Source organism: Saccostrea echinata, unplaced genomic scaffold, assembly GCF_033153115.1.
Source record: "Saccostrea echinata isolate AGI-Se365-2 ecotype Australia unplaced genomic scaffold, CSIRO_AGI_Sech_v1 ptg000002l, whole genome shotgun sequence".
Classification (NCBI taxonomy): Eukaryota; Metazoa; Mollusca; class Bivalvia; order Ostreida; family Ostreidae; genus Saccostrea; species Saccostrea echinata.
Genome location: NW_026889751.1, coordinates 15,498,248 through 15,786,605, shown reverse-complemented (window position 1 = coordinate 15,786,605; position 288,358 = coordinate 15,498,248). Strand labels below are relative to the sequence as shown.

General features: G+C 34.5%; 4 protein-coding genes across 4 annotated transcripts in view; 3 read left to right on the top strand and 1 right to left on the bottom strand.

Moving 5' to 3' along the window:
* Positions 1 to 60,346, top strand: part of LOC133178063 (fibrocystin-L-like) — an 84,567-nt gene extending 24,221 nt beyond the window's left edge. The window contains exons 16-53 of the mRNA XM_061312830.1: positions 2,279 to 2,439; positions 3,350 to 3,516; positions 4,365 to 4,464; positions 4,778 to 4,935; positions 7,004 to 7,229; positions 7,610 to 7,882; positions 8,396 to 8,520; positions 10,930 to 11,068; positions 11,536 to 11,716; positions 12,048 to 12,298; positions 15,122 to 15,310; positions 19,183 to 19,365; positions 20,133 to 21,620; positions 21,792 to 21,932; positions 22,955 to 23,123; positions 24,098 to 24,254; positions 24,500 to 24,656; positions 25,467 to 25,546; positions 29,167 to 29,296; positions 29,492 to 29,860; positions 30,478 to 32,000; positions 32,149 to 32,320; positions 32,594 to 32,866; positions 33,120 to 33,377; positions 34,392 to 34,640; positions 36,276 to 36,452; positions 39,384 to 39,617; positions 39,902 to 40,198; positions 41,585 to 42,010; positions 42,292 to 42,457; positions 43,626 to 43,858; positions 44,400 to 44,642; positions 44,914 to 45,477; positions 48,325 to 48,635; positions 49,218 to 49,589; positions 56,152 to 56,545; positions 57,728 to 57,915; positions 59,750 to 60,346. Coding sequence (XP_061168814.1) covers positions 2,279 to 2,439; positions 3,350 to 3,516; positions 4,365 to 4,464; positions 4,778 to 4,935; positions 7,004 to 7,229; positions 7,610 to 7,882; positions 8,396 to 8,520; positions 10,930 to 11,068; positions 11,536 to 11,716; positions 12,048 to 12,298; positions 15,122 to 15,310; positions 19,183 to 19,365; positions 20,133 to 21,620; positions 21,792 to 21,932; positions 22,955 to 23,123; positions 24,098 to 24,254; positions 24,500 to 24,656; positions 25,467 to 25,546; positions 29,167 to 29,296; positions 29,492 to 29,860; positions 30,478 to 32,000; positions 32,149 to 32,320; positions 32,594 to 32,866; positions 33,120 to 33,377; positions 34,392 to 34,640; positions 36,276 to 36,452; positions 39,384 to 39,617; positions 39,902 to 40,198; positions 41,585 to 42,010; positions 42,292 to 42,457; positions 43,626 to 43,858; positions 44,400 to 44,642; positions 44,914 to 45,477; positions 48,325 to 48,635; positions 49,218 to 49,589; positions 56,152 to 56,545; positions 57,728 to 57,915; positions 59,750 to 60,079 — 11,254 coding nt within the window. The 3' untranslated portion in view covers positions 60,080 to 60,346. The remainder of the gene's footprint in view (positions 1 to 2,278; positions 2,440 to 3,349; positions 3,517 to 4,364; positions 4,465 to 4,777; positions 4,936 to 7,003; positions 7,230 to 7,609; positions 7,883 to 8,395; positions 8,521 to 10,929; positions 11,069 to 11,535; positions 11,717 to 12,047; positions 12,299 to 15,121; positions 15,311 to 19,182; positions 19,366 to 20,132; positions 21,621 to 21,791; positions 21,933 to 22,954; positions 23,124 to 24,097; positions 24,255 to 24,499; positions 24,657 to 25,466; positions 25,547 to 29,166; positions 29,297 to 29,491; positions 29,861 to 30,477; positions 32,001 to 32,148; positions 32,321 to 32,593; positions 32,867 to 33,119; positions 33,378 to 34,391; positions 34,641 to 36,275; positions 36,453 to 39,383; positions 39,618 to 39,901; positions 40,199 to 41,584; positions 42,011 to 42,291; positions 42,458 to 43,625; positions 43,859 to 44,399; positions 44,643 to 44,913; positions 45,478 to 48,324; positions 48,636 to 49,217; positions 49,590 to 56,151; positions 56,546 to 57,727; positions 57,916 to 59,749) is intronic.
* Positions 60,347 to 74,927: 14,581 nt separating this feature from the next.
* LOC133173487 (E3 ubiquitin-protein ligase arih1l-like) lies at positions 74,928 to 106,554 on the bottom strand. The gene is made up of 13 exons (XM_061308475.1): positions 106,084 to 106,554; positions 105,491 to 105,646; positions 103,515 to 103,592; positions 101,518 to 101,666; positions 99,101 to 99,167; positions 91,801 to 91,907; positions 89,528 to 89,642; positions 87,698 to 87,828; positions 85,200 to 85,257; positions 84,607 to 84,690; positions 79,677 to 79,850; positions 77,635 to 77,747; positions 74,928 to 76,640 (listed from the first exon to the last, which is right to left on the bottom strand). Exons 1-13 carry the CDS (start codon positions 106,300 to 106,302, stop codon positions 76,553 to 76,555), a joined length of 1,539 nt encoding a protein of 512 aa, XP_061164459.1. The 5' UTR covers positions 106,303 to 106,554; the 3' UTR covers positions 74,928 to 76,552.
* A 5,407-nt stretch (positions 106,555 to 111,961) lies between these two features.
* On the top strand, positions 111,962 to 125,578 carry LOC133173540 (uncharacterized). Its single transcript, XM_061308526.1, has 5 exons — positions 111,962 to 112,281; positions 118,575 to 118,646; positions 120,275 to 120,389; positions 123,738 to 123,816; positions 125,389 to 125,578. Exons 1-5 carry the CDS (start codon positions 111,991 to 111,993, stop codon positions 125,465 to 125,467), a joined length of 636 nt encoding a protein of 211 aa, XP_061164510.1. The 5' UTR covers positions 111,962 to 111,990; the 3' UTR covers positions 125,468 to 125,578.
* Positions 125,579 to 134,100: 8,522 nt separating this feature from the next.
* Positions 134,101 to 288,142, top strand: LOC133173466 (1-phosphatidylinositol 4,5-bisphosphate phosphodiesterase beta-4-like). The gene is made up of 33 exons (XM_061308455.1): positions 134,101 to 134,177; positions 148,664 to 148,776; positions 153,687 to 153,767; positions 160,358 to 160,423; positions 169,036 to 169,173; positions 170,676 to 170,755; positions 184,755 to 184,808; positions 194,225 to 194,306; positions 202,009 to 202,109; positions 204,740 to 204,800; positions 211,394 to 211,502; positions 213,561 to 213,771; positions 216,837 to 216,930; positions 217,361 to 217,440; positions 217,622 to 217,706; positions 218,411 to 218,501; positions 225,286 to 225,405; positions 236,172 to 236,311; positions 236,590 to 236,731; positions 238,623 to 238,707; positions 243,424 to 243,496; positions 243,666 to 243,769; positions 247,300 to 247,402; positions 253,252 to 253,416; positions 261,007 to 261,211; positions 267,839 to 268,036; positions 268,364 to 268,580; positions 268,688 to 268,733; positions 277,115 to 277,290; positions 277,646 to 277,747; positions 279,009 to 279,153; positions 280,016 to 280,113; positions 282,560 to 288,142. The coding sequence occupies exons 2-32, from the start codon at positions 148,693 to 148,695 to the stop codon at positions 280,082 to 280,084; spliced, it is 3,507 nt and encodes a 1,168-aa protein (XP_061164439.1). The 5' UTR covers positions 134,101 to 134,177; positions 148,664 to 148,692; the 3' UTR covers positions 280,085 to 280,113; positions 282,560 to 288,142.
* The last annotated feature ends 216 nt before the right edge of the window (positions 288,143 to 288,358 follow it).

Below are 288,358 nucleotides of genomic sequence, written 5' to 3'. Positions count from 1 at the left end.
TTACTATATCTGTTATATAAAAGTTCATTTTAATCCTATTTTTACAAGGAATTGTTAAGAAAATTTTTGGAGACCCTAAACAGACTTTGCAAACTTGTAAATTCACTGTATCGGTGTTAGCACATACTGAGTTTTTCTGTTCCATATCTCTCAAATATAGGCTAAAGCCGCTAAATCTATAGATGAGGTGTTGTTATGGTATATCTGGAAATTGAAAACCATAGACCAGAGTTCCCTTGCAGTGAAAACACCAGTGTATTTCTGTCATCGTTATGATAAAACTAATTAAAGTTAACATCCCTTTGTTTTCTACATTGCAGGTCTTACTATGGTGCAAAAATTTTACTATGGCACAGGCATAAAATTGAATTATTTTTATGGCAGGACTGCAACATTAAAGCAACTCTGTTGATGCATATCTTGGACAAAGTGAAGGCTTAGGGATCATCAAACTAAATGTCAGTTGATGTTTCCTTGGGTCTCCAGTCTGACAATAAAAAGTAGGTCACAGTGACCTACTCTGAATTTTATGGCCATTCAAATCATTAAACCTTGTTAGTTGATGCATCTCAGGACCTCGGGGTGTGTGAAATTATTAAGAAGGTCAATGTGATGTGTGCATTTGAAATAAGGTCACAGTGATTTGAACCTCAGAATATGTTGACTTAAAATTACCGGTAGGTCACAGTGACACACTATTTTATCATTACGGTATTCATTATCAAATCATTATATCTTTAATACTTTGAGGCCTATGACCATCAAACCTTTCAGTGGATGCATCTTGGTGCATTACAACCCTTTCATTTCAGAAGTAGGTCACATTAACACTGTTGTGCTCAGGATAGGATAACTGGTAGAACATGTCAGTTTTAGCTCACTTCGACAAAGTCAAGATGAGCTTATGCTATACCCCCGGCGTCGGCATTAGCGTCGGCATCCCGGTTAAAGTTTTAGGAGCAAATCCCATTCCCAAGTAAATATAAGCCCTACCTGGACCAAACTTGCATGTATGATGCATCTAGGGATGGACACTACCACACTTGCTTCAGACGCTGGATCTGACCTAGATTTTCCAGATGAATGACCAGGTTAAAGTTTTTGGAGCAGGTCCATTCCCAAGTAACTATAAGCCCTACCTGGACCAAACTTGCATGTATGATGCATCTAGGGATGGACACTATCACACTTGCTTCGGATGCTGGCTCTGACCTAGATTTTCCAGATGAATGACCATGTTAAAGTTTTTGGAGCAGGTCCATTCCCAAGTAACTATAAGCCCTACCTGGACCAAACTTGCATGTATGATGCATCTAAGGATGGACACTTCCACACTTGCTTCGGATGCTGGATCTGACCTAGATTTTGCAGATGAATGACCAGGTTAAAGTTTTTGGAGCAGGTCCATTCCGAAGTAACTATAAGCCCTACCTGGACCAAACTTGCATGTATGATGCATCTAGGGATGGACACTACCACACTTGCTTTGGATGCTGGATCTGACCTAGATTTTGCAGATGAATGACCAGGTTAAAGTTTTTGGAGCAGGTCTATTCTCAAGTAATTATAAGCCCTACCTGGACCAAACTTGCATGGATAATACATCTAAGGATGGACACTTCCACACTTGCTTTGGATGCTGGATCTGACCTAGATTTTCCAGATGAATGACCAGGTTAAAGTTTTTGGAGCAGGTCCATTCCCAAGTAACTATAAGCCCCACCTGGACCAAACTTGCATGTATGATGCATCTAGGGATGGACACTTCCACACTTGCTTTGGGTGCTGGATCTAACCTAGATTTTCCACATTAGTGAATTTTAGCCATTTTTTAACCAAATTAGCATGGATGATGTTTCTAGGGATGGATACTTCCTGACTTGCTTTGGATTTTGAATCTGACCTACATTTTCCAGATGAGTGACCAGAGTAATTTTTTTGGAAAAGCTTTATAATGTTGTGGCCTGTTATGATTAAACTTGCATAGATGGGGCATCTAAGGATGAAAACTTCCAGACTTGCTTTGGATGTTGGAACTGACCACAATTTTCTTGATTACTAAACAGGTTAAAAGTTTATTGAGCAGGTCTATTTCCAAGTAACTATGAGTCCTACTTAAACCAAACTTGCATGTATATTGATCTTGGGATGTACCCTATTTAGGACAAAAAAATATTATGTGAAATTTGCCTTACTTATAGATAACATTCGTCGAGGTGAGCTTCGTAATCTTTGATTACCTATGTTTGAACATTCTTGTTCTGTTTTAATCGGACAGGTGGAACTACAAGTGCATTGACATGCTGGCTGTTGTACAAGATGGCAAAGTAGGAACAAGCTTTAAAATCTTCCTGATTGAGATCAGAAAAGATGACTCTGAGGACTTCTATTATGTGGATGAAATTTATGTTGGAAGGAACCCAACCAACTTAGATGAAGGTAATCTTGTGAGATTGTAGCCCCTCTTTGAATGTGAGTTAAATTTAGCCAATGATTTTTATGCCCCGCCATGAAAATAGTCGCGGCATATAGAGTTTGTCATGTCCGTCCTCCGTCCTTCCGTTTGTCCTGTCCCACTTTGCATTTAGCTCAGTTCAAAGCTTAGTTTAAAAAAAACTATTCCAGATATTTTTTATGAAACTTCCTATGCTGATAGATATTGATGAGAGCTATTCAACTGCATCAGCAATTTTTGACCTTGACCTTTTCTTTGAACGTGACCTCACTTTTCCTTTATTTGTGCTTAGCTCAGTTTTAAAAGAAACAATTCAAGATATTTTTATCAAACTTCATATGGTGATACATACTGATGAGAGCTATCAACTGCTTCAACTTTTTTTGACCTTGACCTTTCCTTTGATGTTGACCTCACTTTTCTTAAATTAGTGTTTAGCTCAGTTTTAAAGAAACAATTCAAGATATTTTTATCAAACTTCATATGCTGATACATACTGATGAGAGCTATCAACTGCTTCAACATTTTTTGACCTTGACCTTTCCATTGACCTTGACCTCATTTTTTTTAAAATTAGTGTTTAGCTCAGTTTAAAAAAAAACATTCAGGATTGTGTTCTCAAACTTCATATGCTGATTCGTACTGATGTTAGCTATTCAGCTGTATCAACTTTTTATTTACCTTTCCTTTGACCTTGACCGCACTTTTCTTAAATTAGTGTTTAGCTAGTTTTAAATAAACCAATCAAGAAATATTGATCAAACCTAATATGCTGATACGTATTAGTGAAAGCTATTCAACTGTATCAAAAACTGTTGTCACCAAAAATATAGGTAAGATTAATAAAGCAATTCTACAGTATATTTTATGAGCCAATTTCAAACAAAATTTCAGAAAACATTAACTTAATGAGGTTAAGACCAGCTATGCCAGGTGGTGGAATGATCAGTCATGTGAATGTGATCAGGTCTGACAAAAATGACACTGCAGAGTACCAAGTGGAGTTTATACCTTATGCCTGTGCTTATAACTTCTCTTTATTAGCTGCAGTACCTGGACAGGTAAAAAATGAAGATTTTAATTAGGTGGTAGTCACAGCAGGTGTATATATTTATATATAAGACAAAGCTGCTGAGGCTATCACAGATTTTTACGTGCCTGTCTAAGACAGGATGTATTATATTATGTGGTACATGTATTCATGTTGTCTATCTGTCCATCTGTTAGTCTTTTTCTTTCCCAGCTCATTAATTTTTTAAAATACTTGATGTATCATGAGGACTAGACTCATCAAACTAACATGTATAATCAGCTGGTGCATCTTAAAAGAAGGTGTGTTGTACATTGAAAATAGGTCACTGTGACCTTGAAATTAAGATAATGCTGCCAAATATGACAAAACCATGTCTGGCTCAAAATTGAAAAAAAACTTATTCAGCTGATAATAGTAATGCATCTTAGGTAGATGGTGTGTCACACCCCATGTTAGGGTCACTATGATTTTTTTCATAACAAGTAGTTCTTTTGTTTCAATCAATAACGACAGGAATATATATAAATGTAATGTAATATAGATCTATATATTATATAAAGTCTTTGAGTACATTACACAACAGATGGAGTAATTCCATTTGTCACATGGGAGTAATGATCTAAACCATGGAATTTCGAGAGTTCAGTTGGATGCAAAGTAATGATCTAAACCATGGATTTTAAGAGTTTAGCTGGATGCAAAGGGCATTTTCAGAAGTACCAATTTGCATTTGTCAAGTTTAAATAATGAATTTAATGTAAGAAGATTTCCACATTAATCATAATTCACTATAGAAAAATGGGCCTCTGACAATAGTTACTGGAACTCATCCTTTGTAATATTTCACGTCATGGAAACTCTTCATTTCTGAGACAGATTTCCAGTGGAACAATCCTGAGCATCTCTCGGGTGTCGGCAGCTTCACCCCCAGTATCCGGCAACTTCTCTGTGACTTTCCAGAATAAAACCCTTGATGGTATGTAAAAAAAAAATGTCAATTTAGACATTTCAAATTTAATCCTTTTGAATTTAAGGCCTACCAATTAGTGGATTAATACTGTTTCTCTCAGGTGAGGGGGGGGGGGGGGGGGGTTGTATGATTGCACATCTCATCTTACTTTCCTTTTTGTCCTTCATTGTTATACTTTATATCATATGTTGTTTTCTAGCTAATTTCATATAGACTTGATTTCAAAATAAATGGTCTTAGAAGACAGTATTAAAGTCTATGGGAGTCTATAAAAACATATACATAGTGCCAGATATGAGAGTTTTTGAAATGACTTCAGGTATTCCATTCACTATTGATGGGACAAGGCTTGCAGCTTTCTTACAATCAGGCATACCAGAGATGGGAAATCTTTACACGTACAAACATGGTGGCTGTGCAGCATTTGACTTAAATATTGGGTTCCACTCTAGAGGAGGAGACCAGGAAACCATACAGGTAACCACAAAAAAACAAACAAACAAACAAAAGCTTGAAGGACAACTATACTCATACGTTTCCTGTAGTTAAGGGCAGACGACACGTTCCTCGAATATCTGTTTTAGATCTCTTCATAATATATTAAAAATTATTCATAATTATCATTATCTTGTGATTTTCAAAGTTTTTTCAAAATGTCTGGAAAAAAAGATACACCAAAAATGTTGATATTGACAATTCAAAAGATAGCAAAAAGGATTATATAGGAAACTCCATCCTCTGGTATCTTGCACAAATGCCTGGTAAGGTACCTCAATTTTTTTGTGAGAAAACTTGTTGAAGTAGCAATACTTCAATGACTTGGGAAAAACTAAATATTATTGAGGAACCTTAAGGTACATGTACATTTTATCACAAAGAAGTGACTGAATTGTTATTTTAGAAAGAATAATCAGTTACAGCAAAAGAATTTATTTTTTGTGCTGTCCAGTATTTGTAGGAAATTTGAGAGTTACTCTACCTGTCATTTTTAGCTCACCTGAGCTGAAAGCTTTTCTGATCACCCATTGTCCAGCATCTGTCCCTTCATCTGTCCATCCTTCTGTCCATTTATTTGTAAACTTTTCACATTTCGGACTTCTTCTCAAAAATAGTTGTGCCAATTTTAACCTTAGTTGGCACAAGGCATCCTTGGATAAAGAGGATTTTAAATTATTCAAATAAAGAGCCTATTCCAAGGGGAGATAATCAAGAAAAGGCAAAATTGTGTTGGGGTCATTAAAAAATCTTCTCAAGAACCACTGGGTCAGAAGAGATGAAACTTGTGTGAAAGCTTCATGAGGTAGTATAGATTTTAAATTGTTTAAATCATGGCCCTAGGGGATTGGGTGGGGCAACATTAGGGGATCAAAGTTTTACATTGAAATAAATAGGAAAAAATCTTTGAAAATCTTCTTATCAAGAACCACTGGAGAAGGAAAGCTGAAACTTATGTGGAAGCCTCCTGAGCTAGTGTAGAGTCTAAATTGTTCAAATCATGGCCCTCAGGAGTTAGGTGGGACCACTATAGGGGATCAAAGTTTAACATTGAAAAATGCAGGAAAATTAAAATACTTTAAAAATCTTCTCAAGAAACACTGGGCTAGAATAGATGAAACTTGAAAGCTTCCTGAGGTAATGCAGATTCTAAGGCCCCAGGCGGCTGGGTGGGGCCACAATATGGGATGAAAGTTGCAGGAAAAATTCTTTAAAATCTTCTCAAGAATCACTGGGCCAGAAGAGATGAAACTTAAATGCAACAGGAAGCTTCATGAGGTACTATTGATTCTAAATTATGCACATCATGGCCACCAAAGTAGGGTGGGTTCACAATAGAAGATCAAATTTTTATGTTGAAATATATAGAAAAGAATTCTTAAAAATCTTCTCAAGAACCATAAGACCAGAAGAGATAAAACAAAAGCTTCCTGAAGTAGTGGACATTCAAAATTGTTCAGTTCATGGCCCCCTGGGGTAGGGTGGGGCCACAATAGATCGAAGTTTTACATTGAAATATATAGAAAAAATCTTTAAAAATCTTTTTCTCAAGAATCACCGGTCCAGAAGAAATGAAACTTATATGAAAGCTTCCTGAGGTGTGTAAATTTTTTAATAAATAAATCATGGCCCCTGGGGGAATCAAAATTTTTCATGGGACGATATAAGAGATAAACTTTGAAAATCTTCTCCCGAACTAAATTGCACCATTCATATGCAAACATTTCAAAGTTGAGTGGATTCATTTTTTTTCAAATTATGTACTATGGGTTAGAGTTAGCTAAAATAGGGATTAAATTTCAAATAATGCATGTATACAGAAAAAGAATCTGCTCCTCCATTATTGCAAGGCCATGAAAGTGATAACGATGTTGATGTATCCCCATGTTGCGTGAATTCATAGACCTTTAGAGTTAGACTGGGGCTATAATATGGGGTTTCAATTTTTCATGGGAATATAAAAATCTTATTGGAAACCTGATGAAGAACAGCAGGGCTAAAGTTACTCAGGTGAGCATTGTGGCCTATGGGCCTCTTGTTATTTGTTTAGGTCACCAGTTATGCAGAAGGTGAAAATGTGACTGCAATCGTCAACACAGTTACAGATGGAAATGTATGGATGAACCCCATACCTGGAGACATGCTTGCAACATTGGAAAAGAAACCTTCTGTCATGGCATACATTAATGATATCCCAACAAAATGTTCAGGAAACTGCTCATGGGAGTGGTCAGAATTGGTCACACCCATCATTGTCTCAGTGACCCCAAACACAGGTAAGTACTCACCTGTGACCTATATTGTAAGCAAATATTTATGATGTACATGTGTCTGTCAAAAAGGATTTTTTACTATAATGTGTGTTAATGCTTTTAGATAACTTAATGATTATCAATACAGAAATCAGTGGTATTCATGTTCAATGGACAATTATATCTATGAATAATAAATGTCACTGTTATGCATATTTAGAAAATCATACTCACATGTGAAAAATTTTATGAGATTGCAATATTAAATCATGTATAAATTTATGAATAAATTTTTTGCATCTACTTTGAATTTGTTTTGATAAATTTGGACTTTTGTATCAGAGAAAAAAATGTCTTGCAAGTTTTACAATATGCCTCAAATACATACAGGCATTCACTTCCAGGCTTCCCGACATCCACACTAATTACAATAAATGGCACAGGATTCCACGGCAACCACAGTCTTAACTCTGTCATGATCGGGGGAGTACCATGTGTGACTGTAACATCTAACAGTACAGAAATCGTATGTAGGGTGGGGGATGGACCCACAGGAACATATCCTGTGATGGTCAATGTAGCAGGGCTGGGCAAGGCTGAAAATACAAATAACAGTGTCACATTCAGTTATCAATTCAGCATCCAATCAATGGTACCAACTTCTGTCTCACTGGGGGGTAAGTGCATGTCTTTCATTTGTTAATTAGTATAATTGTAGATTCCTAAATATTTTTTGTAATGAATTTATTATTATCATAATAAGTAGTTTTGCAAGAAACACCATTTCTGAAATAAAATTACCCTCTTTTATTTTCTCATTGCTAAAATACATGCATGCAAAGACTATTTATAAACATTTGTGAATTAGTTTTCTCACGATTTGACGTCTACGAGTCATTTTCATGATATTTAGTACTTGTGTAAATTAAGGAATCTACTGTAACAATAGAGAGACAAAATGTATAAGTAAGAGGCTAAGAAACATCAGGAAAAGTAGTTGGCACTGCCAATTCACTTCAACATATCCATGGTGTTCATGATATCGGTGTTCCAGATCCGGAAGTTTAACTGTATTTTAAATATAAGGTGCATTTGAAAAAATCTTTATAATTGTTTATAATTTAAACCATTTGATAAAAGATAATGTTTGTTATATCATTGAAAATAACCCCTGACATTGTGATTTGTAGGTGGTTTGAATCTGACCTTGGGAGGATATGGCTTTTCTTCTAAGGATGAGGTGTATGTGGGAGATGTGATGTGTCCTAAACTGTCCAGTACTTCTACCCAGACTGTGTGTCTTATACCTCCTTCTGTAAGTACATGTGTGTCTTATACCTCCTTCTGTAAGTACATGTGTGTCTTATCCTCTTTCTGTAAGTACACGTGTGTCTTATACCTCCCTCTGTAAGTACATGTGTGTCTTATACCTCCTTCTGTAAGTATATGTGTGTTTTATACCTCCTTCTGTAAGTACATGTGTGTCTTATACCTCCTTCTGGAAGTACACATGTGTCTTATACCTCCCTCTGTAAGTGCATGTGTCTTATACCTCCCTCTGTAAGTACATGTGTGTCTTATACCTCCTTCTGTAAGTACATGTGTCTTATACCTCCTTTTGTAAGTATACACATGTCTTATACCTCCTTCTGTAAGTATACACATGTCTTATACCTCCTTCTGTAAGTATACACATGTCTTATACCTCCTTCTGTAAGTATACACATGTGTCTTATACCTCCTTCTGTAAGTACACATGTGTCTTATACCTCCCTCTGTAAGTACACATGTGTCTTATACCTCATTCTGTAAGTACACATGTGTCTTATACCTCCTTCTGTAAGTACATATGTGTCTTATACCTTCTTCTGTAAGTACAGGTGTGTCTTATACCTCCTTCTGTAAGTACACATGTGTCTTATACCTCCTTCTGTAAGTATACACATGTCTTATACCTCCTTCTGTAAGTACACATGTGTCTTATACCTCCTTCTGTAAGTATACACATGTCTTATACCTCCTTCTGTAAGTATACACATGTGTCTTATACCTCCCTCTGTAAGTGCATGTGTGTCTTATACCTTCTTCTGTAAGTACATGTACATGTGTAAGTACATGTGTGTCTTATACCTCCTTCTGTAAGTACACATGTGTCTTATACCTCCCTCTGTAAGTGCATGTGTCTTATACCTCCCTCTGTAAGTACATGTGTGTCTTATACCTCCTTCTGTAAGTACACGTGTGTCTTATACCTCCTTCTGTAAGTATACATGTGTCTTATACCTCCTTCTGTAAGTACATGTGTGTCTTATACCTTCTTCTGTAAGTATACACGTCTTATACCTCCTTCTGTAAGTATACACGTCTTATACCTCCTTCTGTAAGTATACACATGTGTCTTATACCTCCTTCTGTAAGTATACACATGTGTCTTATACCTCCTTCTGTAAGTATACACATGTGTCTTATACCTCCTTCTGTAAGTATACACATGTGTCTTATACCTCCTTCTGTAAGTATACACATGTCTTATACCTCCTTCTGTAAGTATACACATGTCTTATACCTCCTTTTGTAAGTATACACATGTGTCTTATACCTCCTTCTGTAAGTATACACATGTGTCTTATACCTCCTTCTGTAAGTATACACATGTGTCTTATACCTCCTTCTGTAAGTATACACATGTGTCTTATACCTCCTTCTGTAAGTATACACATGTGTCTTATACCTCCTTCTGTAAGTATACACATGTCTTATACCTCCTTCTGTAAGTATACACATGTCTTATACCTCCTTCTGTAAGTATACACATGTCTTATACCTCCTTCTGTAAGTATACACATGTCTTATACCTCCTTCTGTAAGTATACACATGTGTCTTATACCTCCTTCTGTAAGTATACACATGTCTTATACCTCCTTCTGTAAGTATACACATGTCTTATACCTCCTTCTGTAAGTATACACATGTCTTATACCTCCTTTTGTAAGTATACACATGTCTTATACCTCCTTCTGTAAGTACACATGTGTCTTATACCTCCTTCTGTAAGTATACACATGTCTTATACCTCCTTCTGTAAGTATACACATGTGTCTTATACCTCCTTCTGTAAGTATACACATGTGTCTTATACCTCCTTCTGTAAGTATACACATGTCTTATACCTCCTTCTGTAAGTATACACATGTCTTATACCTCCTTCTGTAAGTATACACGTCTTATACCTCCTTTTGTAAGTATACACATGTCTTATACCTCCTTCTGTAAGTATACACATGTCTTATACCTCCTTCTGTAAGTATACACATGTGTATTATACCTCCTTCTGTAAGTATACACATGTCTTATACCTCCTTCTGTAAGTATACACATGTCTTATACCTCCTTCTGTAAGTATATACATGTGTCTTATACCTCCTTCTGTAAGTACATGTATACATCTGTTGTCAACTCAAACAGCAGTGCAATAACACTTAAGAACTGCAGACCCAAACTAGAGATTCTCACATACATTTTACACACACGGAATTCAACATGTTTTGAAAATTTGCTATTCAAGTTTCTTCGAAAGCAAGGTAGACTTCGATAATAATTGATTAATAACTTTATAAATACCAGTGTCAGTTGATCATAATTTATTAACATAATTACATGTGAGTAACAGGTTTTGTATTAATTTAAATTTCAAAGACTTCAGTTTATTGCTTTATTTTGTAGTCAGAGGGTAAAAATGCCAGCATTGTTGTCAAGCAGGGCTATACGGGTATCAATGTTACCCATTCTAAGTCTCTGATGTACTCCAGTACAGATATGATCATTGTCAACTCCGTGGAACCCAACTCTACATTTGTTGCAGGTAATTAATCTAAATAAGTGCAGCTTAAAATGCAACAACACATCTAATAATATTTTTGTGTTAATATCATTTAATCCATATTAGGTTGAAATTTTTTTTTTTTTGGAAACAAGAGGGAGAAATTATAATAGAACAGCTGGGCCAACATGACTCAAGTGAGCATTGTGTACCATGGGCCTCTGATTTTAAGATTAGACTAGATTATTTTAATAATATTTAGAAACAAATGATTAAATTTACTAAGATATTTTTATGGATCCGTTTTTCTCTCTTGCTTTTTAAATTAAATATATTTCCTAAGAGCATAACATTATAATTTCCTTACAAGTACTCATTTCCTATTCTGTGCAAAAGTAGCTAATTCAGCCAGTAGTTCTTAGGGCTAATTTTTTTCCTTTTAAATCTTAAATTATAGTTTACCTTGCACTAAATTAAAACAGAAATATTTCTTGTATTGTATCAAACAGGATGGACCGAGATAACAATACAAGGAGAAGGCCTCAATCAAACCGAGTCAGTAACGATAGGAGACAAGCCAGTGAGCCCTACAAATTCCTCCGACACAGAAATTAAACTTATAGTACCCTCCATGCCTGCAGGAGCATACCCCATCAAACTCTTGGGAGCCACAGGATTTGCTGTAGACAGGTAAATATGAGTTTATCAGAAAAAAAAAATTGAAATGGCAATACATGTATTTACATGGTTTGTAGTTCTATTACATATTTATGCTTTTGTGTTGTCTCTTTCCATCAGAGTGACAATTGATAACACGAATACATTGAGTACATTTAATTTTGTTCAGCAGTTCTGCTTTCAGCCTATGCTAATCTAGAATCTGATGCATACTGAATACTCTTTCATCTTTTTTCATTTAAATTATTTTTAATCAGTAATTTATGATTGAAACAAATTTAATAAGTATAGACCTAAATGTTATCCTAGTTGCATGAATGCATTAAATTTTTGTTCCTTGTAGCAGTACAAACTCACTGCCTTCAATGGAGTGGAGATTGATTGTGTCCAGTGTTGCTCCTCTCATGGGGTCACTTAGAGGGGGGACCACACTCACCATCATGGGTGACGGCTTCTCTACCAACAAGTCCAGGAACTCTGTGATGGTAGGGACCCACATCTGTGACATACAGAGTTCCACCATTACAGAATTGAAGTGTCAGATTGCAGATACAGCTAAGGTTCATTCTGTGGACAACTCTGGAGTTCATCCTTGTAAGATATTCACTAATAGTGTTTCTCAGACTTGCAACATAAGCAAACCATTTTAGGGAGGAGCAATTATTCATCCAAATGAATGTTTAAAGTCTGATTTATAGCCACAACATTAAAACAAGTAATTTTTTTTTCATTTCACATTATATCTTATATAAACTTTTCATACTTTAATGCAATGAAAAAGGTGAAGATAATATTGTATAGGTGCTCTAGAGTTGATATATTTTTTCAAAATGGTTACATTAAAGTATGCTTTGGACTAGATATGTGAAGTCATTAAAAATGCCGGTAATACAATCTACTGTATGACTGGTTGACAGGAGATGCTTACTCCTTGTAGGCACCTGATCCCACCTCTTTCCAGAGGTTCATGTTTCATCCCCTGTTCACAGATTTGTATTGTTTGTAGGTTTTTTGAGATTAACTACTGTTTCATAATCTTCATCTATTTCATTAACATAATAATCCCCTGTAAACTGTTGTTTATATAACATCCTATAGGGCATATATAAGGGTTTAAAAACAGCTGCAATGTATTTTAGCACAATTTATGGTTGTTATAATAAAAAACAGCACCATATTCTTGGTAATTTTTTCCTTCTATAATTTGATACCTAATAATTGTATATATCTAACATTAATGTTTGAATCATTTGAATTTGTTTAGCATAGCTTAGATTGTTAGCAAAAAATGCAGATTTGAAAAAAGATGGACATACCTGTTCTCATGAAGTTTTTTGGATAATGTAATATGCAGTTTTTCTAAATACAGTTGAACTTTGGTATCTTGAACACTGATATCTCGAATCCCATGGATATGTCAAAATGATTTGGAAGTCCCAACCACTTATTTTTTGAGTATTTCACCCTTGATATCTCAAATCCTCGGATATCTCGAAGTAATTCCTCGGTCCCATCGAGTTTTAGATAACAAGGTTTAACTGTACTTGAAAAATATCTATTGTGCAATTTTTGATCTCTTTTTGCAAGAAAATCAAACATTAATGTGTGCATTTTTAGCTCTTTTTAGCCAAAGGCTCAAAGAGCTAATGCTGTGGCCATTGTGCCATGTGTGTGTAAACTTTTTAGAATATGGGCCATATCTCAAGAACCCCTTGGCCAATTTTTGTCAAATTTGTCACAGGGTATTCTTGGCCCAAGGGCTCTGGTTTATACTAAAACTAGGGATGTGACCCTTAAAGAAGGGGTACTGGTTGCTAAAAAATCTTCTCAAGAACCACTGGGCAGATTATCACCAAACTTACATACAAGGGTGAGGACATGTTGTAGATTAAAAATTGTTCAAGGCATCACCCTGGGGCAAAAGGCGTGGTCTCAAGGTCACTTTAAAGATGACAAAAAATTACATTTTGTTAAATGTTTAATATTTTGCTTACTATAGGGACTAAGATCATCAAATCTTGTCAGTTGATGCATCTTAGGACCTCATATCATGTTGACTCAAAAGTAGGTCACAGTGACCTTTTTTTGAATTCTGCAGGCAATTGATTTCAGATTGTTTAAGAGACATATTTTGGACACTTTAAGACCTATGATCATCAAATTTTGTCAGTTGATGCATCTTTGGTCCTCAGAGTATGTCAACTGAAAAATAGGCCACTGTGATCTTCTTTTTGAATTATATGGCTTATCTTTTTTCAAAATATTTAAGGTCATTATTTCAGATACTGAGAGGTTTAGAATCATCAAACTGAGTAAGTTGATGCATCTTTGGGCCTTAAAACATATTTTTGAAAAAAGTAGTTCACAATGACCTACTTTCAGAATTTTGCAGGCATTCATTTTCAGATTGTTTTAGTTCAAATTTTATTTTGGACACTTTAAGGCCTATGATCTTCAAACTTAGTCAGTTAATGCATCTTAGGTCCTCGAAGTACCTCAACAAAAAAGTAGATCACCTTGACCTACCTTTGAAATTTTATGGCTATATTTAAATATTTCAGGTATTAATTGGCGTAGAATCATTGAACTTTGATGTATTTTGAGTCCTCAGAATGTGTCAACTTAAAAGTAGGTCACAGTGACCTACTTTTAGAATTTCAAGGCAATATCTACATATTTCAAATAATAAGAGACTTAAAATCATCAAACTTTGTCAATTGAGGCATTTTGGAGTCTCAGAGTATGTTAACTAAAAAGTATGTCACCATGACCTACTTTTGGAATCTCATTGCTATATCTGAATATTTAAGATAATATTGAGGGGCTTTGAATCATTGAACTTTTGTCAGTTGATGCATCTTTGGTTCTCAGAGTGTTTTAACCAAAATATTTGGCATGATGACCTACTTTTGGAATTGTCTAAATAGACAGGATATGTAGAGGCTTCAAATAGAAGTGACAGGTTATACTATTTATCAGAAGTGTGATTCAAGGCCTTTGGGCCTCTTGTTCTAATAAGCATAAAGTCCATGTATATTTGCTAGAAAAATCATTTGATTGATTTATTTTTTTTTTTTAATTCAGAAGACATAATTGAGTATTTAGATTTTGCGCAGCTAGGCCTTTCTATGAAAACACCCTCGGCTATATGAACCTGGAATAGTATATTCTTTTATTAAACTTTTTGCCACCATCTGAAAAGGATACATTGTATTCCTGTACATGTTATGCTGTTAGCATCTCATATGAGTAAAATATTTTTGCTATATGCAAAGGATGTTAAACTACAAACCATCAATCAATATGTGTAGTTAGCAAATAGCTCTAAAGACCTGATGTTATTGTTGTAAAATGGACTCTAAACATAGATTGCCAATATCAGATTCCTCTTGTCATGTGTTAATTTTGTTTTCACAGCATTTAAACTGAGTGGATATGCCTGGAATCCACAATATCTGACGGTAAATGTGGGAGACACTGTGGAGTGGACCTGGAGTTTTGCATCCTATATCTCAGGGATGCGACCGAGAGTCGTGCAGGTCAAGGACGAAAGTTCAGTGGAGGAGGTGGAAGGTGGATTTAACAGTGGAGAACCAAAGGAGGCCGGTAATACAGAGGGGAATCTTCATCTCTACTGTCAGTTACTGTTATCTTATTATAGAGGATTTGTGATGTCTGTAGATTCCTCTACTGATGATTTTTTTAGGCCTGTTTTGCATTAAACTTATTCATTTACTGCTATATAATTAAGTTTCAAACAGAGAACAAATTTGTAATATAGGGTAAACTGATCGAAAGTCGGACATGACCGCAAGTCGAACGCATTTTAAACCTCACGTACACCGTTTGATAAACAATAAATGGTAGGCAACTCTTGATTATCCGTCTTCATTTTTATCCATTTAATCAATTAGAGTTATCTTTTCTAAGTCGAACTCTTCTGTTAATAGTTCTAGGTGCCGGGAAATTTGAAGGTGATTTCTCCAAATTTTCTGTCGTAAATGAATTATCCATGTTGTTTCAAAGCTCCAAACATTTACCAAATAAGCTAATCAATACTTTAAGAGACAGATTTATACCAATCGATATTTTTAAAAGCTGTTTTTATATGGTTTTGGATACATAATTCGCAAAATAATTAACCAAAGCTCATTGAATAAATATCGAAAAAAAATATGGAGTCGAACACCGAAAATAATCGGAAGTCGATCAGTGTTCGACACTAGAAACAACGATAAAAATACCGCAATTTATACAAGAGAGATTAAAAGCTTTATAAGATTTATAAAGATTATATTATTATAGCAGAAAATGAATCAACTCTTTCCATTAAAAAAAAACAACAAACAAACAAACAAAAACAAACAAACCTGTGCCACCAGTACTTTAATTATTCCATTATTCAGACCACAATTTACGTGATCATTTTAATTGTAAACATCTAGTCGTAATATAGCAAATTTAGATGTAGGCTATCTATTTTGGCAATTACGTCTGAAATCAAGTTTTAAACTTTGTGCAAAAATCCTCATGCTGGGGAAAGGAGTTTTCTTTTCTTTTTATCAACAAATTTGTGAGTTGGATTTTTTGTGATGTAGTGCCCCCTCCCCTCTCTCTGGAAAAAAATACCTGGGTCTGTGCCTGCCAATGTTTTCAGTGCTCTCCAGTGCCTAATACATGTTACAGGTGGGTTCTTAATGCTTTATCCATTTACCACGACAGTGAAAAGACAAACAATGATGAATATTTAATTAAGAAGATCTGACGCTCCGCAAGCAAGAAGTATATTTTCGAACATAATATTTTACTGTAAATTTAGTTTGAAAATGTTCATTGAAAAGTCTAGCTGCAACCCATCCCCTAATTTTTTGCAGCACGGTAAAATCGCCCCGTTTTATGTAGCCAAGAATCTTATTGTTGAAACAGTTGGACCCACCCCCCACCCCCGCATGGAAATTTCGAGATTGGATAATTACTTCTTCGGTTTTTGCTGGTTCATGGCGCAGTCTTCACAACGCATGCCCGTCGGGCATCTCATCTACTACCATGCCCTATTCAAAATTTAACTTCATGAAATAAAAAAAAAACCGCTGTCTTTACAGTGTATGAACCATTGTTTATACAAGAATGGACCAACAACCAAAAATTTCCAAGAGTGAAAAATATTCTTTCGGGTGGTCAAGAACATATACTTTTTATTGCTGTAATGCATTACCGAAAATTTTGAAATGTAGTAGTTTATCATTACGGAAAAACCTGCATGCTGTTTTTAACATACTGAATTTGGATTCCATGTGAAAATCCTACAGTGTAATTACAGTTTGTGTACACAATGTGTACACAATGTGGCATGATTATCTCTTGCATTTCAACAACAGTAGAAAGACGACAGGGATTAGTTAGTTACGCTTCATTGCATATGACACCTGTGAAATTGATTTCAAAATGTGTGTGCACTTCTTTGGTCAACTTATTTAGTATATATCAGGCCCGTAGGAAGCAATTTCAGTTTGGGGGGGGGGGGCACAGCCATACATTTTTCAGTTCACTGTTACTGTTGAGGGGGCACTACCAAAAATTTCCTGACAAGCAAAAAAAAAAAGGTCTTCAGACGTTTTTATTGAGGGGGCACTAGCATAAAGTATCTATGTTTACTATAGTAATCTATATATCGGCAAAATTATGGGGGGGGGGGGCACGGCCCCCCGTGCCCCTCCGGTTCCTACGGCCATGTATATACTTGTCTGTTTTAATGATATTGTTACATTAGGTAATAAAAATAAATTTCACCTATTTAATTGACTACTGACGGCATATTTATTTGGTACATTAAATACATGTATAAACAGGGCTGTTAAAAAAGGTCAGTGAATCTACAAGAAATAATAAATCTACCAAAATGTGGTAATCATTGCTATTTTTGAAGAAATCTGAATTTAATAAACGAGTATTGAACAATTGAACATTTTGAAAAAAGGGGGGGGGGTAACGATAACTTCTGACGTAAAATTAATTTCTTTTGATTTTATTTACCGGGTATTTTACTAAACTACTATTCAAATTTTCACACACAAAAAATCAAGAAATGCCAATTAGAAACAAAAAGGGAAAAGGAGTTGTCATGGAATAAAATACCGTACACACTTTAATATCAGAAACGAAAGTATAAATTGCAATCCACTGTGTAAAATATTTTTACATAAAAGTCAGTTTACAATGGAGAAAACATTACACATGCCCGCCCGCAATTTTACCAGGTCCCGGGCATCGGACTCCCGGGTTATTTCGAAGACTGATGGCGGGTGTGACTGGTCAACTTACTTCTCCTAGGTACCTGATCCCACCTCTGGAATTTCCGGGGGTTCGTGTTTTATATCCTTTTTTACAGATTTGTATTGTCTATAGATTTTCTTGAGATTGATTCCGTTCCCTATCTTCAACTTGAATCTTTTTCGCCCCCCCCCCCCCCCCCTTTAAAAAAAACAACGATGCTGCAAGTATGTTTGCGCCAGTTCCAGAAAATAATAAGATTTGTTGAGATCTCAGGAAAATAGGGGCCGTAACAGAGGATTAACATTTGATTAAAGAGAATGAAAAACGAAAGCTTATAGAGATAATTTGAATGTTTTTAAAATCCGCATGAAAGATTTAAAAATTTCTGAAGAAATAAATATTCAACATTAAATTTTTATGCAATTTTGTAAATCGTTTTATGTCTTCTGATTTTAAAATATGTCAAATTGAATTTGTTTCATGGCAAGATTGTTTAGATTGACACTATTTTGCGTTGAATAAAGTATAATCGAACTTTAAGAAAATTAGTCCTACCATAGAAAGTTGTGAAACTTCAAACAATAAATTGAGTCCTGACCACATAAATTCGCCTGAAACGAATAATTTAAGCATTCGAAATGTTACCTTAGAAAAGACTTCTAAGTGTAAAAAATGAAGATAACAAACAGTGATCGATGTCAAAAAAAAAAAGCAGAACGTTTTTTTTCTTTTTTGCCATACATGTAACTTCAAATTGGGCTTCATACATGTTCAACGGAGGGTAAAAAAAGAGAGACAAAGCATATAAAACTGGAAAAAAAACTGAATACAGAGAGAAATAAGATAAAATCAACAGAAAAGGTGGAGGATCAATGAAAAATTCGTAATTCATGCGACTCGGAACAAATGGCGTTCGACTTCATATCTAGCCGTTCGACTTGTGGTCGAATGTGTTCGACTTACGATCTATTTGGTATCTCGGGCTTTTTCCTTTAATAACAATTGTTTCATTCAGTTGCCACAGTAAACAACACGCTAAAATGACGCTTTAGGCACACATTTCGATAGATCTCTGGGTTTATGACACGCATAATGTGCCCTGTTGTCAACACTGTCGGTGAATATAGATAGGCGTTCGACTTCCGATCAGTTTACCCTATCTTCCTTTTAAGATTTTTGATAATGATTTAAAATAATTTTTACAGGGGTTTTCCGACATCAGTTCACAGTCCCTGGAAAGTACTGCTATTGGAGTGACTATATTGACCAGTACAAGACTACTTGGTTCAGGGGCTGTATCACAGTGGAGGATCTAAGTTCTAATGTGGCAGAAGTCATTGTCAAGGTTAATGGATATGAAGCTTTATATCAGAAAGTTGCACCTTCAGGTAAGTTATATTAGAAATTTTTTATTCAAGAGAACGTACTCTACAAGTCTCTCTCATTTTTATGTCCCTGGTCACTAAGGTGGCTTTTCGTCCATTAACATCTGTCAGACATAAAGTTTTGAATACTTTATAGAAGCTTTTTCTCTTGGACTGGAGAACAAATTTCAATCAATGTTGGCATATACAGACTTGTCTACTCTCTGGATTTACCTGTAATTTTATGACTTTTGACCCCCTAAATTATGATTTATGATTTGAAAGCAGAATCTTCCAATTTTCACCATTTTCAGTTCTTAAATTATTAATCACAATGTTGGGGTATAGTCAGATGCATTTTGTTGTGAAAATTATTGACAAATATGCACAAATTAAAACAAGATTAAGAATCATTCTGAAAACATTAGCTTCTATTTAATGTCTAAACTTTAAGTTTCATCATTTCGAAGTTGATACTAAGACATATCTTCTTTGGTTATAAAGATGAGTAAATCTGTTAAATTTCCACATTGAATTTAGCAAATCTTCTGTAGAAAAATCAAATCTTGTGAACAAATTGATAAAAAATTATGGGAAACATCTGTTTTGGGAAGGCAGATCTGCTTACAGCATCTTTGGATAAAGGGGTACAAATTATTCGAGTTCCATGGTTTTATTGTATTTTAAATCATCTCGAAATGATAGTTGATGATTGCTGATAAATGATTTCTTAATAATTCTGTATTTTGTAGGACTTCTATCTATGTGAATGTGATTGATTGTTCTTACAGCTCCATTGCCTGCTGGTGCCCCAGGTGGTGTATGTACAGGGGACTCCACTCCCTTGTCTAACTGCTCTGTACCTCAACCAACAGGGGGAGATCCAACAAAGTTTAACTTTAAATTCTGGACATGCACCACTCCAGTTGTTACAGCGTTGTCTGAAAATAATGGCACAGTAAATACGAACATTACCTTACAAGGTACAGGGTTTTCCAATAATGACTGCCAGAATGAGATCAGTTTTGGAGATGGAAGATGTGTTGGTGACAAAGACAGTGGTACTGATGTGATTTGTAATATTGATGATGCTAATTCTCCTTCTATTGGAGTTCTTCAACCAGTCACAGTAAGGCATAATAACCTTGGATATGCTTTAGTGGCCATTACAGGTGTGAAGTCTAGATCATTTGCCCTGATTCCTGTTGTGACAAAGGTTATGCCCTCTGTGGGTTCACTTGTAGGTGGGTTGCTTGTTCAGATCCAAGGATTTGGGTTTTCCACAATGAAGGATTATGTATCAGTTACCATTGGAGGGTATACTTGTGATATAACAAATATGACTTACACTGAGATTAGCTGTAGAACAAGGGCAGGTCAAGGTGAAAAAAATCTGGAGGTCAGGGTCAGGTCATCTCAAGGTCAATGGTTCCCAGCTGTATGTGAAGATGAATGTAAATTCACATATGATGCTGCATTTACCCCTAGTCTGACCTCTATATCTCCAAATGTGGTGAATGGAACCAAAGAAACAACAGTCACTATTGAAGGTTCAGGTTTTGGAAATGAGACATCTGATATTTTTGTGAAGATAGGAGGAGAAAACTGTCAGGTGGTATCTGTGTCTAATTCATCAGTAGAGTGTATGCTTGGTAATCTCCCAGCAGGGCCTAATAATCTGGTGGTAGTAGAGGTGGTTGGACAGGGTCTGGCCAGTGGAAACTTGATGATGACGGGGGCAGGGATAATTACGGACATTTCCCCCACAGAGGGAAGCATACATGGTGGCACTATTGTCCTTATCTCTGGAAATGGATTTGTAGATAAGCTTACATCAGTTACAGTGAAAGGCAAGCCATGTCCTATTGTGAACCTAACTTTATCCACTATCAGTTGTATTACACCTTCAACTGACAACGAAGAAATTGTCGAAGTCAGAGTAATATCCAATCAAATTTCATACCCAGCTGTTAACTTTAACTACAGTTACCAGGCATCTCCAAACATTTCATATATCAGCCCCACCAATGGGTCTGCAGGCACTGAAGTTACCATAGCTGGGGTTAATTTTGATAGGCAGAAGGAGAAAATTACTGTCAATATTGGCAGTGCTGAATGTTCTGTCATTTCTTCATCTGAGACAGAGATTAAGTGTACAGCAGGCCCCAGTCTGGTAGGCTCATTCCCTGTGTTGGTTAATGTACAGGGGAAAGGACAGTCCAACCAAAATTCAGAGTTTGAATATGAACTCCTTGTGACATCCATTTCTCCTAACACAGGTCAGTACATTGTATTTGAAGGAAATTGTGGTGCATATAAATTAATATTTCCAAAATTCATTTTCCAGATTAAAAAAAAACTGTCTATTCTGTTAAAACATTACTGGTCAACTTTGAAATTATGAGGTTTTTAAACCAAATTAAAAAATAGATGTTGTTTGATATTTTTAGGAGGAATTGCTGGTGATCAGTTGGTTACTGTATCTGGATCTGGATTTGATAATAACACATCTGTCTGGATTTGTGATAGAAGATGTGAGAGTGTCAACCAGTCAGCCTCACAGTACAAATGTAGAACTCCAGTGCCTGCAGGTAGATATCAAAGAGTATATATTTGTAGCATTTTCATGATAATGGAGTCCTCAGTAAAATTGACAGGAATACAAAAACAAAACAATCACAAGGAAATGCTTTTAAGCCTCTGCTGTAGATATGAAAAAAATCTGCAGAGAAAGTAAAAAGTTGTTATACATATAATAATATTCCCAGAAATCATCAAGAATTTTTTTTTGTAATATATTTATTTAAGATATTACATAAATGAAAAAATATAGAGTTAAATGTCAAATTTGTACATGTATCAAAGGACAATACCTCCAACTTTTTATTAGCTCACCTGAGCCAAAGTTCATGCATTGTCGTTGTTGTTGTCTTTTTAAACTTCTCACTGCAGTTTCATTTCCTCCTCCCCCAGAATCGCTGGGTCAATTTCAACCAAACTTGGCACAGAGAATACTTGGATGAAGTGGATTCAAATTTATTCAACTAAAGAACCGCATCTTTTAGGGGGAGATAATTAAGAATTCTTGAAAAAAAAATTTTGAAAAAATTAAAATCCACTGGACCAGAAAACATGAAACTTGCATGAAAGCATCCTGACATAGTGTAGATTCAAATTAGTTCAAATTATTGCCCCCAGGGGTAAGTTGGGCCCACTATAGGGAATCACAGTTTTATCTAGCAATATATGGGGGAAAATTTTTTTTAAAAAATTTCAAGAAAAACAGGGCCATGATCATTGATACTAATATGCAAGCATCCTCAGGTAAAGCAGATTCAGGTTTGAATGTTCAAATTGAGGCTAATTTATGCCACTAAATTTTCACTTGCTTCATTATCTCACTTTGAAAGAGGCTGTGGTCCTTCATATAAACAAATCTGAAATTCTGCTTTTTGGAGAAGAAGTTGTAAAATGTTTACAGACACAATAGGTGAAGAATAGGAATTAATGCAGACAGATGAGCAGACCAATGGACACTTCAGTCAGAAAAGCTCAGGTGAGCTAAAACATGATTGATTTTGAAATGTTTGGTGACTTTATAATGGATTTTCAGATGGTAATCTTACCTGCACTGTGAATGTGACTAATAATGGTGTAACCAGGACACTGCGTGATGCATACACTTATGATGCTGCCTTGACCGCTAATGTTACTATGGTAACCCCAGCCAGAGGGGGCACAGCAGGGGGAACCACACTTACGATTGAGGGGACAGGATTTGGGTAAGGAACCATAAAATTAAACAATGCAAGCTAGATTATCAAAATGTACATTCAATATAATTAAAATGATATATTATGTGTAAACAAGTTGTGTACATTACTTTTTATGGAAGGCGTTTTGTACACATGACAATGTCCCACTTCTTTTTCAATAAGACTGAAATTGAAAGATTACATACTAAAGACACTGTTCAATGCTACTTAATACATAAAATATATAATTATGTTCTAAAGAAGACATATTCTAGTTCAGAAAATATGGATTAAGGAAAGTTATTTAATCAAATCTTCATTAAAGTTTAATTTTGAGGGTTAAAAAGGCCATTGTAGACCATTATTCCTATAGATTGTTCTAGGTCTATTTGACTGGATAATTTCTAGTATAAACAGATGCCAAGAGATTTGATGGGCATTGAACACACAAACTAATATGTAGATGTTAAATGAAATTAAATTAAATGGCAAAGTAAACTCATACTGTTTAGGCCAGAAAAAATTAATCAGTAGTTTCTCAGGCACCGCCACATCAGGTCAAAAACTGCCGCATTGATAAATTTTATTGACATATTGAAAAGGGAAATAACTCAATTTTCTATTTTTCCAAGTTGAAAAAGAAAATTGAGTTATTCCCCTTTCATCCATGCTTAAAGATAGATGTTTTTATCAGATTCTTGTTAATACGTATTTTTTAAATTAATATTTAAACAAATATTTAGAATAACATTATTTAAAGTTGGGTATATATTTTAATTAATGTAAGAGAACAAAAAAGTAAGAATCGGTTGATATCATCATTTTTTTGAACGACTGACATGGAAAAAAAAAAAAAAAGAGATATTACCTGCCAAAAAAAAAAAAAAAAAAAGCCTGCCTGCCTCATTGAATTTTGAAATTTTTGGCCTGAGAAACTATTAATTAATATTTTGGGGCCTTATAAGATAAAATAACCACTAGTATTTCTGTGATCTCTGTAGATCTGTGAAGGCTGATGTATCAGTTTCCATTGCTGGGACAGTCTGTGATGTCAAAACTGTGACCCCCACACAGATTACCTGTGTCACAAATCAGCACCCAAGGTCCCAGAAAGCTCTAATCAGGGTAGAGGTGGCTGGCAATGGAAAGGCTGTACAGGTTTGAAAATCTTCATTTCTTAGACATTGAACAGATTGAAAGATTGAACATTCAAACATGTGGCCTTGACCTTAGTTTTTATTCTAAAACAAGCTTCAGAGTAATTAAGACAACTGCATGTTCTTTTAAAAAGGTGACCTACATAGAATGTCAGGGGAAAAAAATCAATTCTGTAAGGATTTTAGTATAATTAAATAGTTATAGTATTATACAATTAGGTGTTAGGTATATTGGATCTATTTTAGACATCAGCTGAATTTTTCTACATTGATGTGTGGTCTTCCCCTTTTACCTGGGGAGGAGGTCCCCTACCAAAGGAGGATGATTTTGTTGTAATCACCGCTGGACAAACAATCCTCCTAGATGTCAGTACACCCAAGCTAAGAGTGTTACTAATTCAAGGTAGCTTTAATATTTCTCTCTTTGTACATGAATGAAATTGTTTCACTTTCAATATATTTTCTATTGATAAAGGATGCCTCCTCCTCAGCCAGGAACAATAACTCTTAAAATTATCATTTTATTTAATTTAATAACTCTAAAATTGAAGGTTGAAATTGAAATTTTTTTTATGCAACAATTTTCATTTCATGCATATGATTCAAGATTCTTCTTTGAAGTCCTAGAAATGGTCTTCAAAAATAAACATTTGCAGCCCATAAAAGTACAAAAAAAATTGCATTTTTAGAGAAATTAAATTTCCTTTAATCTTGCATTAGATACAAATGCTTGTTAACATGAGATGAAATTGGATGTAATATGTCATATCTTGCAATGATGTCACATGCTTTTTTACACTTATATTTTATAACAATAGAAGTAAAAGAAGAACTAAAATACCACATAAGTATAAAAAAAAACATGACATTTTTTTCTGAATGCCTGGATATTTATAGTTTTTATACTAAAATATATTTGTTGATCAATTTTCAATTACAAAATGTATAATTAGTTCGATCCTTTATTCACATTTCCTGAAAATATATATTTGAGATTTGATAATTTTCCCTATATGATAAAATTATGATTAACTATAATGATGAACTTTGAAAATACACATTATTTTTTTAATTAATTTTTCATTTTTGTGAGCATTTTTAATTACATTGTACTTTTAAACTACTGATTTTCAAAAATCTGAGGAGTGGACAACCTTGAATCAAAACCTGAGGAGTGGACTACCTTAAATCAAAAAGTTTCAATTTGTTTTAGGTGGTACACTTGTATTTGATGACAAAGATTTAGAATTAAAAGCTGTGAACATTCTTATTGTGCAGAATGGTCTTTTACAAGTGAGTTCATTATCATATCTGTTACTATACATTATACTGCATCAAATAACCTTTATTTTCTTATCTAGAATTCTTATGAAATACATTTGAACTTCAGTATCTTGAACACTGATATCTCGAATACTGTGGATATATCGAAGTGATTTGGAAGTCCCAACCCCTTTTTCTTTAAGTATTTTACCCTGGATATCTCAAATCTTCAGATATCTCGAAGTTTTTTCTTGGTCCCATTGAGTTCAAGATAATGAGGTTTGACTGTAGATGTAGAGGTTTTCTCTATGCTCAGTGAGATCTTAGACCTTATATGGCTCATCTGAATACATATGAAATGTCTATATATTTTTGCGTAATCACTTGAAGGCAGCAATTTAAACACATGTGACTTAGAGTCATAGGTCTTTGTAATCACACAATCATGTGGCTTAATTGTCACAATCTAGGCATGCTCTAGCTTAAGTGATACTGTATGACAAATTCATGCATTTTTTTTTGGGGGGGGGGGGGGGGGATTTTGACTGATTTTCCATGTCAACTTGCCAATATTAAGCCACTCTTATTGTATAGAATCTTTGTGTGTAGGGGGTAACATTGTTGCTGATACATGAATATAGCAATTTTCCCTCAAATGTGCTCAAATCTTCCTATCAGATTACTGGATTTCTGCAATGTTAACATACTGGTAAAAATAAATAGATACTTGTAAAACATACTGAAAGGAAAAAGAAACACATGATAACATAATGTGCGAAATATGTTTGACTATATGTGTCCGAAAATTATGAAAACTGGTCAGAGGTATATCTTGGTTATCGTGCTCTTAATCTTTGTTCAAAATTACTCAACCATGAAATGTCTGACCTCCCATTTTGGGAAAGTGGTAAAAAGCCAAAAACATGCATATTGATGATGACAGGTTTGTTGACATATTTTGTAGTACCACCTGATGCACTTGAGGTATAGACACCATTTTTGCATATTTGCAGTCAGTATGAATTTCTTGCAATTATGGTACGATTGACAGATGTAGTTTCTTTGGGTCTAATAATTGAATTGCCAAAGTGAAGAAAAAGACAACAACATGTTGCTGTTCAGTTTGTTTTTAATTTTTCCACCAAGGAACATGTTATCAGTTATCAGAGAGTAACTTGGAAGGTTTCCAACCAACCGTAATGGTGACGTTGTCGCGTAATAACGTCAAATCAGTATAGGGTTTTTCATTCTGCTACCTCTGTAATCATCAAGGCAATCATAATTGTTACATTTACCCTAAAACTGAACAAAACCCATATTGCTCTATTTTGGTCTGTGAGCTCAGCAACTTTACGTCAGAATTACTCTCAATCACGCACATATGTGTCCTATCCCTATTTTTTCAGCATTTACACCCCGGGAAAGTGTAGTCAGAGTTTGTCAAGACCTTCTAACAAACATCACATTTTCTAAATCAACTGGTTCCCATAAATTCTATCTTTTTTCTCCAATCAAAAATCTGTGAGACTAACTGGATGGTAGAGTTTGAAGGTTTTGGAATGCTCCTGCTGAGCTACTCACCACCAAGGACTGCGTTGTCTGAAGGGTTGAATAATATCCCTATAAGGAAGATAAATGCACTGATGAACTCCATGCGCAGGATAATCAAGAACGTGACAGATGTGCAAGGGAGATGATGAATTTTTAGTTTCACTTTTCGGGGGTACTGTCATATGAATTTCAATAACTCTTGATTTACATGTATCAGTCAAAATCACATAAGATTTTGGTAACTTATTGATTACGGTAAAGATGATTTTAAATGTTTGATAACAATACTGGAAAATGTGTAGCTTTAATTCACTTCAAATGGTCATTGTGCATTTCTTTTTCCTTTCAGTATATGTAAAGAGAATTGAAAATTAATTCCAAGATTACAATTTAATGTCCTCATACATAACCTTATGCTGTGTAAATTCAAATTTGTTGAAATTATGGCTCTTGAGGCATATAGTGTGTCAGATTTTATTACATATGAATATGTGTGTACAGGGGAAAAAACAGGATATGTGTCTTAGGAAGTTGTTGATGGTAAAGTTCATTGGTCACTTGTTCCATTTTTAGTTCGATCACTTCGATGAAGTTGAGATGAGATTTTGCTATACCCCTGGTCTCATTCCTAAGGAAGTAAGGGTTAATGTACAACCAGCGCTTCATTCCTTAAAAGTAATGGAGCCGAGGCCCCCTGAGGGGCCGAGGCCCATTGCTTTTAAGGAACGGAGCGCTACGAGTATATTAACCCACATAAAATCCACCTTTTTAAATGCTTGTAATTACATGTATTGTTTGTTAATATGTAAGAAAGAATATTTGTAAGATACATTGTAAATATACATTTAACATATTAGTAGTATTAATTTACATGTATATATACAGAAAGTAAGGTGAAAAAAGTTTACTGAAGTTATTTAAATCTGCTGTCATTCAACAGCTTCGATAGCTTAGTGAGATGAGTACCTGACCCCGAAGTTGAAGGTACCGGGTTCGATTTTCAACAGTGCCACATTTATTTTCTTTATGTGAAAATAAACTTGTTAAAATTTTCTAAGTTCTTTCCTCGGTAGAGGTACGGGAAGGAGAATATGAACATAACAAATTCTGTTTTCAGTGTAATTTGCAACTCTCCATTCCTGTAAAATAATGGAGCGCTCAAACAAAAGAGTGACGTCACAGGTGGATTTTACCTATAAGACCTACCTAGACCAAACTTACATGGATGATGCATCTGGGAATGCACACTTCAAGTCTTGCTTTGGATGATGGATCTGACCTAATTTCCTGCATGAGTGGACATATCAGTTTTTACAGCAGGTTCATTCCCAAGTAACAACTGTAAGCCCTACCTATATGAAACTTGCACAAATAATGCATCTAGGGATGCATGCTACCACACTTGCTTAGGATGCTGGATCTGACCTATATTTTCTGGATAAGCACTAAAAAGGCTGAAGTTTTTGAAGTAGTTTCATTTGCAAGTGACTGTAAGCCTTACCTGCACTAAACTTGCATAGAGGATGCATCTAGGGATGCACACTACCAAACTTGCTTCGGATGCTGAATCTTACTTACATTTATTGAAGGGTGTTCACTCCCAAGTAACTTAAAGCCCCATGGTGTTGAATCTTGCATGAATGATGCATCTAGGGATGTACACTATAGATTTGCACTAGATGCTAGATCTGACCTACATTTTCCAGGTGAATGAACAGGTTTAATAGCTGGTCCACTACCAAGCCCTATGGTGACTGAACTTGCATTGAGTATGCATGTTACTAGGTATGCACACTACCAGACATGCTTTAGAAGCTGGATTTGACCTACATTTACAGTGTGATTGAACTGTTAAAATTTTTGAAGCAGGTCCATTTTCAATTATCTATAGAACCTGGACCAAAATTGTATAGATGTATCTAGGGATGCACACTACCAGAACACTTGTTTTATATGAGATTTTGTCTTACCTTTAGATAGCATTTGTCGTGGTGAGCTTTGTAATCTTTGATTACCTATGTTTACATTGATCAGGAAATCATAACACATGACTTAAAGTAAGATTTTTCCTTCAACAAAGATTTCATCATATTAAACAGGTTGGAACAAAAGAAAAGCCTTTCCAGCACAAGGCTGAAATAACACTGTATGGAAATCATCGTACCAAGGAATACCCTATTTATGGCACCAAGTCACTGGCAGTTAGAGAAGGAAATCTGGAGCTCCATGGTTTGTTGGGATATAAATTAATCTTATTGTTTCATATGACGTGTAGATTACAATCTTGATAAGATATACTCATATGAAAAAGAAAGAACATTTAGAGTGAGAGAGATATGAAAAGGAGACAATTATTTTAGAAAAAATACCGCACAAGTCAAGATATTAAATTTTCAAAATATTAAATTTTCTTCTTGATTTTAGGAAAACCAGTTCCAGTACCATGGACTACATTGGAAACAACTGCTCTGGCAGGAAATTCTACTATTGTTCTGAGAGAGGCTGTAACCTGGAAAGCTGGGGACAAAATTGTTATAGCAACAACAAGCCACAGACATTCTCAAAAGGAGACGGAGCTCCGAATCATTCAGTCTGTAGACAGTGACAACAGGACTATAACCTTGACGGAACCATTGAAGTACGACCATCTAGGGGTCACCGAAACTTTTGATGGGACAGATGTGGATTTCAGAGCAGAAGTTGGAATGCTTTCTAGGAATATCATTGTGAGAGGAGACAGTAATTCAGAGTTTGTGGAGAAAATTGAAGCTTGTCCTGATGGATTTGATACTGGTAAATTGTGTATATCAGTCTAGCCACATCTTTTCACTTTCCTTTTCACCAGAATAATATTATATAATTTCAGAGCTACTATTTGAGGAAATTCCATATTAGTTCCAGATTTTAGTATCAAAATACAGATTACAGATTTACCTCTGGAAATTACGCTTTCATATGCTCCAATATCCCCTCCCCCCTCCAAAGCTGTATAAGTGTTTAACAATGATAAGAATTCACAGGAAGGCCTAAAAGATACATACTTTGATTGTCATTCATGTTGACTAAATAGATAATTACCTACATTGTTACAATCAAAAACTATTTTTATCTAAAAGTTATCAAATGCACATGGGAAAAAGCAAATCAGGGTATTGCCAAAATGAGATTACTGACATAAAGCTCAAATTACAGACAGTAAACACATTACTTTAAAAAAAAAACTGCAGAAAGAGGTAAACACCTGTGTAATTTGTGCACCCTAATCCAGTAATCCAGATTAAAAAATTATGTAATTTATCTCAAAAAGTATGGTATTTAAAAGTAAAGAACATTCTCATGAATTGAAAAGTCAAATCAAGAACTTGTTAAAGTAAGACTGTAAATATAATATGCATTCTTTTCATTTTTAGGGGAGTTTGCAACTCAAACTTGTTTCCAGGGTCGATTTGGAGAGGAGATGGGAAGTGACCAATTTGGAGCCCAAATCATGATCCACTCCCCAAAACAATCTGGAAGTATGTCACATGCTCGTCTGGAATATGTGGAGGTGACCCATGCTGGTCAAGCCTTCAGACTTGGGAGATATCCAATTCACTTCCATCTGAATGGAGATACCAATGGGTCCTATGTTAGAGGCTGTGGAATCTATAACACATTCAACAGAGCTGTTAATATTCATGGATCCCACAATGTCCTTGTGGAACACAATGTTGCTTACAATGTCATGGGTGGAGCTTTTTTCTTTGAGGATGGAATAGAAACTGGTAGCACTGTGCAATACAATTTATTAATGTTTGTAAGAGAGTCAAGCAGTCTTCAAAATGATGATGTTACACCAGCAGCATATTGGGTAACTAATCCAGATAACACGATTCAGCATAATCGAGCAGTAGGTGGCACACATTTTGGATTTTGGTACAGAATGCATACACATCCAGATGGTCCTTCATTTGACAGTAGTATTTGTCCACAACATATTCCTGTAAGGGCATTCAGGAACAACACAGCTCACTCCAATGGGTGGTTTGGTCTGTGGATTTTTACAACTATTAAGACTCGAGAAGGAGGTGGATGTAGTTCAACCAAACCTGCCATGTCCTTGTTTGAATCCCTCACTGCTTGGAATAATGAGAAAGGTGCAGAAATTGTTAATGGTGGGGCACTTGAGTGTAGGGATTTTGTGCTGGTAAATAATAAGTTGGCTGGATATGAGGGAAAACTAATCATCGAGGGAGACCAACTTTTCAAGAATCTGCTGATTGTTGGGCATGCTTCAAGTCTCACCCGAGAAGAACAGGGCTGTACAAGAGCTGCATTTGTTCTTCCATACGGCAATGGAATGACCATTGATGGAATCCGATTTGTTAATTTTGATGAGAGCAATTGTGTTGGTTTTGATTTTGCTAGGATTGCTGGCACTTGTGCTGTGCATTGTGGAGGATTTTATTATGAGACGAGAAATCTTAAGTGGGTGTCTGCTCCAAATAAAGGCACATTTCCGTGGCCCTGGGCTGGGATTATCCGAGATCTTGACGGAACATTGATAGGAGAGACGGGCAATGCTGCCTCCATTGCTGCTAATGCTGGCAAAAGTGTAAGTTCTGCATCAGATACCTTACCACCGACCTGTGTATCATTTGCTAAATTCAGCAGCAACCTAAGTGGCAGTATTCCAGCAAAAGCTTGTCCCCCAGAAGTCAAATACCATCGCTTCTCTTTTAATGGTATCAGTCCTGAGGCACTGAATTACAAAGACTTTGTGATTGTTAATCGTCATGGAAATGACTCGATGCCATGGAGGAAGAAGGCTATCACCCACAAGTTGGGTTGGATGACTGTACTTTTAGATGGAGAAGAATATTTTTATTATTTCAAGGATGCTGATCAATTGACCAACATAAGTTACACTGGTACATTTGATCGATTTCAGAAGGTAAGAGAAGGAACCATTTTCTTCAATTAGGAATTTTGTTTTTGAATTTTCTTTACTTCAGAAAATCCCTTTTTTCAGATTAATTCCTTAAAATCTCAAAATTGTCTGTGTTTTGTTTTGTTTTTCTTTAAATCTGAGTTTTTTACAGAACAGTACAGGAGGTTACGAGTACGTAATCATGCGACAGAAGGTTTCAGCCAGGCCTGACAGGTTTATGTTAGACGGGAGCACAAACATCGAGCCAACAAGAAATATTGATGGCAATACTGTCCATGGTCAGTGGGAATACCTTAAAAATGATAACGAGATCCGATACATCTGTAAGTACATGTATTTAAAGTCTGTGTCGTATACAAAATATGTTTTATATATTTTTATATATATATATATATATATATATATATATATATATATATATATATATATGTTTATTTAATCAGTAAAAAATCCTTTTCAAATAGTTTAATGGAAGGTGAACTACCTCTCTTTTACAATTTTGTACAATTTAATAATAAAATAATTATATAAATTCTATAATTTAAAATATGAAACACTCTTAAACGTTATAAAAACAGCTGTTATTCCTTAACCAGTATCATCCAGAAAGGCAACATCGAGACGTAAGCGCAGTGTGGATGATGACATCACCTATAGTGTAAGTTTCCGGGCCTTTAAGTGTTTCTATCTGGACTGTAAGGCTCCAGTGGACCCTAATACTGTACCACCAGTCACAAGCAGACCTTACGACTTTGAATATTGGTCAGACAAGGAGACCTGGAAAAATGCGGAGATGGGCTGGGGTGGTTATATCAGTAATGGCACGTATGATCTCCCTAAAGACGGAGATAATGTGAAGATTAATAAAGGTATTCACATTTTAATTTTTTTTCAATATAGAGTTTATAAGACAAAAGGGAAACTATTGTTTTTATAAATTATTTTATAAATTGTAATTGATGTATAGTTTATATAATATATTATGGTGTTATTCAATAATATATGCAAAGATTTTCAGATTTTAATAGAACAATTAAAGTACATTGGAATTAAAATGAAATAATAGAACTGGTGTAATCTATTATTTGTGAAAGTTCTTTTTTTGTGATTTTTCTGCATTAGATCAATGGGTGGTGGCAGACACAGACCTTCCTGCAATGGGCAAATTGGTTCTCTTTGGTACTCTAGAACTAGATGATGCTAATGGAACTAGGAACTTTGTCTTAAACTGTACCTACATCGTTATCCTAGGGGGTCGTTTAATTATTGGATGGCCAGACAAACCTTTTCTAGGTCGGGCTTTGATCCTCTTGAATGGAGAGCATTCTACACCACCTTATCCAATGAATTCGGGACCACAGGTTGGATCTAAAGCTATAGGTACTGTATGTTAATTTTACATGCTGGTCTGTTAAAATGACAACCTTAAAAATATTAATGTTTTTAAAACAAATTGAAAATTGATACCTAATAAAAAGACATACAGTATAATCCGTTTTTTTCACGAAGATTTATTTTTCGCATTTTTGTGATCACTTTTAACTCGCAAAAAATAAAATACACAAAAATTAGAGACATTTCTCTCCATTGTAAAAACATTACCTTTTTTTATTTATTTTTTAAAATCGCAAAAAATAACTTACACAAAATAAAAATATACCCTTTTTTTAAATTTGCAACACGTGAAAAAAAAGGGATATGTGGTAGTTAAAGAAATTAGTATTCACTAATTATATGCTTTACAATTTTTATTACAAAAATGGGTCTCGTAATCCTTAGTCAAAAGACAATTTTTTTTGTGAATTGGCAATTGAAGGATTCAAAGACTCCGTCACATTGTACCAGATAGTGCTATAGAATGAGAACCATGTAAAAGGAATGAGCAATGCATGGGAAACTGGAAAATAGTTTTCAATTGTTAGACTAACGGTCATCCATTCCATGCACTGAGCAAATTCGGTTTTTCTTTTTCACAACCGCTAATTATCAAGCCATGACTTAATTGGGTTCGAGGAATATCAACAAAAGCAGACTGGTCAAGTGCAGAAGAAGCACATGAGTTCCAAACCTGCTGCACTTTAAAATGGACCTTTGGCACTTTTAGTGAACACTCAAGTCCAGAAGGGCCCAATCCAAATTTTAAAACAAGCTCAAAACTTTTGGTTAATATAACAAACTTAATTGGACCTCTCTGGACATTGAATGTTTTCACCAAATGAGAAACAGACAAGAAATATATATAACAGAGACAAATGGATTGAAAATTGGGCTATATCCGTCTGATGTCTATTAGCACTATCCTGTAAGGTGTAACTGAGCCCTAAAGCAAAAATTGTTAGATGTTAGCTTGAAACATTAAAAACATTTCATGAATCAAATTACATGTAATACTAGGAACATTTGGTGGACTTGACTTACATGGGAGGGATGTTGGAACTTCCTGGACAATGTTGGGGGTTACAGCCAATCCGGGAGACAACCAGATAAGCCTGGTATCATCAGTCACATGGAAAGTAGGCAGTGAAATAGTGATTGCTCCTACAGATTTCTCGGTTTGGGAGACAGAAACATTTGCAGTCACTGCTGTTTCCAGTAATGGCCGGACCTTGACCCTCAACAGCACACTGAAGTACAAGCATATAGGTATAGGCATATAAAAGATCATAGAGTACAAGCATATAGGTATAGGCATATAAAAGATTATAGAGTACAAGCATATAGGTATAGGCATATAAAAGATCATAGAGTACAAGCATATAGGTATAGGCATATAAAAGATTATAGAGTACAAGCATATAGGTATAGGCATATAAAAGATCATAGAGTACAAGCATATAGGTATAGGCATATAAAAGATCATAGAGTACAAGCATATAGGTATAGGCATATAAAAGATCATAGAGTACAAGCATATAGGTATAGGCATATAAAACATAGAGACTTGTAGAGGATCATAGTTTATTAAAGACTGGATTTTTCTTATATCAGCTGGTGAATATTTCACTATATTTACATTTGCTGTGTTTTTTTCTACTAAGCCAACTTTGAAATTGATTTGAATGCCATTTTATACTCACGCTTAGAAATATGCACAGAGAAACTCACGTTAAAGTGACATCACAATGAGCTACAGACACGTTAATAAAAATGTAACAATGTAGGGCAGCGAATAATTCAAACATTGAGTATATTTTTGGTGCTTTTGAACATGTAAAATGTGAATATAAGGAATGTTTTTAAGTTTAGTGTGAATTATTGGTGTGTAAATCACACAGACTTGCATGTAGGCATATTTTTCATGAAGCACACTTCATCAGGAATACTTATGGTGCTAATCCATGACTGATAATAAAGGCCCACAATCTAGATTTCCTCAGGGAGTATTTCAATGATTCTTCTTCAAAATATAATTCTGCATGTGTGAAATTTTCATTTTTAGCTCATCTGAGCTGAAAGCACAGGTGAATTTTTCTGATCACATTTTGTCCAGTGTCCATCTGTCTGTAAATTTTTCACACTTTCAATGTCTTCATAAGAACCACTGAGCCAATTTCAACCAAAATTGGCATAGAGCATTCTTTGATGAAGAGGATTCAAGTTTGTTCAAATGAATCCCATGCCCTCTTTCAGGGAGATAATAAAGAATTAGAAGAATTAGTGAAAATTTATTTGCATCTTTCAAAAATCTTCTTCTCAAGAACCAGAAAAGATGAAACTTGTCTGAAAGCATAGATTCGAGTTTGTTCAATTCATGACCCATGAGGGCAGGGTGGGGAAACAATGGGCAATCAATGTTTTACTTAGGATTGTATAGGAAAAAATGAAAGCCATAATTAGTCTTATTTACATGGAGGCATTCTCAGGTAGTGTAGAATCAAGTTTGCTAAAATCATGACCCTGTGGAGTAGAATGGGGCCACAATGGGTTATCAAAGTTTTACGTAAGAATCTATATGAAAAGATGATTAAAGATCTTCACAGAATAGCAAAGCATTTATAAGGAAGCAATATTCTCTGGTAGTGTAGATTTAAGTTTGTTCAAATCATGACCCCTGAGGTAGGGAGGGGCCACAAAAGGAGATAACAGTTTTACATAGGAATATATAGGGGGAAATCTACTGATGAAAAACAACAGGGCAATTTAGCCCATGGGCCTCTCATTTGGGAATTAGAACTGATTTGGGGTCTTAGCAAATACTCTATTAAGCATTAATTTTACAACTTCATAGGGTTTATGAATGCTCCTGTATTTCTTAAAACTTCAATTTATTCATTTCAGCCCATACAGAAACAGCTGGTAACAAGTCAATGACCATGGCAGCCGAGGTGGGCCTCCTCACTAGAAATATACGAGTGGAGGGAGCCACCTATGACAAGTTATACAAGGAGTCATTTGGGGCCAGAATTGTTGTGGGACGAACACAGGACCCTAATAACACTAATCTTTTATATATAGGTGAGTGTTGAGTGATAAAACCTGTCAAACTATTAGTACTCCATTTAATCTTTTTAAATCATACATCCTATCAATGGCCGTAGCAGATTCATTTAGCCATGGTTGTTTTCCTGGAGGACAGCCACAGCAGAATATGGATTTATATAATAAAGGGTGTTTAATGGAGATTCTGCATAAAATCCAAATATTAAATTATGTCTTCAAAATTTAAGAAACCAAAATTGTAAAATCTAGTGATTTGTCTTGATAATATACATGAGTGTCATGCTTGTTTCAAAAGTGGAAAACATGGTTTCATTTTCTTGCAGAAAGTGATTAAAAATTGCATACTGTATAAGGGGTATTTTCTACGGTTGAAAAATTTTTGCAGAATTTTGCGGATAGGACAAATCCGCAAAAATTACAATCACAAAATATTCTTTAAGAATTAATTCAGATATTCTGTACATGCAAGTCAGAAAAGTCAGTCAACCTGTTTTAATGTTATTTCATAACTCGTAGTTTAGTAATCGTTTTAATGCACTCTTGGTCAACATTCCTTCAAATAAATTCAATCGAATGTAAACATGGCAGTGTTCTGCCAAATCCTTTGAATTTGAGGTTCATGTACCGTGTTCTGCCAAATCCTTTGAATTTGTGGTTCATATACCATAAATAAATTTTTGTGGCATATTGAAAATGCAGATATAAATTTGCTACCTTTCAGGGGTCTAATCACAAAAATATCCAACTGCAGAAAATACCTATTACACAGTATTCAATTTTAGAAAATTTAAGTAAAAGTATACATTACATAATTCACAAACAATTCATAATGAACTTCATTATCTGGAACAATGATATCTCAAATACCAGGGATATCTCAAAATGATCTAGCACTATTAGATCACATGGTTTTACAAAACCTGTGCCAGAAAGGAATGCTAGTTTCCTTATATGGACTCACAGATTCTGAAAAACCCCATGCAAGAAACGAGTGATTTTCCATATCTGGAGACACAGATTTGGGAAGCCCATGTCAAAAAAGGCTGTCTGACATACCATATATGGAGTCATGGAATCTGTGCATTCATCTGTATCTATAGGTCAGCATCTTAGAGAATCTTCTGATGTTACTGTAGATGCCAAAATGGAGACTGAAACCAAACTGTACAATGCTTTACATAATTATTAAAATGATCAGTTTTAGGATTTTGTAAAATTTGGAATCATATATAAGCATGCCCTCATTCATTTTCTATAAAATATATCTACAATTATATCATTTTAAATTTCATATTAATTTCTAATGAAGACTCAAATGATTATGCACAATTTTATTGTAATTCAAACGAAGTCTGTTCAATCTGAGAAAGAAATTAATTAAATCATAACTTTCTTTATCACAGTGATGACACGTAAAATAAAATGAAAGTGTTAAAGCTGAATATGAACTGTAAATAGGCATACACCATATTAGTTTTCCTATCTCCTATATCAGCACTGAGGTATATAAACCCTTCACATCATTACACCTGATTGTTTTTACCTTGTCACTGGTGCATGCAGTACATGGATATCTTTCATTGTCCTTTTTATTTACATTTTATTTCATTAGACATGCAGTTGTGTTTATTTCACTTTGTAACATTGACCTGTGCTATTGATATCAAACATATTTGGTAACTTTTTCTCCTGAGGTGGCAGAGGCATACAGAGGTCATTTTTGTTGTGACCAATTATATCACGAGGTAAAGCCCTTGAAGCAAAATACATTGAGCAGTGAACAAAGCCGAGGCTTATATAGGAGCTGGAAAAGGACAATCTTGAGAAGGCTAACTAGTATATGGCAGACAATGATAACTCTCTTCCATTTATAAATCATGTTCAGCTTTAAGTTAAAGTCCAGCTAAAGTCATTTATTAACAAAGACTACATATTTCAATGTCTGTCAACATTGCATTGAAACATCCAAGGATAAAGATTTCAAATGGCCTCTCTAGACTGTTGTATCCAGTTCAAAAGTGACAAAATCATCCAAGTCTGACATAAGGAAGAACACCTCACTTTCAGACTCGGATTCTGTGTATGTGTTGGGTATGCAGAGCCTGTACAGCTTTTCAAAAACACATACAGGTTCTGTGCCTTAGCTGTGTCCAAATCATGCCTATTCTGTCTTGAAATTTTGTACAGGAGTTCAGATAAAAAAAAAACAAGCATTCTGAGAGTATTGCATTAGCAATACTAGTCCCCTACCGGCAAGTGTAATCTGGTTCCCATTAAGAATTGAAAATGCCATAATTCCGTCAAAAATCAATGAAGCGGAACGAAATGCAAACTTGATCTGTAACTCATCAAGATACACTCACATACCAAGAATCAGCTTAATATCTGCAAGCGTTTAGAAGAAAAGTGGGACATACAGACAGACAGCTAGACAGATGGATGGACAGACTCAGAGGAAACCTATAGTCCCCTCCGGTTTCACCGGTAGGGGACTAAAAAGAAGGGTATCATCTGTAATGCTCCCTTACTGTTACCTCTAGGCTAACATTGAATTCAAAGCTTTTGTATTGATTTATAATGAGAAATATAGTTTGTAAATTATTTAAATTTACTAAATTTGGAGTAAGATGAGCTTAAATTTTTGAACTTGATTTGTTTGTATACCTATCTATTTAGTGTCCACATATTTGATTAAAATGATGAAAAAGTGGTAAACTTTAGACATTTAATGTAATAAAATCTAAAGATGCATGTATAAGATTGAAATTCAACCTGATATACTTTTTTTCAAGGAAACCCGATATATTTATTTGTTTTTTAAAGTAATTTTAAATCTTATAGCTTATTTATACATTGTACAAAAAAAATATTAATTTGCTAATAATATCTTTTTCTGCATACTAGTGAAAAAATTTGCTGAAAAGTCTTTGATTCTGTAATTTTAAGGTTTTGCACGTATTTCCAATGTGGAATTTTACCACTCTGGGCAGGAGGGATGGGTGGAGCCCTTTGATCCACGAGGCTCCATTGCTTATGTAGATGCCGGGACAGTTTCCAGTATTAAACCTTCCTACGTCAAGAAATGTGCCTTCCACAAAGGATTTTCACCAGCTATCATGGCTTATGGTACTAATAACCTACCAATAGAGGACAATGTTATAGCTGACACTGTCTGGTTTGGTAAGTAGGAGAAAATTCATAATATTATGTTCTATTCAGATTTTGAGGTTACTTCAGTACCCTTTAATGAAATAGAAATTTAGATACATGTTTATTTTTTACTTATTTCCAACTAAAGCATCTACTGATAATTAGTTTTTGCTTTCACATGTAAAAAAAAAATACTCCTAGCATCTGTATTGGGCTTAAAATTTTACATTAAAAAGAAAAGACCCCAAAATTCTTTTAGTAGGATTATTTTGAGTTAATGAGGTTCTCAAGTGTCTACTGATTGAAAATTTCAGCTGTGGAATCTATGAGTGATAGTACCATCATCAGAAACAATTTTGTGACCAAAGTACAGTGGGAGGGATCTTACCAAGATCGCAAGGAAACGTCGAACTTCCGATTCAATGGGGCCTTCAACCTTCATAAAGCCACTAATCTGATCTTACAAGATAACCATGTTGGTGGGGCAGAGAGGCTAGGATTTCGAACCACGGGAGAACCCTGTGATGTGTCGGCCATCAACCCCTGGAGAGGAAATGTTGTGCACACTGCTTTGGTTGGAGTTGGGTTGTTGCCCATTGATCCTCTACCAGGTTTGCTAAACTTTAAATATATAGTACAAATAAAAATTTATTGTTTTACTATTATAGTGTTTGTGACTAACAATTGCAAAATTTTGTAAAAATGCTTGGCCCATGTATAATAATTATCTATTTTAGCTCACCTGAGCCAAAGGCTCAAGTGAGCTTTTCTGATCGGAATTTGTCCGTTGTCGTAAACTTTTCACATTTTCATCTTCTTCTCAAGAACCACTTGGCCAATTTCAACCAAACTTGCCACAAAGTATCCTTGGGTAAAGGGGATTTAAGTTTATTCAAATGAAGGGCCATGCCTTCTTCAAAGAGGAGATAATTATGAATTCATGAAAAATTAATGGCATCATTTAAAAATCTTCTTCTCAAGAACCACTGTGCTTGAAAATATTAAACTTATATGGAAGCATCCTCAGATAGTGTAGATTCAGGTTTGTTCAAATCATGACCCCGGGGGGTAGGGTGGGGCCACAATGGACGATCGAAGTTGTACATAGGAATATATAGGGAAAATTTTTTAAAATCTTCTTCTCAAGAACAGGAAAGCCATGATTGGTCATATTTATATGGAAGCACCCTCAGATAGTGTGGATTCAAGTTTGTTCAAATCATGACCCCCGGGTGTAGGGTGGGGCCACAATGGGCGAGCAAAGTTTTACATAGGAATACATAGGAAAAATCTTTAAAAATCTTCTCAAAAACAGCAAAACCATGATTGGTCACATTTAAATGGAAGCATCCTCAGGTAATGTAGATTCAAATTTGTTCAAATCGTAACCCCCCAGGAGAATAGAGGGGCCATAACAGGGGATAGTTATACAAAGGACATATCAATAAAAAAATTTTTCTTAAGAACAGCAAAGCCATTATTTGTCATATTAGTTTAAGGACAGATGATACGTTCCTCAAAAATATATAATTTTTTCCAAGATTTTGTCATTGAAGTATTGCTACTTTAGCATGTTTATTCACAAAAAATTGAGGTACCTTACCAGGCATTTGTGCAAGATACCAGAGGATAGTTTTTCTTATATAATCCATTAGGAAAAAATTTAATTTGCCAATATCAAATTTTTTAGTGTTTGAATTTTTTAAGGACGATTAGAAACTGGTTTAGAAATCAGAATCTAATTAAAATTTTGAATATTTTTCATACATTACGAAGATCTACATAACAGGAATTTGAGGAACGTATCGTCTGACCTTAAAAGCATCCCTATCAACCACTTTTATATTTAAACTTTTCAAGACTGAACTGATTTCTGCTTTTTCCTAGCCAGAGTGCTCAAGTGAGCGATGTGGCCCTGGGCCTCTTGTTTAAATTAAAATTCTAATTTCTCATGAAAGACATAAATTTCTACTTCTTAATGAATTCTTTTCTTGTAGATTATTTAAAACAGTGTGTAAAGTACTCATTTTTCACATTGTGGAAGAACCTGGACTACGGCATTTTCTACATTGGCCCTGCCAGTTCCTCCGTGGAAAATTTAAAGGCTGCTGACAATGGAGTCAGTGTTTTCCAGTTTGTTATGGGTCCAGCCTCCCTTGGGCATAACTATGCCAATAAGTATGCCAAAGTCAAAGACTCTCTGATTATTGGTACATCTGATGAGCTGAATTGTGCTACTGCTCTAGGAGATAAGACAGATGATAATATTGCCATAGGCCAAGAGAAAATGCAGTTTCATAGTTCCCCTATTCGGGTTGGGGTTACCATGCCAACATTTTCCTCTGGGAGTAATGCTTGTCCCAACATGCCTTGCTCTGGTATTATGTCTTACCAGGCCATCAAGGGAATATGCCACTTGCAAGGTAGGGAATATTTCTTTTGCTTTAATTGTGCAGATCCTCATGCAGAAATAATAAAAATATTTTTTTTAATAAGAGCCAGACACTGTGTTGTAGGGTAGTTATATCTCATAATAATTTACCAGAATACCATTTCAATGTTAAACACATTCATTTTTTGAAGGATATTAGAATTTGAAAATTGTTTTGTTAGTAGACACTTCATTTTGTGCATTGTATAAGTAGACTTACTTACAAATTAAACATTAGGATACAGGTACTTTTTTGTCTTTTATTTTTCTTAGATGTGACATTTTCAAAGTTTTCTAATAAATGCAACAGTGAAGGTGACCGCGCAGTTGCCCCAAATAAAAAGAATGATGATGGAAACCACCCATTTATAACAGAGAGGATTCAGTTTTATAATGTGGAGGAGGATAATAAGATTATCTTTTGGAGATCAGATATTGGGTAAAATATTAAAACTGGCATTCTGTACATAATCAAATTAAAAAAAAATGATGGTTCTATTAGTTATGTGTAATAATGTATACACACAGCTTATTGGTATGTTCCTGTTTGATATCTATTCCCTAATAATTTTTATGCCTCACCATAATACGGCTGGGGCACATAGTATTTGTCATGTTTGTCTTCTGTCTATCGGTCACACTTTACATTTTCAAAGTAACTTTCAAGGTATTTTAACCAAAAATTCACAAATTGATACATATTGTTGAGAGCTATTCAACTGTGTCATAATTATTGAGAGCTATTCAACTGTGCCTTTATTATTGAGAGCTATTCAACTGTGTCATAATTATTGAGAGCTATTCAACTGTGTCGTAATTATTAAGAGCTTTTCAACTGTGTCATGGTTTTCTCTTCCTAACTTCCTTATGATTTGACCTTCTCATGACCTTCAACATTACTTTTAATGATTTTTAAATCAGACTTCTCATTTGAAAATACAAATCTGTGAGAGCAATTCAACCGTGTCATTATTTTCTTACCTTGACCTTTCTAATGACCTGTACCTCACTTTTCCTTCATTTTGGAGTTACTGGTACCAAGATTTCATAAAAAATGTTCAAGATATTTTCTTAAAACTTTGTGCACTGGGACAGATTGGTGAGAGGGATTGAATTTTGTCAAAAGTTCTTAGATCTGGACACTTCCTATGATTTTAGATATGACTTGTTTTCCTCTTTTTGCTCATAGTTCATCTTTAATAAGAGATCATATAAATTTGCTAAATATGATATAATGAACGTTAAACATCAAGACTTTTTTAAGCCATTAAATAATAGATGAGCGAGTCTCAGACCAAAGAATATATATAGGTGTGCTTCTTCTTTTACTGCTGCAATACTAATGTATATTGGGCAGGGCATTCATGTAATATGGACATATTTCTAGTTTTTAACATCTTTATAGAATTATTGAACTGTATTTTTATTGAGAAGGTTAGTATGTCACTGAATAACTTTTCCCTCAAGTTTTGTTATTACTCAGCCCTAGCATTTTGTGAAATTATTTTTATTGTTCTTCACATGTAAGAATCCATTTGTTTTATGTAAAAAAGGGAATTAGTAAATTAATTATTTACCACACTATTAGTCCTTTTTTTTGTTTACAGTAAGATAAATTCCGCTGATTGTGTGGACATGGCTTGTGATGCCAAGGTGAAGTGTCTGCTTCAGGATCTAGATGGGACATTCCTGAACTCCTCTGGATTTATCATCCCACAGTCAGAATATGAATGGGGTGGGAATCCCAAAATGGGATTAGGGGACTACAGAATCCCAAAGGAGATGTTAGTGAGATCCAATGGAAGCAGAATTCCTGTTAATGAGATAGCTCCTCACAAAGGTGAAGCATCATTATGTGTATATATATTGGTACAGATTATTTCCATTCATTCTGGCTCCAAGACCATATTAAACTGAGAACAGACTTAAGTCAAAATTTCAAATCAATATAACTTTTGAATTAATTTTGATAAGGAAACAAAATTTTCATCATATGTTAACATTGGCACATTATAAAAACCTGCATATTTTTAAGCACACGTTAAATAAAACTCGAGATATTCAAAATCAAGTTTTTGACTTATGTCTGTCCTTGGTTGTTATAGTTATCTCTCTTGACATTATAGAATCGCTAAGATTACTTCTCGCTAAAAATATATACCAATGTTTGGTGATAAATTACTAAATTTGCATTTAGCAAAAATTTCCACTTATACTTTTAAGAATTAGAATCTTATACTTTTAAGAATTAGAATTAAGAACTAAAGATTAAGAGATTTTCTTGTTCCATAAATAATGCTTCAATGCATGTGCTTGAATTTAAAAAAACTACTCTTGTTGGTTTGAAATGTTAACTGTCATTTCTAGTGTCATTTTTCCAGGTATCATCAGGTCAAACTGTCAGTATCGGGCTGCCTGGCAGGCTTATGAGTGTCATGACCTCAACTACAAGAGTTTGGTCATTGAGAGCATGGATGCAGACACAGAGACCAGGCGACTGTCCCCAGTGGCCATCCTTGGAGGGGGATATTTGGACCTGATTAATGGCCCTCAGGACCATGGTTGGTGTAGTGGCTACACATGCAGAAAGAGATTGTCTACCTTCCAAGCCATTGTTGCTACAGGTTTGTTAAGGATTAAAGAAGTATCATTAGTTCCTAAATTAAAATAAAGTCTGATCAACAATAATAAACGTATCAAAATGTAGCACTGTCCCTGACTACATTATTTAAAGTATTTTCAATGATTTTTTTTTTACCAAAACAAACTGAAAAACTCTGGCATCTCTTTGAATTGTAATCTGATGAATTCCAGAAATAAGACTTTTGTTTAAAAAAGTTTTTTAATAAACTTTACTCCCAATAAAAAAGTTCTTATGATAAATTTCCATTTCAGAGAAAGAATTTTTGCTGCATTACACAAGTGTTTCTCCTCAAAAGTCTCGCTTCTTTTTGCTGGATGCCAAGCCAAATGACTGTATCTCTCTGTCTATCTGGTACTCCCAACCCTGGAGATTGGATGTCTACCACAATGGAGAATTTATAATGCCCCCCAATGCTCGGTATGCAGGGATAGATAAACGATATGTGGTTGATCCACCCCCTATTGGGCAGCCAGATTTCTACAAACCAAATGTTACAGGGTGTCAGCAGAAATCAGGACTCAGTTATTTTAATAGGGATTCAGGCATCATTACTCTGTTGATCAAAGGTCCTGATCCCGTTGAAATCATAACAGTGAAGACTGTGATGGTGTCTTTCCAAATTCCAGCAATGCCAGCAGATGAATTTTATGGAGACAGAATTGTCATGAATTTGGCAAGCTTTTTAAATATTGATGCCAGTCGTGTACGCATCACTAATATTGTTAGAGAGACATCATCTTCAAGAGGTCGTAGAAAGAGGTCAACTGATGTTGTAACCGGAGTAGAAATTGAAATCAGTAATCCTCCTTCTCAGGGTAAGTAATGATAATCCTCTCTCTCTCCCAGGGTAAGTAATGATAATCCTCTCTCTCCCAGGGTAAGTAATGATAATCCTCTCTCTCCCAGGGTTAATAATGATAATCCTCTCTCTCCCTGGGTAAGTAATGATAATCCTCTCTCTCCCAGGGTAAGTTATGATAATCCTCTCTCTCCCAGGGTAAATAATGATAATCCTCTCTCTCCCAGGGTAAATAATGATAATCCTCTCTCTCTCCCAGGGTAAATAATGATAATCCTCTCTCTCCCAGGGTAAGTAATGATAATCCTCTCTCTCCCAGGGTTAATAATGATAATCCTCTCTCTCCCTGGGTAAGTAATGATAATCCTCTCTCTCCCAGGGTAAGTAATGATAATCCTCTCTCTCCCAGGGTAAATAATGATAATCCTCTCTCTCCCAGGGTAAATAATGATAATCCTCTCTCTCTCCCAGGGTAAATAATGATAATCCTCTCTCTCCCAGGGTAAGTAATGATAATCCCCTCTCTCACCCAGGGTAAGTAATGATAATCCTCTCTCTCCCAGGGTAAGTAATGATAATCCTCTCTCTCCCAGGGTAAATAATGATAATCCTCTCTCTCTCCCAGGGTAAATAATGATAATCCTCTCTCTCCCAGGGTAAGTAATGATAATCCTCTCTCTCCCAGGGTAAATAATGATAATCCTCTCTCTCTCCCAGGGTAAATAATGATAATCCTCTCTCTCCCAGGGTAAGTAATGATAATCCTCTCTCTCCCAGGGTAAGTAATGATAATCCCCTCTCTCGCCCAGGGTAAGTAATGATAATCCTCTCTCTCCCAGGGTAAGTAATGATAATCCTCTCTCTCCCAGGGTAAGTAATGATAATCCTCTCTCTCCCAGGGTAAGTAATGATAATCCTCTCTCCCTTGGTAAGTAATGATAATCCTCTCTTGCCCAGGGTAAGTAATGATAATCCTCTCTCCCTGGGTGAGTAATGATAATCCTCTCTCTCCCAGGGTAAGTAATGATAATCCCCTCTCTCGCCCAGGGTAAGTAATGATAATCCTTCCTCCCAGGGTAAGATGTGATAATGATACCACCACCCCCCACCCCCAGGGTAAGTGGTGATAATCACCCCTTCCTTGGTAAGTTGTGATAATGATAATTTTTTTCCCTGGATAAGTAATGATAATATCCCTGAAAATATTATATCTGAAATGAATAAGGAACAGTTATTTTGTCTGGATCTTGAACCTGTGATCTTAATGCTCCAAATTCTTATCTTTTAAAAAGAAAAGATGCATTTTATCTTTTTATTATCATCTATCTTTGTCAAAAATATTTGTAAAGAAGATATAAGGTCATATTACAACTGTGGGCACCACTTCAAGGTTATTAAAACAAGAGGTCCATGGGCCACATCGCTCACCTGAGCACCATGGCCAGGAAAAAAGCAAAAATCAGTTCAGTATTGAAAAGCTTTAATGCATAAGTGCTCCTGACCTACCCCTAAAAGGGGGGTATGATTTGAACAAAATTGAATCTATACTAGCTAAAGATGCTTACATATTTCTTTGACTAACTGTGACTTTTTTCCCTACAAGTTTGAACTTTCATTATGGTCCCACCCTACCCCCAGGGGTCATTCTTCAGAAGATTTTTTTTAAAAATTCCTACGCATTCCTATGCATAACTTTAATCATCAGTTGTGGCCCCACCTTATCCCCAGGGGGTCATGATTTTCATCAAACATGAATCTACACTACTAGGATACTTCTGAATAGAAAATAACCAATCATGCTGTTCTTGAGAAGATTTTTCCTATATACTCTATGTAAAACTTTTACCGTCCATTGTGGCCCCACCCTACTCTCAGGGGTCATGATTTGAACAAATTTGAATCTACACTACCTGAGGATGCTTCCATATAAATATGACCAATCATGGCTTCGCTGTTCTTGAGAAGAAGATTTTTAAAGATTTTTCCTATATATTCCAATGTAAAACTTTGATCGTCCATTGTCGCCACACCTTACACCTGGGAGTAATGATTTGAATAAACTTGAATTTACACTACCTGAGGATGATTACACATGAGTTTCATATTTCCTGGCCCAGTGGTTCTCGATCATGGCTTTGCTGTGTTGAGAAGAAGATTTTTAATTTTTTTTCCAATATACTCCTATGTAAAACTTTGATCTTATATTGTGGCCCCACCCTACCTCAGGGGGTCATGATTTGAACAAACTTAAATCTATTCCACCTGAGGATGCCTCCATATAAATATGACCAATCTTGGCCTTGCTGTTCTTGAGAAGAAGATTTTTAAAAAATTTCCCCTATATATTCCTATGTAAAACTTTGATTGTCCATTGTGGCCCCACACTACCCCCGGGGGTCATGATTTGAACAAATTTAAATCTACACTACCTGAGGATGATTCCACTTGAGTTTCATCTTTCCTGGCCCAGTGGTTCTTGAGAAGAAGATTTTTAAATGATGCCATTATTTTTTCACTAATTTGTAATTATCTCCCCTTGGAAGAGGGTGTGGCCCTTCATTTGAACAAACTTGAATCCCCTTTACCCAAGGATACTCTTTGTCAAGTTTGGTTGAAATTTGCCCAGTAGTTCTGGAGAAGAAGATGAAATTGTGAAAAGTTTACAACGACAACGACGACAGACAACGGACAAATTTCGATCTGAAAAGCTCACTTGAGCCTTCAGCTCAGGTGAGCTGAAAAGGAAATGATATTCTGCAGCTGGTCATTGACAAGTAATATTGAATGTTTTCAAAGCTTGATAACCATAAAGAAACAATTTGTCATAATATAATATTGTTTTGATTTTCTTTTAAAATCAAAGAGGTAAATTCCACTGCGGATGCTGGAGATCTGTCATCTGGTGAGCTACAAAACATCACCACGACCATAGTGAACGAGGTGCAGCTAGGAACTACTTTACGTAGCCTGGTTAACATCACCGGTGCTTCAATTTCTGAGCCTCCTCCTGACCCTACTGACCCAAACTGGCAAAAAATGGCGGAGGAGACAAATGAAGAACGTTATCAGGAACTGGTTCAGCCTAATTTGATGAGGCTATACACCCCTGTTATACCCATACATGAAGGAGCACCTTTCTCAAGTCAACCCAAACTGCAAGTCTATGATGCCAATGTAAGTTGTGAAAAAAATATTGCTTACTTGGTAATTTTATTAGATTCAACATTATTGTTGTGTCACTTTATAAATGATAAAAGGAAGACAAAAAATGTTAATTAGGGCCCAGCAGGAAAATGTGAAGGACCTAAACAGAAATCCCATTGTCTGTCTGTCCATCAATACTTTTTTTGTGACATGATAGCTCTAAAAAATTTCAACAAAACATTTTCAAATTTGTACATAAGTAATCTACTATAGAATCTTCAAAAAAAGATTATAAGAACATATTCCTCACCTTTGCTTGCTCCAATTCAATGTTGTGTACAAGTTTTATACTAAAAATAAAAGTCATGTGACCTTGACATGGACAATAACATTGATACAGTAGATACGACCTTTGTTTTTCTGACAATCTTTCTTGCTTTACAGTGCAGTTGAGTTTGTAAAAACTTTGCTTAACTCATATTTTTCATAAATCTTTCCCTTTGTGATAAAAGAAACAGATGATTTTAACTCACTGTGTAACTTTAATTCAGAATTTTATACAATATAAAACAATTGTGTACATATCAAGAAAATTGACTATTTCATGAACAGGGAAATGTAGTCAACAAACTTGGTACCAATGTAAACCCATGGGAAATCACTGCCACGTTGAGGAATGGTACTGGTGATCCTGCAGCCCAGTTGCTGGGTGAAAGGACTGCCAAATACAACAATGGATGGGCTAACTTTACAGACCTTGCCATCAGTCACATGGGCTCAGGGTACATTATTGACTTTGTTGTTACTTATCCAGTCGTCGCAAGCTTTTCATTGTCTTCTTCCAATATATCCGTGACACGACGGTCTATTGTGGTGGATATTGTCAACATAACCTCAGATCCATTAGAAAATTCTTACATGACTGTGGATCTAGAGCTTCGTGATAAAGTCACATCTCAAGTCATAAAACAGGTCAACTGGAGGGTATGTATTTATTTCAGAACAATCAGCTTGATTTATGTACCGTATAATGGGTATTTTCTGCAGTTGTCAAATTTTTATGGTATTTTGCGGATAGGAGAAATACGCAAAAATTATAATCGCAAAATATTCTTAAAACATTAAGATATTTTGTAATCGCATCATCATTTATTCCAATATGCTGTAAGTGGTGCGTATGTTAAGGTAGTTTTTCACCTGCTGTAATGTGTAAAATTATAACTAATAACTGTATATTAAATTATTTTTAAGCTTACCAGGGTATGAAATAAATGATATGAAAACAATTCACAAAAATTAACTGAAACAGAGAAGAGTAGCAGGCCTCGATCCTTATCGATTCTAATTCACCTGATGCAGGGTCCTGTAAAACTTAAAATATGTAAAATGATGCAGTATTCTGCCAATTTAACATTTGGTGGTCATTTCCCACAAAAAAATTTTCTGCCGTATAATGCAACCGCAGAAATTAAAAATGTAAAAATTAAATTGCTACCTTTCAGGGGTCAAATCGCAAAAATTTTCAGCTGCAAAAAAATACCTATTATACAGTATTTATATAGGAATAGTCTATTTTGAGGATAGAGGGTATGCATTTATATATCAACCTTGGGGTGTGTATTTATGTAGGATACATACCTGAGGGTACGCATTTATATAGAAAAAGTCAACTGGGGGTATATGTAATGTATTGATTTATATTTGTGAATTATTATACAGTTAAAGTATATCATTGAGGAAGTTAGCAAGATTCCTGTTCCCCAAGGTAAGGGCTATTTCCTGAGGCGAAGCCGAGGGAAATAGTCCTGGTCGAGGGGAACTGGAATCTTGCTAACTCCTGCAATGATATGCTTTTAACTGTTTTATTATACCGATGCAAATGTAAAATTTAGAGGATTCAGAAAGCGTGATTTCATAGCAGGGATTAGCTCACTGAACTAACACACGGGGATTAGTCCATTCACATATCATACCAATGTAAAAGTAAAATCTAGAGGATTACAGATAACCGGGAATTTGCTTTTGATGTGGGGATTAGCTCACTTGACTAACATACAGGGATTAGTCCATTCATAACAATTTCTAGGGAATTAGCCACATCTAACGATATAATGTTATATAGGGAAAAAATCAGTAGAGATATAATAATAATGAATAAACACTAGAAACTCATTGCGAGCAATGAGAGGTCTTCCGTCCGATTCTGAAAATAAAAACGAGAATTCAAGCTGAAAAATTGATAAAAGAAATTCAGACACTCTGGAAATTTAACCCTGGTCGTCAGCGTGAAAATCCAACGTGCTATTTCCTTAAACCGGAAGTTGACGTTTTCAAGGTTACTCTAGACATTTGCACTCTGAATAACATATTTAAAATTCATTTCAAATACTTTATCTATAAAGAATATTTATTGGAAAGTAAAATGCTCAAATTATTTAGTTTATCTCATATAACCGGAAATTGTAGATCTTGTTTCCGGTGGGACCAACATCTTTCGAATCTGCGAAAAAGATGCAATAAAGTGATGCAATTTTTAATTAAAAAAAGAAAAGTTGAAATTTTCTATTTCTTTTATCACTTCCTGTGACGACTGGAAGTGACGGCTGACGCTCTGAACCCAAATGGTTTTGCCTACATCTTAAGGACTGTTGCTCATGTAAGTTTGGTGTCTTACCGTTTTCGAGTTCTTGCTTAGACAACTTCTCGTATAGAATTTTTCAAGAACTCTTGAGAGTAGTTTTAATTTTAATAAACAGGCTATATTCTGGATTGATTAACCTACCAAGCCAACCTTCTTCTTTTTTTTTTTTTTTTTTAGATTTTGTCAAATCAGTGTTTTTGCAATTCTCAATGCATTTCCTATGTAAAATGTTGATAAAAGGGACCTACATAATTTTTCGCCATAATATTTCTCCAAAACTCACTTATTTCATATGGTTTTTGTTTTATATGTATTATCTATTTTCATTTCCTATGACTTCTAGATATTTTAGCTAAAAATGTAAATATAGAAACAAGACAAGGACATACCGGCACCGATCTCTATTTTTGAGTTACTTCCCTTAACAGCTATAATTACATATTATCCATGAGGGTCAAGAGAGTCAGACTGGTTGATTGATTCTATCATGTAATTGACTGAATTGATTGAAACACATTGTCATAAAAATATTGGCATGGATTTATTTCAATTTTTATTAGTAGTTACTAAATGCTGCTTCCTTCATACAACCTAGAAACTGATCTCAGACGGTCTACCTTTCAGCATATGTCAAATCTTTGCCCTTCCCAGCATACTGAGCATAACTACGGTAAATGACGACCTCTTGGTTCTTTGTCTCCTGAATACAATGTACAACAAAGCCATTACTACTTTTCTTTCTTGCTGTATAGATGATTCTACCCATTGAAGGAAGTACACATGCTTTTTGTTTAACTTGCCAATGTCCGTAAAATATAACATGGGTCCTTCAAAAATGCAAGGATTTTTCAGGATTTACGTAAAAGAAATGCAAATACGCAGGATTCACACAGAAAAAAAAACATCATTTATAAAGATGAAAACGTAAATTAAAGGTAATAAATGAGAAAGAAAATTCAGACATAATCGGGATTAAACCCGAAATAATAGAACAGCGTTGACGTTTGAGGTTAGTGTGCGAGGTACTAGCCACCCGAGGAGCTCCGAGTGCCGACCTGCTCGTCGGAGTTTACAGAGACAGCCGCCATTTTGGACCCGCTTCAAATTTTAAAATGCGAATATCTAGAGTTTGGATTTATCAATTTTTAAACAAATTATATATTAAGCCTTTTTGGAAATGCCTCTATTAACTCTACTAATATCAAAGAAAAATATTGAAAAACAAAAAAGTTAGAAAATTCAATTTTTTTAAATTCGCATACGGTAACGACCGGAAGTACCGACGACGAACGAAAGGTCATGTCCCGGCTAGGATTTATCACGATCTATAATCCCTGAAAGTTTCACATTGATATCTTTTACCGTTCTTGAGATTAGTTGCGGACAAAATGTCTTTTAAAATTCAGAAAATGGTCGGTAACTTGGCACCGGAAGTGATTTTCCAAAAAATCTCTCGGATAAAATAACTTCAGATTAAAACACATCGTTCCTGCAAATTTCATTAAATTTCATCAAGTAGTCTTTGAGAAATCGCGTGCACAAAATTAGATGGGCGGAAAAATAATAATAATAATAATAACTAGAAACTCATTGCGAGCAATGAGAGGTCTTCCGTCCGATTTTGAAAATAAAAATGTAAATTCAAGTGACACTCTGGAGATTTAACCCTGGTCGTCAGCGTGAGAATCCAATGTGCAAATCATTACGCCATTTCAACTCCCACTTCAAAGTGAAATTGACAAATATCAAGAGTTTGGATTTATCAATTCGAAAACAAATTATATATTTAGTATTTTGAAAGGAGGCTCTCTTAACCCTACAAATAATACAGAAAAATATTGAAGTTGAAAAATTTGATTTTTTAAATTCACTTCCGGAAGCGACCCGAACTAACGACGACGCATGAAAAGGTCCCTTCGCCAATCTAGAAATCATGTTCTATCATCTCTAACAAAAACAAAACAAAACAAAAAAAAAACACTCAACATCATTTATAAAGTTGAAAACGTAAATTTAAGCAAACAAATTCGGGATTAAACCCAGATCGCCTTCGTGAATATTCAATATGGAAGACACTACACCAGCGCAATTTTACCAGCCATCATCAATGTTTATTTTGTATCATTGCCTGAAGTAACGAGCGTCAGGGAGGTTAAAAGTTTTTTTTATATAATGCGGAATTATAAAATGAGAGCTAGCTAGCCAAATTTTGTGCAAGCAGATTCACATCGGAATTTGTTACTTGAGTTTAAACAATAACAAATAATCTATTACTGATGAACTGATGATACTGTTTACTTCCTTTATTCTTTGTGTATTCAACTTTTTTATTCCATGCAATTCCATATTACCTGTATTTTATACAAACGTATCCGTCTAATCTTTTTCTGCACTTCTACAACAAAACATTTTTCTACTATGAACGAAGAGTCACGATACATTACGTCACGAGTAAATCTTCGCGCCTTTTCTTTGAAATGTATGTTCTATTGAATGGTCTCCATTCTCATATATATTATTGTATGTACCGTGCAAATTACTCATTTTATTGCATTTGGAGGTCAGATTATTTATGTTTTCAATGACAGATTATCCATTTCATAACCTGAAAGATCCAACAATTCATTCATATTTCATTGATCCTTATGGTAGTTTCGTTCAACAAGACGCTCGGATGTCTCCGTAAACTCCAACCTGCCAATCGGCAATCCTCGACTGACTCCGCTACGCTCCATACAAACCTCGGAAGTGATTGGTGGAGAAATATGCATCATATCGATTACATTTCTCCGCCGGAAACTGCCTTGTAACTCATTTTCTATTTTACTTTGCATAACGTTCTTCAAACATTTTTTTCTCTTGTCTAATTCTTCCTTGGATCACAGCATCATGTAAGTAGTCTTTGAAAGCAAAACATAGTGTTGGGCATGCTTGAAACTAACTTCAAAGGTATAACATTTGGAGGAATTTCATATAAGATCACATGACTGTATCAGCAACATGGTAGAACACCATTGACGTCCGAAGTTAGTGTGCGAGGAACGATCCAACCGAGGATCTCCGAGTGCCGACCTGCTCGTCGGAGTTTGCGAAGACAGCCGCCATTTTGGACCCGCTTCAAATTTTAAAATGCGAATATCTAGAGTTTGGATTTATCAATTTTTAAACAAATTATATATTAAGCCTTTTTGGAAAGGCATCTATTAACCCTACTAATATAAAAGAAAAATATTGAAGAACAAAAAAGTTAGAAAATTCGAATTTTTAAATTCGCATCCAGTAACGACCGGAAGTACCGACGACGAACGAAAAGTCACGTCCCGGCTAGAATTTATCATGATCTATATTTCCTAAAAGTTTCACATTGATATCTTTAGCCGTTCTTGAGATTATCCCTGGACAAAATTTCATTTTAAAATCAGGAAATGGTCCATAACTTGGCACCGGATGTGATTAATGGAATTTACTCTCGGATAAAATAAATTCAGCCTACGACACGTTTTCCCTGCAAATTTCATGCCAATCCACCCAATAGTCTCCGAGAAATCGCGTGCACAAAATTAGAAAGTCAAAAAAATAATAATAAGAATAATAATAATAATAATAATAAGAAACAGTAGAATCACTATAAGGTCTTCCGTGAAGACGGAAGACCTTAATAAGAAACAGTAGAATCACTATAAGGTCTTCCGTGAAGACGGAAGACCTTAATTAGACAAAGACGTCTTAAAGACCAGAATAGGCAAAAGTATGGGAACCAAACAGAATTTCTGTGTGTAGCTGTAGTTTCATGATAAAACACTGTTAATGAGTGTTTGTGTTAGAGGAAACCATGCAGTTGGTTCAGAAGACTTCTCAGATAAAAGAGAGATAATAAGCTAATAGACTCTTTAAAAAAATTGAAGTGACAGAAGGATGTATAGTAATAGCACTGACATTTACATGCAAGTAAATACATGTAGATCTATTTTCAGAGTTCCTGCAAATTACCAGACTACTTCGTTGTTCCTTGATTTCCCTTTTTCTCTTGATTTTGACCAACATGTCTCCCTCTATCAGTTTATCTTTCTTTATTATACAATGTATAATTATTGAATTGCCATTCTGTGGATCCTTTACAGGGCTGTATTATACTCTTGTGATTATAAGGCCTTTGGGCCTCTTGTTAAAGCATTAAGATGTTAAAGACCTATTTAAAATGGGGGGAGGGGGTGTCATTAAAAAACCTGGAGAATCATTAGGCTTACAAAAAAAACAAATCTTAGGTGAAAGCTTCCTTAATGAGTTTTGTTTTCATTTATTTTAAATCATGGTCCCTGAATAGATAGAGAAAATCTTTTGAAAATCAATATCTCAATAAAGAAAAGCCACAGTAAGTCATGGGGTTATGCAAGCATTCTTATGTGGTGTAGATTTAAATTTGATCAAACTTGAAAGCTCTCCCCTCCCTCCCCCATGCTATGGTAGGTCTTCTGTAGAAGTCAAAGTTTAACATCCAGGGGAAGGTAAAGAAACACAGTCTTTTTTAAAAAATCTTTTTGAGAATTTTCTGGGAAAAATAAAAAAAGCTTTTTCTGAAGAAAAGTAGTACCATGATAAGTTATCAGTTTCATGTAGATTTGTTTTGTTAAACATGATCCTTAGAAAATGTCAGATCACATAGCTCCGGTTGCATGAGAATATTACACCAAAAATTGTTAAATATTATCTCTTTAAGAGAACAGGGTTATTCAAATAGATTAAGCATTGATTCAAGTTGATTCAAATAAAAAAAAAAGAGAATATGTAAATCTAATATTATATAAAAATATTCTTTTGAGAGGAGAATATTTTTTCAGTTGAGCATTGTGGCCATAGGTCTTTTGTTATTGTAAAGATATTACACTTATTTTTCGTTTTTAACAGAACCATAAATGGATTGTAAATATAGAACTGGGTGGTCAGGATTATTACAGAGGACAACTCAGTGGTAACACCACTACAACGTTTGATGATAACAGTGGTATGGCTACTCTCTCCAACTTCAGCTTCAATGTGCAGGGTATGGTGGTCATGAAGATCATCGTTACCTCCGAACCTCCCGAGTATACATTGGAGTTAGAAACTTTAATTCATATCCAGAAATTACAACAAATCTCATTTTTCAAAAACAGCTCTCAGGATATACAGTTGAGATTTGAAGCTAATTACGATACTGTTGTGGGAACGAGATATTTACTGCACTTTCAGGCTATGATGGGCAATTTCCTGTCAGGCCTCTACCCAGACATTGTACTGAATTCTATCAAGATTCGCAAAGGTTAATATTTTTGGTAGCACATTTGTACAAGAACAGCAGATGTAAAGTATTTAAATTGTATTTGTTTTATTTATATATCATTCATTACTTAATGTGACTATTTGGTTGTGTATTATGATAAAAAGATTCATAATATACGATCATGACCTGCATATGTCCTTGACCCTTGACTAAAGAGCCAGGTTACTAATTTTTGACAAGAATCATGTTTGTATGGGCAAGATTTTTGTAAAATTTAAAGGCAATACTAGTATCTCAAAATGTAATGTTGTTAACTTGTTACCCTTAAAGTAAAAATAAGCCTGATTGTTAAAATTTTACAAAATTCAAAGTTTTTATAATCATGACCCCCAGGGATAGGGCGGGGCCACAATAGGTTATCAAAGTTTTACACAGGAATATAAAGGAAAAAACCTTTAGAAATCTTCTTCTCAAAAACGGCAAAGCCATGATTAGTCATTGGTTGTAACTGTTGCAGAACTAGAGTGTTCCAAGGAATGCATATGTTGCATGCTGTAGCATCATTAAAAACAAATAAAGCTTAAGGGTGCATTGTCTTTTTTAAATGCCCCACCATGAAATGGCTGTGCTATATAGTGTTACACTTTTCTGTCCATCATTCCATCACTTTCATACCATCTTAGTTTTCTGGACTTAAGTTATGACCCTCGATCACCTATTTCTAAAACATACATTTCAGCGGGGACATTCATGTCAACCTGACACATTTTTTTTCAATTATGTACTAGCATTATAGTTCAAGCAAAGAAAACAAAACATCCATGCATAGTAAGACTGTGATAGATAATATTTATAAAGGTTTCGATCATTAGAAATTCAAGTTAAAATGAATACTAATTAAATTGAATTTATTAGAAATAAATTTATTCATTTACTCATATGGGATTAATGGAACAATCCCCAAAATTCATGAGCCTAAATTGGTAAACCAATGATTTAATATCAAGTAGATGATTTAGAACATCATACTACTGCAGTGGTTGCAAAAATTAATCCCACATTAACAAAGACACTTTATTTTATTTTATGTCTGTAAATAATTGTTTAAAGAAGGTTTAAGTACATAAAATTTTGTATTGACCTGTATGTCATAGTATGTTTTAGTGGTGATGATGATGACATATGTCACAATATTTAAATTCCTACAATCTAACTTTTTAGGTAGTATCTTGGTCACCTTCCAGGTCTCAGGTACTTCTACCATGTTGAATACAACAGTTTCCTCTCTGTGTAGTGCAGTAGAGAACGGAACTAACTTTAACTTCCGAGGAACGTCCTTGACACTAGCGAATTATCTCTCGGTGGATGGAGAGGACTACTATGGAACAAAATGTGCTGTTGTTGAGGAGGTAAAATGTCACACAATTTGAATTACTCTCACTATAAATATGACTCAGTTGTTGGAAAAAGTAAATAAAATTGATGCAAGTAATATGAGTAGTATATGTAATACTGTAGACATACTTTTTTCCGCGTGGGATTAATTTCCGCCATGAACGCGATCCCAATTTTTATGCCCCCGGATCAAAAGATCCCGGGGGTATATTGTTTTTGTCCTGTCTGTCTGTTTGTCTGTTTATCTGTTTGTCTGTTTGTCCGTTTGTCTGTTTGTCTGTCTGTCTGTTGTCAACTTTAACCTTCCCCATAACTTTTGATTGGTTGGAGCTATGACTTTCATATTTCACATGTGTATTCCTTGTGACAAGACCTTTCTTTTGGTACCATCATATTTGACCTTTTGACCTTGACCTTGGAGTTTGACCTACTTTTGCAAAATTTTATGAGACTTTAACCTTAGCCATAACTTCTGAACAGTTGGTGCTTGGGGTTTCAAACTTCACATGTGTATTCTTTGTGACAAGGCCTTCCTTTGGATACTAACAACTTTGACCTTTTGACCTTGACCTTAGAGTTTGACCTACTTTTGAAAAACTTTAACCTTGGCCATAACTTTTGAACAGTTGGTGCTTAGGGTTTCAAACTTCACATGTGTATTCCTTGTGACAAGACCTTCCTCTGGATATCAACCACTTTGACCTTTTGACCTTGACCTAGGAGTTTGACCTACTTTTGAAAAACTTTAACCTTGGCCATAACTTTTGAATGGTTGGAGCTAGGGCTTTCATACTTCACATATGTAATCCTTGCGACAAGACCTTCCTTTGGATACCAACCACCACTTTGACCTTTTGACCTTGACCTAGGAGTTTGACCTACTTTTGAAAAACTTTAACCTTGGCCATAACTTTTGAATGGTTGATGCTAGGGCTTTCATACTTCACATATGTAATCCTTGTGACAAGACCTTCCTTTGGATACCAACCTATTTGACCCTTTGACCTTGACCTAGGAGTTTGACCTACTTTTGAAAAACTTTAACCTTGGCCATAACTTTTGAATGGTTGGTGCTAGGGCTTTCATACTTCACATATGTAATCCTTGTGACAAGATCTTCCTTGGGATACCAACCACTTTGACCTTGACCTTGACGTTTGACTTTTATTCAAAAAACTTTAACCTTTGCCATAACTTCTGAACAGTTGTATCTAGGTCTTTCAAATTTCATAGGTGTATTCCTCGAGACAAGACCTTTCTTTGGGTATCAACATTTCTTGTCTTTTGGCCTGGATTTTGACTTGCATTTGAAAAAACTTTAACCTTCGCCGTAAGCTGCCATACGGGGGCATCATTGTTTCACAAACACATCTTGTTCTGCAGAAATTTGTCACAGCGTACTAAAGATTCATTAAGGACATATAATGACAATCCAAGATATCCGCGTAATTTTATACTCGTGGATTGAACAGAAATTGTGATTCCGTGGAGTTATGGCCCCAAGGAATAAAGTATGTTTACAGTATTTGCAACTGCCCCTGAGCCCTTCTCTAAAATGTTTGTGGCCATGCTGGTTCCACTGGAACGTATAATTGTAACAGGCTGATGGCATGTGCAAAAGGTGCAAATGCTGGACATTGAAAAAAACTAAATAATGGTTTATTAAAACAATTATTGCTAATAATGTGAAAGGATATGTAGTGATGTGTAAGATGTAAATGTCTTTATGAAATATATAGATGAAATTGGATCTCTCACAGAGTTTCATTTATTAATAAGTTATTCAAAGAGTATTTCAAAATATTTTTCCTTTGTAATGTTTATTCTGCTCCTCACTTTTTTTTTCAGGTGAAACCTCCAGGGAAAGAGAAAGATGTCTTTACAATGGGGATATACATTGCCCTGGCTTTGGTGGGAACCGCATTGGTAGTCATGATTATAGCTGTTGTTTTCTGGAAGATGAAGGTGGTCCCCAAATCTCAGACACACTGTATTACATCCCCAGAATATTTTGGCAAGTCCGAGAGTGTGGAGATCTTGAAGACTGATAAAATAGATGATTCTGTTCTCTGCTTTGAGAATGAAAGTTATGAGGAAGTTCCACCAGCAGATACTTCATTCAGTACATTCACAAGAAACAGTGCTTCTTCTGACACAAAATCTGAGATTGAAAAATAAAGCATACCCAGTATTGCGTGAAAACTGATTTGGAGGACAACTGTGCATGGAATTTGAATCCTGTATATTAATGTAAACATTAACAGCTAAGATGTTCTGTCAGATTAGATAAACAATGCCTTACAGATTTTTATTTTATCTATTTTCAATTTAGTAAAACTTTAAGATTTTTTTTTAACATGAAAGTATGTATACACAAAGCACAGAAATTACCTATCACTTTTAAGAAATCTTGACATTTGCTTGAAAGAAATGAGTTTCTTTGGTTCACCAGAAAATTGTATTTTATTGACATTTCTGTATTATTTATTAATAATTTTTGATACATATTGTATATTGTTGTAATTTAATTGCATTTTCAAATCACCTGTGTCACTCTTGCTGTAAGAACTTTTTTTTTTGGGGGGGGGGGGGGGGGGGGTCTCATAGTTTCTGCTTCCTAGGGGTCTAAGGGCTGTGGCCAATATTCCATCAACATTGATCCAATCTTCAATAATCTTCTTCTTAATTCCTGGACATCAGGCAGTCAAACTTTTTGAATAATTATTTTTGAAAAAATGGGAAAAAAAACCCTTTACTGAAGTTTTTGAAATTCGTAGCTTTTGGGTTTATTGTTCATTCTCCAGGGTATGACTGAGTCAGTCATATATTGAAAATGCATTATATCCTAAAATATGTTTCTTTTTACTATGACTTCAAAATTTTACAAAAATTATGAAATTTATGGTGTCTTCACCCATAGTTAGGGCTAGGGTGGGGCTTAGTTTAATTTTGAAAATTCTCTTCTATAAATATGGCAACTGAGAAACAAGTTTATGCACTATCGATATTGGGAAATTCTAGGCCTATTATAATTTTAAGACTCTTGGTGTGGGGTGGAAAAAAAAACATTAAAGTTTAGAGATCTTTTCTTGAATTGTGGGCATAAGGCAGACTAATGTTTGGATTATGTCAGTGAGTTTTGTGGAATAGTTTTTATTTGTGGAGGTCAATGTTCGTGGGCAATCAATTTTCACTGGCCGTGGGGAAGTTATTTCATTTTTAACTCATATATGTAGCAGATTAAATGAAACTATATTTTGACAAGAAATTATTCTTGGGGATGTACGTAAATAATTCCTGTGTAAGGGTGTCCCACAAAATCCACAAACATTTGTCCCCTACAAACAATGACGATTTCCCAGTGCTTGACCCATTACTAAAGGATCATGGGTCCAGCATTCGGGCACCAGGGTGGGGCTAAATTAGTCATAATTTGAAAACACATGCCGTAGAAAATCTTGATCTTTTACTTTTGTAAAGGACATTAAATGGGCAAACTGATTTTATAAATTTACCCTTTTTAGGTCACATGAGTAAACTCAGGTGACCTATTGCTATCCGTTTTTGTCCGTCGTCGTACGTCGTACGTCGGTCGTAAACTTTTGAACATTTTTAGATTCTTCTCTGGAACCGCTCAACCAATTTCAACCAAATTATATAGCAGTATATAGCATCTATGGGTAAAGGGGAACAAAAATTGTGAATTTCATGGTCCCTGCCCCCCTGGGGCCTGAGGGGTGGGGCTAAAACCACCAAAAATAATGCAATCTTTAAAAATCTTCTTCTTTACTCCTGGACATCAAGCAGTCAAACTGTTGGCATCATTGTAATAAGCATGGAGCCCTCTACCAAAATTGTGAAATTCATGGCCCCAGGGTCAGGGGTTCTGGTGCTAGGGTGGGGCTATATAGATCATATAGTGAAAGTGCATTATTTCTTTGAAAATCTTCTTCTCTGCTCCTGGGTATTAAATAAAGTTACTAAGTACATAGTTATGATGAGCAAGAGTGCCTCTTCCAAAATTGTGAAATTCATGGCCCCAGGGTCAGGGGTTCTGGTGTTAGGGCGGGGCTCTATTGATTATATAGTGAAAATGCATTAATTCTTTGAAAATCTTCTTCTCTGCTTCTGGATATTAAATAAAGTAACTAAGTACATAGTTATGATGAGCAAGAGTACCTCTTCCAAAATTGTGAATTTCATGGCCCTAGGGTCAGGGGTTCTGGTGTTAGGGCAGGGCTATATCGACTATATGGTGAAAATGCATTAATTCTTTGAAAATCTTCTCCTCTGCTCCTGGGCATTAAGGTGATAAACTAAGTACATAGTTATGAGGAGGAGGTGGGCCTCTTCCAGAATTGTGAAAGCCATGGCCCCTGGGACAGGGGTTCTGGTGTTAGGGCGGGGCTCTATTGATTATATAGTGAAAATGCTTTAATTCTTTGAAAATCTTCTTCTCTGCTCCTGGGTATTATTTAAACAAACTAAGTACATGGTTATGATGCATAAGGATGCTTTTTCAAAAATTGTGAATTTCTTGGCCCCAGGGTCAGGGGTTCTGGTGTTAGGGCGGGGCTCTATAGATTATATAGTGAAAATGCATTGATTCTTTGAAAATCTTCTTCTCTGCTACTGGAGATTATTTAAACAAACTAAGTGCATGGTTATGATGCATAAGGATGCCTTTTCAAATATTTGTGAATTTCATGGCCCCAGGGTCAGGGGTTCTGGTGTTAGGGCGGGGCTCTATAGATTATATAGTGAAAATGCATTGATTCTTTGAAAATCTTCTTCTCTGCTACTGGAGATTATATAAACAAACTAAGTGCATGATTATGATAGACAAGGATGCCTCTTCCAAAATTTTTAAATATATGGCCTCAGTTTTTGGGGTTCTTGGGGGGGGGGGGGGGGGGGCTCTATTGATTATATAGTGAAAAAGCATTAATTCTATTAATCATTAATTAATCCTGTCTGCTCCTTAGTGTTGAGCTGATAAATAAATTGCTTAGCTATGTTGAAAATGGGAGCTTCGAACAGAATTTTTAAATCTTGTGGTCCTAGGGTCAGGGGTTCTGGCATAACAAGGGGGGGGGGGGGCTTTTGATAATATAGTGGAAAAGTGTTAATTCTTTGAAGTCCATAGTTATGATGATGAGGGTAACTCTTCCAAATTTGTAAATTTCTTGACCCTTGGTCTTGGGTTCTGGTGTTGGGTAAGGCTTTGTTGAATCTGTAGTGAAAATGCATTGCACCTGTGAAATTCTTCTCTGCTTCTGGGCATATTGGAAGCAAACTGAGTAAAAGTTTAAATGATATTAGTAAGCGTATTTCTACCAGATTTTTAGGTCACCTGAGTTTACTCAGGTGACCTATTGCTATCTGTTTTCGTCCGTCGGCGTGCGTCGTCCGTCGTGCGTTAACATTTGAACATTTTCAGCTTCTTCTCTGGAACCACTGAACCAATTTCAACCAAATTTGGCACATAGCATCTATATGTGAAGGGGAGTAAAAATTGTGAAATTCATGACCCCTACCCCCCTGGGGCCTGAGGGGTGGGGCTAAAACCATCAGAATTAATGCAATCTTTAAAAATCTTCTTCTTTACTCCTGGGCATCAAGCAGGCAAACTGTTGGCATGAATGTAATAAACATTGAGCCCTCTACATAAATTGTGAAATTTATGGCCCCAGGGTCAGGGGTTCTGGTGCTAGGGTGGGGCTCTGTTGAATATGTAGTGAAAAGCATTATTCTTAAAAAATCTTCTCCTCTGCTCTTCGGTATTTAGGAAACAAACAATATGCATAGTTATGATGAGGAAAGGTGTCTCTTCTAAAATTGTGAATTTCATCGCCCCTGGGTCAGGGGTTCTGGTGTAAGGGCAGGTATCTAATGATTATATAGTAAAAATGCAATAATTATTCAAAAATCTTCTCCTCTGCTCCTGGGTACTAAGCCGATGAACTAAGTACATAGTTATGATGAGAAAGAGTGCCTCTTCCAAAATTGTGAATTTCATGGCCCAAGGGTCAGGGGTTCTGGTGTTAGGGTGGGGCTCTGTTGAATATATAGTGATAATGCATTATTTCTTTAAAAAGCTTCTTCTGTGCTCTTGGATATTATGAAAACAAAATAAATACATAGTTATGATGATGAAAGGTGCCTCTTCCAAAATTGTGAATTTCATGGCCCCAGGGTCAGGGGTTCTGGTGTTAGGGCAGCGTTCTGTTGAATATACATGTATAGTGAAAATGCATTATTTCTTCTAAAAATCTTCTCTGATCCAGGGCAAACAAACTGAAGGCATAGTTATGATGAATAAGGGTGCCTATTCCTATGTTGTGAATTTCATGGCCCCCTGGTCAGGGGTTCTGGTTTTAGGGCGGGGCTCTAATGATTACATAGTAAAAATGCAATAATTCTTTGACAATCTTCTCCTTTTCTCCTGGGTAATAAGCCGATGAACTAAGAGTATAGTTATGATATATAAGGGTGCCTGTTCCAATATTGTGAAATTCATGGCCCCTAGGTCAGGGGTTCTGGGGTTAGGGTGGGGCTCTGTTGAATATATAGTGATAATGCATTATTTCTTTAAAAATCTTTTTCTTTGATCCTGGGTATTTAACAAACAAACTGATGCATAGTTATGATGAGTAAAGGTGCCTCTTCCAAAATTATGAATTTCATGGCCCCTGGGTCAGGGGTTCTGGTGTTAAGGTGGGGCTCTAATGATTACATAGTAAAAATGCAATAATTCTTTGAAAATCTTCTTCTTTTCTCCTGGGTATTAAGCTGATGAACTAAGAGTATTGTTATGATATGTAAGGATGCCTCTTCCAAAATTGTGAATTTTATGGCCCCTGCATCATGGTTCTGGTGTTAGGGCAGGGCTCTAATGATTACATAGTGAAAATGCATTAATTCATTGATAATCCTCTGCTCTCTTTCTGGGTATTAAGTAAGCTTACTCAATGTAAAATTATGATGAGCAAGTGTGCCTCTTTCGAAATTGTGAATTTCATGGCCTCTGGTTTAAAACATGAATCCATTGTGGCGAAGTTGTTGCATGATACTCAGGTGACCTATAAGGCCCGTGGGCCTCTTGTTAAACATCTGGACCATTGGTCTAAGCATTCTGGTCCTGGGCAGGGCTCTATTAATTTGTATTCTACTGAGAGAAGTTATTCCCCTTTTTCCATTCACCTTTGATAATTAATCACTGTAAATAATGTATTTGAAAGGTTAATAGAATAAGATAATTATGCAAGAATGTTTATCGTATAATTAAAAAAGTACTTTCTTAGTTTTAATAAACAGGTAGACCTGTAAGTAATAGATAAATAAAAATGAGACAAAAATAACTTATCTTATTAAAAGTTCTTCAAAGACCATAAGAGAGGTCAATGCTAGAGGTCTTAATATGGGTTTATAAATAGTACAGAAGCACTAATAGTTTGTTAATAGTCTGCATAGTGTTAAGTTGGGGACAGATTAGAACTTAATTTATGAGTTGATACTGAATACTAGACTAATTATTTTGTTGATCCTGATCTTCCTACTTCTCTTGCTTTAGGGCAACAAAGCTTCAACTATCAGTGTATTTAACTTCTGAATTGTTGTATTATACTCAGGTGACCGTTAAGGCCCTTGGGCCTCTTGTTTATAAAATACAATAACTGTGAAATGTATTTCTCCCAAATCCTCAGGATGGAGTTAATTGGTCAGGTATTAAAATTTATTTCTCTTAAACTTTTTTGGAAGAAGCTGCATGAATATGATAATAATGAGAGTTGTCATCAAATAGCTAACCTTTTCTCAAAGTCAGAGTCTCAGTTCCAGGTGGGTCCAAAAAGAGAATCTCAAGTGATCACCAGGTGACTGTCGAGGCCAAGGGGCCTCTGGTTATTAATTCTATATACTGTAAAAGCAGAAATATTTTATTTGGGATTAAATTGAAATTATTATTGATCATTAATCAACAAAATTTTTAAACCATGAAAATTTACAATATGTATTTATGTATGGAAAAATTAAATTTTGGGAACTATTTTAATCAAAAAATGCTTACCATTTTATTTTTGTATGGTAACAATATTCAGTGCATCTATGAAGTTAAAGATTACATTGCAAGTATTACTAAGTACTGCATGGGTTAACATTCATCACATTTCAAGTTTTTTGTACTTATTCAACACGTGAATTTTATGTTTGGATATATGTAATGGACACTTGGTATAAGATGACACAAGTTAATATTTCATTACATTGTATTTCATATCCATTCCTTTTCATCAATCTTGTGGATTTTAATAATACAATTATTGATTAACATTTGTCTGTTCTTTAACAAATATTTTAATTCTTTAATAATATGTTAATATTCTTTAATAAATATATAAATTCTTTAAATATGTTCACAAATTGAAAAGTCTTCCCCCATAAGTTCAAATGGGGGGGGGGGGGGTAATATTTAAATATTTTCTTTTTGATAGTTTGCAGATGTAATTAAAAAGTTGAAAATGGTCATTTGGTTCTTTGCTTGTATTTATTACATCTAGGGCTGGGCAATAATACCGATATTCCAGTATATTGCTGTATGTCAACAAAAAATGTTGTATTGCAATATATTTTTGTAATACCGATATACCAGCAAAATGATTGGATTCAGGAATGCTATCATAAACTATAATTTTAAAGAAAAGTTGTTAGAATGGTTTGTGATCATGCCAAACAGTAAGACAAAAGCTGTTGTATGGGTGTATTTATAAGTTGCATAACTGTAATTCAATCAACAAGATATACATTGTATTTTATTGATTATTTGTCATGGTTATGTATATTCTACATGTAAAAGGAAGTTAATATGATAAGAAAATATCATTTAAATTTTTGTTGAAAATATCAGAATATTGCAATACATATCACAGTACCCTAACAAAAAAATACTATAGTAAACTATAGTTTAATATAGTTATTTATAGTTAATCAAAGTTCCAAAGTTTTCACTATAGTATTAAATCAAAGTTCCAAAGTTTTCACTATAGTATTAAATCAAAGTTCCAAAGTTTTCACTATAGTAAATCAAAGTTTCAAAGTTTTCACTATAGTAATCAAAGTATCAAAGTTTTCACTATAGTAAATCAAAGTTTTCACTATAGTAAATCAAAGTTTTCACTATAGTAAATCAAAGTATCAAAGTTTCCACTATAGTAAATCAAAGTTTTCACTATAGTAAATCAAAGTTTTCACTATAGTAAATCAAAGTATCAAAGTTTTCACTATAGTAAATCAAAGTATCAAAGTTTTCACTATAGTGAATCAAAGTATCAAAGTTTTCACTATAGTAAATCAAAGTTTTCACTATAGTAAATCAAAGTATCAAAGTTTTCACTATAGTAAATCAAAGTTTTCACTATAGTAAATCAAAGTATCAAAGTTTATACTATAGTGAATCAAAGTATCAAAGTTTTTACTATAGTGAATCAAAGTATCAAAGTTTTCACTATAGTAAATCAAAGTTTTCACTATAGTAAATCAAAGTATCAAAATCAAAGTATCAAAGTTTTCACTATAGTAAATCAAAGTATCAAAGTTTTTACTATAGTGAATCAAAGTTTTTACTATAGTAAATCAAAGTTTTCACTATAGTATTAAATCAAAGTTTCAAAGTTTTTACTATAGTGAATCAAAGTTTCAAAGTTTTCACTATAGTAAATCAAAGTTCCAAAGTTTTCACTATTGTAAATCAAAGTTTTAAAGTTTTCACTATAGTAAATCAAAGTTCCAAAGATTTTACTATAGTTAATCTGAGTTTCAAAGTTTTCACTATGCTATATCAAAGTTTTCACAATAGTTTATCAACTTATTACAGTATTTTAATAATTTTTAGCTCACCTGAGCCGAAGGCTCAAGTGAGCTTTTCTGATCAAAATTTGTCCGTTGTCTGTCGTCGTTGGCATTGTCGTGTTAACTTTTCACAATTTCATCTCCTTCTCCATAACTACTGGGTCAATTTCAACCAAACTTGGCACAGAGTATTCTTGGATGAAGGGGATTCAAGTTTGTTCAAATGAAGGGCCACTCCGTCTTCCAAGGGGGGATAATTACAAAATAGTTTAAAATTAATGGCATCTTTTAAAAATCTACTTCTGGAGAACCAATGGGCCAGGAAAAATGAAACTCATGTGGAATGATCGTCAGGTAGTGTAGCTTCAAGTTTGTTCAAATCATGACCCCCGGGGGGTAGGATGGGGCCACAATGGACGATCAAAGTTTTACATAGGAATATATAGGAAAAATCTTTAAAAATGTTCTTCTCAAGAACAGCAAAGCCATGATTGCTCATATTTATATAGAAGCATTCTCAGGTAGTGTAGATTCAAGTTTGTTCAAATCATGACCCCCGGGGGTAGGGTGGGGCCACAATGGACGATCAAAGTGATACATAAGAATATATAGGAAAAATCTTTAAGAATCTTCTTCTCAAGAACAGAAAAGCCATGATAAGTCATATTTAAATGGAAGCATCCTCAGGTAGTGTAGATTCAAGTTTGTTCAAATTATGACCCCCCAGGCAAGGGTGGGGCCACAATGGGCGATCAAAGTTTTACATAGGAATGCATAGGAAAAATCTTTAAAAATCTTCTTCTCAAGAACAGCAAAGCCAAGATTGGTCATATTTGAATGGAAGCATCCTCAGGTAATATAGATTAAAATTTGTTCAAATCATGACCCCCCTGGAGAACAGAGGGACCATAACAGGGGATCATAGTTATACAAAGGAATACAAAGGATATATCGGTAGAAATTTTCTTCTTAAGAACAGTGAATCCATTATTTGTCATATTAATTCAAAAGCATCCTTATTAAGTATAGATTCAAGTTAGTTCAAATCAACCTCCCCCCCCCCCCCCCCCGAACCACTTTTATATTTAAACTTTTCAAGACTGATCTGATTTTTGCTTTTTCTAGCCAGAGTGATCAGGTGAGTGATGTGGCCGCTGGGCCTCTTGTTTGCTTATTTTGCCATTTTTTTAGGGGGTGGAGGTGGGGTTTGGTGGGGGCTGGGGGTTTCTTCTCAAGAACAGAAAAGCTATGTTTAGTCATACTGATATGGAAGCATCCTCAGGTAGTGTAGATTCAAGTTTGTTCAAATGATGACCCCTGGGATAGGGAGGAGCCACAATGCGGGATCAAATTTTTACAAAGGAATATATGGCAATTTTTAAAAAAAAATCTTCTCAAGTACAACAAAGCCATTTGTTATATTGATATGGAAGCATCATCAGGTTGTTTAGAATTCAAGCCGTCGCAAACCACGGCCAAAATGTACGATCCTCTCCCATTCTGGAGCTCTTTGCAGACTCCGGACCATGGTTTGAGACGATGAGGGCCACGTCCTCTTTCAAGAGGGGATTATTAAAAATAAGTGAAAATTTATTGATATCTTTCAAAAGTCTTCTCAAAAACCTCTGGTCCAGAAACTGAAAAGTTGAAACTTACGTGAAAGGTATAAGCTTACATAGTGTAAAATTTAAGTTTGTTCAAATCATGACCCCAGGGGTAGGGTGGGGCCACAACAGAGGCTCAAAGATATACACAGGAACATATAGGAAATATTGCTAAAAATCTTATCAAGTGTAAGAACAGCAAAGTCATGATTAGTTGTATTCACAAAGAAGCACCCTCAGGTAGTGTAGAATCAAGTTTGTTCAAATCATGACCCCTGGGGGTAGGATGGGGCCATAACAGCGTATCAAAGTTATGCAGATGAATATGTATAGGAAATATCCTTAAAAAATCATTTCTCATGACCAGCAAAGCCATGATTGGTCATATTAAGATAGAAGCATCCTCAGGTAGTGTAAAAGTAGACTCAAGTTTGTTCAAATCAGACCCCGGGGTAGGGTGAGGACACAACAGGGGATGAAAGTTCTACATAGGAATATGTAGGAAAAAATTCTCAAGAACAGCAAAGCCATGATAAGTCATATTAATGGAAGCAATTTTCTTCAAATGAGCATCCCCAGGGGTAGGGTGGGACCACTTAAACTTTTCAGTACTTCACTGATTTATGATTTTTCTCTAAATTGTTCAGGTGAGCGATTTGGCCCATGAGCATCTTGTTTTTTCATGTCAGCACCTATTTTGAAATAAATAGTGATATCGTCTTTTTTTTCTTCCAAGTCAAACCATTCTATTTGTTGTTTTTTTCCAAAAAAAAATTTTGATAGCATATACTGCAAAACAATGGATAAATTAAATTGACACCCCAGAAAGAAAAATATACCGGTCGCTCATTTTCTCGAGAATCAAGACATGCGTCCTAAATTCATGTAAGAAAATGGAAAAAAGAATGAAAGCAAGTATTTTTAAAATGTGATTTTATTTATATTTTCACATTCTAATGCAAGAAAGATTATGAAATCTTAAAACGGGCATTCATAACATTCTCTAGATAATCTGGATTCTAGACCCATCAAGACATTTATCCTATCCTGTGTCTATTCATATAATTAACAAGTCCCTCAAAAGAAGAAAAGTAAGAAAGCCGGAAAAGCTCATATTTTACGAGTTAAAAAAGAGAAAATTTAATTCGTAATAACGAAAAGTCATCTGGTTTATGAATTAATATATCGTTATACACGCATTCTCAAATTATAGTTCCATATCGACTTTGCAAAAGAGAGGAAATTATATAAATTGAAACTAACATTTTGGTATGTTATTTGAAGCATGAAAGTGTACAGGTTTTTTTTAGATATAGCAATTTGAATTGCATACTGCAAGCTGCGACTTGTTGACCTCCATCGAAATGAATGCATTTAGAAAGTTAAATTTACACTTAGACATTTACGTGATGCTGACGGAACATAATTTGAAACAAAGATTTTTTTTTCAAGAATAGCATTATTAAGATAACACATCAAAATTTTGTGAAATACAAAATAATGACATTACGAAACAGTTTAAGCACAATTGTGGATGGAATTTTATCAATAGTAGAAACAAAACGGACATAATTTTCATTAAAAGAAATTATTTACTTTTTATTTTAACAATATTTTCAAATCTGATGATAAGCAAAATAAAACAATATTCTCCAAAATGCTTCATTATTTGATTCTGTATTAATCAGGTCAAGGAATTGCCTAATTACAAAGTGTTTGTCAAATGTCACGTACAGTGTAAATATCGTAGATAGAGAACAAAAAAAAAACGTATCTAAAAAAAAAATGGAAATATTTAGTTTTAAAACCACAATTCTATCCGTAAGTAACATTACTAGTTTATACGTCAATTTAATTTTCAAATGCAGCTGAGAAAATGCTAGTGGAAGTAAACAATGACATTACTGTATTTTTTTTTTTTTTTTTTTTTTTTACGTAATTCACTGTTTCACCAACAAATCTGTTCGGCTAAAAAAGAATTTATTTTAAATTTCAAACATGATAACTAAATATGTTTTTTTTAATTAAATATGGTATCTTTCAATACTGTTGTTTATTTTTCTGTCAATTAATTAAAGGAATACTTTCTGAGTGTAGGTCAATTTGAGCTTCGGGGAGCATTGTTGTTCTCTTACTTAGTAAATACGTTCACGTAAATTATATATATAAGTGAAATTTATAAACAATCATGGCCGTAGGAACTGAAAAAGAGAGAATTTTATAATACTCTAACAGCAGTAAATTTCTTCTGAATATATTGCTGAACATGTTGCAATTTGAACTCGATAATTGTTCTTTTTTTTTTTTATAAAATCAAAATCCACGCTTACTTTCCACGACTACTGGTTGTTGGCTTTTGACTCTCTGTCTTTCCTGGTTTCTCAATCACAGTGACTTCCATTTCTAACTCTGACTCATTTAGTTCTGTTTCAGTTGCTAAAATTTGTGGAGCTTCTGAAAAATAAATGTGTTTCCCCAACATCATTGATATTATCTTTAAAAGATAATCTATTTTACCTGATATTTTGAACTTGTCTATAAGACATGTCTCATTTACCTGTTGGTTTTTGCTCGTCTCCAGATGTGTCCATTACAGAGGTAATACATTTTCTGGATACATCCCCCCCAATAATTTTGCCAGTATATAGAATACTGTAGAAATTATAACGTCTGATGATCCCCCCCTTTTTTTTGCTTGTCGAGGAATTTTTGATAGTTGTGTTAATTGATAGTGCCCCCCCCCCAACTGAAAATGTATGGTTGTGCCCCCAAGTGATATTGCTTCCTACGGGTCTGCCAATGGATTAATGATTAAAGGGGAGTAATATTTGATGAAGACAGAAAAAAGTGTGTGCTGTACCATTCCATATAACGATAATAGCATATTCAACATTCATAACTTGATCAATTCGCGTGATTTCAGCAAAGCTACGAGTACGACTTCAGTAAGCAAATGGGAAAGTATCTGTTTTGCGGCGACATCAAAATTGAATAAAGTACAGTGTATTAGTTAAAACAGAAATCACTCTTATATTTACTTAAACGCAGGGAAAATACATGCAATTAAATAAAGCATTCAATTAATGTATCAGCCATCCGTATGCAATCAGCCTCATGTACTTAAGGAATAACTGTCTAATTTATTGGTTTCATGATGTGATCAATCGATTGACTTGCGTGATAATTTGCATAAACGCCGAAGGCGTTTATGCATAAAATTATCACGCAAGCCAATCGATTGATCATCGTCATGAAATCAAAAAATCTGACAGTTATTCCTTATATTTACATGCTCTTGATTCTGCAAATTCACGTGCTACAAGTCCCGCTTCTGTCTCTATTTGTCCCGCCCCGCACGTGATTTTTTTTCACCACGCCTATCGATGAACCAGTAGATTTATGTAGAAATAAAGTGTTTTTACTATTTGAAATTTTATCTCGGACAAAGACATTGGAAATGTAAATATTAATGCATATAGGAGAGAAATCTTTAAAAAAATCTTTTCCAGATCGAACAGCAATGCTATGTTAGTCATATTATATTGAAGCATCCCCCTGTTGTGTAATTACCCCTTAGTGCTAGGGTGGGACCACAATATTTTTCATGTATATAAATAGTAAAAAAATTCTTCTAAAGAACAGCGGGGTCAATGTTAATCTGGTAAGCATTGTGGCCCACAAGCCTCATATTTGTCCTAGGTAATGTGAGCTCACCATGTGCCTTCCTGGCCATTCTCTTTTATCATTTGAATAATTAATTGGTTCAAATTAACCAGAGGATCATTGGCCAGTGCTCACCCGAGTCATATTGATCCTACTCTTCTTGCGAAAATGATTTTTCCATCTATATTTTTTTTTCCTTAGAAATAACAGATCCCCTACATGTAATCAGTAAGCTAGGGATTGTAACATTGTAGGCTCTTTAAACATACATTATATAGAGAATAATACATACCCTTTTCCATATTACATCCTGTATCAGCCCGAGACACGAATATCAGCCCGAGGGCTGATGGTCGAGGGCTGATACAGGATGTGATGTGGATAAGGGTATGTCTTATTATGTTTATTACATACTTCGTAATAAAATACAGCACACATCAACTTGAGAAAAAAAAACAAATAAATAATCATGCACTGACTTCTGACATGTACATAGCTTATTGTATTAAAGAACAGAAAGTTAAAATTAAGAAAATGTGTACCAAAAACATATGTGTATCACCACAAGTACTGTTTTTTTTTTTTTTTTTTGTTTTTTAGGTTTAATTTACTACGGGTGTGATATTGATCAGCCCCGCAGGGCTGATACGGCTATTGTGACATCAGGCATATCGCATATGCAAAAATCCTGTATTTATTACTAAGTATGTAATAAATGGCTTTAAGAAACTTCAATGACGTCACCCATTGTTATTAGTCTACGTATATCTTACCGATTCAACCAGCACTAGTTGGATATTTAGAGATCCAACTGGCCATCAGTTGGATATTCAAATATCCAACTGCCCATCGGTTGGATATTTAAATATCCAACTGTGCATACAAACATAATTAAGCAATGAAAAAAAGAGAAATAAAAGAGTTTAAAATGTATTTCCAATTCAAATAAAAAACAGTAACTCCGAATTTGTCACACTATTAGAATTTGTCCAATGCACACAGAATTAATCACTTTGCATTTATCACACCATTAGAATCGTGTTAAAAATGTACTTCCAATGCTCACAAAAATTACAATTCCTCCGAATTTGAACACTGTTAGACTCTTGTCGTCAATAAAATATCCAATACTTATCCATGGTTTTTTAACAGAATATTCCGGTCTTAAATTTTGAAAGTATCACATTTTGACACGCTTTTAAATACATTTTCACCTTGAACCTTAAACCACATCACTTCCTGTTGCTGAATATTATTTCAGGGGTCCGTTATCAGCAAATCCTCTCAGATTATTAGAGGTTCATCTCTGTTTTCATACTTTTCCAGCATACTTCCCAAAACAATTTAATAAATTGACAGATATTTTTGATACCTTTTTTATTGCAGATCTTGATATGGAATATTTTTAAAGCAGGTTCCGCATAACACTGACAATCTTTTCATCTGTTTTTGCACTACTAGAAGTATTGTCCGAGTGGAACTCCATAAGATTCAAACATTTTTCCCCAACAAATCATCATCTTATATGTAATGATAGATTTCCAACCTTTTATCAAAATTCTGGTTCAGTACAATGGAAAGGTTTGAAATGACATTAACACCATGCAGTTTCATGCTCACTAGTCCATGAATAAAAGGGGTGTTCGATTAGGCTATTGTATTGTGTCACTGTTGGATATCTAAATGGGCTAGATCCTATTGTATTACAGCAAAGTTGGATATATGAATGGGTAAATGTTTCTTTGGGGTCCACAGTAGGGAATTTTTTTAAGTAAGATAAATAACGAGATGGTGTTGAATAGTTTAGAGAAAACATCCCCTCCTTGGGCCTTCGGCCCTCGGAGGGAATGTTTTCTCTAAACTATTCAACACCATCTCGTTATTTATCCATTACATAAACAACCAAAGAAGAATCAATTTTTTCCATACTTTAATAATTAAACATTATATCACATTTACCCTACACATCTTTTTTTTTTACAGACAGATGTAACAAAAGCAAACATTTAAATCTTGATTTCACTCACTGTATACATGCTTCAAAACCACAAATTAAATGCATGTCGACATAAAACATTCTATTCTTATACACAGAGAGAAACAGTGTGGCACTGCAAGATGTTGACACTTCACTCATATGATATGTTGAGGGCAAATGTTCATGGAAAGTCTTTGGAGCGTGTAACAAAAAATAAGCAAATTTGCTCAATTTATTAAGGTAATACAAAAAAGTTGTTCTGTAGAAAAATAATTGAATAGACACTTTAACACTCAAGAATGGATGCTTCACAATGATCTATAAGGGATGTTGTAAAGATTCTATGTTTAAAATACTGCTGTAAAAAAATAAAATAAAGTAAAACATTTCAATTTGTATTCTTTTACATGTAGCACCATGATTCAGCAATGTTCATAAAAAGTTGATTTTTTCCTTTAGGGCTTATAAATTTTTCCAAAATTGGGTTTTATCTATACAGGCCGATAATTCCATTCAATTTTAATCTGACAATTATTAATTCTACATTTGCCTGTAATTAAGCTTCCAAATTAAAAAAACAACAACTATTTCACTGATTCTAATCTGTAGCTCATTCTTAATAATTGAAACTGAAATTCTAATCAAATTATTTAAGAGACTGTCATGAATGCAACAAACCATGGTTTTTCTTTTCACATTGGAAGCCTTGGTGCTTTCTAATAGTAATACATAGCAATACTCATTCATACTAATGCAAATTTGTATTTCATGTTTAACAATAAATTGAAAATGTACAATGAAGATTGTTTAAGATAACATAAATTAACAAAGAGATGCCTAAATATTTTAATACATGACAAACTATTGAATTCAAATATAAGAAAAACCTAATTTTCCTTTGAAGGTCAGAAGACATGTTCCTCAATAATATATAATTTTTCCCGATAATTTGTCATTGAAGTATTTCTACTTTAACAAGTTTCCTCGCAAAAAATTGAGGTACCTTACCGGGCATTTGTGGAAGGTAACGGAGGATGGTATTTCCTATGTAATCCTTTTGGAAAAGACTTGAATTGCTTATATCACAATTTTTTAGTCTTTATATTTAAAAGATATTTTAAAAACAGTTAACAGTAAAAAAACAAACTGTTTAGAAATAGCAAGATAACAATAATTTTAGATATTTTTGGTAAATTACAGAGACGCAAAAGCAGTTATTTGAGAAACGTGTCGTCTGACCTTAATTCAGATATTTTTGACATATCTTTGGAAAAAACAACAATATTGATAATTTCCCACTGTATTAAAAACATTTTCTCTTAAGATTTTTATTCACCTGACCTCAAATGGATTTTCGCACACATAAAACCCACAGGTAAATCTTTCTCACAATCAAACAACAAAATCTGGCATACTGTACACAAACAATATTTAACTTTTGAAAAGTCATACATGTAGCCAATCTTTGTGGAAATGTTTGTCACATTTACATCATTTATGCAACACTCCAATCCAGAATATATTTACCTATTAGTTAAATTTTCACTTTAATAAATATAACTAATAATCATTATAGTATTCCCATAAATCTTTTTCATATCCTTCATGTACATGATCCAATAAAACATTTCTTCTACTTTCACAGTATCTGAAAAAATACACATTATGACTCTGTTAGGTAGAGCAGATAAATTGAACACACCTGGTAAAAACATAAACATTAACAATAACAGAGCTCATGCCCATGTTTACAAACACAAGTGTTTGACATGATGTTATAAAGAATGTATTTGAATTTTAAGAATTTTTATGCAAGTCTAATTCATCATACTGAAGTTATTTTTTGTATAAAAATAGAAATTTAAAATTTTTAACAAAAATGACAATGTAACAGTGTCCAGGCCCTTTTTAACATAATTTAACATAATTTCTGTTCATCAATACATTTTTGTCTTTAAACATTTGTACTAAGGGGTAAATGGCTGGTAGAATATTTTGAAAATAAAACAGGTTTACTCTATATTTACACCTTTATGCAATATAATTTTCTCTATGTCCAAAAAACATTTTTCATTTATGTAAAGAAGATCCTTAAGGTGATGATTCTTGAAAGACCCATTCTGATTTTGGGGCCAAAAGGTGAAAGGTAAGGGTCACAAATTCTCATATAGTATGAAATAGTTCATTTTAGTTTCTAGATGGTATCTCTATAACTCTTTTAGCTTTTGCAATAAAATCTTATTTCAGACACTCCATATAATTTAGAAGACTCTGTTGATTTTGAAGTCAGAAGGTCAAAGGCTAAAGTCAGAAATTCATAAATTGCATAAAATGGTTTCAAGATTAAAACTTTAGTTTTCTTTGAGTTTTTGCAGTGAAACCTAGTGATAGGAAGACGCTAATGATTTTGAAACCAAAAGTTTAAAGGTCAAGGTCACAAATTCATAAATGGTATGAAATGCTTTTCAGTCACACTTCAAAACTGCCAATTGACTTTGAGGCGACGGTCAAAGGTTAAGGTCATAAACTTTTATCATATCTGCAAGGGGGGGGGGGGGGGGGGGGGGAGGAGGGCATGAATTCCCTGAATTAACCTTTATTATTGGTTTTCAGTCATTTCATGTCAAGTAATGTTTACTTACCTATACTTATCTTGGACTTTTTGCTTGATGTCATTCAACATATCACAGGTGATATCCCTCTCTAGGTACTCGGACAGTTGTTCGGTGGCATTCTCTAAATCTTTCTGGTTTTCCTACAATTCAGCACATATATGAACCAACTTAAATCTACACTACCCAAGGATGCTTGCATATTAATATTCATGAGTAATCATGGCCCTTCTGTTGAAAAAAAGAATTTTTACTTTTAGGTCATGGTTACTGAAAAGAAGGATGATTGCAATTTTAAAATTGGATTATTATACCTCTACGGATTTCTCACTAGATAAGAGTAATTTGATATATTTTGCTGATTCCCTGAAATCACTGTAAAAAGACTGATTCCCTACAAAAAGGGATGTCTGTTTGATGAACACATTAATTCGTAACACCTAGCAATTCCTTTTAATCTTATGAAAAGTTTTGATACATTTCGAATGAAATTCTGGATATTTATAACGCATCACAATTAAGATGACAGTAATCCATGCTTATTGCAAACACGCCTTTAAGGAATTGACACTTACATCCAAGTGATTTTTATTTCCTGTGACTTTAAAATATATTATGAACATAATGGATGTAACAAATTATGCTTATAACAAAGTAAAATCATCTGTCCCAAGCACTTTATTATAAGTGTGTTTCACTGTACAGATTACATTTCCATGTTTTAATATTGCTTGCAGATCTTTATTTAATAGACCATCAATTTAAATGCAATGCCTTTCTAATAAATTTATCCATTTATCTACATTCTCCAGTATGCAACTGGAAAAGTGATACTGCTGTTTATTTGTATGAAGGTTCAGTCTAAATACAAAATTGCACATGAGAAACTGTATAATAAAACAGTTAAAGCATATCATTGAGGGAGTCAGCAAGACTCCAGTTCCCTGCAAGCAAGCCTATTTCCCTCACTCCACCATGGAAAATAAGTTATACTTTAACTGTATTCTTTCATACATTATGTGCAGAGTTTTGATTACTAATAACTGGTGCTGAACAAAAACATAGGTAATCAAAGACTACGAAGCTCACCTCGACAAGTGGTATCTTTCAGTAATGAGCAAATCTCACATCATATTTTTTCCTAGTTAGTGTGCATCCCAAGATCAATATCCATGCAAGTTTGGTTTAAGTAGGAATTATAGTTAATTGGAAATGGACCTGCTCCAATAACTTTAACCTGGTCACTCATCAAGGAAATGTAGGTCAGATCCAGCATCCGAAGCATGTCTGGTAGTGTCCATCCCTAGATGCATCATCCATGCAAGTTGGGTCCAGGTAGGGCTTATAGTTACTTGAGAATGGACCTGCTCCAAAAACTTTAACCTGGTTACTCATCTGGAAAATATAGGTCAGTGGAAATGGACCTGCTCCAAAAACTTTAACCTGGTCACGCATCTAGAAAATGTAGGTCAGATCCAGCATCCGAAGCATGTCTGGTAGTGTCCATCCCTAGATGCATCATCCATGCAAGTTTGGTCCAGGTAGGGCTTATAGTAACTTGGGAATGGACCTGCTCCAAATACTCTAACCTGGTCACTCATTTGCAAAATGGCAGATCCAGCATCCGAAGCAAGTCTGGTAGTGTCCATCCCTAGATGCATCATCCATGCAAGTTTGGTCCAGGTAGGGCTTATAGTAACTTGGGAATGGACCTGCTCCAATAACTTTAACCTGGTCACTCATCTGGAAAATGTAGGTCAGATCCAGCATCAGAAGCAAGTCTGGTAGGGTCCATCCCTAGATGCATCATCCATGCAAGTTTGATCCAGGTAGGGCTTATAGTTACTTAGGAATGGACTTGCTCCTAAAACTTTAACTGGAAAGCCGACACTAATGCTGATGCCGGGAGTATAGCATAAGCTCATCTCGACTTCGTCGAGATGAGCTAAAAAAAACACATGAAAATTTATTAATCTCTACTAATGAAAAATTCAATTTTGATACATTGCATACCTTTAAAACATTTGAAATTGTAACTGGGACAGGTAAAACAATAAAATTTGATTACATACCTCAAATATGATAGACTGGTTATTTTTCTTCAGATAAAAAGCAAACACATAAGTAAACATAAGCGTCTGCCGACATAAACACAGAACATCAACTGCTTTCTTCAGAAACTGGACCTCAATCCATGACATATGTTGCTGCATCTCCTCCATCTTCAGCTTCACAGAAGCATACAACTGTAAAGAAAGTATACAAGTGTAAAGAGAAGCATACAACTGTAAAGAAAGTATGCAAGTGTAAAGAGAAGCATACAACTGTAATGAAAGTATACAAGTGTAAAGAAAAGCATACAACTGTAAAGAAAGTATACAAGTGTAAAGAAAGTATACAAGTTTAAAGAGAAGCATACAACTGTAAAGAAAGTATGCAAGTGTATAGAGAAGCATAAAACTGTAATGAAAGTATACAAGTGTAAAGAAAAGCATACAACTGTAAAGAAAATATACAAGTGTAAAGAAAGTATACAAGTGTAAAGAGAAGCATACAACTGTAAAGAAAGTATGCAAGTGTATAGAGAAGCATACAACTGTAATGAAAGTATACAAGTGTAAAGAGAAGCATACAACTGTAAAGAAAGTATGCAAGTGTATAGAGAAGCATTCGACTGTAAAGAAAATATACAAGTGTAAAGAGAAGCATACAACTGTATAGAAAGTATGCAAGTGTATAGAGAAGCATACAACTGTAAAGAAAGTATACAAGTGTAAAGAGAAGCATACAACTGTAAAGAAAGTATGCAAGTGTATAGAGAAGCATACAACTGTAAAGAAAGTATGCAAGTGTACAGAGAAGCATACAACTGTAAAGAACGAATACAAGTGTAAAGAGAAGCATACAACTGTAATGAAAGTATACAAGTGTAAAGAAAGTATACAAGTGTAAAGAGAAGCATACAACTGTAAAGAAAGTATGCAAGTGTATAGAGAAGCATACAACTGTAAAGAAAGTATACAAGTGTAAAGAGAAGCATACAACTGTAAAGAAAGTATACAAGTGTATAGAGAAGCATACAACTGTAAAGAAAGTACGCAAGTGTACAGAGAAGCATACAACTGTAAAGAACGAATACAAGTGTAAAGAGAAGCATACAACTGTAATGAAAGTATACAAGTGTAAAGAGAAGCACATAACTGTAAAGAAAGTAAACAAGTATAAAGAGAAGCATACAACTGTAATGAAAGTATACAAGTGTAAAGAGAAGCATATAACTGTAAAGAAAGTAAACAAGTGTAAAGAGAAGCATACACCTGTTAGGAGAAGTATATAACTTTAAAGAGATGCATACAACTGTTAAGAGAAGAAGCATTAAACTGTGAGGAGAGGTAAACAACTGAAAAGAGCATAAAAAGCATGTAATTATAAAGAGAAACATATAACTTTTATTGGAAGAAGCATATAAGTGTGAAGATAGGTAAACAACTGTAAAGAATAAGTTTCATCTTTTCTGGTCCAGTGTTTTTAAAGATTTTTCTTATATATGTCAATGTAAGACTTTCATCCCCTATTGTGGCCCAACCTTGATTGTCTATTTTTGGGGTTGTTCAAAAGTTTACATGAAGGGGGGGGGGGGGGGGCTTGAATTTTAAACTACCTAAGGATGCTTCCATATCAATATAACAAATGGCTTTGCTGTTCTTCAGTAGAAGATTTGTAAAGATTTTTTCCTATATATTCCTTTGTAAAAATTTGATACCCCATTGTGGCCCCTCCCTACCCCCAGGGGTAATCAGTGGAACAAAATTTAATCTACACTACCCGATGATGCTTCCATATCAATATGACTAAACATGGCTTTGCTGTTCTTGAGACAAAGATTTTTTCCTTTATATTCCTATGTAAAACTTAGATCCCCCATAATGACCCCACCCTACCCCCGGGGGTCGTGATTTGACCAAACTTGAATCTACAATACCTGAGAATGCTTCCATTTCAAAATGAATAAACATGGCTTTGCTGTTCTTGAGAAGAAGATTTTTAAAGTTTTTTCCTATATTTCTATGTAAAACTTTGATCCCCCCTTGTGGCCCCACCCTACCCCCAGGGGTCATGATTTGAACAAATTTGAATCTATACTACCTGAGGATGCTTACATATCAATATGACTAAACAAGGCTTTGCTGTTCTTGAGAAGAAGATTTTTAAAGTTTTTACCTATATATTCCTATGTAAAACTTTGAACACCCATTGTGGCCCACCCTAACCCCAGGGGTCATGATTTGAACAAACTTAAATCTACACTATCTGAGGATGCTTACATATCAATATGACTGTTCTTGAGAAGAAGATTTTTTTAAAGATTTTTTCTATATATTTCTATGCAAAACTTTGATCCCCCATTGTGACCCTACCCTACCCCCTGAGGTTAAGATTTGAACAAACTTGAATCTAAACTATCTGAGGATGCTTCCATATCAATATGACAAATCATGGCTTTGCTGTTCTTGAGAAGAAGATTTTTAAAGATATTTTCCTATATATTTCTATGTAAAACTTTGATCCCCCATTGTAACCCCACTCAACCCCCGGGGGTCATGATTTGGACAAACTTGAATCTACAATACCTGAGGATGTTTCCATATCAATATAACGAATCATGGCTTTGCTGTTCTTGAGAAGAAGATTTTTAAAGTTTTTTCCTATATATTCCAATAGAAAACTTTGATCCACCATTGTGGCCCCACCCTACCCCCAGGGGTCATGATTTGAACAAACTTGAATCTACACTATATAACAAAGGTTTCCTATAAGTTTCAACTTTTTGGGCCATTGGTTCTGGAGAAGAAGATCTTTAAAATATGCCACCAAATTTTCACTATTTCTGAATTATCTCCCCTTGAATGAGGGTGTGGCCCTTCATTTGAACAAATTTGTATCCCCTTCACCCAAGGATGCTTTGTGGCAAGTTTGGTTAAAATTAGCCCAGTGGCTCTGGAGAAGAAGTTGGAAATGTGAAAAGTTTACAGACGGACAGACAGACAGCTAGACGGACTACAGACAAAATATGATCAGAAAAGCTCACTTGAGCTTTCAGCTCAGGTGAGCTAAAAAGAGGCCCATGGGTCACAAGCCCACAATGCTCACCTCAGTCACTATGGCCCTCCTGTTCATCAGCTGATTTTCCTATGTAAAACTTTGATTGTATATTGTGGCCCACCCTACCCTTGGGGATCATGATTTGAACAATTTTGAATCTACACTACCTGAGGATGCTTCCATATCAAATATGACTAATCATGCCTTTGCTGTTCTTGAGAAGATTTTGAAAGATTTTTTCTATTTATTTTAATGCGCAGTGTGGCCCTGCCCTACCACCGGGGGTCATGATTCAATCAAATTTGGATCTCAACTACCTAAGGATGCTTCCAAAGAAATATGACTGATAATGGCTTTGCTGTTCTCGAGAAGAAAATTTTTAAAGATTCTTCCTATATACAGTGGGGCCTCATTTATCCGGACACTTTGGTTCCCAGTCAATTTGTCCGGATATGTGAAGCATCTGGATACCTGAATTGCTTTGATTTTAGTTATATGGCCTTTCACACCATTGGCAATAGTAAATTTGTTTTATTTTTTAAATACTTTAATATACATTAGTACTCAGTACTTGTTTAAATAAAATGAAAAAAGTACACTGTCATTGGATGAAACATTGTTTATGTGAAAAAATTAATTATTTCTACTTCCCAGTGTCAAATGAATCAACTTCTCCTAGCCAAGTGTCGGTAGAGCTGGTAGAGAAAAAAAATGTCGGTAGAGTCTTATTTAATATGAAGACCCATCAATGCTATATCATTAAATGTGAAATTAACTGCACATGTATACATACGCTATTCATATTCATCCCAAGCAAGATTGTATTAATTAATGATTGTGTAATAATGAAAGTGATTTCATAAATGTCATCAAATCACAGAATCCGTTTTGCGCACAAAATACTGTGCATAAAAAAAACTCCGATGTCATGTCTATAAGTAGCAATTAATAAAACCATGTTACGACTGTATTCTAACAGTAAAAGAAATATATTTGCCGACTTCGAAAACTTATAGACTTCAAATATTATTTCCTTAATTACTACGTATCAAATACATGTTTGAGAAGCGAGAGTCTCATCTATAGACCTATAATTAACCTTGCCGCAAGCCATTGATAAGAGGTTGCAGGTGATCATCTTTAAAAAAGAAGAGCCAGACCAGTGTTTTTACAACAATTAATACCTTGATTAAGAAATTTTAGCAGAGTTGGCAGATCAATTAAAAAAATACTGTCCGGATAAATGAACCAAAATATAACGTAAAAATTCATTTTGTGGTAAAAAAAAACTGTCCAGATACAGAACGAGGAATTCCGGATAAACGAGACAAAACAACATTAATAAATTCCGTTCCCATGAAAAATCGTCCGGAAACTGAAGCGTCTGGATATCTGGCGGCCGGATATCTGAAGGTCCACTGTATTGCTTTGTAAAAATTCAATTCCCCATTGTGGCCCTGACCTACCCAGGGGGTTATGATTTGAACAAACTTGAATCTACATTATGAATTAAAGCTTCTCTTGGGCAAATGGTTACTGAGAAGGAGATTTTCAAAAGATGCCATTAAATTTTCACTAATTCTTAATTACTCCAATGGAAAGAGGGCTTGGCCCTTAATTTGAATGAACTAAAATCCCCTTCACCCAAGGATGCTTTGTAGCAAGTAAGGCTGAGCAAGTTTATTTGAAATTGGCAGAGTGGTTCTTGAAAAGACGTCAAAAATGTGAAAAGTTTACAGACGACGGCACATGACAGACATCCTTCAATCAGAAAAGCTCACTAGAGCCTTTGGGTCAGGTGAGCTTAAATCTTTATACTTGAACTATTACACTTCATATTTCTTAAGACTTTGGCATGTTGAGTAAAATAACTGATGTAAAAGATAAAAAGAAACTCACTTTGTTCTCAAACTTTAAACTCTGCATGTGATTCATATATCTGTTGCAGTAAAACAAATATCGTTGGAGTGCAGATCTCGATTTCTGTTTAAAAAAAAAAAAAGAAAGTTTTTAAATATCTGAGCATATCATTCAGTCTTTTTTTTTTATTTATTGTTTATTCCAATTTTTAACAAAGTAGTAAAGCACTGAGAGAAAGAATGTGATGGAAATAAAACATTCCAAGGCCACCAGCTCTTTCTTAAAAAATATTCCTTTGCAAGTTGCATCTTTACTGGCCCAGTGGCTCTTGAGATTTTTAAAAAATGACACCAAATTTTCACCAGTTTTTCATTATCTCCTTTTGATAACTGTTCACATTTTCATTTTAAATAGGGATTGGTATTACATCACATTTAATCAGGATTAGAGTCATACACCAAATGTAATTTGATGCACAGAAAATACATATACATGTATATGGTTTAGAAAAAGATTTTACACAAATTTTGTCTGCTAATTTAGACAACTACATTTTTTGACTGCGATTTTAACCTGCTATACAGTATATTTTATTAAATATAACAAACCCCTATAAAAATATTAGGATTTACCTCTTGGTTATCTCTGGCCTTCTTTGCCTCGTCTTCATCATACCTGTTACAGTTGTACCTGTTTGGAAAAAATGTATTGTACAATTTATTAATAAATATCAAATTAGAAAACTGACCAGTCAGCAAAAGGCCCAGCAAAGGGATAGATATATAGATATATATATATATATATTAAGGGACAAAAATATGACAAAATGATAAAGATATATACTGCACTGCCATGGCACAATGCACATAAGCAGCAATAAAAAAACTGTTATCTTTAATCAATCTATATTTTCTACAGTTTATAATTCAATATTAGAAACATGTCCATAGGACATGAATGCCCCGTCCAGGGTTCACTGGTAATGTGACGTGAAAATTTGTATTAGTGTATTAAGGGGGCCGACTGGGGTTTTCATTGCACAATACTTTGCGCAGCATAGTAAAATAAAGCGTATTTACTCTTTGAAAGCAACCATTTTTACATAATTTATAAAAATTAACAAATTTAGGAAGTCTAAGGTTAAAAAATCTAATTAAGTTTTTAAATAACTGATTATTAAAAAGATTTTTCAATGATGGGTAGATAGACGTCGTAATAGTGTGTTTTTGACGTTATAAATAACTTAAGTTCTTTAAGCGGGGTCATTAATTATGCCATAAAATAAAAAGTATAAAATACATGCTCTTGAAATTTTAAACATAGGAAATTGAGAATCTAACAATCATATTTATTATTTTTTATGTAAATCTGTGGTATCTGTCATGTTTTGTTTTACTCCATAAAAATAGGAAAATATCATGAATTTTGACATTTTGAGATGCCCCCTCTGGAAACCAAACGGTAGAATTTTGTGTTTCTTGCACAAAATGTACAATATAGCATTACCCATCAAATAATATAATCTGAGCAAAAATTCTATAGTAGCATTTGTATAATTTGCTCCGAAGTGCGAAAAAATGGTAATTTCCTATATAATCCTATAGTAAATGTACCTGTATTTTGAGATGGTCCCTAAAACTTAACCAGACGGTAGATTTTCACTAAACTTGGCATGCATACTGAAGTCAATGTAAGGTACATATGGTATAAAATTAAAGAGTTTCTCTATAGTAGTTTTCACACAATAAAACCCCAGTCAGCTCCCTTAAGTCTGATGAAAATATCTTGAATAATTTCTTTAAAAACTGAGTTTTATACACAATAAATAGTCAAAGGACATTGGAAAGGTCAAGGTAAAAAAAATGGAGACAGTTGAATTCTCACCAAATAATGTATCAGTGCATATTAAGCTTACATAAAAGTATCTTGAATAGTTCCTTTAAAACTGAGCTAAACACAAATTTAAGAAAAGTGAGGTCAATGTCAAAGGAAAGCTCAAGGTCCAAAAATTTTGATGCAATTTAATAGCACTCTGCAAAATGTATCAGCAAATGAAGTTTGATAAATATAACTTGATTTATTTTTTTTTAAATGAGCTAAACACAAATTGAGAAAAGTGAAGGTCAAAGGAAAGGTCAGAGTCAAAATTGTTGATCGGTTGAACAGCTCTCATCAATATGTATAAGCATATGAATTGTGATAAAAATATCATGAATAGTTTCTTTGAAACTTAGCTAAACACGAATTGAAGAAAAGTCAAGGTCAAAAAACGGTGATGAAGTTGAATAGCTTTCACCAACATGTATCAGCTTACAAGGTTTGATAAAAATAGAAAATGAAAGACGAACATGACAAACACTATATGCTCATACTCTAGAATAAGTACTGGGAAAATGTGAAGTTCAGTGCCACTCAATACTGATTTTATTGCTTGTTTCTCATAAATTCAGAAGATACCTATCATTTTACACATATTTAGGTATGTAAAGATTTAGAAAATAATTATTTTAACATAATTTGACAATTCAAGCAAACAAAAGTGTTCAAAAATTTTGTTGTATCACTTAAGTCTGAAAATACAAGTAAGTTTAAGCAGCACTTCAATTTCTGAATTTCTGAGGAATTAAACTTCTAAAATGACAATAAATTATAATTTTACCATCAATTATATCATCACACATTATTTTTGATAATTCCTACAAAAAATTTTAATTTGATAAACTGATTTACATGTTGAAAATATCTCTGTATGCTTTCACTTGGATTATTTCTTTACAGAAATTTCCAATCTGAACTATCTTAACAAATTTGAAATTTTTTATTTATTACAAATCCAATGATGTAAAATGCATTACATGAATGAAATACTTGGACCCCTGACAGCTCAGTTTTAAATTGCACTACAATTCATCTAAAACGCTCTAAGGGTCAGCCAGGCAGACACTCTAAGGACATGGCCAGTGCATCAAATAAGGGGTATAGAGTTAACAAACAATAAATCATTTTAATGTTTAATATACTACTGTTGCAGTTGTTTCCTTAATTACAAGTTGTCTTCATTATGTGTTTTGATTTTTGCAAGCAAAAAAAAAAATTCCGTAGTTATTTTATATTCCTATCCAACTCCTACCATGAGGATCCATGAGGCTCCCAAGGTCCTAGACACACCCAGCAAAAGTCCGCCTTGCAGTTTTGGTTTTTGCATACCATGTGATTACATCCTCCATCTTTCTCAATGGTCACATGGCATTTGGGACATTCCTAGAAATAAGAATACAAAAAACATCATGATTAACACTTACACTGCAAACTAAAGGGTCACCAGATATCATGTTTCTCAGGCTAGCCACTCTGGCCTCACCTGGTCAGGAGACAACAATTTGTACAATTTATAATCATTATCATATCAAGCAGTTATCCTAGAGGTTAAAGTATAAAGAAGATGAGGCATACTGAATAATTAGTAACAAATTTCAACATATGACCAACTAAGCCCAATCCGGGACCTAATAACTCTCAAAGGACAAAAGCCCTATAAAAATTTTATTGAGGGCTAGCTGTTCATTGTAATTACACATATAATTTGCCTGCTACATCCATGAGAAATAAATTTCAAATGAACAAGCAAATCCAGGGATTTTCCCTGTTTTGTGGGAGTGCAATGAAACACATGGCAACACTGTTAGTCAAAATCAAAAACTGATTAAGAAAATAAAGTATCTTAGTATAGTATATACAAAGTCTTATCAAAATTTGATCAAAATTGTAGGAGATATTTGATTAAAACTGTAGGACAAGTAGCATTTTGATAAATTCTTAAAGACAGACAGACAGATAGACTTACTATCGTATAAGCTCTTCTGGTCTCTGACCAACAGAGCTTAAAATCAGAGTATCTACCAAAGGGTCTTGTTACGGGTAATGCATATGCTTTACCCTATTGTCTCTCATTCAAAAGTTACATGTATATACCATATTAAAAACTTTGAAAAGCAGGTTAAATTTCAAGACCAAGGTTATGGGGTCAAAATTCTTAAAAATATCCCAAAAAAGTCTCGTCACAGGTAATGCATTTGCAAAATATGAAAACCTTATCTTCTCTCATTCAAAAGTTGTGAGCAAGGTTAAAGTTTGACAGACAAACAGCAGGGCTCGAAATGATTGATGGCCTGCTGGTCTGGGACCAGTGAATTTTTAATCTGGGCTAGTATATTGTAGAGGGCATGTGCCCTTTGGGTCAGTGTTTTTTAATGCACAACCAAAATTCATTCACAGTCGGGTTAGTTAACTTGACAGGGTTGTGCATCCAAGTTCTGTTGTTTATTGTTTTGTTAAGTTGTACTATTAAATATCACAACATAAACAAATTAAATATAACTATTATTATTATGGTTTTGGGCCAGTCTTTTTAAAATCTACTGGCCCAGTGGGACAGTGAAAGTACTGAGTTGACCAGTAAAAATTCAAGGTGATAGCCCGAGTGACCAGTGAAAAAAAAATTATTTCTAGCCTTGAACAGATGGTCACACATGATGGAAGGATGAATGGACAGACAAATGAGATTTAATGTCCCTCCCTTTTGCAAAAGTGGGGACAAAAACATTATTGACTTTCAACATATGACCTATTTAGGCCAACCCTGTGGCCTGAACCATGTGCCATGCCTATGGGGCATGAATTTTCCAATTTTGGTAGAAGGCTTCATTTCAATTATAATTGAGAAAAAGTTTGTCTGCCAGGACCAAGAAGATTAAGTCACCACATGGCTTATAGTTACTTGGGAATGGACCAGCTCTAAAACTTTAACCTTTTCATTCACCTGGAAAATGTAGGTCAGATTCAGCATCTTAAGAAAGTCTGTAGTGTACACCTCTAGATGCACAAAGTTTTTCACAATAGGGCTTATCAAACAATGTAAGTCAGATTGAGCTGAGCTATAAATAACATAACTAAAACCTACTTTCGTATTGGCAGCAATCCAGTTGGAGGTTTCACTGTCGTCGTCACATTTCTTGATCCATTTTCTCAACCATTTACACTGTACCGGATCATGCCAATTTTCTCCACAAGCAAAACTAAAAAATACACAATGAATATATGCTCAAATTAACAAAATAACAGATTTTATGTGTGGTATCACCTTATGACACACAGATGATAATGTCAAAGCGTCTAAAGCAACGTCATGTTTCATCATTACCAAAATAAAGTTTGACAAGCCCCATTTAAATTCAGGAATTTCACTGATGCACACACTGGAATTCCCCTTTATTCCTCCATAATCTGGCAAGGGACCAATCTCACACATACATTGGACCTACTCCAAAAACTTAAACCTGCTCCAGAAACTTTAACATGCTCCAAAAACATTAACCTGGTCATTCTTTAGCTAAAATTTCAGCATCTGAAACCTTGATTGGTACAATGAAACATACTGTAGAAGCATCTTCCATGCATCTCTGATTAATATAGGGCATAGAAGTACTTGAAAAGAAATTTGGTCCAAAAACTTTAACCTGGGACGCGACGCCTAGTGTATCACAAATTAAGCTCCCCCCAAACTTTATCGAGGTGAGGTAAAAATTAAATTTTTTTTGAGTAATTTTCATAAATTTGCCTAACTTTTATTCTTAATAGGATAAAAACTCTAAATTCATTACCTTCAGCATTCATCGTCCATTGGCAGACCTACTTGTTGCTTTGCATTGACCTTTGCTCTAGTTTTTAATTTATTTTTTTTTTATCTCCCACATTGTTAAGTGGACTGAAGAACTTAAATGGCTTCACTTCAGTATAACTCAATCAATATGCTTCTATTAATCAATTTATAAGCATTGTTTCTGCATGTCTTGAAGTTGAATATATTTTTAGTTTACATGGCACAACTTGTAACCAAAGGTACTTGTGGACAGGACACCCCCTCCCCTCCCCCCCCAACCCCAATTCGACCCAGGGGCCTTTTGGACACTTCTTCACAAATTATATTTATTACATAAATAAATTATTTATCATGCATACCATAGGTAAAATGGGAAAAAATGCAAAATAATCGTCCATATAAAATCCACCCCACTTTACATCATAAGAGAGAAAGGTATGCCACTCCAGTTTGTTTAATTTGTAACCCCTCCCCCCCAAACCCCTGTCTTTCTGGGTTAACTAGCATGTATTTTTTTCATTTCAACCTAAAATGTTGATTCACATTGTCTCTGCATATATTTCTGTCTTAGTTCATGCTATTGGATTTACTGCATCTCATAAGAATCCTAAAATTAATCCTTAAACATGATTTCAGTCAGTACATTTTAAAATCCTTCAGTAAATGCAAAGGAAGTTCAGCAAGAATGTATTACCCAGTGATTCATTTTGATGTGCGTCCTGCGTAAATTACGCACAAATTTTGCCCAGGACGCATTATTTCAATAAATGTGCATCCCAATGGACGCAATAAATTTAAAGAAGTACATGTACTACTTTAAATTATTTCGGTATAATCTGATTCAAAACTTGACCGATTACATCATATCCACATGCTAAGCGATATGCATGAATGATATTAACAGGTATAAGATTGTCAACAACAGGTCAGATTTCACAACTGCAGTTAAAAGCAATTATCAGAACATATTTGAGAGTTAGATAGCATAGTTACATTATCACTGATTATGTCTATTCTGAAGGGAATACTGTACCTTTGTATATAAGCTGTAACCTGTATCATTGTTTTTTTTTTCGTTTTTTCCTTACAAGCTAAGAAGTATAAAAGTTAATCATTTTTATTTCTTCATGAGTATTTGTCATTTCTTCTTAAAACTTTTTTTACTTCATTCTGCTTCTGTGCATTTTATGACTGATCGTATGTACGATCTAAAAATAGAACCAAAGTGCACAGTGGACAATATATTATTTTTATGACACAAAATCATGTACTCTTACTTGGACAATTGATAGTAAAAGTATAAAATCACTCCAGCTCTGATAAAACATTTGCACTTTCGTGCAATACCCTTTTTTATTTCACCAGAATTTCCTCTGTAACATCTAATAAACGGTACCCTTGGATTTGGACGCTTTGAATTTGGCACGGGACTCATTGTTGTCATTAAGAGGGGTCCTTTGGACCCTTGATAACCATTTTCAAAATGAATCACTGATTACCTATTACGATACCATTCAAGAGATTTTTTGACATAATAATTGTATCAACTGTGAACAAAAATATAGATGTCCTACCAAAAGGTGTGACCACATTTACAGGTAACAGGCTTGGCATCGAAGTACTGAACTTTGACTGCATGACCACAGTCTGGAGCAGGGCACCATCTCAGCAGCCGGTTGCACTAAAACACAAAACAAATCAGAACATAAATTAAAAAATAAAACATTCTATAGGAAAACAAACAAGAGACTCATGGACCCAGTCCTAATAGTGTTAGACTAACACTCATCTGGATCAGCAAATGAATGAGCCTGTACATGTAGATAAACCAAAACTCTTCCTGTCATCTCCAAATCAAGATCATGGTTTCAACAATTTTAATACTCAATGCATATATATCAGTATAAAAATTAGTAAAAGTATACATAATTTGCAATATACGTTTTCCTTCCAATGACAATAGGTTCTCCAAGTCACACTTACTATCAATTTGCTGAATGGCGACCAAAATTATTTATGTCACCATTTCAAAAATTCTGGTCACCTTCAACAAATTTATACTTTACTCCCCATGACGAAAAAATTTTTGAATAACGTACTAAATCAAAGACCATTTATTATAATGTGACTGAATTTTTTTGAGGAAATTGATGAAATGACCTTTGAGAAATTGTTACTGGTATAAATTATGTAAAAACTTATTCACAACAACTCTTATGCTTGTAGACAGTAAACATAAGAACATCCAATAAAACTTAAATGAAATGTAAGAGATTTGATTGATGTATGCATAAGGTGCATCCTTATTGTGACAGAACTTTACTATGTACCTATTGTCTATTAATACATGAACAAAGTCTGGTTCTATCAAAATAAAGATGTTTGTACAAATTTGAACCTACATTACCTGATGATGATTCCATTTAAATATGACTAATCATGGCTTTGCTGTTCTTGAGAAGAAGATTTTTAAAGATGTTCCCTATATATTCCTATGTAAAACTTTGATCACCCATTGTGGCCCCACCCTACCCCTGGGGGTCATGATTTGAACAAATTTGAATCTACACTACCTGAGGATGCTTCCCTATAAATATGACCAATCATGGCTTTGCTGTTCTTAAGTAGATGATTTTTAAAGATTTTTCCTATGTTTTCTTATGTAAAACTTTGATCACCCATTGTGGCCCCACCCTACCACCTGGGGGCATGACTGGAACAAACTTGAATCTACACTACCTGAGGATGCTTCCATATAAATATAACCCATCATGGCTTTGCTGTTCTTGAGAAGAAGATTTTTAAAGATTTTTCCTATGTATTCCTATGTAAAACTTTGATCCCCCATTGTGGCCCCACCCTACCCCCGGGGGTCATGATTTGAACAAACTTGAATCTACACTACCTGAGGATGCTTCCATATAAGTTTCATATTTTCAAGCACAGTGGTTTTTGAGAAGAAGATTTTTAAATGATGACATTAATTTTTCATGAATTCATAATTATCTCCCCTTGGAAGAAGGTGTGGCCCTTCATTTGAACAAACTTGAATCCCCTTTACCCAAGGATGCTTTGTCGCAAGCTTGGTTGAAATTGGCCCAGTGGTTCTTGAGAAGAAGACGAAAATGTGAAAAGTTTACAAACTTTGGCTCAGGTGAGCTAAAAACTTGAAATTAGAATTGAGAAAACCCTATCAGCATCATGATCTGTTTATCAATATATTATAACAAGAGTATTCCAAGGAGCGCATGTGTCACCTGCTTTGTAGCTTCATTAAAGATGTAAATAAATCTAAGAGTGGTCAACTTTTTATTTACTATTAGCATGATAGTTCATGTATTTGCCTTCAAAGAAAAAATGGCATCCATGGATAGTATATAAGACTGTGATAAAATTTGACAATCAAAGAAAATATGGTTTCCTAACCCTAAAACAAAGAATTAAACTGAAATTATTAGAAATAACTTTTTATCATATTATTAATATTTATAATAATTAATAACAAGAGGTCCAGGGGCCACATCGCTCACCTGAGCACTGTGGCTAGGAAAAAAGGAAAAATCAGTTTAGTATTGAAAAGCTTAAATGCATAAGTGGTCCTTACCTACCCCTAAAAGTGAAGGGGGGGGGGGTTCATGATTTCAACAAACTTGAATCTACACTAACTAAGGATGCTTACATAATTTTTTGACTGTGACTTTTTTCTCTACAAGTTTGAACTTTCATTGTGGCCCCACCCTACCCCTGGAAGTCATGATTTGAACAAACTTGAATCTACACTATCTGAGGATGCTTCCACATAAATATTACCAATCATTGCTTTGCTGTTCTTGAGAAGATTTTTAAAGATTTTTCCTATATATTCCTATGTAAAACTTTGATCGTTCAATGTGGCCCCACCCTACCCCCGGGGGTCATGATTTGAACAAACTTGAATCTACACAACCTGAGGATGCTTCCACATAAATATAACCAATCATAGCTTTGCTGTTCTTGAGAAGAAGATTTTTCCTATGTACACCTATGTTACACTTTGATCGTCCATTTTGGCCCCACTCTACCCCGGGGGTCATGATTTGAACAAACTTGAATCTACACCACCTGAGGATACTTCCATATAAATATGACAAATCATAGCTTTGCTGTTCTTGAGAAGAAGATTTTTCCTATGTATTCCTATGTAAAACTTTGATCGTCCATTGTGGCCCCACCCTATCCCCGGGGGTCATGATTTGAACAAACTTGAATCTACACCACCTGAGGATGCTTCCACATAAATATAACCAATCATGACTTTGCTGTTCTTGAGAAGAAGATTTTTGAAGATTTTTCCTATATAGTCCTATGTAAAAATTTCATTGTCCATTGTGGCCCCACCCTACCCCCGGGGGTCATGATCTGAACAAAGTTGAACACACACCACCTGAGGATGCTTCCACATAAATATTATCAATCATTGCTTTGCTGTTCTTGAGAAGAAGATTTTTGAAGATTTTTCCTATATACACCTATGTAAAACTTTGATCGTCCATTGTGGCCCCACCCTACCCCCGGGGGTCATGATCTGAAAAAAGTTGAACACACACCACCTGAGGATGCTTCCACATAAATATTACCAGTCATTGCTTTGCTGTTCTTGAGAAGAAGATTTTTGAAGATTTTTCCTACATACACCTATGTAAAACTTTGATCGTCCATTGTGGCCCCACCCTACCCCGGGGGGTCATGATCTGAACAAAGTTGAACCCACACCACCTGAGGATGCTTCCACATAAATATTACCAATCACTGCTTTGCTGTTCTTGAGAAGAAGATTTTTGAAGATTTTTCCTATATACACCTATGTAAAACTTTGATCGTCCATTGTGGCCCCACCCTACCCCCGGGGGTCATGATCTGAACAAATTTGAATCTACACTACCTGACAATAATTCCACATGAGTTTCATCTTTCCTGGCCCATTGGTTCTTGAGAAGAAGATTTTTCAATAATGCCATTAATTTTTTGCTATTTCGTAATTATCTCCCCTTGGAGGAGGGCGTGGCCCTTCATTTGAACAAACTTGAATCCCCTTCACCCAAGGATACTTTGTGCCAAGTTTGATTGAAATTGGCCCAGTAGTTCTGGAGAAGAAGATGAAAATGTGAAAAGTTTACGACAACAACGACGCCGACGACAGACAACGGACAAATTTTGAAAAGCTCACTTGAGCCTTCGGCTCAGGTGAGCTAATAATAATTAATTATTAGTGTTTCCAACAATCCTCCAAAAATGATTTCAATCTGTCTTTACTGCAATTGTCAGTCTACACGATCTATTGTGGAATACCAATCCCGATGTATTTTCATAGTATTTAAATATAAGTTTGTTGGTAACTGAATATCATACAGTTTCATAGTACACTATCATGAGCTCATAAACATGTATAAATGCTAATTATCAAAATCCTGCCTGTCAAAATTTAAAAGTCATAAGTTAAATTAAACTGCCAGGGTATTTTTTTGTAAAGTAGGTCAAAGTCAAATGGTTTGTAATACATGTACTGGTATTTTTCATAATGTCTTATGACAAAAAGTGTACATACTAATTAGCATAGACTTAACTCTTGAATGTCAAAAATATGCTATATCGGCACTATGAACTATTTTGAAAAGTAGGTCAAGGGTCACGAGGTCGGTAACCATGGTAATTTACAAAAGCCATAGTGCCAAGCAATATAGGTGCAAAATATCAAATCAATACCTCTTACATTCTAAAGATAAGGGGTGTGACAGACAGACACCGGGTAAAGTGATCCCTAATTGCCGCTCTGCTTTGCAGGTGACACAAAAAGCAGATAGGTGATGATTTCATACAGCAGTTTATGTGATAACTGTGCACAAGTGTAACCCCATTATACCCCATAGAACATGCAAGAATAAATATGTGTTCCCACAAGATTGGATTGCATTTTAATGAAGGAACATTCCACTGTATCTGCATATTTGAACACTTAAGTCCTCGTAACATATTTAAGTATTTAATACTATAAACATATACTTGCTGCATATCTGTCATATTGCCATTTTGTAGCGCATAAAGTCATGGTGTTCTACATACATTTTTTGCACACACAGGCCACCGTTGTTAGTACATGCCCAGCACCAAATGAATCAATGAAGTTAAAAATTTCTTGAAAATGTGAATTTATTTAAACAATTTATTTTTTTTTTTAGGTATTACAGCTCAGATGGTTAGACTGCTAACTGTTCATAGTTCATGTCTATGAAAAAAGTCTCTACATACTAGTGCACTGACGAACTAAAATGATGTATGTGAAACAAATTACTGCATGTAACTAATCGACCAGAATGGACATTATCAGGGTAAACCAATCCTGGCCCTATAGGTTTTTGATCTATTGATATTGAAGTGATCCTTTGTTTGGTATACATGAAATCATATTTTGCTACTTTTATTATTATCTTCTTTTTTTTTCTTTTTTGAAAAACAAAAAAGGGCAATGCATCATAAAACAAGAGGCCCATGGGCCACATCGCTCACCTGAGCACATTGGCTAGGCAGAAGCACAAATCAGTTCAGTATTGAATATAGAAAAGGGGTGGGGGGGGGGGGGGAAGGGGGGGGTTGAATTTTAAACTACCTGATGATGCTTCTATGTCAATATAACAAATTGCTTTATTGTACTTGAAAATTTAAAAAAAAAATTCCCATATATTCCTTTGTAAAAATTTGACCCTCCATTGTGGCTCCTCCCTATCCAAGGGGTCATCATTTGAACTTGAATCTACACTACCTGAGGATGATTTCATATCAATATGACAAATCATGGCTTTGCTGTTCTTGAGAAGAAGATTTTTAAAGAATTTTCCTATGTATTCCTATGTAAAACTTTGATCCCCCATTGTGGCCCCACCCTACCCCCGGGGGTCATGATTTGAACAAACTTAAATCTACACTACCTGAGGATGATTTCATATCAATATGACTAAACATAGCTTTCCTGTTCTTGAGAAGAAATATTTTTTCTATATGTTCTTATGTAAAACTTTCCATCCCCCAATGGGCCCCATCCAACCCCTGGGGGTCATCATTTGAACAAAATTGAATCTACACTACCTGAGGACGCTTCCATATCAAAATGACTAATCATGGTTTGCAGTTCTTCAGAAGAAGATATTTTCCTATATATTTCTATTTAAGACTTTGATCCTCCATTGTGGCCCCATCCTACCCACCGGGGTCATGATTTGAACAAAATAGAATCTACACTACCTGAGGATGCTTCCACATAAATATGACCAATCAGGGCTTTGCTGTTCCTGAGAAGAAGATTTTTAAAATTTTTCCTATACATTTCTATGTAAACTTTGATCCTCCATTGTGGCCCCGTCCCACCCCCGGGGGTCATGATTTGAATAAATTTGAATCTACACTACCTGTGGATGTTTCCATATAAATATGAACAATCTGGGCTTTGCTGTTCCTGAGAAGAAGATTTTTCCTATATATTTCTATGTACAACTTTGATAGTCCATTGCGGCCCTGCCCTACCCCCGGTGGTCATGATTTGAACAAACTTGAATCTACACTACCTGAGGACGCTTCCTTATAAATATGACTCATCATGGCTTTGCTGTTCTTGAGAAGAAGATTTTTAAAGATTTTTCCTATATATATATTTCTATATAAAACTTTGATCCTCCATTGTGGCCACGCCCTACCCCCTGGGGTCATGATTTGAACAAACTTGAATCTACACTACCTGAGGATGCTTCCATATAAATATGACTCATCATGACTTTGTTGTTCTTGAGAAGATTTTTAAAGATTTTTCCTATATATTTCTATGTAAAACTTGGATCCTCCATTGTGGCCATGCCCTACCCCCTGGGGTCATAGTTTGCACAAACTTGAATCTACACTACCTGAGGATGCTTCCATATAAATATGACTCATCATGGCTTTGCTGTTCTTGAGAAGAAGATTTTTAAAGATTTTTCCTATATATTTCTATGTAAAACTTTGATCCTCCATTGTGCCCCCCCTACCCCCGGGGGTCATGATTTTAACAAACTTGAATCTACACTACCGGAAGATGCTTCCATATAAATATGACTCATCATGACTTTGCTGTTCTTGAGAAGAAGATTTTTAAAGATTTTTCCTATCTATTTCTATGTAAAACTTGGATCCTCCATTGTGGCCACGCCCTACCCCCGGGGGGTCATGGTTTGAACAAACTTGAATCTACACTACCTGAGGATGCTTCCATATAAATATGACTCATCATGGCTTTGCTGTTCTTGAGAAGAAGATTTTTAAAGATTTTTCCAATATATTTCTATGTAAAACTTTGATCCTCCATTGTGGCCCCACCCTACCCCCGGGGGTCATGATTTGAACAAATTTGAATGTACACTACCTGAGGATGCTTCCACATGAGTTTCATCTTTCCTGGCCCTATGGTTCTTGAGAAGAAGATTTTTAAATGTTGCCATTATTTTTTCACCAATTCCTAATTATCTCCCCTTGAAAGAGGGTGTGGCCCTTCATTTGAACAAACTTGAATCCCCTTTACCCAAGGATACTTTGTGGCAAGTTTGGTTGAAATTGGCCCAGTGGTTCTTGAGAAGAAGTCGAAAATGTGAAAAGTTTACAGACAGACAGACAGACAGACGGACAGACAGACAGACGGACGCCGGACAAAATGTGATCAGAAAAGCTCACTTGAGCTTTCAGCTCAGGTGAGCTAAAAAGGGGGATAATGCCTCATGAAAAAGGCATGGCATCATGCCATTCTAAAATGCTCTAGAAATAACACATGTGGTTTATAATCAAATGCTATAAATATTTATTTAGGAAGATACATACCTCAACAAAACTATTTGTGATTAATTGCTGGTACTTTAATTTCACTTTTCTATCTGTAACAAGTTTCCTAAAATAAAACAAGAAAGTTTGGTTGAAGGCAGTTCTTGCTTTTCTGCAACATAACTTTTATTTTTTGTTACATTAAAATGCAATGAATTTAAAATATAAGTGGATATATATTTCTGATTGCACTGTTAGAAAAATTATAGGTCAATCAAATTTCCTTTTTTTTTTCCTTATCTAAACTAGTGCATCTTCGCAAGCCAAGGGTTTATGGGGAGTGGAGTAGACTGACACCCTTGGCTAGCGAAAATGAAATTAGTGATGTTAAAATCCCTAACATGACATCATCAGACGATCTTGGGCTTCACCGTATATACTTGCCTATTAGTCGTTTTTTTGGGAGTTAAACTTTGGTCCAAAACTCTTTATCCGACTTATACGCGAGTTATAAAAAGATTGGTATCTTAGCGGGTCAATCCCTCTAAATTAAGCTTAAAAAATACAACCGACTTATAGGCGAGTATATACGGTACTTGTTTCACAGTTGTTTATTAAGTAGCCCAAAGCTTTACAATGAATTCAAATTACATATCATTTAAAGTTCTGTCTTTTGAGTTTATAATTTTTTCCCCTAATTTTATTGCATTCACCTGTCAATAAGAAAATTATTTTTAGTCTACAATAAGTACGAAAAAGTGATCATCAACTTATCAAAAACTGGTTAACATCCTAAACTCAGAACTCTTGAAATATTATTTGAACTGTCAAACATTTGGACATTACTAGAGCTATAATGTCAGTCCAAATTCAATTTTGTAATACCAGAAAAAAACAGAAATATGTCCTTAGTACATGAAGGTACATTTATATTGCAACATAAAATGTACATTGCTTTTTTTGGTGTGAGCTAATACTAAAATATGATGAAAGAGGAATTTTTTTCCCCTTTTTTCCTATACAAAACTGATGCTTCAGTAAGTTATCCTTTATAGCATGGTATGTGGTGTTGATTCATCTCATCTAACAGCTACGGTAAATAAAGTCTCATTGTTACAAGTCCATTCTCTTATATGTACCTAATACGTATATACGATTTTTCATGGTTTATCTGAGATTTATCTGTGTACAGAGTTTTCTGAAGTGATCCTCTATGAAATTTAATAGATAAATTAAGAGCAAAATGGGGGGGGGGGGGGGAATTCAGTCATACAGAAGGTCAAGGTGAATAAATATGACACACTCTAATTGTTCTCAGATATTTATACCAGTACACAAATTTCATGAAAATATCTAGAACGTTTTTTTAACTTAGATAACTGCTAAATAAAGGAATGGTGAGTTCAACATCATTGAAAAGGTCAACACAAGAATATAATGAAACTAACACTTATATATATATATATATATATATATATATATATATATATATATATATATATATATATATATATATATATATATATATATATATATATATATATATATATATATATATATATATATATTTATTTATTTATTTATTTATTTGCATAAAGTTCGATTAAAAAAAATCTTATAAGTGAAGTTCAAGGTAATGGAATGATTAAAGTTATAAGAAAAGTCAAGGTCAGGAAATCATGATGGAGTTTAATTGCTTTAACCAATAGTCCAATATATAATTTGTATAAAGTTTGATTACAATATCTTTAAAAGTGCAGTTAAGGTCACATGAAAGATCAAGATCAGATAATTATAAAACAGTTATATTCGCATTAAAGTGTTAAGTTTGAAAGAAATATTATGAACAGTATCTTCTAACCTGTGCTAAATGTGCAATAATTAACGAGATCAAGGTCACATGGAGGTCAAAGAAAAATAATTTGCTCAGTAGTTCAATGGCTCTTAACAAAATGTACCGGTATCTTTGTATGATATTTAATGAAAATATTTTAAATGGTTTCTTTGAATTTAAGATAAATTCCAAATGAGGAATAGTGGTGTCAAGATCATAATGAAAGTGTAAATCTGGAAATTATGACACAGTTGAATAGTTTCCAACAATATGTATCAAAGTATGAATTTTTTATTTAAAAAAATATCTTAGTTACATTGAAACTGACCTTTACACAAAATATGGAATAGTGAGGACAAGGTCACAGGAAAAGTCAAGGTCAGAAATTCATGCTACAGTTGGATAATTTTGTAAAGTTAAATTAAAATGACAAGACAGTACACAAGTGTGTAAATCAGTATCAGTTTTGTCTGCTACAGGATATTTTGGAATAAAATTTTAGATCGTTGTATTGTTGGTCATCAGTAGTAACTTGTAAATGACAAAACTTAATATTACCTACACTTTTAAGAACTCTGCTAATTTGAACACACTATATAATATCAAACCTATGCCGAGTCTTCGTAACTTATTCAATACTTACATGACTGTGGCATCATCAACAAGTATATCACAACCATATGCTGCACATGAAATGGTTTGTCCCATCCCCTCGTTCATGATTTTGGAGGTAAGGTAATCTGTCCAGCAGGGAACACAAAATTTATGCCCACATTCTAAACCAGTCATTTCCTGTTTTGAAAGAAAAGTTAGCCATCACCACAAAATGAATCTAAGCACATAATATCTGACTTCCTCAATCTCCTCAGTCTAAGTATTGCAGATATTTTTTAAGTTTTGATGTAATGTAATCAATTATCAGAATAAAATGTATGTACAGTGCGGACTCTTTATTACGATGTTCATTTTGTCACGGTAAAATATCGTAATACCGAGGGCAACGTAATAAAAGTTCCCAATAAAATCCAGTAAAACATCATTTTGAAAGCTTGTTGTTGTATTAGGTGGTGTATTTTTCTCCTTTCGTTTCCTTCTTCTGTTCAAATTCTTCATCAAAATGCAATATACATATAATTTGTTAATAACTTATCTTGAATAGATATCTTCATTATGCTATTTCTTCTATTTCCTTCATTTTAAAAGAAATGTGCACATTTTTTATAAAAGCTTCGGCAATCTTCATTTATCTGCCCCCATTTCCTTTTACTTTTACTTTTGTTTCTGTCTAGATAATGCGTTTGTAAAATTTTCAATGTTTTCGTATCGTTACTACATAAATAACAACAATACATCACTGGGCGGTTTTGGGTGTTCAATGAGCTTAGAGCTGCAGTGAACAACTGATGAAAGTGGGCAGTGTGATAGGCATATTCCTGGACAGGATTTGAGAACACACAAGCTAAATGTCAAAATAAATTTGAATTTTTAAATTACTGAACAGAGTTCAATTAGCAGTTCAGCAATTATCGATTTGTATTTCTGCTGACACCTGTGAGGTAGTCCAAGCCACTATCCAAGCTGTTAAAACGTTAGTGGAGTTCAAATTTTGCCAAAATTATGTTTGATACCCAAGATGTCAATTCCCGCTGTTTAACTGCAAACGAAATTACACATTACGTATTTAACATACATGCATATGATTAAATGTAACCCTTTATTTAATAAATAAATTTTACTTGTTATCCATAGTAAAAAAAATAAAATAAACTTTACAGAGATAGATAAACTGGAGACTACATTTATAAATAAACAGTTTAATTGTTTAACAATGGCTTTGACACGTCTCCAATTCTGCTGACCTCTCTAGAACAGTCAAGGTGTGTGCAGTCAAGCGTCACTAATCACCTAACGGCCCTGCAAGTTAACACTCTGTCAGAACAGGTGTTTCAATGTTTATTTAGCGTCTCCTTAAGTGTCTACAGTCGATCAACACTGAATAAACACGGGGTGAAAAAAATTTTGGACAGAATTTTTACATCGTAATACCGAGTCCCGGCATTTTAGGACATCGTAATAAACAGTTCTATTTTGTATAGATTTGTTAAGAAATGGTTTTGTGCTTTGAATTTACAACATAATAAGTGTTCTATCTTATAAAACCATCACCGTAATAACGAGTCCGCACTGTACACTGAATATTGAAATATATCAGATAATATAATTTCTCAGTCTGGGGGTTGCTAATTAAATATTCACTGTTTGCTGTCTTTGTGAAATAATAACTTTTTAATAAAAGATCAAAGGTTGAAATAACTTTAAAGATAATTAATAAACATTTGATGATGGAACAGATTCATGGGATGCCTTGTGGTGTGATATGTGCTCAAAGGGAAGTATGCATTCTTATTACATGAACTCTAAAGGTGTCAATACCACTGTATGACACTTAAAGTAATCTGAGTAAACTTGCATGTAACTAAATTAACACTAAATTACAATTAATAAGTATGGTAAGTACACTTGCAAATCTGTATTTGATAAGATCAGGACTGAATTCAGGTTCACTGACAAAATTTTTCACTCAGGGCTGCACCACTTATTGCTTGAATCTCTACTTTTAAAGTGTATCATAGTTCATACCACTCCAGGAACAGGTGTATAGCAAATCTCACAAATTGACTCTGTGCTGGCTGCTGCTGTGGCAGACCTGGTCATTTTCTGAAAACAAAATCAATTTGTTGTTGAATAAAAAGGCCTCTAAAACTGTGTTTAAGGATAAATAACACAAACAAACTTTTTTCACAAATCAACAAAATTTCTCATAGATTTATATTCAAATAGGTAATCTGTATAATGTTTGCCATGTAAAGTGGGAGAATTTTGTACGATTTTGTCACACAGACGTCAAAAGAATGGGCAAGAACTGGAAGGAGGTAGAAAGCATTGATCTGGAGGATCCTGGAGTAATCTTGTTAGCGGCCTAGCCCCAAAAGGGGTAGCAGACATAAGTAAGTAGTTAAGTTGTCACATTGTTAAAAATATGTGCAAAATCTTGCATAGGATTACATAGAAAACGACATAAAGTCGCATATCTAAATACCAAAGAAAAATTATGATTTCTTTATATTTTAGGGATTTATTATTTATGTCATTTCTAATCAAATTCAGTCAAAAAATATATATCAATCCATGTATCAAATTTTTGTTTGTGTTATGTATCCTTAATAAAACTTTTTTTTCAGAAATTTAAAATTTTTTATAGATTCTGTAAATTGTTTCCATGCTCACTGTTTAACTATATACTGTAGATTCCTAAATATATGCAAGGAATTAATTATTGCGTAATTATGCGAGAAGCACCACTCACCAAATAAAATTACTTGCTTTTACTTTTTATGGTGCTGAAATCAATGTAAAATCCCTTGATCAACCATCCACTTGTGAATTATTGTTCTCACGATTTGACGTTAAAGAGCCAATTCGTGATAAGTACTAACGAAAAATAAGGAATCTACAGTAGCTTATATACAAAATATTATGTTTAGAGCTTAAAAGGTTTAAAAAAGATAAAACATGCTTGCAAAAATAAAATATATAAATAACTTTGAAACTCATCTGGAAATATAGGTCAGCAGCATCTTGGTAATGAGCATCCCTAGATACATCATCCATGCAAGTTCAGTGACAATAAGGCTTATAGCTATAAAGGAATGGACCTGCTTCAAAACCTTTTACCTATTCAATCATCCATGTAGGTGAGATCTATCACCTAAAGCAAATCTGGTAGTATAATGCATCATCTATGCAAGTTTTGTCCAGGTAGGGTTTCTAGTTACTTGGAAATGGACTTGCCTTAAACTTTAACCAAGTCACTCATCTGGAAAAATGTCATATTCACCATCTGAAGATTGTCTGGTAGTATGCATCCTAAGATACACCATCCATGCATGTTTGGTCACTAAAGGACTTTAGTTATTAGGGAATGGACCTGCTCCAAAAACTTTAACCTGGTTATTCATTTGGAAAATGTAGGTCAGATCCAGCATCCAAAGCATGTTTGGAAGTATGCATCCCTAGATGCATTATCCATGCAAGTTTGGTTACTGAAGGACTTACAGTTATGAATGTTAAAAATGTTAGAAGTTAGAAATGGACATGCTCCAAAAACTAAAATCTTGTCACTCATCAAGAAATTGTTGAGCAGTTGCTCAGTTGGTGAAGCACATGGCGGATTTTGGTATTAACAAAGTTACCTGAGGCCATCTTCAAAAAAAAAAATGTTAGCTTGCCCTCTCCCATCTCAGGATAAAAAAAATTGGGGAGAAGGTAGAAATAAATTTATAGTTGGAAAAAAATTAGGTGTCCTCATTATCATATGGAGATTGACCCATAAAAATGGTTTGCTCTTCACATATACAAACTTTTATTTATTGTAATTTAATGTGTAAAGTTGCAATTCAAATGTTGAGCATTCTTGTAATCAAAAGAAAAGCCCTCATTTGTCATGTTTGAAAGTTGAATTTGTGGAAAACTTCATATTCATTAAGTGCAGTCATCCTTTTACAGACTTGGACAGACTGCATAGTATAATTTACTAGTGTACACAGTTTACAAACCTTGGGTCTGGCTCCTGTGTCTGGTCTTCGGTGGGGACTTACAACATGCGCTTCTGAGAATAAACGATCCTGATCACCATCATAGTATCGCTCCATTAACTTTTCTTTGTCCCATTTAAAATGATTTAATAAAATTCTGGTAACTGTTGAAGGAATCTGGATTAAAAAAAAAAATTTCCCCATTAATTCAAAGGCGAAAGCAGTCAAACCTCATTATTTCGAACTCGACGGGACCAGGTTTAAACTTCATTATAACCAGGATAAAAATCATAAAAGAATAAGTGGTTAGGACTACCAACTCACATCAACATATCCCAGATATGGGATATCACTGAGATATTGAACACTGAGGTGTTCGAGATAATGAAGTTCAACTGTAATTAAATTTTAAAAAATACATTCAACAAAAAAATTAAATGAATTCCTAAAAAAATAAATTCCTGTAAGTCATGAATTCCCCAGTTTTTTTTTAAATTTATTCATTTTTTTCCCCTCCTTTTTACATGATATGTACATTAATGATTAAACTTGCACCTGTTGGTGTACGGCTTTAATTATGTACTGAAGGCTATATCATGTATTGTGATTTTCACCTGAACAACAGCGTTGACTTCTTTTATACAATCCACCATAAACTGAACTATTTGATCTGCTGGCAGTACTTCATACGCAAAATCTTCTGCCTCTCGTTTGTCTTGTGTTGTACTTGGTTCGGCTTCGAGGCCCATTTCTACAAAGTCGTCGTCCTCTTCGCTAATTTCTTCGTCCCCTGACTGGTCATCGTAGTCCATAAAACCATCATCACTATCCATTCTTGTTTATGGACTAGATACTACTTTTATAAATCTAGCAATTATTCCCAATAGGGTCTGTATGCTTTGTACAGGACCAAAATAAAGTCTGTCGTATTTACTACTGTGACGTCACAATCTGCAGATTCGACGTTACCTTGGATTTCCAGTTTGCAGAGATAGGGATACCATTTAGTCTTTCCAGCATGAAATAAAAGTGTAATTCATTAAAAACAAATCATATCCAACACATTTCTATCAATAAGAGGTTAAGTTTACGAAAATGACATCATCTCCGATTTTTTTTCAATAACGAAATGAATTGTGGGAAATTGTTGAATGGCATCCAGAACACCTCGGGCCTTTCACAGTGTATCAATGTGACCTGTGAAAGACCCGAGGTGTTCCAGATTAGAATGGAGATTACTGTTTGCAGCAAAAGGGAATATTCAACAGCTGTTCAAGGCGAAACATGATTTTTATCCCATAAACTTTCTTTCCCAATATATGAGGACACCAGTTTGGTTAAATAATTTACTATAATGAACAAAACCTCAAAAGTGTTTTGCTATTTCTATAGGAGATTTTTTTTGAGTGCGGGACGGTTCGCCCCAAAAGACCATTCGCGCTGAGACGTTTCGCCCCCACGGTTCGCGCCGAAGACCAATTAATTAATTATGCGGTAAATATCAATTGTTAACAGCAATTATTAACTTCTTAATAACTTTTTTACTGTGTTATATTAATCCAGTCTATTGGTTCAATCAATATACTAAAGACGCGACACTCTGAAGATCTGAATCAGATAATTTTGCCTGTATGGGGGAAATATTAATAGATGATGCATACCAAAATACACCTGTAGAGAATGAAAACTGAGAATCTATCTCTATATCAAGCTACATACCCCCCCCCCTCCCCCGCCCATAACCATACTAAAATTTAAAAAAAAAAAGAAGAAAAAAAAGAAATTGTCAGACCTGATTTTTTTTATGAGCTCCTGTTGAGAAGTATATTTTTGATAAGTACTTATATAGCATTACTCAAAATCACAAAGAAAATTGGAGTCAGTGTGCATCCTATAGAGCAACGGTAAAATGAACTTGACACCCGTCTCACAATTTTAATTCTCCTCTTTATCTTGACATGGAGAGTCTCCAAATTATAGTTATAACACCTTAATTACAAAACTGAATCAGAGAATTATGATTGCTGAATAAACATAATTATATCTGCACATGGATAATTATACATTTAATTATGGTATAAGCCTATTTTCAACAATTTAAGCATGAAAACTTTTTTAGTAACTTTAAAACATTTTTTTGATAAAATCAATATTAACCTTATGTATAAATATTTATCTTAAAACATCGTAATATATCGTTATAGACACTGTAGATTAAATTCGGCGCGAATGGTCTTTAGGCGCGAAAGGTCTTTGAGGGCGAATGGTCTCGGCGCGAACCGTCAATAGGGGCGAAACGTCCCGTTACCATTTTTTTTTCAGTAAAACAAGATTTTTTCAGGACTTCAACAAATATCGGGTTCAATTGTACACAAGAACAAAACTAAATTGAACAAGTATTAGCTTTCCTAAAAAGTTTGTCTGAGTTGAGCAAATTTATTTTTAAGTGAAGAATCAAGAAAAGTAAAAATACAGTGTAATCAACTTGACTTTGAGTCATGAAATGAATTATTTTGCTAGGAAACAAGAAAAGTTCAATTCAGTTCCATCAACATAAAATTAAAAACTTGGACATAAAATTATTCTATCAACATGTACACTATATTACTTGTAATTTCTTTTTTTCATGGTTGTAGGAACCGGGAGGGGGGGGGTACCGGCCGTGCCCCCAATAATTTTGCCGATTTACACATAGCTATTTTATGCTTGTCCAGGGTCCACCCTAAACTGAAAAAAAATCTAAAATTTCTTCAAACGGGTCTGTTCATGGATACAAAGATACAACCAGTGCTTTTGAAAGAAAAAGTTACAACACATAAAAATCTAAACATCAATTGGTGAACAATTTTGATAATTAAGAAATGTTTTATTTTTCAAAAATGAACATGTTACCAAGGAGCTTACATCTTTGCATTTAAGTTAGTAAAAGAATATTCAACATGTATCCTTCACTTTGATATTTTTTTTAACTATCAATACATCAAACGTCTGCAAGTTATGAGTATGTGTAGAGTTAAGGTAAAGAGACTTAGTATGCATTGGAAATAAACATCCATTAGTTAATTTGATAAAGATAATCGACAAGTGTTGACCTGGCCAGCTTCATTCCTTCTGTTTTGCTGGACATGAATGATGCATTCGAGAATGGCCAAATGTTATGTAACTTGTAATGTATAATGTGAAAATAATGACATCAGCTCCAATGCTCTGGCTTGTTTGGGTGTTCAGCATGTTTCTTTTACTCCTCATACTCTCCAATTGATAGTTAAGATAGTATGAAGTTTCCAAGATCAAGTTATCACACGGATTCTATTGAACGACTTGACCAACAAGCCTTGGCTAAATCCTCCTAAATCTAGTACTGTCTGACGCCATCTCGTCAGACAATAAGTTGAACAGACAGATAGTTATTCCAAGTTATTATCAATAATTTTAAAGAGACAAATGAATATTTCCAATTATTTACAAAAAAATCTTTTTTCCGTAATATTTTCAAAGATATGATAACTATAATATATAGTATGAAAAATGCGTGTGAGCCTATAACAAACCTTTTGAAAAGAAAAAAATCTTATAATATTGTTATATCGATTAACAATTTCCTTAAAGCATGTTTAAAACTGAATATTTTTAAATATTTGCTATTTCCAGACGTAAACTTGATAAAAGCTGTAATAATTAATTGTTATTTTTAGGTTGTAAAGGAGTAATTTTTAATCGCGGTTACTCGACTTCTCGTCGAAAGCATGGAAAGGTCGAATACTAAATCGGCTGCATTTCATTTCCGGATTTTTTTTTTTAAATATTGAACTTTTCATTTCCGATATTTTGAATTTTTGACATTTTTTATAAAAGTACTTTTCCGCCAAAGAAAACAGAATTGAAACTTCCCTTATAAAAAATTTCAAAGAATAAATCAAGAATAATTCATTGATATCCAAATACAATTGTAATAAGTTCTGTTTAGCTTTTAAAGAATCTTATGATGATTTTATCCTCGGACACATGTAAGTGTTGTGAACTTTTGCTCATCTCCTTTTCAAATCAAGATAATCAGATTGAGTTTGAGGTCAGATACAGCGCTGTAGGTTAAGATGGAATTTATAAGACACAGAAACTATCTTTTAGGAAATAAAGTAATCAGAGTTAAGGGAATTCTGTTTTTCGGTGCAGTCAGAGTTATATAATTCAGCATTTTCAGTGGACATTAAATTTGGTGAACAAAAATGGTATGCTTATTTATTTTATGCAAAACTATTTACTAGATTTAGTGCTGCATGTATTATAATGTTTTTAATCGGAAAAAAAGGAGTTTAGAATACATGTAATAATTATATCCTGTTCAAATTCTATTTCCCACTACTTGGTTCACATTAAATTGCCAGAAAGGTATCTTAAAAAAAATCCGCAAATGTAAAAAAAATAAATGTCGGGAATGAATTTTAAAAAATGTTGGAAATGAAGTCAAAAAATGTCGGAAATGCAATGCAAAATTTCGGAAATGAAATGCAGTAACTAAATCAGTATTCGAGTACTTGGGAAAAAATAAAACCATACAGTATTTCTTCATTTTCAAGGAAATTCTACTTTCAGAGATAATCGTACCGTTATCCTAATTACCTAGCGTAGATTAGTTTCCTATTACGTTTCGACTTATTTTATTCTATGTAATAATTAAAAGTTTGATGATCACGCCAAAGTCTGTCAAACCGCATGCCAAGACGATCTGGGGTGAACTCGATAGAAGTGCAAATTTTAAACAAACCATTGATAGTCCTCTAAGAGTGACGCAAGCAACAATGGCAACAACTTTGGGGGAAAGAACCCTAATCTAGCAGGTTTTTAATTAAAATCGACAAATTATCAATAATTATTAACTTTATATCGACGTTATTTCTTATTATAAAAGGAGTCAGTATCAGGGAAACTTCACACAATGAAATAGCGTTTACATCTCGTAAAGTTGATAATTATTGATAAGAGTATTCATTGATTTTAATATGAAACCAACAGGCATGCTTATCAAGCTATCTTTGGACTATCTTAATCCCAAGTGAGGCAAACAAAGCTTTCCTCTCTTAGGAAACTTCTTAAAAACACAACGACGAGCTTGTTTTAATTATAATTTTTTTGTAAAGATAGTATGCGACCATTAATCATTCCACATTCCGCGTTGATGCAAAATGTAATCACGCAAAATGTAAATATCCAAAAAGTGTGGGTTTTTTTAATTTTGCATTATATTTTGCGTTGACCTCTACGCATTTTGTTAAAAACAACGTTGATCTCGACACAAAATATATTATAACGCAAAATGTAATAATCCCAGTTTATTACATTTTGCGTCGTTATTACATTTTGTAAGAATACACCCCCCCCCCCCACTTTCTGTTGCTGTACGGTCAAACATAGGCAAACTTGTGAAAATGTGCAGAGAAGTTAGAGAAAGACTCATTGTACCCCCCCCCCCCCCGGCATTTGACGCACATTGCAATAATACAATATTTAAGTTACTTTTAAAAACCTACTTATATGATTATATATACATCTAGAAATATAAACAATAAAATACTTTCTTTGTTTGTTAGTACGAGAATTAGAATTGCATGCAGCTATTGCAGAAAAAATTATATAACCTGCTTACCATGTTTATGCAGGTTATGTATTTTTTTTTCTGCAACAGTCGCAACGTTAATTCCCCGGTGTACTAACATACAAAGACAACACTTTATTGTTTGAACATATAGAACTATAATGTTTTTACAAACGCATTTTATAATACGTACAGCAGATGACTTTCTAGGAATGGGTATCGCCAAAAATTTCGTATCGTGATATATCACGATTTTTTCCTGGAATATCGCGGTAAAATCATGATATTTTTATTTGGAATTTTTGCTACAATTTCAAATGAATTTCCATAATTTTTCTTACAAATACATGTTGTTAAAATATAACTTAACTTTTTTTTCAATTTTAGTTAGGCCTATATAATATAAAGCATGTTTGGATGCCGTAGTTTAACTTTTTTCAACATTTTTTTTTGTACACTTCCTGTAATTTTTATTTAATAGTTCGAACAAATAAACATGATAAATGAGTAATGTTTTTGAATTTATAATTATGTACCAAATACCGGTATTATTGTCTCCGTATCATGATATGTTAAAAAAAAAAAGAAAAAAAATCACACAAAAAAAAAATCACGATATACCGGTATACCGATAAAATCGCGCATCTCTAGGACTTTAAATGGATCTAAAACTAAGTACATAGTACTTACTATATCCACCACAAAACTTAAAGAGTAATTTTGTTCAGAAAATAGTACTTTTTTATTTTAAATAAATTGTGGCTTAGAGGGAGGGGTGTACTCCAAGACTCTCCCGCACTCCCTTTTCAGAGACCTGTTGAGCCAGATGTCGACCCTGCGGGTCTTTGGTATTATATCAGGTTTTTAGTATGCTCTAAAATGTTCCACACGATATTACATCGGGTTCGTATTTCAATGGACACAGAAAATGATATCGAAGAAACTTGCAAGACCCCTGTCAACCCTATGTAACAGAAATTTCCTCAATCACAGAACATTTGACCATGGTAAAAATGGAAATAACTTCACACTCAACGGATGTTCAGCAATTTACATATCTTCAAGATTTTTAACAGTCCGTGAACTAATTTGTGATCCTAAACAAAAGTTTATAGCACCCCGCTTTGGGGATTATATAATAGGACGAATAAGAGCATTGATTTTCAAACTGGAACACCCTGATTTCAAGTTTAAAGAAACATTGCAAGGATGTGAGCAGGTGCATACTAATATTTATTTTTAGTTTTCTTTATTTTTATTAAATTTTTAAGGTGCTACCGTCTGGTCGAGGAGTTAACAAGTTCTTAGTTAGAATAATCTAACTGTTACTCAGGACAAGCCCTCACCACAGTTAGAATACGTCCCATATACTTGCAATGTAGCAAATCGGAGTGGATCCACTCCGAAATGATTTTGAAGAATACAAAAGGAGTTGTACTGAAAATAACTACCAAATTAATCATAACAAACCTTTTTGAGATGGTATATGTCTTTTAACCTAAAAAATATCCCATATAAATACGAAAATTCAACTCATTTTCAAAACGTTTTTTCCTCGCTTCAAATTTAACACCATGTTGACATTCGGAACTCTCTGGATTGTTCACAGAAAATGCACAGAGTACAAGTTATCGCCTGTGTTTATTTTACAACATTGCCAATACACGGAATGAATTCTATCGTTAAACCGGGTCCGTAGGACAATATCATTTTTTAACGATAGAACATTCTATCTAACAAGTTCTAAATCCATGATATCAGTATTTATCAGATTGGTCACAGCCCACTAAACGATGGTTTATCCCCCGATTGGGAGTTAATTAGCTGTAGATCTGTAGCTCGCTAGTTTGAAATAATTAAGATGAACGGCCAAGAGCACATAATCCAAGATTCCTTTGACCCTAACCCCTGCTTTTATATTATGACATGCAGGGCAGAACATGTGATAATTTAAAAGCAGGGTTTAGAGTCAGAGGAATCTCAGATTAAGAGCTACAATGCATCCATTGAAAAAAGTGTATCGCCAAACACCGTCACTTTCGAGAAACTCTGCACTGTTTGTAAACTAATGTGATTGTGATGTCATTTTTTGCATGCTGAAAATCTACAATCAAATGCCAAGATACTATTATACTTAATTTATTGTATTTATCATATTTTATGTGAAATTAGTAAGCACCTTTTCCCTTATTAGCTCACCTGAGCTGAAGGCTCAAGTGAGCTTTTCTGATCACATTTTGTCTGTAGTCCATCTGTCCGTCTGTCTGTCCTTCTGTCCGTCTGTAAACTTTTCACATTTTCGACTTCTTCTCCAGAACCACTGGGCCAATTTCAACCAAACTTGCCACAAAGTATCCTTGGGTAAAGGGGATTCAAGTTTGCTCAAATGAAGGGCCACGCCTTCTTCCAAGGGGAGATAATTAAGAGTTCGTGAAAAATTAGTGGCATCATTAAAAAATCTTCTTCTCAAGAACCACTGTGCTTGAAAATATGAAACTTATATGGAAGCATCCTCAGGTAGTGTAGATTCAAGTTTGTTCAAATCATGACCCCCGGGGGTCGGGTGGGGCCACAATGGGTGATCAAAGTTTTACATAGGAATATATAGGAAAAATCTTTAAAATCTTCTTCTCAAGAACGGCAAAGCCATGAGTGGTCATATTTATATGGTAGCATCCTCAGGTAGTGTAGATTCAAGTTTGTTCAAATCATGACCCCCGGGGGTCAAAAGGGGCCACAATGGGCGATCAAAGTTTTACATAGGAATATATAGGAAAAATTTTTAAAAATCTTCTTCTCAAGAACAGCAAAGCCATGATTGGTCATATTTACATGGAAGCATCCTCAGATAGTGTACATTCAAATTTGTTCAACTCATGACCCCCGGGGGTCGGGTGGGTCCACAATGGGCGATCAAAGTTTTACATAGGAATATATAGGAAAAATCTTTAAAAATCTTCTTCTCAAGAACAGCAAAGCCATGATTGGTCATATTTACATGGTAGCATCCTCAGGTAGTGTAGATTCAAGTTTGTTCAAATCATGACCCCCCGGGGTCGGATGGGTCCACAATGGGCGATCAAAGTTTTACATAGGAATACATAGGAAAATTTTTTAAAAATCTTCTTCTCAAGAACAGCAAAGCCATGATTGGTCATATTTACATGGAAGCATCCTCAGATAGTGTACATTCAAATTTGTTCAACTCATGACCCCCGGGGATAGGGTGGGGCCACAATGGGCGATCAAAGTTTTACGTAGGAACACATAGTAAAAATCTTTGAAAAAAACTATTTTTTAAGAACAGCAAAGCCATGATTGGTCATATTTATATGGAAGCATTCTTAGATAGTGTACATTCAAGTTTGTTCAAACATGACCCCTGGGGGTCGGGTGGGGCCACAACGGGTGATCAAAGTTTTACATAGGAATACGTAGGTTAAATCTTTAAAAATCTTCTACTCAAGAACAGCAAAGCATATTTAAATGGAAGCATCCTCAGATAATGTAGATTCAAATTGTTCAATTCATGGACCCCCCCCCCCCCCCCAAACCACTTTTATATTTAAACTTTTCTTTCAACCTTTCAAGACTGAACTGATTTCTGCTTTTTCCTAGCCATAGTGCTCAGGTGAGCGATGTGGCCCATGGGCCTCTTGTGTGCTATTCCATTGATATCTCCGATATGTGCATTAACATGCTCATTTTCACATGTCAGCCATTTTTATGAAGATCGTATCCAAAGATTTAACTTGACATACCATATATGTTGAATACAGCTAAAAATATTTTATATTTTGTCTACATTTGCCTTAATGCACTACACGTTGAGATAGTAATAGTAATATAAAAATTTATATAGCGCTCTATCAATTTGAGTCCTCTAAAGCGCTTTACAATTAAAATATATAAAAAGAGACAATGTTTAAAATACATAAAAAAGACATGTGAATAAAATTAATCATAATGTCTCTATCTAAATATAAGCCATATTTATATTAAGAAATCACAAATTAAAAGCTAGTTTGAAAAGATGTGTCTTAAGATCCTTTTTAAAACTGGGCAATGAAATACATTCTCTAAGTTTAAAAGGCAGAGAGTTCCAGAGACTCGATGCGGCCTTGTCTAAACGACGGTCTCCGTATGTTTTCGTGCGTGTCCGAGGTACCTGGAGAAGATGCGAGGATTCTGAACGTAGTGATCGTGGCGGGTTATAAACAGTCATGATGTCTCTCATGTAGACTGGGGATAGGCTACGAAGGGTTTTGAAAGTGTGTAGAAGGATTTTATATTGGATCCTGTATTGAACTGGGAGCCAGTGAAGATGGATCAAAGTTGGAGTAATTTGGTCTGATCTTTTAGAACGTGTGATTAGTTTTGCGGCTGTGTTTTGCACTCTCTGAAGTTTGGCGATGTGTTGAGAATGAACACCATATAGCAATGCATTGCCGTAATCTAGTTTAGATGTAACTAAGGAATTCACTAGAGCTTTACATGCTTTGTCACTGATAAACGGACGGATGTGGCCAATTTTGCGATTGTTCATGTATGCTGAACGTGAAATTGAGATACATTGCTTTTCCATGGAGAGGGTTTTGTCAAAGAATACACCTAAATTTTTGACAAAAGATGCATCACTAACGATACAATCACCGAATCCTAACTCAAGACTCTTCATATTTTTAAGTCTATGTTTCGGTGCAAAGACTATGAGTTCAGTTTTATCTTCGTTGAGTTTGAGAAGGTTGGCACTCATCCATCTACGTATGTCTGATAAACAGCATGAGAGTCTTTGGGACACATCGGTCCAATTATCACTTGGTTCAACAATGATGTATATCTGGGTGTCGTCGGCGTATATATGGTAAGTCATTTTATGACGTTTGCAGACTTCGCTGAGGGGTTTAGAGAATAGACAATAGAGTCTCGGACCCAATACCGAGCCTTGGGGTACACCGAATTTTAGAAAACAAGCGTCCGACAACAATGAACCAACAGCAACACGTTGATATCTGTCACTGAGGTAAGATTTAATCCATTTCAGTGCGGATCCGGTAATTCCAAACATATTGTCCATACGTTGAAATAGGATGTTGTGGTCTATTACGTCGAAAGCCGCAGATAGGTCGAGCATAACAAGAATAGCGCAGCAATTTTTGTCAAGTGCACATACGATGTCATGGTGAACCTTCATAAGCGCAGTTTCTGCCAGTTTCTGTGGAGTGTCCCGTTCTGTACGCAGACTGAAAATTGTCATGCAGTTGATACATCTCCAGATGAGCGTCGATTCGTTTTGCTACAACCTTTTCAAGTATTTTTGAAACGAACGAGAGGATCGACACAGGACGATAGTTTTTGAAATTATCTTTGTCTAATCTTGGCTTTTTAATCAACGGTCGAACAATTGCCTGCTTAAAGACACCAGGGACGTTAGATTCCGATAACGACTTGTTTATGATTGAAGTGATAAACGGCAGGAAACTCCCAATGCACTGCTTTAATAGTTGTGTAGGTAAGGGGTCAAGTTCACAGGATTTCGCTGATGTTTTCATTAGGAGTTTAATGAGTTTAGGAGATAACATTAGGGCGACATTATTACATATAAAATATGTTATATTATTAACATTATTTGTTTCTATTGATGATGTCTTTCTTTAAGTACAATTTAATACTATTTTAAATCTTAAAAACAATTTTTTATGTTTACAGATTTAAGAAAAAGGTATTTAAAAAAAAATAAACTGGGGAAACAATTGTCTTTAATATTTTAGAGGGCCCTGGTGACAGAGTTAAGGTTCATTGGACGTAATGTACACGGATGTGATACACATTCTATTTAGTGGTGTTATATAAGCCCAATAACTGCACTTTTTTGTTAATATCACTAAAAACAATGTTTAAGTTCATTACTATGTGTAGCAAACAAGAAACAAGTCAAAAAATAATTCTGAGAGTAACGCAAGGGTGTTTTCCGCTTATGGCGACGGAGTTTGGGTACTCGGGGATATATTTATTGTGCACAAAAAAGTGTGCTGTTTCTAAATTTATTTCTCTTCTAGAATTATTTTATATTTATTCTTTTACATCCACAACAAAACTGTACAAGTTTGTCATGCTCAAAGCTCATTGGACCAAATTGTCTTGTCATCCAAAATGGCAGTAATGGCAAAATGGAAGGAGTAAATGAGGAACACATGGGTTAGTAATATTTTGAGATGACAACTTATAAACTGAGAAACAGAGCACTTTTTATGCATAATAAATATACACTTTTTTTCAATACAGGGCACTTTATCTTTAGCTCTCTGGTCATCCTTCCCAATATTTTCCGACTAGAGAGCTACAGATCTACAGCTAGGAGATAATCATCCAAATGCAGTAGGTTTTTACTGAACATTTGGGAGAGGGAACTCATACTGCTTAATTTCCCTTTGTTTGGTGGAATGGTGCGTAATTTTAACTGGCGTGGAATAAAATATAGTCATTACTCAGTCTAATGAGAGAGAATAAAATCAGAATTTTTAAAGTGGAATTTGTTGTGTATTATTTAAGTATTTTACCCTTGATATCTTGAATCCTTGGATACGTCAAAGTTTTATCTTGGTCCCATTAAGTTCGAGATAATCAGGTTTGACCATATTACATATTTATAATATGTACACGTTTATCTATGATCCACCTCTTCAAACAGCACGAGATCCAGACTGTGACATCACATGACATTGTATGCAAGTTGCACTTCCAAAACAAAGCCTTAATAGTGCAAGTTTATTTAATCAAAGGCATCAAGGAGTAGATAGATGCAATTATATTTTGTTTTTATTTAAGCTTTCTTTTATGATAATGGAAGTACTGCTATATATGTCATTAAAGCATGGATTGTGGTAGAGAGAGTATTCTGGGAAAGTTTCACATAAAAATTTGTACAGATTCCTCTGTTCAAGTGGCACTTTTCACTGCTTCCTGTCCTTGCTATTATCTGGGGAAAAAACTTTTAAATCATGAAAATCTTCTGAAGTACAGCAGGACCATGGTTAGTAATATTTCTGTGGAGGCATCCTCAGTAGAGTAGTTTCAAATTTGGTTAGATAAGGCCCTCCAGGGTGAGTTGGAGGTATAGTTAGGAGATCAAAGATTTACAAGGAACTCTTTTTCAAGAGTAGCTTCTAAAAATATTCCTCTGAAGAACAGCAGGACCAAGGATTCAGGTAAGCATTGTGGCCCATGGGCCTGTTGGTTTTCAGTCCCATTGATTTCAAAATAATGAGGTTTGATTGTACATGTATTTGTTAATCAGTACCATGTTTGGTCATTTATTGCTGTGATAAAATGACTGGTACCCTAGGTTGAAAATGAAAAGGATATATATTTAAACCTTTTTAACAAAATGATATTTTTAATGTCTTAAAAATATTTTTCACTAGTGTATAAGAGTTCTTAAGAACTAATGTTTTCTACTTATGAAACACAACTTTAAGTGAAGATTAACTATGAACAAACTTTTCTTTACAGGCAATGTCAATTGTTTCAGATTTGATAGCAAAGAGACAGTTGGATACACTTCAGGGAATGATTGACCAAGAGGTATGGTACATTGAAGAACACATGGTCATATGACTCAATTTGACTATCGTCATAGCCTCTGATAATGTAGAAGCAAAACATTTTTAAAATCTATAATAATTGTGTTAATTTTTTATCCCCTCGCAACAAAGTTGGAGAGGATACGTATAGTAAATACTTGTGAGTGTGTAAGTTGTTGGGAGGGGGGGGGGATTGGTTGGTGGGGTGCATAACTGAAGTAGTTATAACAGAATCCATGTGCTCTTATGTGAGGGGATGCTCTGCTTTTGCAATGCCCCTTGTTATTATACCCTATGCTTGAAAAGTGGAGCATGTTTTATGATGAGGGTGTCATATGTCATCCCATCTGGTACACTTTGGGGTACCCATCCCTTAGCTGCAACTCCTCTTACACTCTATTTCATAGTAGCATTTTGCATCTCCTGAGCTATTTTAAAATTCAATCAGACACTTACTTGGAGTTTCTCAAAAAATGACACTGGCATTCTTTCTATAATATGGGGGTACCTATGATATGCAACTCAGCTTATACCATCTCATATCCACAACTCCTCCTATACCACTGAATAAAATTTAATGAGATTGACAGAACCTTTATAACAGAGTGCCATTGTGCGTCTCCTATTTTATGTTTTGATTGGACAGATATTTGGGGTTTCCCATTGCAAAGCATGGACACTGTCATTCTTTCTACAACCTTAAGGGTACCCATCTCTTGTCAGCAACTCATCAAAGTGTTGCGGACATATGGAATTATGTGTGGAAGGACAGACAGCCCCATCACTCTATACCCTTGCTTAAATGGGGGGGGGGGGGTGCTCTTCAAGCAGGGATTATGATAAAAGGAAACAAATCCCACTCTTACTTATATGCCTACCTATATCTGACTGCATTAAGATAAACACTCTACAATGATAAAACCCTATTAGAAACACAATATTTTAACTTTTATGGAGTTATAATTCTGGCAGACAAGGGATGAAAATGGTAGATTGCCACAAATCAAATTTTTTTTTTTTACCCCCTCAATGGAGTTTTTAGGAATCACTTTGTCCTTCTGTCCATGCAGTCTTGTCAGGCTATAACTTTGTTATGAAGAAACATTGGAAGCTACTTGGTATAAAGATTGTTTATAACCTTAAGTTGTGTCTTGACCTTGACCCAAAGTCATTCTGGCAAGCTCAATGTCACTGGCAGAAAAACTATTTTAAAAAAACTTGTTTCGGGCTATAACTGTCAGTGTGTAATGGAGAATCATTACAAGCTCATACTTAGAAGGTACAAAGCTTGTTTAGGACTTGAGGGTATGTCATGATCTTGACCCAAGGTCATTGTGACAAGTTCAAGACCACTGGCAGAAATATTGTAAATTCATGACAGATTTATGATTTTCTAATGAAGAAACATTGTATGTTCATATTTCACTGACTCATAGATTACATATGACCAGAGGATGTGTCATTTTCTTAACCATGGTCTTTTTGGCAAGTTCAAGGTCATGTTCAAAACTGCAAATAGGCACTTTTAAAAAATTGCAGGGGGAGTATTATTTTGTGAGCTCACTCACAATATCTCTAGTTAGAGCTAGTCATATATTGCAATATAGCCAAATACTTGTTCCTTTCCAGGTTCTGAATCATTTGGAGACCAAATTGGTAACAGCTTCTTGGGTGCATCCTGTTATAGTGGATCCACTTGTTAAGAAATTTGATTGGATTACATTTAAAGAAATAAAAAATCCAGGTGAGTTGGAATATTAATGTATCTTAGTATGCAGCTTTACAACTTCTGATGAACAGCAGGGTCATGATTAATCTTAATGTGTAAGCATCTTCAGGTAGTGTTGATTCATGTTTGTTTAGATCAAGGCCCCAAGGGGTGAGGTGGGGCTAATTAGAGGATCAGAATTTTTCAAGAGTAGTAAGGCCATACTGTATCATATCATTATGCAAACATTCCCAAGTTCTGCTGATTCTTTTTCTTAATTCAAAATTACCGTTGGATACCGGTACTCGGTACCAACACCATACCGAATAGTAACCCTACTTAAAAAATACCAGTAAAATACCGTTTCATTGAATACCAGTACTAATTAATATCGGTATTTCTTAATGTTTGAAACATTTTAATACATTCAAAATGATATTTAGAAAAAACGATTCCAGACTTTCTAAAATCAAAATCTCCGTGCACAGAAAGGGTATGCTAATTAAAGAAATGGATGTTTAGTACAATACTTGCTTTCGACTGCCGACATTCAGGGTAAATCAATATGTATATTTTTTTAAAAATTAAAATACATTCACATTGATTGTGTTTTAATTTTATTAATAAAAACTTATTAATAAGTGTAAATTGAAAAGGCAAATTGTCACAAAAATGTGATGTGCATCTCTATCCATTTTGTAATGTTTCGTTAGTAGTGCGACCAAACAAATGGGCCCTGGCAACCGGGTAAAGCGGTGAGCTGTTTGAGATTCACTTTATTTGTTTTGTTGATCATTTATTAAAAGGTTGAAATATAAACATAGTTTATAAGCTCATTAAAGATTATTACATAGAAAGGTTGGTGATTAGGGAAAGCACATTTGTTATAAAATGAACCCTCATTCTCATTCATCAAAGTATAGTACTGTATCGTTAAAAAATACAGTATCATTTCAGAAATACCAGTATGGTATCACACAGTTTAATCCTTAACGGTATCCAACCCTATTTAAAATATGGACTCTGGGGTTAGGTGGGGCTAAAATCAGAAATCAGATTTTATATAAGGCTGTGGTAAATAATATCTTTGTTTTATGTCTTTTAATTTTTTGAAAAAGTACCCTCTAGTACAGCAAGAAACAAACACATTCCAAAAAAGATACTCAAGGGAAATTTGGTAGGGACAGACCCAGGGATAAACAGGAAGTTGACATTGGATTCGTACAAAAATGAATCCCACCATATGGCATGCCAAAACAAAGAATATGCTAAAATTTTAAGCATCTGCGAAGAATACCGGGAGTTGCTGAGAAAACCATGTCAAAATTTTATAACAGACAGACACAGAGACAGACAGACACACAATGGTAAAACAATATATCCCCCCCCCCCTCCTTTGGAGTGGGGATATAAAAATTTTCTGAGGACCAGGAAAACCATGATCAGTCATATTAATATAGAAGCATCCTCATGTTGTGTATGTGCAAGTTTATTCAAATCATGACCCTTGGGGTTAGGATGGGGCCAGAACAGGGGATCAGAGTTATACACAGGGATATAGGAAATATCTTAAAAAATCTTCTAATGACCAGCTAAACAATGATTTGTCATATTAATACAGAAACATCCTCACGTGGGGCCACATTAGGCTATCAAAGTTTCACATGTAAATATATAGGAAAAAATCGATAAAAATCTTCTTCTCAAGAACAGTAAAGCAAAATTAGTCATGTTAATATGTAAGCAGGTTTGTTCAAATCATTTACTGTACACTGGGGTTAGGGTTGGATCACTTATGTATTTAAACTTTTCAGTAACTGATTTCTGCTTTTCTCTAACCAAAGTGCTCAGGTGAGTGATGTGACCTATGGGCCTCTTATTTTATGAATATCTTCATGGTTTATAAAGCACAAATTGCCAGATTATATAGATTGGGTAACTCAAATTCATTCCTTTAATAATGAAATAAGAGAAACAGCTATTGAAATTGTGGTGTGATCTACAAGTTACTGTGGTTTCATTATATTCGTGGGCATCAATTTTCATGGATTTAGTAAAATTCACTGTTTCGAGGATACGTAAATTCATGGATAATGATCATACAACAACAAAAATTGTCACTGTTACATTTTTGTTTACTCTCCGTATGCTTCAGCGGGAATCTTCATGCCATTTACAATGTTAAGAGTATATTGATATTTTAAAAGAATTACTAACAGATGAAAACTCTTTAATTTATTCTTTATATTTTACTCATCTGTATTTTTAATAGTCGGAACCTTCAAGCGTTTACAATGCAGTATACATGGTATAACAATAAAGGGTGAGGAATTCCAAATACCATTGTAAGACTATGATCTCGATTGGCAAACTAAATATCGGATATTGAAACAGATTATTAAAAACAATTAATTAAAATAAACTTTTACGTTTCGGTTAAAAGGTGTGCAAGCATTTTAAATATTAAGACAATTTGAATTTTATCTTTTAGGCGCACATACGGACAATAATTAAGTGTGGCAAAATTAACAAAAATTATTAAGTACTTAAATTTACAAAACTGTGTTAGAGACTTATTTTGACATGCACAGCATGTTGTTTCTGGACTTGAAAGTGACATCCAGACCCCTTGTTTGTAGATCTCCCAACAATCATATCCATGCTCACTGGATACGACTCAGCACTTAAACATGCAAAATGGATGACCAACAAGCCTTTAAGGGCATCGAAATGGCAGGAATTCCACAACATACATACCTGTTTTCTCATGTTTAACAAAAAAATGTTTCAAAGTCAAATTACATTAAATTGTGTTGATTTAAGCCAGTTATGAACAGAGAGTAATTAATAATTTCTACCAGAATTTTTATTTTACAATAATTTGTGTTTTCTTTGTGCAGGTGATAATTGGTGTTGGACTGTTGGATTGTTTGAGAATAACAAATTTACACATTTACACCTGATTATCTATCATCCTTTGTATTATACCACAGTATACAGTTGACAGTTCTATGTATTGTTTGTTTATCTCCGTGCAGAATATTTAGACAATTGCCAGATATCTAATAGTATTTTTTCTCTCTTTAAATATTCTTAAAAATGATAAAATACGTTTATAAAGCAAACCTGTTGGGGAAAGGGGGGAGGTATTCGCATATATTAACGAAAGTCGTTATAGGTTTGGTTTATCAGAAATCAAAATGGAGTCACCAAACTTCGATGAACATTTGATTTTCGTGGATAGACTCAACAACGAAATCCACGAAAATTGGTGTTCCACGAATAACCATGAAATCACAGTATTACATTATTAGAAGTACTAGCTAAAATACAGGATGAAGTTCTAGGCATATTAAAACAAATTTAATGTTCTTTTTTTTGTAGATACAGGGTTTTCAAAGCTGTCACTAGATACTGTGCTGTTTCTTCACTGGGATGAGTTTCGTTTTATTCATTACTATCAGTAAGTTTTTCAAAATCTTATAACAATTGTTATCCATTTTATTCTCTGATTATTAATTAATTTAAGTGTAGTGTTCAATGTTGTTCATTTATTGACTGACTGGTTATTTCAAGGGGAGACTGGAATAAGAGGCCACCTCTTAAGTGACCAGTTTCCAAACTTCCCAAAGGTGGCCTCTTAAAACAGGTTTGACTGTATATTGTAATAGTTTTGGCCTTGGATAGGGGCTTGGGTAGCTCAGTTAGTAGAGTACCTGATTAGTGATGCAGGGTTCCTGGGTTCAATTCCTAGACAAACATTTTCTCCTTTCTTGTTATATAATTTGATGCTGTTGACAACCTCTCAACTTGCAGGTGAAAGTCCTGCCAGGGGCAAATAAGATGTTGGGTTGTGTCTTTGAGGGCGAAGTCAATTGAAGGAGGGAGGAATGTAACGATTTGGGCCTTGGATATTGGCCTGGGTAGGTCAGTTGGTAGAGCACCTGACTAGAGATGCAGGGGTCCCAGGTTCGATTCCTGGTTAAGCCATACATTTTCTCCCTTCTCCAATATAATGAGAACCATATCTTCTTGGTTGAAAAGTGTTCAAGAATGTGTTCAAGAATCTTATTCTGTGCATTTTGCATTTTTTGAAGCTTAAGATTGTTTCCAAAACAAATACCACTTCTTAAGAATAGAGAATAAAGTTTTGTATGTCCGTCTTTTTGTTTTACATAACCGAAAGATGTCTCCTTGATACACTCACATATTGTTCACTTCTACTGTGCAAGTGTGAAGATAGGGATAGTACAAAATTTATATTCATCAACATTTACCAAAATTTAAGCATGCCTGGACTGCCCCTTTTCATGAAATGTGACGCCAAATTGAGAAATTAAAAAAAATTGTAAAATAAATGAATATTTATAGAATGTACACTAGCGAATTAATTTATTGATTGTGTTGCAGTTTCAACAAATTAGCGGGTAGAGAATTTAAAAAAAAAAACACAACCCAGGGCTGCTTCCAAGATTGTAGCAGCTACATAGTGCTAGATAGGCTACGAGTATCTAAAACATGAAGACTGTTGGTCTGTTCATTTGGTTGCGATTTTGTTTTCATTTGGGTTAGTTTGGTTTTGTTTCATTTCCTTTCGATTTCATTTTACAGTTTACAGGTACACACTTAACAGACATCGAACTTGGTACACTAGTTTCCATTAAGGAGTAGATGTTTTATTAGGATGTGGCATATTTCATCATTCATTAAAAAATGTAATGAGCAATTAAATTCTGACTGTCATTGTTAACATTTTGAACACTCTCTAGATCCATAAAATTATTTTAGTGATTTGGTACTTTTTCTGAAAAACCCAGCAGAGTGTATATGTCCATTCTGGACAGTTCTTGTTGACTTCCAGACATTTTTCTCACCTGAGCCAAAGGCCAAGTGAACAAATTCCTCCTTTGTCGAGAGTAGTGGGAGGGTATTTTTTACATACCGGTACACAGTTCCAGGGATTTGCATGTATGGAACAAGCAAATGTTAACAAAGCTATGAAGAGAAGAAATTAATATCAGAATTTTTTTTTCAGATTTCAACGATATTTTGTTGGTGGCCCAAACCAAGATTGGATAATTACAAACATTTCAATTCTAAGGATGGACTTATGATTGAGCCTTATGAGGAACCATTATAAAAATTTGTAGTTACAGAATGGAGTAATGTCAAACTATTGGACCTGTGGTGCTTGATATTTTATTAAAAATGAATAATTAAGAAAAGTTTTAAATTAATTTTTTTTAAAATTATGAAATAAGATTTTTTTTTGCATTTTCTGTAGGGACAAGTGTTTTTATAGACCAGGTCAAATATACCGTACAGAAGTCAAGGGTGAAGTCATAATATTACATTGTAAGAGAAAAAAATTCATGGGAATAGAGAGAATGGACTATTGTCCAGCTATTGGACACTGTGGTGCTTGATATTTTATTAAAAAGGAACAATTCCTCATACAGTTGAAGAGCCATTCTCTGTAATGACTTGAATTTTATATAGGAGCTGTGGCACGCATAGTCTCAGAATTTCTCCAAACTCTCTATGATAAATGTCTTTGATACTGTAAACTCAAATCAGGCAAAAACTGGTTGCTACGTGTCATGGTTACCATAGCAACATGTCCTAAAGTTTGAATAATGGCATTTTTCAACATGTTCATAGTCCCACAGTTAACGTTTGCAGCAAAGCAAACAAATGGCAATGACTGTTTCTGAAAGTTGAAGGCCTGATGTCTTAAATGCATGATTAACATGTTTGGTAAATCAACTATTACTTACGTTACTATGGAAACAAAGTATTCAAAAGTAATAATTTTGTTCATTTAATTTTATAAAGTCATACAGTTAAGAATAAAAACAAATATAGGTTGAAATGCAAGAAAATAATAGACAAAAGATCCTTGTAACATATACCTAGGATTCTTATAGGTTGGCAATGGTTGCCATGGTTTTATCACCACGAAGGGATTTTAAATTTACTCTCTTAGTGTTTTAATCTTATCATATCTTTTTAAAAAGCATATTTCTATATAACTGATGATCAAATTTTAAAGGTGTTGGTGTGACCCTAATTTTCACATTTCAAAAAATTCAAATTCAATTCTTTAAATAGGGTGTTGCTATGGAAATTAGCCGAAAAAAATATGCACAAAAATCTGAAAAATATTCTGCTTCCTTGGATACATACCCTTGTATGTAGATTCCCAAGACTTTTATGATTGATTTTTATGAACAACTAACCTGAGTTTCAATTTTGACTACCATCCAATCTCTTACTGAATGCAAAAAGCTGGCACATTGGGTTTTATATTGATATAAAATTTAAAAAATCAAACATTTTCCCTTCTTGGTAACCATAGCAACAGTGTTTTATTTTTCAACAAACTTTCTCAATATATGATATTCAACTTTAGTTCTACGAGATAAGTACTCTTCAATGTGAGTCAAGTAATATGTTTCTTGATTAAAAGGTAAGTAAATTCCTAAGGCAACAAAAAAATATCACTTTAAACAACCGGTAAGTTTTTTCCATGGTTACACTGCAAAGTAACAATTAATCCCAATTTTTCTTATGTTGTCGGTGTTGCAAGGTCCTAAGGATGTATATGTGCCAGTCATGATTTTTATTGTTTTTCCTCAAGATAGTAGCATTAACCTAATCTTAGCAACAGATTTTGCTTGGTTACACAGTGTTACCATGGCAACCATGAAAGTTATTTTTAGAATAATGTTGCCAATACCTAGTTACTTAATGTCAAATAATTTTATTGTTTTTCTTAGGCTGTTGATTGAGTTTGATTATGTAACACCTATCATTAGTGAATATTGAGCATTTTTCAGCATTTTTCAGCATCTAAAATGTATTCTAAATGTACCCATGGTTACCACTTACTTAGAGATAAATTCTAAATAGTTTCTTTATAGCATAAGTGGCAACAAGGTGTCATGTTTTTGTGAGAATGGCTTGTTTGTATTTCTTAGTCTTTATTAAGACTTAATAAAGATTCAAAGCAGCTGAAAATCTCAATTTTTCCAACTTTTCTGGCTGTTACCATGGCAACCAAGACACATAGCAATGAAATTTTATTTGATATATGTTTCTGGTGTCAAGCTTTAATAATGGGCAAAGTTTCATCAAAATCGGTGACCATGCGTGGCAAAAAGTTTAAGTGGTTACAGAGAATCGCTATTAAGCAGTAGCCAATTCATCTTCTGGAATATGATAGCTAGGTGGTATCCTGTAGACTGTAATAAGGTTTCAGAGTTTTTATTTTCATCCTGGAGGCCAAATTGGGGTTGAAAAAATGTTTTTTCTACATAAACCTAGTTCCCAGAACTCTTTTTATAATTACATTTTACGCATAGCTATATGAGCTACAGAACTGCAGTATTATGGTTTTATATTTTAGTCTTTGACCATAACGCTACAGATCCCGAAAGGCAAATATGGTGCAATTTACAGTGCAAGACTTTGGGGATGTATTTCTCCATTTTCCAGCATTGGTCAATCAACAAGATCAATCATTAATCAATCTATGTAAACAAATAGGTTGTTTGTGAAATAATCCATCATAGTAAAACAAACACCTTGTCCAAAGTCAAGAATATGGTCAATTACATGTACCACTGAAATTTGGGATTAGGATGCTATACTATGCTACAACAATGCTAGACTCAGATATAGAGATTTTCCAAGGAGGAGGTAGTTGAGGCAAATATGGCAGGAAAATATATGAGTTGTGAATTGGAGATGAAGATACCAGGTATTTTGGGGTGATTCTGAAGTCATTTAAAGTAACCCAGGTGGGTTCCCCCCCCCCCCCCCCTTATATATTGATTGTAATAAGGATTGAACCCTCTGTCAAAATTGTGAAATTCGTGTAATTGTATAGTTATGATGAGCAAGGGTGCTTCTTCCAGAATTGTGAGTTTCATTGCCCCTGGGTGAGATGTTTTGGTATCAGGGTTGGGCTTTATTGATAATATTTTGCTTCGTTATAAGCTAAATTTGTAATATATGTGAAGTTCTTAATATATTTCAAAGCCATGAGGAATGGAAATCACTTCGCTTTGAGGGTTTATTTGTTATAAGTGTGTTCGCTATAAGTGTGTTTTACTGTATATAAAACAAAGAAACTAAGTGAATGGTTATGATGAGCAAAGGTGCTTTTTCTAAAATTGTGAATATCATGGTTCCTGGGTCAGGGTTTCTGGTGTAAAGGGTAGGGTGGGGGGGGGGGGCTCTGGTGAATATTTAGTGAAATGCATTATTTTGTTCAAAATCTTCTTTGCTCCTGGATATTTGTAGATATACTACATGCATGGTTATGATGAGCAGGACTGCCTTTTCTGAAATTTTACTATCATAGCCCCTGGGTCAGGGTGGGGCTCTATTGATTATGTATTGAAATTGCATTACTAAGTGCATGGGCATGGACATACTAAGTGCATGGTCAGGGGTGTCTCTTCCAAAATTTTATGGGCCCTGGGTCAGGGATTTGTGTGTTGTGTGGGGGTCTATTTATTATATGCTGAAAATGCATTGTTTCTTTTAAAATACTCTTTTCTGATCCTGGGTATAAAGCAAATAAACTAAATGAATAATTATGATGAACAAGGGTGCCTCTTTCAAAATTATAAATCTCATGGCCCAGGGCAGGGCTTTTGAATATATAGTGAAAATGCATGCATTCTTTAAAAATCGTCTTATCTGCTCCTGGGTATAAAGAAAACAAACTAAATGCATAGTTATGATAAGCAAGGGTGTCTATTCCAAAATTTTGAATTTCCTGGCCTCAGGATCAGGGATTTCAGTTAGAATGGAGTGCTTTTGATTAAGTAGTGAAAATGCAGAAATTCTTTTAAAATCCTCTTATCTGCTTCTACTGGGTATTAAGCAGGTAAAATAAGTGCATGGATATGATGAGCAAGGGCGCCTCTTCCAAATTTATGAATTTCATGGCCATTGGGTTAGAGGTTCTAGTGTTTGAGCGGGGCCCTATTTGTTTATATAGTAAAAATGCATAAATTCTTTGAATATATTCTTCTCTTCTAGATATTTAGCAGATAAACTAAAAGCATGATTATGATGAGCAAGGATGCCTATTTCAAAACTATGAATTTTGTGACCCCTAGGTCAGGGGTTCTGGTGTTGAAGAGGGTGTGCTATTGATTATCTACTGAAAATGCATGGATTCTTTGAAATTTTCTCTTCTGCTCCTGGATATTTAGCAGATAAACTAACAGCATAATTATGATGAGCAAGGGCGCATCCTCCAAAATTTTGAAATCTGGGTCTGGGGTCAAGTGGACCACTTGACCAAGTATTCTGATGCTGGGCAGGGCTCTATTAATTAGTGTTCTACTGAGAGAAGTTATTCCCCTTTGCTATTCACCTAGGATAATTAATCACTAGAATAATGTAATTGAAAGGTCAAATTTATTAAGAGATTTATACAAGGATTTTATAATACACAATACAAAAAGCAATTTCATAGTCCTTAATAGTCAGGTAGACTTGTTTCTTATGGATAAATAAAAATGAGACAAAAATGCCTTATCTTTGACATTAAATGTTGTTCATAGACCAAGAGAGGCCATTGTGAGGGGGAATGAGATGAGTTTTCCAATATAGTGATCAAGCACTATTGTTTTCTTAGTTTACAAAATAATTGTGACAAATGGGGGGTCGGGGCATCTACAGATAAGTAAATGAATCTAGTTTAAAATTTATTAGGGAGTACTATGCTAATTATTGTGTTGATCCCTAATCTTTATATTTCACTTGCTTTTTGGCAACATAGCTTAATCTATCAGTTTGTTGTAAGCCTATTTCATACTTCTATGGATTATACTCAAGTGACCGTTAAGGCCCTTGGACCTTTTGTTAGTAACCATGGCAACACTTCAACAAAATCAAAAAGTATATAGAATTATGTATCTTAATGTAGTCTACTTGTGTAGCAAGTTATTTTGAAATCAGATTAAATCTGTCTGCGAGTACCATGTTTAAAGAATTTCACAGAAATTTCTATTTTTAGGAACCATGACAACATTGTTCATTGAAATCAACCTATATTTTAAAGAATTATGTATCTTAGTATAGTCTACTTGTGTACCAAGTTATTTTGAAATCGGACTGAAACTGTAGGAGGAGTAGCATTTAAAATTTGTTTACAATCAGACAGGCGGACGGACGAGGGACACCTTACTTACTGGTCTCTGGTCAGTAGAGCTAATAAGAGGTCACTAGTTGAGCAGTATGCTTTTCTGTGCATTTAATACTCAATTTGATACAGTTATACATACATGTATTTCATGTAAATTATTTAATAACTATTGTGGCTTCTTCCTACCCAGGTACATGTACAAGAGAGCTAGCGTGTAATTAGAGGCAACCACTTATTTGCGGTTATTACTGTGTTATGTTAATGGAATGGTAAAGACAATATTTTTTAGCATAAGTATTCAGTTTACACAGGTATTTTTTTTTTGTGCCGTATGTTTTATACATGTATCATTTTTTTATCAGCAAAATCTACTTGTAATGTTTATTTACAGAGAAACGTCAATTGGCATTCGTAAACTACATTTTTTTACGGATGAAAACTATAGTTAACAAATCGCTAACTATATAGTTTACGGTTCGTAAACTATAGCTTACAGTCGATAAACCTATTTTATCAACAGTTAAACATGTTTTTCTAAATTTTGTGAATTTGGCGTGCCATACATAGGAGATGAGAATTTTCGATTTTCACTTGGAGGGGGGGGGGGGGTACCGTTATTTGAGTTTCAATAACCCATGAATTATCGGTCGAAATCGAATGAGATTTTGGTTACTTGTTGATAAAAAATGAGTTTAATGTTAGGTTACAATACTGGAAATACGTTCGAAAATATAACATTAAATCACTTCAAAAATTTATCCTGCGTTTCTTTTTCCTTTCAGTATATATATATAGCTACGGGAGCAGATGTCGTGGGTAAGGCCAATGCCTGTTTAATTACCGTTTCATGTCAGAATTGCATGTTTACAAGTATCTGTTAATTATCCCTTTTCTCCCTGCCAAATTAATTTGTAATACTTAAAGCCAAAAACTAAGGGCTGATCATTATTTGTTGTTCATATACTAGTATTTTAATTTTGAAAAATTTCAAAAGAATGAGGGCATACGATTAAGGACAACCCCTGCTCTGAGACAATATATCTAATCAGTTTCAAAGTTCATAGAAAAATTATATTTTTCCAAAAAATTGCTGCAAGTAACGCCATCTTTGATATAAATGGAACTATAATAGCAAAATTATAGTAATCAAAAATAATTTTTGATCACGAATGAGTCAAGGCTCCATTCTGAACAAACCTTTAAGCTAGTAGTGACATTTTGAACTCTTTTCAATTCTTCCCGAATTAATTCATTTCATGACAAAGTTCAGTGATCCGTAAAATTATGAACATGTAGAGGTTGATGGAGACTGCCCTTGCAGGTATATAGACCTTTATTATACCATTGATTAATTCCTTTCTCTCTGATTGGCTGAGAACCAACAATGTAGAAGAAATACTACGTTATATTTACCTGCACATGTCCCTCCAGGTGAATATAAGGATATTTTTCGCCATATTAGACTAAAAATAAATTGGGAAATTCCAAATTGATACAAATAGTTTTGGAAAGTTATTTCACTTGCACCTGACTTCCACTCATATGAACATAACATTAAGGCAAATAGATTCTTGGGTGTCGTGGGGGTGGGAGTGAGGGTTGCAGGAGGCCTGCCCCTCTCCCACCTTTTTTTGAGAATGTAAAGTTTTAATTTAAATTTTAAGGATAAAAATTTTCAGCGAAAGCACCCCTCCCCTCGTTGGTTTGAAAATATTTTATTGTAATTAATAAATACAATGGGATTGGGCACAAGTTCTGAAAACTTATTACGCCCTCTCCCTACATGTAAATTACACATTTAAATCGTCACAGTTAAACATGAAGTTTTAAAGTATACAATATTTGCAAAAGTTTTACAAAACGATGCATTTTGCTGATATATAGATACACTTAATTTTGTACCAATGCATATACTGATACATCAATTAATGCTAACAAGGAAATCTACCAGAATGTTTAATAAATGTTTGAACAAAAGAAAAGAGACGTTCATTTTCTGCAGCATTCAATGAATCTACCCCCCATAATAAGACATGAGTATCTAGAATGTGGATCTTGTCAAATTGTAAAAATTTATTTAAAAATTCTTTTCTGGCTTTCTCATACTTTTGACATACAAAAAATAATGATAGGTATCCTCAACTTTACCACAGGAGCATAAAGGACTTGATATTAAATTGCATATATAAAGGTCGCTATTCAATACGCAATTATGCCGTAGTCTGGTTTGCAGAACATTTAGTCGTCTGTTACCGTAATCAAAGTATGATGGTGGAGCAGATTTTTTAGTACTAATTTTAGATTTGAATTTTGACATTGACTGTAAATTTCGAATTTCGAGTGGAATTGAGTTCCATTCATTAACTACTGTCGGAATAAATGTAGACTTATAAGTTTGTAATCGACATTTTGGAATATCATAATTTTGAGAATTTCTTGTAGAGTATATAGATGTGTTACAGCGCATATCTGGAAGTATGTCCATTAAGTATTCAGGCACTAAATTATTATGAAGCTTGAACATAGTTTTTATTCTAGCTTCTTGTCTTCTACAACTAAGAGGTTCCCATCCCGTTTCAAAGTATAGTGAATCTTTAGAAGCTATAGTTGTTAACCCTGTTACAATTCTAGCAGCATAAAGTTGCAGTTTTTCTAACTTATCGTTAAGTTTGTGGACCTTAACATCCCACCAAATAAAATTTTGAGTTGGGAGAATTCTTTTCTTTTTGGGGGGAGGGGGAGCTAGTCAAAGATTTGTTTTCAGGTAACTTGTAAATTTTTGTCCCTTATAGTGCCCCCTTTTTCAAAATCAATCCTTTAGATGTGCCTGAGATTTTTTTTTATTGCACCTAAAATAGAATTAAAAATTCCAAAATAATATAACTGGTTATGTTTTTTAACCCCGTTTCTCTCATTATGTTTGGCTAGTACTTCAGTAAACGTAAACAAGTAAGATTGCATGGATTGCTTAATAAGTGTGTCATTTAATAATTGAATCATATAATAAAACAAAATATTTCTGTTTTTTTTTTTTTGGTCAATACGATGATTTAACCACCTTAGAAGTACAATATTCACCTCGCCCTTCGGGCTAGGTGAATATTGTACTCCTCAGGTGTCTAAATCATCGTATTGGCCTCAAAAACCAATAATTAATTGTATAATATTGCTAGATAAAAATTTCTGTCTTGCATTGATTCCTCCAAAAGGACAAATAAATAATGAAACTGATTTATTTCAACAGATCAACAGATAATTCCAAATGAATTTTCAGTTAAATCCAGAAACATGAACTCATGTTATTTATGTCTCTGGGACCAGGGTTATCATGGTATTTGATTCATTGATCAATTAAAAATATTATATTTCAAGCATTTTTAGTATATTGATGGACTAAATATATTATATAGAATAAAAAAGTAACCCCAAAAGTCTTGATCTCGGTTCTATTTTGAAACACCCTGTATATATTTGCTGCTGATGGTGGTACCACGTGATCCCTTTAAGATTATCGATTGGATAATAGTGTCAACATGATAATGATGAGAAAAATGGCAACCAGCTAGCCCTCTGATGCACGATATTCTCTTATTATTAACTTCGTGTTTACTTTGATGAATGATTTGAATTAACTTGCAGGATTTTTTTTCACCAGGGTAAGAAAGAAAAATTATTCTTCTGTGGTCCAAAAGTCTGGAATGTCATATTAAATGAAGCAGGTAGGCCGGTAGCTTGTTGACATGTGCAGTGTTTTACGCGTTAGCAGAGACATAGATAACATGTTATTCATGTCTCTGGCGTTAATGGGAGTTTTTTTTTTTTTTATTTTGTTGAGTTCAACAATAATCGATTTTGGAAAAAAACGCGAGGGCAAGTTCATGTGTAGCCTACTGTATATAGAGTATCTGTATTGACGTTTGTGTAAAAGGTAACGATCTCCCAGGGGCAAAGGCAGTGGTACGTAGCTTCGGGGCATAAGGTTATTATAGGATGATAAAGCTCTAATAATGATCGGTTATTCTACATAATTGTTCATGATTGGTGTTACAAATGGGTTAAAGATACAAATCGTAGGGCTAGTTTAGTGTAAGCCTATCTCGTCGGAGACGGAACGATATGCAGTGTGTGTTGTCAATTTCGTGGGCAGTGCAGACACATTTTTTCCAGTTAAGAATTTGAAAGCAAGAATTTTGTTGCCAGGATTCAAATCGATTTACATCATGATATGGACAAAGTTTGTTTATTTACCGTCTATTTTTTCATGAAATCTCCATTAGGGTAAATTTGTAGATTACTAAGCATTGCTGGAATATTAAATTTACAAAAGTTTCATAAAACTAATCATCCACAGAATGGGCCTAAAGAAAATCAATATTGATATATGAGAGAAAACAATTATTTATTAAACATTATTCAGACTTCCTATTACATTGCAATAAACCAAGCTTTGATTTTATCTGATCATTAAGGTAAAAGATCATCAAAACTGATTTGAGTGCATTTGGCACTATTTTATATTAATAAAGGAGTTTTCACTGAGAAAAAAAAGCCCCCCCCCCCCCCAAACCCCCAAACAAACCATTGGTCGGTTCAGGGCGTGTGGGTGGGATGGGGGACCTCTATGAGAGTTAATAAAAATAATTTACAAACTTGTTGTATATATATATATTATACACAACCAACACAGTGACAGAAAATCTCTGAGACATGTACAGGTAAGGTTTAGGGAGGTCATGATCAGTTTGATGACGCATGTTAAGTCAAAACAGATCATTTAATAAGCGAGGATCTAGAAGGGGAGGGGGATGGATTCTGGAAACCCCCCTCCCCCGATTCAAAAATGATCTTTTCCCCCTAGAAAACATGCACACCCGCACACCCTGAAGTTTGTAGGATGAATGGTACATTCAAGTTAATAGCAAATTTAAGAGGACATTTTTTAAAAAAATGTAAAATCATATGTACAAATCATTGTGACCTTGACTATGACAAACTGCTGAAGGTAAAAGGAATATTACATAATGAATATCTTTATACTCATAAGTTTAATTTGGATACACTATCAATCATCAAATAACAGTGATATGATTTCCATAACAAAAATGTATAGATTAAATTAAAGTCTTTTCAGACTTTAATGATCATTTTACTTATATATTGAGTTGAAAGAGTATCAATTTGTATCGGTTGTAAATAGGGATGCCAATGGGCGATTTTTGGTATACCAGTTTATTGTGATTTTTTTATTGCGCGATAACTATTGTGATATGGAGACTTAAAAATACTGGTATTTAGTATGTGATTATAAATTCCAGAAATAATTATTTTTTCTGTTTAACCTTTGATTTACAATCACCAGAATTGTAAAGAAAACAATGACATCCTAGAATCCTAGAATCCAAACATGCTTTATTAATATATATTAAATAAAAATAAAAGAAAGTGAAGTTGTGTTTTCACATAATATTTAATATTAAAAAATCAAAGTACTGAACGACGAAGGCATGAACAAGACAATTGATTCACCCTGGTGAATTGCAAATACAGGTTGTTCAGAATAATAGGTAGTTCACAGTAATTCCGCATGAAAACTAGAAGCATAACTTTAAAAAATGTGGATACTTCTGTGGGTTTTTTTTAAGGAGGAATGGTTTAAGTATGAGAAAACTATGGTGTCCCGATAGGGCTTTTTGCAAAAGTGTAACAGTGCGCTAGGAACAATGCACTAACGTGAAGTGACAGTGCAATAGTGCGTTGTTCACAACACACCGTCGCGCTTACGTACAACACGTCATCACGCTATCACAACTTTACAACATGCCATTGCGCTAACACAAAACATGCTGTCATGCTAACACAACTTTGCACAACACGCCGTCGCACTGACACAACTTTACACAACACGTCGTTGCGCTAATACAAAACACGCTGTCAGGCTAATACAACTTTACGCAATCTGTTGTGTGTAAACAAGACGACATGTTGTGTAAAGATGCGATAGTGTGATGGTGTGTTGTGTGTTAATGCGATGGCGTGTTTATGTGAGCATGACGGTGTGTTGTGTAAAGTTGCGTTATTTATACAAATCTGGCCTTATAGTGAACATAAGATTGATACTTACTGATTTATAATCACCTTTTGTGACTGATTTTTAGCTCACCTGAGCCGAAGGCTCAAGTGAGCTTTTCTGATCGAAATTTGTCCGTTGTCTGTCATCGTTGTCGTTGTTGTTGTCGTTGGCGTTGTTGTCGTAAACTTTTCACATTTTCATCTTCTTCTCCAGAACTACTGGGCCAATTTCAACCAAACTTGCCACAAAGCATCCATGGGTGAAGGGGATTCAAATTTGTTCAAATGAAGGGCTATGCCCTCTTTCAAGGGGAGATAATAGAGAATTTGTGAAAAATTAATAGCATCTTTTGAAAATCTTCTTCTCAAGAACCACAGGGCCAGGAAAGATGAAACTCATGTGGAAGCATCCTCAGGTAGTGTAGATTCAAGTTTGTCCAAATCATGACCCCCGGGGGAAGGGCGGGGCCACAATGGAGGATCAAAGTTTTACATAGAAATATATAGGAAAAACCTTTAAAAATCTTCTTCTCAAGAACAGCAAAGCCATGATAAGTTATATTTATATGGAAGCATCCTCAGGTAGTGTAAATTTAAGTTTGTTCAAATCATGACCCCCGTGGGTAGGGCGGGGCCACAATGGAGGATCAAAGTTTTAAATAGCAATATATAGGAAAAACCTTTAAAAATCTTCTTCTCAAGAACAGCAAAGCCATGATGAGTCATATTTATATGGAAGCACCCTCAGGTAGTGTAGATTCAAGTTTGTTCAAATCATGACCCCTGGGGGTAGGGCGGGGCCACAATGGAGGATCAAAGTTTTACTTAGAAATATATAGGAAAAATCTTTAAAAATCTTCTTCTCAAGAACAGCAAAGCCATGATGAGTTATATTTATATGGAAGCATCCTCAGGTAGTGTAGATTCAAATTTGTTCAAATTATGACCCCCGGGGATAGGGCGGGGCCACAATTGAGGATCAAAGTTTTACTTAGAAATATATAGGAAAAATCTTTAAAAATCTTCTTCTCAAGAACAGCAAAGCCATGATGAGTCATATTTATATGGAAGCATCCTCAGGTAGTGAAGATTCAAGTTTGTTCAAATCATGACCCCCGGGGGTAGGGTGGGGCCACAATGGTGGATCAAAGTTTTGCATAGAAATATATAGAAAAAATCTTATAAATCTTCTTCTCAAAAACAGCAAAGCCATGATGAGTTATATTTATATGGAAGCATCCTCAGGTAGTGTAGATTCAAATTTGTTCAAATTATGACCCCCGGGGATAGGGCGGGGCTACAATGGAGGATCAAAGTTTTACTTAGAAATATAAAGGAAAAATCTTTAAAAATCTTCTTCTCAAGAACAGCAAAGCCATGATGAGTTATATTTATATGGAAGCATCCTCAGGTAGTGTAGATTCAAATTTGTTCAAATCATGACCCCCGGGGGTTGGGTGGGGCCACAATGGAGGATCATCGTTTTACATAGAAATATATAGGAAAAATCTTTAAAAATCTTCTTCTCAAGAACAGCAAAGCCATGATGAGTTATATTTATATGGAAGCATCCTCAGGTAGTGTAGATTCAAATTTGTTCAAATTATGACTCCTGGGGGTAGGGTGGGGCCACAATAGAGGATCAAAGTTTTACTTAGAAATATAAAGGAAAAATCTTTAAAGATCTTCTTCTCAAGAACAGCAAAGCCATGATGAGTTATATTTATATGGAAGCATCCTCAGGTAGTGTAGATTCAAATTTGTTCAAATTATGACCCCCGGGGGTAGGGCGGGGCCACAATGGACTATCAAAATTTAACATTGAAATATTTAGGAAAAATCTTTAAAAAATCTTCTTCTCAGGAACAGGAAAGCCCTCATTGGTCATATTTATATGGAAGCATCACCAGGTAGTGTAGATTCAAATTTATTCAAATTATGACCCCCTGGGATAGGGTGGGGCCACAATGGAGGATCAAAGTTTTACATAGAAATATATAGGAAAAACCTTTAAAAATCTTCTTCTTAAGAACAGCAAAGCCCTGATTGATCATATTTATGTGGAAGCATCCTCAGGTAGTGTAGATTGTATTGTTCAAATCATGACCCCTGGGGGGTAGGGTGGGGCAACAATGGAGGATCAAAGTCTTAAATAGAAATATATAGGAAAATATCTTCTTCTGAAGAACTACAAAGCCATGATCATAAGTCATTTTGATAAGGAAGCATCCTCAGGTATAGTGTAAATTCAATTTTGTTCAAATGATGACCCCCGGGGGTAGGGTGGGGCCCAATGGGGGATTGAAAATTTTACATAGGAACATATAGGAAAATATCTTCTTATCAAGAACTGAAAATCATGTTATGTCATTTTGATATGAAAAGTGTAAATTCAATTTTGTTCAGATGATGACCCCCGGGGCAGTTGTGTATCCAGGAATTTCATAAAGGGGGGGGGGGGCAGTAGAGGCATTGGGTCTGGGGGCTGCATTGAAGCCCCCAGTGGGTCTAGAGCAAGGCCCTGGTGGGGGTCCGGGAAGCTGATGAATTCTTACAAAGAAGAGATGTTTTTTCCTTGATTTTAGGATAATGGACATATAAGTTCTATATAAAAAAATTAAAACGGGGGGTGCACGCCCGGCTTGCTGGCCCTGGATCCGCCTTTGCAGGGGTAGGATGGAGCCCAATGGGGGATTGAAAGTTTTACATAAGAACATATAGAAAAAATATTTCTTCTCAAGAACAGAAAAACTATGTTTAGTCATATTGATATGGAAGCATCCTCAGGTAGTGTAGATTCAAGTTTGTTCAAATGATGACCCCTGGGATAGGGAGGAGCCACAATGGGGGATCAAATTTTTACAAAGGAATATATGGGAATTTTTAAAAAAAATCTTTTCAAGTACAACAAAGCCATTTGTTAAATTGACATGGAAGGTTCCAGTTGTTTAAAATTCAAGCCCCCCCCCCCCCCCCCCCACCCCAAGGTAATCTTTTCAATACTGAACTGATTTGTACTTTTGCCTAACCAATGTGCTCAGGTGAGCGATGTGGCCCATGGGCCTTTTGTTTCATTTGTAATGAACATTGCAAAAATGTTATTGATAGTTCGTCAATTACTTTACCAAAACTGTATAATGTAAAAAAAAAAAGTCATCATAAGCCAAAGTAGAAACTATAGCAGGGTTCCCTATCATTTGAATTTTTACGGTGTTGCAGACTTTCCACAAAGCACTCCTATTAGCGATATTTTCGAGATCAAACTTATCCACTATTTATTATAATTACAAAAGCAGATATACACACACAACTTTCGTTATACAAATGTTATGGTCATACATATTTATGAAAAATAAATATATGGATATTGAAAACAATTAAAATGTCTCCTGTATATCATTATGTACATATACTATAACACCAACTAACTTCAACCCCCCCCCCCCCCCCCCCCAACACACAACTTAAAAATAAATAACTATGATTTTAAAAAACTTATTTAACATACTTGTACAGGTGTACCTGTATTAAACCTTAACTTGATATTTTTGTATATAACTTTTTTTTACACATGCACTGAAGAGCAGGCGAAATTCTGGTTAATACAACCTAACTACTTAACATCTTTAAAAGTAAAATTTGCAGTATTTTTTGTCAGTTGATCAAATTACCAGTAAGTTTTTGAATTTAAAAAAAAGAAACTTTAGAATAGTAAAATACTTTCAGGGGGTGCCTTTAAATTCTTCAACAATACATTTACATCAATTAAATGATTACGGTACGATGTTCGACTCACAGTGCCAACAAAATTCTAGAGACGTGGTTCTGAAGTAAAGACAATTATTCAATTAATTTTTAAATGTTTAAATAATATTTAAAAATTCAACTAGTAAATATAATATGGTTACATTGAACTGTGAAAAAAATTATTTGTCTTTGTTCCTTCATGCGTAAAGTCCAGCGAGGGTTTTGGAGATAATTGATACTGCAAGGTGAAGCAAGACAATGTGCCCTAATCTAAGAGAAAATTAAGTGCTCTGGCTATAAAAATTGAAAGATGATAGATTTGTTTGATGAAAGTTTCAGTTAGAGAGAATTTATGTTCTGATTTTCTGAATATCACACACCTTACTGCGTCGCATTTTTTTTACTGTGTTGCACCCATAAATTTGAATCATTAGGCCTACTGAGTCGGGGAAAATGTTACTTTGTCGGGGCCGACACAGTGTAACAGGAGAACCCTGCTATAGAGCAGATTGCTAAAAATGAGTTTACGAAAGTCTGTTGAAGTTTCCCCACAGTACGACAAAATTGTGATTTAATGTTACGGATACCTACGATACATTTATCTAAATATTGTCAAGTATACTATGACAGCTTATGGTGATCGTAAAATTTTCCTGATATTCTGATATACATGATATACATGTACCATAGAAATGAAAATATCAAAATTACACTTAATGTGTGAATCAACAACATAAAGAGATTCAACTGAATCTACTAAGATTAAAAAAAATATTCTACTAGCAATTAAATGTGTTCTCAATAGAGTCCAGCATTATAAAATTATATATTAATTAGATGTACTTGATAAGGTCAGTATATAATTCTATTTAATTGAAATATTAATTGTCAGAGATGAATAGCTGAAAAAAAATATTGTCTTGATCATGTTAACAAAATCAGTTTAGCCCCCAATATAATAATAGAAAATGCTTAATAAAAAAAAAAAAAAAAAAAAAAAAATTGGTGTTGCTATATTACTCTATTACTATATTACTACATGTATATTACCGCTTAAAATATACAACCTCACACTGATTCTCACTGAGCCAAATGATATAATGGTCATTCTTGTATGTCAAACTGCTTTGTTAAAAGATTTATATGTGTAATATCATCAAAATAAATAATCCGTCTTATTTCTTTATTATTAAAATGATTAAAACTCATTAAAAATAAACTGAATTTATTTAAATTTGTGAATTCCTATTTTCAAAACACACTTCACAATAATGTGAACATGTGTTGTTGTTTACAATTCAACCAAAGTTATTGTTCTTGTGCAAGGTTCGTCTGAAAGAAGACATTAGTTTTCCATACCGAGTTCAAAGGTACATTTTAAAGTTTCTCTTTCTAAAACGTTTTGTGTATTTAAAATATTTAAGACATATATAATCAGAATATCGCATCGTTTTGCTGTATCTAACCCATATTTTTATAGGTCTCCTGTAGGTTTCAGTTATGTGTAGGTCGTCAATTAGGCCGTGCCTTTTGAAGATTTGCCACTAGATGGCGATCACAAATTCCCATCCATCTCAGATTTGCGATAGCAAAGGACGTGAGGCTCTAAGAGCCTCCATCCAAAAAGGATATCCATTTGAAATCTTAGTAAAAAATGCTCATAAAAATATCATATTATCTTGACATTTTTGGTTAAAATTGTGATACATCGGGATACAAAAATTTTGGCGATACCAATCTGTAGTTGTTAAGTTGATTTCAGAACTTTTGGTAGGTTTGTGATGATCGAGTTCCCTGTTGGAAACAGCATGTCTTGTCTCATCAAATGAACTAAGTTCTTTTTCTCGCAAACATTGTCTTAGAACATTTTTGAGGCGCATCGCTATCAGCGATGTAGCCTCATTGCTGTCGACCCCCAATTCTTTCTTTTGATTACTGCGGCGACAAAGGACTCCACAATATTGATTCTAAATACGCTATTGAAAATAGTGCAAATGTATATTGACGAGTTGGTGATATTCATTGTCTATTTTTAAATATCAAATAACATAAACTCTCACATATACCGAGTTATATGTTGTTTATACGTTGAAAGCAAGAAAGAAAACAAAAATGAAACAAACGAAAGAGAGAGAGAAAAAAACAACAACAAACAAACGTGCGCTACGCGGAATAAGATCTATTTGCATCACAACAACTCGTACTATAAATTATTAGGCCTTGTAAGACGACATTGCTTGTAGGAATATCTGGGGAAAATATACAATAATTTTATTTTATAAAACAGCACTAACAATAGGAACAAGATGGTTGTTTTTTTTTTTTATAGAAATAGAAGGGATATTATTATTTTTCACTTCGATGAAACGAATAGTAAGTAAATGTTTGCAACAAGCGCCACCTTTCGGGGAAAAAATTCCACGAGGGTGACATGAAATGGTGAAATGATCGGTTTTTTGGTGAAATGTCGGTTGATATGATTAAATGACTGATAAAAACATGCAGTGGCTGTGGATTTCAATTAATAGAATTACCAATACCTTATAACATAGACGTTTTGAGTTCAATCCTTACCGCCAAGGTTTTATAGAGCCAATTTTATCGAAAATATCGGAGGAAACGGCCGCCATTGACGGGTTTCATAATATACGATATACCACGCCCGATTGACTTTTTTTCCTTTTTAATTTTTTTTTAGTCCCGTATTATTTAAATGAACATTTCGTGTATCCCACTGTGCTTTATGTATTATGCCATTTTGATAAAGGAAACTAGTCTAAGACAAAGTATTGATATTTTAAAAAGTGCACATAATGAAGAAACTAAAAAAAAAATCAGATATGATATTATATAGAATTATTCAATAATCATTCCTTTCTAAATTCTCAATCATTATTTCATCGTCCTACTATGATAATAATGAAAGAATAAAAAAAAAATATATATAATTAAAATCAATTATAAATTAATTTAAATATCAATGTATTATAATTGATATCTTTAATAAAAAAAAAATGTTTGTTTGATCTCTCCCGACCGACTGGCTAAAAATGCCAAGACTCAAAACATTTTTTAACCTCAAAGAAACGATATTTAAATTTTTACTTTCATTCCTGATTTTTCCTCAACATGTAAGTTGAATTTTTCTGAGAATTTCTTTCTTTTTTTTTTTGAGTTTTCTATCTTCAATGCGATGCGCCTCTCAGGCCTTCAGGCCTTTGATTTCTGTATTGAAGCTTGGCTTTTAGGGATTTGATTTTGTCCGTTGTTTGAGTGAACTTTTCTTTCAGTTTGCATTCACATGGAATTTTCTGTAATCCATAGAAACTATTACATCATTCTGTTTTCAAGATGCCATAGTTGTCTTCTCTTTACTTCCACTTTTACTTTAGAATTGTTCTTGTCTTTCCTCTTGTTTCTGTTGTACATGTATTCCCTCTTCTTCTTTTAAATGAACATCTTTCTGTCTGGACATATTTTTGGCATCTGAAAGAAAGACTCTTATACCATTTTCTTAACTCTGTATTAAGGTAAATGTTCATCAAAAACAGGGTGTGGAGTTAAATAGCTAGGGCTGATATGTTGGTTTAGGTAACGGCCCTTCTGAAAAGGAATTGTGCTTGTCCACACTTTTCATAATGACAGCTCCTCTGTAAGAGTTTTGTATCTACCATTTGGTAAGTGGTCTTTGTAGACACAGAAAACTGCCTCTCTGATAGAGGGCAGCAAGATACTCAAAGTATCTCAACTTCTGTGTCATACTCAAATATGTACCCTTGGAATTTTCCTCTTCATAAAATCATAAAGACAAGTGACATTATGACTAATGTCTGTCAAATAGGTAGTGTTATGTCATACTTTTAATTGGGAGGACTCTGCTTTCAAGGAGGTTCCACAAACATGACAAAGAGCTTGTGATCATCTTTGCAATAAAACCTAGAGCTTTCAGTGAAGCAGCATAAAAAGAATTTTTAAAAAAGTCACTTATTTTTGATGATTTGTCTAGATAATAGATTGTGTGAGGATAAAGGTAAAAGAGACAAGCTGCATTCTAATATAATAAGTTGAACCTGTTGCCCTTATATGGGTGTGAAGGAAGTGATGTCATACTGCTATCTAAAAGAAATGGTTGCATGTGCACTTGAAAAGAACTAGCATCTGCATTTCTTCCCTTGACACTTTGCAAAAGCTTTGGATGCACTCCTTATCAACCTGAAACAACCATATTAATTTGCCTTTAAGAACTCTTCATGGTGTATTGGTGGAGTTTTCTCAGAACTTTCTGTTTAGATCAACTCGTCAGAGACCAGAAGAGCTTATGCAGGGTTCTCCACATCTAAAAATTTAACCATGGAGGAAGCTGCACAAAAGTGAAATGTGATTGAAAGCACAAATGCTTGTTCGAGCTTCTAGACCTCACATAATCAATGGTTGACTTCACAAATATTTTTTTATTTACCATGGCAACTCTGCAAGTTGAAATAAAATCATTATACAGAATTTTATAGCTTAGTGTAGTTTACAAATGTACCGGGTACCAAGTTGTATTGAAGTCAGACCAAAACTGCACGAGGATGAGCATTTTGAAAAAATTTCACTGAATCTTTTTAGTAACCATGGCAACATTTAAATTAATGACAAGTTTTATTGAAATTGGACCAAAACTGATGAAGGAGTAGCATTTCTGAAAAAATTTTACATACACAAAAATGAGCTTCTTAACATTGCCTAAACTTTTCACTGCATGATGTTTGAACACTTACTGATAGTATACAGATCAAAACTTTTAGTAACAAAGGCATAAAAATCTGGTATAACTCTTCTGTTTATAGGATTTATGAGGTTTTGACAGTGCTGAAAATAGCACCACATGGCTTTTCATACAAACGAGAGGTAACTCTAAAAATTTGACTTGGTGATCAACATTTTATTAGAACAGGGACCTAATATTCTAATATATGCCTTGATTAGAAAGACGTAAAAACAAGCAAGAACAAAGATGAGTAGATAAAAAGTAAAGCAAAACAACATTTTGCAGAGCTGCAAACCCTTACAATTTTGGCATAAGGCTTACGATTTGAAGGTCTAAATATGCCTTACAATTTATCTTTTAATCCTTACTGTTTCCATTTCTCTTCATCAAAGTTTGAAATACTGGTATTTTCATTATCTGCGTGCCTTTAGTTTTCACTATTTAAGTAAAAAAAGTCATATTACTTCCAGTGCTTACTTGAATTATCATTTTCCGTTTCTGTATTCACTTATAGTATCAAACATTTTAACGTGAGCAAAATGGAAAAATATCAAGTGGCCTGGGGGATAAATGGCCCCTTGACCTATTCTTACGGTGTTTCATTTCATGATCTTGGCAGCTCTGATTTTGAAAGGTTGAATTCACTTTGACAACAGAAACTTATTTTTTCTGCTTCTTGATAAGGAGACAATTTATTAATGCACTGAATCTTATTTTTTTGTAAATTAATCTTTTGTTACAGAGCAAACATGCTAGAATTCCTCAAAAAAATTCCCCAGAAAAAATAATTTTTGTGTGGAGATGTCTACTCATAATTGATCATCAGCTGATCGACTCTCAATTGTCATGCTTCACAGCTGCTGTTTCATTTTTCCGTTTTTCGACACTGCTTTTCCGTGACAAATCATACTGCTATTCCACGATTATATTTTTTGCTTTTTTGCTATTCCTCTTCCATTAGCTAGGTAAAAATCTTATCACAGTGACTCTTTTGCATAAATTGTAATTGTGGGTTTGCATATTTTTCCTATATGCTGCATCAGTAAAAAACATCTCTCTATTCTTTTAAACATTGACTTTTCTATACATGTACATGTATCCATTGTATATTATACATTGATTAAACGAATTGTTGCAGTATAATTTCCATGACTTCTGAAACTAATGCCAACCAGTGTGAACTGCAAATTTCATTCAATTCAATTTTCATCACACAGTTTGTTCATACTCACTAATCCTGACTAGAACTCTGTGAGAAAATACAAGAAAATACAGATAAATATGGACAACTAATTTATGCTAAGTGCTACCCGTGGCCATTGAAAAATCGCAGAAAAGAGGTACCAAATAAAGGAGATAAGACATCTATAGTTAAAACCAATTGTGGAAAAGATTAGTGAAGTAGTCGACAAATCGCAGTCTACGAAATACAATCATGAGCATTGACATAACTTGCGTTTACATTTTACACTTGTCAAGTTATCTCAGATAGTTACAATTAACGAACTGTGATATAACAATTCACAAATTATGAAATTTTGATTTACAATTTACAAATTAAAGTTTGCATATATGTACATTAAAATTACAGTGTTGGAATTTTTAATCCGTTGGCTTTCTATAGTAGTAGGTTCTGTCTATAAACCTCTTGTGGTTCATTAAATTTTACACCAAATTACAAAATACTGGTGAAGTTTTCAATACCTTGCTGGGGTATACAGTTTGATCTAACAAGTATCACAGTAGGTTTGAATCTAGATCCAGAGGTTACCCAGGTGTGGCATTAGATTTCACGGTAAAGCTGAGTTGATTTCAATGAAGCTTCATGTATGTGCCAAAGTCTTCTCTGTAAATAAATGCAATATTTTGCTCTAATTGCAAATATTTTTCAGTGAAATTGTATGCTCTTTCAGTAACACAAAAATCTTCAACATACTATTGATTCTTTCTAATTGCTTCAAAGTCTTGTCACTTCCTAAATAAAAACCTTATTTTAATTTGTTTCCATGACCTATAGTCAGTTACAAATACAGTAAAACTCGTTTATACCGAAGTCACTGGGACCTGTGAAATCACTTCGCTATATCCGTAATTCGTTATATCCGTATAAGAAATTCTTTAAATTTATATAGCTGGGGATCCAAGAAAAATTCTCTATATTCATGACTTTGTTATATCCGTGTTCGTACTACACAAGTTTTACTGTAAGGGGTAATTTTTTTTAGCTCACCTGAGCTGAAAGCTCAAGTGAGCTTTTCTGATCACCCGTTGTCCGTCTGTCTGTCCATCCGTCTGTAAACTTTTCACATTTTCAACTTCTTCTCAAGAACCACTGGGCCAATTTTAACCAAACTTTGTACAAAGCATCCTTGGGAGAGGGGAGTTTAAATTTTTAAAATGAAGGGCCAAGCCCCCTTCAAAGGGGAGATAATCAAGAAAAGACAAAAATTGGGTGGGGTCATTAAAAAATCTTCTTCTCAAGAACCACTGATCCAGAAAGGCTGAAACTTATATGGAAGCATCTTGGGGTAGTGTAGATTCTAAATTGTTCAAATCATAACCCCCGGGGGTAGGGCGGGGCCACAATTGGGTATCCAAGTTTTACATTGAAATATGTAGAAAAAATCTTTTAAAATCTTCTTCTCAAGAGCTACTGGGCCAGAAAGGCTGAAACTTACGTGGAAGCATACTGGGGTAGTGTGGATTCTATATTGTTCGAATCATGACCCTGGGGGTTAGGGCGGGGCCACATAAGTACTACAAGGGGGAGGGGGGGGGGGAAATCAGGTGAAAAACAGCAAGGCCAAAGTTACTCAGGTGAGCATTGTTGCCCATGGGCCTCTTATTTCTTTTGGGCAAAAGTTTCATTCTTGTCAATAAACAATAGCACCAACACCCAGTGTTAGAATAAAATAAGTAACATTGTTCAATCCAGCATCCAAACATGTTAAAAACCATGAAAACACTACTTGTACTCTTCAAAATCTTGTTACCTGAAGATTATCTGGTTAAATTTTATAATCTTGTTAAGTTATTTATGATTTTATTGAACCCCCCCTAAACTAACCCCCCCCCCCAAAAAAAAAAATGGGGGGGGGGGGGGCGGTGAAGATGGAGGGACCAAACTTTGGTAATGCAAGCAGTTGCAGATTTGAACTCCTGGCCCTCAATTTTGTAGGCTGGTAGCATTAGCTAACAAAGTAAGCCTAGGTTTAGAGATGTCAATCATAAATTATACATGTTACACATTGTTTATAATCCATAAGCATGAGAGAAAACTAAAGTGGGGGGTTTTCTTCGTTAAACAACATACCTTTTGCAAGAAGGGGGTGGGGAGGGCTAAGTAATTCATTATAATGCTGCAAATTTTTTGTTTCTGCTATGCATGCAGACCTTGCTTTTCATTTTCTTGTTTGTTTTATGAGGAAGACTTGGATTGAGTTTCAACTGTTGTGGTCTATTTTGAAGTGAATCGTTTTCTAAATGGATAGCATGCTTGTGAGACAATAGATTTGTATAAAATTATTTAGTTTTCAATTAAAAATATTAAAGTAAATTAATGATATATTTTAGATGGTTTGTACAGAGTAGACGCTTAACCTATGGCAAAAGTCACTGATTTCCAGTGGCAAATACCTGTGCCAGAAGTTCTTCTGAAGGGGGCTGTGTTTGACAGATGGGATGAGGTATGTTTTTATTTAAAATACTTGTTGAATTGAATACAAATGTACTGGTAAAATGAATATTAACAAGAAGAAATTTGCATAATTTTTAATTGAGCATGTTTGAGTATCAGAAGGAAAAAAGTACAGTTGAACTGAACTTCGGTATCTCAAACACCGACATCTCGTATACCATGGATCCGATATGTCAAAGTGATTTGGAAGTTCCAACTACTAATTCTTTACGTATTTTTACCTCAACATCTCGAATCCTCTGATATCTCAAAGTTTTTTCTCAGTTCAATCGTATTCAAGATAACGTTGAAATCTTTCTTGGGTTGTTAGTACGGGAATTAATGTTGCAACTGTTGCAGAAAATACATAACTCATGTAAGCGGGTTATGTAAATTTTTTCTGCAATAGCTGCAACGTTAATTCCCATACTAACAACCAAAGAAAGACTTTTTATTGTTTATATTTATATCTGTATAAATAATAATTTAAAGTTGGATTAATTATTGTATTATTGATATGTACAACATAGTATGTTTCATTGATGGAACAGCCACTGATCAAGAAACCTGTACAGGTGATATGCCTAGTGTTGTTCATGAAGTGATAAATGGCAATTGTTTTCTTTAGAAATGAAGGAGAAAATATTCAGAGGATGTAAATATTTACCTATGACAGGAAGTCAGTAGTTACTGTAATTTATGGAATTGGTAGATCACTTGAAAAGGTCATTTATCCATATCCATGATTATTTAAAATCTGATGTTTTAAATCTTGGTTTCAATGAATAAGATTTTCTACCCCCTTATAAAAAGAGTTGTAATTCAGAGCAGTTAACTATTTGATACTAGTATTAACCAGAAGTCTCTGACGAGACTGTAGCTCTACTGGTTGTATTTATAAAGGAAGATAAAAGTAGCACTTGGACTTGAAACTTTGCAACAGCAATAAACAGAATAATGATCCTTGGTTTAGTCTCTTTTGTGGCAAAATTTATTATTATATCAGACTAAAACTGTAGGAGGAGTAGCCTTTTAAAACAATTTTACATAAATTTTGATTTAAGTAACCATGGCAACATCATTCAACAAAATCAAAAAACAATAACACCAATTATGTATCTCTGTAGTCTACTTGTATGCCACATTATACTGAAATCAGACAAAAAGTGTAGGAGGAGTAGCGTTTTGAAAGTATTTCAAGAAATTTTCTACTTTTAGTAACCATGGCAACACCGTTCATTGAAATCCAAAACTGGTATAGAGAATTATGTATCTTAGTGTAGTCTAATTGTGTGCTAAGTTATACTAAAATTAGACCAAAACTGTAGGAGGAGTAGCATTTTGAAGGTATTTCAAGGAAATTTCTATTTTTAGTAACCATGGCAACACTGTTCATCGAAATCCGAAACTGGTACAGAGAGTAATGTTTCTTAGTGTAGTTTACTTGTGAGCTAAGTAATACTAAAATCAGACCAAAACTGTAGGGGTGGCATTTTGAAGGTATTTCAAGGAAATTTCTATTTTTAGTAACCATGGCAACAATGTTCATCAAAATCAGAAAATCAATATAAAGAATTATGTATCTTAGTGTAGTCAACTTGTTTGCCAAGTTATACTGAAATCAGACCAAAACTGTAAGAGGAGTAGCATTTTGAAAGTATTTCACAGAAATTTCTACTTTTAGTAACCATGGCAACACCGTTCATTGAAATCAAAAACTGATATAAAAAATTATGTATCTTATTATAGTCTACTTGTGTGCCAAGTAATATTGAAATCAGATAAAAACTATAGGAGGAGTAGCATTTTGAAAGTATTTCACAGAAATTTCTATTTTTAGTAACCATGACAACATCGTTCATCGAAATCAAAAACCGATATAAAGAATTACGCATCTTAGTGTAGTCTACTTATGTGCCAAATTATATTGAAATCAGATAAAAACTGTTGGAGGAGTAGCATTTTGAAAGTATTTCACAGAAATTTCTATTTTTAGTAACCATGGCAACACCGTTCATCGAAATCAAAAACCGATATATAGAATTACGCATCTTAGTATAGTCTACTTGTGTGCCAAGTTATATTGAAATCAGATAAAAACTATAGGAGGAGTAGCATTTTGAAAGTATTTCACAGAAATTTCTATTTTTAGTAACCACGGCAACACCGTTCATCGAAATCAAAAACCGATACACAGAATTATGTATCTTAGTATAGTCTACTTGCGCGCCAAGTTATATTGAAATCAGATCAAAACTGTAGGAGGAGTAGCATTTTGAATGTTTTTCACAGAAATTTCTATTTTTAGTAACCATGGCAACACCGTTCATCGAAATCAAAAACCGATACACAGAATTATGTATCTTAGTGTAGTCTACTTCTGTGTCAAGTTATATTGAAATCAGACCAAAACTGTAGGAGGAGTAGCATTTTGAAAGTATTTCACAGAAATGTCTATTTTCAGTAACCATGGCAACACCATTCATCGATTTTGGATTGATTTTTGGATCGATTTCGATATCGGATTTTGATTTCAATGAATGGTTTTCAGGGTTCGACACTCATCAAAATTTGGTCTCGCCATTTAGGCAACCTTGGCACTGATTTCAGGTTGCCCGAATGAATTTCAGGTCACCCGAACAAAATATCAAATGAAACAAAAATGTGCAATTGTTTAAAATTTGTTAAGATAACAGAAGTTGTGCTTTTGTATTATAAAATGTAAACTAGACATTTTTGGAATGTCAGAAGCTTTCTTCCAGTATTTTATCAAACAAAAAAAAAAAGAAACAAATATTAATAAGCAGAATCAGAATGCTAATTAGGCTTTAAAAAATTATGTTTGTTTCCTGTAATATTCCCAATAAATCAAGGGTTGGAAGGTCGGGATTTTTTTTTTTTTTTTTTTTTTTTTTTTTTTTTTTTGGCTAATGTACAACCTCACCACATATTGACACAAAATAAAGTTTCTAGTTTAAAACATTCATTTTTACTTACCCAGGGTTCTCATTAACGCAAGAATCTGCGTCCTAGACGCAGCAAAATTACTTGGGACGCAAGGTTCTTAAAATCGATGCGTCCGCGGACTCATGATCGGACGCGTCCTCGTTAGCGAGAAAATTCGGGTAATTTCAAAAACGGGGAATTTAGATATTAGGATTTGTCAAAGAAATATTTAATCGAAACCTTCCTGTATTTATCATAAAGTTCATCCAAGAAATAACTTTTCTTGTACTTATTTCTCTTTTTTTTAAACAGGGATTGATCATAATTAAGATACTTCATGTTTATTAGTCCATAGTCATAATAATGTCGCATGCCAAACTCCGACAGCTGTAAACACACTGCAGCTTCTTCTTTTTTTTTAAAAAAAAAAAACACTTTTGAATCTTGAATGTCTACATGTAGAAACCATAATTACTGCTTGTATACACAATGCGGCTTGATTATCTCGTGAATTTCACCCAGTGCAGACGACCGACAGGATTAGTTACGCCTCATTGCACATGACACCTGTGATTGTATAGTCAACTTTCGGCTACTAGTTGATTATGCAACAGTTAATTTTAGCTTTATAAACACCAAGTTAATTTTTATGGCAACTGATTACGCGTGTATTTTAGAATATGGCTTGAATGCATTACCAGTTTATATACTTGAATGTTAATATTGCGTAAACAAACTGATAAAATGATAAAGATTTTTATTGATGTTTGGATGGAAGGATACTGCAATAATTTAGTTGGGACTCAACATAATTATTCTGGGACGCATCAAATTTAGCTGGGACGCAACCTTCTCAGAAATCTTGAGTCCTGGGACTCAAGTTAGCAAAATCCTAGTGAGAACCCTGTTACCATAAAGGCCTAAAAAAAAGGGGGGTCAAACAACCCTGGACTGAATTAACCAGGTGTGATGTTTACAGTGGACACCCAACATGGCTGTCTAGCAGCATAAAAGACATCAGAAAGTTGTTGGGGGAAATGCTAGATGTTACAATAATGATCATTACTCTTTATATATATGGTGATTGTTGACTAGGTTGACATATTTTATATCTCAAATAAAACTTAATTTAATACTTTTGGTAAAAATTACATTAGCTGATTGATCAAACGCAGATTTGGCAGAAAGAAAAATCCACGAGGCTGCTATTTGAATGTTCGGTCGGGTTACAGGAAACAATGTTTTCAAGGCCTTATAAAGTTTATTTTGAAATATTAAACATTATTGAATATTCCCAACTCGTCCCAGGTCGTCATTTGGGTGAGCCAGACTGAAAATCAGGTCGTCAAAAATCATCCCGGGATGGAAATGACGAGGTGACGAGCGTGAATGTCGAACCCTGGGTTTTGCCATGGTTACTAATTATTGAGATTTCTGGGAAATACATTCAAAATGCTACACCTCCTACAGTTTTGGTCTGATATCAATATAATTTGGCAAACAAGTAGACTATAATAAGATACATAATTCTGTTTATCTGTTTTTGATTTCAAAAGGACGGTGTTGCCATGGTTACAAATATAGAAATTTCTGTGAAATACTTTCAAAATGCTACTTCTCCTACACTTTTGTCTGATTTCAGTATAACTTGGCAATTACAAGTAGAATACACTGAGATACATAATTGTCGTTATTGTTTTTTGATTTTGTTTGAATGATGTTGCCATGGTTACTTAAATCCAAATTTCTGTAGAATTGTTTTAAAAGGCTACTCCTCCTACAGTTTTAGTCTGATTGCAATAAATCTTGCCACTAAAAGAGACTAAACCAAGGATCATTATTCTATTTATTGCTGTTGCAAAGTTTCAAATCCAAGTGCTACTTTTATCTTCCTTTATAAGTACAACCAGTAGAGCTACAGTCTTGTCAGAGACTTCTGGTTTGTAATGTTATATTGTGTGCCTTTATTTTCAGGAATCAGCTACTCTAGAGCCAAAATGTATTGTAAAGGTTGATGAATATGGATTCTTCATCAACTGGCAAAGCACAGATCGAGTAAGATTTCTTTTCATATTGAAAATCCTCCATGTTTATGTCATTTATTTTTAGCTCACCTGAGCTGAAAGATCAAGTGAGCTTTTCTGATACATTTTGTCTGGCATCCATCTGTCTGTCCGTCTGTAAAATTTTCACATTTTTGACTTCTTCTCAAGAACCACTGGGCCAATTTCGACCAAACTTGCCACAAGCATCCTTGGGTGAAGGGGATTCAAGTTTATTCAAATGAAGGGCCTTGGCCTCTCTCAAGGGGAGATAATTAAGAATTGGTGAAAATTTGGTGTCATCTTTTGAAAAAATCTTCTTAAGAACCATTGGGCCAGAAAAGTTGAAACTTAGGTGAAACATTCACTACATAGTTAGATTCAAGTTTGTTCAAATCATGGCCCCGGGGGGAAGGGTGGGACTGCATTGGGGGATCAAAGTTTTACATGGGAATATATAGGAAAAAAACTTTTAAAAATCTTCTTCTCAAGAACAACAAATCCATGATTAGTCATATTGATATGGAAGCATTCTCAGATGTGTAGATTCAAATTTGTTCAAATCATGACCCCTGGGGTAGGGTGGGGCCACAATGAGGGTCAAAGTTTTGCATAGGAATTTATAGGAAAAATCTTTAGAAATTTTCTTTTCAAGAACAACACATATTGATTTGGAAGCATCTTTAGTTAGTGTAGATTCAAGTTTGTTCAAATCATGACCCCCGGGGTAGGATGGGGCCACTATTGGGGATCAAAGTTTTACATAGGAATACAGTCAAACTTGTCATAGCGGTCACCTTTATCCAGCGGTCACCTGTCCTATGCGGTCATTTTATTTCCTTTAATGTAACTCTATTAAGCGGTCACCTGCGTAACCCGATCAGCGGTCATCAAATTTCATGTAAAATCGCCGTTTTACCTCGTATATAGCGGCCATTTTGTCCAATCACGTGACCAGATCTAGAGTCAGGTGACTCCCAATTACTGTCACTAATGTAAATAATTAGTCTAGTGTGGCGAGATCATCGAAAAAAATTGGCCTAATTAAAACCATTTAAAATATTGGATAATTTATTTATTCTTTTAACAAAACTCAAACAAGGGTGCTAATGAATGAAATAGCTATCAGGAAAACGAACTTATGAGAATCTTAGATTATAGAATTGGAATCTGATTTAAAAAATTCTGAGTGATATTTTAAAAAAGAAACGCATTCTTATTTATCTATTAATGGATACAATATTAAGGTGTTTTCTAATTATTAGTTCACGTTTGGCATGCCCAACTCAGATAGGTGTTATTGTGTAAACGCATGGCAGGCAGTTTTTGACACATAGGAAACGTATTATTTGTAGATACCCTAATTAACTGTTTTGTATACACAATGTGTCCTGATTATCTCGTGATTTTCACCTTGATTAGTCACACTTCACTGCTCACAACACCTGTGAATTTGATATCAATTTGTATTGTGCACTGCTTGGATCAACTGAGAGTACATATGACTTGTCTGCATGTTTATTATGCAATGATTTATGTATTTTTAAACATACAATTGTTAAGTTTAATACGTAATTAAACATGTTTTTTTAGATACAGTTTAGATAAAAATACCTCATATTTAATTCATGACATTACATGATAATTTCTATAATAATAGAAAGTTTTGTAGTTGTTTGGACGAAGGATAATGCAATGCCCTATTAGACTCAATATATTTTTGTTGGAGTCATCAAATTTAGCTTGAACTTAATCTTGAGACGTACTATTTAAAATTTATAAAAAAAAAACTTAGTGAGACCATTGATGTCTTATTAAACATCTTTCTTTAATATTCTATGATGTAGTATTTTAAAACACAGAACTTACTTAAATTGGAAAAGAATTTTTCTTGAAAAAGATGATCCTCTATTCAAAGGTCACCTCTCTATAAAGGTCACTCTTAATGATTCCCGCAGGTGACTGCTTAATACAGGTTTGACTGTATATAGGAAAAGTAAAAATCTTTTCAAGAACAATGAAAGAAGATTAGTCATATTGATATGGAAGCATCCCCATGTATTGTAGATTCAAGTTTATTCAAGTCATCCTCCAGTTGTAGGGTGAGGTCATAATGGGTTTTACAAATGAACATACATGTATATAGGAAATATCTTTAGACATCTTCTTCTCAAGAACAACAAAGCCATGATTAGTCATATTGATATGGAAGCATCCTCAGGTAGTGTAGATTCAAGTTTGTTCATATCATGCCCCCCCCCCCCCCCCCCCCCCCCCCAAGTAAGGTGGCAGACATCTCTGAAATTCTGTTTTCAAGAACAGCAAAGCCATGATTAGTCATATGAATATAGAAGCCTCATCAGATAGTTTAGATTCAATTTCATTCAAAACATGGCACCTGGGGGTAGGGTGTGGCTAGAACAGGCAATCAAAGCTTTACATATGAATATATAGGAGAAGAAATCTGATGTCAGATGAAGAACAGCAAGGCCATATTGACTCAGGTGAGTGTTGTGGCCCATGGGCCTCTTGTTTTTATGGTCATTTCAAGTAACTGCTTACCTGATCTAAATATTAAAATGAGCTTTTCTAGTCAAAGTGTCAATAGTGTCATTCTGTCCATATATTGTATGTTGCCTGTAGACTTTTCACATTTTTAACTCACCTGAGCTCTTGTGAGCTTTTCTGATCAAAATTTGTCTGTGTCTATCGTTGTTGTTGTTGTCATCATCATCTATGTCAAACTTTTCACATTTTCATCTTCTTGTCTCGAGCCACTGGGTCAATTTAATCAAACTTGGAACAAAGCATCCTTGGGTGAAGGGGATTCAAGTTTGTTCAAATGAAGGGCCAAACCCTCTTCAATTGGAGATAATGAAGAACTATTGAAAATTTTATCTTTATATAATCTTTTAAAAATCTTCTCAAGAACTACTGGACAAGAAAAGATGAAACTTATGTTAAAGTTTCATTACCTAGTGTAGGTTGCCCGCGTGGCGCAGTGGTAGAGCGTCTGTTCTAGAGTTCTGGAGTAAGGAGTTGAAACTTACGTCTTACGGGTTTGAATCCCACTGTGGGACATGGAGACTGGATGAGACCGTATAAAGCAATGTCCTGTGTCGCAGTAGATGCTGGCACAAAAAAGGTCCCTCACTACTCAATGGCCCTGAGTGCCGAGTATAGGTCAAAATTTACAGCTCTCCATCGGCAAGTGGGGCGTCTCCATATGAGTGAAAAATTCTCGAGAGGGACGTTAAACGACAAAAAAGAAACAAAAAGCCAGTGTAGAGTCAAGTTTCTTCAAAACGTAGCATGGGGCTACAATAAGGGGTCAAAGTTATACATAGGAATATTGTGAAATCACACATTTTGAGGGTTCAAATTTTCTTAGTAGGAAAACTTATTGGATTATTGGGATTTGATTTCATGGATGAAGCAGAAATCACACAGACTGCAATATGAAATAATGTTAATAAGTTACGTCGCTTTAAAGAAAGAAATACCTCATGTTTTTTTATGTGTCAAGAGATGTGTGCTATTTTTAAAAGTTGGAAAACCTGATGAATGAATTTACTTTAACAGCATTTTGTCTTACATAACTTCAGAATTTTCAGAATGAAATTCTTGAATTATGGCCATTTGATTCATCACCAATCTCGCAATAACAACACCCTCATTTTTCTTGAACGTTTTTCCTACTATACAAAATTCCCCTTTATAATGCCAAATTCACATACTGCCATCTGCCATCCTGTTTTCACTACAGACGTCTATTTCAAAGTGTCAATTATCTCGATATACCGCCACAGGTGCATGTAGTCAGTGAAGCGGCTAATTAAGTGTCGCTGTCTAGATCATCTTTGTAAAACCAGACAAGGTACATGTCAATAAAATATTAAATAAACAATAATTTTTAACATCAACTGTACAGTTATTATAATTTTGTTTTCTGTTGAGTAAAATTAATTTAGTCATGGCTTCGCAACGAAAGCTGTTGTTGTTAAAGTAAGCTGACAATGATATTGTTTTGACAATTCCTACTTCAAACAATGCAAAGCTTGCTATAAAAATAGTAATACAGTACGTATTAATTGCGAAAATTTTAGCAACAATAATGCCATAAACAAATTTATTTACAAGAATTCTTATTACATACTATTAGCAATGGATGACAACAGTTGACACAGCATGTTTCTTTTAAAATATCAGATGTTTAGATTCACATGCCTGTACATGTATTTATCTTATAATAGTGTATTTTGTTTTAAAACTAAATTATTATATGTAAAAAAAAAACTATTTGAAGCATTTTCAAATTTTGAAATATAAAATTATTAATAGAATAACAAGAATATAAACACTTCCAAGAACGGTATCTCTTTCTTGTTTCCCAAAAGATGGGAAATTCAATTCATCGCCAAATTCATTGTACCGCCCTGATAAAGGCGGCAGTTTATTGAGAATTAACTGTGCAAAAATGTTTTCCTATAAAGATAACATTTGTTCTTTTCTCTGATGACTTATTTTTCTCTTGCTCTGAGTACATATTTAATGCCAACATCTATTAAGCGGTATTGACAAAGTGCCATGCTTGTTTACATGGTCAGTAAGTCATAAGACTTGTGCAGTGTGTTACGACAAGTGGTGATGTTAAAAACTTCAGAAAGTTCTGTCATTTTTACTGGAAGTGCTCTGTTATACCTCTAAGACTTAAAAATCTTCTTCTCAAGAATAGGAAAGGCATGATTTGGAAGCATCCTGAAGATAGTGGAGATTCAAGTTTGTTCAAATCATGAGATATGGTGTCAGGGTAGTAGGGCCAGAATGGACAATCAAACAAAGGCATATACAAGTATTGGAAAAAATCTTTAAAAATATTCTGCTCAAGAACAGAAAAGGCCTATTGATACTGGAGCATCATCAGGTAGCGTAGATTCTTGTTTGTTCAAATCATGAGCCAGGGGATAGGGTAGGGCCACAATGGATGATCAAAATGTAACAGGAAAGGAGAAAATGTATGGCTGGACCTGGGAATTGAACCTGGGAAGCCTGCATCACTAGTCAGGTGCTCTACCAACTGAGCTATCCAGGCAGATATCCACGGCCTTAACCAATGCATTTCTTCCTATTTAAATCATGTAAATTGTGTTTGCCCCGGAAAACACAACCCAAGTTCTTTTAGCCCCTGGCAAGACTTTCACCTGCAAGTATAAGGGTGGTCAATAGCACGAAATTATGTAATATGAAAGTTGAAAATGTATGTCTTAATTGACCAGGAATTGAACCTTGGACCCTTGCATCACTAGTCAGGTGCACTACCAACTGAGCTACCCACTCATATATCCATGGCCCAAACCATACAAAAAGTATACATTGGAATACTGTAAACCAACTTTTATTCGCGTGCGAGAAATATCTGCGACTTTCACCACCTTCTTTAAAACGCGAATATTAATCGCCGCAAAAGTTTTATTTTGCTTTGTGTTTGTAGAGAATGTTTCCTCAGACGTGAAAATTAATTTTAGCGGATTGATTTTAAACGGACTAATCGTGAATAAAAGATGACGCAAATAATAGTTGGTTTACAGTATAGGGAAAAAAATCTTAAAAACTCTTCTTCTTTAGAACAACAGTGGCATGATTAATCCAAATTATATTTATCCTCAGGTAGTATAGATTCAAGTTTGTTCAAATCATAACCCCGGTGGGTAGGGTGAGGCCAAAAAAGGCAATGAAAGTTTTACACTAGAATATTTAAGTAAAAATCTTTCCAATAATGGCAAAGACATGGTTATTTATATTGATATGGTAGCGTCCTCAGGTAGTGTAACAGTTTGTTCAAATTATGACCCCTGGGTGTAGGGGTAGGACCACAATAGGCGGTCAAAGTTTTCATAAGAATATATAGGGGAAAAAAATCTGCTGATGAAGAACAGCAGGGCCTTAGGGACTCAGGTGAGTGTTGTGGCCAATGTTAACTTCTTCATAAGAACCAATGGATATTATTTCAGCTAAACTAAACAGGAAGTGTCGGGTGAAGGGAATTCATTTCTGCTTGAATAAAACCTCCAGACAGGGAAGGACAAATTAGCATCAGTCGGATTGATAAGTTATTCCAAAAATGCAGCATTGGTATATCCCTTCATATTTAGGTCATCACTCGAGTCTTTTGAATGATCTATTGCTTTCTCTTCCTGTAAATCTTATTTGCATCTTCTGTAAACATTTGAATATTATCAGCTTCTTGTTTAAAATGGCAGAAATTTAGCATATAGCTATGAATGAAGGAGACCAAAAATTTTTAATTTAATTGCATCTGGTGCCATTCAAAAAGTAGCTTACAATGTCCTACTTCCTGAATTTAACAGCTTTTCATTGTAAAATATTTTACACACTAAGAGGCTTAGAATTATCAAACCTTGTCAATTGATGCATTTTGGTGCCTTACAGCACCAAGATTTCCCAAACTAGAAATAGGTCACATTGACACTGTTGTGCTGTTCGTCAGAACAGCCATTTTAGGCCCTTGGGCTTCTTGTTTAATAATGATAAACTAATTACCAGATTGTTTTAACTGAATATTATCCCTCTTATCTTTTTTAGGATGGCCAAGTCCTGGAAATATCTCAGGTTAATGACATTCGCTTAGGATTGGCTCCTAAAATAAATGTAAGTTTTCTGCTTTAAAATTGAAGTTTTGAAATTTGAGAAATGTAATTTTCATGGGACTTTGAGATCATAAAAATAAAATAGCATGTCATTATGTTCTAAGACCTTTTCACAAATGGTGCATGAGCAGAAGCAACAAAATATTTGTGTGACCAAAATATTTTGATTTGGATCGTAAACTGTTGCCGAAATAATCACAAATGAAAAAGTATTTGTATGAAATTTGCATGATCTAGAGCGACCATTGTGGGATGCAGACGCATTAAATCTTGCAATATATTTTGCATCTGTATGCGACTGTTGTACAATGAAAGCGAGTGTTGTAAGATAATGCAATAGGATCGCGCGAGTGATCAGGTGATCGGACGATCCAAAATGCTCTAATGCGATGAAACCTGAGGTGCTCGTGCTATCGTGCATTCCATGGTACGGATGCTCGTGCTAGTCAGAGAGAGGTTTTATACTTTCGTTTCCGATGCTCCTCAATTGATATAGTTGAATGCGAGAGAAGATGCCACCCAAGAAGATACAGGGTATATATACTAGTGGCAAAGCATGGCAAATTGAAGCTGATAAATCGTGCAATGATAATAGTAAAACGTTGCAAGATTACGAGACGTTGAGCAACAGTCTCATGGTCGCTAAACACACACACAGCTGCGATTCATCTTACGACTTTTAAAAATCGTGCATCACTCTTGCGAGTATGCAAAACATTGTAAGATTGTGATAATTTGGATCACATTCTGAATATTGTGCATGTCCACTATTTTGAGGAGACTTGATGGGACCACCAAAACACAATCAATGAATGTGAGACATCGTGCAATATATGCCAGAACTCCTGCAAAGCTATAACATTCTGATCACAAAGCGTTGTTAAGTGCTTATGCGCCAATTTTGAAAGGGCTATTAACGATCCTCTGTACACCTGTAACGGGAGAGGAGAAAATCCAGTGGACCAGACAGGGATTTGAACCCGGGCCCCCTGAATCTCCAGTCATGTGATCTACCAACTGAGCTATCTGGTCACCAGTGATGGAACCTGTCTGACCGCCACATTCCTCCCTCCTTAAAAGTCTTCAGCCCCCGAAGACACCACCCCTAGCTCTTCCCTGGCAGGTCTTTCACCTGTCACATCCTGGTTTCGGCACCAAATGTAATGGGAGAGAAGAAAAATGCAGAGGACCAGACTGGGATTCGAACCTGAGCCCCCTGATTCTCCAGTCAGGTGCTCTACCAACTGAGCTATCTGGCCACCGGCGATCGAACCCATCTGATTGCCACACACCTAAGGCCACCTTTAAAAAATTGTTTGGTTGCCTTCTCCAGAACTACTCAAAATGCCGTGAATCAAAACTGTTTTTAACCTCAAGAAAACAATTTTTTTTATTCGTTTAGAAGTTTTCTCATCTCATTAAAAACTATTTTAACATATTCCCAAGTGTTCCTGATAAAAAAAAAAAGAAATCCCCCTACCTACTGACCCAAATTTTTTATCCTGAGTTGGGAGAGGGCAAGCAAACATATTTTTAAAGATGGCCTAAGCAAAATGTTTTTTGGACATAGAGAACATTTTGTTGTAAAAAGGTGTAAAAAATGAGCTTATCTATTCCAATTACAACATAGAGTACCTGGCATATACCCTCAGAAAAAAATGTTCAAAGACAATAAAGTATCTATGGACAAAAATCACTGTTGTTTACTTTTTAGGGGAAAATACTTGCTAATAAAGTATTCAGTTAATTTATCTTTGCCTGTTAAATGTTGAATGCTTGAATTGATTCCAAATTGAGCAATACACTGCATATTTTCATTTATTTGATTTTAGAGGAAGATTTCTCTTAAGGTAGTTCTATACTCGGCACTAAATGAGCTCAAGCTTGAAAAACTTGCTTTTATAACATAGACATACATTCCAGCAATGGAGACATAAGTAAAAATATGTCAACATGCTTATTTTTCTGCTATTGCCTCTCAGTAGTATATACCCTGAAACGTCAAAAATTGAAACTTAAGAAAATGTACCTGTCTTCAAATTTGTCAAGAAATAAGAATTAAAATCTACACAGTCAAGCTATAATACTCAGAATAGAAACATGTTATTAAACCATATTTTATCATTGTTTGAGGTAAATTATTATAAGTATGTGCACTTTGTCGGGCTAACATATCAAAATGTAACATGAGAAAAAATGCTGCACAGGTCAATCTGGGTCATTTTAAAATATTTTTATGGACTCGATCTTTGAGGAAGTGTTTTCTTTTTACAAAGTAACATCTTGGAAAAAGAATTAGCTAAAAAAGTTATACATTGATGAGTTACTTTTCATGGTATAAGCTCTGCACTATAGGGACGCCCATGAAATTTTTCTCCCAAAAATAATATCTTGCCACATTTTACTATACATTCAAAGTTTGAGTGTATTTATCAAGTTTACATATGTAAAACAATAACTAAGCACATCCAATACCCACTGTCCGTAAAATTCACCTTGATTTAGATAAAAGAAATATACCATTCGTCAGTAAAATTATAGAGACAATGAATCTGACTGTGATTGACCAATTCTGGCAAACTGGATGATCTAGGTACAGAAAGTTGGTGTGCTGCAAGTGAATCAACTATTTTCATTTACTACTATTCTTTCTATTCTATTAAAAAGATATTTTTGCATTGTGCTTTAATCCGATGGGTTTGCAGGGCCAGGGGAGGGGCGTTGGGGTTTGGGTTGTATGTGTCAATAAAATGATAATTTATTTGTTTAAAGTTAATATTTTGATGTTTGAAATAATGAAATTTATTAAAGTTGTTGCTGTCAAATCGTACCAAATTCCTTCTTTTGCGAGCTATCAGTATTAACTTCACCTTGCAAGGATTTATCAGTACCTTCTCAGGGGCCGAAATTCGGCCCCATTCCCAATTGAAAATGAATCCAATTTTTCCCAATTTGGCAGTATTTTTTCCCAATTGGTGAACAATGCTTTTGTGTTTAAATATCTTGGAAAAACACTAAGTAAAATTGTCAGATTTGCTTGTAATTTTCCTATATTTAACTTATTTAGCAAAGCTACAGCCACAACACGTTTAAAAACACTGTAAACAGCGCCGACTTTTAATTTGAATTTCCTCCGTTTTTCTGAAAATGATGATATTGTGTAATAATTTAGATTTATTAAGTTATTTCCACCTACTCAATTGATCTATGAGTGAATGGTAAGAACTGTAGGCATTTTTTCAGATAAAAAAAATATTTTCTGTGCATTTTTAGCTCACCTCAGCGAAGTTGGGGCAGCTTATGTAATACCCCCGGTGTCGGTGTCCCAGGTTAAAGTTTTTTGAGCAGTTTTCTTTTCAAATACTCCTATGCCCTATATTAATCAGAGATGCATGGAGGATGCTTCTACTGTGTTTCATTGTACCAGTCAAGGTTTCAGATGCTGCAATTTCAGCTAAAGAATGACCAGGTTAATGTTTTTGGAGCAGGTTAAAGTTTTTGGAGCAGTTCTCATTTCCAAGTAACTATAGGCCCTATATTGACCAAACTTGCATGGATGATACATCTAAGGATGCACACTACTGAACTTGCTTCGGATGCTGATCTGACCTACATTTTCCAGATGAGTGACCAGGTTAAAGTTTTTGGAGCAGATCTCATTTCCAAGTAATTGTAAGCCTTATGTTGACCAAACTTGCATGGATGATACATCTAAGGATGTACACTACTGGACTTGCTTTGGATGCTGGATCTGACCTACTTTTTCTGGATGAGTGACCAGGTTAAAGTTTTTGGAGCAGATCTCATTTCCAAGTAACTATAAGGCCTATCTGAACCAAACTTGCATGGATGATGCATCAAGGGACAAACACTCTCAAACTTCCTTCAGATGCTGGATTTGACTTACATTTTCTGGATGAGTGACTAGTTTAAAGTTTTTAGATAAGTCCATTCTCAAGTAACTGCAAGCCCTATCAGACCAAAATTGCATAAATGTTGCATCTAGGGATGCACACTACTAGATTATTAGTTTAGTGTGGGACTTTGCCTTGCTTAAAGACAACATTCGTTGAGGTGAGCTCTGTAATCTCTGATTACCTATGTTTACATATTAAAAGGGGACTTTCAGAAAATGTGCACTTAATTAGTACAACATTTTGCAGGAGCTGGTTTATAATCTCCAGAAACAGATTCTATCCTAAGTTGTATAAATACTTTATACTCATTGGAGTCAAATTTAGTTTTTGTTAGTCTATTTTTCATAATTGATTGTGTATGATGAAGTTGAAACAATTATTTAATTGTCTGTTTGGTTGCCCAAATTAGAGTTCATGCTGAAATGTTCAAAGAACTACACCTGAATACATGATGTAAGCAAGATTTTTTATTTTTCCCAATTTCATCAAATTGCCGATAATTTTTTCCCAATTCCCAAAAAATGGCGTTTCCCAAAATAGGCTGATAAATCCCTGCCTTGCCCACCGACAATAGTCTTTGACTGTCTCTCTCGCATCGGCTTTTCTAGCATACTCATGGACAGTCATGGTCCATGTTTTCGGCACATTCTAATCCACAGAACTATCGTGTATGTTATATCTTCATTACCTCATCATGTCTCTGTCAACCTAAGTTTTTTCCATTCTTTTCCTTTTACACTTTCTTTTACCAGACCGACTTATAGCAAAATCATTACCGGATATTTAAAAGGCCGAGTAAAAGCTAAACCAATGTAGTTCAAAAATCACATCTCGGGAAAAGGAAGAGTGGTTCCAGTTTTACTATTTGTTAATGACGTAGTGTGAATATAGATCTACTTTAACTGCGTGAAAATACCACAAAATCAGAACTCTTCAGTTAGCACTGTTGAGAGGGTTCTTAAGGAGGTTGTATCCTGCTATCAAAAGTCTTGAACATTTTTTGTCACATAGCATAATTAAAAATTAAAATAGAAAATGGGGGTCAGTATGCTTATTTTGGCATTTGATATGACCTTTGATATGACCTTTTTGCATCTTACACATAAATCGCTTTTTCAATATTTTTTCCTCCAATATTTTTTATCCATATAAATCATGGGACCAAACACAGCCTTATTCTATCTTGAATAGAACATTCTTCATTTTTCTTTAAAATGTTTAATATTTGAAAATTTGGAATTAAATTATTTCTGATGAAAATACTTTTATTAAATTTATTTATATATGAGCATTATTCAGTAAAACTCAGTCATAAGGTAGTCCAGGGGACCTTTGAATTTAATTTGTTATATCCTTATAAAAAAATCATTAAAATATTTATAGGGAATTGGCAATACATGTATACATTTTTTCCTTCTAGTATGACCACTGAATATGTAAATGGAAGTATGCTATACAAAACTTACCTTGGAGAATGGAAGTTTTGCGATGAAATATGAATTCTTATGAAAAATAATGTCAGCACAATATTTTAAAGTTTGATTCCTTAAAGAGTCATTATAAAAGGTGTAATTTTTGAAATTTTTAACCTTTACAAGACAAAATCAGTTTGCTGTATCTGTAAACTCTTTATAAATAAGTTCTTTATAACCGTAAATGTTAAGAATTTTGTCGGGGATCAAAAAACACTCGCTATATCAGTAAATTCACTACATCCATGTACGTACTAAACAAGTTTTACTGTGAAGTGTTTGCCTTTTTAGGACTAGTAAGATATACTGGATTTAGGTTTTCAGTTCTTGCATACAGTAATAGTTTAATCTTCTACGCAGTCTTTTTTCAGGAAATAAAAGCAGAGACATAAATAACAGGGATCCACAACTCCTTGACACCAAGTGAAATAACTTGCTATTTCTTGAAAAACATTATTTTACAAAATAAAATCTGTTGAATATCCCATTAACATATTATTCAGAATGTTTTTATTTTTGGAATTTAATTTTCTTTATTGAACATAATAACCAAGGAGGAATTTCAAAAGGCAACAGCTGACCAGTTGTCACATATATCACAAAGATGTTGAGAACTTAAAGTCATCTTTAATTTTCTCATATTGCTTTTTTACCTTTACTTTTATGAATAAATCCAGGTCAAGTACATATTTCAGAAATCTGACCAGTTAATAGTGCAGTTCCTAATATATTATTAGCTCACCTGAGATGAAGGCTCAAGTGAGCTTTTCTGATCAAAATTTGTCCGTTGTCTGTCATCGTCGTCGTCTGAAGAATGGCAAAGCCATGATTAGTCACATTATAATAGAAGCATCCTCAGGAAGTGTAGATTCTGCTTTGTTCAAATCATGGCCCCTGAGGTAGGGAGGGACCACAATGGGCAAGCAAAGTTTTACATAGGAATATATTGGGAAATAAGGAATGCTGAGGAAAAACAGAAGTGACTCAGGTGAGCATTGTAGCCCATGAGCCTCTTGTGTTACTATAAATGTATTCTATATATAGCATGTTTAGTTAGCCTTCTTGTACATTACCCAATTGGAAAGCATTTAACAATGGAGGATCTGAGTATGAAAAATACAGATAAGAATTGAAATCCAGAAAAAACATACTGAACTGAATAGAAAACTTACAAATTGCAGTTAACCAAAATTCTAAATAACCTTGATAGGTCTAAACATGGTAGATATGTTACCCATTGCCTAGTGTTTTTAGCTCACCTGAGCTGAAAGCTCAAGTGAGCTTTTCTGATCACATTTTGTCTGTAGTCCGTCTGTCTGTCTGTCTAGCTGTCTGTCCATCCGTCCGTCCGTAAACTTTTCACATTTTTCGACTTCTTCTCCAGAACCACTCGGCCAATTTCAACCAAACTTGCCACAAAGCATCCTTGGGTGAAGGGGGTTCAAATTTGTTCAAATGAAGGGCCATGCCCTCTTCCAAGGGGAGATAATTAAGAATTGGTGAAAATTTGGTGTCATCTTTTAAAAATCTTCTTCTCAAGAATCATTGGGCCAGAAAAGTTGAAACTTATGTGAAACCTTCATTACATAGTGTGGATTCAAGTTTGTTCAAATCATGACCCCCAGGGGTAGGGTGGGGCCACAATGGGGAATCAAAGTTTTACATAGGAATATATAGGAAAAATCTTAAAAAATCTTCTTATCAAGAACAACAAAGCCACAATTAGTCATATTGATATGGAATCATCCTCAGGTAGTGTAGATTCAAGTTTGTTCAAATCATAACCCCCAGGGGTAGGATGGGGCCAGAATGGGGGATCAAAGTTTTACATAGGAATATATAGGAAAAAACTTTTAAAATCTTCTTCTCAAGAACAACAAAGCCACAATTAGTCATATTGATATGGAATCATCCTCAGGTAGTGTAGATTCAAGTTTGTTCAAATCATGACCCCCGGGGGTAGGGTGGGGCCACAATGGGTCATCAAAGTTTTACATAGGAATATATAGAAAAAATCTTTAAAATCTTCTTCTACAGAACAACAAAGCCACGATTAGTCATATTGAATATGGAATCATCCTTAAGTAGTGTAGATTCAATTTTTTCAAATCATGACCCCTGAGGGTAGGGTGAGGCCACAATGGGGGATCAAAGTTTTACATAGGAATATATAGGAAAAATCTTTAAAAATCTTTTCAAGAACAGGAAAGCCATGATTAGTCATATTGAAATGGAAGCATCCAGGTATTGTAGATTCAAGTTTGTTCAAGGCATCCTCCAGTAGTAGGGTGGGACCATAATTGGGGATCAAAGTTTTACAATAGAACATGTATAGGAAATATCTTTAAAAAATCTTATTCTCAAGAACAACAAAGCCATGATGAGTCACATTGATATGTAAGCATCCTCAAATAGTATAGATTCAAGTTTGGTGACAGGCGATCAAAACTTTATATAGGAGGAAAATCTGCTGACGAAGAACAACAGGGCCATATTGACTCAGGTGAGCGTTGTGGCCCATGGGCCTCTTGTTTTCTAATGCTGAGGGTAACATCATATGAATCAGGGTTTGATACTACTGGTAGCCTGCTAGCCCGAGGACAACTAAAAATTGAGGTTGGGCTACTAAACAAGTCATCAAGCTTGTCCTGAGGGAATGCTGAAATTTAAAATACCGAACACTCACTTAAAGCAAAAAAGTTCAAATCCTGATTTTGTTATTGAGGTTTATGGAATAACGTTTGAATTGTCATTGTCAGATAAGTCGGACTGTCAACTTTGTTATTAGTAGAAGTTGTTTTAGTCTGACCTATCAATAATCTTTATCACATAAATGTTTGATTAAAAAAAAAAGAGAATACAAGCAATGCACTAAAGTAGACAACAAGTTAACCTTGAAAAAGTGTGATAAAATTCTATAAAATAGAATGTCTGTTTGCAGAGAAGCTCGGAAGATCGATCGAGCTAAAGGTACGACATGAACTGTTGGCAGTTTAAAAAGAGTTCATTTTCTGCAATATATTCCGTTTCTATCACTTTTTTTTTTTATTGATATGAAAGTTTAAGTTTAATTCGAAGTAATTTGTGCATGAATTCACACAAAAAAAAGAAACCCAGGTTTGCTAGTCAGTCACATCATCATGTTAGTGCATTGTACCAGAAGTTTCAAGTGATTGGAAGCATCGAATGAATCGACATGATTTTCTGTGTATGTTTTGTAACAGGATCCCCGTACTTATGCTGAAATAGAACAGAGAGGTAATGGTAATTTGGAATGGAGAACTGTGACAATCTGCAGTGGACTAGACCTAGTCAACATCAATTACACACCAATGATAGCTGCTGACCCAGATACTGCACGGGTAAAATATGCATTATGTTTTTGTACTCCTGTGCTTTTTAGCTCGTTTGAGCCAAATATATCAAGTACAGTCAAACCTCATTATCTTGAACTCGATTGGACTGAGAAACTTGTTGAAACTTGAACCCAACATCTTATGTCATATTAGAATATTCATGACACTTCCTGGTTTACTTCTACAGCTTGAGTATTTCTGGCGTTTTCACTTTTGTGATTGTATTAAGGGTGGGATGATACACATACTGAACTGATCTTGCGATACAATATGTATCTCGATACATGTATATGTATCATGATACATGTATCATGATATGATACATGTATCTCAATATTATTATAAATTAGAAAATTATAATAAACTTAGTATTTTATTTATCTTCTTGATAATAAATCAACAAAATATTTTATATCAAATCACATGTGCTTTGAAATTAATACTTGCAGTTCAGCAACTTCATTGACTAAAAATTCACAAAAACAATATTGCATGTATGCATATCGCCAAATGTCTATAAATAATAAAGTCATTAAAAACAATATCACTGTATATAATTATTAATTGCTAAAAGTCTATAATCAAGTGGAGTTGGACAAAAATTTATGCACAATTTGTTTCAAAATTTCAACTTCTTTTTAATGAAAATTAGAGAATCCACCCTTTGTTCCGAGCTGTTAGTGCCAGATGGGCACTAATAAATAATAATATCCCAAGTCATGGAAAAGATACTTTCTGTATATAACATGCTTTACAAACTGCTAGACTTTTGTCAACCTTTCTTGTCCCGCTTCTGAGGATGCTAAAAAGTCAAAATGTTTCCCCCATATCTACATATCTAGTGCTAAAGCGTGTTTCCTATATTAATATTATCTCTTCCCTTCGTAAGCAGTGAAGTTCGTTTACCTGTCACCATTTTTCAAATCAATTACTTTCTTCATTTTCAGTTATTTGATAGTTCGTGTATCGTTTCCTACCAATATTTCAATGCATGTATCTTAGCAGGAAATATCAGTATGTATCCGTGTATCATCCCACCTTTACAGTGTATGCTCATTTTCTTACCAATTTTGTGAGCAGGTTTTAAAATGCATAATTAACATTGTTTAATTCAAATATATTATAATAAAAATTAAATTGAAATTGATAATTATTATATTAGAGGTTCTGTCCAAACAAGTGAGCAGACATACCTTAATGCTTTTTTTTGTTATTTGATACGTCATTTCAGAAAAAAAAAATTGAACGTCTTGAAATATTGAATATGGTTGCAATTGTATTAAAATTTTCATTTCAATATACAGCCCTATGTATGACCTAACAGTATGTCATGGCCTTTAACCAGGGTTATTTGTACAAGTTCAAGGTCACTTGCAGAAAAATGTGTAAATCTTCTCCAGGCCTTATCTAGCAATGGAGGAACACTGGAAGTTCATAATTTTCATAAAAGTTGCTCATAATACCTCTAGCTTTCTTTTTGAGTGTCAAATATACTTTTCTTTTTACAGATTTGGTATGAATGCCTGAGAAAACTAACGCCCAACACCAAAGCAAATAACATCTGCCCAATGACATCATTGAAAAAACAGTAGGTCTTATTTTATTTGTGTGTAAAGTATGTATACTTTTGTTATTTAGTGTTAACAGCTTTCAAATTGAGAGTTTTAAGCACTTGGTCTATGTTAATCAAAATAATGACTCAGAGCAGGAGGGGTGAAGGACATCACATTAATTCCTGCAATGTTGATAACCTAAGTTTTCAAAATATTGTAAACCAACTATTATTCGTGTCATCTTTTATTCTCGATTTATTAATAAATTACCAATGGGATACATTCTGTTGTCAGAATATATTTCTAATGATATCAGCATTATCATCTTAAAAGTCTGAAAATCAGAGCGACGATATGAGCCACAAGGGTTCGCACACTTTACATCAGCAGCAGTGTGTGTAGGTATATATTTTTCCTTGTATGTGTGTTCCTATATGTACCGAAGGAGGACAATATGTGCAGTGAAATCGACGCACAAAATGTCAGCAACAATATGTGTAGGGGTGACAATATATGCCACCACAGCCCTTCAGGCTTTTGATTATATAGGTATGTAGGGAAAAAAAGGAGATTCAAGAACTCTGTGTTTAAGATGGCTGTTGCAGTTCCTGCTGGATTTTTATTTTGGGATGGAATCAGATGTCAGGTTGATGTTGAAGTAACATAATCATGCTCGGATCTGTCCCATTTATTAAAGGAAAATTATGATTTTCATAAGAATGGACAGTGATAAAGTATATTTCATGCTTGATTAATGAGAGATGATATTCTTACGAAGTAAGAGGTTTATTTTGTCAGATTAGATCTTGTTAGGCCACACGACAACTTCTTCATTTATTCATCATTCACTTTAGGCGGTAGGCCATTAGTTTCAGAGAATTAGAAAGGATTATAGACATAAATGCTTGTTAAGTCCAAGTCAACTCATTTTTGTCTGCTTGCTTATAAATATCAATTATTCATTCAGTGATATGAAATTGTTAACCCCCATGAAACAAAAGTAATGTTAAGCTGAAATAAAGTACCATAATTTTTGGGGTATATGTTGATGGGGTATATAGGTCGAAAGGCTCATTTTCGGCCGTAATTTTTAAAAAATCCTTAGATAGGACGAACTCGGAAGATAGGACGAGGCTTGTTTATCGATTTTCTAGATATTCTTACGTAGATACTATGCATCAGAACATGTAAACCTCTTTAACTTAACCCATGATTTTAACGTATTGATAAAATAATTGTTATTTTTATGAGTACAGCATTTTAACAGTGTTTTATACAAACAGTTAAAACTTCCTTGAATTGTGATATAACTTATTTTCTCCAACTTGCCTGTTCAATGCCGTCGTAGTTTGACTCTGTCGTTAAAACATAAATACGGTAGTATACAACAGCTATAAGTAGGAAAATACCCGAAATCAAACAATAATAATTTCCATTTTAGAACATAGTGGACACATTCTTTTATTCTGACATTATTTACCGGGGTAAAATATTAACTTCGATGACATACATTTTTATATTTCTTGTCAAGGGATTCGCTAAAACACGCAATTGACTATTACATGTACATGTAACAGCGAGCAATTGAAATTAATCATATTAACATGCTATAATTTTGCTTGAGATATTGTTGTAAAAAATAAATTTAATTGAGAGTACATTCGCAATTTAACAGTCATCATGAATTTCACAGTTTTGTTTGTTCGATGATGTATAGCACTAATACCCCTGTAACAGCACTTGGATCTGTTAATCATGCCCCGCAGGTGTTTTAACCAACACAGGTGTTAACACCTTTGTGTACACAGTGTATATCCCTTTATCTGTCAGACAATTAAAATTCTATTAGAAGCCAATCTTAGTGTAATTCAGTGTACCCCTTGGGATATAAAACAAAATAGTTATAACTAGCGGTATATTTGGTAAATAATTTTAGGGAATTTACTGGCAACAATTTATTTCACGTATTTTACACTTAAACAAATATCACAAGACAATGAAAAAATATTTAGGTATACTATTTCAATTAATCGTTACAAATAAATGGTTAAAAAAAAAAAGATTACAATTGTGATTGTGAAAAACTCTTCCGTATTTTAAACTTTGATACAGTTGCGTTTTATTTTTAGTAAACGATTGCGACTTCCAACTTCACAAGATGGACACAGCATGTTGTAAATATACTTTGAGACATTATTTACTAGATGATATTTTAAGTTTTTTTGTACATCGACGGATATTTAATGGAACTTATTTTTTAAGAAATCAATGGAATAAATATTTAATTCTTTATTGTTTTTTTTCTCTCGGTAAAATAATTTTTAAAAAGTACGAAAATAGCACAGATTTGCTTTAAAATTGACATAAATTTTACTGATTTTGGGGCATTTTTCATAGACTTGAGCCTTAAATAGGACGATTCATTAAATAGGACGACCCCAGCGGTTCTGAGAAAAAAAGTATCGTCCTATCTTCCAAAAATTACGATACTTTTATAAATATTGGTTAATGTGAAAGAAGTTATAAAAAGTGTAATAAAACAATGGCATCCAAACATGTCTTAAATGTTTTAGAACAAAATAATCTGATTGAAGCATTTGGTCAACTGTTTACATATCACAACAAATGTTTCAGCGATATTAATAGCATAGCATTTTAATTGCATCGCAAGATCCACCTCATCAGGGTTCCACCTTATGCTCACATCAATCAGTCGAAATTTCATTTGATTTTATCTTTAATCTTAAGTACAACAGCTTAACTGTAATCATAAGGACTACTGCTAAACTGAAGTGTAATGAATATAAACTATATCATTACACTATTGACATATCTCTTTTAAATCTTGTATAACCCTTGAATGTCAGAAATATTTGTCAATATTAAGTATATATATGAATGAAATAGGTAAAGATAATGAACAGTGGAGCTATTTTTAGTACAGGAGCATGTGTAGAATGGAGTAAAGTGTGCAAAAAAGTAGTGTATATACACGTAGAAAAAAAAAATGTACCTGTGTAGAGAAAACAGAAAAAAAACCTAAAATAACAGCTATATTGACCTTTTATACATCTACATATACATGTTTTTAAAAAGATCTGTTGAAAAATAGCAAAAGAGATAAAGAAAATTAAAGCATTTCATGACAGTTGTACATTATTATATATGTAAAAAAAATGATTGGCAGACTTTGAAAAATAATAGTGCTATAGTAAACGGTAAATGTATAAGAACTGTTCAGCAGAGATTAAATATTTTTAGACATCCTGTTTTGCAAAATGTTGACAATATTGAACATATGTGTCAAGAACAAAAACTAAAATTTGACGCTATAAAGATGATGGAAATCTATGATATTTTCAGACAAGATTAGAAGTTTTTGGTCAAACTAACAAGAGGCCCATGGGCCACATTGCTCACCTGAGCACACTGGCAAGGCAAAAGCACAAATCAGTTTAGTATTGAAAAGATTACAAGGGGGGGGGGGGGGGGGCTTGAATTTTAAACTACCTGATGATGCTTCCTTGTCAATATAACAAATGGCTTTGTTGTACTTGAGAAGATTTTAAAAAAAATTTCCCATATATTCGTTTGTAAAAATTTGATCCCCATTGTGGCTCCTCCCTATCCCAGGGGTCATCATTTGAACAAACTTGAATCTACACTACCTGAGGATGCTTCCATATCAATATGACTAAACATGATTTTCAGTTCTTGAGAAGAAGATATTTTCCTATATGTTCCTATGTAAAATTTTCGATCCCCCATTATGCCCCATCCCTATCCCCTGTGGTCATCATTTTAACAAACTTGAATCTATACTACCTGAGGATGCTTCCATATCAAAATGACTAATCATGGCTTTGCAGTTCTTCATCAGAAGATATATTCCTATACATTTCTATTTCAGACTTTGATCCTCCTTTGTGGCCCCACCCTACCCCAGGGGCTCATGATTTGAACAAACTTGAATCTACACTACCTGAGGATACTTCCATATAAATATGATCAATCAGGGCTTTGCTGTTCCTGAGAAGAAAATTTTTAAAGATTTTTCCTATATATTTCTATGTAAAACTTTTATCCTCCATTGTGGCCCTGCCCTACCCCCAGGGGTCATGATTTGAACAAACTTGAATCTACACTACCTGAGGATGCTTCCATATAAATATGACCAATTTGGGCTTTGTTGTTATTGAGAAAAATATTTTTAAAGATTTTTCCTATATATTTCTATGTAAAACTTTGATCCTCCATTGTGGCCCTGCCCTACCCCCGGGGGTCAGGATTTGAACAAACTTGAATCTACACTACCTGAGGATGCTTCCATATAAATATGACTCATCATGACGTTGCTGTTCTTGAGAAGAAGATTTTTAAAGGTTTTTCCTATATATTTCTATGTAAAACTTTGATCCTCCATTGTGGCCCTGCCCTACCCCCGGGGGTCATGATTTGAACAAACTTGAATCTACACTACCTGAGGATGCTTCCACATGAGTTTCATCTTCCCTGGCTTTGTGGTTCTTGAGAAGAAGATTTTTAAATGATTCTATTAATTTTTCACTAATTCTTTATTATCTCCCCTTGAAAGAGGGCGTGGCCCTTCATTTGAACAAACTTGAATCCCCTTCACCCAAGGATACTTTGTGGCAAGTTTGGTTGAAATTGGCCCAGTGGTTCCTGAGAAGAAGTCGAAAATGTGAAAAGTTTACAGACGGATGGACGGACGGACGGACGGACAGACAGACGGACAGACGGACTACAGACAAAATGTGATCAGAAAAGCTCACTTGAGCCTTCGGCTCAGGTGAGCTAAAAAGTACATTTTAGAAAAAGGCTAATGAAAAGTGGTGACTACATCATACAGCAACACTATGTAAATGTATTTGGATCCTCTCCCCATTTCATAGCAGTAGTGGGTGGTCTGTATACTCGGTTATTAAATGAGTAATATAAATATTTTGTATAAGACAAATTTTCTGTAGCTATTTAGAGAATAAACAATAAATTTTACCCATATTTGCGTTAACAGTGTGAAAACTTAGTTTTAGAAGAAGGATATTCTTAGATATTTTTAAAAAAAGAAAGTAAAAAATAAAATCCTCCCACCCGCCACAATTTTTAAGCAAATTAGGAGAAGAATCTAAAATTAAATTTATAAGGCCTTATTGATTGATGATTTTCATTGTTTGACAATCAAGGAGTGGAAAATACTCTTATAAAGAATGCAAGGGGACGATTTCTAGTTCCAGCGGAAGGTGAAGCAGATTTCAGTAAAGATTAAAAAGAGGAAGTCAGGAACACTGATACAGTACTAAAATGTAGACATGATCATCATCAGGAACATTGGTTCAGTATTAAAATGTAGATATCATCAGGAACAATGATTTAGTACTAAAATGTAGACAACATCATCAGGAACATTGGTTCAGTACTAAAATGTAGACATCATCATCATCAGTAGCATTGGTTCAGTACTAAAATGTAGACATCATCATCAGGAACATTGGTTAAATGCTAAAATGTAGATATCATCAGGAACATTGGTTCAGTACTAAAATGTAGACATCATCATCAAGAACATCGGTTAAATACTAAAATGTAGACATCATTATCAGGAACATTGGTTCAGTACTAAAATGTAGACATCATCATCAGGAACATTGGTTTAATACTAAAATGTAGACATCATTATCATCAGGAACATAGATTCAGTACTAAAATGTAGACATCATCATCAGGAACATTGGTTCATTATTAAAATGAAGACATCATCATCAGGAACATAGGTTCAATGCAATGTACTAAAATATATCATCATCATGCAGGAACATTTGTTCATTGGTTCATTACTAAAATGTAGACATTGATCAGAAACTAATGTAGTCACTAAATTTTCACACTTGAAATGCATTAATAAGAAAGGCAAATTCACAATTTTATATGTGTGCCAAAACAAGAGACAATAGATAAGATGGGTACAGCAACAACAGAGAAAAGTAGCACTGTTCAGATATTAATAGGCCAGTTGTGCATGCAAGTACTGGGGTATTTTCTGGTTAAATATTGTTGTGATCATGGAGCATCACTTAATCCAAGAGTTAATACTTATTATCTTTGAATATGCACACTTTTTCAAGATGAACTTGATTTTGTCTCTAGAAATGCTTTTATTAAACTATATAGTTTTGTGATTTGAAAGCAACTGAATCTATGATGTAGCATTGTTTCTGGATAACTCACCCCCCCCCCCCCCCCCTTAGGGTGAGTAAAAATGGGGGGGGGGTGTAGGGATAACAGTTTGTTAGAAGTCACAGTTCTATAAGGTACACTATAAGTTACACTTAAGGTCTGATGACACGTTGCTCGAATATCTGTTTTGTATCTCCTTATAATATATAACAAATAAATCATAATTATCATTGTCTTGTGATTTTTAAACTGTTTTCAAAATGTCTTAGTAGATAAAGACACCAAAAAATGTTGATATTGGCAGTGGTAATGATTTCTAATAGGATTATATAGCAAATGACATCTTCTGGTATCTTGCACAAATGCCTGGTATGGTACCTTAATTTTTTGTGAGGAATTGATTAAAGTAGCAATACTTCAATGACAAATTCTTGGGGAAAATTATATATTATTGAGGAAGGTGTCATCTGACCTTAATTGGATTATTTGATTTGATGTCCACCAGATGGAAAGATGACAACAGAATGTATCCCATTGGTAATTTATTAATAAAATTAGTCCTCTGCAGGTATTGGTGGATCTTGAGATCAATGTATGAAGTGTATACAATGGATAAAAACAGTATGACTATCATTCAAGAAACGTTCAAGTAATTGACTTAATCTTGAACTTTTTCACTGAAAGAAAAAGGACTAGAAACTCTAAAAATTTGAAAAATTTGCCTTCTCTAACAGCCATAAACATTTTCCAGTGGTGTGACTGGGCCTGAAGAGAAATCATCATTTACTGATTTTGAAACTACAGTACATAAACTCTTCTTTAAAGTCTTTATTTTGTACATAAACATTCAAGAAGAAAACCAAGGAAATGTTATTCTTGTACAGCTTAGGCCACACCAATTTGTAAAATAGTTCTTCGGATTTTCAAAAATAAAAAGTGAGGTGAGAGGGCGAAATAATTTTACAAATATTATTTTTCATTTTGGGGTTAAAAATTACGAGGCAAGCGAATACAAGAAATATAATTTTTTTCTTTATGAACAAAGCATGATTTCAAAGAGTGAGCGCATAAAAAAATAAAGACTTAAAATTATTAGATATAATTTGTATACCGCATGAACTTATGATTTTTAACTTTTTAGCTCACCTGAGCTGAAAGCTCAAGTGAGCTTTTCTGATCACCCGTTGTCCGTCGTCCGTCCGTCTGTCCGTCTGTCCGGCCGTCTGTCCGTCCGTCTGTAAACTTTTCACATTTTCAACTTCTTCTCAAGAACCACTGGGCCAATTTTAACCAAACTTGGTACAAAGTATCCTTGGGGGAAGGGGAGATTAAATTGTTAAAATAAAGGGCCAAGTCCCCTTACATGGGGAGATAATCAAGAAAAGACAAAAATAGGGTGGGGTCATAAAAAAATCTTCTTCTCAAGAACCACCGGGCCAGAAAAGCTGAAACTTATATGAAAGCATCCTGGGATAGAGTAGATTCTAAATTGTTAAAATCATGACCCCCGGGGGTAGGGCAGGGCCACAATAGGGAATCCAAGTTTTACATTGAAATATATAGGAAAAATCTTTAAAAATCTTCTTCTCAAGAACCACTGGACCAGAAAAGCTGAAACTTATGTGGAAGCATCCTGGGGTAGTGTAGATTCTAAATTGTTCAAATCATGACCCCCGGGGGTAGGGCGGGGCCACAATAGGAAATACAAGTTTTACATTGAAATATATAGGAAAAATCTTTAAAAATCTTCTTCTCAAGAACCACTGAGCCAGAAAAGCTGAAACTTATGTGGAAGCATCCTGGGGTAATGTAGATTCTAAATTGTTCAAATCATGACCCCTGGGGATAGGGCGGGGCCACAATAGGGAATACAAGTTTTACATTGAAATATATAGGAAAAATCTTCTTCTCAAGAACCACTGAGCCAGAAAAGCTGAAACTTATGTGGAAGCATCCTGGGGTAGTGTAGATTCTAAATTGTTAAAATCATGACCCCCGGGGGTAGGGCGGGGCCACAATAGGGAATACAAGTTTTACATTGAAATATATAGGAAAAATCTTTAAAAATCTTCTTCTCAAGAACCACTGAGCCAGAAAAGCTGAAACTTATGTGGAAGCATCCTGGGGTAGTGTAGATTCTAAATTGTTAAAATCATGACCCCCGGGGGTAGGGCCGGGCCACAATAGGAAATACAATTTTTACATTGAAATATACAGGAAAAATCTTTAAAAATCTTCTTCTCAAGAACCACTGAGCCAGAAAAGCTGAAACTTATGTGGAAGCATCCTGGTGTAGTGTAGATTCTAAATTGTTCAAATCATGACCCCCGGGGGTAGGGCGAGGCCACAATAGGGAATCCAAGTTTTACATTGAAATATATAGGAAAAATCTTTAAAAATCTTCTTCTCAAGAACCACTGAGCCAGAAAAGCTGAAACTTATGTGGAAGCATCCTGGGGTAGTGTAGATTCTAAATTTTTCAAATCATGACCCCCGGGGGTAGGGCGGGGCCACAATAGGGAATACAAGTTTTACATTGAAATATATAGGAAAAATCTTTTAAAATCTTCTTTTCAAGAACCACTGAGCCAGAAAAGCTGAAACTTATGTGGAAGCATCCTCAAGTAGTGTACACTCTAAATTGTTCAAATCATGACCCCGGGGATGGGGGGGTGGGGGGTGGGTGGGTGGGGGGCACAATAGGGAATCCAAGTTTTACATTGAAATATATAGGAAAAATCTTTAAAAATCTTCTCAAGAACCACTGAACCAGAAAAACTGAAACTTATGTGGAAGCATCCTGGGGTAGTGTAGATTCTAAATTGTTCAAATCATGGCCTCTGGGGGTAGGGCGGGGCCACAATAGGTATTACAAGGGGGGAAGTATGGTAATGAACAGTATGGCCAAAGTTACTCAGGTGAGCGATGTGGCCCATGGGCCTCTTGTTTTGATATTGGTTTCAATAAATAAGTTTCAGATTTCAAAGACTCCATTTTCATAACAAGTAATGTTTTGCTACATTAAATAAGGTCTTTTTGAAGAATTTCCTCTCCAATTTGATATTCACTCTATTTGAATATTTCCAAACCGGTATTTTTTCTGTAATTTTAATTTGCTTATTTTTCTCTGTAATTTTGCTTACTAGTCTTTTTTTTTATTTTTCTCTCCACCCCTTCTTTTTGGTACATTTCCTACATTTTTGCTTTGTTTATTTTATATCAATTATGTATTTACGTTGACCTTGATGTAGGGAGAGGGCTAAAATAGTCTGACCCTTCTAGTAAATTCTGTTTACTTTTTTTAACAAAATATTCTTTATATTAAAACATACATTTATATTGATTTCAAGAGTTCAATATATACAAAGGAGTTTTTTAGGTATGTATAAAATTCCTTTTTTTTGTAAAACCCATGCCCGTAGGAAGCAATTTCAGTTTTTGGGGCACAGCCATACATTTTCAGTTGGGGGCATTATCAACTACCAAAAATTCCTTGACAAGCAAAAAAAGGGGGGTATCCGACGTAATTTTTGAGGGGGCACAAGTGTATGGTAGATATGTTTTCTATAGTGTTCTATATATCGGCAAAATTAGGGGGGAGGCTCCGTGACCCACCTCCCCCCAGTTCCTACAGCCATGAAGCGATGATAATAGTGGCATCCAATGGATATTAATATTGTTCAGGTATTAGGTCCACATTTGAAGACAGAAAAAATAATGATGCTACCATTCATAAGAAATATTTGACAAATGAGAGTAATGGAATTTTAAATCGGGCAAAATGTAATGATATTTTAGTTTTAATCCTGGATTTAGGGGTTCTCTTGGGGGCTCAATGAGTTTCCAAGGCATAGTCTACATCTTAGCAATAGCATCATTCCTCAAAATGTTTTTGATTGTAAAAATATAGATACACGGGGTAGAAGTACGTATAGATTGTTTAACACTGGAAAGCTTACTTGGACCAAAAAAAAAAAGAAATAACAATACAAAACAAACAAGCACACATACAATTAATAAAATTATTTTAGTGATTAAATATCACTACAGCATCCCCCCCAAAAAATGTTTTGTTTTGTTATTCCGTACACCAGTATTTACTGTACTTAAGTATGGAGAGAGAGAGAGAGAGTTTTACAAACTGTATATTATTTTAAAATTTCGATACGGCACTAATCTTTTTGAAAATACAGAAGAAGTTGTTTTTTCTTTTATTTTTTTTTCATTAACAAGTAGGCCTGGGGCCCGTTTTACAAAAGAACTTACGACTAAAACCAAAATCTAATTCTGCTTATAACTTTTTAATTTATATAATATTGAAAATGGTTTTCATCTTTTTAAAGGTCATATGAAACGATTCTTAACACTAGGATTTTACTTTTTAAACATAAAGACTGGTATGAAAGAATGTCAAATCACGTTTAGTAAAAAAATTTTGCCTTTGCTTAACTGAAAAATGAAGGCCTAAACGTGTCCACTTGATAAATTTGTTACCCGCTTATCGTTCTTTATTTTGTGTTTTTATGATGTCACAAAGAACCACTGATGTAAATAACGCATTAGATCTAGTGTAATTTTACCGTATTTTATTGAGTTAATTTTAGTCATTTTTGTGAGTATAAATGCGATTATGTATTCAGATGAGCTATCTGATTCTAAAGTACAGTTTACTCTATTTGAACTAATCGTTTATTAGACACAGCAACTGAAAACAAGAGCTTTTAATCGTAGGATGATCCTGATGAATACCCCTTAGAAATTAAGATATTTCTTCTCCAACTATGATTACTTATTTTAAATTAATACTTTAGAAACAATTTAAAACTTCTGTTTGATACGTATATGATATATTTTTTTTCCATTCCCAGTAAAATTGTATAATTAACAACAAAAACAGCGTAATTAATTAACATTGACCTTAAGCTTCTTACAATAAGAAATTTAATGGGGATGCAAAATCTGTAAAGTTGTGTCATATATTGAGAGGGAAAAATATGTAGCTCAAGAGTAACCCCCCCTTTTTTTCCCCAAATTAACACGGGGATATTGAAGTTCATGATAAACATGGATCAATGAAAAGTCGTCGTATTTGAAGGCACGCTTTCTGCAATCTGAAACATGAGGACTAATGTAAAAACGATATAGAAATAGGGGTTTATGACGACATCACCGTAATTTTGCTGTCACAAGAAGCATGATTTAAAAAAAAAAATGGCTCAAAACTTACCTGCATTGCGAGAATGTATATACATACACTGTAATGTTACGGTGCTGATACCTCTTACCGTTTGGCTGAGCAATTGCAGTTTGAAAATACTCTTATACACTTCGTGCATAAATTGATCAGTTAAAAAAAATCCATGCCCCCATTATTTGCAAGACTGAACCTGAATAATTGATTCTCAAAATTAATACTTTTACAGTTCAACTTTTTTTAAAAACCAGACTATATAATAATCTGTGTTAAAATAAACTGTCTGTAAATATATACATACAGAAAAGTAGGATTACATAGATAGAATTACGTTTAATGTCTGACTTTTTAAAATTATTCCGATAAGATAGTTACAGTGTTATGCGTATATGTACCGACTTTTTGGTAAGAAAAAAAAATACGGAGAGAGAGAGGGGGGGTCATCGAGACAGGGAAAACCAAAGAGAGAAAAGTGACTGAGAACGGGAGAAAGCAATAGAATCATTTCATTTCCCATAAATAAATGAAATCATTTATATGCAGGTTTAGTTTCACTCTCACACACAGCGCGGTCAATCGAATTCAGCTTTATAAATGCGCGTGCTACCGAGTACCTAGATAGCATCATCTAATCATGGCTTAAAAATTTAATCAGAAAACAAATCATCAGTATTCTTATGTAAGAAATTTATTCAATTGTAAATTATTTGACAGTGTCTATATTCACTTACTCGAGTATGGACCCCCTCTCTTTGTAGTATCATCTCTCTCTCTGTCGATTGAAGTCTCGAAGGACGACAATAAATTACACAGATAAAACATACTAATATCTTGCAAATATACAGTAGGATGTTAAAAGACAAATACTATCTTGTTTGAATATCGTATATTTATGCGACGTTTTAGCCTAAATAATGATATTTCTGAAAATTTACGCTGCAAAACACATGATCGGTTGTATAAATGTTAGTACTGAATGTACGACTGGGTCTTACTGACGTCATAAGCAAAGGGAGATAAGCCGCGCTAGTTGAAGTTCATTTTTGTAGTCAAGTAATTTTGATCGACTCTGCTGCCGCTAACTTGCATAAAAAATTCAAAATATAATTTCAGGCTTATTAAAGTAGCTCAGATGAACTCATTTCCGTATACAACCCAAAATGCACTGGACATTGTTTCATATGACCTTTAAAAGGAATGGAGTAAGATATTTTTACGCTCGCAACTTTAAACAGAATTTTGCAAAATTGTACAATCAACTTAGGTTTTTGCTCTTAGTCGTAAGTTCTTTTGTAAAACGGGCCCCACGTATACGCCACGTACTTTTCTTAAATTGCGATCGCAACTTACCCTATTTAAAATAAAAAAAAATATTTTCGAAACAAAAGTAACCTGTCATTCACCTGTTGTTTTTTAAGTAAGCTGCTATATTTTGTTTATTTACTATACGACTTCAAGGATCTACCAGAACCTACCAAATATTGGGAAAAATCTGGATTTAGGGAGGGAGTGCATGTACATCTTCAAGATCCTCCCCCGCACCCCTCTCTCAAAAAACAAAAACAAAAAAACTGGCTTAATCCTTGAGAAGTTTAAACATGTTCTTTGTGTTTACTTTTGTGTATATTTTTATTATATCATGCTGCGTAGTTCCCAGAAGCCAGGGTATTACATGTTATCAATCGATCGATGAAATGCCCCGCCTACTCCGAATATTAACGAGACACAATTAAAACTCAGCTCGGACAAGCGCAACATTCCGGAATTAACACCCACTAGTGGGCATTTTTAATTACCTTTAATAAAACTACAGCGCCGTTTTCAATGTAAGTTTTCGCAGGTAATGTACCACACAGATAACAAAATATGGGTTAGGTGTAAAATAATTAAGATTTGAGTTAATTAGATGATGTTAGAGGGGTCCGAAAAAGGGGCCACGGCAATATGCTTAAGTGGAAACATTCTTTTGTGGTCTCGCATGTCTGTAATTTTTCCAGGGAGAGAATAATTTTTGGAAGCATTCATAAAATGTGAAAACGCGTCTACTTTCTGTTTGACATGTTTTGAATGAGGTACGTGTTACATTATTGCAATTTAGTTTCATTTCTGCAAACGTTCTGTTCATGCAGTTCTGTGCAAATTCCTAGTGACATGTCCGGTCTTGAAGTCTCTTAGATTTTTTTTTTTTTTATTTTGAGAGAGCAAACATCATCAATATTCACCAAACCTTTCGTGGACTTTTCGATGTTCTCTTTATAGAAACAATGAACAGCACTTCAAAAATTTCCTTGGCTTCTAATAGATTGCAGTATAAGGAAAAAAATTACATCCATTGTTTTTAACTATGGACGTATCGTACATATAAAAGAGTAGACAGGCATCGTGAAAAACTTCACACAGTATGAGTTACGAAGTACGAACTTTCTCAATCCTGCGCTTCTGTCATTTATCAACCACGTGTTCCGATGTTTTTGGTGCATTTGGTGTAAAAAGTACTCGGATATTTTTGGATGCGCGGGCGCACAATTTTTTTTTTTATAATATTATAATTTGGATTTGTTACAAATAGAAGCGGCAAATCCAACGAACTATATTGCAAATTGGTATGGCCTTAGATTGAATATTTCTTTTTTTTTTCATTTCAGCTGGTTAAAGCTTTGCCTCCTGGTCAATCCAAAGGGAAATATTCCTGTGAAAAGGTGTGTCATGAGTAAGATCAGTGGTACAAAAAGATCATTCCAAAGTTTGTTGGGCATTAGATAAACTTGCAGGTTTTTTTCTCAAAAATTATGAAAATAACAACTTCATCTATGTTTCTATATGTAAAATAAGTACATTTAGTTGCATAGATTTTATGTCTTTGAAAATTTTCAATAATTATTTATGAGCACTTGAATAATGTCTTTGATATTTAACAATTCATGAGAACTTTGGTAAGTGTCTTTGAAATTTTACAGTTTATGAGAACTTTTAATACAGTTATATGAGAACTTTGAACAAATTTATATGAGAATTTGGAACACAATTGTATGAGGACTATGAACACAATTATTTGAGAACTTTGAACACTGCCTTTGAATTTTATTGAATTATATGGAAACTTCGAACACTGCCAAGATTTGAAATTTAACAATTAACATGAATAAAGAAAACAATGCCATTGAAATCTCTGACTGCTTATCAGTACTCTCAGTACTTTGATTTGATTATCTTGTCTACTTCCGGGTTTGAAGCAGAAAATTATGTGCATGGTTATGATGGGGTGCTTCAACTTGAATAGTGAAATTCATGGCCCTTGGGTCAAGGGTTCAAGAGTTAGGATAGGGCTCTTGATCATATAGTGAAAATGCATTCTTTCAAAATCTTTTTCTCTGCTCCTGAATATTTAGCAGACAAACTAAGTGTTTAGTTATGAAGAGCAGGAGTGCCTGTACCTAAATCTTGAAATTTATGATCCTTGGGTCAGGGGCTCTGGAGTTTAGTAGGGTCTCTATTGATCATATACATTGAAAATGCATTAATTCTTTGAAAACCTCCTCAGCTCATGGGTATGTAGGAAGCACTTGTGATGAGCAAGGGTATTTTTACCAGATTTATGAAATTCCTCAGACCAGTGTGTCAGGGGTGCTGTGCATGGCTCTGTTAATCATAATTAGAAATTTATACTCTGCATCAGGAGAAGTTATCCCCCTTACTTATTCACCCATGTTAGATTATCACAGTAGATAATGTAATTGATACATCAATTGAATAAAAGAATTATGCAAGACTTTTTAACATACACTATACAAAAATACTTTAAAAGTTTTTAATATCCTGGTAGAGTTCTTAATAATAGATGAATAAAATGAGATGAAAATACCTTATATTTTTGCAAAATATTTTTGGGAAAAAAATGTTGTTCAAAGACCAAAATTGGCCAATGGTATTGGGACTGTGCTGGGTTGAATTTGTGTATTCCTATTGTGATTACGGATTACAGAGTTGTTGAAATCTTTAAAATCAGTGATAGGCATTTGGCTAACATAGTTGAAGGTTAAATTCCATCAAACCAAACAAAGTTTATCTGACCAGGTACACAAACCTCATTTTGGACAGGAAGAAAGATGAATGAATAGACCAAAATGCCCTTCATTGTTTTCAACAGTTTTCATTCTCACACTTTTTTATTTCCGGGTAGGGTAAACTGATCAAAAGTCGAACATGACCACAAGTCGAACACATTTTTAACCTCACCTACACCTTTTGATAAACAATGAATGGTAGGCAACTCTTGGTTATCTGTCTTCTTTTTTATAAATTTAATCAATTAGAGTTATCTTTTCTAAGTCGAACTCTTCTGGTAATAGTTCTATATGCCAGGAAATTTGAAGGTGATTTCTCGAAATTTTCTGTCGTAAATGAATTATCAAAGTTGTTTCAAAGCTCCAAACATTTACCAAATAAGTTAAGCAATACTTTAAAAGGCAAATTTATACCAATCAATATTGTAAAAACCTGTTTTTACATGGTTTTGGATACATAATTCACAAAATAATCAACTTAAGTTCATTGAATTAATATCGGAAAATGGTATGGAGTCGAACACTGAAAATGATCGCAAGTTGATCAGTGTTCGACACTAGATACAGCTATAAAATACCGCAAATAAAAGAGAAAATAAAAGCTTTTTAAGACAAGAAAAATTATTATATGAATATATAACATAATGAATTAAATTTTTTCCCTTAAAAAAACCTTTGCCACCAATACTTTAATTATTCCATGATTCAAACACAATTTACACAATCCATATTAACTTTAAACATCTAGTCGTAATATCAAATTTAGAATTACATGTAGGCTATTTATTTTGGTAATGATGCCTAGAATCAAGTTTTAAAACTTTGTGCTAAAATCCTCCCACTGGGGAAAGGAGTTTCCTTTTTAGCTCACCTGAGCCGAAGGCTCAAGTGAGCTTTTCTGACGACATTTTGTCTGTAGTCCTTCTGTCCGTCTGTCTGTCCGTCTGTCTGTCTGTCCATCTGTCTGTAAACTTTTCACATTTTCGACTTCTTCTCAAGAACCACTGGGCCAATTTCAACCAAACTTGCCACAAAGTATCCTTGGGTGAAGGGGATTCAAGTTTGTTCAAATGAAGGGCCACGCCCTCTTTCAAGGGGAGATAATAAAGAATTAGAGAAAAATTAATAGCATCTTTTAAAAATCTTCTTCTCAAGAACCACAAAGCTAGAGAAAATGAAACTCATATGGAAGCATCCTCAGGTAGTGTAGATTCAATTTTGTTCAAATCATGACCCTCGGGGCTAGGGCGGGGCCACAGTGGAGGATCAAAGTTTTACATAGAAATATATAGGAAAAACCTTTAAAAATCTTCTTCTCAAGAACAGCAAAGGCATGATTGGTCATATTTATATGGAAGCATCCTCAGGTAGTGTAGATTCAAATTTGTTCAAATCATGACCCCCGGGGGTAGGGCGGGGCCACAGTGGAGGATCAAAGTTTTACATAGAAATATATAGGAAAAACCTTTAAAAATCTTCTTCTCAAGAACAGCAAAGGCATGATTGGTCATATTTATATGGAAGCATCCTGAGGTAGTGTAGACTCAAGTTTGTTCAAATCATGACCCACGGGGGTAGGGCGGGGCAACAATAGAGGATCAAAGTTTTACATAGAAATACAGTAAAACTTGTTGAATCCGGATGTTGTGCATTCCGGCATGTTGTTCAGTCCGGCGTAATATTTTAGTCCCTTGAATTTTCTTTATAATTTATGTTTAATAAATGTTGTGCAGTCCGGATCTTGCCTATTCTGTAAGCCGGCCGCTATTTAAAGAACTTACTGCTCATAATTAGTACAAATTATCTCCTCTAATCCGGCCACTTATTTTTACCTGTGCCTGCTGGTCATTAGAGATTAGTCTCGCGTGGGGTAATTATTGTCCCGTTAATGATCTATCCTGTATCGATAGTTTAGATTTTAACAAACGTGATAAAAAGAATTAATGGCTCAAGTAAGGCGAGGAAACTCGCAAAAGAATGCGTGATATTTATGGTTGCGTGTAGCATGTCTGTAGAAAAACTTGGAGACTTATTCATGACCTCCTTTCTACTTTCGTTTTGCGTGCACGACGTGCAATTCGAATTACTTCCCTTTGTGTCGCTAGTTTACAACGACCAAAGTGACAGAAGATTTTGGTTCAATATTCATTACATGTATAACATTTGAAATTAACAAATACAGTGTCTAAATATTCAAACATATTAATTTTAAAAGAAAGAAATTAATTAGGAATCTGTCCCTAACAAAATAATATTTACAGCTACGATAAGGTTTTTGAGTGTATTTAAAACATTTAACGATTTTCAAATTTGATAAATGACCAAGAGATGTTATATTTCGATACTGAATAAAAAACTTAAACAGAAATGAAAATTCTGAAGAACAGAGTTCAAAACAAACGGAAAAAGACGATTTTTTCAAGTGAAACGTAAAAAATGACACATTTGATCAAGTATTTATTTACCACTCTTTGTTTATATCTATGTAATTTTTAACTTGCTATAACGGTTCAATTTTCTCCAATCCGGATGTTGCCTAATCCGGCTAAAAATTTTGGAACCACTGGTCGCCAGATTAGACAAGTTTTACTGTATATAGGAAAAATCTTTAAAAATCTTCTTCTCAAGAACAGCAAAGCCCAAATTGGTCATATTTATATGAAAGCATCCTCAGGTAGTGTAGATTCAAATTTATTTAAGTCTTGACCCCCCAGGGGTAGGGCGGGGCCACAATGGAGGATCAAAGTTTTACGTAGAAATATATAGGAAAAATCTTTAAAAATCTTCTTCTCAGGAACAGCAAAGCCCTGATTGATCATATTTATGTGGACGTATCCTCAGGTAGTGTAGATTCAAGTTTGTTCAAATCATGACCGCCTGGGGATAGGGATGAGGCACAATGGGGGATCGAAAATTTTACATAGGAACATATAGGAAAATATCTTACAACAAAGCCATTTGTTATATTGACATGGAAGCATCATCAGGAAGTTTAAAATTCAAGCCCCCCCCCCCCCCCTTAATCTTTTCAATACTGAACTGATTTGTGCTTTTGCCTTGCCAATGTGCTCAGGTGAGCAATGTGGCCCATGGGCCTCTTGTTTTTCTTTTTATCAACAAATTTCCGAGTTGGATTTTTTTTTTTACTGTAGTACCCCCTCCCCCGCCCCTTTCTCTGAAAAAAAACCTGGGTCTGCGCCTGAAAAAAAAGTTGGATACCCCCCATGCGCGGATCTAGAGGGGGGATCGTGGGTCTGGACCCCCCTGGAATTTGCAGAGCTATTTAAAGTAAATACTAAAGCATATAAAAAATGACTTTGGACCCCCCCCCCCCCCCTTCCCTGGAAAATATTGACTTCACCATCACCACCACGAAAAAGGATTTTTTTTCACATTTAGGAAATAGATTTTACCCTTTCCCTTTTTTTTTCTTGTCAGGAAATTTATGGGCTGGAAATTTTTTTTATTGGGGGTGGAACCCCCCCCCCCCTGAAAAAAATACTTTTTTGTTTTGCTGGCTCATTGCGGGTGTGACTGGTCAACTGGGGGTGCTTACTCCTCCCAGGCATCTGATCCCACCTCTGGAATTTCCGGAGTTTAGTGTTTTTTATCCTGTTCACAGATTTGTATTGTCTGTAGATTATTTTGAAATCCACCCTGTTTCAGGTAAGTTGTCCATGCACGAATCTAGAGGGGGGTCAGGGAGGGGGGGTCAGAACCCTTCCGAATTTCACAGAGTTATAAAAAGTATATACTGAAGCAAATAAAAAATATTTTTGGACCCCCCCCCCCTCCCCCCAGAAAACGTGGACCCCACCATCACCTCCACGGAATAGGTATTTTTCATGTTTTTTTTTTTTTTTTTTTTTAAATTTTCTTGGTTTATTACATTTGCATAGTTTGGGATGGGAATTTAGTTTTTTGTTTTTGTTTTGTTTTGTTTGTTTTTTTTGGTCAAGAAATTTTTGGGTAAGAATTTTTTTTTGATTGGGATGGACCCCCCCCCGGAAAAAAAATCCTGGATTGGCGCCTGTTGTCTTGATTCTTTTTCCAGCTGCCCTACCCTCCTAAATAAAAACAACGATGCTACAAGTTTGTTTTCGCCAGTTCCAGAAAAAAGAGATCTGTTGAGATCTCAAGAAAATCTGGGCTGTAACAGAGGATTAACTTTTGATTTAAAGAAAAACAAAAGCTAAGAGATACTTTATTTTGAATGATCTTAAAATCTGTATGAACGATTTAATTTTTTTTCTGAAGAAATAAATATTTAACATTTAACTTCTATGCAGTATTGTAGATCATTTTATGTCTTCTTATTTAAACAAAAATATGTCCAATTGAATTTGTTTCATGGCAAGATTGTAAGATTTTAATTATTTTGCATTGAATAATGTAATCGATCTAAAATATAAAATCATTCTTACCAAAGAAAGTTGTGGATGTTCAAAGAAAAAAATTAAGTCTTGACCACTTAAATTCGTCTGAAACGAATACTTTTTAAAAGCATTCGAAATGTTACATTAGAAAAGACTTCCAAGACTAAAAGGTGAAGATAGCAAACAGTTATCGATGTCAAAACAGAAAGGAAACAAAAAGCAGAGGGTTTTTTTCTCTTTTTGGGGAAACTTCAAATTAGGCTTTCAAACATGATCAAGGGAGGATAAAAAAAAAAAAAGAGAGAGAGAAAACATAAAAATATGGAAAAAAAGAATAGAGAGAGAAATAAAACCAACAGAAAAGGTGGAGGATGAATGAAAAATTTTACAGATTGATGATGTTGACTAAGTACTACATTATTTTCCTCTTTCAATTTATAATTGTTTCCAATATTACCAACAACGTTTAACAATCTTCCTTGATATTAAGATGTTCTAATGAAAATCTTAAGAATGTTCGGTATGAATCAAAATCTATCTCTAAAAGAGAAAGACGAGAGTGATTTGAAAAAAAACAAACAATATCTTCAGAAGTTTGTCTATTAAATATGTTAATGTCATGAAAAGCAGTTCCTATCAACAATTATGTAATTTGTGCGACTCAGAATAAATGGCGTTCGACTTCATATCTAGCTGTTCGACTTGTGGTCGAATGTGTTCGACTTGCGATCTATTTAGTATCTCAGGCTTTTTCCTTTAATAACAATTGTTTCATTCTGTTGCCACAGTAAACAACACTCTAAAATGAGGCTTTGGGTACACATTTCCATACATCTCTGGGTTCATGACACGCATAATGTCCCTTGTTGTCAATATTGTCGGTGAATATGAATAGGCGTTCAACTTGCGATCAGTTTACCCTAGAAACTTTATTGGCCACAAAGCCATCTTTGTTAGCTCACCTGAGCTGAAGGCAATGGGCGATCAAAGTTTTACATAGGAATACACTTTAAACAAAAATTTCACAAGAATAACAAAACCATGATTATTCATATTTTTATTTATGTATATTCAAGTTTGTTCAATTCATGACCCCAGGGGGTAGGGTGGGCCCACAATGGGGGATCAAAGTTTTACAAAGGAATACATAGGGAAAATCTTTAAAAATCTTCTCAAGAACAGCTAAGCCATAATCAGTCATATTTATACCACAGAAGCATTCTCGGAAAATGTAGCTTCAAATTTGTTCAAATCATGACCCCAGGAGTAGAGAGGGGCCACAACAGGGAATCAAAGTTAAACAAAGGAAAATAAAGGATATATTAATAAATATTTTCTTCATTTAATCTAAAATTAACAAGAATATTAAACAACTACTTATCATTGTATTGATTGCATGTTTCTAAAGTTATCAATAATGTCACTCACTTAAAATATACATGTACAATAAATCTAGAAATTTTTGTGTAAATTCATTTTTGCGAATTTGAGTCAAAATTATTATATATTGTAATGTTTCTAAATTTTCAAGTATTCAAGTAATTGCTAAAAATAAAAATACAGGAAAAACAACTAAAAATTTTAGGTATTTTTTATTAATTGTACAATAAATACATTCAAGGTGGCAAAATATTTTGTTATCCTATTAACTGATGTAAAAATAGGTCCTGTCTTTTTCCTTACTCATCCATGCATCTTTGTTTACATGTATTCAGAAAGTCTGTAAATTCAGTCAGTGTGAGTGCAAAAGGAATTTTGCATTGCTTCAGTGCATGCATAGTTTAGGTAGACAAGACAAAACTGCCAAAGGCAATATTGGGCTGCAGAGAATTGATGCTTAGTAAATTGAAGGGGTGCTTTTGATAATTGTTTCACAATTAAAGTTTCACTCGTTACTCTTATAGTCTCTCCAAATTAGTGTCAGAATAGTACATATATAAGGAGTGAAGGATTAAATCATGTAAATAAACCTTCAGATAAATATTATTAGCTAAAGAATAAAAAAAAAATGTTCATTTGGATGGAAAAATATATTATTTTAGATAAAAAATGTTTTGATTTTTAACTTAACATTATTTAAAAAAAAGGAGTTTTACATTCAATCCTAAATTAAAATTTGTTTGAATTTAAATGACTTAAACGAGGCTCAGCCTACTTGGTGTGAACACATATGCTTTCAAGCAAAGTTGTTTCAGATGTGTCATAGTCCCCTTGATTGCTGTCACAATTGAATACAATAACGTCATAGTAAAAACGTCAAATCGCGCTAAAATATTTCACTATTCTTGCATACCTGGTAGGTCTTGACTGTGCATGTTTAAAGCTCTCTAATCCTGGCATTTCTGTCAATTCTTGTGTTTTAATAAATAAATAAATGTTTTAATTAATAAGTAACTTGTAGCATAAATTATTTTTGAGATATTTTCAATTTGTAAGTAAATTATAAGTTTTATCTTATGTTATTTTAATTTTTGAGTTTGAAAAAACTACTGCAACCAAAGGTAAACACATGTAGTCTTTCTCCTTGAAAATATTTATTTACCAATTTTGTTGATAACTTAAATATGCATGCAGTAGATTGACTTTTAACAAGAAATCCTATATGAGTCAGTTAAATGTAACCAAGAAGAAATATTTTAGTTTCCTACATATTAAAAAACTTTTTAATTTTATCCCCCCCCCCCCCCCCCCCCTTCTGTTTCCACGTAAAACAATGTTTTGTGTTAAATAAAATATTAAGAATGGAGAGAAAAATTTTTCATAATGTAAGGGGTATTTAATTTTGAGAAACGTATACAACACAACAATAATTTGTTGATATTATATGAACCTACTGCAACTTACAAAGTATCTTGTGTATAATTTTAAGTCCTATTTTTATGTTTTGATATGCCCCCTTTTCACTACAAAAGAGGCTACTCCAAATTTTCTTTTAATTTTTTAAATGAGGAATGGATATTGCATAATATTGTGAAAAACAAAACATAATGGTCTAACAATTAGTATGAAAAACGTCATTCAGCATTCGACTCAATGATAGACTGTCTTTGCCAACAAGGTCATTGTAAGGACCATAGAACTTGCAAAATGCTAAACTTTAAACAAGATTGTTGATATTGTTATTGTGTCAATTGGGATACATATTATACTATTTATGAATATTTTATAGTTTTAAGCAACAAAAACATTTCATTTGACTAAAAGAAATACATAAAAGACAATGGTATAGAGAACAATGGACATTTTCTGATAGTTTTTTTTTTTACCAGAGAAAGCCAAGGATCCTGGTAGTATTGACTAATTGGGCTTTGTTTAACACCAATTAAATGAAAGATTTTCACAGAATCTCTACTTGAGCATGTTAATTAAAAAAGGATATTGAGTTTGTTGCTTTTTGCTGCTGTTTGTTATCATGCATGTATGCGAGATTAGAGAGTAAAGAGTTTTAAGTCATGACCCCTTGAGCCAAGACCTGGGCCCATGAGGATCAACATGTTTTATGGTAATAATGAGGAAAAAAAACTTGTGGAAATCAGCAGGGTGAAGGTTACTCAGATGTGGCTCATGGGCCTCTTGTTTTATGATGAAGTACAGACTGTAATATTTTTGCCCAATATGGCAAATATCGATACCAGTGTTGTGTGTCCTTTAACTGTACCAAAATGCTGTTTGCAGTATCACCAGAACATTTGCCTCTGGAAAGACAGAAAAGATGATCATGCAGTGTTTGATGGACCTGGGTCTCCCCGGAGGAAAGGTTAGACATATAAAATCATTTGTTAACTTAAAACACAAAGTAGATATATAATCTTATATCTATACTTATAAATTAATAAATTTTGCAAATAAACTCCGAAACGGCTGCACCAGAGTTCTTACTTACTCCTCTAAGAATACACTGTATACAAGATGATGTCCGTAAACTATATTTAGATTTCACTCGCATAGTCAGTATCGTACATTAAATTAAAAGTCTACTTTTATTTTCTATAAACAGCCATGAAATAGCAAAAACGTGAGTACGGTGGCGTTTCCGGTTGGCGGATCTAAGATACTAGCAATTTTTAATGAAACTGACAACAAGCAATCATTTATTTATTTTATTAAACGTTATCACTGAATTATTCAATCAAAACTTGATTTAAATGATATAAAAGAAATAAGTTGTGATAACTGACTAAAGAGGGAAATTTGCAAATTATTTTCGTCATTCACCGATCTTAATATTGACAGAAGCTTCTAGAACATCACATAGCATCGAGCCCGATGTTAAATGGAAAAACGAGGCGATCATTTAAAAAAAAAAGCTTTTGTATGAATGGTCATTGAAATAATGGTAAATCATTGAGAACACTATAAGTTTTGAATATATTTATTTATTTACATTTGCAAATATTTTTCTTAGATGAACCTATAGAAGAGAAAATATGTTCAATTCTGTATGAACTTATTAGGGGGTCAGAGGTCATGGCGTGACCAATCACACAGCAAGACGATATCTTGTCTACATATTTCTGTCACAGTGACACTGGTTTCGGAACTTCTGAACCGTCAAAGCGATGAAAAAGATAAAATTATTGAAACATATATTTTTTTTTCGTTCAACAAATGATCGTTACATCTTTCTTCGGTGTGAAGAATGTTTCTAATTAGCCTAAAATCACGCTTACCTTTTTAACCCGAAATTCCTTTGAAGGTATGTAAACTGAAGACGATAGCACCGCTTTTGACTTTATATATAAAGAACTCGTACAATAATAGTAAGATAACTCCCAGTAGCGATCATTGTTTTTTCATTATGAACAGATATTTCCTGAACTGGACTGCTAAACATCAATGTAAGTATTCAAATGTTGGAGCGAGGCGAACTCTCAAGACCAAACAACTTCTAGGTCATTGCGCGTCACAACATAGCAATACGGCGGGCCGTTCGTGTAATAAATGCAGTTCTATTCAGAATATTCGTCTCAAATGTAAATAAAAGTAATAAACAACAATGTTAAAAAGTTCACTGGGAAATGAACTTGGTTGGTACGTGATCAAATCTTCTGAGAAGCCCTTCGGGCTTCACAGGATTTGATCACGTGACCAACCAAGTTCATTTCCCAGAGAACTTTTTAACATTGTTGTTTATTTCTTAAATATATCGAAAGACTATTTCATGTATGTAGTAGGTTTTTCTAATAAATTTATCGATAAAATTTGTATATACATGTACATGTATTCCTTACTGAGAGCATCGTGGCAACGAACCCGAAGTACAATTTGTACTTCGTAATAAACTTGCTAACATAAAAAGAGAAAATTAATGAATAAGGTATTGTTCAAATACAATTAAAGCTGTGTAAAATGTTGTGCTTCAATCAATACATTTCAGTTTTCTTTTTCTGAATACAGTCTTTTGTATCAAATACTCGGCCTATTTATAAGGCGTTAAAAACTAATATTTACACAGAAGTAAACGACATTTTTTACGTATTAATAAGGTACATACATATTTATAAACCAAGACCCAAGTATTTGTGAATCCCCCCTCCTCCTCCCCCCCCCCCCCCCCCAAAAAAAAAGATCATGCAATTTATCAGTAAAATGTGCATATTCGCTGCTTTTATCCTTGACGGAAATGAAATAAGAGCATCTGAAGTACAATATCCATAACATGGTATAACAGATTTCACAATAAACGCCAATTAACGAAATTGTTATTTTTCAAGTTTTTACAGAAAGGGGCGGGGGGGGGGGGGGGGGGGGGGGGGGTAGGAGACATTCATCATTGAACAAAGTATTTCTTTCTGTTATAAACCTGTAGGCTGTCAGTAGAAACTATAATTATATATTTTCTGTCGTTAGTGGTATAAATTCAATTCCCCGCGCTTGCGCGGGATTTCATCTAGTGTATTTGATTTGTTGACTGAAAAGTGAAATAATTTAATAATATAAGTCTTACAAAAATAAATCAATCTGTTAGTGTGTTAATGAAACATTCTGAACAATCAGTAGAGAGTGATGTATGGTAAATGCAGATAAAAAATACTCTTAAATATGATTGGAATTTATATGAGTATGTTAATTAAAACAAGCAAGAAGCTTGTTCTTAAAAGTCATTCTGTAAAGATCTCTTGATTATCATGGGATCATATTATTTTCATCCTGTCTAAGTCTGTCATTCTGTCAACAAACTTTAATCTTTCTAATAAGGGTGCAACGATAAACCGTTTGACGGTATATCGCGGTATATTTTTCCACGGTTCAATTCACGATACGCTAAACTGATATCGCGGTTCGGTTCAATCAGTCCAGAATTATCCGTTTTATTTCCTTCTTTCCTATTTCAAAATAGCTTCCGCGCAAAACGTGAGGTCGCCGATAACGCATTTACGGCAGTTAAGCTCATCTCCAGAATCTTACAGACCTCAGATTTAACACGGAGAAGAATTTAATGTGATTATAAGTTATAGATGTTAAGAGAAATGATAAACCCGTTAGATCTAAACGTATTCTTTGGTAATACACGATATTCCATCACGTGTGTATTTCGATGAAAATTCACTGTCTTGTTGACTAAAACGTATTAAAATATGACAATTGGTTTTCTACGTAAATAAAAGGAATAAAAGAATGAATGTCTTCCTTTTTCATTCCAATTTAAAAGGAAGATTATTAGGAAAGGTCCCCGTAGTTCCCTGTAAATGTTCATCATTGGTTTAGAATGTTGTCACAACTCAAAGATCTACCTAACAATCCAATTCAAGTTAACAAAATGTTATTTTAGTTAATATTAAAAAATGTGAACATTTTGTATAACACTGTCAAGTTTAAAAAAAAATATGATGACAAACTTGAAAGACTTTTTAACCTTGTCATGTATTGTGATACGTATCGTATCGTGAACCGAATACCGTGATACGTATGGTATTGTGAGGTTAGTGTATCGTTGCACCCCTACTTCCTAATAACTTATGAACCAAAGAAGTTAAGAACTTTAAATTGGGCAAAATAATAAAGCTTTAATATTTTTTTTCCCATCAAACTATTAACTAGCCATTTTTGTGAAAAAAATTAAAAAGTACATAGGTACCCCCTGAGGAATACATAACCCCTATTGATTTTACAGTCAAGGGTCAATTTACTCTAGATATAGAAAATCTTGTCCGTTCAATATCTTGAGAAACATTTGCTTGACAGACATCAAACATGGTACATTTATCTCCTTATGGAGTAAATTATTGATTTTGAGGTCTTAGTGTCAAGGGTCAAACTGGACATAAGAAAAATATTGACCATTTAACCCCCCTCCACCCCCACCCCACTTTCAAGCATACTACAAGGCTACAACCAAGTATTCTTACTGCCAATTGATAATATGAACAACTCTATGTTACAGTTGAATGGCATCTTTTTATAATACCCTTTAATAGTTCACCAGAATTTCCTCTGTCACATGGTAGATACCTTTAGATCTGGACACACTGATGTAGGCAAATGGCTCATCATCATCATCATCATAAAGAGGGTTCCTTGGATGCATGATAACCATTTTCAGAATGAATCTCAGAGTTTTCCATTTTCACACCAGAGAAAATGGAGACAGTCTCTGTCATTCTCTGGAACAAGCACCTGACAGAACAGTCTCAATGTCTCCCTGTAGAGCAGTGTTCTCCTGACGAAACTGAAATAGTATCTTTAACAAACTGTTTGTCAGATCTGGGAGTTCCCTTGTGTTCACATGAACCCATAAATGTTGCTAACAGTCAAACACTACACATATCTTTTCAGATTTCTAATGATGATACACACTATGAAGAGGAATATACATCCATCATTTCTGTCAAATTTGTCTTTTAGAACTGTTTCAGCATATAGTTCTTTACAAAAGGTTCTTCATGAAATCTCTATAGTTATCTCTAAACTTTTTATCTTGTTCCAGCATCTTCTTAAATCCTTTCAGCCTTTGATAAGCTTGTGAAGAATTGTTTGGCATCTTAATTGAAGTTTTTCAGAAAAGAAGAGATACACTTTATTGACAACCTTGTAAACAAATTGATGCTTTCACTTAAGAAATCTTGGAAGTCTCACCTGTAGTGTGAAAAATGATGTCATTTTCTGATTTCTTCTTGATCTTGTTGATGTGTAGGTATATGATCCTTAATATTTACTGACATCTTATCTTTGGTGTGTAGTCTTGGTAAGCTCACAAATTGTGAAATGGAAAGGTCACACACTTAAGGTCAGTTAAAGTATAAACAGTCATCTTGTAAAGGGTATCTGTGGTGCTTAAAGTCAGGTGACATTGTTTTCCACATACACCTAGATGGTCCATTCTTTTCATACAGCCCTCGGCTTTCAGAGTATCAATAGCATATATTTCTTGACCAATAACATGCGGGCTCGCAATTCAAAGAAATTAAAACCCATGTGACCTCACCAGTATAAATACTGACCGCCATGCTTCAATCACTCATAATCTAAAGCAAATTTATTGTCAATGCATAAAATAAAAAAGAGGGGGTATAATTAATTGATGTACTAATCCATGCATTCTCACATGGGTGGGAAAGTTGATACTCTTTAGCCTCAGGCTGTACTCCAAGAATGTCCCTCATCCATCACATCCAGGGTATGCTTGGATGAGGGGCCCTTTATATATTTCTTGTGCAGAAAGAAACGGTACTCCTGAAATTAAAAAAAAATGCAAAAGTTAATTCACTATGTGGACTTTCCTTCCAGGGTATGGCCCTGTGAAATTATTTAAAAAGTTCTTAAAGCCGAGCTGTTTGTGTTCAAAATTTTATACAAAGTTGTAAAAATAATGACTTTGATATTATATAATATATATTTTTTTTTTTTTTACCTTAAGATATTTTGACCCAAAAAGGAAGTCAGTATGACCTACTTTCTGCATTTTATTCATTGTCCAATGTTTTGATGTTATTATTCCAATGTTATTATTCATTGTCCAATGTTTTGATACTTTAACCCTAGTAGTGCTGACCCCAGAATATTCCTGTAACAGGAAAGGAGAAAATGTATGGCTGGACCAGGAATCGAACCCGGGACCCCTGCATCACTAGTCAGGTGCTCTACCGACTGAGCTACCCAGGCCGATATCCACGGCCCCTGCCAGGAATTACTAATTTACACATAATGTAACCTGAACATGCCCCCCTCCCCCCCCCCCCCCCGGCTACCAAACGTAGTAGGAAGGGAGAAATGCATGAAGAGAACATATGGCTGGACCGGGAATCGACCCCGGGACCCCTGCATTACTAGTTAGGTGCTCAAACCATTGAGCTATCCAGGCCGATATCCACGATCCGTAAAGCCCGAACTTCTACATTTCTCCCTCTTTAAACAGTCTTCGACCTCGAAGACACAAGTTCTAGGGCCCTGCCAGGAATTACTAATTTACACATAACGTAACCTGAACATGGCCCCCCACACTGGCCACCAAATGTAGTAGGAAGGGAGAAATGGACCAGGAATCAAACCCGGGACCCCTGCATTACTAGTCAGGTGCTCTTACCACTACACTATCCAGGCCGATATCCACGGTCCGTAAAGCCCGAAATTCTACATTCTGAGTGACAGCAACAATTTTTTTAAACCGCTATTTTAGGCGGCCAATGGAAATTTTGGCTAATAAAAGCACTTTCCTTATTTGGTAATAGGTTTGAATGAATAAAAAATTTCATTACTTAGATGAAATGTGATTGGTTGTGTAAATTTAGACAGGTGAAAAGGTCATGTTTATTCCGCTTGAATAAAAATGGCAGCATATTCAAGAAATCATTTTTCAATGTGCTAGTAAACTTGTTTAGAGACTAAAATCGTGGTAAAAAACTTGATAGATATTTACTACAAGATGTTTTCGACATTTCTAAGAAGAAGATTATGCAAAACTTGTCTTAAATGTGAAATTTGCTAGACGGCGATCAGCCCATGCCAAGTTTGGATGCACGGGTGTAGACTTCGATATGTCCGAGTTAAAAACGATCCTAAGTATTTTATTTCATATAAACTCAACAGAAATAAAGACAATCATATCATGACTTATGAAAACAATAGTTTAAAGATGCCAGATTAAGAGAGAAATACGGCAAATATCGAGATTCCACATCAAGGTAAAATCAACAATGGCGGACACCAACTTTTGACGAGGGTATTTCTTATGATGTGACTACACAAACGTTGAAAAGTTGTACCAAATCTATGTCCCTTTATTAAAAATTATCTGTATTACTGTCAGTAAGCATCTTAGTGAATAAATATGAATAAAAGTTTAGTCCCATGAAGAAAAAGTTGTGTTATTTATAATATATTAGCTTTACCTGTAAATTACCTATTTGTTTACACAAAGAATGAAATCTGGCTATCAAAATATTGAAGTCCTATCTCTGCTGAACATTTTGATGTATAATATGTCTATGTTTTTTCAATAAAATCTGAATTAAATTGCTTAAACAAATGCACCCCAACGCAGGCAAAAATATTCAGCTCAGAGCACTAACACTGTGTATTTTATATAGCGCTACTAGGGTTAATGAAAGCTTCATTACATAGTGTAGTTTCAAGTTTGTTGAAATCATGACTGCAGGTTTAGGGTGGGCCCACAATTGGTGATCAAAGTTTTATGTAGGAATATATAGGAAACAATTGTTTAAAATCTTCTTCTCTAGAACAGCAAAGCCATGATTGGACATGTTAATATGGAAGCATATTCAGGCATTGAAGATTCAGGTTTGTTAAAATTATGGCACCTGAGGGTAGAATGGGCTACAATGGGAGATCTAAATTTTTACATAGGAATTTATTGGAAAAAATCTGCTAATGAAGAACAGCAGGACCATAGTGACTCAGGTGAGCATTGTGGCCTATGGGCCTCTTGTTAAAACATTTTAGCTAAATATTTCACATACTTATAGTATTAGAATCATCAAACCTTGTAAAGTGATGCGTCTTGGTGCCTTTGAGTCAGAAAGAGTTGCCAGATCAAAGTAGGTCACAGTGACGCTGTTGTGCAATTTAGCAGCAGAGCGATTCTAGGTCCTTGAGCATCTTGTTCATGCTTGTTTACGGGAAAAAATATCAAAAAAAAGTCTAGAACATCAAATTTATATTAGTCAATTTTGATATAACATCCTCATGTTCTGTGCATTCACATTCAACTAAATCATGGCCCTTAAGGCTAGAATGGGGCCATAATACTGGGTCAAATTTTCTATGGAAATAAAGAGGGAACAAATCATTAATAAAAATATTTCTAAGAAATGCAGGGCCTAGTTTACTTGGATGAGCACTGTGGCCTACAAGCCTTTTGTTTTGTTATTTATTTTGTTAAAACTCCTTTAGTTTATTATCTCTCTAACTGTTGATCATGACTGATACCCATTCTTGGGGCATTTGTGTCTTTTAAACACATTTGTTGAATTATCAAAATAAAAGTTTTGTTTCATTTTCAGAATGATGAGATTGATCCGAAACTATTTACTTTTGACAAATTCTATGAACTATATCACAAGATTTGCCCTAGAACAGACATAGAGGATTTATTTCGTGAAATGTAAGTATTATTCTGTGAATTTTTATAATCTTTTAATAGTTAAGAAACTGTCATTGATGATCTGAAAAATTCTATGAATAACATTTTATTCTAGCATTTTTTAGCTCACCTGAGCCTAAAGCTCAAGTGAGGCTTTCTGATCACAGTTTCTCCTACGTCTGTTTAGCTGTCCGTCCATCTGTAAACTTTTCACATTTTCAACTTCTTCTCAAGAACCACTGGGCCAATTTTAACTAAACTTGGTACAAAGCATCCTTGGGTGAAGGGAAGTTTAAATTGTTAAAATGAAGGGCCAAGTTTCCTTCAAAGGGGAGATAATCAAGAAAATACCAAAATTGGGTGGGGTCATTAAAAAATCTTCTTCTCAAGAACCACTGGGCCAGAAAAGCTGAAATTTATGTGGTAGCATCCTGGGGTAGTGTAAATTCTAAATTATTCAAATCTGACCCCTGGGGGTAGGGCAGGGCAACAATAGGGAATCCAAGTTTTACATTGAAATATATAGTAAAAATATTTAAAAATCTTCTTCTCAAGAACCACTGGGCCACAAAAGCAGAAACTAATGTGGAAGAATTCTGGGGTAGTGCAGATTCTAAATTGTCCAAAGCATGACCCCCGGGGGTAGGGCTGGGCCACAATAGGGAATCCAAGTTTTACATTGAAATGTATAGTAAAAATCTTTAAAATTTTTCTTCTCAAGAACCACTGGGCCAGAAAAACTGAAACTGATGCGGCAGCATTCTGGGATAGTGCAGATTCTAAATTGTCCAAATCATGACCCCGGGGGGTAGGGCGGGGCCACAATAAGGTATTCAAGTTTTACATTGAAATATGCAGAAAAAATCTTTAAAATCTTCTTCTCAAGAACAACTGGGCCAGAAAAGCTGAAACTGATGCGGCAGCATTCTGGGATAGTGCAGATTTTAAATTATCCAAATCATGACCCCTGGGGGTAGGGCGGGGCCACAATTAGGTATTCAAGTTTTACATTGTAATATGCAGAAAAAATCTTTAAAAATCTTCTTCTCAAGAACCACTGGGCCAGAAAAGCTTATACTTATGTGGAAGCATCCTGGGGTAGTGTAGATTCTAAATGTTTAAATCATGACCCTGGGGGTAGGGCGGGGCCACAATAAGTACTACAAAGGGGGGGGGGGAGAAATCAGGTGAAAAACAGCAAGGCCAAAATTACTCAGGTGAGCGTTGCAGCCCATGGGCCTCTTGTTTACTTCTTTGACAGAACCACTCAGCCAATCTCAACCAAATTTGCCAAATTATTCAAATGAAGGACCATGCCATCTTTCAAGGAGAGATATTAAGAATAAGTGAAAATTTAATGACATCTTGAAAGACTTATTTTCATGAACCAATGGGCCAGAAAAGATGAAACTTATGTTAAAGCTTCATTACATAGTGTAAATTCAAATCATTTGTTCAAATCATGACCCCTGGGGTAAAGGGGGACATAATAGGTGTTCAAAGTTTTACATAGGAGTATATATTGGAGAAAATCTTTAAAAATCTTCTTCGTAAGAACTGCAAAGGCATGATTATAGTCATATTTATATGGAAGATCCTCAGGGTTGTACATTCAAGTTTGTTCAAGATCATGGCCTCCTGGGGTAGGGTGGAGCCACATTTGGGTATCAAAGTTTTACATGGGAATATATAGGTAATATCTTACAAAATACACCTGCCTTGAAAAGTAGGGCTATGATTAATATATTTATATTCAAACATTGTCAGGTCTTGTTGTTTTATGTTTCTTACCTCTGGAGATAATATGAGGCCTCAAAAGAAAATCAAAGTAATAAAAATCTTCCAGTAATAAAAACATGGTCGTGACGAGTTGTATTATGCAAGCATTCTCAGGAAATGTAGATGGAAGTTTGTTCAAATTATAGCCCCAGGGGCTAGGTTAGGGGCAATGTTTTGTAGACCAGCAAGGCCAAGGTGATTCAAGTGAGCAAAGGTTCTAGCTCAGCGAGTACGTTATAGTGATCAGTCTGTCTGTCAGTGTGTCTGTCTGATTTCATTTATTCAGACCATGTCATCTCTCCCCTTGGCCCAGTCAGGCTCAAACTTCACCCATAGATATTTTGTGGGTAAAGGGTATGCAGTGATCTAGATCAAAAAGGTCTAGGTTGAAAAAACCTGGAGCATATTATCTCTCCCCTTGCCCTAGTTGGGCTCAAACTTCACACAAAGAGTGCCCTTGGATAAAGGATCTTTCATCTGAATGTCCTTTGCTAAAAATGAGGCCATTTAAGATGGTCACCAACTCAAAGATGTCTAGTTCAAACAATTTTTCATATAATAAGATTATATGTATTACCATGGTAACATCTGATAAAATGTGACAGAGGATAAAGTGATTAACCAAAAAGTTACAGTTTATGTGCAAACTCCTCAAGTTAATTGTACCATTGCTAAGTATCGACCCCCAGTTTTCTGTATGATGTTAAGTAAAGCTATATGAGTAGATATCTGAAATATGCTGAACTCAGAAAAGCCTCGATATAATGCATGTCAGGAGTGACATCCCATGACAAAAGCAAAGAAAGAAATAAAACAGAATAACTAAAGTGGAGATTAGTTTATATTGTCAAACATTTTGTTCTTGTTTTCAGAGCTAGTAGTGCCACAAAAACATATCTTACAGTACCTCAGCTTGTTGACTTCTTCAATGAGGTAAGGAAAGAGTCAGGTTCAATTTATGCACTAAATGATCCTTATCTATATAAGTGTTGCCTTATGTTTAATTTGAAACATTTATGTACAGTAGAATCTACCTGTTAAAATATCCCTATGAGGGTCAAGCTTTTTGAATTTGCAGTGTTCTTGAATTTTACTGAAACTTATGCAGTCCGATATTTAGCGGAATTCCGCTAATCTGAATCCAAGAATCTGATATTTACGAGTGTTTTCTGATATTTTGGTACTTTCTATTTCTGCAGATATCCATTTCAGTTTTTATCCAGCGGGTAAAAAATTCAAGTTGTTTAGTCTGTATTTTGATCTAGTCTGCATCATCCAGACGTTTGCTTTTATCTCCAAGTAAGGTAACCTTAATGTAGGGATGAGTCGGACTTCCTTACAAGGGTGTGGTGGTTTATTCAGCCAGGTCTGGATGTAAAAGTTGTTTGAACAAACTGTTACACTTCAATTTTTGTCACTCATATAAACCTTTTCTGGGCTTTCTAAAGCCCATATTTCGTCAGCTTTCTACCACCAAACTATTTCAGATATTTTGGCCAATTCACAGAATCATCACTGCTTATGTATTTGAGAAGAATTAACATATTGATTGATTGATTGTATGTTGTTTTATGTCACGTTTGAGAATTTTTCACTCATATGGAGATGCCACCATATAGTGGTGAAGGGCATCAAATTTAGACCATTACCCAGCACTCAGGGCTATTGAGCAGTGAGGGTACTTTATCGTGCCAATGCCTACCGTGACCCGCAACTTTCACTTCAAAGTGCCGAGTGCTCGCGAAGGAACAATTGCAACCAGTACCTATTTTTTATCGACTTAGATCAGTCATGGCCGTGATTCGAACACACAACCTTCTGATCACAGAGCAAGCGCTCTACTCACTGAGCTACCATGATAGCTAGAATTAACATAATCACACTTCTTGATTCAGACAGTGAAATATGTCTAAATTTAAATGAATATAATTTATTTAAATGAAGTTTGATTGAAATTTACCAAATTGACTTAAAACTGAGGGTTCACGTGAAATGTGACATAGGCAAACTGTGATTCAGTCTTTAGAGTGTAAAAATTAACATCTTATTCCGACTCTCCCAAACAAGAAATTTCCAATGTGAGGATGTGGTGAGCTTGTGGTCCTCAATATTAAGTTGATTTGGTAGAATTGCATTCAAACCTCATCTTACAATGAGAAGCAATGTTCTTTTAATTTGCAAATCTACCAATCAAAAATAGCTCTTATAGAGTAAAACATGCTTGAAGCGAACATGCTTATAGTGAATTAATGCTTGCAGCAAAGTGATTTTCATTTCCCTTGACTCTGAAGTATATTGTGAATCTAACAGATATTACGAATTACACTTACATGTATAATGAAGCAAAATCATTCATCCCTGGCACTTCATAATATGTATGTTTTACTGTACTTGAGGTATATTGTATGAGATTTATGAGCAAATGTTTTTTTGAAGATCAAGGTACTAGGAGAAGTTATATGAATAATATCTTGTTTGCTGTAGTACTTCAAGCGTGGGACATAACTGTGCCACTTTCAAAATGACTGCCCAGAAATGCATGTTGACTTAGTGAAGTTAAATGACCGCTGAGAAATGCATGTTGACTTGGCAAAGTTAAAAAGCTGTTGTGGATAGTAATAAAATCTTTTCTCAATATTTGGTCTAGTTTTCTTTCATCCTGGTTACTTCCCTTAGGCCAATAAAAATTAATTAATAGTTTCTCAGGCCAAAAATTTCAAAATTCAATGAGGCAGGCAGGTTTTTTTTTTTTAGATCTTCTGAACCAAAGGCTCAAAGAGCTAATGCTATGGCCATTTGTGCAGTGTGCGTAAACTTTTTAGAATATGGGCCATAACTCAAGAACCCCTCGGCCAATTATTGTCAAATTTGTCACAGGGTATCCTTGGCCCAAGGGCTCCCGTTTATACTAAAACTAGAGTTGTGACCCTTAAACAAGGGGAGATAATTAGGTAAATAAAACCAAAAGTACTGGTTCCTAAAAAATCTTCTTCTCAAGAACCACTGGGCAGATTATCACCAAACTTACACACAAGGATGAGGATATGTTGAAGATTAAAAATTTTTCAAGGCATCACCCTGGGGCAAAGGGCGTGGTCTCAAGGTCACTTCAAAGTTGACCAAAAATTACATTTTATTAAAACGTAGATATTTTGCTTACTGTAAGGACTATAAGGATCATCGAATCTTGTCAGTTGATGCATCTAAGGACCTCATATCATGGTGACTTAAAAGTAGGTCACGGTGACCTACTTTTTAAATTTTGTGGCCATTCTTTTTCAAAATGATTTAGAGGCATATTTTGAACAATTTAAGGCTTATGATCATCACACTTTGTCAGTTGATGTATCTTGGGTCCTTGGAGTACGTCAACTAAAAAGTAGGTCACCTTGACTGACTTTTTAAATTTATGGCTTATCTTTTTTAAAACATTTAAGGTCATTAATTCGAATACTAAGAGGTTTAGAATCATTAAATCTTGTAAGGTCACAGTGACCTACTTTTTGAACTTTGCAGACATTTGATTTCAAAGTGATTTAGAGGCATAATTTGGACATTTTAAGGCCTATGATCATAAAACTGTGTAAGTTGCTGCATCTTGGGTCCTCAAAAAATGTCAACTGAAAAGTGGTCACTGTGACCTACTTTTGAAATTTTATGGCTATATTTAAATATTTTGGGTACTTTTTGGCTTAGAATCATCAAAATTTGTCGGTTGATGCATCTTGGGTCCTTGGAGTACGTCTACTGAAAAGTAGGTCACTGTGACCTACTTTTCAATTTATATGACTATGATTAAATATTTTTGGGTACTAATTAGCTTAAAATCATCAAACTTTGTCAGTTGATGCATCTTGGGTCCTTGGAGTAAGACAACTGAAAAGTAGGTCACTGTGACCTACTTTTGAAATTGTATGGCTGTATTTAATATTTCCAGGTACTATTTGGCTTAGAATCATCAAAATATGTCAGTTGATGCATCTAGGGTCCTCGGAGTATGTCTACTGAAAAGTCGGTCACTGTGACCTACTTTTCAATTTATATGGCTATAATCAAATATTTCGATTACTAATTAGCTTAGAATCATCTTTGTCAGTTGATGCATCTAGGGTCCTCGGAGTAAGTTGACTGAAATGTAGGCCACAATGACCTACTTTTGAAATTTTTATTGCTATATTTAAATATTTTTAGGTACTAATTGGCTTAAAATCACCAAACTTTGTCAGTTGATGTAACTTGGCTCTGCAAAGTATGTCATCCGAAAAGTAGGTCACTGTGACCTACTTTTGAAATTTTATGGTTATAATGAAATATTTTAGGTATTAATTGGCTTAGAATCATCAAACTTAGTTGATGCATCTTGGGTCCTCGGAGAATGACAAGTGATAAGTAGGTCACCATGACCTACTCTCAGGTACTAATTGGCTTAGAATCATCTTGGGTTCTCAGAGTGTTTCATCTAAAATGTAGGTCATGATGACCTACCTTTGGAATTTCAAAGCTTTATCTAAATATACAGGATTCAAATAGAAGTGATAGGTTGTACAGTTTATCAGAAGAGCGATTCAAGGCTCTTGGGCCTCTTGTTTTATTTATTTTTTTGGAAGTAGGTGTTATATTGTATACCTTTTTTTTTTGTCAACAAAATGATGATATCAACTTATTATTACTTTTTTGTTCTCCTACATTAATTGTGATATGCGTTCAACTTTAAATAATGTTAATCTTAAAAAGTTAATTCATAAAAATACCATATTAACAAGAAATATATTGTTTATCTTTTAAAAACGTCTATCTATTAGCATTTATGAAAAGGGAAATAACTCAGTTTTCTTTTTTAACTTGGAAAAATAGAAAATTGAGTTATTTCCATTTTCAATATGTCAATAAAATTGATCAATGTTGCAGTTTTTGACTTGATGCGGTGGTGCCTGAGAAACTATTGATTAATTTTTTTGGCCTTATTTGTCCTGGTATAGCATTATAAAGATCTTTACAAAATTTGATGGAATGTTTTCCACTTAGTCCTAGTGTCCACTATTTTTGAGTTTACGACATGGATACCTGTTTTAATTCTCTTTTTAAATGCAGCAAAATGTTTTCTTTTATGTTCAAATCAGGAGAAGTGGTGGCCAGTTCATTGTATTAATATTGTCATTTATCATGTAATTTTCAAAAAAAAAATTCCTAATGAACAGGAGCATTTTCATTCATGAAAATGTAAGCATTGTGTGTGAAATGCCTTGCAATAATTGCTTAGATTTAAGTATTTTTAGCTCACCTGATCCAAAGGCTGAAGTGAGCTTTTCTGCTCACATTTTGTCAGGCCTCCATCTGTCTGTCCATCTTTAAATTTCACATTTTTGACATCCTTTGTTGTTCCATCTGTCTGTCCATCCATTCGTCCATTACGCTTTGGGGTACCCATCTCTTATCCCCAACTCCTAAGATAATTAGGGAAATACAGAAAATGTAGTGGTTGCTAAAAAATTTTTCTATGTACAACTGGGCAGATCATCACCAAACTTACACTTAAGGATGACGATACAGTAAAACACGCTTATAGCAAGTACACTTATAATGAATTTATGCTTACAGTGAAGTGATTTTTTTCCCCTGTGAATCACAATTCCTGTTTGTGTGTAGAAAATTAAGTGGATTTCTTAGATTGCCACTAAATACTTTAAATGTACTTAAAATATGCTGTGACAAATTCCACTTCTTTTGGAATGTTTATGTAATTAAAGATGGATGTCAAATTATTTTTGATGGTACAGTTCATTTTAATTTGACAGGGCCAAATAGGGCCCTTACCGAGCATTGTTCTATGTAATGTAAGTGCCTAGATATGAATATTAGGAGTGAAATGGTTCACCACAGTATCAACTCACCGCAGTATTTTTTGTTGGTTTGATACACAGTACGAAATCTCCGTTTACCGTTCTGTTCATTTTTCGGCCGGGATCATAATTCAGTCAAGATTGGCATTAATAAAAATGAGCTACACAGCATGATTGAAAGGATGAGTGCACTTAAGCTATGAGAGCTGGGTCCCGGTGTTTTGCGCAAAATAAAATTCCAAAGTTCATAAACTTTATGTTTTATAGGTATTAAACAATGTCTTAAGAGCAGGTTTTGGTATATTATGCTACATGAAAGTATTAAATAATGCCGAGCAACACTAGCTTTTGAGACGGGGGTATAACAGTTTTGTCACATTTCTATTGTTATTCATATGCATACCAGTTTTCAACGACATTGTTTACATCGAGCCGCAACTTGTCCATTGGTCTCATTTGTACAGAATGTGTATTTTGATTTAAACTTCAACATATCCAAAGGACAATGTTGGACAAATTGCGGCTCATATCTAATTTTTTGAAAAAGTCTCCAAACTATGGTGGAATTAGCCACTAAATTAACAGTTCACTGAGTGTCAACGATTGATATTATAATCACTTTACTCACGTGACATTCCACTGTTCGATACGCTAAGGCTTTCATTGAGCATTTCATTGTGTTTGTTATTGAAAGTTTCTATTGTGACAGTATCTATCGTACTTTCAACTTCAAACTATGGAAGATTTTTGCGCAAATTTTAATAGGGTTTGAAGATTATATGTCTCTTATTTTACTTTGTATTTTTCATTACGGGTGTTTTGAAAGAATTCTGGTATTGACAGTGTGATAAGTAAGTACATGTACAGGCTCATGTCGCCTCTGTATAATGGTCTGCAGGGTGAGACATCTTCCCCATCCCTAAACACTAGAATCATTTATTATTTGTGCACCATAAAACTACACAATCTCTCTCTTCTCCATTTAAATTCGCAGTGCGAAAAAAATCATATATGTGCTAATGTTTACATTCCACATCCATGCGATTTAAATGACTCCGCCTATTTGCGGATACCTTAAATTCGTAAGTGGTCCCGTTCAAATTTCCGGAATTTAAGGTTTGTATATGTTCTTTTCAATGACATTGTCTGTAATTATAGAAATATGTATGACAAAAAATTCAAGGAATAAATATCAAAAGAATATGCTTGCACAATAATCATAGATTAATTAAGCGATATATTGTAATGTAAAGCTTAAAATGGGTAGCCGAAAAGGTTCCAAATGACGTACTAAAGTGCACTCATTCTTTAAATACATGATATTTGAGGACTAATTGTTTGTAGAATAATCTTTAATAGTCACATCTTTCCAATCAATTTCTTTTAGTCAATTTTCATGTAGATTAAGTTACTGGTTTTAGTGAAACAAGACTTAAAAAAACTTTCAATTTGTTTCCTTCTATCAAAATGTATCATATCAAAAAAAAAAACAAACCCTGACAAAATTATACAATACCTATTGTATTGTGAAGGAGGCGTATCATTTCACCCCTTCTGAATATGACAGTATTTTAAGCTTCACAATTTATTTCTAACAAAATTTTTTTTTATAAGCCTCTCCTGTAATTTTTTGAAAAAAGTAAATATATTTAGTAATATGAATATAAGTTGTTGTTTTTTTTTCAGAGACAGAGAGACCCTCGATTAAATGAAATTTTATTCCCACATTATAACAAGAAAAGAATTCTTCAGATCATCCAGAACTATGAAAAAGACCCAGAATACATTGAGAATGGTAAACCAATTTCAAGCAAGTTTTTAGATGAAAGCACAGAAAAAAGATTCCCATCCTCAATCATATGCATATAGTCATCATCATATGACCTTTAGTATCATGACATTTAATGGCATTTCAGCCACATTCAGTGGTTTAATTCATTCTAATCAAGCATTACAAAGTTGAAATTAATACCTCTACATGAACTGAGTGACCTTTATTACACATTTTCAGATCATATGGAGGAACATTACTTCATGTAAATTCTGAAATACATACAAAGAATTTATTTAAGAAATAACTATCCACTTTTTAGCTCACCTGAGCCAAAGGCTCAAGTGAGCTTTTCTGATCACATTTTGTTTGGTGTTCAGCCATCTGTCCATCCGTCTGTCTGTAAACTTTTCACATTTTTGACTTCATTGACAAGAACCACTGGGCCAATTTCAACCAAACTTACCACAAAGTATCCTTGGATAAATGGAATTCAAATTTTTCAAATGAAGGGCCATGTCTTCTTCCAAGGGGAGATAATTAGAAATTAGTGATAAATTAATGGCATCTTTTAAAAATTTCTTCTCAGTTTCAGTTTCAATCACTAAGCCAAAAAAGTTGAAACTTACGTGGAAGCATCCTCAGGCAGAGTAGGTTCAAGTTTGTTTAAATCATGACCCCCAGGGTTGAGGGGTAACAATGGATCATCAAATTTTACATAGGAATACACAGGAAACATCTTTAAAAATCTTCTTCTCAGGAACAGAAAAGCCATGATTGGTCATATTTAAATGGAAGTATCCTCAGGTAGGGTAGAATCAAGTTTGTTCAAATTAAGATCCCTGGGGGTAGGGAGGGGCCACAATGGGTGATCAAAATTTTAAAAAGGAAGACATTGGAAAAACCTTTAAAACTCTTCTTCTCAAGAACAGGAAAGCCATGATTAATCATATTTATGTGGAAGTGTAGATTGAAGTTTGTTCAAATCATGACCCCTGGGGTAGGGTGGGTATACAATGGGGATCAAAGTTTTCCATAGGAATACATACAAATCTTTAAAAAAACATTCTGATGAAGAACAGCAAAACCATGATCAGTCATATTTATATGAGCATCCTCAGGTAGTGTATGTTCAGGTTTGTTCAAAACATGACCCCAGGGGGGAAGGGTGTGGCCACAATGGGCAATCAAAGTTTAAGAAAGAAATACATAAAAAATATCTGTAAAAATCTTCTTCTCAAGAACAGCAAAGCCATGATCAGTCATATTTATATAGAAGCATCCAAAGGTAGTGTATATTCAAGTTTGTTCAAATCAAGCCTTGGATGTGATCACAATGGGAGATCAAGGTTTTACATAGGAATATATAGAAAAAAATCTTTAGAAATCTTTTTCCCAGGAACAACAAAGTCATTATTAGTCATGATTTACAAAAAAAAGTATTCTTGGATATGTAGGTTCAAGTTTTTTTAAATCATGACCCTGGGGATAGAGTGAAGCTACAATGGGTGATCAAATTTTACATGGAAATATATAGGAAAAAGAATTTGCTGATGAACAAGAAGGACCACAGTTACTCAGATGAGCACTGTGGCCCATTGGCCTTTCATTTACTTTGATGAACTGTGTTGCCATGGTTATGAAAATAAGAAATTTCTGTAAAATTCTTTCAAAAGGCTACTCTTCCTACACTTAGTCTGATTGCATTAAATGTTGCCACAAAAAGAAACTTAACCAAAGATCATTATTCTATTTATTGCTGTTTTTTCAAGTCCAAGTGCTACCTTTCTGTACCTTTGTTTTTAGTACAAACCAGTCTTGTAAGAGACTTCTGGTTATATTGCTGAAATACATGTAAAAACTTTTTATCAGAATCCACATGCCAATTCATGTTCTTGTTCTTTAATTAACATCCTTTTGGGATATTAATTAAGTACCCATGTTTTTTGTAAATTTAGTAATGTGATAAAAATTCAATACTGATTTAAGGGGCAATTTAATTCTTTTTCCAATGTTCCATGAAATAGATAATAGAATAATGTAGTATTTTGCAAAGTAATTTTTTTTTTTTCCTGTTTTTAGAATGGCTAAGTTCTGATGGATTTTGTCGATATTTGATGTCAGATGAAAATGCTCCTGTGTATTTAGAAAGGTTGGACATATACATGGACATGGATCAACCTCTGTGTCATTACTTCATTAATTCTTCACACAACACATACCTAACTGGCAGACAGTTTGGTGGGCGTTCCTCAGTAGAAATGTATAGACAGGTGCTTCTAGCTGGATGTAGGTATGTAAAACTCAAAATCTTCTATGTCTTTTTCTCAAGAACAGCAAAGCCATGTTTAGTTACATTGATATGAAAGTATCTTGAGGCAGTGTAGATTCAAGTTTGTTCAAAATCATGATCCCGAGGGGGTAGGGGGTGGCTCTACATCTATAAAAATCATGACACCTGGGGGTAGGATGGGGTCACAACAGGGATCGAAGTTTTACATAGGAAAAATATAATAGAAAAAATCTGCTGATGAAGAACAGCAGGACCATATTGACTCAGAGGAGGATTGTGGCCCATGGGCCTCTTGTATGTTGTACTTTTTAGCTCACCTGAGCCAAAGGCTCAAATGAGTTTTTCTGATCAAAATTTGTCCGTTGTCTGTCGTCGTTGTCGTTGGCGTTGGCATTGTCGTTAACTTTTCACATTTTCATCTTCTTCTCAAGAACCACTGGGCCAAATTCAACCAAACTTGCCACAAAGTATCCTTGGGTAAAGGGGATTCAAGTTTGTTCAAATGAAGGGCCACGCCCTCTTTCAAGGGGAGATAATTAGGAATTAGTGAAAAAATAATGGCATCATTTAAAAATCTTCTTCTCAAGAACCACAGGGCCAGGAAAGATGAAACTTAAGTGGAAACATCCTCAGGTGGTGTAGATTCAAGTTTGTTCAAATCATGACCCCTGGGGGTAGGGTGGGGCCACAATGGGGGATCAAAGTTTTACATAGAAATATATAGGAAAATATCTTTAAAAATCTTCTTCTTAAGAACAGCAAAGCCATGATTGGTCATATTTATATGGAAGCATCCTCAGGTAGTGTAGATTCAAGTTTGTTCAAATCATGACCCCCGGGGGTAGGGTGGGGCCACAATGGGGGATCAAAGTTTTACATAGAAATATATAGGAAAATATCTTTAAAAATCTTCTTCTTAAGAACAGCAAAGCCATGAAGAGTCATATTTATATGGAAGCATCCTCAGGTAGTGTAGATTCAAGCTTGTTCAAATTATGACTCCCGGGGGTAGGGTGAGGCCACAATGGGGGGGGGGGTCAAAGTTTTTCATAAGAGTATATAGAAAAAAACTTTAAAAATCTTCTTCTCAAGATAAGCAAAGACATGATTGGTCATATTTATATGGAAGCATCCTCAGGTAGTGTAGATTCAAGTTTGTTCAAATCATGACCCCCGGAGGTAGGATGGGCCCACAATGGGGAATCAAAGTTTACAGAGGAATATATAGGAAAAAATCTTTCTCACAAGAACAGAAAAGCAAATTGATATGGAAGCAGCGTTGGGTAGTATAAAATGAAATTTGTTGAAATGAGCGCCCCCAAGGGTAGGGTGGGGCCACAATGGGGGATCAAATTTTTACAAATGAATATATGGGAAAAAATCTTCTGCTCAAGAACAGCAAAGTCATTTGTTATATTGATATGAAAGCATTGTTAGGTAGTTTAAAATTCCCCATTCCCCCCCCCCCCCTCTCCCCCGTTAACTTTTCAATACTGAACTGATTTTTGCTTTTTTTCCTAGCCAATGTGCTCAGGTGAGCGATGTGGCCCATGGGCCTCTTGTTAGTTATGCGATAGTAAGGTGTCCGTTGTCCGTTCGTCTGTCTGTAAACAATTTTTTTTCAAAACGCTACTCCTCCTACAGTTTTGGTTTGATTTCAGTATAACTTGGCACACAAGTAGACTACACTAAGATACATAATTTAGTGCATCGGTTTTTGATTTCGATGAACAATGTTGCAATGGTTACTAAAAATAGAAATTTCTGTGAAATTCCTTTAAAACGCTACTCCTCCTACAGTTTTGGTCTGATTTCAGTATAACTTGGCACACAAGTAGACTGTAAAATGATACATAATTTAATGCATCAGTTTTTAATTTTGATGAACGTTGTTGCCATGGTTACTAAAAATAGAAATTTCTGTGAAATTCCTTTAAAATGCTACTCCTCCTACAGTTTTGGTCTGATTTTAATATAACTTGGCATACAAGTAGACTACACTAAGATACATAATTTAGTGCATCGGTTTTTGATTTCAATGAACGGTGTTGCCATGGTTACTAAAAATATAAATTTCTGTGAAATTACTTTAAAACGCTACTCCTCCTACAGTTTTGGTCTGATTTCAATCTAATTTGGCACACAATTAGAATACACTATGATACATAATATGTATTTCGGTTTTTGATTTCAGTGAATGGTGGTGTCATGGTTACTAAAAATAGAAATTTCTGTGAAATAATTTCAAAACGCTACTCCTCCTACAGTTTTCGTTTGATTTCAATATAACTTGGCACAGAAGTAGACTACATAAAGAGACATAATTCTTTTTATTGTTGCATGTTGCAAAGTTTCACATCCAAGTGCTACTTTTCCTTTGTTATACGTACAGACCAGTAGAGCTACAGTTTCATCAGAGACTTCTGGTTACATTTCATCTTCTTCCCAAAACCACTGGGCCAATTCAACAAAACTTGGCAAAGAGTGTCTTTGGGTAAGGGGATTCAAGTTTATTCAAATGAAGGGCCACACCCTTTTCCAAAGGGAAATAATTAAGAAAAACTAAAACTTGGGTGGGGTCATTTAAAAATCTTCTCAAGAAGTTCTTGGCCAGAAAAGATGAATCTTATGTAGAAGCTTCTTGACATAGTTTGGATTTAAGTTTGTTCAAATCATGACCCCTGGGGGTATGGGATGGGCCTCTCTGGGCACTTAAAGTTCTACATGGGTATATATGAGAAAATATTTTTCCTATGAAGACTATTAACAAAAAATCATAATAAGTCATATTTTATGGTAGTATCCTCAGGAAGTGTAGATTCAAGTGAATTTAAAGATGATTCTCTATTTGAAGTTCACCTCTGTATGAAGATCACTTTTAATGGTTTTCGCAGATGACTGCTTAATACAGGGTTGACTGTAATTCTTAGTGACCATCAAGGGACATGGGCCTTCTGTTAACATATATATTATCAATTTCTGGCAAACAGTTCTGGTGTCTTTGAATTTTAGAGATGGCACATGAAGCATTGCTGTAATTCATTTTTATTGTAATTTATTTTTAGGAGTATTGAGTTAGATATTTGGGATGGAACAAAAGAGGAACAGGAACCAATCATTACCCATGGCATGGCAATGTGCACAGATATTCTGTTTAAGGTATATCTATTTTTACTGGTCAAGGACAAAGTGTTGCAATTTATATTTTCAATCTAATAAAAAACAACTTAATCATTAGTATTGATGTTTAATTAGGCTGCACCTTAGTATAATGAGCAAATAAATTTTCATTCTAAATGTTTTAACAAATGTGAACACCTCCTAGATCCATAAAATATGTTTAGTGACTTGGCACCTTTTCTGGACAACCCAAGGGGGGAGGGGGGGGGGGTATTTGTCCATTTTGGACAGTTCTAGTTTTCAATTTGAATTTAGCAGCATTTGGTCATTTAGGTATTGGTGTACAGAATGGTGAAAGGGGTCAAACCTTTGTAACAGTGAAATTTATGTATATGTAGTCACCTTTATGAAGACTAGTTACAATGTAAAGATTGATGTATTAAAATTTCTTGTTGGTTTTGTTTTGTAGGATGTTATTCAGGCAATAGCAGAAACTGCATTCATCACATCTCAGTACCCTGTTATACTGTCATTTGAAAATCATTGCAGGTTTGTTATGCTGACAAGATTTTACTCAATAACAGTTGGCATGGGGGCATTCAGAAATACTAATGAAATAAAAAAGTTTTTCTGGATATGGAGTTAAAAATCTATCTATCATAAAATGAATTGTCCATTCTCATTCACCATTATGATGTATATTGAGATGGAAATTCTCTAATTTTTTCAGCAAGCCACAACAATATAAAATGGCCAAGTACTGTGAGGAGATATTTGGGGATATGTTATTGAAGAAACCATTGGAAAATTGCCCAGTAAATCTGCAGAGAATTTTAAAGACAAGATGATTTCAAGATTTCTTTCATAACTTTTTGATTTAACACAATTCAAATCATAGTCTTTAATTTCAATTTTTTTGCAGTGTTAAAAAATATTGACATATCTAAATTGGCAAATTATGAGGTAAAAAATATTTTTATTATTGTCTCTGTGTAGGCCATAATAAAAAAATACCTAGATTCTCATCCGAATTTTTTGAAAAATCGAGGCGGGCGGATGGATTTTATTTTTTATTTTTCATTTTTTCCCATTGTGCAGATTTTTTGTTGAACTGATCAGTCAGTGCAGATGTATATATAATGCCCGAATAAAAGTCATAGTAGAGGTCCATTTAAATATGCATATCATTCCCTTACTACACATCATCACCAATCTTTCACAACCAATGATCCTTGTTTAATACATATTACAACAGTTACCATCTTGTCAGCTGTCAAAATCATGCCGACATTCAATGGATTGAAAACGAAAGTTGAATGGTAGTTGAATACCGATCCCGATCAGAATTAAGACGAAGATAAACAGAAATAAAAAAAATCGAGGCTGGGGTAAAAAATCGGAGTGGGCGGGGATGAGAATCTAGGAATTTTTTTATTATGGCCTTAACTATTTGATATACATGCACATATATTCTTATTTGTTAAACTATTTCTGTTTTAATCTTTGCATTGATTAACAGTTGCAAGCTGGAGTACCCCTTCCGTCACCCAATCAGCTCAAAGGAAAAATACTCATCAAAAACAAAAGACTTCGCCCAGAAGTGGAAAGACGTAAGTTGTCATTGTTTATAAACGCTACATGCTTGATATTTGCATGAACCAGAACGGAGATTGTCAAAAATGACATATTTGACTGTGTATTATGAAGAAAACACCAAAGGAAAAAAATTTGTACAGTAAGGAATACTTAAAAAAAAATTCATCAAGTTTGTAGAGAAGTGGCAGTCAATGTTTTTACTTTCTGTCATTAGCTTTTCTATTTATAGCTTACTTGAGCCAAAGGCTCAGGTGAGTATTCCTGATTGAAGTTAGTTCATAGTCTGTTGTCATCAAACTCCTCGTAAACTTTTTTTTACATTTACAGTTTCTTCTCAAAAATCATTTGGCCAATTTCAACCAAACTTGACATAAAGCATACTTTGGTGAAGGAAGGGGATTTAAATTTGTTCAAATAAAGGGCCACACCCTCTTTCAGGGATGACAAGAGAATATGTACAAAAATTTTTTTTTTAAATCATCTGCTGAAGAACAGCAATTATTGATTAGTCATATTTATATGGAGGTATTCCCAGGTCATGTAGATTTAAGTTTGTTCAAATTATGGCACCTGGGTGTAGGGTGGGGCCACAATAGCTGAGCAAATTTTTTCATAGGAAAAATTTTCTCAAGACAGCAAATGCATAATAAGTCATATTTATTTGGAAGCATCCCCAGGTCGTGTGAATTCAAGTTTGTTCTAATTGTGGGCCCAAGGGAGAAGGGGAATGGCCACAAAAGGTCAACGTTTTACAAAGGAATGTTTACTATAGGAAAAATCTTTAAAATTCTTCCTCCATGAACAGCAGATTATGAGCCCTAAGGTTAGGGTTTGGCAGAAAGGAAAAAAAAAAACTTTTTCTTCCTAATATTGTGTGGATTCAGTGGAATCATAGCTCCCCTAGAGCTATATTTTGGTCCATGATATGGAGTAAAAATTTTATGATATTAAAGAGGAAAATTTAAAAAAGAATCTGTTGAAGAAGAACATCAGTATCAAAGTTACTCAGGCGAGCACTTTGGCCCATGAGCCTCTTGTTTTAAAAATCTTCTTAAGAACAACTTAGTCATTATCAGTCATATCAATTTGCAAGCATTACAGTGCAGGAAACTAATTTTGTTACAGCATCGATGCTGATTTGAATGGTTCCTTTCCTTGCTGATTTGAATGCTTCCTTTGCTTGCTGATTTAATGCTAGTAATCTTTATCCTGATGCTGTTTTATAATTAGGTCAATGCTACCGGAAGTAGCATCATGCTACCGGAAGTAGATAATGAATTTCAGCATTGCCGTTTAAAGCAATAAAAGTGCCTTTTACAATTATTTGATCATAATATCTCACTATGTATCAATAATGTGAATACTTTAACCAATATTCTTTCTTTCTTTTTTAATTTTTTACTGAATTAAAACTCATTGATTTTCTGATGCTAGTAGGATAATGCTGATTTTATGTAGGTCGATGCTGGTTTTATCCTTTGCTTGCTGATGCTGATCCTGGTAATGCTGTTTTTATGACGTCGAGCTCTTGGAGCTCGAACGTCATCTAGCGATCGGCCAAGTGAAATCGCCAAGGGATGTACGCGACAGAATGTGTCAGTGGATGCATCCGCAATAGAAAATAGCAATAGCTATAAACCAATTTCTTTTAAAACGCTCACAATGAATAATTATAGCTTGAAAATGAAATTGCATCAATTGTATCTACAATTAATTCTTTTACAAAACAACGATATTATGTTTTATTTTCACACAATAAAAACGTGATGGTTGTTGCGGATGAATTTCTACAGAAAGGTGCGTCGAATGACATGAATAACATTTTGGAACGATAACCGTGGAACAATAAAAAACCCAACAGGCGGTAAAATAATTTACAAAATTACATAAACACGAATACTATAAGACTGAAAAGATTGAATTTGTAAATCTTAGCTTTACTTTTACAATCTTCTGACCAACTTTATCCTAAAAACCGATGATGTTGACCAGTATTACTGTATTTCTCTATTTCCTCCATTTCCCAGTATACCGTATACCACGCCCGATCGTAACTCGATCGTAATTGTAACAGAACAGTCTTGGTTGTAGTTTAGATGCAATCACTAATACAACGCTTTGACATTGGCAATTAGAAAAAATATTATATAAATTTATGAAATCCTTCATAGTTCTTCAACTGACTGAAAAGAATTTAGCATGAAACATGTTCGACGGTGTCTGGTCAATTCGAACCCTGCTCCATTCGGACCATGACATAAGGCCCCAGACTGTAATTGTGATATTTTGTTTAAAACTATTTTTTTATTATTTCTCCTGAGTCACTCACTTGACTTATTGCTATCTTCAAATTCAAAATGATCTTTTGAAATTGTTTTTCTTCTTCGACGTCATTGAAGCCTTTCAGGCTTTTGATTTAAATGTTGATGCTGATGCTAGCTCGATCCTGATGCTACTAATGCTTATGCTGATGCTGGTTTATGTAACAAAATTAGTTCCCTGCACTGTAGTAGTCAGGTAGTGCAGAAACAAATTTGTTCATATCTTGGCCCTGAAGGGTAAGATGGTACCAGAGTTTTTGAAATCCATCGGTCCCACCGGCAAAACCGGTGAATATTTCAAAAGTGCAGTAATTTTCTCCATGTAATCAGTCCAAGCCACCGGTGTAAAAAATTTCGACCTTTCCGAAATTTTAACTTCTTAACCTGTGGAGGTTAAGTTTATTTGTGAGATCATCAAAACGATTGAATCTGCATGTATGATTAAATAAACTCAATTGCTTTCAGGACAGTTAGTTTTTCACAAAGTGGCGGCGTCATGGCCTAATAAATTTGGTAAAAGAAAATCAGACCTATTCAAATTACCCCCGGGTGATTTTTTTTTTCTGCCATATCTGTGTTTGTTTAATCAGCTAATTCAATTTATACAAAAAATGTTAATTGTAGCTTTATTTGGGATATAACATATGTCAACCTAATCATCATTTCCCTTAAATATAAAGAGTAATCTTAATTGTTACATCAAGCATTTCCCCCACAACATTTACATGTAGAAGTTTGTTTTCTGCGGTAGACAGCCATGTTTGGTGTCCACTATAAATATCACACCTGGTTAATTCAGTCTGGGGATGTTTGACCCTCTCATTCATTAGCCAAAAAAAAAATCCCAACCCTTGATTTTTGTTTTGGAATGTTACAGGAAACAAACAAATTTTTTAAGGCCTAACTGGAATTAAAAAAAATTCTCAAGTTTTTGATTTTTGAGCTCTACTGGTCAGAGACCAGAAGAGCTTATGCCATAGTAAGGTGTCCGTCGTCCGTCCGTCTGTCTGTCTGTCTGTAAACAATTTTTCAAAATGCTACTCCTCCTACAGTTTTGGTCTGATTTCAATATAACTTGGCACATAAGTAGACTACACTAAGATACATAATTCTGTGTATTGGTTTTTGATTTCAATGAACAGTGTTGCCATGGTTACTAAAAATAGAGATTTCTGGGAAATACTTTCAAAACGCTACTCCTCCTTCAGTTTTGGTCTGATATCAATATAACTTGGCACACAAGTAGACTACACTAAGATACATAATTCTGTATATCGGTTTTTGATTTCAATGAATGGTGTTTGTATGGTTACTAAAAATAGAAATTTCTGTGAAAAACCTTCAAAGCGCTACTCCTCCTACAGTTTTGATCTGATTTCAATATAACTTGGCAAATAAGTAGACTTTGATAAGATACCTAATTCTATGTGTATCGGTTTTTGATTTTTATGAATGGTGCGGCCATGGTTACTAAAAATAAAATTTCTGTGAAATACTTTCAAAACCCTACTCCTCCTACAGTTTTGGTCGATTCAGTATAACATGGCACACAAGTAGACTACACTAAGATACATAATTCTGTATATTGGTTCTTGATTTCAATGAACGGTGTTGCCATGGTTACTAAAAATAGAATTTCTGTGAAATACATTCAAAACGCTACTCCTCCTACAGTTTTGCTCCGATTTCAATATAACTTGATACACATGTAGACTACACAAAGATACATAATTCTATTTATTGGTTTTTGATTTCAATGAACAATGTTTCCATGGTTACTAAAAATAGAATTTCTGTGAAAAAAATTTCAAAATGCTACTCCTCCTACACTTTTTGTCTGATTTCAGTATAACTTGTCATACAAGTAGACTACACTGACATACATTATTGTCTTTATTGTGTTTTTTGATTTTGTTGAATGATGTTGCCATGGTTACTTAAATCGAAATTTCTGTAAAATTGCTTGAAAAGGCTACTCCTCCTACAGTTTTAGTCTGATTGCAATAAATCTTGCCACAAAAAGAGACAAAACCAAGGATCATTATTCTATTTATTGCTGTCGCAAAGTTTCAAGTCCAAGTGCTACTTTTATCTTCCTTTATAAGTACAACCAGTAGAGCTACAGACTTGTCAGAGACTTCTGGTTTAAGTATCTCAATATGTATGCTAATGGACCAGTGAATATTTGTGTGGACCAGTGAATTTCACTAAATCACTGGTCCACTTGACCAGTGAATATTTTTTTTATTTCAAAAACTCTGTGGTACCCCAATAAAGGCTAATAATTTTACATGGAATAAAAATTCTTATTGAAGAAACAGAGATTGAATAAGTTGAGATAATTTATTTAAATGCCAGCTGAGTTTTTAGCTCACCAGAGCTGAAGGCTCATGTGAGCTTTTCTGATTGAAGAGTGTCTTTCATCTGTCTGTTGTGTGTGTCTTCTGTAAACTTTTCACGTTTTCAACTTCTTCTCATGAATCAATGGGCCAAATTCGACCAAATTCGCCACAAAACATCCTTGGATTAAGGGGATTCAAATTGTTTACAGGAAGTACCAGGCCCTCTTTCAAGGGGAGGTAATTAAGAAAAGTGAAAATTTAATGGCATCTTCTGCTTAGTAACCACTGGGCCAGAAAAGATGAAACTTACGTGAAAGCTTCATTACATGGTGTAGATTCAAATTTGTTCAAATCATGACCCCTGGAGCCAGTATGGGGCCAGATCATCTATCATGGGCAATCAAAGTTTTACATAGGAATATATATAGGAAAAATCTTTAAAAATATTCTGAGAAACAGCAAAGCTATGATTAGTCATATTCATTTGGAAGCATCCTCAGGTAGTATAGATTCAAGTTTGTTTTAATCATGATCCCCAGGACTAGGTGGGTCCGCAATGGGCGTTCAAAGTTTTACATTGGTATATATAGGAAAAATCTTTAAAAACCTTCTGATGAAGAACAGGAAAGCCATGATCAGTCATATTAATATGGAAGCATTCACAGGTATTGTATATTTAAGTTTGTTCAAATCATGACCCCCTGGGAGTAGGGTAGGGCCACAATATGTAATCGGAGTTTCACATAAGAATATGTAGGAAAAATCTTTTAAAATCCTTAAGAACAACAAAGTCATGGATATTCAAATTTATATGGAAGCATTCTCAGGTAATGCAGATTCAAGTTTGTTCAAATCAAGGCTCCTGGGGCTAGGATGGGGCCATATCAGGTGATCAATGTTTACACAGGAATACATAGGCACAATCTTTAAAAATTTTCTTCTTCAGAACAGCAAAGCCATGAATAATTATATAAATATGGAAGGATGCTCAGATATTTTAGATTTAAGCTTGTTCAAATGATGACCCCTTGGAGTAGGGTGGGACCACAATAGAAGATAAAACTTTTACATAAGAATATATAAGAGAATATCAATAAAAAAATCTTCTAAAGCCATGACCAGTCATATAAATATAGAAGCATCTTCAGTTAGTGTATATTCAAGTTTGTTCAGGTCATGAGCACCTCCCCTGCCCCCTCCTGGGGAATAGTGGGCCACTTATATATGAAAACTTTTTACTGATTTCTGCTTAGCTGCAATAATGTAGCCCTCTTAATTTTTTTTTAATCTAGTATTTTCAGGAGAGGGCTACAACTCCTTAGGATCTCCGTAATGGTGCAAATATATTTTTTAGATACGGGCGACTGCAAGCAAAATAAATTGTTTTTGCATTCAACTTACTTCCAATAAGATGGAATTTTTATTCACTATCAACATCATAGCCCTTTTTACACGAAAACCAAGTAAAATAAATCTGCGTGTTTTCCAGTCATTCTTCTCAGCAGCCATGTCAGTTCTTGCATGATGTACTGAGACTTGCGCTTGAAATTTAGAATCACTTGATAATGTAAATGTTAGTGTTGATAAATGTTTGTGTTGTATGATATCACTAAACATCGATAAATAAAAGCATTCCATATGATATTTTTATCATAAAGAGTGATATTTATGCTTATAAAAAGGGAAATCCATACAGATCCGCTCCACAAGATCCCAAAATCTCATTGGTTGTCCCTAAATAAAATTGATCAAGGCGGATAAACATGGCGGATAAATTCAAGTTGTGTTGTTGACATACACGAAAAATTCCCGATATACGGATTGTTCTGTATATTTTTGTATCAATTCATGTCCTGCATAACTACATTTTATGAGTTCAGGTAAGATATGTTAATAAAATACCCACTTACTGATAATTTGAGCCAAAATCTGTGTGGTAGTGAATCACTCCCACACTTGCACCATTACGGAGATCCTAAGGAGTTGTAGCCCTCCCCCCCCCCCCCCCCCCAAAAAAAAAAAAAAAAAAAAAAACGGAGAGGGCTACATTATTGCAGCTAATTTCTGTGGTCCATGGGCCTCTTGTTCTTGAAAGGGCAACATGGTACAGTACTTCCTTTATAATTTACTTACAGGACAATATGAGTTATTCATGAAAGGACAGTATCAAACAGCAGTAGAGGAAATGTCTCAGGATCAAGATGCCCTAACCAAAGTTATTGATGATATTGAAGGAGAAGATGGCCCAATGAATGGTGAGCTTTGTAATAATTTAAAGTTTTTACCTTAAAAAAAGTTACTTCATAGTACTATTTATGATTAAAAAGAACCATGTTTTATTCAGAATATAGTCAAGGACCAGTGAGTTAACATTAACTAGAACAAGTATCTTTGGTATTTGTTCAGATTTTGTTGTTGTACATGCATTACCGTAATGTCATATATATAGTGCACATTTTTCTACAAGAGTTTAAAGTGGAGATGCACTCTGGGACATAAAAAAAATACACAAAGTCCCCAATGAATACTTGTATTTGAAGGATTCCCCAATAGGGCCTCATAGAGTTATGCCCCTTGGATTTTGAAAAATTCCAATTATGGGGGGGGGGGGGGCATAAGTGTTTCACAAAAATCTCTTGTTTGACCTTGACCTCACTTTTCTTAAATTTGCATCTAAATCAGTTTGAAAAAAAAAAATATTCAATATATTTTTACGTAAGCTTATGCACTGATACATAATTTGGTGAGAATTCATCAACTGTGTCCAATTTTTTTTGCAGAGCCTTTTTAACAATGTTTGACTTTACTATTTATTGTGTATAAAACTCAGTTTTAAAGAAACTGTTCAAGATATTTTCATCAAACTTTGTACATTAATACAAATTTTGATGTTGCATTACTAATGAACTGGGTGGGGCATTCATGTCCTATGGACATTTTTCTAGTTTTGCGCATGCAAAATGCCAGACGTCACAATACCAGTATCAGCTTTCAGGGCTGATGTGGATCTGCAAGGTTGATATATATGTCACAACCCCTTGTAGATTAAAGATTAAAAGTTTTAAATGAAAAAGTTTACCAATGGTTTTTCTAGTTTTTGAAAGTTAAAAGATTTTACAGATGATACCTGATTATAATGCTCCAAAACCAATTATTCCATTTCTTAAAACTTCTGCGATAACTTCACTGCAGAACTTGCTCTACTTTTGCAAATGCAATACTGATTTTTTGCCAAACATGCCAAAGAATCTCTGGATAGAGAATATAAATATCTGTCATCATCTTCTCAACCCCACCTACCTCATGATAATTCCTCATTTCAGCCAAAGAAATGAAAGAAACTGTGTGTCTTTGGATCCTTTACAGGGTTGTATTATACCATTAAGAGCCCTTAGCCTCTTTTTATAAGTACAAACCACTAGGGCTACAGCCTCGTGAGAGACTTTTTTGTTTTTGTTTTAAAGTGTTACAGTTTTATTTTATTGGCTACAGCCATTCTGGTCGAGCAATTGTGGCTCCTGGGGGACCTCATGATTGATTTTTCTCTATGCTACGACATTTTTTTACGTAGCTAAAAGGTGGGCAGTGCATACTTGTTCACATATACACACTATAGATGTGACACTACGGTATATTGACATTTTTATTGGACATATCATATAATGGGCATAATAATCCAATTTTCAATTTCTTTGAGAGCATTTTTAGATCGTAAAAAATAATTTTGCATAAAATTGCAACAAATTATATACCGTATAGATTACATGGATAACTTTAATAAACTAAGGGAAGAATGGCAAAAATGACTATGCAAACTAAAAACAACAGTGTTTTGGAATATTTCTGCAAAAAACTTTGACATGCAGAAAAACCATTATACGGTATATAGCACATTTTGATTTCTATCAACACTTCATATGTGTTGAGAAAAAAGTGTGGTTTCTGATGTTGGTCTTGATTAAACACAATTCATTTGATAAAAAATAATATCTTATTGACTTTGAAAGATTTATTCTCAAAGTTCAGTGTTCAACCTGAGAATTTGAAATGGAATAAAATAAGAAAAGATGAATAAAATAACACTAAAAATTGTCATCTAATTTGATGATTTGAAAACTTTAAAGTTATGGCTGAAATCTCCATAAATAGCAGAAGTATAACCAAAGGCATGGTTTCTTCATGTGGATTTGTTATTGCTTTTGAAAAAAATGCTAGATATAATTTTGCCTTATTTTAATTAGTAAGTATACAGACATTTCATCTTCACATTGATATCAGTGTAATACTCAAGGAGAGCATGCTTATTTTTTGTGCTTAAATGTGAATTAATGCTGCAGACGATGACCAGTCCAGCTCTGACTCACGAGCAGAAGAAACTCAGTCTGCTTCACCAAAAAAAGGTGAAGTCACCTTAAAGCTCAGTTGAAGTTGTCCAAGGGTAGAGGTCAAGAACAGCTAGCTTGTGAAAGGTCAAGGACAACTATCCTGTTCAAAAGCAGTCAGTCAGAAAAATTTCAATGTGAATTGTGCAAGTTATACAAGAATAAATATGAATTGCTTTATGAATGTTTTCCCATCCAAGGGAACAAATCAAACATCTGATCCTATTCATGCAGAGTAAAACATGGTTTATAGGAAAAATTAGCATTTTTGTTTTGTGAAAGTAATTTCAATTCATATAAGGCAACAAGCCAGGCTAGCTGTTCTTTAAATGTCTCAAACCCCAGTGTTGTATGATATGAATGAATGTGAATGTATATGTAGAGTATATACTCTTGAAGCTAACTGTTCATCCTGCAGTTATTATTTTGTTGAAATAGAGGAAACGAATAATCACATATATTTATTTTCAGTCTCCAAAAGTTGATTTATCCAAACCTCTTCAATTTGGTTGATAGAACTTGTTCTGCAGAGAATGGTTATTTTCTGAATTTAAATTCTTTTTTTCAGATTTAAAGACAGCTTTCGATGAAAGGTGCATTTTTATGTACTTTTGTAAAGGGACAGTGGGGTAATTTTTAGCTTGTCTGATTTACAGAACCAAAGGCCACACCCACTTGCAAGGGGGTCTAATTATGAAATACTGAAAATTTGGTATCACCTTTTAAAAAAACCTTCTCAAGAGAACCACTAAGGCAGTATTTAAACTGATGACCTTGGTCTTTGACCTTTCGACCTCGAAATTCAATAGGAGTCCTTTTTTTATGTCACATTGATTAGATATAAATATTTCATTGCAAAATCTTAAAGAGAACTAGAGTTCTCACCAGGAAACCATTTTATATGAGATATAGATTTTTCACCTTTTTCTTTTGAGTTAAAAAATCAAATTAAGAGGTCTTCTTCAAGTCATTTGGAATTATGATATAAAATTTCACAGAAAAAGCTGTGAAAATGTTTACTTTTGATCAGTTCAAATAAGTGAACAACTATGAATTTTATGTTAATTTTACATGTTACATGATAGCACTTGTCTAAAATGGAAAAGAAGAAAAAAAAATTAACTAATAAAAAAAAATCATCCACAATGAATTATAGTTTTCTTTATGATAATCTCTTACCATTTATACTAGGTGAATCACATGGACCTGCTACAGTTTTATCTTATAATGACTAAAAGACAATCTCAGGCCATGAGGAAGCAATTTCAGTTTGGGGGCAGGGGGGCTAAGAAAAAAAATTCTTTACAGGCAAAAAAGAAGTCATTATTATTATTAAGGGGACACAACTGTTAACTGTAAAGTAGCGGTGTTTTCTATTGCATAGTATATATATATATATATTGGTAAAATTATTGGGGGGGGGGGGCCACCTCCCAGCCTTCCCTCCAATTCCTTCATGCTTTACAGTTTTAAATTTCTTGCCTTTTCAAACACTGTTTTGATTTTTTTAAAATAAGGATTTGTGTATGAAAATTTATGAATTCAATTTATTCTTATTTTCCAAAGCATCGAAAAAAATTATACTATCATGTTTGCTAAACATTCATTAATTAATTAATTCTTGTATATTTTTACCATAAAGAGAAAATGCCATCAAACTTTTATGGATTTAAGGTCAGACAACACATTCCTTAAATATATGTTTTGTATACATTAGTATTATATAAAAAATTATTCATAATTGTCATTCTCTTGTGATTTCTAAATTGTTTTCAATATGTTTTGAAAAATAAGTACACCAAAAATTGTGACAGTGACAATTCAAAAGATTATCTGTAAGTATAAAAGAAATATCACCCTCTGGTACTTGCCAAAATGCCTGGTAAAGTACCTTAATTTTTGGTGAGGAAACTTAAGTAGCAGCAGCTATACTTCAATGACAAAATCTTGGGAAAAATTATATATTTTCGAGGAATGTGTCATCTGACCTTAGTCTAATGTTTACAAATAATAGTACATGTACTACCAATTGGTGATGCAAGTCTCGGTGAATGAATAGATAAGAATGACATGGATTTATTTTAACAAAAGAAATTAATGAATTTAAAAAGTAACTTCATGTTCGTAATATTTTGTTTTTTTACATTATTGTCTCTAAATTGACATGTTATTACCAATTGTGTACCCTAACCAGTTTTGCATTCATTGTGTTTTGCATTTATGGTGAAGACCATTTATCCTATCATATTGTGTGTTAATCCAATGGTATCATGCCTGTATCTGTTGTATTCTATCCTATAGTGTTTCATGTCAAAAATGATATAGAGGGTATTGTAGATAGTAGATATAATCTGTGGTCTTAGCTGCATATATAATTTCCTTATTTAGCTAATACTAGAAATTAATTGCATGCAGAATGCTTCCCTTCAAAAGTACAGTCAGTTCTCGAATTATCGCCATTCGATTCATCGCCATTCTCGCAATAACGCCATGATTTTTCAAGAACGTTTTTCCTGCCATATAAAATTCTCTTTATAACGCCAAATTTGCATAACGCCATCCGCCACCCTATTTTCACAACAAACGTCCATTTCAAAGTGTCAATTATCTCGATATACTGCCACAGGTCCATGTGGTCAGTGAAGCGGCTAATTGGTTGTCACTATCTAGATCACCGTTGTAAAGCCAGACAAGCTACATGTAATTAAAGAATTAATTAAACAATAATTTTTCTCTTCAGCTGTTATTATGATTTTGTTTTCTGTTTAATAAAAATTATTAATTCATGGCTTGGCCACGAAAGCGGTTGTTAAACTTGAGTTCAGTGACAACGATATTAGTTCGACTTCAAACAGTGCAATATATATTTGCTTGAAAAATAGTGATACAGTATTAATTGCGAAAGTTTTAGTGATGTCGATGCCATAAACAATTAATGTACATGTATTTACATACTATCGGCAGTAGATCACGACGATCCACATAGCATTTTTTTTAATATCAGATGTTCAGATCCTGTACATGTGTACATCATTTTATTGCATAAATAATGTGTATTTTGTTTTAAAACAAAATTATTGTATGTTAAAAAAAAGTATCTGCAGCATTTTCAAATCTTGAAATGTGTTTTTATATAATATTAAGAATATAAACGTTAAATGTTTTATTTCCAAGAACAGTAACTCTATTTCTTGTTCCCCCAAAGATGGAAAATTCAATTCATTGCCAAATTTGTTATACCGCCATGATTTCTAAATTACAAAAGGCAGCGGTTTATCGAGAATTAACTGTAAATGCATGTCTTTAACAAGCATTGTATGAATGCCCAAGTTAGTCACATATTGAAATTTATTGTATATTGTATCTTAACTATCTTTTTTTACCTCTGAAATTTAGGAAACAAGCTGCATGAATATGATAATGATTTTAGAGTCATAGCAACATGCTAAAATTTTTGTCTCAATCCAGTGGGGCTGATTTGGTCATAGCCAGAGAAACTCATGATACTTAAATGACCAGCTAGGCACATAAGCCTCTTGTTCACTTGCTCAATCAGACAAGTACGTTGATGTTCACTTTTCCAAAAGGAGATTTTACTGAGCAATCAGAGAACCATTGATGTTGGTCAATGTAACATCCTGATAAATGCAGAATCAAATTTATTAAAGCATGGCCTCAGTGCTTAGGTAGCCCTTTGTGACTTCACTTCTACAGTGCCACCCAATATTGAATCAGGTACTGATAGAACTAGTTTCTTTGCCTGAAAATTATTTCAATAAGATCATTGTGGTGAATGATAATTTTTAGTTCATCTGAGCTGAAAGCTCAAAGAGCTTATGCTCTGGCCTGGTGTGCAGTGTGAATTAATTTTTGGAAGTGGGCCAAATCTCAAAAATCCCCTTGCCAACTTTTATCAAATGTGTCACAGAGTATCCTCTGGCCAAGGGGTTTCCATTTATACTAATAAAAGGGATGTAATTCTTAAACAGGGGAAGATATTTGGGGAAATATTGAAAAAAAAAAAAAATAATGGATGCTAAAAAAAATCTTCTCATGGACCATAATCACACCCACCACCACCACAACCTAAATTTAAAAAAAAAAACTAGTAAGAGCCCATAATTTCTCATTTCCATTTCAATCACATCCATATGTCGTTCTATGCCAGCAGATTGTACTTTTTCTTTATACATTTAAAGATTGGCAATGTATGGTATTATAAAAACACACAAGGTAATAAGTTCATCATTCTGGTGAGCTTGAGATAAAAGATACCACAGAGCATCTGTTTCATATTTGGATATTTTACTTGAAAAAGACATTAATGGTAATCTAAAAGACGTTAATGGTAATCTAACAACCAAGCTTTATGATAAACGTGATGACTTTAACTTTCCTTACTTATGCAGCAATATACTTTCATCACCTGCATACGGGGTTTATATCTCTTAGTTGATTCAATACGCAAGAGCATGCTCTATGTATGTACAATTTCTAAAACGAGGTAAATTATTGACAAACAAGTTGATGAAACAAGAATATCAGCAGTCTCATTTAAAGTCATCATTTCGTAAGTTCTATGGTCAATACAATGACCTTGCCAGCAAATACAATTTATCATTGAGTCAAATGCTGACTGACGTTTTTCATACTAATTGTTAGGCCATTGTTTACACACTGAATTGTCGACGGATTTTTCCGTTATTTCCTGATCATGACAAGGAGCACACGGCGGGTGTGACTGGTCGGCAGGGGATGCTCACTCCTCCATGGCACCTGATCCCACCTCTGATGTTTTGGAGGTCCATGTTTGCTCTGCTCCTATTTTGTATTGTTTAATGGACTTTTGAGCTTGAATACTGTTCGTTATCTCCATATATTTCATGTTAAACTTTTGGACATTTTTTGCTTCTTCTCATAAACCACTAAACCAATTTCAACCAATAGAGCATCCTTGAGCAAAGGGGGACAAAATTTGTAAATTTCATGGTCTCTGCCCCCTGGGGCCTTAGGGGTGGGACCAAAACTATAAACATTATGCAATTTTCAAAAATGTTCTTTACTCCTGGACGTCAAGCAGTCAAACTGTTGGCAAGATTATGACAAGCAATGAGTCCTTTCCAATTATATGAAATTCAAGGCCCTAGGGTCAGAGATTCTGGAGTTAGGGTGGAGCTCTATCGACCATATAGTGAAAATGTATAAATTCTTTGTAAAGTTTCTCTACACCTGTATATTTAGCAGACAAACTAAGTGCATGGTGATAATGAGCAAGGATGCTTTTTCAAAATTGGGAATATCATGGCCCCTGGGTCTGAGGGGTTTAGGTGTTAGGTCAGGGCTCTGTTTAATATACAGTCAAACCTCATTATCTCAAACCCAATGGGACCAAGAAAAAATTTGGAGATATTCGAGGATTCGAGATATCCGGGGTAAAATACTTAAAGAATAAGGGATTAGGACTTCCAAATCACTTTGACATATCCATAGTATTCAAGATATCAGTGTTTGAGATACCGGAGTTCAACTGTATTTAGTTAAAATGTATTGTTTCTTTGAAAATCTTCTTCTCTGCTCCTAGGTATTAACAGACAAAGTAAGTGCATTGTTATGATAAGCAAGGCTTCATCTTCTAAAATTTTGAATTTCTTGGCCCCCGGGGTCAGGCCTAGGGGTTCTGGTGTTAGGGCAGGGCTCTATTGAATATATAGTTAAAATAGATTATTTCTTCAAAAATATTCTTTTCTGCTCCTGGGTATTAAGCAAACAATCTAATTGCATGGTTTTGATAAGCAAGGATGCCTTTTCCAAAATTGTTAATTTCAAGTCTTCTTGGTGAGGGATTCTGGTGTTAGGGTGGGTTATATTAATTATATAGCGAAAATGCATTATTTAAAAATCTTACTTTAGCAGATAAAGTATGTATATGGTAAAGATAAGCATGGGTGCCTCTTTGAAAATTGTGAATTTCATGACCTCTGGGTCAGGAGTCTGCTGTTAGTATGGGACTCTATAGATCATGTAGTGAAAATACATAAATTCTTTTAAAAGTTTCTTCTCTGCCCCTGGGTTTTTAGCAGACAAACTAATTGCATTGTTATGATGAGCAAATCTTCCAAAATTATGAAATTCATAGCCCATGGGTCAGAGATTCTGGTGTTAGGGATGGGCTTTATTATTTATATAGTGAAGATGCATTAATTCTTTGAAAATCTTCTATACTCCTGGGTATTTAGATTGATTCTTTGAAAATCTGCTTTGCCCCCGGGTATTTAGCAGACAAACTAATGGCATGATTATAATGAGCAAGGGTGCTTCTTTCAAAATTGTGAATTTCACAATCTTGGGTCGGACAATGGTGTTAGGACAGGGCTTTATTGATTATATAGTTAAAATGCATTAATTTTTTGAAAATCTTCTATGCTCCTGGGCATCTAAGAGGCAAACAGAATACAGTTTGTAATGAGCAAGAGTTTTTTTTAGTAGATTTGTGATATTCTGGACCACTGGATCAAGTGTTCTGGTGCTGGGCAAAGCTCTGTTGGTATTGTAGGGAAATTTGTACTCTACTGAGAAAAGTTATTTCTGTGTGCTACTCAGCTATGATAATTAATCACTGTAAATAATGTAATTGATCAGTTAATTGATTAAAAGAATTTCACAAGAATTTTTAATGTCTTACAAAAAGTACTTTCATAGTTTTTTTAAATGGTCAGGTAGACTTGTAAATAGCAGATAAATAATGTGAGACCAAAATACCTTATCTTTATATATAAATGTTCTTCAAAGATCAAGAGAGGCCAGTGTGAGAAGAAATGGAATGGGCTTCTTATAAGTGATCAAGCGCTATTGTTTCATTTTGTCTACATGGTGATAGTTACAAATGGAAGTGTATTAGCACCAGCAAGTACAAGCAAGTAAATAATCTACTTTATGATTTGATATGGAGTACTAGACTAACTATTTTGTTGACCCCTGATTATCCTATTTCTCTTGCTTTTGGGCAAAATATCTTCATCTATCAGTTTATTATACCCCCGCTCCGAAGGAGAGGGGGGTATACGGTTTAACCCTTGTGTGTGTTTGTCTGTCTGTCTGTCCGTTACAAATTTTTCGTTGCAGTTTTCTCAGCAACTACTCATTAGCACACAATTTGTATAGGCATGCCATATGGTGGGATTCATTTTTGTATATTCCGTGGTCAACTTCCTGTTTATCCGTGCATCTGTCCATTCCATACATAACAGATTTTCGTGGCAGTTTTCTCAGCAACTACTCATCGCAGATGCTTGAAATTTTAGCACACTCTTTGTTTAGGCATGCCATATGGTTTGATTCATTTCTGTACGAATCCATGGTCAACTTCCTGTTTATCTGTGCATCTGTCTGTACTATACATAACAAATTTTCATTGCAGTTTTCTCAGCAACTACTCATCTCAGATGCTTGAAATTTTAACACACTCTTTGTTTTGGCATGCCATATGGTGGGATACATTTTTGGATGAACCCGATGTTAACTTCCATGTGTCTGTCCCTTCCATGTGTAACAGATTTTCGTGGCAATTTTCTCAGCTACTACTCATTGCAGATGCATGAAATTTATTCATACTCTTTGTTGAGGCATGCCATATGATGGGATTCGTTTTTGTATGAAAATGATGTCAACTTCCTGTTCATCCCTGTGTCTGTCTGTAACTGAACCTTTGTATATTCACATCAGAGTGTATATCCACATCAGAGTGGGGGTATTACTAGTAAGCATTGGCTCACAGACTTCTTGTTTTGTTATATTTTATACTTCTTTGAATCCTTTACAGTGTTATATTATACTCAGGTGTCTGTTGAGGCCTTTGGGCCACTTGTTCTCTTTTCCTGTTACATTTGGTACTATGCCATGCCCTGGAGGTGAGAGGGAAGAGCCTGGGTTGGTGTCTCTGGGGGCAAAGACCTTGAAGGATGGAGAAATGTGGCAGTCAAGCAGGTTCAATCCCTGGTGGCCAGATAGCACAGTTAGTAGAGCATCTGACTATTGATTCAGGGTGCCTGAGGTTGAATCCTGGTCTGGTCCATCACATTTTTCTCCTTTCCTGTTATACTTAGTATCTTGGATACTAGGATTCTTAGAAATAACGAACTTTTTAGGTCACTAAACCTAGAAAGTTCATGCAACTTTGGGGCACTTGAAAGTGTCAGCCCAAAAGTAGGTTACAATTTGAAATTTTATCATTATTCAGTTAAATAGTATAGTCTGGATACTAAAGGGCCGAAAAGGATTATCAAACCCTGTGAGTTGATGCCTTTGGGTCCCATGATATGTTGACTTAAAGGTAGGTCACAGTGATAATGTTATTCAGTTTATCAGAGGAGTGGTTCTGGGCCCTTGGGCCTCTTGGGCATTTTTTTGTTTGTTTTGTTTTGCTTTTTGAGAAAACTGAGAATTCAAAGAATTTTGTGAAAAGTCTTAGTTGACAGAGTTGCCAGTTGGAATAAAAACCGTCTTCAAGAAGAGACATTCAAAAAACCAGGAACCTGCATATAACCTATTAATAAAAGAGCCATTTGTTACTGGTGCTTGTCTTTAAAGTCTTGAGTGATTTAAAATTTTGGTCAAAGCCTTTAAAGAAACTGTATTTTCAGAAATTGACCCCCCAACAGTAAGCACAAACACTGATGCTCATCCAGAGTTGCATCTTGGGAAGGGTGAAGATATGGATATCAGCATTGATGGGGAGGATTGTCTAGCTAAAAAAACATTCAGGCAGTTCTCTGGCAAAAAAGTGAGTAACTCAAAATTTTAAAACTGTTTCTGAAAGAGTTCATCAAATTAACCAGAAATAATGTAACTGATTCTTAATTATTGACTCCTCAATAAAAGTTTTGTTTCGCATTGCTTATTTACTGTTTTACAATTATGTACCTTATCTCGTGTGTGATGCATAAAATGTGAGTAAATTCTAAAGCTAAGTCATCTAAATTTTTAATTTCAAGTATGACATAATATACCAGTTGGTGAATTTTCTCTGTATCAGCTATAATGACTGTATTTTGATTGAAGGGAAGCCTGACAGCAGATGAAGAGGCAGCCTTGATGTCAGCATACCATTATGAGAGAGCCACCACTAATATTCACCCTTACTTATCGTCCATGGTTAACTATGCTCAGCCAGTCAAATTTCAGGGCTTTAAAGTAGCAGAAGGTAGGCTTTACAGACATGGCAGTTCAAACTGAGGATCAATGAATTGTAATTTTAGCATTCTGAGGGCTTGACTTAATTTTCTTAAAAAGGCCTTAAATACTAATGATCTTTTTTTTTGGACTTGAAGAATATTATTGTATCAGTATTATATAATGGCATACATACTTAGTTTATCAAGTTCATTTTCAACATAGTGTGCTTGTCACATTTCCCAAGGAAAAATGTTCAAAGACAATTAAGTATTAGTAAACAGATATCCACTGTTGCTTAAAAAAATACTTGTAAATTGGGGTCTAATATATTGCTAAAATTATTTTTACCATAAAAGTAGAAGACTTTAGTGTTCAATGTTTAGAACTTCCTTAAAAACATTTGAGATATATTTTTAGCTCAGCTGAACTGAAGACTTAAGGGAGCTTTTCTAGTCGAAGTTCGCCATTTGTTTATCCGTTAACTTTTTTTTAGCTCACCTGAGCTAAAAGCTCAAGTGAGCTTTACTGATCACCTATTGTCAGTCTGTCTGTCCATCCGTCCGTCTGTAAACTTTCACATTTTCAACTTCTTCTCAAGAACCACTGAGTAAAGGGTTAATTAATAAAACAAAGGGCCAAGCCCCCTTCCAGGGTAAGATAATCAAGAAAAAGCAAAACTAGGGAGAGGTCATTAAAAAATCTTCTTCCCATGTACAACTGTGCCAGAAAAGCCAAATTTTGTGGAAGCTCCATGAGGTAGTGTAGATTCTGAATTGTTCAAATCATGGCCCTTGGGGTTAGGGTTGGTCCACAAAAGGAAATTGAAGTTTTCCTTTGAAATATTTAGGAAAAATCTTTAAAATCTTGTTCGCAAGAAGCACTGGTCCAAAAAAAGGTGAAACTTAAGTGGAAGCTTCCTGATTAAGTCTAATTCTGAATTGTTTACATCATTGCAGAAGGGGAGGGGTATAGGGAATCAAAGTTTAAAGGAAAAACCCTTTAAAAATCTTCTCAAGAAACACTGATTCAGAAGAGCAGAAACATGTTGAAGCTTTCTGAGGTAGTGTAGATTCTAAATTGTTCAAATCATGTCCCGAAGGGGTAGGGTGGGGCCACAATGGGAGATTGAAGCTTCACTGAAATAAAAAGGAAAAATCTTTTAAAAATTTTCTTTTCAAGAAACCACTGGGCCATAAAAGCTGAAACTTATATGGAAGCTTCGTAAGGTGGAGTAGGTGTTCTAAATTGTTCAGATCATGGTTCCCGGGGGTAGGGGATCACAATAGGGGATTCAAATTTTACATTGAAATATATAGGAAAAATCTTTAAAAACCAAGAATGGATGGGCCAGAAAAACTGAAACTGATCATTGATGTGAAAGCTTCCTGAGATGGTATAAATTGTAAATTGTTCAAATCATGCCCCATGGGAGTAAGGGTAGGCCACATAAGGGAATCAAAGTTTTACATTGAAATATATAGGAAATATCTACTTCTCAGGAACCACTGGACCAGAAAAGATGAAATTAAGGTGAAAGCTTTCTGAGGTAGTATAGTGTTGATGTAAATTGTTCAGATCATGGACAAGGGGGTAAATTGGGCAACAATAGGGATTATTTATGAAAAATTTTTTAACCTCCTCAAGAACTGCAAAGCCGTGATGAATCACATTAATGTGGAAGCATCCTCTGGTAGTGTAGATTAATTTTTCCAAAATCACGGCAACTGTATATAGGGTGGGGCCACAAAAGGCGATCCAAATTTTACATAGGAATACATGTACATTGGAAATAAAATCTGATGAATAACAGTCTGGCCAAAGTTACTCAAGTGAGTGTTGTGGCCCATGGGTCTCTTATTAATGTTTTGATGTGTTAATAAGAAATGTTTTTCTTTGAAATCTTCCTCTTTATTTTTCAGAGCAAAATATTCATTATCACATGTCATCCTTCAATGAAAATGTAGGATTACAATACCTCAAATCTCAGGCCATTGAGCTTGTCAAGTATCCTTATTTCACAAATTCAGAGGTGGATGAAGTATTTTACAGAAGCATGTGTATATCATGATTATATACATTAAATCATATTTGAATGTAAAAATGCAAAATTCACAAGTCCCCCCCCCCCCCCCAAAAAAGGATTGAATCGGGAAATTTACTCAATGCATGTACATTGGTGGTTCATTTATCCAGATGCTTTGGATTCCAGTCAGAATCATCCAGATAGGTGAAGCGTCTAGACACCTGACTTGCATTAATTTTAACTATACATGTATATGGCCTTTCATACCAATGTCAATAAAGAAGATAGCTGCATTGTGCATAATATTAAATGTTGATATAAAATTATGGACTTAAGTGTAGGTCAATATGCGGTTATAAGGACCCATGTCAAGTGATATTGACCGAAGACACATAAAGTGTTGGCAACCAAGCTTGTGAGGTCACTATCATTTTCTGTGTCTGAGGTCAGTATCACTTGACATGGGTCCTTATAACCAACTGCATATCGACCTACACTGAAGTCCATAATTTTTATGTTATATAATCAGTCAAAGTGAATAATCTTACACAATCTTAACCTAACAGACTTGGCTGTCATTTGTCACAATGGTAAAAAACATGCTTCTTATATTGTGATGTCATGGTCTTTGGTGCAACTGAATGGTGAGTTGTGTGATATCATATTCCACAGATGCGCTTACGCATTAATATCATAAAAGGACGAATATCATGTGATATCCATTCAGCCAATGAAAATTACAAAAATAATCTCTTTATGTAATATTGTACATTATCATTTTACATAACATTTAAATTAAGTAAACTACATTTGATGTAACATTGATGTAACATTGTTTATCTGCTATTTATAAAGTTTATTCCCTTTTTGCTAATTTCTAATGATTGAACTGACTGGTATAGAGCTTCATGATCTACCCAATCTGTCCATAGAGTCATAATTTGAACAATTAACCATGCCAAATATGACATAAACTACACTAGCATATGCTTATCATGCCAAGCGAGATCACATTTATTTAGTGATGGTGTAAAATTTAATCAAGTTATTGATTGAATGTGATTACAGTAAAACTCGTCTAGTACGAACAAGGATATAGTGAACTTATGGATATAGCGAAGTTTTTTAGCAAACCGTGGCGAAATCTTTAACAATTCCTTGTAAAATTTTACGGATATAACGAACTTGGATATAGCAAATTTTACAGTTACAGAGAACTGATTTTGTGTCCCCTAGAAGTTAAAAATAACGAAATTTTCATCTTTCATAGCAAATTTTCAAAGATCTAAATTTTCAAAATATTGAATCGACATTAATTTTGTGAGTATTTATATTTGAAACTCAATACATCAGAAAACAATTACAATTATCAAGCCAAAAAATACTTATTTGTATATTAAGTCAGGTCTATTAATAACAATATGTAAAACTAATGTTACAGTTGTACTCTAACTGTAAATATTTTGCCAAAAACAATAATTTAGTGATATAAAATATTATTTCCCTTAAGCAGGGGTCGAAATTAACGGGAAATACTCGCTAGATGCGAATTGAAAACAGAAATTGTGGGTTAAAGGCGACCTGTGGTCGCTAACTTTTGCGAGTTTAAAAAAAAGGTAAAATTACCCTTGCATGTATAACTGAAAATCACTACAGGTATTTTCATTCATATTTTATTCTTTTTTTGCTATTAAATTCCTAAACAATAAAAAATTTCCAGGCAGCATGCTCCTATAGTTCGTAAATCTCCATAATCTTATCCATTTTGCAGTACTAGTTGACTAATTTACTTCCAAAAACAATTGTTTTTTACTAATCCGAATTTCCTCCATTCCTGTGTTTATGGTAAATACATGTAGATATCCCATTAAATTATTTACGGTCACTCAATCAACTACAGGAAAAGTGTTATGTGATTTAAAAAAAAATATTTTTTCACTGTATTTAATGATTCAAGATGAAAAAAAATCTCAATTTAGATGAGCTAGTGCAATGACCAGAAAAAAAGGAAGATAATTAATTTAAATTCATTCTTCTTTTAATTTTCAATCATAATTATTGATTTAAATACGATTTAATTTTTCTATTGAGAATTAAACTTAAATTTTAAAAAGAATGACCCTCAATTTTTCAACAATTAACTAACTTTTCTTTCAATGTTGGTTACAAGTTACTTTTTCCCTCTACATTTCGGCCAGTAACTTTTTACTTGGGGGCTAGTGATTTTATTGCTGCCAGTAGTGGGCTAGTGCTTGAACTTTTTCGCTGAAATATGGCTGAAATATTGCCAACTCGGCATTAACCTATAATAATCAATCTTGAATTTTTTAATTGCACACCCCTGTATCCGTGCATATTTTGAAGCTTAAGCTAATTTCTTCTTGTGCAAAACGTCTTGTATAAAACGACTTAAATGCACGTACTCACAAGATGTAAATTAGTTTTCTATGAAATTATTGATATAATTCCTATGTTAATTACTATGACAAGAAATGCTAGTGAACATTTAATATTGCTAGTAAAAAAAAAATTCCACTAGGTAAAATTTGCTAGTGGTCAAAAAAGTTAATTTCAATCCCTGTCTTAAGTGTTATATATAGTGCAATTTCAATTCACAAATGTCAGAAAAGTGAGAGTCTCTGTGTACATATATACATATACATGTATTGAAATTGAACTACCTTAGGTTTAATTATGGACTTAATTATCACAGAAGCCAGGTGATCATCTTTTAAAAGCAGGCAGCCAGGCCAATATTTTTTACAACAATTAAAACCCACCTCAGGAAAGTTGACCAGAGTCAACAGACCAATGAAAAATTACTGTAAAAGTACTGGCTGATACTTTTTCTCAGAACCATTGGGGTTCCCATATTTAAAAAGAAAATCAACCATTCTAAAGCTTAAGTTTATTAAAAAATGCCTTCAAAGTTATAAAAATTATATCAATTTTAAAGCAAAATTGTTCCATTTTGTTAGTTGCCCACGTGGCACAGTGGTTAGAGTGTTTACTCTAGAATCATGGTATAAAGAGTTGATCCTTACATCACAGGATCAAATCCTACTGCGGGATGTGGAGATTGGTTCTTTGGATGAAAAACAGAGGTCCCTTGTCACAGTAGGTGCTGGCATGAAAAAGATCCCTCATTGCTCAATGGCCCTGAGTGCCGAGTATAGTCTAAATTTGTAGCCCTCCACCAGCAAGTGGTGGTGTCTTGATCCATATAAGTGAAAAATTTTTGAGAGGAACATTAAACAATAAACAAACAAAAACCTAGTGGTTACTGTGAAATCACTAATTTTCGTGGAGGTTTAATTTTCGTTGTTTTCGAGGTATGAAGAGACCCACGAATTCATGTCCACCACCAAATGTAAAATGTCATATACATAACTACTCAACAATTCTTCATCCACGAAATCTAATCCCCACGAACCCATAGATTTTCCTCAACCCACAAAAATTTGACCCCACGAAAATATATGATTTTACAGTATCTAACTTACTGTCGCTCTTTTGTGGTGGAGTCAAGGAAGCTCTAAATCACACAAGATTTCCAGGCATAACATTGTTTGCAGTAGTGACAATTGATTCGAACAATCATTATGCCAAAATTACAATGTATTGCTGAGGGTTGAACTCCAAATAGTATGTTGTCTAATTGGGAATGTTTAGAGTATTTAATCAGCTTCGGAAAGTAACAATTTTTAGAAAGAAATGGTTGATTTTAATTAGAAGAGTTGGCTTAAGTGAAAAGTACAGTCAAACCTTGTTATCTTGAACTCAGTGGGACCGAGAAAAAACTTCAAGATATTCGAGGATTCAAGATATCCAGGGTAAAATACTTAATAAAAGGGGGTTGGGACTTCCAGATTACTTTGACATATCCATGGTATTCAAGCTATCAGTGTTCAAGATACCCAAATTCAACTGTAGTTAATTAGAAGGGACTTAAGTGAAAAGTATCATCAAAAATATAACACATGAGGACTAGCTCTTCTCAAGTTTATTAGTGTGGTTCAGTGAATGTTCAGCAAGATATTTCACCAGGACTTCTTTGCATTGTATTTAACAGCTCAAAACCCTCATCCAACGGACGTTTCCTACCTTCACTGTAAAAGAGTTTGTTAAAGTAATTGCAATATCAAGTATTGTTTAAAGTACATGTATAACTGAAACTCAGAATTATCTGCCCCTGTTTATTTTGCTAGATTGTCAACGTACAGAATGCATTTTAACATTAGACTGGATCTATAGGACATTACGATATTTTAATGATAGAACATAGTATCTAAGGTCAGGTCATCTCATGGGTCAGGTGGAGGTGCTTTGATTCTGCTTGAGGAATGTTGTGATAATTGTCTAAGAGGTCTTTACCAAATTTCATTATTTCCTCCAAGCCAATTAAATTGGAGTTTTATCAACAGAGATATGATAATGAATTTTAAAAGAAATGGCACAAAGTTGTATTGCATGATTCTTTATGCAAAAACATTTAGGAATGTGATGTTGTACACATGTAACTAATATCAGATTAGACACTTTGTACCACATTTCTATCCAAAGCATTAGCTGTATTGCTTATTAGTTCAAAATAAGCAACTGCATGGCAAAAGTAATTAAAGTGTATCTTGATACAGAAATTCTAGGATTTTAAAAAAATATATTTCTTTGGACAAAAAATCCTTAATCTTGTTCAGCTACAATAAACGCCAAATGAGTCGAATCTATCCAAGGGGAGGTCGAGTAGATTCCAGTAATTACATGCCACAGGTAATATGGATTCTTGAACTTTATTTGAAGGTTAAGTTTTCATGCTATTTAGACTAAGGAATTTCTGTTATATAATCATAATTATATTGAATCTTACATCTTAGGTAAATTATATTAGCAGTATTGTTCAATGAGAAATACGGTTCTTTATTTTTTATTCTGATTTAAGTTATTCTGGAATGCTGGATGTCAGATGGTAGCACTTAACTTCCAAACTTCAGATCTAGCCATGCAACTTAATCAGGGAAAGTTTGAGTACAATGGAAACTGTGGGTGAGTGTCGGAAATTTAAAGACTGTGTTTCAGTGTCATTTCATTTATAGGTGGATTAATTTATTTATCTGTCATTCTGTCCATCAATAAGTCTAATGTTTTTAGCTCGATCATCAGAGCTGAAAGCTCAAGTGAGCTTTTCTGATCATATTTTGTCCCTGTATAAACTTATCACATTTTAAACTCCTTAAGAATTACTGGTCTAATTTCAACCTAACTTGCCACAAAAAATCCTAGGGTAAAGGGGATTCCAGTTTGTTCAAATGAAGGATCATGTCCTCTTTCAAGGGGGATCAAAAAAGAATTGGAGAAAATTTAATGGTTTTAAATAAAAATTCCTCTCTAGAATCACTGGGCCAGAAGAGATGAAACTCATATGTAAGCTTCATTACATAGTGTAGATTCAAGTTTGTTCAAATCATGACCTCGGGGGTAGGATGGGGCTGCAATAGGCAATCGAATTTCTCGAAGAAATACAGAGGAAAAAATCAGTAAACCCTTGGGAGTAGGATGGGGATTTTATAGGTGATAAAAGTTTTACATTATGAATATATTTGGAACAAATTTCTTCTCAATAACAGAGTAGCCATATTAAATTATATTTATATAGAAGCAACCACAGGGGTAGAGTGTGGCCACAATAGACTGTCAAAGTTTTACATAGAAATATATAGGCATATTAAGTTATATTTATATAGAAGCAACCCCCAGGGGTAGAGTGTGGCCACAATAGACTGTCAAAGTTTTACATAGAAATATATAGGAAAAAAATCTTCAAAAATCTTTTTTCAAAAACAGCAAAGCTATGGTTTGTTATATTAATTTGATTTGAATCATCCTCAGGTAGTGTAGATTCAATTTTGCTCAAATTATGACCCCCAGGGATAGGGTCAAGCAACAATGGGGGATCAAAGTTTTACATCGGAATTTATATGAAAAAATCTTCAAAATCTTTTTCTCAAGAACCTGAAAGCCATGTTTAGTCATGTTTATATAGAAGCATCTTCAGGTATTATTCAAATCATGACCCCCTGGGGGTAAAGTGGGCCACAATAGGCAATCAAAGTTTTCGAAGGAATATAGAGGAAAAAAATTTAAAGAACAGCTCATGACAAGTAATATTAATTTGGAAGTATCCTCAGGTAGTGTAGATTCAAGTTTGTTCAAATCATGATCCCCAGGGGCAGGGTGGGCCACCTTGGGCAATCAATTTTTAGCTCACCTGAGCCGAAGGCTCAAGTGAGCTTTTCTGATCACTTTTTGTGCTGCGTCCGTCTGTCTGTCTGTAAACTTTTAACATTTTCGACTTCTTCTCAAGAACCACTGGGCCAATTTCAACCAAACTTGCCACAAAGTATTCTTGGGTGAAGGGGATTCAAAATTTTTCAAATGAATGGCCATGCTCTTTCAAGGGGAGATAATATAGAATTAGTGAAAAATTATTAGCATCTTTTAAAAATCTTCTTCTCAAGAACCACAGGGCCAGGAAAGATGAAACTCATGTGGAAGCATCCTCAGGTAGTGTAGATTCTAATTTGTTCAAATCATGACCCCCTGGGGTAGGGCGGGGCCACAATGGAGGATCAAGGTTTTACATAGAAATATATAGGAAAAATCTTTAAAAATCTTCTTCTCAAGAACAGCAAAGCCCTGATTGGTCATATTTATATTAAAGCATCCTCAGGTAGTGTAGATTCAAATTTGTTCAAATCTTGACCCCCGGGGGTAGGGCGGGGCCACAATGGAGGATCAAAGTTTTACATAGATATATAATGGAAAAATTTATTTTAAGAATCTTCTTCTCAGGAACAGCAAAGCCCTGATTGGTCATATTTATGTGGAAGCATCCTCAGGTAGTGTAGATTCTATTTTGTTCAAATCATGACCCCCGGGGTAGGGTGGGGCCACAATGGAGGATCAAAGTCTGAAATAGAAATATATAGGAAAATATCTTCTTCTGAAGAACTGCAAAGCCATGATAAGTCATTTTGATATGGAAGCATCCTCAGGTAGTGTAGATTCAAGGTAAAATGATGAACCCCGGGGAAAGGATAAGGCCACAATGGGGTATCCAAAATTTTACATAGGAACATATAGGAAAATATCTTCTTAAGAACAGAAAATCATGTTTAGTCATTTTGATATGGAAGCATCCTCAGGTAGTGTAGATTCAATTTTGTGCAAATGATGACCACCAGGGGTAGGGTGGGGCCACAATGGGGGATCGAAAGTTTTACATAAAAACATATAGAAAAAAATTTCTTCTCAAGAACAGAAAAGCTATGTTTAGTTATATTGATATGGAAGGATCCTCAGGTAGTGTAGATTCAAGTTTATTCAAATGATGACCCCTGGGATAGGGAGGAGCCACAATGGGGGATCAAATTTTTACAAAGGAATATATGGGAAATTTTTTTTAAAAATCTTCTCAAGTACAACAAAGTCATTTGTTATATTAACATGGAAGCATCATCAGGTAGTTTAAAATTCAAGCCCCTCCTCCCCCTCCAATAATCTTTTCAACTGAACTGATTTGTACTGATTTGTGCTTTTGCCTAGCCAATGTGCTCAGGTGAGCGATGTGGCCCATGGGCCTTTTTTCAAATGATGACCCCCCCCCCCCCCCCCCCCAGGACTAGGGCAGGGCCACAAGAGAAGATAAAACTTTTACAAAGGAATATATAGGAGAGAAAAATCTGATGATCAAGTGGCAGCACCATATTGACTCAGATGAGCATTGTGGTCCATGGACCTCTTGTTGGCTCTTCTGAGCCAAAGGCCCAAGGAGCTAATGCTGTGGCCATTTGTGAGGTGTGTGTAACTTTTAGGAATATGGGCCATATCTCAATAACCCCTTGGCCAATTTTTTTTTTTACAAATTTGTCACAGAGTATTGTTGGCTCGAAGGTTTTAATTTATACTAAAAATAGGGTTGTGGCCCTCAAGCAGGGGGAGACAATTTTCACCTCTGTTTTATTTTGCCCCTTTCACCTTACTCGCAGGTGGGCGAACTTAAAACAGGGGGAATTCAAAGAACACAGTATAATTTCTTAAACAGAACTGTGACTGGGTGAATATAAAATGGGGCAAAATTGCTTGCAAGTTTGATAGGGCCAAAATAACACGGGGTGAAAATAACCATGTATACAGTATTTTGGACACTGTGAAGCCTAGGAACATTCATCCTTGTCAGTTGATGCATCTTGGATTATCAAAGTATGTCAACTAAAAAGCAGGTCACAATAACCTACTTTTGAAATTTTATGGCTTTGTCTAAGTAAGTCGAGGCTTAGAATCATGTTGCGTCCTGGGTTCTTGGAGTGTTTCAACCAAAATGTAGGTCACTATGACCTATTTTGAAATTTCACAATTTTATTTCAATATTGAGGATAAAAAGAGGCTTAAAATAATTAAATTTTGTTATAGTACCCCCAATTCAGTGCTAACAATATTTTAAGTTCCTGACAATTTTTCATTCTAGGTATGTTTTGTAGTACTGAGATTCTATGTAAGGATTTTTATTTCTACAGATATTTACTGAAGCCAGATTTCATGAGGAGACCTGACAGAAACTTTGATCCATTCCTGGAAAGCACAGTGGATGGTATCATTCCAGCACAGTGTTCAGTACAGGTAACAGCTCAAAATCATCACAATTAGGGTCATCTGAGCTGAATGCTCAAAAGAGCTTTTTAGCTCTTCTGAGCCAAAGGCTCAAAGAGCTAATGCTATGGCCATTTGTGCGGTGTGCGTAAACTTTTTAGAATATGGGCCATAACTCAAGAACCCCTTGGCCAATTATTGTCAAATTTGTCACAGGGTATCCTTGGCCCAAGGGCTCCCTTTTATACTAAAACTGGGGTTGTGACCCTTTAACAAGGGGAGATAATTAGGAAAATAGAAACAAAAGTACTGGTTGCTAAAAAATCTTCTTCTCAAGAACCACTGGGCAGATTATCACCAAACTTACACAAAAGGATGAGGATATGTTGTAGATTAAAATTTGCACGGGGATTTACCCTGGGGCAAAGGGTGTGGTCTCAAGGTCACTTCAAAGTTGACCAAAAATGACATTTTATTAAAATGTTGATATTTTGCTTACTATAAGGACTAGGATCATCAAATCTTGTCAGTTGGTGCATCTAAGGACCTCATATCATGTTGACTTAAAAGTAGGTCACGGTGACTTACATTTTAAATTTTGCGGCCATTCTTTTTCAAAATGATTTAGAGGCATATTTTGAACAATTTAAGGCCTATGATCATCAAACTTTGTCAGTTGATGCATCTTGGGTCCTCAAAGTACGTCAACTAAAAAGTAGGTCACCTTGACCTACTTTATGAATTTTATGGCTAATCTTTTTTAAAACAATTAAGGTCATTAATTTGAATACGGGGAGGCTTAGAATCATTAAATCTTGTAAGATGATGCATCTTGGGGCCATAAAACATATTTATTAAAAAGTAGGTCACAGTGACCTACTTTTTGAACTTTGCAAGCATTCGATTTCAAAGCTTTTTAGAGGCATAATTTGGACATTTTAAGTCCTATGATCATAAAACTTTGTAAGTTGATGCATCTTGGGTCCTCAAAAAAGGTCAACTGAAAAGTAGGTCACCGTGACCTACTTTTCAATTTATATGACTATAATTAAATATTTCAGGTACTAATTGGCTTAGAATCATCAAACTTTGTCAGTTGATGCATCTTGGGTCTTCGGAGTAGGTCGACTAAAAAGTAGGTCACCGTGACCTACTTTTGAAAATTTATGGCGTTAATTAAATATTTAGGGTACTAATTGGCTTAGAATCATCAAACTTTGTCAGTTGATGCATCTTGGGTCTTCAGAGTAGGTCGACTAAAAAGTAGGTCACCGTGACCTACTTTTGAAAATTTATGGCTTTAATTAAATATTTCGGGTACTAATTGGCTTAGAATCATCAAACTTTGTCAGTTGATGCATCATGGGTCTTCGGAGTAGGTCGACTAAAAAGTAGGTCATCGTGACCTACTTTCGGAAAATTTATGGCTTTAATTAAATATTTCGGGTACTAATTGGCTTAGAATCATCAAACTTTGTCAGTTGATGCGTCATGGGTCTTCGGAGTAGGTCGACTAAAAAGTAGGTCACTGTGACCTACTTTCGGAAAATTTATGGCTTTAATAAAATATTTCGGGTACTAATTGGCTTAGAATCATAAAACTTTGTCAGTTTATGCGTCATGGGTCCTCGGAGTACAACAACTTAAAAGTAGGTCATGGTGACCTACTTTTGAAAATTTATGGCTTTAATCAAATATTTCGGGTACTAATTGGCTTAGAATCATTAAACTTTGTCAGTTGATGCGTCTTGGGTCCTCGGAGTACAACAACTGAAAAGTAGGTCAAGGTGACCTACTATTGAAATTTTATGGCTGTATTTAATATTTTCAGGAATTATTTGGCTTAGAATCGTCAAAATTTGTCAGTTGATGCATCTTTGGTCCTCGGAGTAGGTTGACTGAAAAGCAGGTTACCGTGACCTACTTTTGAAAATTTATGGCTGTAATTAAATATTTTGGGTACTTATTGGCTAGAATCATCAGACTTTGTCAGTCGATGTATCTTTGGTCCTCGGAGTACACCAACTGAAAAGTAGGTCACGGTGACCTACTTTTGAAAATTTATGGCTTTAATTAAATATTACAGGTACTAATTGGCTTAGAATCATCAAACTTTGTCAGTTGATGCATCTTGGGTCCTTGGAGTAAAACAATTGAAAAGTAGGTCACTTTGACCTACTTATAAAATTTTATGGTTATGATTTTAAAAAATATTTTAGGTATTAATTGGCTTAGAATCATCAAACTTAGTTGATGGGTCCTCAGAGAATGACAAGCGATAAGTAGGTCACCATGACCAACTCTCAGGTACTAATTGGCTTAGAATCATCTTGGGTTCTCAGAGTGTGAATTGGAATTTCAAGGGTTTATCTAAATATACAGGATACTTCCAGGCTTCAAATAGAAGTGATAGGTTGTACAGTTTATCAGAAGAGCGATTCAAGGCCCATGGGCCTCTTGTTCAAATCATGACCCCCGGGGGTAGGGCGGGGCCATAATAGGGAGTGCAAGTTGTACATTGAAATTAATAAGAAAAATCTTTTAAAATTCTTCTTCTCAAGAACCACTGGACCTGAAAAGCTGAAACTTATGTGGAAGCATGCTGGGGTAGTGTAGATTCTAAATTGTTCAAATCATGACCCCCGGGGGTAGGGCGGGGCCACAATAGGGAATCCAAGTTTTAATTGAAATATATAGGAAAAATCTTTAAAAATCTTCTTCTCAAGAACCACTTGGCCAGAAAAGCTGAAACTTATGTGGAAGCATGCTGGGGTAGTGTAGATTCTAAATTGTTCAAATCATGACCCCCGGGGGTAGGGTGGGGCCACAATAGGGAATCCAAGTTTTACATTGAAATATATAGGAAAAATCTTTAAAAATCTTCTTCTCAAGAACCACTTGGCCAGAAAAGCTGAAACTTATGTGGAAGCATGCTGGGGTAGTGTAGATTCTAAATTGTTCAAATCATGACCCCCGGGTGTAGGGTGGGGCCACAATAGGGAATCCAAGTTTTACATTGAAATATATAGGAAAAATCTTTAAAAATCTTCTTCTCAAGAACCACTGGGCCAGAAAAGCTGAAACTTATGTGGAAGCATCCTGGGGTAGTGTAGATTCTAAATTGTTCAAATCATGACCCCCGGGGGTAGGGTGGGGCCACAATAGGGAATCCAAGTTTTACATTGAAATATATAGGAAAAATCTTTAAAAATCTTCTTCTCAAGAACCACTTGGCCAGAAAAGCTGAAACTTATGTGGAAGCATGCTGGGGTAGTGTAGATTTTAAATTGTTCAAATCATGACCCCCGGGGGTAGGGTGGGGCCACAATAGGGAATCCAAGTTTTACATTGAAATATATAGGAAAAATCTTTAAAAATCTTCTTCTCAAGAACCACTGGGCCAGATAAGCTGAAACTTACTTGGAAGCATCCTGGGGTAGTGTAGATTCCAATTGTTCAAATCATAACCCCCGGGGGTAGGGCGGGGCCACAATAGGGAATCCAAGTTTTACATTGAAATATATAGGAAAAATCTTTAAAAATCTTCTTCTCAAGAACCACTGGGCCAGATAAGCTGAAACTTACTTGGAAGCATCCTGGGGTAGTGTAGATTCCAATTGTTCAAATCATGACCCCCGGGGGTAGGGCGGGGCCACAATAGGGAATCCAAGTTTTACATTGAAATATATAGGAAAAATCTTTAAAAATCTTCTTCTCAAGAACCACTGGGCCAGATAAGCTGAAACTTACTTGGAAGCATCCTGGGGTAGTGTAGATTCCAATTGTTCAAATCATGATCCCCGGGGGTAGGGTGGGGCCACAATAAGTACTATGGGGGGGGGGAGAGAGAGAGAGAGAAATCAGGTGAAAAACAGGAAGGCCAAAGTTACTCAGGTGAGCGCTGTGGCCCATGGGCCTCTTGTTAATCAATTTGTTTAAATACCATGATGGCATATTTATAAAACACATTTTTGTTTTACATAAACAGGACCTTTTACAGACAACAAGTGTTTATTACTGATTAATCTTACACAGTGTCCATTACATGGACAAGACCTGTATGTCACACATTTTATATTTCTCACACCTATGAAACTTAGTTTTCATGTAGAAACCTCATTACTGCTTGTATACACTATGTGGTTTGAATATGTCATGTATTTCATCCACAAAAGACAACTGATAGGAATAGCCTCACTCCTTTGCATTTGGCAACTAGCTGTTTATTTGAATCATGACTGCCAGGTTGGGGACAGGATAGGGTAAGGCTGCAATAGAGGATCAGAGTTTTACTATGGAATAAGATAGAAGAAACCTTTTCAAGAAAAGCAGGGGCACTCTTACTCCTCCATGGCACCTGATTCCACCTCTGATGTTTGCTCTGCTCACAATTTGTATTGTTTCAGTGGACTTTGAGCTTGATTGCTGTTCGTTATCTTTATATATCATTTCAAAAGAAGCAACAGATCATACCACCCCCCCACTAAGATTCAGTTTGAGAGCATCCTCCTTTCATAGACTTGCACAGAATTTATTCAATCTTATTAATCACTTGCCTTAATCTATTATGTACACAAATTAAACTCTTACTCTGTCTTCAGACATGTAACTATGCAGGAACATTAAAAATTCTAGTTTTTTGTTTGAAAATGCTATATATCAGACAAAAAAATAGCAATTTTCACCATTACAAAATATTTTCAAGATTAAGACAAAAATCCAGAAACATTAACTTAGCAATAACAAAAAATTTTTTCACATGTAATATAAATCCTGGGGTTAAGCATAAATCAGGGAGCAATTTTTACCTAGATCATGTTTACTTCTTCTGTAGAACAGGAAGGCCATGTTAATCAAGAAACATCAGTTGCTGTATCTGTAGAGGAATGAACCACTGGGCCAAATCAGTCAGGAATGTTGTAGTTTTCAAAAAAATATTTTTTTATTCATAAGTTCCACATAAGATTATACACTTTAGCATGAAGACTGACCATGCAGATTGTGCACATTTATTTGGCTTGTACATGCAACTTTCTTTGTATTGTCAAGTTCCTTGTTTCTTATCAGGTCCAGTGAGAACTTCAATGTGCAATGTCAGTTAACTGAAAGAGTTTATGCAGAACCTTTGGTATTTGAAATGTTTACATATTGATGCTTAAGGACAGATGATACAAACCAAAAAAAATGGATGCATAGATTAATTTGTATATATTTTTGGACCTATATATTTTGGTTGTAAATAATGCAAATAATACATTTCTGAAATATTCAGAAATTGTAAACTCACAATAGTGTTCAAACTTCACCTTTCTGCAATCTTCCTCGTAAATCTTAAAACTTTTTTTTTCACTTTAAATCCCATTATTGTGAAACTTTGAATGGAAAATTAAAATCTATGCAATTAAACTTATTCATTTTACTTATATAAACATGACATGAGTTGTTATTTTCAAGATTTTTGATAAAGGTTTGTTTGTATCATCTGTCCTTAAGTTATAGTTCTCTTGTTTAAATTCTACTAGTGAACCATGGGTTGACCCATCTTAAATCTTGATACATTCTCACATTGTGTACACATTCTACAGGTTTTATATAAGCCAACACATCTTATACATATTTGCTGACTTGTCTTAAATCTTGGGCCGATCTGTCTGGGCTGATTGTTTGGGGTGGCGTTGAGTCCACATGCATAAATACCATTATGTTGTCTAGTGAACATAAAGTCCATAAGGAATTGTAAAATTCAGAGTTCCAATTGGGAATGAAGTTGATCAAGTGAAGAATAAATTCTTGATATTTAGGTGACCATCAAGGCCTATTTTTCTTTTTGCAATTTCCTTCAAACCAATTTGGTATTAATGCATAAAATTGTGTTTTAGATTATATCTGGGCAGTTTCTGTCTGACAAGAAAGTTGGGACCTATGTAGAAGTAGACATGTATGGACTGGCCACTGACACAATCAGGAAAGAGATGCGAACTAAAGTGGTGCCAGCAAATGGACTCAATCCTGTGTATAATGAAGAAAAATTTGTGTTTAGAAAGGTATGGATACCAAATCATGAGTAAATCATAAAATTATATACAATTTTTTTTAATGAAATCAAATAATCCCTACAAGATTGCTGAATGTCATTTTTGTATGGCATCAAGCTTTTGCTGAAATAGTTCCTTTTCACCTCAGCACTCAGTTATTTAGGTAATTAATTTCCTTCGCTAAACTAAAAAGTCCATAACCTATTCAATAAAATGTTTGAATTGATCTGTATTAAACAAAATTTTTAAAAAATTATTTTAAACTTGCAACTTAAAATTAAGTGAAATAAAAAGTTGACTGTAGTACACTTCGGTGCTACGGGTGGATCTCAAATGAACTGACAATATGCTATCTGATTAGATTGTCAAGTTAAGAATACATTCAAGAAAGGAAGAAACAATGCTGTTGATTTGATTAATAGAAGCATTGTAATTGAATAATACTGAAGATATTATAATATTTTTCTGAAATATAATACTTTTTTCCCCGATGATACACAGCCCTAGTTTTACTCCACTCCTGGACATTGGACACCTGGACTTCATTCTATATGTTACAGGCTTTCTTCTCTCATAGAGAAGCACCAATCAGGTTGGAGCTTTCACAAGTTGACTTAAAATGTAAGCAGTTGACACCACAATGCATGTGTTACAGGTTGTCACCAAAATGCTTATTGTAATTGGTTGAGAAATAAGAACAAAAATAAAGATTTTTAATTTCCCTGAAAAACACCACTGCAGCCAGCCTGTAAAATATTAAATAAAGTTTGTCAGGGGTCCCACTTTGATGAGTGAACTCAGGACCTCTGATGTTGTGAGGATAAAGTGCAGTCAGCCTTTAAATTTTTCACCTCATTTTGTCAGTTTTCTTAGATCATAAATACTACAGAGAGTGATTAAAAACCAGAAGTCTATGATGAGACTGTTGCTCTACTGGTTTGTACTTCTAACAAAGGAAGAGAAAAGTAGCACTTGGACTTGAAACTATACAATAGCAATGAATTAGAATAATGATCCTTGGTTTAGTCTTGAAATCAAAAACAGATGTAAAGAATTATTTATCATAGTGTAGTTTACTTGCGTGCCAAGTAATTTTGAAATCAGACAAAAATTGGAGGCGGAGTAGTGTTTTGAAAATATTTCACAGAAATATCTTTTAAGCTCACCTGAGCTGAAAGCTCAAGTGAGTTTTTCTGATCACCTGTTATCCGTCGTCTGTCCGACTGTAAACTTTTCACATTTTCAACTTCTTCTCAAGAACCACTGGGCCAATTTTAAATAAAGTTGGTACAAAGCATTATTGGGTGAAGGGGAGATTAATTAGGGCCCCGCTCTGCGGGTGCCCTATAGTGATCAGTCCGTCCGTCCTTCCGTCCGTCTGTCCGTCCGAGATCTCAGTTGTCCGGAGCATATCTCCTCTCTCCTTGGCCCAATCTGGCTCATACTTCACCCACAGAGTGTCTATGGGTAAAGGGTGTGCAGTGACTTTGAACCATGTTTCTAGGTCAAAGGTTAAGGTCATAGTAGAACTATATGCAAAATCCTTGTCCGGAGCATATCTTCTCTCCTCTTGGTCCAATGTGGCTCATACTTCACTCATAGAGTGCCACTGGTCAATGAATGTGCAGTGTCCGGAGCATATTTTCTCTCTCCTTGGCCCAATCTGTCTCATACCTCACCCACAGAGTGCCTTTGGGTATACGGTGTGCAGTGACCTTGAACCATGTTTCTAGGTCTAAGGTTAAGGTCATAGCAGAATTATATGAAAAATCCTTGTTTGGAGCATGTCTCCTCTCCTCTTGGTCCAATGTGGCTCATACTTCACTCACAGAGTGCCACTGGTCAGTGGATGTGCAGTGACCTTGAACAATGTTTCTAGGTCAAGGGTCAAGGTCAAAAATAGCCTCTCTGTTCAAAATTTTTGTTTGGTGCATAATTTCTTTCCCTTAAGTCCAGTCAGCCTCAAACTTGACCAATTGGCTTAGGGTACGAAACATTTGTGATTTTCCTTCCATATTTTGATAGAGGATATGCAACAATTTTCATAGAGGATATGCAATATTCGTAATTTTTGTGCCGTTTTTTTGATAGAGGGTATGGAGCACTCGTGATTTTCGTGCCATTTTTTATTATAAAAAGGATGACATAGAAGCCCTTTAGACTCAAACGACATATCCCTTAATAGTACACAAATGTTCCTCTTCTAAATAAACCCTTTTCAGCTACCTTACATTTTCATGTTCGTTGCTGAAAGCGGGGCCCTTTGAGATGGAGACCATCTCAATGATATCTAGTTTTTTTTTTTTTTAAAGAAGAGCCAAGTCCCTTTACAAGGGGAGATAATCATAAAAAAACGAAAAATGGGATGGGATCATTAAAAAAACTTCTTCTCAAGAATCCTTGGGCCTGAAAAACTGAAACTTATATGGAAACATCCTTGGGTAGTGTAGATTCTAATTTGTTCAAATCATGACCCCCAGGGGTATAGGGAGGATAGGGAATCAAAGTTTTACATTGAAATATATAGGACAAATCTTTAAAAATCTTCTTCTCAAGAACCACTGGGCCAGAAAAACTGAAACTTATGTGGAAGCTTCCTGAGGTAGTTTAGATTCTAAATTGTTCAAATCATGACCCCTGGGTGTAGGGTGGGGCCACATTAGGGAATCAAAATTTTACATTGAAATATATAGTAAAAAATCTATTTAAAAAATCTTCTTCACAAGAACCACTTGGCCAGAAAAGCTGAAAGTAATGTTAAGGCATCCTTGGGTAGTGTAGATTCTGAATTGTTCTAATCATGACCCCTGGGGGTAGGGTGGGGTCACAATTAGGAATCAAAGTTTAACATTGAAATATGTAGGAAAAATCTTTTTGAAATCTTCTTCTCAAGAAAAACTGGTCCAGAAAAGCTGAAACTTATATGGAAGCATCCTGAGGTAGTGGAGATTCTAAATTTTTCAAATCATGTTCCCAGGGGATAAGGTTGGGCCAGATAAGAAAATCAAAGATTAACATTGAAATATATATTAAGAAAAATCTTTTAAAATCTTCTTCTCAAGAACCACTTGGCCAGAAAAGCTAAACTTATATGGAAGCATCCTGAAGTAGTAGTGTAGATTCTAAATTGTTCAAATCATGGTCCACATGGGTAGGGTTGGGCTTCTTTAGGGAATCAAATTTTTACATTGAGATATATAGGAAAAATCTTTAAAAATCTTCTTCTCAAGAACTACTTGGCTAGAAAAGCTGAAACTTATGTGAAAGCATCCTTGGGTAGTGTAGATTCTAAATTGTACAAATCATTGTCCCGGGGTAGGGTGGGGCCATAATTGGGAATCAAAGTTTTACATTGAAATATATAGGACTTTCTTTAAAAATCTTCTCAAGAACCACTGGGCCAGAAAAGCTGAAACTTATATGGAAGCATCCTGAGGTAGTGTAGATTCTAAATTGTTCAAATTATAATCCCCAGGGATAGGGTTGGGCCACGTAGGGAAATCAAAGATTAACATTGAAATATATAGGAAAAATCTTTTAGAATCTTCTTCTCAAGAACCACTGGGCCAGAAAAGCTAAACTTATATGGAAGCATCCTGAAGTAGTGTAGATTCTAAATTGTTCAAATCATGGTCCACATGGGTAGGGTTGGGCTTCTTTAGGGAATCAAATTTTTACATTGAGTTATATAGGAAAAATCTTTAAAAATCTTCTTCTCAAGAACTACTTGGCTAGAAAAGCTGAAACTTATGTGAAAGTATCCTTGGGTAGTGTAGATTCTAAATTGTTCAAATCATGACCCCTGGGTGTAGGGTGGGGCCACATTAGGGAATCAAATTTTTACATTGAAATATATATCTGGACTTTCTTTAAAAATCTTCTTCTCAAGAACCACTGGGCCAGAAAAGCTGAAAGTAATGTTAAGGCATCCTTGGGTAGTGTAGATTCTGAATTGTTCTAATCATGACCCCTGGGGGTAGGGTGGGGTCACAATTAGGAATCAAAGTTTAACATTGAGATATGTAGGAAAAATCTTTTTGAAATCTTCTTAAGAAAAACTGGTCCAGAAAAGCTGAAACTTATATGGAAGCATCCTGAGGTAGTGTAGATTCAAAATTGTTCAAATCATGATCCCCCGGGGTAGGGTTGGGCTTCTTTAGGGAATCAAATTTTTACGTTGAAATATATTGGACAAATCTTTAAAAATCATCTCAAGAACCACATGGCCAGAAAAGCTGAAACTTTCGTGGAAGCTTCCTTAGGTAGTGTAGATTCTAAATTGTTCAAATCATGACCCCCGGGAGTAGGATGGGGAAACAATAAGTATTACAAGGGGGAATCTGGTGACGAACAGCAGGTTAAAGTTACTCAGGTGAGTGTTTTGGCCCATGGGCCTCTTGTTTAAGTAACCATGGCAACACCATTCATCGAAATCAAGAATTATGTATCTTAGTGTAGTCTACTTGTGTGCCAAGTTATTGAATACAGAGCTAAACTGTATGAGGAGAAGCATTTAAAAAATTGTTAACAGACAAACAGACAGACAGATGATGGACACCTTACTATTGCACAAGCTCTCTTGGTCTCTGACCAGTAGAGCTAAAAATGTGGAGATTTTTGAAAATGTTTTCAGCTTCTTCTCTGGAACCAGTGAACCAATTTTGGCATTTAGCATCTGTGGGTGAAGGGGAACAAAATAATTGTGAAATTCATGGCCCTGCCCCTCCCCTGGGATCTTAGGGGTGGGGCTAAAACCATCAAAATTAATGCAGTCTTTAAAAATTTTCTTCTGAACTCTTTAACATCAAGCAGTCAAACTGTTGGCATGATTGTAATAAGCATTGAGCCCTCTGCCAAAATTGTGAAATTCTTATACCTGGGGTCAGGGGTTCTGGTGCTAGGGTGGGGCTATGTTGAATATATAGTGAAATGCATTATTCCTGAAAAAATCTTCTCCTCTGCACCTTGGTATTCAGGAAACAAACTAATTACATAGATAGGATGAGCAAGGGTGTTTCTTCCAAAATTGTGAATTTCACGGCCCCTGGGTCATGATTTCTGGTGTTAGGGTGGGACTCTATTGATTATATAGTGAAAATGCATTAATTCTTTGAAAATCTTCTCTGTTCATGGGTATTGAGTAAACAAACTAAATGCATAGTTTTGAAGAGTAAGGGTGCTTCTTCCAAAATTTCGAATTCCCTGGCCCTTGGGTCAGAGGTTCTGATGTTAGGTTGGGGCTCAATTGTTATAGTAAAAATGCATCAATTCTTTGAAAGTCTTCTTCTCTTCTCCTGGGTATCCAGCAGATAAACCAAGTGCATAGTTATGATGAGCAAGGGTGCCTCTTTAAAATTATAAAATTTGTGGCCCTAGGGGCATTGGTTCCTGTGGGGTGGGGGCTCTATTAAATATATTGAAAATGCATTATTTCTTTGATAATCTGCTCTTGGGTATTAAGTAAAGAAACTGAGAATATAGTTATAATGAGCAAGGGTTCCTCTTCCAAAAATTGTGAATTTCATGGACCCTGGTTTAGGGAGTGTTAGGATGGGGCTCTATTGATTATATAGTAAAATGAAACATTAATTCTTTGAAAATCTTCAACAAAGTGAATAGTTTTGATAAGCAAATGTGCCTCTTCCTAGGCTCTTGTTTATTATGCCCCTGGATCGAAAGATCCTGGGGGTATATTGTTTTTGTCCTGTCTGTCTGTTGTCAACTTTTACCTTGCCCATAACTTCTGATTAGTTGGAGCTATGACTTTCATATTTCACATGTGTATTCCTTGTGACAAGACCTTTCTTTGGGTACCATCGTATTTGACCTTTTGACCTTGACCTTGGAGTTTGACCCACTTTTGCAAAATTTTATGAAACTTTAACCTTGGCCATAACTTCTGAACAGTTGGTGCTTGGGATTTCAAACTTCACATGTGTATTCTTTGTGACAAGGCCTTCCTAAGCATACCAACAACTTTGACCTTTTGACCTTGACCTTGGAGTTTGACCTACTTTTGAAAAACTTTAACCTTGGCCATAACTTTTGAACAGTTGGTGCTTGGGGTTTCAAACTTCACATGTGTATTCCTTGTGACAAGACCTTCCTTTGGATATCAACCTCTTTGACCCTTTGACCTTGACAAAGGACTTTGACTTACTTTTGAAAAACTTTAACCTTCCATAACTTTTGAATGGTCCGAGCTAGGGCTTTCATACTTCACATATGTAATCCTTGTAACAAGACCTTCCTTTGGATACCAACCACTTTGACCTTGACCTTGACATTTTACTTACTTTTAAAAAACTTTAACCTTGGTCATAACTTTTGAATGGTTGTAGCTAGGTCTTTCAAATTTCACAGGTATATTCCTCGAGACAAGACTTTTCTTTTGGTACCAACATTTTTTATCTTTTCGGCTGGATTTTGACTTGCATTTGAGAAACTTTAACCTTCACCATAAGCTGCCATACCGGGGCATCAGTGTTTCACAAACACATCTTGTTTTATTTTATACTTCTGTGGATCCTTTACAGTGTTGTATTATACTCAGGAGACTGTTAAAGCCCTTGGGCCTCATGTTCAAATTGTGGCCCCTGTATATAGGATTTGGCCACAAAAGGCCAATCATATAGGAATAGGATATATAGGAATAGACACTTATAAAGGGGGAAAATCTGATGAAGAACAGTAGGGCCAGAGTGAGTAAAATGAGCATTGTAGCGCATGGGCCTCTTGTTTTGCAAAAACACATTTTCTTTGTTTGAACAAATCAGAGAGAGAAAAGAGAGGAAAGAAAAATATGTCCAAATTAACTGTTTTTAAATGCACGAAAGATTCAAAGACCGGGGAAACACATTTTTTGGTGATTTGCAGTAGAAATTAAACTCTAAAAAGTGGATTTAATTCAGATGGTCAAGAATATTTCTTATTTGCATAGTTTCATTTAAAATATTTGCCTTCAAATCATCTGATAATGAATTTAAAGTGATATGAACAAAACAAGTTTCAGTGAGTATATTACTCCTTGGTATCATGTCAAGAAAAGTGTATAGAGGCAGAGGAAGTGGACATTAAAATTGCAAAGATATTGTCAAATGTCATAAAACTCAAAAGACAGTGTCTGATAACAATATAATGTCTCAGCAAATTATCAACATAAGCTAAAATTTTTAAAGAAAACTTTTGTTGTTTAATGTTCCTTATAAATTTTGTAAGAACAGCATACATAGTATTAATTCTATCTTACCAGTCAAAAAAAGTATTTTGATAACTGCTCATACATGTACATATTCAAATATTAGGAAAAATGGTGATTTAAGTGAGTGTTGTGGCCCATGGGCCTCTTTTTTAAGAAGAGGTGCAACCTTTTTCAGTTTTGCTAATTTAAGTAGGGTATGAGTTTCTCTTGAAATAATTCTGAAAACTTCATGGAATTATCACATGCTCAAATGTCTATATACCCTTATAAACTTAAGATGCACAAATTACCATATAGAAATTATGCATCTCCTCAGATCTAAGATGATTTGCTGAAATTACCACATGATTCAATGTATCTACACCTTCATAAACCAAAAATTACTTTTTCTGTGACAGGTAGTTTTACCAGATTTAGCTGTCCTTAGAATAGCAGTATATGAGGACACTGGCAAGCTAATTGGTCAGCGCATTCTCCCACTGGATGGATTACAGTCTGGCTATAGGTACATCTCATTACGAACAGAGGGAAACTTCCCACTGTCACTACCAACCATATTCTGTAGGATTATCCTTGAGACATACATACCAGAGGAAGTGGGAAGTAAGTGTAGGACCTTAGCCAAAAGCTCAAGTGAGCTTTTCTGATCGAATTTTTTCCATTGTATGTCATCCGTTGTTGTCATCATCATCTTTGTTGTAAACTTTTCACGTCTTAACTTCTCCAGAACCACTGGGCCAATTTCAACCAAACATGGCAGAGAATATCCTTGAATGAAGAGGAATCAAATTTGTTCAAATGAATTGAAAACACCCTCTTCAAAGGGAAGATAATGAAGAAATAATGAAAATTGGGTGGGGTCATTGAAAAATCTTCTCAAGAACCACTGGGACAGAAAATAATGAAACTTATGTGAAAGCTCCATTACATAGTGTAGATTCAATTTTGTTTTATACATGACCCTCGGGGAAAGAATGCGGTCACAATGGGCTATTAAAGTTTAATATAGGAAAAAATCTTTACTAAAACTTCTTCTCAAGAACAGCAAAGCTGTGATAAGTCATATTTATATGGATGCATTCTGCATTCTCAGGTAGTGTAGATTCAAATTTTTACAAATCAAAACCTCTTGGGGTAGGATGGGCCGCAATGGGCAGTCAAAAATTTATGTAGGAATACATAGAAAAAATCTTTAAAAATCTTCTCAAGAACGACAAAGCTGTGAATAGTGTAGAGTCAAATTTAATCAAATTATCACCCCTGGAGATACAGTGGGGCCAAAATTGGAGATCAAAGTTTCACATAGGAATCCATTGGAAAAATCTGTAAAATTCTTCCTCTCAAGAACATTAAAGCCATGATTGGTCATATTTATGTGGATGCATCTGCAGATAGTGTAGATACAAATATGTTCAAATCATGACCCCTAGGGAGAGAGTGGGGCCACAATTGGCAATCAAAGTTGTACATACAAATGTATAGGAAAAATCTTTAGAAATATTTGTGTCAAGAACAGGAAAGCTGTGATTAGTCTTATTTATATGGAAGCATCCTCAGGTAGTGTAGAAATCATGACCCTGAGGGTAGGGTGGATCCACAATAGATAATCAAAGTTTCTCATAGGAGTATATAAAGAAAACAAATCTGCTGATTAAGAATAGTAGGACCATATTGACTCTGGTGAGCATTGTGGCCCATGGGCCTCTCGTCTTGGTTTCTGTCCGTCCATCTGTCTTTCTATCTGCAGACTTTGCATATTTTGAACTTCTCAAGAACCAGTAGACCAATTAAACCCAAACTGACCAAAAAGCCAAACCTTGGGTGAAAGGGATTCAAGTTTATTCAAATGAAGGGCCACAGCTTCTTTCAAGGGGAGATAATTAAGAAGTAGTAAAAATTTAAAGGCATCTTTCAAAAATCTTCTTAAGAGGCCAGAAAAGATGAAAGTTCTCATTACATAGAGTAGATTCAGATGTGTTCAAATCATGACACCTAGGGTAGGGTAAAGTGATCAAAGTTTAACATGGTAATATGTAGGAAATGATTTTTTAATCTTCTCAAGAACAGCAAAGTCTTTTCAGGTAGTGTAGATTCAAGTTTGTTAAATAATGACCCCTTGGAGTAGGATGGGATAACTATAGGAGATCAAAGTGTTACATAGGAATATATAGGGAAATATCTTTTTAAAAAATCCTTTTCTCAAGAACAGCAAGGCCAAGATTAGTCATTTTTATATGGAAGCACCTCAGGTAGTTTAGATTCAAGTTTGTTCAAATCATTGGCCCTGGGTGTACTGTCGCCTATAAGTTGGTTTTTTTGGCAGTTAAATTTTGTTCACAACTCTGTTTCCGACTTCTAAAAGATTGATATTTTTCTGGACGGCAAAATATGGTATCTTTAAACCACAAAAATTATTGTTTACAAAAGTCTGGACGTATCATATAATTATGTATTCTAAGATAGTGCATAAAAGTACAAGTATTTACATATTTTATCTATAATTTTATTTTAAAGATGTACACGCTATATAAACGCTGATGTTTTATGTGAAACAAAATTATTACTTGATTTGAGAAACGTGATGTGTAATGAAAAATAATACTTTTCACAAAGTTTTATTAAATAAGTCGTTTTAATTACAAAACAATTAAGCAAGATCTGCAATAAAGAATTCAGCCTTTTTATGAATATTGATGAAGGAAGTGCGTAAACAGTATATAGATACGCATGTCAGCGGGAAATCATAGAGGACGAGTTACGTTTCATTTTGACTATGATTATGAATAAAAGGTCAATATCTGTCATTGCAAAGTACATGGTTAATACTGGTTGTTTTAAAAGTAAAGTATCTTTAAGCGTTAGAAGTTTGCCATCCGTGTCAAAAGTTATTTGTATACCGAACAGCCTACCTCGTTTTCTTGACGCCATTTTTGTTTATCGATCTAAAAGTAGGTGTCAAGTGATGCATTAATTTAAATAGAGGCATTACTTTCCTGGCAGGAAAATAAATAATTATAATTTGACATCTTTATAACACGTTCATTTTCAATTGTGTAATTTATTTTCAATTGTGTAATTTACAGTATTTTCGTAACTTTATTTGGTAAACAAAATAAATAAAGGATGACTGCACTTAACGCCTGTTTTTGGGTCTTTTTTGGTTGCTTCTGTTGCTTTTGTATCTAAACCTTATTTCACTTTTGTATGTTTATGAAAGAATCCTGTCAATTTGGAACCAAATTTAAATCTTAAAATGATTTTAGACTGTGATACAATAAAATAATTCAATGTTCTTTGTCCTTACTGCTTTCCAAATATAGTGAATTTACACTTACCTGCCCTTGATTGAACATTAGAAATGCATGAGAGGTGGAGCTAACATTGTAAGAATGTGTCTAAAATTAGACTTGATAAAATAACAATGACATGTTTGAAAAAAAAAGAACGTGATCACTCTTTCCAATCTCCCTCTCCATTCTGTATGGCACAAATACACTTCCGACAAAGGTTTCAAAACAAAATTAACAATATGAGTACATCAATATAATTAAAGCAGATTTTATATCAATGCCAGATGACACAACGTGTTCGAACACAATGTCCTAGTTAGCACAAAACATGCTACCTTACAAGTCAAGTGACGGAATCTCACCTGAGGTAAGAAATCACGTGGTAAGAGTGCAACGATAAACCGTTTGACGGTATATCGCGGTATATTTTTCCACGATTCAATTCACGATACACAAAACTGATACTGTTTTGTTTCCTTGTTTACAATTTCAAAATGGCTTCCGTGCAAAACCTGAAGTCGGCATAACGCATTAACGGCAGTTAAACTCATCTCCAGCATCTTACAGACCTCAGATTTAACACGGAGAAGGACTTTATGTGATTACTAGTTATAGATGTTAAGACAAATGATAAACCCTTTAGATCTAAATATATTTTTTGGTAATACACGTAATACACGATAACTCATCACGTGTGTATTTCAATGAAAATTCGCTGTCTTGTTGACTAAAACGTGTCAACACAAGAAATATGACAACTGGTTTTCTACGTAAATAAAAGGAATAAAAGAATGAATGTCTTCCTTTTTCATTCCAATTTAAAAGGAAGACTATTAGGAAAGGTACCCGTAGTTCCCTGTAAATGTTCATCACTGGTTTAGAATATTGTCACAACTCAAAGATCTACCTATCAATCTAGTTCAAGTTAACAAAATGATATTTTAATTATTATCAAAAATATGAACATTTGATATAACCCTGTCAAGTTTAAAAAATATTATGTCAAACTTGAAAGACTTTTTAACCTTTTCATGTATTGTGATACGTATCATATCATGAACTGAATACCGTGATACGTATCGTATCATGAGGTTAGTGTATCGTTGCACCCCTATCATGTGGTGAATTATAATATTCAATATGTCACAGTCCTTGGTTACAACACAAAGAGCGAATGTAGGAAGAAGCAGTTTTTTTCTCTTTTTAACCCTGAGCGCATGTTTGTCTATTAATCTCCTTCTGACACATTATTATTTACGCAAATACTGTTAACTGTAGAACAATAGACAAACATGTGCTGACTATGTATAAAGTCAGTAAAAAAGTGGGCGTCCTCATTATCGAACGGAGATTCAAGAAATTGTGATGACCCCTGCCTTTGAAAACAGATTCGAACTTCGTAAATACACACTTTTATTAAACGTGATTACATAAAATTGTAGATTGAATGTTGACCATTCTTGCAATAAAAAGAAAAATGATTGTTTTGAAAGTTTATTTTGTCGCAAATTTCGCATGCCCTTAAGTGCAGTCATCCTTTCAAACTAGAAAGTTTTTGATAAAAGATTTAACATTGTTTAAAAATAATTCAAAATATAATTCTTGACTGTATTATTGTTTATGAAAATAATTGTTTCCCATGTACACATTTGTTTTCTTGGGGCATTGCCACTAAGTTAACACAGTGTTAGGTAATCCATACAGGTAATTAAAGGTGCTTAGACACAGATTTGAACTTAAAATTTTGTCAAATTTTCTGTATAATATCACGACTTATATATTGCAATAGCATTTCACATGAAAATATAATTAAAAACTTATTTTATCTGGAAATTATTGGAACTACGAATTCCGGCAAGCGTTTGATTAACACATCTTTGCACTTAAACAAATTTTAACTTTATCCTTAATATTTAAGAAAAGCAGCGATTTTGTTATGTATTAATGAAAAATATTACATCTATAATCCAGAAAATTCAGAGTAGAAATGTTTAAAAGCAAAACCAAATCACCAGTATTGTCAGTCCGTGCTCTGTGATGTGTACAGAGTTTAACAAATTGAACACACCCTTGAAACGTAAACTGTTTTTGTAAACAGGGCACGAGCTCTGTTATCGTTAATGTTTACGATTCACCAGGTATGTTCAGTTGTTAAACTCTGCACACACCACTGAGCACGGACTTACAAAAGACTGTGAGTGGGTTTTGCTTTCGAACATTTCTACTCTGAAATTTCTGGGTTATAGTTTTACTATTTTTCATTAATACACAACAAAATTGCCACTTTTCTTAAGTATTAAGAATAAAATTAAAATATGTCAAAGCGCAAAGATGTGTCAATCCAACGCATCCAGAAATTCGAAGTTTTAATAACTTTGAGATGAAATAAGATTTTTATTATATTTTAGTATGAAATGCTACAGCAACATATAAGTCATGAAATTATACAGAAAATTTGAGAAAATATTAACTTCAAATCTGTGTCCAAGCACCTTTAAGAGACAATAATTGTGATGCTAACGAATGAAAACTTATCATGGTGATTGCCACCAATAGTTCATGTTTAAATAGATCATGTATAAATTAAAAAACAACATGTATCGCTTAGACTTGGAGACTCTCGTAATTATAAAATTCCACTGTCATTTTGGAAAATATTACAGTCAAACCTCGTTATCTTGAACTCAATGGGACTGAGATAAAACTTCGAGATATCCCAGGGTTTGAGATATCGAGGGTAAAATACTTAAGAAATATGTGGTTAGAACTTCTCAATCACTTCGACATATCCAAGGTATTCGAGATATCCGTGTTCCAGATACCGAAGTTCAACTGTATTTGATTCAGAAACAGAGAAACATTATAGCAGTTACCTAATTTTAAAGTTTTGGCTATAATTAAATATTTCAGACACTAATTGACTTAGAATTGTCAAACTTTGTCAGTTGATGCATCTTGGGTATTCAGAGTGTGTCAATCAAAAAGTATGTCACTGTGATCTACTTTTGGAATTTCATGGCTATATCTAAATATTTCAGATACTTATTGGCTTAGAACCATAAAACTTTATCAGTTGAAGCATCCTGGATCCTAAATTGTAAAAGATAGTTACCTACTTTTTGAATTTCAAAGCTTTATCTAAATATATCAAATAAAAGAGGCTTAGAATAATCAAACCTTGTATGTCAAAAAGTAGGTCATGGGAACCTAATTGTGTAATTTCAAGGCTATGTCTTAATATTTCTGATAATAAGAGGATTATAATCATCACACTTTGTCAGTTGATGCATCTTGAGTTTTTAGAGTGTCAACCAGAAAGTATGTCACCATGACCTACTTTTGGAATTTCATTGCTATATTTAAACATTTCAAATACTAATAGGCTTAGAATCATCAACTTTGTCATTTGATGCATCTTGGGTCCTTGGAGTTTGTCAACTAAAAAGAAGGTCAAAATGACATAAAAATACATAAAAATATCTTCTTTTAAACTGAGCTAAATGCAAATTTTAAAAAAGTGAGATCAAGGACAAAGGAAAGATCAAGGTAAAAAAGTTTTGTTGCAGTTGAAGGCTCTCACCAAATATGTATCAGTATATAAAGTTTTATCAAGATAAATTGAATAGTTTCTTTGAAAATGAGCTAAATGGAAAGAGGGAAGGATGGAAGATGAACATGACAACTTCTATATGCCCCGACCATATTCATGGTGGGGCATAAAAAAATCGGCTGATTAAAAACAAGAAGGCCATAGTGACTTGGGTGAGTGCTGTGGCCCATGGGCCTCTTGTTTTAAATCATCAGCAGATCGAGCCATGATGTTTCAGGTGACTGTTGTGGTCCATGGACCTTTTTTATAGTAGCAATTGAAATATTCTGCTATTAAATCTGGCTTTTTAAACAGGGATCATAAATGAAGTAAATTATCTTGTGATTTCAGTATTGGCTGACATTTTGGCCAATCCTCAAGACAAGAAACAGAGAATGTTTGACAAGTTTGGTTACGACAGTGAGTCCATTTCTGATGCCCCAGTGCTTCCAAAAAATGTTAGTAAAGCAGAGTTGAAACCAAGCACAAATGGTCAACTGGCTCTTAATTCCAATAACCAGCAAGCAAAGATTAAAGATGAAAAGAAAGGTGAAAAATTTTATTAGGTCTACTTGCATGTGCAGAAACATTTAGTTTCTCAGTGGTTCAGAATCTGCATGAAAAATGTGACTTCATTGACAGTTGTATTATTTTATATAGGCTAAGCATATTTGGTTCACATTTACCAATGTTTCCAATTTTCATAAATTTTGGCCATTCATTTTAATAATTATCACATATTATGTTACTCTGGGTTTCTTTTTCCCTTCAGTATAGTAGATTATGATTAGAGGAGAAGTGTATCAAAATAATTTATAAAGAACATCTTATCACTCTTTATTTGTTCAAATTATGATACATGTATAATTGTTGCAGATGATTTAAGTTTCCCAACTCTTACAAGGGAAAGTGTGAAGTCAGATAAGGTCTTTCAAAAGTTGTTAAAGAAACAGCAAAAAGAACTCCAGTTAATGAAAAAGAAGCATCAGAAGGAAAAATCTGCCATGCATAAACAACATTGCTTAGTTGTTGATAAAATTGTGATCACGCAGGACAAAAAATTAAATGCCATGGAGAAAAATAAGACTAAAGGGTTAGTACAAGATTCACTATTTTTAGGTTGTAAAGTAAAAGCAAACTGAGTTTAAACAAAATGTAAATTAAGTGCCATGAGACTTGGATTTTTACTTCTCTTTTCAGTGATGTTGCGGATTCCAAAGTGTTGGTTGATGATCATAAAACAGAGGTTTATATTCAATATTATCAATTTAACACATCATGTATTCAGATATTTTTCATTTTTTCTTTGTTTTTTTTTTGTTTTGTTTTGTTTTTTTTTTTTAGATACATTGAGTTTTATTATAAAGATTGTTCATTTATGTTTATAACTAGAAACAAAACAGAATTTTGTGAATGCTGATGCAGGATACATTTTTAGGTCACCTGAGTCAGTCAGGTGACCTATTGCTATCCGTTTTTGTCCATCGTTGTGTGTTAACATTTGAACATTTTCAACTTCTACCCTGAAACCGCTCAACCAATTTCTACCAATTTTGGCATATAGCATCTATGGGTGAAGGGGAACAAATATTGTGAATTTCATGGTCCCTGCCCCCCTGGGGCCTGAGGGGTGGAGCTAGCTGCAATAATGTAGCCCTCTCCAATTTTTTTTAATCTGATATTTTCAGGAGAGGGCTACAATTCCATTGCATCTCTGTAATGGTGCAAATATATTTTTTAGATACGGGCGACTGCAGGCAAAATAAATTGTTTTTGCATTCAACTTACTTCCAATAAGACGGAATTTTTATTCACTATCAACATCATAGCCCTTTTTAAGCGAAAACCAAGTAAAATAAATCTGCGTGTTTACCAGTCGTTTTCTTCAGCAGCCATGACAGTTCTCGCGTGATGTACAGAGACTTCCGCTTGAATTTTAGAAGCACTTGATAAAGTAAATGTGGGTGTTGATAAATGTTTGTGTTGTATGATATCACTAAACATCGATAAATAAAAGCATCCCATGTGATATTTTTTTCATAAATAGTGATATTTGTGCTTAAAATAAGGGAAATCCTAAACGATCCGCTCCCCTAGATCCCGATTTCTCATTGGTTGTCCCAAAATAAAATCGATCAAGGTCAGTAAACATGGCGGATAAATTCAAGTTGTGATGTTGACATACACGAAAAATAACCGATATAAGGATTATTCTGGATATTTTTGGATCAATTCATGTCTTGCATAACTACATTTTATGAGTTCAGGTAAGATATGTTAATAAAATACCCACTTACTGACAATTTGAGCCGAAATCTGTGCGGTAGTGAATCACTCCCGCACTTGCACCATTACGGAGATCCTAAGGAGTTGTAGCCCTCTCCCAAAAAAAAAAAAAAAAAAAAAAAAAAAATCGGAGAGGGCTACATTATTGCAGCTAGGGTGGAGCTAAAACTACCAAAATTAATGCTATCTTTAAAAATCTTCTTCTTTACTCCTGGACATCAAGCAGTCAAACTGTTGGCATGATTGTAATAAGCATTGAGCCCTCTACCAAAATTTTGAAATTCATGGCCCCAGGGTCAGGGGTTCTGGTGCTAGGGTGGGGCTATATAGATCATATAGTGAAAGTGCATTAATTCTTTGAAAACCTTCTTCTCTGCTCCTGGGTATTAAATAAACTACCGTATATACTCGCCTATAAGTTGGTTGTATTTTTCAAGCTTAAATTAGAGGGATTGACCAATATAACACAACGCCTTTTTGGTATGGGTGCAAGATGTATTTATTAAATCACAGTTGTGCAATAAACGTCATATAAATGAACAGATATGATACAAGTCTTTTGTACAAATCACTAGTACAGTCCACTATTAGCTTTACTAGCACAGGGGAGGCAGAATGTTCTAAAGTTCGTATAGTGGTTAGTTATTTCAGAGTCTCTCTTCTCTCCACCTGTCCAGTCTATATATACTTATTTCAAATCTAAATTATTCAGTATATTTTATCAAGAACATTGGTCAATTATGAAATTCCGTCAATAAGGTTACTAGTAATCTGATTTTATCGATTATTAATATACAAACAGATTCATTAGTTCATCATTCAATTATGAAAATTGTATCAATGCCGGAATATTGAATTACTTCATACATACAATTAAGAGCCATTCTCTGTAATGACTTGAACTTTTATATAGGAGCTGTGGCACGCAAAGTCACAGAATTTCTCCAAAATCTCTATGATAAAAGTCTTTGATACCGTAAACTCAAATCAGGCAAAAATTGGTTGCTACGTGTCATGGTTACCATAGCAACATGTCCTAACGTTTGAAAAATGGCATTTTTCAACATGTTCAGAGTCCCCCAGTTAACGTTTGCAGCAAAGCAAACAAGTGGCAATGACTGTTTCTGAAAGTTGAAGGCCTGATGTCTTAAATGCATGATAAACATGTTTGGTAAATCAACTATTACATACGTTACTATGGAAACGAAGTATTCAAAAGTAATAATTTTGTTCATTTAATTTTATAAGGTCATATACTTAAGAATAAAAACAATTATAGGTTGAAATGCAAGCAAATGATAGACAAGATATCCTTATAACATATACCAAGGACGAAATATGATATTTCTTATAGGTTGGCAACGGTTGCTATGGTTTATCTACCTCGAAAGGATTTTAAATTTACTCTTTTAGTGTTTTAATCTTATCCTATCTTTTTAAAAAGCATATTTCTATATAAGTGATGATCAATTTTTAAAGGCATTGGTGTGACCCTAATTTTCACATTTCAAAAAATTCAAACTCAATTCTTTAAATAGAGCGTTGCTATGGAAATAAGCCGAAAAAATATGCATAAAAATTTGAAAAATATTCTGTTTCCTTGGATACGCACCCTTGTAAGTAGATTCCCAAAACTTTTATGATTGATATATATAAACAACTAACCTGACTTTGAATTTTGACTACCACCCAATCTCTAACTGGATGCAAAAAGCTGGCACATAGGGTTTAATATTGATATAAAATTAACAAAATTGAACATTTTCCCTTCTTGGTAACCATAGCAACAGTGTTGTATTTTTCAACAAACTTTATCAATATATGATATTCAACTTTATCACATATTTACCCCTTTATACAGTGGATATAGCTCATTGCATATCGTTTTCATATCCATACTATGTATTCCTACGCCGCGTGACGTAATGTAAATAAACAAATCCATGTGCATGATGGAAAGAAGAATTCCAAATAATTCAATTGTAAATATTGATGGAGGTGGTTCAGGTTTGGTGAAATCTTCTAAATTTGAAAATGATGAAATTATTTATGAAGTCGAAATTGAGGGTACAGGTCTGACATTGCCATTTCCAAGTTATCATCTCAAAATAGTGAATCCTGTCTCGCGGCAGACGACGTCTGGATCGCGATTTGAATTAATAGACGAAAAATGATATTGATAAATATATCAATGATCAAGAAAACAAAAACACATGGAAAAAAACTTCTGCTGACATGAATTTGCTAAAATCGTTTCTTGAAACTCAAAATGAAAACAGACCCATAGAAACAATGCCTCCCTCTGAATTGAATAACATTTTGTGTAAATTTTTTTTGAGTGTCCGGAAGCCTGATGGCTCAAATTATGAACTAAACACATTGCGATCTTTTATGAGCAGCTTTGATAGACATTTACGTAAAATGAAGTATGGATGTCAGATTGTTTCAAGCATAGAATTTGTTAAAGCGCGCGAAGTTCTCAAGGCAAAACAGCGAAGTCTTAAAGGCGAGGGTAAAGGAAATCTATCTAAAAAAGCAGACCCATTAACTGACACCGAAATAAATAAACTGTGGGAATGTGGTCTGTTAGGGGCACAAACTCCTGAGAGTATATTAAACTCACTTTGGCTATTCAACACGATTTATTTTGGACTGAGGGGTTCAGATGAACACAGATCCATGTCGTGGGGTGACATTTGTTTGCAAACTGATATTACTGGCGTAGAATACTTAACATTTAATGAACGCCAATCAAAAACCAGACAAGGCGTAAACCCAAGGATGTTCGAGTAGTCAAACCCAAAATGTGGGCAAATACTGACGCGCCGGATCGATGTCCTGTTGCTATATACAAAAAATATTCAGAAAAAAGACCTGATGATTTTTCAAAACCCGATAATCCATTTTATTTAGCTACACATACCCAGCAACACGCAATGTCCATAGAAGAACAATGGTTTAAAAGACAGCCAGTCGGCGTCAATAAATTGTCATCTTTAATGAAAAGAATGGCCAATGCAGCAGGTATTGGTGGAGACAAAAAACTCACCAACCACAGCGCTAGAAAACATTTAGTGCAAAAATTAAGCGAAAACAACATACCTCCAAATCAAATCATGCAGATAACTGGCCATAAAAACATCCAATCCAGAAACAATTACAGCAGCATCAATGAAAATCAACACAAAAGTATTTCTGGCATCCTTTCGAACTCAGCACCTCCTGTAAACAACCCTGGATCCGCCACATTCAATTGGATACAAAACAATTCTATCACAAATACAGCTGTACGGAATACAACTACATCAAACACTGGCAGTTCCATGATTGTTAATGTCTCAGGGGGCATTCAAAACTTCTTGAATGGAGATGTTCACGGCGGAAAAATTATTGTAAACATCCATGAATGTTCAAACAAAACACCACGGAAAAGGCCGCGTGTCATCTATGACACGGACTCGGATGACTAAAGTCAATAATAATTGTAAATGACTTGATTTGTCAAATCTAACGTTATTTCATATTTTTGAACGAATTTTCATTCATGAATAAAAAAATTCTTTCTTTTATTTTTCTACGAACTATTTCTAACAGCGTAATATTATTTACGTATGTTATTTGGTTTGAGGTAACCGAGAGGGAACTTTGAATTAGAAAATATTTGATCATGTTGATAGTTGAACAAAAATATGTGATAAAAAGAATCTCTCATGGTTTGTGGTTGGATATGATTTTTATCCAACTCGTTGTGTGTTTAGTTCTACCAGTTAAGTAGTATTCAAGGTGAGTCAAATAATATGTTTCTTGATTAAAAGGTAAGTAAATTCCTAAAGGAGCAAAAAATATCACTTTAAATGACTGATGCGTTGTTTCCATGGTTACAATGCAAAGTAACATTTAATCCCAATTTTTCTTATGTCGTCGGTGTTGCAAGGTTCCAAGGATGCATATGTGTTAGTCATGAATTTTATTGTTTTTCCTCAAGATAGTAGCATTAACCCAATCATAGCCACAGATTTTGCATGGTTACGCTGTGTTACCATGGCAACCATGAAAGTTATTTTTAGAATAATATTGCCAATACCTAATTACATAAGGTCAAATATTTTTTTATTGTTTTTCTTAGGTTGTTGATTGAGTTTGATCATGTAACATCTATCATTGGTGAATATTGAGCGTTTTTCAGCATTTTTCAGCATCTAAAATGTATTCCAAATGTACCCATGGTTACCACTTACTAAGAGATAAATTCTAAATAGTTTCTTTATAGCATAAGTGGCAACAAGGTGTCATGTTTTTGGGAGAATGGTTTGTTTGTTTTTCTTAGTCTTTATTAAGGCGTAATAAAGATTCAAAGTGGCTGAAAAGCTCAATTTTTTCAACTTTTCTGGCTGTTATCATGGCAACCAAGACACATAGCAACGAAATTTTATTTAATATCTGTTTCTGGTGTCAAGTTGTAATAATGGGCAAAGTTTCATCAAAATCGGTGACCATGCGTGGCAAAGAAGTTTAAGTGGTTACAGAGAATCGCTATTAATATGTAGGAAAAGAATATATAAGAACCTATATGGTTCTCAAGGACATATAAGGATTATTATGCCTTTTACACATATGTCCTTATGAATCAAATACACGAACACAACATTTAAATTTATGTATATATATTAAAAGTTAATATATAGTTTATTTATACAATTGTGTTACATTAACTAAGATACCAATCTTTTTATAACTTGCGTATAAGTCGGATAAAGAGTTTTGGACCAAAGTTTAACTCCAAAAAAACTTACTTATAGGTGAGTATGTACGGTAACTATAAGTACATAGTTATGATGAGCAAGAGTACCTCTTCAAGAATTGTGAATTTTATGGCCCCTGGATCAGGGGTTCTGGTGTTAGGGCGGGGCTCTATTGATTATATAGTGAAAATGCATTAAGGACAGATGATACGTTCCTTAATATTATATAATTTTTTCCAAGATTTTTTATTGAAGCACTGCTACTTTAACATGTTTACTCACAAAAAATTGAGGTACCTTACCATGCATTTGTGCAAGCTAGCAGAGGATGGTGTTTCCTATAGAATCCTTCTGGAAACATCTTGATTTGCCAATATCAAATTTTTTAGTGTGTTGATTTTTTAAAGACAATTACAAAACAGTTTAGAAATCACAAGGTAATTATAAATTTGAATATTTTTCATAATTTACGAAGATATACAACTGAAAACAGATATTTGAGGAACGTATCGTCTGACCTTAATTCTTTGAAAATCTTCTTCTCTGCTCCTTGGTATAAAATAAACTAAGTAAGTACATAGTTATGATGAGCAAGAGTGCCGCTTTCAAAATTTTGAATTTCATGGCCCCAGGGTCAGGGGTTCTGGTGTTAGGGCAGGTTTCTATTGATTATATAGTGAAAATGCATTAAATCTTTGAAAATCTTTTTCTCTGCTCTTGAGTATTAAATAAACTAACTAAGTACATAGTTATGATGAGCGTGGCTGCCTTTTCCAAAATTGTGAATTTCATGGCCCCTGGATCAGGGGTTCCGTTAAAGGTGTTAGGGCGGGGCTCTATTGATTATATAGTGAAAATTAATGCATTTAATTCTTCGAAAATCTTCTTCTCTGCTTCTGGGTATTATTTAAACAAAGGAATGCATAGTTATGATGAGCAAGAGAGTCCCGCTTTCAAAATTGTGAATTTCATGGCCCCAGGGTCAGGGGTTCTGGTGTTAGGGCAGGTTTCTATTGATTATATAGTGAAAATGCATTAAATCTTTGAAAATCTTTTTCTCTGCTCCTGGGTATTAAATAAACTAACTAAGTACATAGTTATGATGAGCAAGAGTGCCTCTTCAGAAATTGTGAATTTTATGGCCCCTGGATCAGAGGTTCTGGTGTTAGGGCGGGGCTATATTGATTATATAGTGAAAATGCATCAATTCTTTGAAAATCTTCTTCTCTGCTTCTGGGTATTATTTAACAAAGGAATGCATGGTTGTGATGAGCATGGCTGCCTCTTCCAAAATTGTGAAATTCATGGCCCCAGGGTCAGGGGTTCTGGTGAAGGGGGGCTCTATTGATTATATAGTGAAAATTAATAATTTCTTTCAAAATATTTTTTCTACTCCTGGTTATAAAGCAAAGAAACAAGTGTATAGTTATGATAAGCAAGGATGCTTTTAGAAAATTTTTAAAACTTGTGGTCCCAGGGGTTCTGTTGTTTCTCTAGGGGTGGGGAGGTGGGGGGGGGAGGGTCTATTGATAATATAGTGAAGATGTGTGAATTCTTTGAAAATCTTCAACTAATTGCATGGTTATGATGATTAATGTATTTATCCAAATATGTAAATTTCATGACCCTGGGTCATGGGTTCTAGTGTTGGGGTAGGGTTGTGTTAAATCAATAGTGAAATTGCATTATTTCTTTGAAAACCTTCTCTGGTCCTGGGCATAAAGGAGGCAAACAGAGTAAAAGTTTTAATAAGCAAGGGTATTTTTACCAGAATTTTGAACATCTAGACCATTTAGTCAAGTGTTCTGGTCCTGGCCAGGGCTCTATTAATTTGTATTCTACGGACCGGAGTGAAGTTATTCCCCTTTGCCATTCACCTTTGATAATTAATCACTGTAGATAATGTATTTGAAAGGTTAGTAGAATAAGAGAATTATGCAAGAACATTTATTGTATAATACAAAAAGTACTTTCATAGTTTTAAAGATCAGGTACTGTAAACCAACTTTTATTCGCGTGCGAGAAATATTCGCGATTTTCGCGACCTACTTTAACTCGCGAATATTAATCGCCGCGAACTATTTATTTTTCCTTGTATTTGTAGATAATGTTTCCTCAGTCGCGAAAATTAATTGTTGCGGATTGATTTTAAACTGACGAATCGCGAATAAAAGTTGAAGCGAATAATAGTTGGTTGACAGTATACTTGGAAATGATAGATGAATAAAAGTGAAACACAAATAACTTATCTTTTTAAATGTTCTTCAAAGGCCAAGTGAGGCCAATGTGAGAGGTAATAATATGTGGTTAAAAATAGATATTTTGTTAAAAGTTTGCATGGTAATAGTGATAAATGGGGGACAGATAGATTAGATACTAGACCAATTATTTTGTTGATGCTAGTCATACTATTTTTCTTGCTTTTGGGCAACAAAGCTTCATTTATCAGTTTATGGATCCTCTAAATTGTTGTACTCAGGTGACCGTTAAGGCCCTTGGGCCTCTTGTTTATTTTCATATTCACTGAAGAATTATGTAAGCAGTACATGTAAAAGTTATGAAAAAGAGAAATACAATTTTTAATTCTAATTTTAATCAGATTTCAGAGATGGTTACAAAGCACACTAAGGAGTGGTCAGATGTTTCTCTTAGACAGTTGAAAGAAGAACATGATCTTCTTAAGGAACATGTAGTTCAACAGAATGTCCTTCTAAAAAAACTGTTTGAAGCAGCTCAGCAAGTTCAGATCAAAGAGCAGGAGGTGCTTAATGACAGGTCAGACTCGCTTATTGATACATTGAGTCACAGTTATCTAAGTAATGCATGGAATCTGTTGTCATATGTAGTAGACTCGAATGTCTAAGTAATGGAATCAGTTTGTAGCTCATTTGAGGCAAAGGCCTTTCTGCTCAAAATGTGTCTGTCATTGTTAATGTTATCGTAAAATTTTTCACGATTTCATGTTCTTGTCCAGAATCTTTAAGGCAACTAAAGTGTAGATTCAAATTTATTGATGTCTGAGTGTTGTGGCTCATGGAGCTCTCTTGAAAATGCAATGCATGTTGAAACATAATCTTTGGTCCGAATACATTTTACTTAAATTTTTATTTTATTCTTCTTTGTCAAGTAGAGAGGAGAAGGAATTAACAATAAAACAGTCCAAACAATCCATGGAGTCGAGCAAAGCTGTGATGAATGATAAGACAATCAAAGCCAAGGCTGAGAGAGAGAGGTTAGTGTTTCCCTTGTCTATAATAAACATATACATTTGGAAAACATTTCACAGTGTTTGATCTGTACTCTACAGAAAAAAATATTTTAGCTTAATTTAATAGGATACAGAAAAATTAACACAATTTAAAAAAGTCATTTTTACATATTAAAAGTCAATAAAATTGGGCATTTTGTTCAGTTCACATTAAACGATGGGCTTAAGGAGGCTCATTACACCCACAGTTTATTTTAGATTTCGTTACAGCACCAGTTATTATGAAGATTTCAAATATACGAATGGAGGTTATGATAGGATAAATATTTTTTAAAGATTTTTTAATCTTTTTTCTGATTTTGGTTAAATGTTCTTTTTCAAGTTTCTGATTGATAGTATTGCAAGAATCTCAGTGTCAAGTGATGGATATCATCTTCAGTTATGTAGGCAATATAATAACACTTCATAATAATCAACATTATTTTTATAAGAAAAAATAATTTTCTCCCAAAAAAGAATCAATGTGATTTTCTTCTTAATTTTTGCATGAATAATTTGGAAAATCAGTTATAAGTAGACAAGGAATGTATATTTATGAATAACAAGTGACAAATTGAATGAAAAATGTTTTAAGGAAATGAAAATTCAAATTTAAAAAATAATTGGAATAAAAAGTCCACTTGCAAGAGTTATCTTTCCTAAATCCCCCTGACTCAAAACACTCAGGAACGGTTGAACATATCGGACTCAGAATAAACTAAAATTTCTAGAATGAATATACATTTTTTAAAGAAAAAAAGACAAGCACACAAACCAACAAGAGTACAGTACTCTAAAAGCGCAAGTCAATTATAATTTATTTCAACGAGGTTGTAGATTTCAACTCGATTTTCCTCTATACGTACATGTTGTCAGTGGTAGAACTTGCTGCTTTCGCCATGAAATTGTACACTACTTGGGTAGCGAAGATTTGACTGTCATTCTCTTTGGTCTCTACTTAAAAATAACCCTTCTTCGTTTGTGATTTATAATGAATCCGTTATCTTGTTCTCATTGTTTACAACACCGCATGTAGTCTATTTTTAGAGCGTTTTAAAGATTTGGATCATCAGCAAAGCGAACCTGTACAATTCGTCCCCAGGAGAAAACGGGCGAAACAATGGAGGTTTATTTTTCTGTGTAGTACGTCATCAAAAAGTGGTGTAATGAGCCTCCTTAAGTTTCTTCTTGAACAATTTTTTTTTTAATGGTTCGATGAGAATTAATTTTTTTATCTATTTTTTAGGAGGATTAAAGAAATTAGTGAAAATAACATCAAAAGATTCACAGATGAACGTAAGAGATTGAAAATAAGACAGTCAAAACAAATAGAGAAGCTGTTTCAGAAACATCAACAGATGATGGAGAAGTTCATGCAGGAGTGCACAAAAGTAAAGATTGCTCTAATTCATTAGGGCCCCACTCTTCTGGTGCCCTACAGTTATCAGTCAAACCATTCAATATATATATGTATATACATGTATATATATCACTTGTCCAGAGCATCTTTTCTCTCCCCTTGGCCCTATCAGCTGACTCTTACTTTACCTGTAGAGAAAATGAGCAATGATCAGAAGTCAAGGTCAAAGCACATACAGTGGAGCCTCGTTTATCCGGACGCTTTGGTTCCAAGTCCAAATAGTCCAGATAGGTGGAGCATCCAGATATCTGAAATGCCTAGATTTCAGCAAAACTGCCTTTCATACCCTGAATAATACTGGATTAAATGCAAACCCTGCCTGGACTAAAACTGCATAAATGTTGCATCTAGAGATGTGCACTAGTAGATTATTTGTTTAGTGTGGAACTGTGCTTTACTTAAAGATAACATTCGTTTTGTTGAGCTCTGTAATCTTGATTACCTATGTTTGAATTTTGCAATCATTCATGGTCAAATTGTTTTAAGATGCTCTCTTGGAAGGTTGAAGCCTAAAAACGTGAAACATTGTCAGTTGATGCATCTTGATGCTTCTTAGTATGTCAAAGAAAAAGAAGGTCACAATGACCTACTTCATGAAGTTTACAGTTTTTCATTTTTAATGCATTTTAGCCAAATATTTCAGATACTATGAGGCAAAAAATCACCAATCTTGTCAGTTGATGGATTTTGGTGTCTTGTACCCCCATTATTTGCCAATTCAGAAGTAGGTGACAGTGACTCTTGTGCAATTTATCAGAAGAGTGATATTAGGCCCTTGAGTCTCTTGTTACATTTTGTCCCATGAGTATAAGTTCAGTTTCTCTTTTGCTCAGGAGGTAGAAAAAGTAGAGATGATGTTTGAGGAGGTGAAACTAGCAGCCCGTCCAGAGACGGATGTTTGATGAGGAGGTGAAAAATGGAGACTTGTAAGGTGATTATGCTCTATGGATTTAACCTTTCTATAAACTAAAATATAGGGTTATGAAAAGCTTCAAAAACAGGGATTTTTTATGCTGTTCCCTATTGCCTATTTGATTATTTTAAGCTCTTATTAGCCAAAGGCTCAAAGAGCTAATGCTGTGCCATTTATGCAGTGTGTGTGGTCTCAAAGCCACTTAAATGTTGACCTTTAAAGGACTTATCGCATGTTTCTAAATTATTTGAAATTAAAAGCGTATTACATTCCTTATGACCACAGGTTATAAATTCTATGTTTTTACTGCAGATAAACCGCGGTAATTAACCAATTATTGACTCAAATAAAAACCCCTGAATTAAAAATCTAAGTTAATTAGATAGCGATCACGTGACCCTGTGACGTCAAAGGCGACAATGGCTGATCAGCTCTTCACGTTAATCTTACTAAAATATACGCGATACATCCTGAATTTTCTGCATTGTGGACGATCAAATCACTGATTTTATCGATATGAAATTGAATAACCAACCTTATATGTTAGAATTGTCAGCAAGAAAAAATCTGAAAAATTTGTTAACATTGTAAAAATAGCAGCGACGATAGTGAGAGAGATGCGGCGAAGACAAGAAACTGGCCATCACAATACAATTTGATTTGTCATCTTATCACATGTATTAACTTATTTGATTCACAAATTTAACATTATATAACTTTGTTATTCTTCGTTTTTAACATAACATTAATTTATGCAAGTATGCCTTCATATGTTTTGTAAAGGAAGGCGGTCTTGAAAAAATAATTTCCAGTTCACGAAACATCGCCATAATCGGAACTACAGATTCTAAATGTTTGGAATAAATAACGAAAATATCTCAAAAGCCTTATACCTTAGAACTAGTTAATGTTTCTATAGTAGTTGAAAAGCACGTTAGGAATTAATTTTTTCCAGCATTTCTCATAATTAAGCTGCATTTGTCATTGATAACTCCTCTAATGGTGTGCATATTCTCATCTCTCTATCACTGAATTATCGCCTATGACGTCAGAGCAGCATTTCGCCGAAATCCGACTGAAATATGCATATTGCCATATTTGAATTTCAACTCTCAGTATCTCTTAAAATATGCTTTCAACAACGTTTATTGTATTCATTATTTTAATAAACAAGGTTGTAGATAATATTTTTCATAAAATTACGATTTTTGAAAGATCATGCGATAAGTCCTTTAATGATATTTTATTAAAACTTTATTTTTTCCCAATATAAAGACCAGGATCAGCAAATTTTGTCAGTATATGCATCATAAGGCCCCATGCAGAGAATGTTGATCAAAAAAAAGTCACCATTACTTAATTTGGGAATTTAAAAGTTACTCATTTTCAAATTGTTTAAGATGCATATCTTGAACAGGATAAAGCCTTGGATCATCTGTCTACTTTGCCAGTCAAATGGTGCATCATGTTGGGGTCTCAGGGTGTGTCAACTAAAACCTGGATCTCTGATTTACTTTCTGAATTTTACAGGGAAATATTTTCTTTTCACTTATATATTTTGAAAACTAGGACATGCAAGGTCAACAAATCTTAATATTTGTTACATCTTAGGGCTCTGAGATGTGTCCATTCAAAAGTAGGTCACTGTGACCTACTTTTTTTAGCTCTACTGGTGTGAGACCAGAAGAGCTTATGTGATAGTAGGGTGTACGTAGTCTGTCCTGTCTGTCTGTAGCAATTTTTCAAAACACTACTCCTCCTACAATTTTGGTCCAATTTCAATAAGACTTGGTACACAAGCACACTGTACTAAGATACATAATTCTTTTTATCTGTTTTCGATTTTGGTAAAGAGTGTTGCCCTGGTTACTAAAATTAGAAATTTCTTCAAAATTCTTTCAAAATGCTACTCCTCCTGTAGTTTTGGTCCAATTTTAAAGATTTGGTACACAAGTATACTGTACATAAATAATTCTATTTGTTAGTTTTTTTATTTTGACAAATGGTGTTGCCATGGTTACTAAAAAAAGAAATATCTTTGAAATTCTTTTAGAATGCTACTTCTCATACAGTTCTGATCTGATTAGACTGTACTAAGATACATCTTTTCTTTATTATAAGTACACACCAATAGAGCTAAAGTCTCACCAGAGAGTTCTGGTGAAATAATAGTCATACTTTTGAACACATACTCCCACTTCTACAACAAGCTCCTGATCTCAGGTAATTAACTTCTAGTTGGGAGAAAAAGTACAAAAATAAACATATACGAAAATATCATCATTTAATTTCCAAAATATGCAGATGGCACAGCTGCATATTCCTCTAGTACCGAAGATGGAGCCTCCGGGATATAAAGTGCTACAAGAAGAGGCAGATGGATCCGTCAACAATTAGTAGAATTAAGGACATTTATTTTTATGTAGTTTTGTTTCTTTACTACATATCTTTCTTTTCTTTGTAGAAAATGGTCTGTGTTCTGATTGCCATTGTGTCAGTGATTATAGTCCTATCTGTCAGATCCCACGTGCCAGCTTCAAATAAGCATTTATACAAAGACTGGAAATTTGTTGCCAAAGAATATGAACAACTTAGTTTCCCTTGTTACCTGTACTTCCATTTTCTATTGATTTACACTTACTTTGAATTTGTCTCATTGATTTTGTACAGATAGGGTTGTTGAAATTATTTTTTTTTCTCCTTCTCTTTCATTATGTTGTTACTGTGAAGTATGTTGGGTTGATGATATGCTGTATACTTCTTCCATTGTTGACATAGAGTTATTATTTTTATAGCATTTACAATGTATGGTGTTTATTGTGTATAGACCTTATATATTTGAATTTATGATTGTATATGAAAATTATCTTTTTCGCTATTAATTTTAATAAGAATGTTCTTTTATCACTGTCTCTGTTATTTTATAGCCAATTTTTAGGTATGTTTATAAGGTCTGTTTTCAGAATTATAATTTTGTGAATAATCCACCAAGGCCTGTAGAATAATGCTTTTGATGTGAAAAGACATTTATACTGTTGCTGAAAATTTAAACCATCACACTAGGACAAAGGGCTTTGTCTTAAAGCCACTTCAGAATTGACTTAAAATGATACTTTGTTAGAAAATTTTGATATTTCCCCTCTTCAGGGACTAGGATCATCAAATCTTGTCAGCTGATGCACATTAGGACCTTGGATATGGTAATCCATATGCAGGTGACAGTGACCTACTTTTTGAATTGTATTAAATGAATATCTTGGACAATGTGATGCCTAAGATAATCATCCTTGTTATTTGAATTATCTTCGAGCCTCTCGGTATGTAAACCAGGAAGTAGGTCACAGTGACCGCCTATATATATATATATATGAATACTGTGTCCTGCTGGGTCACTAAAGCTAAAAAGGTAATGTGACTTGGGGCCCCATGGTGTATAAATTCAAAAGTAGGTCAAAGTGACCTACTTTATTTTTAGGTCACCTGAATCTCTCAGGTGACCTACTGCTATCTGTTTTTGTCCATTGCTGTGTGTTATTCATTGGTTTTACATTTTCAAACACTGCTCTTCTTCAGAACTGCAAAACTAATTTCAACCAATTTTGGTATATAACGTTCATGGGTCAAATGGAACATGTAACATGGTTTTCTTATCTCTGCCTCCCCAGGCCTGAGGGGTTGGACCAAAATTATCAGTCAAACTGTTTGTATGCATAAGATAAACATTTAGCTTAAGAACTGTAGCTCTCTGAAAAAAAAAAATATTCACAGACCACAGAGCCACCCAGTTGACATCTGCACAAAGCATGTTGGACCAAATTGTCTTGCCACTCAAAATGGCAGTTTATATAATTGAAATTTTCATTGGTCTCAATTACAGGTCCAGGAGGACTATTAATAGCTGTTATGAGGAATGTTTTATTATGGACATGGTATACAATATGTTAGAAGCACGGGCTAGGGTTAGTAGTATTTTGAGATGGCAAATTAAGTATATGGAGAAATAGATTGAGAAACTGTGCACTTTTTATGTGCAATAAATATACAATTTTTTTTCAATGGGTGGTAACTGTAGATCTCTGGTTGTCCATCCCTATTTTTTCAGACCAAAGAATTACAGATCTGCAGCTACATAAGCATTGGTTCCCCTTTTAAAATTGTAATATCCATGGCTCCAGGGTCAGGGATTCTAGTGTTAGGGGTCTGTTGATCATTTGGTGAACATTCAGAAATTCTTTAAAATCTCTCCTGTACATTTAACAGACAAACTACATGTAAATGCATTGATATGATGAGAAAGGGTGCCTCTTCCAAATTGTGAAATTCATGGCCCCTGGTGGGTCCGGGGTTCTGATGTTAGGCTGAGGCTATTTTGAACATATAGTGAAAATTCATAAATTCATTTTTTTTTTTTAAAAATAGACAAACTAAGTACATAGTTATGATGAACAGTAGATCCTCTTCCTAGATTGTGAAAATCATGGCTCCTAAGTCAGGGTCTTGGTGTTAGAAAGAGGCTGTGTTGATTATGTAGTAAAATTCATTAATTCTTTAAAAATCCTCCATCTCTGCTCCTGGGCATTAAGCTGGTAAACCAAATACATTCTGTTTGTTTATATGTGCAAGGGTGTTTTTACCAGAATGGTGAAATTCATGACTGCTGGGTCAGGGGTTCTGGTGCTATTGATCTTGTAGGGAAATTTTTTACTGTACATGTACTTTTAAATCAGTTATTTCACTTTGAGTATTGGCCTATGATGAATCATCACTGTAGATAAGTGTTTTCATGGGTCACTTGAATAAAATATATAAAATAAATTTTAATAGGTCACTTGAATAAAGGAAATAATGGGTTCTACAGGTCACTTAAATAAAAGAATTATACCAAAAACTTTTTATGTAGTTTTTAATGGTCAGATGGTCAGGTAGACTTGTGAGTAATAAATAATTAAAAATAAGGTTAAAAAAAAGACAACAACAAAAAAACACATATTACTGAATGCCAGGAGAATCTAGTTACAAGGATTCTGAATTTGCTGTAATTTCATTCTGAAGTATTGCATTGGTTAGAGTTTGGTGACAGGCAAAAATGGGCAAGGAAATCTACTTTCAGAGTTGTTGTAGACTACTAGACTAACTGTTCATTGATACTCTCTTGTTTTTGAACAGTTGCAAGTATCTCCTCTATCAATTTATTTTACTTTATTTATACAATTTCAAATTGCAATTCTATGGATCCTTTATAGATTGTATTAGGTGACCTTAAGGCCATCTCCAGAAATTGCCACTCAAGAGGCATTTGTGTGTATTAAATTGGATATATATATTTATTAGAAGTCTCTGCAACAATAATAGGTTTAAAATGATCCAGTACCCCACTTCTACAAGAAATATGCAGCTGATTTTATTTTAGCTTAGATCTGTTTACACTCTTAAAGTGAAATAATCATTTGGACTTGGAATGAATTTGTCTTGATCAGTCTCTGTATCATGTAATTATATTTTCAATACTCTTGTTTCTTTTGTTAGATGATGAAAAATAATTTTATTACATAAAGTTTAGCATATATTTGTGTGTTTTATACTTGTCAAGTAAACTTCCTTTTTTTGAATATTATGAGGCTCATTTGTGTTCATAATTGAAAAAAATCAAGGTTATCCAAAGCCAAATATAAGCTATTTGAGATTCACTTTCAAGTGAACTATATGTAAATACAATGTTTAAGGAATCTGACGTCTTTATTTGGTTTGTTTATTTGTTTTGTTTTTTTAGCTCACCTGAGCCGAAGGCTCAAGTGAGCTTTTCTGATCACATTTTGTCCAGCGTCCGTCTGTCTGTCTGTAAACTTTTCACATTTTTGACTTCTTCTCAAGAACCACTGGGCCAAATTCAACCAAACTTGCCACAAAGCATCCTTGGGTGAAGGGGATTCAAGTTTGTTCAAATGAAGGGCTACGCCCTCTTTCAAGGGGAGATAATTAGGAATTAGTGAAAAACTAATGGCATCATTTAAAAATCTTCTTCTCGAGAACCACTGGGCCAGGAAAAATGAAACTTATGTGGAAACATCTTCAGGTAGTGTAGATTCAAGTTTGTTCAAATCATGACCCCTGGGGGTAGGGTGGGGCCACAATGGGGAATCAAAGTTTTACATAGAAATATATAGGAAAATATCTTTAAAAATCTTCTTCTTAAGAACAGCAAAGCCATGGTTGGTCATATTTATAGGGGAACATCCTCAAGTTGTGTAGATTCAAGTTTGTTCAAATGATGACCCCCGGGGGTAGGGTGGGGCCACAATGAGGGATCAAAGTTTTACATAGAAATATATAGGAAAATATCTTTAAAAATTTTCTTCTTAAGAACAGCAAAGCCATGATTGGTCATATTTAAATGGAATCATCCTCAAGTAGTGTAGATTCAAGTTTGTTCAAATCATTACCCCTGGGGGTAGGGTGGGGCCACAATGGGGGATCAAAGTTATACATAGAAATATATAGGAAAATATCTTTAAAAGTCTTCTTCTTAAGAACAGCAAAGCCATGATTGGTCATATTTAAATGGAAGCATCCTCAGGTAGTGTAGATTCAAGTTGTTCAAATGATGACCCCCGGGGTAGGGTGGGCCACAATGAGGGATCAAAGTTTTACATAGAAATATATAGGAAAATATCTTTAAAAATCTTCTTCTTAAGAACAGCAAAGCCATGATTGGTCATATTTAAATGGAATCATCCTCAAGTAGTGTAGATTCAAGTTTGTTCAAATCATGACCCCTGGGGGTAGGGTGGGGCCACAATGGGGGATCAAAGTTTTACATAGAATATAAGGAAAATATCTTTAAAAATCTTCCAGCAAAGCCATGATTAGTCATATTTAAATGGAAGCATCCTCAGGTAGTGTAGATTCAAGTTTGTTCAAATGATGACCCCCCCCCCTTCCCGGGTGGGGATAGGGTGGGGCCACAATGGGGATCAAGGTTTTACGTAGAAATATATAGGAAAATATCTTTAAAAGCTTCTTCTTAAGAACAGCAAAGCCATGATTGGTCATATTTATATGGAAGCATCCTCAGGTAGTGTAGATTCAATTTTGTTCAAATCATGACCCCCGGAGGTAGGGTTGGGCCACAATGTGTGATCAAAGTTTACAGAGGAATATATAGGAAAAAATCTTTTTCTCAAGAACAGAAAAGCCATGATTAGTCATATTGATATGGAGGCATCCTTGGGTAGTGTAGAATGAAATTTGTTCAAATGAGGGCCCCGGGGGTAGGGTGGGGCCATAATGGGGGATCAAAGTTTTTCATAAGAGTATATAGAAAAAACTTTAAAAATCTTCTTCCTAAGAACAGTAAAGCCATGATTGGTCATATTTATATGGAAGCATCCTCAGGTAGTGTACATTCAAGTTTGTTCAAATCATAACCCCTGGGGGTTGGGGGGGGCAAAATGGGGGATCAAAATTTCACTTAGAAATATACAGGAAAATATCTTTAAAAATCTTCTTCTTAAGAACAGCAAAGCCATGATTGGTCATATTTATATGGAAGCATCCTCAGGCAGTGTAGATACAAGTTTGTGCAAATCATGACCCCCGGGGGTAGGGTGGGGCCACAATGCATAATCAAAGTTTACAGAGGAATATATAGGAAAAAATCTTTTTATCAAGAACAGAAAAGCCATTATTAGTCAAATTGATATGGAGGCAGCCTTTGGTAGTGTTGAATGAAATTTGTTCAAATGAGGGCCCCCGGAGGTAGGGTGGGGCCTCAATGGGGGATCAAATTTTTACAAATGAATATATGGGAAAAAATCTGCTGCTCAAGAACAGCAAAGCCATTTGTTATATTGATATGAAAGGATCATCAGGTAGTTTAAAATTCAACAACCCCCCCCCCCCCCCTGAACTTTATACTGAACTGATTTTTGCTTTTTTTCCTAGCCAATGTGCTCAGGTGAGCGATGTGGCCCATGGGCCTCTTGTTTTTTGTTTTGTTTTGTTTTTTTGTTTGTTTTTTTTTGCGTATTAAACTACAAAAGAAAACCACTCTACTTTTATACCATGTGTAGCCTACACTGTCTTAAATGTACATGCAAAGTTACAATCCGGGTATATTCAGGGACCATCTCAAAATACAGTTACATTTACTATAGAATTGGATGGAGAAATACTTTATTCCACATTTCAATAGACTTTTTATGCTCAAAATATAATATGTGAAGAATATTACTATATCTTGCATTATATGCAAGAAACGCAAACA

What these genes read in the sequence shown, in the direction of transcription:
- LOC133173466 (XM_061308455.1), top strand. Translation starts at nt 148,693, where the DNA reads ATGGCAAAAGTCACTGATTTCCAGTGGCAAATACCTGTGCCAGAAGTT. An exon ending in GAGGATTTATTTCGTGAAAT is followed by an intron (nt 202,110 to 204,739) that starts GTAAGTATTATT and finishes TCTTGTTTTCAG; the next exon opens with AGCTAGTAGTGCCACAAAAA. An exon ending in CCAGTAATTACATGCCACAG is followed by an intron (nt 243,497 to 243,665) that starts GTAATATGGATT and finishes TTCTGATTTAAG; the next exon opens with TTATTCTGGAATGCTGGATG.
- LOC133173540 (XM_061308526.1), top strand. Translation starts at nt 111,991, where the DNA reads ATGATATCGAAGAAACTTGCAAGACCCCTGTCAACCCTATGTAACAGA. An exon ending in AGGGAATGATTGACCAAGAG is followed by an intron (nt 118,647 to 120,274) that starts GTATGGTACATT and finishes GTTCCTTTCCAG; the next exon opens with GTTCTGAATCATTTGGAGAC. An exon ending in CGTTTTATTCATTACTATCA is followed by an intron (nt 123,817 to 125,388) that starts GTAAGTTTTTCA and finishes TTTTTTTTTCAG; the next exon opens with ATTTCAACGATATTTTGTTG.
- LOC133173487 (XM_061308475.1), bottom strand. Translation starts at nt 106,302, where the DNA reads ATGGATAGTGATGATGGTTTTATGGACTACGATGACCAGTCAGGGGAC. An exon ending in TCACAAATAGTTTTGTTGAG is followed by an intron (nt 91,908 to 99,100) that starts GTATGTATCTTC and finishes TTTGTGTTTTAG; the next exon opens with TGCAACCGGCTGCTGAGATG. An exon ending in GAGCCTCATGGATCCTCATG is followed by an intron (nt 85,258 to 87,697) that starts GTAGGAGTTGGA and finishes TTTTCCAAACAG; the next exon opens with GTACAACTGTAACAGGTATG.